The sequence below is a fragment of the Capra hircus genome, chromosome 9 (assembly GCF_001704415.2).
Source record: "Capra hircus breed San Clemente chromosome 9, ASM170441v1, whole genome shotgun sequence".
Classification (NCBI taxonomy): domain Eukaryota; kingdom Metazoa; phylum Chordata; class Mammalia; order Artiodactyla; family Bovidae; genus Capra; species Capra hircus.
In genome coordinates, this window is record NC_030816.1 from 40,407,847 (window position 1) to 40,696,204 (window position 288,358).

General features: G+C 39.2%; 2 protein-coding genes and 2 non-coding genes across 4 annotated transcripts; 1 reads left to right on the forward strand and 3 right to left on the reverse strand.

Annotated features, from left to right (window-relative positions):
* On the reverse strand, positions 11,761 to 70,983 carry FHL5 (four and a half LIM domains 5). Its single transcript, XM_005684663.3, has 6 exons — positions 70,817 to 70,983; positions 27,464 to 27,634; positions 26,497 to 26,671; positions 24,295 to 24,464; positions 19,682 to 19,868; positions 11,761 to 11,989 (listed from the first exon to the last, which is right to left on the reverse strand). The coding sequence occupies exons 2-6, from the start codon at positions 27,620 to 27,622 to the stop codon at positions 11,826 to 11,828; spliced, it is 855 nt and encodes a 284-aa protein (XP_005684720.1). The 5' UTR covers positions 27,623 to 27,634; positions 70,817 to 70,983; the 3' UTR covers positions 11,761 to 11,825.
* Positions 56,488 to 56,559, forward strand: TRNAW-CCA. Its single transcript has one exon. It is a non-coding gene; the product is annotated as a tRNA-Trp (tRNA).
* Positions 78,456 to 146,540, reverse strand: UFL1 (UFM1 specific ligase 1). Its single transcript, XM_005684664.3, has 19 exons — positions 146,423 to 146,540; positions 145,118 to 145,263; positions 143,735 to 143,763; positions 130,273 to 130,370; positions 129,635 to 129,749; positions 127,322 to 127,452; positions 101,840 to 101,898; positions 99,729 to 99,875; positions 97,892 to 98,067; positions 96,389 to 96,568; positions 94,559 to 94,679; positions 92,194 to 92,310; positions 89,068 to 89,185; positions 87,820 to 87,986; positions 87,609 to 87,739; positions 82,255 to 82,335; positions 81,856 to 81,941; positions 81,182 to 81,362; positions 78,456 to 80,562 (listed from the first exon to the last, which is right to left on the reverse strand). Exons 1-19 carry the CDS (start codon positions 146,497 to 146,499, stop codon positions 80,344 to 80,346), a joined length of 2,379 nt encoding a protein of 792 aa, XP_005684721.2. The 5' UTR covers positions 146,500 to 146,540; the 3' UTR covers positions 78,456 to 80,343.
* TRNAH-GUG lies at positions 199,026 to 199,097 on the reverse strand. The gene has a single exon. It is a non-coding gene; the product is annotated as a tRNA-His (tRNA).

A 288,358-nucleotide genomic window follows, 5' to 3' on the forward strand; every position in this document is an offset into this window, starting at 1 on the left:
TTACCATAAACTACAGAGGTGAAAGAGGGTGTTTCCAGCTGGAGAAGTAGACTTATGAGCTGTAGCTTAAATAATGGATAAATTTTAATGGAAACTAAATTGCCTAAGTGGAGATGGTAGAGAGGACTCCATTTTTTAATCTTTAAAAATTTCCTCTAAGTATATTTTCTTTTAATGGAAATGGAAAGCCATTTTATTTTAAATATAGCAGTGTTTATGAATTTGCAGTGTGTATGAACTTATTTACAACACAGATACATATTTTAAGCAAAGGAATCAAGTTGGGAAAAAATATAAGACATTTATTTTGGATTCAACGAGTAATAAGATTCAGTTAAAGCAGAAGATTTCTTCATTCTTTCACCTAATTTGAGCATCTACTCTGTGCCAGGCTCTGTTCTAGGTATATGTATGTTGTGGACAAAGACTCTGTCCTTAAGAAGGCATATTCCATTGCAGAAAGAATCCTGAGAGAGATGTCTGGGAAGAGACGGTGGGGCTAGATTTGGGAGGAGACCTAATGAAGAACCAGCAAAGGCTGCTGAGTAAGATGGAGCAACGATCAGGTGCTACCTGAGAAATAGCTTTCTGGTGTAGGAAGTGTGCATAATAGATGTAGGGAAGAGGCTATGGGGCACAGAAACATATTTCAGTAGGAGGCAATTTAAAAAGTCCAGGCAAGAGGTCATGAAGCCTTGAACTGTGGAAGCAAATAGGAGAAAACAGACTCAGAAGACATCCAACAGGTGGGGCAGGACTTGGACCAGCAGAATGAAAGCATATGAAAAATAATGCAAGATGGCTTGCTGCAGAGAGAGGAGGCAGAATTACATAGTATATTGTCAGCCTCATTGGCAGCATAGACTCTGGAGTCAGACCTACCTGTATCAGAATGCCTCAAGCCAATTATTTTATCTCTTTAAACCTTTGTCTCATCAGCCCAATTGGGATAATTAAAAGTACCACTTTATTAAATTGTTGTAGGAAATAAACACAGGTACTTCACACTGCAGACAGGGTGAGGGCATGGCTCTGGAGGCTGTTCTTGGGGAGTGTTAAGGCTAAGCAGAGTCACCTACGCTTGCCTGTATTTAGCATCAGACGTGCTTGTAGGGGGGCTTCCCAGGTGGCATTAGTGGTAAAGAACTCACCTGGTCTGCAGGAGACATAAGAGATAGTGGGTTTGATCCATGGGTCAGGAAGATCCCCTGGAGGAGGAAATCACAATCCGCTCCAGTATTCTTGCCTGGAGAAATCCGTGGACAGAGGAGCCTAGCAGGCTACAGTCTATAGGGTTGCAAAGAGTCGGGCACAACTTAAGTGACTTAGCCCCACGCATGGACTTGTAGGGGAGGTTGCTCTCACCTTAAAGCTGACAATTGTTCACAAAAAAGGTGACTAGCCAAGAAGTTTTCAACAGTTATTCCATGTTAGAGAATGAACCACAAATGAAAGGGCCTTCTTTTGCTTTGAGGAATCCTAGCAGCTGTGAATTTGGTGATAACTCTCCTCATAAACTGGCATAGGCCTCATTTACAGCAGCTAGAAACATACCTCATTTAAGGAAGAGAAATTTCATGAAAAACCCAAGAATGGGAATTGGACTAAAATTTCAATAGCTAGAGTGTTTTCAGTCTTAGGATCTATCTCTGAACATTTGCCAGCTGAACACTTGTTATTACCCTATCTTTAGAAACTGCATATAAAGCATAATATCAGGCAGCAGAATTGTGGGTGTTTGTTAAGAACCAGACAATATGGATCATGAAGTATGCCTAATCTAGGTTAAAATCATTAACACTAGTAGGAAATTTCAGCAAGTTTCCTGGATCTAAGATAAATATATAAAAATCAATAGCATTTTTAGGTACTAGGAACAATTAGGATTCCCTGGTGGCTCAGTGGTAAAGAATTCACCTGCAATGCAGGAGATCCAGGTTCAGTCCCAGGGTCTGGAAGATCCCCTGGAGAAGGGAATGGGAACTCACTCCAGTATTCTTGCCTGAAGAAACCCATGGACAGAGGAGCCTTGTGGGCTATTAGAGTTCATGGGGTTGCACCGAGTTGGACACGACTGAAGCGACTTAGCACAGCACAGATTTTTTTAAAAAAAGACACCATTTTGACAAAAGTAATAGTTATGTAACCACCACCATCACTCCTCAAATTTTCCTTGTAACCCTCTCAATTCATACCCTCACCCCCAGCCTCTAACACCACTGATTTCTGTCTCTATAGTTTTTACTTCCTCAGAAATTCAACTACATGGGATCATCCAGTTTACAGTCATTGCTATCTGATTTTTTCATTTTTATACATGTTTTTCCATGCATTAGTAGTCTCTTACTTTTTATTCTTGGGTAGTATCTCACTGTATGGATACACCCTGGATTTTTATCCAATTACCCATTGATAAACAGTTAGTTGCACCTGAGTCTCCTGCATTGCAGGTAGGTTCTTTACCACCTGAACTACCAGGGAAGCCTGTTATTATAAAAATAAAGCTGCTGTTAATTAATAAATCTTTCTTAATAAAGACTTGTATACAAAAAAGTGTGCTTAGATGTCTGTTTTCTGGAATTCCTTCCTAAGTAATTAAGTGAATAGTCTGAATCTATGTCCAGAGGGAAGTAATACCTGTCAACAGAAAGAGAATGCTGAAATAGAGAAATGGGGACCTCTGGAGGACCAGGGCAGCCCACACATGCTGTTATGGTATGATAAGAGAATTTAGGATGCTTAGAGCTGTCTGTACTCAGCAACAGGTTAAAGTAAAGTCCTTTGCACTTTTGAGAGACACAGAGAATGCACTCTGGAGTTTAAGAAAGTAAGTACAATTACATTTCTAACTGTAAGTACATGATCCAAAACTTGCTGGCTGGCTTGACTTCATATTTGGCAGACGTATTTGGGACGGTCTGGCTTGACATAAAAGCTACTCTGCATGCAAAATCTATTTTGAGGAACCAAAAGGAAACTTCAAGTAAAGAGTTATTCTCCAGGGCACCTGAAGATTAAGTGTTTGAAGACACCCTCGTGAATTCTGGTTGAAACAAGTGCATCCTACAGATCAGTAGTCTGCGGATAAAGAAAACAGTGATATCAAAATAGAAAATTCAGAGCAGATGCTTGAAGTTACAGGTGCTGATTTGCAGTCTAGCTGCTTCTCACACGGGCAACTTCATTTCACACAATCAAGATGAGAAGCAAAAGGGATTTACATATTTATCATGGTTACTGATAACATAAAATATTATTATAATAACTCTTTCATAACTGAAATTTAATTCAGTGATTATTTATTGCTGTTCTACCAAGTGCCAGACATTTTGTTAAGCTTTGGGTTTATAAACGATGAATAAAAGCATTATCTAGGGGTAGAGCAAGGGTAGAAAGGAAGGTGACAATAACTGACATTTAAGTTTTTAGTAAGTGAAATGTTTTAGGTAGATATGAAGCAGCTTGCATCTATTTCATTTAATATTCAGAGCAGCTTTTTGAAGCTTATATTCAGTTCAGTTGAGTACAGTCGCTCAGTCGTGTCTGACTCTTTGTGAACCCATGAGTCGCGGCACGCCAGGCCTCCCTGTCCATCACCATCTCCCGGAGTTCACTCAGACTCATGTCCATCGAGTCAGTGATGCCATCCAGCCATCTCATCCTCCGTCGTCCCCTTCTCCTCCTGCCCCCAATCCCTCCCAGCATCAGAGTCTTTTCCAATGGGTCAACTCTTCTCATGAGGTGGCCAAAGTACTGGAGTTTCAGCTTTAGCATCATTCCCTCCAAAGAAATCCAGAAGCTTATATTACAGATCCCCAATTCAAGATGGGAAAATCGAGACTCAGAGTTTAGTAGCTACCAAGTGTCATGTACCAAGGAAAGTGGCAAGGCCGAGACCTGTACCTGGTATGCCTGGCTCCAAAGACCATCATCTTTTAGTTAGATTTTCTCCCATTTCTGACTGTAATGTAAATCAAGTTATTTAAACTGCTCACAAAATTGTAAAAGAAATTGAGGAAAATGGTGAATTTTTTTCTAAGGGATATCAGTAAAGATTTGACATAGGTGATAACTTTGGGCTTTGGAGGTTGATTAACATTTTGACAGGCAGGAGACTCCAAGGTGTAGGAAGTGTAAAGGAATGAAGCTTGTGGAGAATGACAAAACTTGCAAGGGAAAAGTTTTAAATTGTGGCTTTTCTTATGGGATTAGGTATAAGGGATTGGGAAGGGGGTGGGATCCGAGGCAGATTAAAAAAAAAAAAGGCTTTATGAGATGTGCTTTAGGTATCAGATAATTCACTGATTTCAAGGATACAATTTAATAATTTTTTAAGTAATTTTACCAAATGGTGGTGCCACTATCATCATAAATCAGTTTTAGAATATTTTCATTCCTTTCAACAAAGATCCCTCATGCCCATTTATAGTATATCCCCATTCCTTCTCCCTGCCTTGGGAAATCATGGCTCTACTTTCTGTCTATAAATTTGCATTTTCTGACATTTTGTATAAATGGAATCATACATATAAATCTTTTTTGTCTGGTTTCTTTCACTCAGAATGACGTTTTCAAAATACATGTTGTGGCATGTGTCAGCACTTTATTTTTTATTTTTGACTAACATTCCCTTGAATGGTTATGCTACGCTCGTTTACCCATTCATCAGTTGAATGCTTGGGTTGTTCCACTTCTTTGGCTATTAGGAAGAATGCTATTATGAACATTTATGTGGATGTATGTTTCCAAAGCTCTGAGTAGATAACTGGAAGTGGAATTGCTGGGCTGTTAGATGGTTTTATATTTGACCCTTTGAGAAACTGACGAGCTATTTTCCAAAGTGGCTGCATCATTTTACATTCCTGCCAGCAGTGTATGAGTGTTCCTATGTCTCTACATCTTAATAGCACTTGTTATTGCCTGACTTAGTCTTTCTAGTCCATGTGAAATGGTACCTTGTGGTTTTAATTTGCATTTTCTTAATGACTAATGGTGTTGAGTATCTTTACATGTGCCCAAGATATAAAATCTAAAGACTCTGTTTAGATGATACATTTAACTAAGATGCAGAACACAATAAGTGGAATTTGTAAGAAGAATAATAAAGTTGTGAGCTGTTCACATGATACTGAGTTGCAGATGTTCAGAAGGCAGAGAAAAACTCAGGTCTGGAACTCGGAAGAGAATTGAAGGCAAGACAAGTATATTTGGGCTCAGTTACATAGAAAAGGCAATTGAAGTCAAGAAACTAGATGAATTCATTGACAGAGAAAATGTAGGAATATCTATTTTAAAGAAATGGATAAAGGGAGGTATGACTTTAGGAGACATAAGAGAGACAAGTGCCATGCGTGCCACTGGAAACAACTTTTAAATTTTGTTAATGTTCATATTTTATTGTACTTCCTTGCAGTGTTTTTCTTCACACATAAACTAGTAAACTTAGTAACATGGACATATTATACATATTTAATAATATTTTATTTCCACTCAACCTTGAGTCATGAACATTTTCATGTCACTAGTCTTATTTTTTAGTGGCTAATTTAAAGTATTTAATTATAAATAGATACCATAATTAATTTATTCTCTTATTTTGCACCCTTATTAAAGAATACTGAAGTAAACCTTTCAGTACAAAATATCTGTGTGGTTCTCCAATGATTTCCCAGTATAAATTCTTAGAAATTGGAATTTCTTGTTAAAAGCATATTAAAAACATTAAGACTCTTTATATACATTGCCAGAGTTCTTTCCAGAAGTACCTTTCTCTCTCCAACAGTGTATGAAAATAATGAGCCAAATGTATCAAACATGAAAAGAGTATCTCATAGATATAAGGAAAATATTTAACATTGTTATTCTTTTAGGAGATCTGTTTCCAAAATTGCCACGAGCCCTCATTGATGACAACTAACTGGAGAATTTCATTTTTAATTTTTAAAATTATTTAAGGTGTACTACATGGTAATTTGATAGATACATATAAAAATCAACATCTCTCTATCAGTACACACACACAGACAAATATATATATAGTGAAAATATTACCATAGTCAGATTTTGAAGGAACAATGGAAGACCAACAATAGCAAATACCTCATGACAGCATTGGAACTGTAAATATTATTGACTTTGGTGACTACGTATCTGTTGGAAGTATTTGAGAGTAATTTTTCCTTGAGAGCGGTTATGCATGCATGCTAAGTCGCTTCAGTTGTGTCCGACTCTTTGTGACTCTATGGACCAGGCTCCTCTGTCCATAAGATTTTTTAGGCAAGAATACTGGAGTGGGTTGCCACGCCCTCCTCCAGGGGATCTTCCCCACCCAGGGATCGAACCCGTGTCTCTTATGTCACCTGCATTGGCAGGTGGGTTCTTTACTACTAGAGCCACCTGGGTGACAGATATCAAATTGTAGTTCTCATGCCAAATTTTATCAAATTTTCTTTTCCTTTGTCCATTTATTTTGCTTTCTTCAAATGCCTTGTGGTTTTGAAAATGTTTTATTATAGTATAGGGAAAAACGTCTTTAAAATCAATTAAATTTTCTGTTTTTCTTCAGGAATGTTAATTTATTATTATCACTCTTTTATTCTTCATTTCTTCTTTATTCATACTCCCTCATTTATTTCCTTGGGTTAAAGTTCTCAGATGAATGGCTTCATAAATGATGCTACAGAGGCAAATTAGGAGTCGATTGTAACTTGTATAAATAAAGAATACGCCTTTGGGATTCCGTGTGTGGACTTCCATAAATGTCAGACCTAATTTTTGTTTTTAGATGTGATGGGAATAGCATTTAATGTCACTGTTTGAGTCATTGAATGGATGTCTGTTGAGCTCATCAATGTTCCTCATTCAGAGAACCCTTTATGGGCATCCACTCCATAAGTTTATTACCATTCGTGGGAAAATGCTTGACCCAAATACTCTTTGCTTCTCTGTGACATGGATCATAATTCTATCACAGTGAGCTGTTTCCTTTCTCAACCACAGAGATATACAATCCAGGCATTCTGAATACACGTAAACTCTGTTATTTCCTGTATAAACTGAAACTTGAGCATGAATCATTTTCATTCCTTTCCCCTCCTTTTTGATTCTCAGTTAGAGAAATATCTCCTCCAACCCCGCATTTAACAGGTGTGTGTGGGTGTGCGCGGTCATATCTGGCTCTCTGTGACCCCATGGACTGTAGCCTGCCAGGCTCCTCTGTCCATGGGATTCTCCAGGCCAGAGTACTGCACTGGGTTGCCATTTCCTTCTCCAGGGATCTTGAACCCACATCCCCTGTACTGGCGTGCGGATTCTTTACTGCTGAGTCACCAGTGAAGCCTGATCGATCTCCTTTACTTCTTCTTAGAAAGAGGACCCCAAAGTTCCCCAAGCATTTCTTTATAGTTATTCCAGCTGACTTTTGGAATGTTTCTGGTAGGACAGTGAAGATCTAAAGATCTGGATAGTTTTGGGGGAAGAGCTTCATGATAAAGATATATCCCTGCAAGTATAATTTCTAGTAATATTCTGACCATTTCACTGAAGAAATACCATTCCAAGATGTAAATATTTATTGAGTACCGATAAGAATTTCATCATATATTTCAAAGCCCTATGACTTAAAATGCACTAGAAATGTTTGGTGAGAGATATTTTTCTGAATGTTTCTTTGTGGAATACATTCTGACATTAAATGAATCATCTAATGTAACTCTAGGGAGAATTTAATTGATGCTTGTAGTATGGATTAGCTGAAGTTACTTGAAGTCTATTACAGAGGCAGATTTTGCTTTAGACAAAATGAAGAAGAGATTAAAAGCAATAGGAGTCTTACCAATTCCCCCAGTATATAAATGAAATTAGCAGAAGACTACCTCAAAATAAGAAATAAGAAAATTCAACTGAAGTGAGATATCTCTGATAGAATATTTTTAGAATCACAGATATAGTAATTAAAATAATTCTTAGTTTAGAATATTTTAAAATGTGATCATTATAAGACAGAACATAGATATGGAGATATTACTGTTTGAGTCAGACAGAATTGAATTATGCTATTCCTGCTTTAATACTCTGAAATGATATTTGAACAGATAGCTAATTTAGGTGTTGTAAAAGTGAAGATAAAATTAATAACTATGTAATAGACGTATAAACTCTATAAAGTTACTCCATATCATCTTGCTTACTGCACAGTTAATGTAAAAAATAAATCTCCAAATACAGTTTGAGAAATATGTACTATGAAAACTTATTTAGCATAAGAAAATTTTGAAAATCAAAATTTATAAAACAAGCAAAAATGATATTATTGTGATAATGAATATTTATGATTGTATTTGAGAATAATTTCTGTGCTCAATGAAATATACCTCAAGCATATTATAACCATCTTTTCCTATTTAAAACATGAATTGCTATCAATATACCAAAAGTAGGTTAAAAAGTAATTTTTTCTTAAAAAATGTTATTATTACTAACAACAGACTTACATTTCTCAGTTAATTTTTCATTTGTAGGACTAAATTTTGCAGTGATATTTAATCAAGGTTTTTTTTGACAGCGTGATTCATTTTCACCATGGTTGAGCAATCTTTCCCTCCAAAGTACAATTTAATGTTTCTTTTTTTTTTAAAGTAAGTTTTCAACCCATGATTGTAGCACCATTACACTTCACTTAACCAGTAGGCCCTAGATTTTTCCAATATGATGTGTTATGGTTTTGTTGAGTGAAAAATGACTTGGGCACCCTTCCTCTTATGATGAAAGCAGAAATTCTTTTCTGCATTTTTCTTTTTCATCTCTAAGTGCAACATGACAGCATAAAATATTTGATTCATTGACTTGTTCACTCATCTATATCATTAAATCTAGCTCTTGGTTTGCATTACCTATTGCTGCCCTTTTCTTCACTTCTGCAGCCACTAATCAAAGGTATTACTGGAGTCAGATATCTTCACCTTCAGAAACTTGCCCTCTTCTGTTGTAGGCTACATGCGATCATTAACACAAGGTTCTTTACACATTGTCATAATGCTTAGCACAATGTTCTTTACATGTTTTTCTCCTCTTTTTAAGAACAGTAACTAACTTTCTCTTTCCTATTCTATTAAGTATAAACTGTTTATTCTAAGAGTTCATACTCTCCCTTCATCTGACCCTTTTCTTAAGCAATCCCATTTCTTCTTCCTCTTTGGCACAGGTACTCTGCTATTTCCAAGCCATTGGGTTGTTCTCAGCACACAGGTTGGTTTCTAACTGCTTCCTTATTTGTGCAGATGTCATGCCCTGAATCTTGGGAGCCCACTGCTTTCTGAGACAGTCCGTTCTATCTTGTGATAAGTCAGTTAGAGGGGTTTTCTTTTTATTGACCTAAACCACCTATCGCATATTATGTATGATTTTTACTCTTATCTCTATGTGTCAGTCTAACTGTGTCTTTTCTCAGGTGTTGTTGCTCTGTGTTATGCCTATAGTGGTGCTTCTTATGAGCTCTCTGCATCTGGCAATCCAGTGCTTCCATACCCTGATCTACCTCCCACCACTCCAGAATCATAGCAGCTTGAGCTCTAACTGTGCATTGGACATCTTTAATATGTGTTTGATGACTAAGCTACCCACTAAATATGGAAGAAATATCTTCTAAAAATAGAGATAATTCCACATTTAGAAGGTAGCTTAGTGATAAGATATACTTAACTGTACTTATCAAAGGATGACAAAATCTCTGTCTTGGAAATGATTCTGTGAATTGAGTAAAATGCCTGATCATGTGCATACTCACATCCCCCCCAGTCTCACACAGCAAAATGCCTAAACGATACCAATTGTTTAAGAAAAACCATTTTGTATGTTTACTTCTAATTGATTAACTGAGACAGTATTACATATTGTATGTCCACACAGATTCAGAATGGCTTGGCTTTCTAAATATATGGTTCACTGTTATTATATTCTAAAGCATTGAACAATTGGCATATTCAGTTCTACGTGTGCAATTTCAAGCAATGCAGGAAGAATATTAATATTTTTGCCTACATTTAAATGTTAACATGAGAAAATATCTTGGCATTGTTAATTCCGAAAAAAGGACAATTATATCTTTCAAATAGCCAATGAAGCCTGACCTTTTATTTGTATCTCTAAATTGCTGACATCTCCCAATGTTCTTGCATTTTAAACTTTTTCAAAAATTGTGTTTCCATAACAATTTTAATTGAATCTTCTGTGATGCTATTTTAATCATTGTAACCAACCACAGCATGTAATTAGACTTCAGTCAGAACCTTTAGTGCACTAATATGAGAGTAGACACTTATAAAAATGTCGTGTCAGTCTGGATTTCTTCTCCTGACCTCTCTCTGCTGCACCCGTGACGCTATAACCAAGGGTCATAATTGAACAAGAGCAGAGGTTGATTTCCATTTATCCTACATAATATGGAAATTTTTGTCCAGGGGCAGCTAGTTAGGGTCATCATTAATAGATGTGTGGTATAAAGATAAACATATAGTGATAGGTTTTCATTAAGGCCGTGACCAATAAACACACTGGTTTATTTGTAGAATGGCTCCTGGAGGTCGACAGTGCCCCTCAGAGTCAATGCAAGAGACTGAAGTTCTAGGCATGGTGACCTAAGTAGCACAGGTGATGTGGGTCGCCCAGGTGCGGAGGAAGCCTCATTTACAGACCTTATTACTCTGTTGTGCTTCTTCACAGGTCCTGAATTATCAGCAGTGAGTTATTCTTTTTAGGTTATTATTATTACTAGATTTCTTCAAAACTCACTTTTATGTCTTCTCATTAATCATCTGTGACATGTTGGAAGGCAAAATGCATGAGGCTCAGAGCTAATTATGCATTCTATTATGCCTTTAGATATTTGGATGAAAGTCGTGTTCCAACTCACAATCCCTTCCCTAAAACTCATTTCCACAAGTGATGATTTAATGATCAGTTTACTTTAAAGGTTTGCCTTTGGGGACAGTGATTATCCTGGTTTGCTCTTTTGAAAGAATAGACTTTTCTTTCAGGGAATATGTAAATATTTAGAAAAAAATTTCATTGTGGACTTTGAAATGCTTTCAACACAAAATGTGGAAACCTATGCTTTGACTATCCCTGGGGGGGGGGGCGGGGGGGAGGGGAAGGACACCTTTGTATCTATGCAGAGAATGAGGGCATGGTGCCCAGAATTCTCAAATTCCTTTGATTAAATATGGTAACCAACTACTTGTGGAAGCAGGGAGGATGAGGGCAAATTGCAGCTTTGTTTTTCAACTCCAAAGTTAGTACTTGTGAACAATAAAAGAATGATAAAATGACAAAAAACCTAAATATGATGATTACTGATGTTTTCCCTGACCATTTTTGCTCTTCTACCATTCACAGCCAAGCATGTTATGTATAACTAGTGAGGAATGCAAACATTAGTCTCATGTATGTCTTTCAATTTGATCTCTTGGTATCCTTCTTACTCTGCAGTTTTGAAAAACATCAGTTTTCAGTAATAAAATCCATGACTTCTAGGTATAGGTTATACATTAGATTACAATAAAGAAATATTTTCCCATATTTTCTAACAGCAGAGTGCAGTATTTTGCAAGGAAAGGTGTCTTTGTGATTTAGAGCGTGTTCATTTCTGTTAGACTGTGCTTTTTCTGAGCCCTTATAGTTCAGTTAGAATGTGTGCAAAAACACTTGTGCTATAAACTCTGCGTGAATTCTTTTCTAAACATTAAGTCAGAAGTGCAGTGTCAGTTGAGTTTTGGATTTAGTGAGAACAAAAGCAAGGTGGATTTCCAGTGGGGAGGGACTGTCTCCTTCTAGATGTCAGTGTCCACCCCAGAGCCACATTTGCGGCAGAAGATTTCCTTGTTGTGAGTCAGGAAGCCTTCCCCCACCAAGGAGATGGAGCACTTCCCACAGTTAAAGCATTCACTGTGCCACTGGCGGTCTTGAAAGCAGATAAACTTGGCACCTCTGAGACCTGTAAAGCAATTGGAGAAAAAGAGTAATTTATTCTTTCAACAAATAGATGGAGCATTCTATCAGGTACACTTCTGGGAGCTGGAGATAAAACAGTGAGTAAGACCGCATCAAGAAAGTAACCAAGGAATGATGCAACCCGCAGTGGCCTGTATCCATTCGGGAATGACACCCACAGGTTCTTCCTTTGAGATCCAGCCAGATACTCAGTCAATTTTGTCCCATAATCTACATAAGTATGTTGAACTTGGGTATGCTGCTGCTGCTAAGTCGCTTCAGTCGTGTCCAACTCTGTGCGACCCCAGAGACGGCAGCCCACCAGGCTCCCCTGTCCCTGGGATTCTCCAGGCAAGAACACTGGAGTGGGTTGCCATTTCCTTCTCCAATGCATGAAAGTGAAAAGTGAAAGTGAAGTTGCTCAGTCGCGTCCAACTCTTAGCAACCCCATGGACTGCAGCCCACCAGGCTCCTGCGTCCATGGGAGTTTCCAAGCAAGAGTAGTGGAGTAGGTTGCCAAGAACTTGAGTATACAAAGCACATATTTTTGGAGACAGCTCCCAATTGCCTAAGACATAAGGCTTCCCTTGTGGCTCAGAATCTGCCTGTAATGCAGGAGGCCTGGGTTCGATCCCTGGGTTGGGAAGATCCCCTGGAGAAGGGAAAGGCTACCCACTCCAGTATTCTGGCCTGGAGAATTCCATGGACTGTATTAGTCCATGGGGTCACAAAGTTGTACACAGCTGAGCGATTTTCACAAGACATAGGAAATTTAGGGTATTGCAATGAGAAGAAGGAATAAGTTTTGAAGTCAGAACTTCAAAGTAAGTTACTTACTTAGTTACTTGCTTATTTAAGTTACTTACTTATCTAAGTAAGAATATTTTTTCCTTCCTCGTGACCCTGTTTACTTTGAAGCAAAGTTAAGGTAAAATAAACGAATACTTCCCAGCCTGGTATCTGATATTTTAATGACTTATAGTTCTCTTCTCTCTTTTCCCATGTTTAATTTTATTCAAGATAAAGTCCCACAGTCATACTGTGGCTTGAGACACAATTTCCAAAAGGCTCCAGTAGAGAATTTCATCCAAACTGTCCTTAGCTAGCCTCATATGATAACCTTGCTACCTTGCCCAGAGTTGACGACAGTGTAGGCTTGCAACAAAGATGTGTGAATCTTATTCCTGTGGCCGCTGAAGCCATGTTACCCAATGAAATCGGCTCCCCCATTTCAACTTGGGCCTTACTTGAGCCATAGGGTTTCTATTAATAAGAAAGGTATGAGAATTTGAGTCTTTGATGAGACTCTGTGTCTATACCCCAAATATGAATCCAGGGTACAGTTTAAGGAACTGATTTTGAGGAGCTGTAAAAACGGAGAAAAGGTCTAAGGTCTGGTAAGGGTTTGGGTTGCCCTAGACTTGAATCTCCATTTGCCAGGTTTTTTCCAAGTGATCTTAGTGCTATGAAATTCTTGTGGTTTGCTTATCACACTGCTTTAGTGAGGCTAAAATAGTTCATGTGCTGATGCACATGTGATTTCCAAATATTCCATTTGGGCTGGTAAAGCAAAAAAGGTGAATAAATATTTTATTTCAGGTAAATTCTCCTTCGATATGATAATGAACTTTTGTTTCCATCCTGGAAATGTTTTTTGATGCCTTCGCATACAATTTACTAGTTCAGGGATACATTTACATCAAATTCTTGTACTTTTCTTGATTAAATTTATAGCTTATTTATGATGCCTTCATTACTTTCTAATGAGAGTAAATCAATAATGTATCAATTAATCCCCTTAATGTTATTCAAGATGTTAATAAGCTGATTGCAAGAATAATGTTCTATATGTACATAAACCACTTCTGTTCATGAATTTAATTATTGCACATCTAGCATTTTGATGCACATGAAATTTTCTTGATTTGTTAGTAAGCTTTGTACAGGTGGCAAATGTAAAAATAATTCTTCTAGAATTTTGCAAAGAAGAATAAAAAGGAAGCATCTGGTAGCAGGGATATAAGAAAGTCTTGACTTAACATGTGAGATGGTTATAAATTGTTTTGATTTTGGATGTGTTTACTCCCTCACAGCATAAGGGTCGTTTTCAATAAGAAAGTCAACCAGGAAACAGGACTCTGACACCTGTTTTATCTGGCTTCATTTATTCCTGAAAATGAAGAGCTGGCCTTTGTTGAGCCCTTAAAGATGAACCAGTCACTATTCCAAGCCCTTTACTTCATATAGCTCTCACCTCACTCCATGGGGTAGTTATTACCATCAACCCGACTTTGCAGATAGTAATTGTCAAACAGAGAGGTTAGCCTCTTGGCCAAATCACCCGGCTGCTAAGTGGCAGGTCTGGGATTCAATCCTAGGCCATCTGTTTCAGAATCTGTGCTTCCAACTTCACCAAATTAAGTCTGAATTTTCTTTCTTAAGGAACATAACCAGAAATATTAGCATCTCTGTCTGAAGAAGCCAACATTTGAAACTCACTTACTGAAAATAAACAGAAATAGAAAACAGCAAATATGTGATCTTATTTAATTCCTCATTTTGCAAGAAGACAAATGAGGACCTTGGAGGTGAATTGCATACCTATAGTCACACAATAATCAGGGCAGAGACAAGGCCATGGTCTTTTACTCCCTAGATCAGTGCTCTTCCCACTAGGTCAAGCTGCTTCATTTATCTCCTTAGAAAGGCAAATCCTATCTTAGAGGAGAAAAAACTTATAGTTACATCTTGAGTTGTTCCTTATAGATCTAGTTAATTTAAAGTGATGTTTTAAAAACAGTTCTAACATAGTTTCTGGGAATGACATATTGTTTGCCTGAATGTACAATTTTCAGAAGATAAATGTATGGTATTAATATATAGTTCCCTGTGGTACATTAGTTCAAATAGCTCAACTTTATTTTTATTTTTTTTTAAATTTTAAAATCTTTAATTCTTACATGTGTTCCCAAACATGAACCCCCCTCCCACCTCGCTCCCCATAACATCTCTGTGGGTCATCCCCATGCACCAGCCCCAAGCATGCTGTATCCTGCATCAGACATAGACTGGCGATTCAATTCTTACATGATAGTATACATGTCAGAATGCCATTCTCCCAAATCATCCCACCCTCTCCCTCTCCCTCTGAGTCCAAATAGCTCAACTTTAAAGAAGCACTACTACAGAGAATATATATATATATATATATCAGTTCACTTCAGTCGCTCAGTCGTGTCCGACTCTTTGCGACTCCATGAATTGCAGCACTCCAGGCCTCCATGTCCATCACCAACTCCCGGAGTTCACTCAGACTCACATCCATCGAGTCAGTGATGCCATCCAGCCATCTCATCCTCGGTCGTCCCCTTCTCCTCCTGCCCCCAATCCCTCCCAGCATCAGAGTCTTTTCCAATGAGTCGACTCTTCGCATGAGGTGGCCAAAGTACTGGAGCTTCAGCTTTAGCATCATTCCTTCCAAAGAAATCCCAGGGCTGATCTCCTTTAGAATGGACTGGTTGGATCTCCTTGCAGTCCAAGGGACTCTCAAGAGTCTTCTCCAACACCACACTTCAAAAGCATAGATTCTTCGGCACTCAGCTTTCTTCACAGTCCAACTCTCACATCCATACATGACCACAGGAAAAACCATAGCCTTGACTAGATTGACCTTAGTCAGCAAAGTAATGTCTCTGCTTTTGAATATGCTACCTAGGTTGGTCATAACTTTTCTTCCAAGGAGTAAGTGTCTTTTAATTTCATGGCTGCAGTCACCATCTGCAGTGATTCTGGAGCCCCCCAAAATAAAGTCTGACACTGTTTCCACTGTTTCCCCATCTATTTCCCATGAAGTGATGGGACCAGATGCCATGATCTTCGTTTTCTTAATGTTGAGCTTTAAGCCAACTTTTTCACTCTCTACTTTCACTTTCATCAAGAGGCTTTTGAGTTCCTCTTCACTTTCTGCCATAAGGGTGGTATCATCTGCATATCTGAGGTTATTGATATTTCTCCCGGCAGTCTTGATTCCAGCTTGTGTTTCTTCCAGCCCAGCGTTTCTCATGATGTACTCTGCATAGAAGTTAAATAAGGGTGACAATATACAGCCTTGACATACTCCTTTTCCTATTTGGAACCAGTCTGTCGTTCCATGTCCAGTTCTAACTGTTGCTTCCTGACCTGCATACAGATTTCTCAAGAGGCAGGTCAGGTGGTCTGGTATTCCCATCTCTTTCAGAATTTCCCACAGTTTCTTGTGATCCACACAGTCAAAGGTTTTGGCATAGTCAATAAAGCAGAAATAGATGTTTTTCTTGAACTCTCTTGCTTTTTCGATGAGCCAGCGGATGTTGGCAATTTGATCTCTGGTTCCTTTACCTTTTCTAAAACCAGCTTGAACATCTGGAAGTTCACGGTTCACTTATTGCTGAAGCCTGGCTTGGAGAATTTTGAACATTACTTTACTAGCGTGTGAGATGAGTGCAATTGTGCAGTAGTTTGAGCATTCTTTGGCATTGTCTTTCTTTGGGATTAGAAAGAAAACTGACCTTTTCCAGTCCTGTGGCCACTGCTGAGTTTTCCAAATTTGCTGGCATATTGAGTGCAGCACTTTCACAGCATCATCTTTCAGGATTTGAATTAGCTCTCTCTCAATATATATACACACACACGTACATACATACATATATATTTAAAAGTGTTAGTCGCTCAGTTTATGTCTGACTCTATGACCCCATGGACTGTAGCCTGCCAGACTCCTCTGTCCTTGGGATTCTCTAGGTGAGAATACTGGAGTGGGTTGCCATGCCCTTCTGCAGGGGATCTTCCTGACCCAGGGCTCGACATTGCAGGCAGGTTGTTTACCGTTTGAGTTACCTGGGAAGCCCATATATATTTAAAAATCAGATCAAAACATACTAAAGTGAGTTGGAAGTTTTTGAAGGCATTTAGTTTCTGGTGTGTCTCAATCACAGAGCCAAAAGAAGATTAAGATAATGATCAACAGACTGATTATTCTAAATATATATCCTGCATTTGATTACTTTGGGGACAAATCTTTGGTTCCTGATCATCCCTATGTTTCATGTGGAAAATATGGTTTTTCTGTCTGATTTTAAAAAGCTGCGTTCAGTAATTGACCTGCAGCAGTCCATCAGAAGAATCACTTAGACACATGCATCTGTGGTGATGGATCAGAATGGAAACTCATCAGGTTCAAAGCTTGTATAGGCTCTTTAAGATCCATACTAGCCATTTGAGTCCCTGGAAATTTTCAAACATTTTTAAGTTGTTGAAATTTTTCATTTCTTCATGGAAATCCACCACCCCACCCCCCGCCAGCGCCCCACCCCCACCCCCTGCCAGCCCTCTCTCCCCGCCTTTTCTGGCCAATTCAAGAAAAGTGTTGTAGAATAAATTGTCTGAGTCCATCAAGCTGTGATTGCATATTCGACTAAGTTTTTGGAGCTCCAGTTACTGTTACATTTTTGGAAGTTTCATTTCTAACTAGAACCAGTAGAGAGGGTGGCTTATTCCCTTGGCTGCAGGAGTTGCCAGATATGCAGAAGCAGGAGAGCAGAGTTATTAACAGCCCAAGCCTTGGAGCCCTATGATCTAAAATTGCCAGTGTATGTCCCTGAAAGGGCTGCAGAGGTGACATAGCCGAATGATTGTGGGAGGAACAAAGGGGGCAAGCCCTGCACAGTGGGCCAGTCACTCAGCTCCCTGTGACAGTGACCTGGCCAGGAGTGTGAGGGCAGTATGCTCACCTCGGGCAGGCTCTTCATTTTCTTTTTGGCTGAAGAGATGGATTTTACATTAGTTGTTTCCAAGCTTATGCAGGCCAAACAAAACATGCTTGCTGGCCAGCTGTAGCCCATGGGCTGGTGTGAGAGTCTAAAAAAATATGGTGCCTTGTATGGAGAAACAAGACCATGCTCTGTTTATCTAGGAAACTTCCTCCCTTGCAAGAAAGTGAAAGCCTATCAAGCTGGGCTTGCAGCAAAACTCTTTACTTGGAGATAAATAAATATTCAATTTTACTTGTGATATATCTGAAGATAGAGGAGGAGAAAAGGGATAGAATAATCTGTAATAGTCCTGTGTTACATGAACTGAGCCAGAAGTGAAATATGATCTAAGAGTCCTAGGAATGGAGAACAGAAATACAGTTCTGCCATGTTATTTGGTGACCATACCTAAAAGAATAGCTGTTGAAATGGAATATTACTCAGCCATAAAAGGGAACTTATTTGAGTTGGTTCTAATGAGGTGGATGAACCTAGAGCTGGTTATACAGAGTGACATAAGTAAGCAAGAAAAAAACAAATATCATATATTAATGCATGTGTATGGAATCTAGAAAGATGGTACTGATGAAATTATTTGCAGGGCAGCAACGAAGGCACAGACACAGAGAACAGACTTATGGATTCAGGAGCTGGGGAAGGAAGGAGAGAAGGGTTGTATGGAGAGAGTGACATGGAAATATACATTACCATATGCAAAATAGATAGCCAGTGGGAATTTGCTGCATGACTCAGGGACCTCAGATCAGGGCTCTATAACAACCTAGAGGGATGGGATGGGGGTGGAGGTGGGAGGGAGCTTCAAGAGGCGGGGGACATAGGTATTCCTATGTCTGATTCATGTTGATGTTTAGCAGAAACCAACACAATACTGTAAAGCAATTATCCTTCAGTTGAAAATAAATTTTTAAAAAGGAGAGAAAAAAAGAAGAGCTATTGGGTTTCTCAGGGATGAGAGTGTCAGTTCTCTTATGACAGGATTAGCATTTTAGAAGTAACTCAGAGGAAAATACAACGTGCTTTTCACCTTGAAAACTCATTTAGTACGGATAGATTTACCATTTATGTTATTTTCAAATCATATCACACATATTTTGTTTAACAGAATGCTATCTCATTTTATCTATTCATAATTTGATAATTCTGTAAGTGAACAGAATGAAAAGAGAATAATACATTTGTTAGAATCATCTTAAATTGAGGTTTAATTAATTCCTCACCTGTGCTATCGTAATTATTTATAACTTCTGATTTTTGCACAGTACTTGCATTTAATTTAAACTTTTTCTACTTTAAGACCCCTTTACACTTGTTTAGAATTGAGCAGCATTTTGATTTATAAGTATCCCTTTCTTCCACTCAGTTTCTTAAAGTTCTACCTCAACTCAGGCTTGGAGAAGGAAATGGCAACCCACTCCAGTGTTCTTGTCTGGAGAATCCCAGGGATGGAGGGGCCTGGTGGGCTACAGTCTATGGGGTCGCAAAGAGTCGGACATGACTAAGCAACTAACACACACAGACACACACACAGACGCAGACACACATACACAGACACAGACACAGACACACAGACACACACACACAGACACACACACCTCCCCCCAACCCCCAAGGCCTCTTACTCTCCTTTCCTGAACTATTACTTTACTTTGAATCAGTACCATGAAGTTTAGCATTAATGACCCTCTACAGAGCCTAGCTGCCTTAATTATACTCTATACTTACCTTGAGGGTTCTGTGTAACATTCATATTTATATATAAGTACTCATGTTTGTTTCAAAAGGAAACATAAGGGAAAGATCATCCTTTTTAAAATGACATTTCCTAAATTAACTGTATAGCATTTTCAGAACCATACTTTTTCATGCTAAGAATATATTAAACTTACCAGTAATAGGCTTGGTGCAGGCGGCACACTTTTTGGCATAAAGATGGTTGTAGCAATCCAGACAGAATGGATAGTCATCTCTGGACATAAACTCTTCCTCACAGAGCTCTTTCCTACAGCCGCTGCACAGAAAACACTCTTTATGCCATGGCTGGTCACGAAACGTTATCCCACCTGAAGTTATCACCTGGCAAATGATCAGAAAAGAGGCAATGACCGTGCACTGTCTTTTGTGATTCTCTTCTTTGCCCACAAGTGGTACTTCGAGCTACCCTGTCACCTTGTGTCAGGATGTCTTTTTCCTGTGATTTCTTTGAACCAAAGTAAAACAAAAGGCTATCTCGATCAAATAGAACTGATGAGAATTGTCCTAATTTTTCTCCTGCAGTGGTATAGGAAAGAAGCAGGGTCATGATGAGCCCAGGAAGATAAAAAAAGATATAGGCCCTTGATTTCTTTGCTCGTCTTTCTCTTTCTTGTTGGTCTTCAAAGATCTGCCATTAGAGTTAAGATACTGTCTATGCTATGCTCTAATGTTCATATATAACTTCTAAGAATCCTTTAAAAAAGCTGTTTTTTACTGAATGCTTTATTCAGCAGTAGCAACCCTGAAAGGATTTGCTCAGCACCATTCCCGGGTGGTGCTAGTGGTAAAGAACCCGTGTGCCAGTGCAAGAGCTCCAAGAGACTCAGGTTCAGTCCCTGGGTTGGGAAGATCCCCTGGAGGAAGAAATGGTAACCCACTCCAGTATTCTTGCCTGGAGAATTCCCATGGACAGAGGAGCCTAGTGGGCTATAGTGCATGGGGTTGAAAGAGCTGGACCTGACTGAAGTAGCTTGGCGTGGCACGCATCATCTGCTAATAATGACCAATATTTCTAAGATGTTTTTTCAGTCTTTAGTCCTGTACTTAACCTGTTCTTAACATTCTCAACATCCTGACACAGTATCTTCCCTCTTTAGAGATGAACCACTCCAGAGTTAGAGCAGTTACATCTCTTGCTAGGGACACACAGAGTGAGAATTCAAACCTGTGGTCTGATTCCACAGTCTGTGTGCCTAACCACGAACATATACTGAGACGAGATTGCTTTGCACTGATAAGCCACTGAGAAATCTTTGTTGAATGAATGAAGAAACACCAAGGGAAAAAATGTTTGAAAAGCAATTCTACCATTGTACCTAGCACAAATGGGATGACTGTGGGCAACTGTGTGAGTTTTCAGTGCTAGGATTCAGTCATCAGCGCTGTACGTTGAACCTTAATGTGTGATATGTTAGGGTTTTGCAGAGATGCTTGTTATTCTGCCGTAAAATATTTTCTAACCCAGTTTAATGCATGGATTCTACCTTTTAAAAGACTGAGATATCTCTATTTAAAAATCAGATGGAAAAACATTAGACAACTTTACTTGTATAGCAATTTTTAAGTCCTAGCATCTTTCAAATCCATGGCTGCTGAGCTCTTGGGGGGTGGTTTGGGAACCTGGCAAGCATTCATAGAAATGTCTTCTAATGACTGAAGCAATGTGATATCTGAGATGGTGCCTGTAGGCTTTGTATGCAAATTAACTAGATATAGAAAAAGTCTATTCTAAGCCGTTCTATTGTGACAAATTAAACAACTGTCTATGCTCCAGGCTTTTGAAAAGATTATCCTAAAGATATTTAAAAATTTTCCAATGACTACCTTAATAATTAAAGATATTTGATAGGAAGTTATTTTTTGTAAATGAGAAAAAAATATATACTATTTTAAATAAGTAAATGGGAAACATAATGGTGTGTCTGAACTAAAGCAATTTAAAATGCCCCCTACTGACTTCAAATGCCTTACAACAGGCACAGCAGAATTCAAGATTCTTTTGATTTGTTTGGTCAAATGATTAGCAGGCAAGGCTTAAAAGATTCAAAACTTGAAAACTGTATTCACAGCAAAATGAAACTTGATGTACACATTAAAGATTGTTTCATTATGGAGATGAAACTCTGGAACATTAAAAATAGCTTGTTTGTGATTATATTCCTTTTGAAGAGGCAGACAGGCTAAGATGAAGTCTAACATCCAAGCCTGGTTTTTGATACTGATTGATCCCGGGATTTAGAACATGTTTCTTCTCTGGCAAAGTGGGGGCAACAATGATTTTGCGCTTAGTGGATGACAGCTGATCAATTTTGGAACATGTGAAACTTGTGGAATTTGAATTCAAAGGACTATTGTTTGAGGTTACTTGCTTTCTGGTAGAAAATACATTTTAGTTTCAGAAAATAAAATCTATGAAAAAATTCTGTGGGCTGGTTGTCAAGTAGTTTTTTGCTTATTTTCTTTTGTTTTATATTTGGTCTTTGGCTTGGGTTGAAACAAATTGTTTTTCTTCAGCTTGGATCATCTTGATTAGAAACATTTATATCCAGTTTTCCTTAAAGGACTTGTGGTTTTAAAAAATTAAATAGAAAATAATCTGGCATGTTGTGATCTTTCTACTACCCAATACAAACATTTCATAAATTTCTGGGGACTTAAAATCATGTCCTAAATATAGGGCAGGCTCCTCTAACCTGGGAAACATCAGGGCTTTGGCCCCAAACAGTGCTCAGCTATGATATACTAGAGAAGATATTTGCATCTCAAATAGCACCGAAGGAAACTTTACATCGTGTGCCCAACAAATGATTTTAAAATGACTCCCACAAGTCTCATTTTAGGGTAAGTCCTTAAGAAATACAGCCTAAAAATGGCCAACTTAGTTGTCCCTCAAAACAATCAGGTCAATGTATCCATTTTATTTCCATCATCTCTTTCTAAATGCATTTCATTGACTGATACTTTTGCAGAGCTTCTTCTTCATCTGTCTCAGGGTCATAGAGTCTAACTGTTTCTTGTAAAGTCATTTTCTAAGTCAGTATTTCTGATAGAGTAATGGAAGTCTGCATCGTTGAGATGGTTTTAGGTAATGTTACTTTCAGTTGTACTTTTCAGCCACCACAATCCTAAAGGAAATCTGTCCTGAGTATTCATTGGAAGGATTGATGTGAAGCTGAAACTCTAGTACTTGGGCCACCTGATATGAGCTGACTCATTGGAAAAGACCCTGAAAGATTGGGGGCAGGAGGAGAAGGGGAAGACAGAGGATGAGATGGTTGGATGGCATCACTGATTCAATGGACATGAGTTTGAGCAAGCTCCAGGAGTTGGTGATGGACAGGGAAGCGGCGTGCTGCAGTCCATGGGGTTGCAAAGGGTCGGACAGCAACTGAACTGAACTATCGTGTAATTTAATAATTGTAACTTAGGACTTTATCGATGCCTCCTCAAATGCAGCATCAGTATTTTAAATTTATGTAGAAACTTACTGTGTGTGTTACTTTGTAGATAGTGGTAATGACATGCTAGCTGTCTGGATGTAAATATGCAAATAGTCTTAAGAGATCTGCTAGAGAGGCCTGTCGGAGAAGGCAATGGCACCCCACTCCAGTACTCTTGCCTGGCAAATCCCATGGGCGGAGGAGCCTGGTGGGCTGCAGTCCATGGGGTCACTAAGAGTCGGACACGACTGAGCGACTTCACTTTCACTTTTCACTTTCATGCACTGGAGAAGGAAATGGCAACCCACTCCAGTGTTCTTGCCTAGAGAATCCCAGGGATGGCGGAGCCTGGTGGGCTGCCGTCTATGAGGTCGCAAGAGTCGGACATGACTGGAGTGACTTAGCAGCAGTAGCAGCCGCAGAGTAGTCTATAGATCAAAAGTGTTTGGAAACCACTGTACTGAATTAGTACATGTTTCCATGATTCAGGCTTTCTGATCACAACTTACACGGGTATTTGAAACTTATGATACCTCACAGGTCAAGGATTCCTTTGAGAACATCAATATATATTAATGGATTACAGACATGTTATCAAGGTGATAGAGATGAGTGACTTCATATAAAAGCTTAGAGGATAAAAAAAGAATTGTACCAAGTTTACTTGAAAAATGTGACTTTTTTTCCTATTGGAAAAGTTTGAATGGGTATCCAAGTTAAAAGGCCCTACATGAAGCTTTGCAACTGGAGGCAAAGGAAACCACTTGCAGTGCTTAGCCTTCTTTCTGTCTAATGAATGAGTTTCCCTAATGATCTTGTCACTCTTGATTGTCATTCTCTTATCTGTCTACTGCTAGAAATATAAAAGCTTCAAGCCAAGAAGACATTTACATTGCTTGGATATAAAGTGAGGAGTGAAATATCCTGTTTAAATTGGTTCCCTTAGTCACTCTGTGAGACAAATCCATCTCCCTCTGAAATTATATGGATCAAAAATTTTCTAAGAAATATTTGTATTCAAAAAGAGATGTGGGTCCTTCACCAGAATACGTGAAATCTTGCATGAACAGCAGTGAATGGAACTGGAATATCAAATCACTTGAGCTTTTGGAACATTAAATTCATGTTCTGGTGGCATTTTATGGTGATAAAAATAGATGGGCTTCCTCCCTGTGACAGGTAGTGCTTTTGAACTTCTTGGAATTCAATACTAACGTGAGTGTGCAAAGATGGCTATAATATGATAGTATCAATTAATTACAATGATTTGGAAGATTTCATAAGCTTCATGCTCTATAGATATTTACCTTCTTACAAAAGCTGCAGTAGTGAGCAAACTCCTTCTCAAAACACGGCACACAGTAATTGCCACTCTCTTTGGAAATCAAAGGTTTAGTTCCTATTGGCTGTCGGCAGTGCTCACATACAAAGCAGGTTTCATGCCAGTAGTTACCCTTAAATTCCATTTTGCGGGAACCTGGACCCGAAAAGTAAGAGTCTATTAGTACAAATCAAGTTTCGTTGTTTTCTTTCAAGCAGTAATACATCAAATCACTTAAACTATATGTTAAGGCAATAAACTAATCAGCCACATAGAAAAAAAAATAGTGTTTGGTTTCCAAAACATTTATCTGAAAAAAAGAGGTCAATAGAATTCAGCCACAATGATGGTGAATCACTCTTTCACTGGAAATTCTTGTGCTGTTTCATAATTTTATGATGTGAAAGGACTATAAAAGTAGACTCTGAAAGACTGCACATGGTTTAGATAAATTGGGCCATAATAAGAATTACAAGGATATTAGGAATGCCCAGGGCACAGACTTCTGAGATTGATGTTGTGCAGTTACAGTCTCCTAGAAAAATCTTTGAATCTATAATGAGAAAATGAGATAGAATTGCTCTTATGCTGTTGTCCATAGGTATTGAGAAGAGGATCAACGAAGAGGATTATTACTTGCCTAAAGGTGTAACAGTTTACATGGATCCTTGCTTTCCCTGAGAGAAAAGAAAGATGACTGACCCTCAGACCAGTGTTTGCTGAGATACAAAATGATGCTTGATTCCATTCTCCTATGATGGGCTGTGCTTTTTGATGCTATTGGTTCTGCCTAGGACAGGGTGTTAAATGCAGTTTTAGCATTATTTATTGGTGTAGATTTTGTTCCCTGGTTCAGTTTCTGGTTCAAAATGTTTCTATGAATTGTGTTTATGACAATATATAAAAGACAGTACACTTTGCCCAATGGAAACAGAAAGTGTAATCTTTTCATTTCTAAAGTACACGTAACAAGATAAAGAGATAGTAAGAAAGATGTCTTTCTGAAAAGCAGGGTTTTGTGTAATAGTCCCCTTTATCTGTGAGGGATACACCCCAAGATCTCCAGTGGATGTGTGACACTGCTGCTGCTGCTAAGTCGCTTCAGTCGTGTCTGACTCTGTGCGACCCCGTAGACGGCTGCCCACCAGGCTTCCCCGTCCCTGGGATTCTCCAGGCAAGAACACTGGAGTGGGCTGCCATTTCCTTCGACACTGTAGGTAACACCAAACCGTGTGTGTGTGTGTGTGTGTGTGTGTGTGTGTGTGTGTGTGTGTGTGTGTGTGTGTGTGTGTGTGTGTGTGTGTGTGTGTGTGTGTGTGTGTGTGTGTGTGTGTGTGTGTGTGTGTGTGTGTGTGTGTGTGTGTGTGTGTACCGTGTTTTTTTCCCTATATATACAGACCTATGTTATAGTTTATAGATTAGGTATTGCAAGAGATTAATAACAATAAAATAGAACAATTATAACAATATACTGTAATAAACATTATGTGAATGTGGTCTCTCTTTCTGAAAATATCTTGCTGTTAGAATTTAATGCCTTTTCCATCTTATCTAAGTACTTATGTGCACTGTGGCTGTAACTTTTGCAGTTTGAGGCATGACAGCAAAACTAGCATAAATTTCTTTTTCCTCCTTCATGATTTCATGCATGGGGAATTTGTTCTTACATTAGATCTTAGTAACCTCAGCATGCAATTTATTTCCTTGTTAAATTAAGAACTGTCTTTTCATTTAAAGCAAACGCTTCATGGCTTTTTTTCAGCATACCTGAATTGCCAGCATCACTACTATTGCACTTTGTGGCCATTATTAACTGAAATAAAGGTTTCTTGAACACAAGCACTGTGATACAGCAACAGTCTGATCTGGTAACTGAGATGGTTATTAAGTGACTACTGGGCAGGATGCTCTGGACAAAGAGATGATTCATGTCATGGAACAGGTGCAGAGAGGTTTCATCACACTGCTCAGAACAGTACACAATGGAAAACTTAAGGAACTTTTATTGCTGGTATTTTCCAGTTAATATTTTCAGACTTCACATTTTTGACCTTGGGTAACTACAACCATGAAAAGTGAAACCATGGAAGGAGAATGGAGGTACTAACGCACTACACTCTTCCTGTGCTTGGGTTTAATTTAAAGCATTGTAGCTTCAGTTATAGACCAAAAGGCCTTGAGATCTTACCAGGCATGATGGTCTTCTTGCAGTGAAAGCACTTGGAAGAGCACTCATTAGAATAGCACTCCGAGCACAGCAGGCGCTCATCCTTGGCAGCAAAAGGCTTTTCCACCAAAGAGTGATTGCATTTGGTGCAATTAAAGCATCCTTCATGCCAGTGCCGGCCTTTGTAACAAAGATCCTTCGAGACAGTGAATAAAAGTTAATTAAGTGTGTTTGTGATCAAATAGGCCATTTTGTAAGACAACGCTAAACACTCTGGGGCTCTGGTGCTAGTAGGTTGTGCTGTTAGCTTGAGGGCATGATGTTATTGATACTACTACCTGGAGAGAGGAGACTCTCTGCGGCAATTAGGAGCTAGAGCCTGCTTCCTTGTTTGGTCACAAAAGACAGAAGAAAAATAAGGGACTCTCCTATTTCTTCCAATTTCCTGAGATGATTTTTATTTTTAGATGATAACATCCTATTACTGTTTAAGATTTAAGTAAACAAAATCTCAACACTACTTACCTAAAGCAAAGATTTAAAAAAGAGAGAAAATATACAACAATATGCGTTCTGGTAGGCATGGGGTATATGTATGAGAGGTGTCAGGGCACAATGTCTTTAATGAATATGAAACTGATTCAAAGTTAGGAAATAAAGGTTTTTGAATCTTTATACTTCCAATTGTTCATACAGTTCATCATTTATACTCTTGTCATTCTAGAAAAAACACTTTAGCTGTGTAACTTTGGTCAAATAACTTCTTTAATCTTTAGCATCCTAGACTGTCCCCTAAGATCACTGTAAGGATTAAAGCATGTGTTATGTTTCACAGTGCTGAGCATAGTGCCTTGAACATCAACTTGATTGATGATAGCTTTGAAAATCCTTATATCTAGTAGCAGAGCATTAGATTATTAAAGAAAAATAGGAATCGTAACACATTTTTCTGCTGATCACATGCAATAATTCTGTGAATTAAACCTACCTTGGAACCTGATTCAATTGGTTCTTTGCACTCCTCACAATAGTTAGAAAAGATACGATCGTAACAAGAAACACAGTATGGATTGTCATCCTTTAGTACATATTTCTTCCCAAGAAGTGATGCCATGCAGTATTGGCAATAAAATTGAGCAGTTGTCATTTTGCCTTAATCCTGTGAATAGAAAAATAATTCATATACGTAAAGGCACATTTTTTGATAAATTATAAAGCCTCAATACAGCATGAGTCAAGCACTTGAATGGATTTATATCTTCTTATATGAACACCCACCAGTTTAGGAAATATGCTGTAGTCATGGTGACACGTGGAGAGATTTAGGAAAGGCTACTCTCCCATCTTGGCAGTTCCTGTGTATTTTGCTAGCAAAACACATCAAGCCAGCAGCCGGAGTGTGGAAAAACATCTTGTATTCATCATTCACGAATGTGGAATTCAATGAGAAAGTGATATTTGTTGAAATAGGATGGTTTCACCTCAAGGATATAAATATGAACTGTTGATAGAGCTTTCACTAACTGTCATCACTTACTAGCTTGTTGTAGAGATCTGGAGGTGGAGTTCCATGGAAATAAGTCTTTTTTTTTTTTTTTCCTAACTGAAATAGAAATTACTAATCAAGTACATTGTCATTTTCTATGCCATCCTTTTATTTCCCAAATCTCTGGGCTTCCCAGGTGGTGCTAGTGGTAAAGAACCTGCCTGCCAATGCAGGAGACTTAAGAGATGCAGGTTTGATTTCTGCACATTAGTTAGTTCTAAGGTCCCTTGAGACATCCTTCTTACCTGTGGCTTCACCCTCCCCAGCTACACTGTTGTACCTGCCATTGAGCAATATGTAGACATGCAGTCAAAACCATCAGTGGTAGAAAAGAGCTATATGCTTCTTAAAGTTTTAGGGCTAAACTAACATGTACACAGAAGGAAAAATAGCAGCATTTTATAAAATGAAAAATACAAAGCCAAGGTTAAGAGAAGAATTATAGTTATTTTGTAAATTTAGGAAAACCATTAAACAAAATACATGGATTTCAAAAGATTTGTGTTCAGTTGTTCAGTCATGTCTGACTTTTTGCAACCCCATGAACTGCAGCATGCCAAACTTCGCTGTCCTTCACCATCTCCCAGAGTTGCTCAAATTCACGTCCATTGAGTCAGTGATGCCATCCAACCGTCTCATCCTCTGTCATCTCCTTCTCCTCCTGCCTTCTATCTTTCTCAGCATCAGGGTCTTTTCCAGTGAGTTAGATCTTCACATCAGGTGGTCAAAGAATTGAAGCTTCAGTTTCAACATCAGTCCTTCTAATGAATATTCAGGGTTGATTTCCTTTAGGATTGATTAGTTTGATCACCTTGCTGTCCAAGGGACTTTCAAGAGTCTTCTCCAGCACCACAGTTCAAAGGCATCAATTCTTCGGCACTTAGCCTTTTTTTAAATTTATTGTCCAACTCTCACATCCATACATGACTACTGGAGAAACTATAGGTTTGACTATACAGACCTTTGTCGGCAAATTATTATGTCTCTGCTTTTTAATACACTGTCTAGGTTTGTCATGCTTTTTTCCAAAGAGCAAGCGTCTTTTGATTTCATGGCTGCAGTCACTGTCCACAGTGATATTGGAGTTCAAGAAAATAAAGTCTGTCATTGTTTCCATTGTTTCCCCATCTATTTGCCATGAAGTGATGGGACTGGATGCCATGATCTTAGTTTTCTGCATGTTGAGTTTTAAGCCAGTTTTTTCACTCTCCTCTTTCACCTTCATCAAGAGGCTCTTTTAATTCTTCTTTGTTTTCTGCCATAAGGTGGTGTCATCTGTGTATCTGAGGTTATTGATATTTCTCCTAGAAATCTTGATTCTAGCTTAGTGATTCATCCAGCTCAGTGTTTCTCATGATGTACTCTGCATATAAGTTAAATAAGCAGGGTGACAATATACAGCCTTGACATGAAAAGTGAAAGTGTTCCACTCTGTTGTTCCATGTCTGGTTCTAACTGTTGCTGCTTGACCTGCATATAGGTTTCTCAGGAGACAGGTAAGGTGCTCTCTTATTCCTATCTCTAAGAATTTTCCGCAGTTTGTTGTGATCCACACAAAGGCTTTAGCATAGTCAATGAAGCAGAAGTAGATGTTTCTCTGGAATTTTCTTGCTTTTTCTATGATCCAACAGATGTTGGCAATTAATTAGGATTAAACACGAGTTTTTTGTTGTCACCAAAAGCAGTACCACTGATTTTCTTGGAAAATAGATATATTATGAACTACAGATTCTTTCTAATTCTCCATCTCAGGAATGTGTTATTTTTTTTTCAATTTTAGCAAAATGAGAAAATCCACTATTGGGATGCTTTTTTACAGAACTTTTAGTGCTAGTTTTTATTTACTCTATTTAAATTGCATTCCCACAAGTTTGCCTTCTTTCATTTTAATGGTAGCATTTTCAGCTGAGTGTCTTGCTAAATGTACTCTGCCATTAAGTTTGTATATAGTAGATCTTCAGTAACAGAGAAAAGACAGGATTTGGAACATGTGTGTCTTTTCCAAGGAAGGACAAAAATTCAGACTAGAAGTTCCCAATGGAACATGCCAAAATTATCTGCGAAGAATACTGAATCCCCTATTTGCTTAATTCGACAGAAATATCCCTTTTAAGCAAATACTACACACACTAAAAGGATTGCTGAAGGCTTGGAAACAGGAGGAAATAAATGTGAGTCCCTTGAAAGATTTTAAAACTCAAATTTTGTTCATGTTTACAGTGATCAAGTGTTTTATCTCTTAATAGTGAAATAAAATATATACTTTTAACTTTCATCACTTCGTATGGAAAATGCCATTTTCATTAGTCATGTATTTCTTTAGTCTTAGATGTGTATAATAGCACCATGAAGCATAGCCTCTCAGAACTTAGAAACTCCCAGGCTACTTCCATTTTGTGAGGCTTTTGCTAAGTCATTTCAGTCGTGTCCGACTCTGTGCGACCCCATAGACGGCAGCCCACCAGGCTCCCCCATCCCTGGGGTTCTCCAGGCAAGAACACTGGAGTGGGTTGACATTTCCTTCTCCAATGCATGAAAGTGAAAAGTGAAAGTGAAGTCACTCAGTCGTGTCCGACTCTTAGTGACCCCATGGACTGCAGCCCACCAGGCTCCTCGGTCCATGGGATTTTCCAGGCAAGAGTACTGTAGTGGGGTGCCATTGCCTTCCCTGTGTGAGGCTTTTAGTATATTATAAAATAAACAACCAAAGGGATCACAAAATTGGCAGATTTTCAAGTTTTTATTTTAAACCACATTTTAAATGCAATAATACCTGTACCTCATTTGGTGATCAGTTGTCTAAATATAAAATCTAAATCTCTAAATATTTTATAAATACCGATATAGAAGTATATCAATGAATATAAGTACTTATCTAAATGTAAGTACAGGAAGATATGGTTCTGCCCCATCTCCATTATAATTACATAATAAGTCTTGCTCCATAAAAATTCTTAACAAAATGGACCATATTTTCCCCAGTTTCTTTTAAAAGAGAAAGTACATCTTTTTTCACCTGTTTTTTAAAAGCAATGTCAGGAAGCTGGGGAGGGTGAAAGAGTCAGTCCATTATCTCAAAACTGTGTAATTTTGCATTTTATAGAATGATACAGTGGGAGTAGGCATTTGGTCCAGGTCAATGTGTATTGAAATATCTACTCAGTAATAGCTGAACTCTCTGCCCTCAAGAAGTCTGGATCCTCTTAGCTCTTACGTTGGTAATCAGTTCAGTTCAGTCAGTCGTGTCCAACTCTTTGCGACCCCATGAATTGCAGCACGCCAGGCCTCCCTGTCCATCACCAACTCCCAGAGTTCACTCAAACTCACATCCATCATAACAGTGAATATAATTTGAGACAGAGCAAACTGAATGTTCACTCTCTTATTCTTGGTTGGGAAAAGTACACTAAGAAATTCAGTCCTCATTTTTATGAAGTCTCATTTAATTATGGGTATAGGAATACATCCATGTAGAGTTTTCTTACACAGGAGTGTTACAACCGTATAGAATATGATACACATTCCACTAGAACCATAGAATTCTTAGTGACTTTAGAAAGGAGTGAGGAGCGACAGCATAGGAAGACCTTTCTAGGAAGATTTTAAAGAAGTTAAACTTTTGCAAATCTGTTAGGAAGGAAGGAAGAGAACAAGGATTTTGATTAACAAAGAAGGAAGGAGAAAAGACAATGAGAGAAGGCATGGGATTACATCCAAAGCTGGGAAATGGTAAGTCTTGCCAACAAATTTTCACCTAGGTATATTCAGGATAAAAGAAGACCTTCCAACTATTTAAAGCTATTTGAGTAACAGAACGGAACATGGAACAACAGACTGGTTTCAAATAGGAAAAGAAGTACATCAAGGCTGTATATTGTCACCCTGCTTATTTAACTTATATGCAGAATACATCATGAGAAACGCTGGGCTGGAGGAAGCACAAGCTGGAATATCAAGATTGCCAGGAGAAATATCAATAAGCTCAGATATGCAGATGATACCACCCTTATGGCAGAAAGTGAGGATGAACTAAAGAGCCTCTTGATGAAAGAGGAGAGTGAAAAAGTTGGCTTAAAGCTCAACATTCAGAAAACTAAGATCATGGCATCCGGTCCCATCACTTCATGGCAGATAGATGGGGAAACAGTGGAAACAGTGGCTAACTTTATTTTTCTGGGCTCCAGAATCACTGCAGATGGTGACTGCAGCCATGAAATTAAAATATGCTTACTCCTTGGAAGAAAAGTTAAAAAGCAGAGACATTACTTTGCCAACAAAAGTCCGTCTAGTCAAGGCTATGATTTTTTCCAGTGGTCATGTATGGATGTGAGAGTTGGACTATAAAGAAAGCTTTTTAATTGATGCTTTTGAACTGTGGTGTTGGAGAAGACTCTTGAGAGTCCCTTGGACTGCAAGGAGATCAACCAGTCCATCCTAAAGGAGATCAGTACTGGGCGTTCATTGGAAGGACTGATTTTGAAGCTGAAACTCCAATACTTTGTCCGCCTTATGCGAAGAGCTGACTCATTGGAAAAGACCCTAATGCTGGGAAAGATTGAGGGCAAGAGAAGGGGATGACAGAGGATGAGATGGTTGGATGGCATCACCAACTCAATGGACATGGGTTTGGGTGGACTCCGGGAGTTGGTGATGGACAGGGAGGCCTGGCGTGCTGCAGTTCATGGGGTCTCAAAGAGTCGGACATGACTGAGCAACTGAACTGAACCTTTAATACAAACGGTTCTAAATGCGGTTGCTGCTGCTACTGCTGCTAAGTTGCTTCGGTCGTGTCCGACTCTGTGCGACCCCATAGACGGCAGCCCACCAGGTTCCCCCATCCCTGGGATTCTCCAGGCAAGAACACTGGAGTGGGTTGCCATTTCCTTCTCCAATGCATGAAAGTGAAAAGTGAAAGTGAAGTCACTCAGTTGTGTCCGACTCTTAGTGACCCCATGGACTGCAGCCCACCAGGCTTCTCGGTCCATGGTATTTTCCAGGCAAGAGTACTGGAGTAGGGTGCCATTGCCTTCTCCAAATGGGGTTGAGGGTAGGCAAAAATTCAAGAGTATGAATTTTTCCAATTGGGTCACATTTTACTGCCTTATTCTCTCCTAAACATAATTCTGTACTTTTTTTTTTTTTTTGCCTGTTTTCCTCCTCTTTATCCCTTTCATTAATATTTCTGAATAATCAGGGAATAATTTGTACCCATAGTTCAGTTCAGTTGCTCAGTTGTGTCCGACTCTTTGTGACCCCATGAACCGCAGCACGCCAGGCCTCCCTGTCCAGCACCAACTCCCAGAGTCCATCCAAACCCAGTGTGCCATGTACACATGCACTATGCATTAGCCAGCCCAGCCCAGTGGCAGAAATACCTGCTCAACCACGAAGACCAGTTTTTCTTTTTTCTGGTGCCAATAATGTAACTCCTTAGAAGACGACATTTCTTTCTCAGTCCCATAGAGGGTCATGCTCACCCTCTTACATGGAAACATCTTTGATGAACTTTACATACAATGCTGATATATCATTTCCCTTAAAGACAACAATTGGTGCAGAACAGACTGGTCAGATGACCTGGGAGATACTAGGGTGCACCGATTGTAAGTTCTTAGTTTAAATACTTACTTATGACCTTATTAATGTTACTATGTTGCATTCTGCCTATCTAACAAGATTGTTTCCTGCATTACCAGATGTGCGACTGAACCTCTGATAAAATTAATAATGATTCAGTTCATTTCAGTCACTCAGTCGTGTCCAACTTTGTGACCCCATGGACTGCAGCACAATAGGCTTCCTTGTCCATCACCAACTCCCAGAGCTTATTAATACTCATGTTCATCGAGTTGGTGATGCCATTAACCATCTCATCCTATGTCATCCCCTTCTCCTCCTGCCTTCAATATTTCCCAGCATCAGGATCGTTTCCAATGACTCAGCTCTTCGCATCAGGTGGATAAAATATTGGAGTTTCAGTTTCAACATCAGTCCTTCCAATGAACACCCAGGACTGACCTCCTTTATGATGGACTGTTTGGATCTCCTTGCAGTCCAAGGGACTCTCAAGAGTCTTCTCCAACACCACAGTTCAAAAGCATCAATTAAAAAGCTTTCTTTATAGTCCAACTCTCACATCCATACATGACCACTGGAGAAACCATAGCCTTGACTAGATGGACCTTTGTTGACAAAGTAATGTCTCTGTTTTTTAATATACTGTCTAGGTTGGTCATAACCCACAAGGACAGACCAAATGGCTTGTTTTCAACCATTTTCCAACAGGTAAAACTACCATGTGATTCTTATCTCAGGAGCCCCCATCTGAGGTTTAATTTGGCAAAGATATTTAAAAATGTTTACTTCTAAATATTTAAAATCCTTGAACAGAGCTGATTTATGAGTCATAGGAAATCTTAATAGTAGATCCCAATTGGATAGCATTTAACTTTTCTAGCATGAACTTAGGAATGTTAGTATCAATATCAGTTATACACTCATGTCAAGCTTTTCAGTGGGATAAGATTATATATATTCTTGTCAAACTTCTTTCAGAGTCATTCTGCAGTTACACAACAGTTTAAGTACCGAATTTTTATCACTGTATACTGAGGTTTTAGAAGATTGATTTAGAGGTACACTGATACATCGAAGAACCTATAAAGATAAGATAAGTAGCTCAGAAGTTCAATGTCATGGATGGACTTGACTTTCTTCTTCCAATTCTCTGCTTTAGATTTTAGATTTTTGCCTAAAAGGATGTAAGTTTACGGTAATAGCTTTCATGGGTGAGAATGCTGTTGGATACATGTTTTTTTAAAACTAGGAATAATTTTGTGTCAAGTAATCTTATATGGTGAATTAATGATTAGAAGGCAAATGCTGTGAGCAGTATACTCACTTATATTTTTATTATGCTGAACAGAATTAATAAATTCACAAGAAGTATATTGCAGAGAACATCAACCAGGAGAGAGGCAGGGACTTGAGGCCATGCAGGTCATCGTTAACATGATTGTGTTTGCAGGCCATCACGCACCATTCACTCATTCATTATATAAACAGGTAAACCTTTTTTATTTGCAAAGTAATCAGCTAGAAGTCCGTGAAGGACGTAAAAATAGACTAGACTCAAATTCTGTCCTCAGAGAGCTTATAATCTAGTAGAAAGAGTAAGGACATTTTATAACTAAACAAAAATTTGGAAGTGATAAGGAGAAATGAAAATTTATAATAATTTAGAGCAATGGTTCTTAAACATGATGCATATTAGAATTTTAAAAATTTCCCCCAAAGTGCACCTGTATCCCAAACCAATGAAATCAGAATTTCTTGGTGGGTAGGGAAGGAGAGCAAATATCTTTAAGCTCCCAGGAAGTTCTAATGTCCAGTGAGAATAAAAAAAGCCCCAGTTAAGAAGAGGAAAGGGATTACTTTGGGCTTGGAAAAATTCAGGAACAACTTAGGGAAAATGGCATTTGAATGGATCGTGTGGTAGGTATTATAGATTTGTTCTCCCAACCTGGTTCTATCCTCCTTCTGGTTGGAGAGGTCAGGCAGCTAGAGATTTCTCCTGGAACCTCTTATACAGCTAATATTCAGGATGCAAATTTAGCTGTTAACTCCAAACAGGTGTGTACATGGGCAGGCGGAATCAAAGTGAAGGACATGTTCTGGCTGCTGTTGCTGCTGGTGGGCTGAGTCATAGAGTGGTGTGTGGTTTCCACCATTCAGAATGCTTGGACTCAGGTTTTCAGGGGCCAGGGACTTGGTTTGGGGCTGTGAGAGACAGGTGTGGCAGTGGAACTGGTAGCAGCAGCAAGTTTCTGACCTCTGGATTACGGGGCAGACTTACACTGTTGGTGGGAATGCAAACTAATACAGCCACTATGGAGAACAGTGGGGAGATTCCTTAAAAAACTGCAACTAGAACTGCCTTATGACCCAGCAATCCCACTGTTGGGCATACACACCGAGGAAACCAGAATTGAAAGAGACACGTGTACCCCAGTGTTTATCGCAGCACTGTTTATAATAGCCAGGACATGGAAGCAATACCTGGATGTCCATCAGCAGACAAATGGATAAGAAAGCTGTGGTACATATACACAATGGAGTATCACTCAGCCATTAAAAAGAATGCATTTGAATCAGTTCTAATGAGGTGGATGAAACTGGAGCCTACTATACAGAGTGAAGTAAGCCTGAAAGAAAAATACCAATACAGTATACTAACACATATATATGGAATTTAGAAAGATGGTAATGATAACCCTGTATGTGAAACAGCAAAAGAGACACAGATGTAAAGAACAGACTTTTGTACTCTGTGGGAGAGGGAGAGGGTGGGATGATTTGGGAGAATGGCATTGAAACATGTATACTATCATGTAAGAAACGCATTGCTAGCCTAGGTTTGATACAGGATACAGGGGGCTGGTGCACTGGGATGACCCAGAGAGATGATATAGGGAGGGTGGTGGGAGGGGGGTTCAGGGTTGGGAACTCATGTACACCTGTGGCAGATTCATGTCAATGTATGGCAAAACCAATACAGTATTGTAAAAAATAAAAATTAAAGTTAATGAAAGACAAGGCCAAAAAAAAAACACCCCAAAATATTACTTTTCAGAGTAAATAAATTAAGAAGTTACCTACTTCTCAACAGAAAAAATGGAAGGTAGATGATGGAAAAAATGGCTGGAAAAAAAATGGGAGCCTACCTAGAAGTCTATACTTTTGATAATAAAGGTGAAAAAAAATTTTTTTCAGACAACCAGAAACTGAATATACCAATAGCACATCCTTATTGAAGTAAATACTTAACAGTATTCTTCATGGAGAAGAATATTGAGCTCAGACTGAAGCTCAGAGATAGATGGGTGAAAAACAACCAAAATTATAAATATGTAGATGAACCTGAATAAATATTAAAATAGAGCAACTTTAAAGAATTTGAAAATTTAGGCAAAATGGGAAACTTCTAAGATAAGTAAAACATTAAAACTGAACAAGAAGAAATATAAAATTTCAACTGATTGGTAACTATTAGAGAAACTGAATTTGAAATTAAAAGTCTACATACAAGGTAAAATACAAATTCACGTGGCTTCTTCAGTGGATTTTACCAAGAAAGAAATAACAATAATATTAGCAAACTATACCAAATAATTAAAAACAAAAAACATCCATTTAATTTTGAACCCATGAAAATTCTGATGGTGTTGTCTTAGTCACTAAGTCATCTGACTCTCTCGTGATCCCATGGACTCTGGCCCACCAGGTTCTTCTGTCCACGGGATTTCCCAGACAAGAATACTAGAATGGGTTGCCATTTCCTTCTCTGGGGGATCTTCCCAACTCAGGGATTGAAACTCCATCTCCTGCATTGACAGGCAGATTTTTTTTTTTTTTTAATCACTGAGCCACCAGGGAAGCCCAGAACTTTGATACCAAAATCTAAAAACATTATGAGAAAAAATGTTTAGGCCAATCATACTCATAATAACAAAATATGCAGTAATTACAAGAAAGCACAGATAGTGACTGAATCCAGTGATATATGAAAAAGTTAATATGATAAGTTGAGTTTATCCCAGGAATGGAGTTTTAGTAGTGTGGAGATTCCTTAAAAAATTGCAAATAGAACTACCTTACGACCCAGCAATCCCACTGCTTGGCATACACACCGAGGAAACCAGAATTGAAAGAGACACATGTGCCCCAATGTTCATCGCAGCACTGTTTATAATAGCCAGGACATGGAAACAACCTAGATGTCCATCAGCAGATGAATGGATAAGAAAGCTGTGGTACATATACACAATGGAGTATTACTCAGCCGTTAAAAAGAATTCATTTGAATCAGTTCTGATGAGATGAATGAAACTGGAGCCAATTATACAGAGTGAAGTAAGCCAGAAAGAAAAACACCAATACAGTATACTAACACATATATATGGAATTTAGGAAGATGGCAATGACGACCCTGTATGCAAGACAGGAAAAAAGACACAGATGTGTATAACGGACTTTTGGGCTCAGAGGGAGAGGGAGAGGGTGGGATGATTTGGGAGAATGGGAATTCTAACATGTATACTGTCATGTAAGAATTGAATCGCCAGTCCATGTCTGATGTAGGGTGCAGCTTGCTTGGGGCTGGTGCATGGGGATGACCCAGAGAGATGTTGTGGGGAGGGAGGTGGGAGGGGGTTCATGTTTGGGAACGCATGTAAGAATTAAAGATTTTAAAATTAAAAAAAAAAAAAAATTAAAAAAAAATTTAAAAGAATCATGTATTTTACCACATTTACCAAATAAAAGAGAAAGCCATATTCTTAGCAAATGCAAAAAGACATTTGATAAAAAAATTTTACTTCAATTCGCAATTAAAAGCTTAGCAAACTAAGAGGAATTTTCTCAATGCAGTAAAAAATACAGCAAATATTATCCTGACTGGCAAATGTTGGTAGTTTTTACTGATATCAGAAAAAGGAAAAGAATGTCCTTGATTATCATTTCTGTTCAGTTTTATACTGAAAGTTATAGTCTATGCACTAAGATGAGAAAAAATATAAGAATTGAAAAGGAGCAAACACAGTCTCATTTACTGGTGACTGATTTTTGTGCAAAAAACATCTAAGTAATTCCATATTATTAGAATTTACAAGTGAGTTATCAGTTGCTGGGTAAAATGTATAAAAATCAATTGTATTCTTATAGCAACACAGAGAAAATGAAAATTTTAAAAATATATAATATAATTAAAAGACCTTCAATTACATTTTGATCTAATAAGAATGTGAAACCTCTACATAAAATACTTTGAAGGAACATAAAGAAAACTCAAAGAAGTATAAAGATATACTATGTTGATGGACTTCAAAATTTACTTTTGTGACGGTGTTATTCGTCTTTTAGCCCTTTCAAAATATATAGGAAAATGTTTTCATTAACTTGTAACAAGGAAAGAGTTCTTAAACAAAGTGGAGAGAGTACTAGCCAAATAGGGGAATTTTAATAAATTAGGCTACATTAAAATTAAGAACCACTGTTTTTCAAAGGGCTTTCTTGCTGGCTCAGTGGTAAAGAATCCACGTGCCAGTACAGGGGATGTGAGTTCAGTCCCTGGCCTGGGAAGATGCTCTGGAGAAGGAAATGGCAACCCACTCCAGAATTCTTGCCAAGAGAACCCCATGGACAAAGGAACCTGGTAAGCTACGGTCCATGGGGTCCCAAAGAGTCAGACATGACTTAGTGGCTGAACAGCAACAAATCTTTCAAAAGACACAGAGAGAGTGAGAATGATAGCCAAAGTGTCAGAGAAGGTATTCAATGCAAGAATCAACTAAAGAATCATATCCAGAACACATAAAAATTCTACAAATCAATAAGAAAAAACCTAGACAATCCAATAAAGGAGAGAAAAGCTCAAATAGATACTATACCAAAGAGGATATTCGAATAACTGATAAACATGAACTTGTGTTCAGTCTCATTAACAGTCACTGAAAGAGAGTTTAGCAAGTTCTTTGATACAAAACCAATATATAATTTCTATACCCCAGAAATACAATGTTAAAAAGGTTTTAAAATAATAAAAATTATACCTGATTAAATGTAGTACAATATATCTAAAAATTTTGATAGTAGGAGGGCTTGTCATGAAAACCAAAACTTAAAGCAGTTAAGGCAAAGTGCTAGAACTGGATAAACTATCTGTGCAATGTAATAGAAAATCAAATCAAACATTTACACACGTACAATAATAGTTCAGTAAAAGAAAAAGTATTCAGTAAATGGTACTGAAGTAATTGGTTATTCACATGTCAAAAAACGAAATTGGGTCCTACCTTATACCATATTGAAAACACTTCTATCATCAACATAAAAGCAAAGCTTAAAATACGGTAGTAAATTTCTATGATCAGGTTAGGGAAAGTTTTTTTAAAAAATGAAAAAACACAAGCTACAAATAAAAAGATAATTTTAAAAATTTCTCATTGAAGGATACTATTAATATTGAAAAGATAAACCACAGAATAACAGATTAATGGATGATATTTGCCACATATATAACTGACAAAGAATTACTATGCAGGATATATAAAACATTCTCATGAATCAATAAGAATTAAAGGTAAACCAATAGAAAAATAGGCAAAAGACATAAGCAAAAATTCTTCTTTCTAAAATATTTTAAAGGAAGCTCAATCTACTCAGTAAAATTTGAACTGACCTGTTCAGCAAACGAGATAATTTATACTCACAAGGTCAGAAAAAGCTATCGAGTCTGAAAATAGGAAATGTTAGTGAGAATAAGGAGCAACGAGAACTCACACTGAAATAAAACTGAAATATGGATGGACAAAACTACTTTGAAAAGCAGTTTTTTTCATTGTATTGTAAAGTTGAACATGTACCTTTCAAATGACTCAGTGATTTCTTGCCTAAGTGTGTGAATCATAAATGTTGCAGGGACCACCTGAGACAGTGCTCATGGCGCCCAGTTTATGGTAGCCCTAACAGCTGCAGACTCTGAAAATCTATCAAAGGAAAAGTGGATAAATAAGTATTAATAGATGCATGGTCATGTAACATACTGCTGTACAGCAATAAAAACATGGATTACAGGTGCCCTCCTTAATACAGATAAGCTTCACAATATTGAGTGAAACAAGTTATAAAATAGTACATACACTAGGATTGCATTTTTATAAAGTTAAAAAGCCGCCCAAGTTGATTATTTGGAATTATGATAAATATGTTATTAAACATAATTAATATTATTAAGGCTCTTAAAGCACAGAGATGATAAACACAAAAATCAGGATTCAGTTTAAGATTAACTTCTGGAGTTAAAATGGAATTGGGAAGTGTCAGAGGGTTTCAAATATATTGAAAATACTTGATTTCTTTAAGCAAAATTAGTTCTTATACTTTGCATATGATAGAAATATTTTTTATATATGTTTTATTTTTAATAGTTAAAAAATGAGTGGGTGGTAAATGTGCAGAAGTATTATAATATATTAAACCATTCTTTTGTTATGTTTGTCAACAGAGAGGTAATCCAGATGCATGTAGCAATACCTTGAGGATATTTTTGCCTGCTTATGGCGGTTATAGAATTTATTGTCCAAACAGGGAAGATATGAGGATAGTTGAGGGCTGATTCAAAGGGCAGTTGCTCAGGATGATCATTTTAATTAATTTATTTTTTCAAGAAGGAAAATGAAATTTAAGCCAACCTGAGAATGATAACCTAGGAGATAAACTGTCAGGAAACTCTGAGAAATGTCCCACTTGTTACAAGTCTAATATGCAGTCATATGCATTTTCAAGACAGAGGATTATAAAAGCTCGCTAGGAATACATAGACCAAATAAGCATGTACAAAGTGGTCATCAAATCACTATGAGCCCCTACTGAGTTGGGAGTGACCATTTAGGTGCAAAAGGGAGGAGACAAAGTTTTCTCTTTCTCAATACTCATTTTCCGTGAATTGTGCAAAGCCAAAATGTGGTTCCAGTGTGCATGAGATTCATCTTATTACTTGGCAATAAGACATGAGCTTTGTCTTATTACTTTCCTGTCAGAGAATACAAGCTTTAAAAGTGAGAGGGCTTTTATTTTTTATGGTGAAGTTGAAATGTGTTAGTTTTAGTCTCTCAATCATGTGTGAAAGTGAAGTGAAAGTGAAGTCGCTCAGTCGTGTCCAACTCTTTGCGACCCCATGGACGGTAACCTACCAGGCTCCGCAGTCCATGGGATTTTCCAGGCAAGAATACTAGAGTGGATTGCCATTTCCTTCTCCAGGGGATCTTCCCAACTCAGGGATCGAACCCGGGTCTCCTGCATTGCAGATAAACGCTTTACCGTCTGAGCCACTAGGGAAGCCCTCAATCATGTGTAATCATGTGTAACTCTTGGTGACCCCATGGACTGTAGCCTGCCAGGCTCCTCTGTCCATGGAATTCTCCAGACAAGAATACTGGAGTGGGTAGCTATTCCCTTCTCCAAATTATATCCCAAATTATATCATAGAAGTTGAAATGTACTAGGGTATAATTTGGGTCTTTTGGTTTCCAACAATGTCTATATGTTGGTGTGGTTTTCAGGAATTTTATTTAGTGAAGGGAGTTGAATTACCATGTATCCTTTATTCTAAATATCAAATGTAAGTTGTTAGATTGATTTGAATACAGCTTTTTAGTTCCACATGGAGGCAAGAAGTACTATATAAATTCATGAAGTTGATTATGTGTCTTGATAAGAGGATATACAGTAAATGATATTTAAGATTACTTCCACCTTTACTACATGATTTGCAAATTTTGCTAAATATATGAAAATAATGCCACAGTCATGGAAGGACTGATGCTGATACTGAAACTCCAGTACTTTGGCCACCTCATGTGAAGACTGACTCATTTGAAAAGACCCTGATGCTGGGAATGATTGAAGGAAGGAGAAGGGGATGACAGCAGATGAGATGATTGGATGGCATCACTGACTCAATGGACATGAGTTTGAGTAAGCTCTGGGAGTTGGTGATGGACAGGGAAGCCTGCCGTACTGCAGTCCATGGGGTTACAAAGAGTCTTGAACCGAACTGAAAAGTATACTATTCTCATTAACTTTTTAATTGGAGTATAATTGCTTTATGAAATTATGTTAGTTCCTGCTGTACGACAATGTGAATCAGCTAGATGTGTACCTGTGTCCCTTCCCTTCCACCCCGGTCATCACCAAGCACTGAGCTGGGCTCTCTGTGCTATACAGCAGCTTTCCACTAGCTAGCTGTTTTACACGTGTGTGTGTGTTAGTTACTCAGTTGTGTCTGACTCTTGCAGTCCGATGGACTGTAGCCCAGCTCCTCTGTCCAGGCGATTCTCCAGGCAATGACACTGGAGAGGGTTGCCATTCCCTTCTCCAGGCGATCTTCCCAACCCAGGGGTCAAACCCTGGTCTCCTGCATTGCAGGCGGATTCTTCACCACTGAGCCACCAAGGGGGCTGGTAGTGTGCGTATAGCAAAGCCACTCTCTCAGGTCATCACTCCCTTTCCTTCCCCACTGTGTCCTCTATGCCTGTGTCTGTTCTCTACCCCTGCCCTGAAAATAGTTCATCAGCACCATTTTTCTCGATTCCATATATATACATTAGTATATGATATTTGTTTTTTCTCTTTCTGACTTACTATAGCCTGTATGACAGATTCTAGGTTCAGCCACAAAGTGCACTGTTCTTTAATTCAAAGTTTGCTGGACTTTCTGGCCTAATCTTCATCTGGTTTTTCATAGGAGCCTTACTCAGCCTGTGCTAATACATCTCTGCTCATCTGGGAGTGCTGCATGATTGCTTCAGTTGCCCATTCTGGTCTTCCACTGATTCTGTAAAGTGGATCTGTTTCTGCTTTTCTTTAGGAAAGAAGTTGAAAGAAGTTAAATCCAAAGGGCATAAGGAATGTTAAAGTGCTCTTGAAAAATGTTAGTTCAAAACATTGAAGTCTTTGAAACATGTGATTGATATATAGAGCTTGCATGAAGACTTAAAGTGGATGGAGAATCTTAATTTGAACTATGCTGAGATGAATTTACCTGGGCTTAATTTCCCCATTTAGTATTTTAATTTGAATTGTTGCTCTGAGGGCAGGTAGTGGGCTGATGGTCAGTACAGAGCATTTTGGAAGCCTCATTGAGCAAAGTATATTTTTCTATGCTCCATAAGGAGTTACAGAAACCATGGTGATACACGTATAACCTTGGCAGCTTGTCTGCCAATGCACTTGTTTCAGTTATTCTCTCCTCCCTCCCTGCCTGTCCCCCCCCCCCCACATATCTTTATTGTGGTGGTGGTGTTTAGTTGCTAAGTCATGTCTGACTCTTTTGTGATCCCAGGGACTGTAGCCTGCCAGGCACCTCTGTCTATAGGATTTTTCCAGGCAACAATACTAGAATGCCATTTCCTTCTTCAAGGGATCTTCGTGACCCATAGATCTAACCTGCCTCTCCTGCGTTGGAAGGCAGATTCTTTACCACTGAGCCACCAGGGAAGCCATACCATGTCTTACTGATTCCACTTCAGAAGCATTCCTTAAGTCATTGTGTAAACACACCCCCCTTATATCTCTGATGGACAATAGTGGCTTACATAGAGTTGAAGATATTATTAAAAATTTCTCAGTCTATTGAGTGGAACCAAGCACATTTCTACTAGGTGATTTTGCTGTCTAAATAAGATCAGTTTCCCTGGAAATTCCAGAACGTCCTTCATAATGCTCAAGAAAATTCTTTCTCAGACTCATGACCATCTCCTTTCCCTGGAGAAAAACATGACAACTCTTCTTTGACTATAAAATGAGCTCCATTACTCAGCATGGAGATCATTCACTACTTTGCCTGCTTTTCTCACTCTCTCTCTATCCCTTCCCTAACCTTGGGCCATGCGGTACAAACATACACACACCGCACATCACACACTACACACACACACACCAACCCTTCACCTATGCTTTAGCCATTTCCAATGACCCAGTGGTAAAGAAGCTGCCTGCCAGTGCGGGAAACATGAGAGCCTTGGGTTCGATCCCTGGGTTGGGAAGATCCCCTGAAGGAGGGCATGGCAACCCACTCTATTCTTCTTGCCTGGAGAATCACTTGGACAGCAGAGCCTGGCAGACTACAGTTCATAGGGTCACAAAATGTTGGACACGACTGAAGCAACTTAGTATGCATGCATGACTCCCTATTGTTCAAATGCACTATGTCTTTTTATACCTTTGAGCCTTCACACATGACTTTTCTTCTATCTTTAATGACCTTCTCCTTCTCATCCCCTACCTTGTCCACCTCCTCATGGCTCAAGGTCCAGCTAAAAATCCTTCTCTGTAGCTTGCTCAGATCTCTGAGGACACAGAAGTGGCTCTCATTAGTTCATACATATGTGGGGTTTCACCACATTTGTATTGTGTGTCTTTCTCACTTCTAAGCTCCTCAAGGGAGGGATGAAGCCCTACTTCTGTGTGTCTCATGTCTGAGCACAGCAGGGCTTCAGCACATGTTTTATGACTGAAGAAATGAATGAATGGAAAACATCCTATTTCCCGTGAGCTCAGAATCCAAGACAAGTCCTAAGGAAAACATAGAGGATTCTATCGACAGCATAAAAGATAAAGGTTCAAGAATAAAAAAGTTAAGGATTTGCATATTTGACTTCAATAGTAAATTAATTCATATCTATTATATCTTTGGCAAATATATCCAAGGACTGAGACAGAGATTAGGGAACAGAAGGTGAAGCTCCAAGGAAGCTTCTTGTCTATGGCAAGGAGGGTCCTTTCACTTTCCCGGAAGAAGTCAGCTAGAATGCCCTTTAAATCCCAGCTGAGGAAGGTATCAAGGAACCAGCAGAAGGTGGCTAATCTATTGATATTATTAAAGGGTTTCTTTCTAAACTGTGGGTACCAGTAAGCTTCCATTAACAGTTTTTGAACTGTTATGATCAGATACTTCAGTTCTCTTTTGGAAGCTTCAACAGCCTGTGAATATGATTTTCAGAGACAAATCATGTCTTTACCAAGATTGCAAGGTCATTGTCTTCTGAAATCTGTGATGTTAGCTGAAGTATTGCTTCACTGAAGTGTTATCTGAGTGACTGAATTTGACAGAACTTGGGCAGAGTCAAGTGAGATATATGAAGAAATACATCCTCCACAGTCTGTGTAAACTAGGGCAGATGAAATAAGTATTAATATATGTTTTACAGTAGAAACTTTATTTTTAGGGGGCTCCAAAATCACTGCAGATGGTGACTGCAGCCATGAAATTAAAAGACTCTTGCTCCTTTGAAGCTTTGTCATAGATAAACCTAGACAGTGTTTTAAAAAGCAGACATTACTTTGCCAACTAAGATCCATCTAGTCAAAGCTATGGTTTTTCCAGTAGTCATGTATAGATTTGAGAGCTGGACTACAGAGAAGGCTGAGGGCCGAAGAATTGATGCTTTTGAACTGTGGTGCTGAAGACTCTCTATAGAGTCCCTTGGATTGCAAGGAGATCCAACCAGTCCATCCTAAAGGAGATCAGTCCTGAATATTCATTGGAAGGATTGATGCTGAAGCTGAAACTCCAATCCTTTGGCCATCTCATGCAAGGAACTGACTCACTGGAAAAGACCCTGATGTTGGGAAAGATTGAAGACAGGAAGAGAAGGGGATGACAGAGGATGAGATGGTTGGATGGCATTGCCGAGTTGATGGACATGAGTTTGAGCAAGTTCCGGGAGTTGGTGATGGACAAGGAAGCCTGGTGTGCTGCAGTCCATGGGGTCACAAAGAGTCAGACACAACTGAGCGACTGAACTGAACAGTAGAAAAATTTAAATTCTCAGATTTGAAAATGCTAAGGAGTTAGAATGACTAGTAAAGTCATACTCTTAGATTTTTCCTTTGTTTCTTTCCCTAGTTCTGACGGTGGAGTTGAGTAGGCCTGTGTGTACTTTATTATCTGGTTTTTGCTTATAACCCAACACATAATATACAGAGAATACTGGGTTGGAATGCAGAGGCTGTAGTTTGTTGCAGTAGTTGCTTTAGCCGTAGCATAGAAATGAGTGCTATGGAAACAATGTAATCTTTCTGGCACTTACTTTCCTTAACTATGAAATGAGAACATCATTAGCAGCGTATGATCCTACTAAAGTATCAAGTGAGATTGGGATGGAAAAGGCATGAGTGAGTTGGCTGTAGGTGTACTTGACTTGATGGAAAATGTGCAATTATAACTGTAGTTCCTATTTTGAAGAAGGAGGCTATTTTCCTAACCCCTCAAACACTACTTTTGAAAACTCAACAAACAATTTTAAAAATAACTAAAGCCATAACTTCAGGCCATTAATCAAAAATAACCTAAAACAAGCATCATAGAATTGTGGTGGAATGTTTGATATTAGTCTCTAGGGATGTATTCACAAGCTCAGTTTGTTGGAAGCTGAATGTTTTGTGTAGAGAGGTCAAATGAGAATTCTCCTGAGAGCTGATGCCACTGCTCTCCCATGAAACAAAACAGCTGACAAGAGCTTTCCATCTGGTTAATTTGTTCTGTGGATACTAACAAAGAAAACAACTGCTTTGTATGATTTTCTTGGAGGGATTACTTTCACAATCATGTAGTTATGGCAGCTATTACTGATACAGAGGTAAAATGTAGTTCATGGTACTATATAAGAATAACCATATTTTATCAAATGTTGTATTCTTTACAAAATAGAAAAAGTAGAGCTCTCAAAAATACATGGTTTTGATACCATCCTTGATTCTTTTCCTCACTGGGATATAAGAAAAGTTTAAAGACATAAAGAATACCACTTTTAAGGTGAAACTGCATTATCTAGGCCTCTGCCTATTGAAATACCAAACTTCCTGCTCTTAAATCCATCATTAGGCTTGTCTTAGTTTTTATCCTGAAGGAACCACTATCCTTTCAATAGGTATAAGCTGTCTTCCCTTCTACTCCTTGTCAACTTGCTATTATTTCTGTAAAAGTTGTTCTGGAAGAGCAAATACTATTCCTAGGTTGCCTGAGGATCTCCTTAAAGTCTTGAGTTCTCATTTAGTGCTGGGGTTTGGTATATACAAGACTAGACTATTTGCTCAGTCGTGTCTGACTCTTTGTGACCCTGTGGACTGTAGCCCACCAGGCTCCTCCGTCCATGGGATTCTCCAGGCAAGAATACTGGAGTGGGTTGCCATTTCCTTCTCCAGGGGAGCTTCCTGACCCAGGGATAGAACCTAGGTCTCCTTCATTGCAGGCAGACACTTTAACCTCTGAGCCACCAGGGAATCCCGTATATATGAGGACTGAACTAAATGTGGTAATTTATGTAAATATGTTTCACATCGAGTCTGCACATAGTAGTGGCAGGGTATTTCCTGCCTGTGAATCCCCCAAATCAACCTCATTTCCTGAAAGTGGATTCTAATCTAAACATAACTGCAGATCTGATGCAAATATTAGAGAATATTTCCTTCACCCATTTCTAAGCTTTTTGAAAAATTCGAGTACTGTATGGAATACTGAAGATAGCAGTTGTGATGGTTTTTTGGTTCTGTTTCGTTTTGCTTTGTTTGGCTGGTCTTCTTTTCTATCTGAGGTCACCTTCTTCATGCTCACCAAATACTCTCAGTATCTGAGCCCTGTGTGCTGTGCTGTGCTAAGTTGCTTCAGTCATGTCTGACTCTTTGAGACCCCATGGACCATCGCTGGTCAGGCTCTTCTGTCCCTGGGATTTTCCAGGCAAAAATACTGAAATGGTTGGCATTTCCTACTCCAGGGGATCTTCCTGACCCAAGGCCTGAAACCACGTCTTTTGTGTCTCCTGCACTGGCAGGGGTGTTCCTTACCACTACCACCACCAGGGAAACCCCATCTGAGCCGGAGTAGTTTTCTCAACACTGGGGAGGGAGCTCACTGATTTGTCTACTTAACGCTGTTTCTACCTGCTTTTTCTTGCATCTGTTGACAGATACAAGTATATTTAGCAAGAAGTGTGACCTGCCACTGTAGAAACTAAGTCTGCTCTAAAAGGACTGAATCTCTAACACATGCTAGTCAGCTGAATTCCTTACAGCGCCGGGTATTTGAGTTCACAAGATCACAGGAGAATTTTGCTATGGCCTAGTGGAATGTGCTTCATCAGACAGGAAATGCAATGTCTTTTGTACCTTTTTTCCTTCAATTTTTGAGTTCAATGTCATGTGTTATAAAGACACTGTGATTTGATCACTATAAAACCAAGACAGCTATTTTGTTTTCTTGGTGTTTTAAAATAAACTCTAATTTCCTTCCATCATTAGTAATGAGAAAACTCTAGCCTTAATTAATTCATCTTAAGAAGATGATAAACATATTCACTTTACACAGTGGCTTGAGAGCAGGTTAGGGTAATAACCACAGATCCAGAAATTTAGGAAAGATGAACTGAGTGCTCTAGTCACAACAGTCTGGTTGATGCTTCTTAACTCCATGTAATCTTGAAAACCTAAAAGTAATGCTACTCAGAATATAGAAGAATCAAGCAAAAAACACTTTCCATGATTTTTCTTCCAATAAATATGTTTTTAAATATGAGAAACCACTTCTATTCTGATGAAAAATAACATTAGAAACTCTCCAGTGTAGTGAAGAGTATGCTTTATTTGGAAGGTGGCCAATATAAAATGATAAATGTATCCTTTGTCTAATAGACCCTATAAAATAGTTTTCTAAGTCGAAAAATGGCTTAAAATGACAACTCCAGTTAAACAAATTGGGAAGAACTTGCAGTCATTTAACTAAGGGGACTAAATAAGAGTTCACAATCAATCACGCAGTTCTTTCCTAAGAATAAGATAAGTCTAATCATATAATATACTGGTTTTTATGTATCCTGGCATTAATGTGTATTATAGATTCTTTTGGTTTATGACCTTCTTCTAATTCATAAAACATAATGATGGAAAAGGACCTCTTTTCTGGGCCTTCTGAAATAGACTCTTTCAACAAGTTCTATTTCAAGTATTAACTTAAAGCTGCAGACATTTTTGCAGTTTAAGATATATGAATTTATAATGTATATATAAAGTACATGAGTTACCTTTATAAGTTGTATTACAGTATGTTCAATGAAGGCCCTTTGTGTTTCTTTTAGATAATGTTTATATTCCAACTTCTGTTATAAGTTATGGAGGAGGAGGAGGTTATTGTACTCCTTATGACCATAACGTAGGCTCACCGAGGGCAACCACTGTATCTTTGTTGTTGTTCAGTCACGAAGTCGTATCTGACTCTGCAACCCCATGGACTGCAGCACGCCAGGTTTCCCTGTCCTTCACTATCTCCCAGAGTTTGCTCAAATTCATGCCCATTGAGTTGGTGATGTTATCTAACCATCTCATCTTCTGTTGCCACTTTCTCCTTTTGCTTTCACTCTTTCCCAGCACTGAGATCTTTTTCAATGGGTCAGCTCTTCACGTCAGGTGGCCAAGGTACTGGAGCTTCAACATCAGTCCTTCCAATGAATATTCAGGGTTGATTTCCTTTAGAATTGACTGGTTTTATCTTCTTGCAGTCCAAGGGACTCTCAAGAGTCTTCTGTAGCATCACAATTTGAAAGCATCAAAGAAGCTCAGCCTTCTTTATGGTCCAACTCTCACATCCGTACATGACTACTGGAAAAACCATAGCTTTGATTAGATGGACCTTTGTTGGCAATGTGATGTCTCTGCTTTTAAATATGCTGTCTAGGTTTGTCATAGCTTTCCTTCCAAGAAGCAAATGTCTTTGAATTTCATGGCTACAGTACTGACCACAATGATTTTGGAGCCAAAGAAAAGAAAATATGTTACTGTTTTCACTTTTTCCCCTTGTATTTGCCATGAGGTGATGGGACCAGATGCCATGATCTTAGTTTTTTTGAATATTGAGTTTTAAACCAACTATTTCACTTTCCTCTTTCACCTTCATCAAGAGGCTCTTTACTTCCTCTTCGCTTTCTGCCACTAGGGTGGCATATCTGTAGTTGTTGATATTTCTCCCGGCAGTCTTGATTCCAGCTTAGTGGTTCATGCAGCCTGGCATTTCACATGATGTACTCTGCATATAAGTTAAATAAGCAGGTGACAATATACACCCTGATGTACTCTTTTTCCAATTTGGAACCAGTCTGTTGTTCCATGGCTGGTTCTGACTGTTGCTTCTCGACTTGCACACAGATTTCTCAGGAGGCAGGTGAGATGGTCTGGCATTCCCATCTTTTTAAGAATTTCCCACAGTTTGTTGTGATTCACACAGTCAAAGGCTTTAGCGTAGTAAATAAAGTAGAATTAGATGTTTCTGTGGAATTCCCTTGCTGTCTCTATAATCCAATGAATGTCAACAATTTGATTTCTGGTTCCTCTGCCTTTTCTAGGCACAGCTTGTACATCTGGAAGTTCTCAGTTCATGTACTGCTGAAGGCTAGCTTGAAGGACTTTGAGCATAACCTTGCTAGCATGTGAAATGAGGCATCGTACAGTAGTTTGAACATTCTTTGGCATTGCCCTTCTTTGGGATTGAAATGAACACTGATCCTTTCCTGTGGCCACTGCTGAGTTTTCCAGATTTGCTGGCATATTGAGTGCAGCAGTTTATCAGCATCATCTTTTACGATTTCAATTAGCTCAGCTGGAATTCCATCACCTTCACTAGTTTTGTTCTTAGTAATGCTTCCAAAGACCCACTTAACTTTGTATCTTACTCATTTCTGTGCTCCACATGGAGCCTGGAAGTGTCCAGCACTTACTGAATGGCCTTTTAAAATGCCTCAGATAAAACTTAGTCATTTTTTACTGAAAGTGATGATGACTCAAGATCAAGAAAATAAGCTGAAGTACCACCTGTCTTGAATATTCTGGTGGAAGGCATCCTTATGAATCTCTAGTGACTAGAAGCATGCCAGGTATAAACTATCTTCCCTTAAATTCTAGGGAGGAGACACCAGATACTCTTTCTTTTTCTCTGAACTGGTAGGCAAATCAGAGGGTAGCCAATGTCTTGTCTTTGCAAGTCTACCAGCAGTTTAATAGATGGATACAGGTTTGGAGTAGGTGTCTCTTTGGACCTTTTTATTCTGTTTTCAACAGTAATAGTCACTGCAGCCTTTATACTCCCGTGAACTTCTAGTAGGGATTCTCCTTGGTCCTTCACAGACCAGGGGAGAGGGTGGCAATCCCAGCAGTCTGCCACTGAGGGCTGACCATAAGGCATAAGTGCTCCTCTTCATAGGAACACAATTTCCACTCATTCTCGAAATTCTTAACTCTCAGTTGATCATTTTCATGACTTTTGCACGGACAAGTCAAAGAACCAGTTTATAAAACTACTCTAATCATTCCATTTTGCATTTTGGAAGCATCTAAATACATATATGGCAGAAAAATATGACATTTGTGTTCTGCCTTATGAGGTAGAATATTGTAAATCACACCCATAGATGGTGCTTTGAAGCTAATTAGATAATATATATCAAAATACCTTAAAACAATTATGAGTTATGGAAAAATAAACCTTGCTGAAATATATAGGAATTAATGGTAGAAAATTTTAAGAATATATATAGTTTGTTATCCTAATAGTGCTATAACATTTGGTACTGATCAAAAAAAGCTTACCTTCTCATTAATCAACACTTAACTTAAAAATACCTGGTGGGGAGGTGGGTGGGGGGTATGGGATTGGGAACACGTGTACACCCGTGGTGGATTCATGTTGATGTGTGGCAAAACCAATACAATATTGTAAAGTAAAAAAAATAATAATAATTTTTTAAAAAGTGAGAGGAAAAAAATAATAAAGAACTAAATCAGCCAAAAAAAAAAAAAATACCTAGTCACTCTTAAAGAAACTCAAAACAGCGATGAAGAGACTGGGAAGGTAGTGAGATTTATTTTCTGCCTGTATATAGTCTTTTGTACCCTTTGAATTTTGTACCAAATGACCTATTTTAAAAACTAAATGAAATCTTAAATCAAAAGACTAAACTTACTTAAGTCACTTGTTCTTGATGATAGAACATAAAGACTAGAAGAGATAGATCAATTTTAACTCCTTATTTTACAGGGATAGAAACTAAACTCCAAAGAGGATGTTTATAGATCTAGTATTTTTTCCAGAAAATGGAATATATCTTCCAAATAAAATTTCGTAAATACTTAGAAGGAAATACCCACATTGCTAATCAAGACGAATTTTAATTAAACTTCTTTTCAGACTAGATTACTAGTTAGTAAAGATTGAACTTTAGGACCAAATTGTTAAATAGAAATGAGATTTTCTTTAAAATCAGCTGAAATTCAATGCCAGTTTAGTGACCCATTTTAAAGAGTCTTGCATGTACCACTGGTTTGGTAATTTCACACAATTAGTTTCTCAACTTTGGTCTGCATGATCTCATTTCTCTAAAGGAAAGAGAAAGAATTGACTTCCACTTCCCAATATATTAGTTGTACAACCAACCAATCTTTACTTCAATAGTTTACTAAAATAATTAAATCTCAGTCATTACAACAAGGATGAGGAAAGATAAAGAAGGAAGGAAGATGTGGAGACGTAGAAGAATTATAGAGAAACTTGGAGAAAGGAATCCCCTATAGATACAATAAGATTTAGAGAGAAAGCGTCTAGTGCTGCAGTCATTTTGATATTTTTCGTTCTCTTTAAAAAATGCTTCTGATTTCAGCCCATTTTCACAGTATCACTAGATCTAGGAGCTGAGAGGGATTTTTGAAATTCTCTAGTTTATTCCTCTCATCTATCATGTGAGAAAAACTGAAGTCCAGGAAGGCAAATTGACCTTTTTTAAGCTTACAGAGTGGTCATTGAAAAAACTTCATCCAGAATTCAGATCTCCAGGTTCCGTATAGAAGCCATGTGCTATCACTGTTTTCATACAAACACAGGCGAAACTTTGTTATGAAATGACAGCTTTGGTTACCGCTGTGATTTTTTTAAAAAGGGAAGAGGTGAAGTTCACTTCCGTTCAGTCGCTCAGTCACGTCCAACTCTTTGCAACCCCATGGACTGCAGCACCCTAGGCTTCCCTGTCCATCACCAACTCTCGGAGCTTGCTCAAACTCATGTCCGTTGAATCGATGATGCCATCCAACCATCTCATCCTCCGTCATCCCTTTCTCCTGCCTTCAATCTTTCCCAGCATCAGGGTCTTTTCCAATGAGTCAGATCTTAGCATCAGGTGGCCAAAGTATTGGAGTGTTAGCATCAGTCCTTCTAATGAATATTCAGGACTGATTTCCTTTAGGATTGACTGGTTTGATCTCCTTGCAGACCAAGGACTCTCAAGAGTCTTCTCCAACACCACAGTTCAAAACATCAATTCTTTGGCACTCAGCTTTCTTTATAGTCCAACTCTCACATCCATATGTGACTACTGGAAAAACTATAGCTTTGAGTAGATGAAACATTTTTGGTAAAGTAATGTCTCTGCTTTTTAATATGCTGTCCAGGTTTGTCATAGCTTTTCTTCTAAGGAGCAAGTGTCTTTTAATTTCATCACTGCAGTCACCATCTACAGTGATTTTAGAGCCCAAGAAAATAAAGTCTGTCACTGTTTCCACTGTTTCCCCATCTATTTGCCATGAAGTGGTGGGACCAGATGCCATGATCTGAGTTTTCTGAATGTTTAGTTTTAAGCCAGCTTTTTCACTCTCCTCTTTCACTTTCATCAAGAGGCTCTTTAGTGCTGGCACTATCTGTATCCAGCACTCTACCTTTTCACTGTGTCCAGGTTACAGCCTCATGTGCATGAAGAGAGGCGATCATTACATGCCTGAAGGCAAGCTGCCACTAGCTGTACAAAACCATGTCATTAGCCTCAAAAGCAAGTACATGTTCCCCCCAACATTCGAGACAATTCAATTTCTATTGGTTTCTGCTATAGTTGTGTGTGTTAGTTGCTCAGCGTGTCTGACTCTTTGCATCCCCATGGACTATAGCCAGTCAGGTTCATCTGTCCATGGGATTTTCCCAGGCAAGAATACTGGAGTGGGTTGCCATGCCTTCCTCCAGGGGCTCTTCGCGACCCAGGGATCAAACCAGATCTCCCACACTGCAGGCAGACTCTTTACCTTCTGAGCTACCAGAGAAGCCCTTTGTTATAGTTATTACTGATTAACTGTGCAGTTGGGAAGAAAAGCTTTATCTTCCACATCCTCACCTAAAAAATTGAGGTAATGATGTGTGTGCATGTGTGGTGTGTGTGTTTGTGTGTATGTCTGTGTGAGTTTATATGCTAGGAAGAGGGAGTTTGGATTTGGGTTGGAGAAGGGGTGGAGATTAAGGCTAACTAGTTTTCCTAGTATTTATGCCTGAAGCAAAATAATCCTCCTACCCAGAATGTGATTTAAAAAAATACAAGGCAGGGTTATATCCTGTATTTTGTTGATAACACTAATCAATAATTACAAGCTACTCTCTTGACAGTTTCAAATTTGTTGGTGATGGAGTGGGTGGCCACTGAAATAGTTACAGGGTAATCTTTAAAATCAGCTCTAATTTTTATCTGTTCTCAGTCTCAGAGATTTAACCAGAGTCAGTTCTTGGTATCTGTCAAAGGAAAATGATTGGACCCAAAGTATTCGTGGCCTTCACTCAGCACTTGTGGGTTACAGCTTTGGCAATACAATGTGTGGATCTCAGGTTGTTTATGCTAATTCTGTGTATAAAGCAAAGGGGACAATCTGTTGCCATTCCTTTGGAAACCAAATGTTCACAGTATTAGTTGACAAGTACTGCTTACGATTTAGTGTTATTTTCATTTTCACCCCAGAGCTCACTCAATGTGCGCATTTTTAAGGCCTGCCAACCTGTCACACTAGCGGTAGCAGAGCCCTCTGCCTTGTTCAGGCCTGTGTCCCTGGCACCTGAAAGAGAGCCTGGCCTAAGTATCTGTTGAATGAATGCAGGAAGAAAGTTGAAGCTTTGGCCATAGGAAAACTATTTAGGGTCAAACTGCCACTCCCCTCCTACTTTAGAAATCGGACTGATCCAGAGTCTTTAAATGACTGTCTTTGAATAACATTGCTTTCTGTGACCTATTCCTGGTCTAAGTTCTCTAGCATAGAGTTTCAGACCTTTCAAAATCTGGCATCTGCGTTGACCTGGTTTCTTCAGTTTTAAACCCAACAACATCAAACGGTTCTCTGAACACGGTGAGCTTTATTTCTGTAGTTTTCACAAAGAGCTCTTGAGTGCCTAACATAGTGCTTGGCAGTGAAGGTAAACCTGGGTCTCTCCTTATGAAAAACTTCTACTCTGGCATGGGAGAGACTTACGCATAAGCACCTTACTCCATCACTCTGCCACCAGACCAGAGTCCTGGCTCTAAAACTCCACAGCTCTCTGTATGTCAGCACACACTGTGCACCATAGCCCTAGTTAATCGTCCTTCCTGCTCAAAAGGGAGCTTCAGGCAGGACAGATGCTATGTTGGCCCCAAACTGGCTCATGTCTAGCATATTATCAACACGTGCTAGTCACTCACTAAATATTGTGGATGAGAGGGAGTGAGAGGAGGAAGGAGAGGGCATCTGGACATAAAAACTTGGATGTAGGCACAGGATGCCCTGGAAATTTTAGGAGATTTCTAGAAAATGTCAGGTAAAGCTTCATCCAGAGCTGTGACTCAGTGGTAAAGAATCCGCCTTCCAATGCAGGAGATGCAGGTTCCATCCCTGGGTAGAGAAAACTCCCTGGAGGAGGAAATGACAACCCATTTCAGTATTCTGGCCTGGAGAATCCAATGGACAGAGGAGCCTGGCAGGCTACAGTCCATGGGGTTGCAAAGAGTCAGACACAATTGGGAACCCATGTGCATGTTTAGATCTGTAGCTTGAAGGTGGAATAAAAGCAAGTCTCTAAGTAAAGGTGGGCTTCCTGGATGGCTCAGAGGTTAAAGCATCTGCCTCCAATGCAGGAGACCCAGGTTTGATCCCTGGGTTGGGAAGATCCCCTGGAGAAGGAAATGGTAACCCACTCCAGTATTCTTGCCTGGAGAATCCCATGGATGGAGAAGCCTGGTAGGCTACAGTCCACGGGGTTGCAAAGAGTTGGACACGACTGAGCGACTTCACTTTCACTTTCACTATCTAAGTAAAGGTGGGGAAAAGCAGCAAGGACTCCACACAGCTGTGTGGGAAGCGGTAGGTGGGGGTGTGGACTAGGCTAGAGATCATTGCTACAGCTGCTAGAGGGACCACACTTGGAGGGTGGTCCATACCTGGATAGGTGAAAGGTCACTTACTGTTACACGTCAGAACTTTCAAAACTCAACTACACGTTGCTATGAATAATTTTAGCCTACTGCTCTCTTCTTGCTTGGCTGAAAACCATTCTGTTAAGCAGGCCTGGGACATATAACATCAACTGAAAGTCTCTCTTATTTGGCATTTCAACAGTTTACATTGATGACTTAAATTTATACTAAACTAAAATTACAGTTGTTACTGTTGTTCAGTCGCCAAGTTGTGTTCGACTCTTTGCAACCCCATGGACTGCAGTAAGCCAGGCCTCCCTGTCCCTCACCGTCTCCCGAAGTTTGCCCAAGTTCATGTTCATTGCATCAGTGATGCCATCCAGTCATCTCAACCTCTAATGCCCTATTCTCCTTCTGCCCTCAGTCTTTCCCAGTATCAGGGACTTTTCCAGTGAGTCAGCTGTTGGCATCAGGTGACCAAAGTACTGGCACTGCAGCTTCAGCATCAGTCCTTCCAGAGAGTATTCAGAGTTGATGTCCCTTAAGACTGATTGGCTCGATCTCCTTGCAGTCCAAGGGACTCTCAGGAGTCTTCTCAATACCACAGTTTGAAGGTATAAATTCTTTGGCTGTCAGCCTTCTTTACAGTCCAGCTCTCACACCAATACATAACCGTTGGGAAGACCACAGCCTTGACTATATGGACCTTTGTCAGCAGAGTAATGTCTCTGCTTTTCACCACACTGTCTGGGTTTGTCATAACTTTCCTGCCAAGAAGCAATCGTCTTCTGATTTCATGGCTGCAGTCACCACCCACAGTGATTTTGGAGCCCAAGAAGAGGATTTCTGTCACTACTTTCACCTTTTCTTCTTCCATTTGCCTTGAAGTAATGGGGCCAGATAACATGATCTTAGTTTTTTAACATTTAGTTTTAAGCCAGCTCTTTCACTCTCCTCCTTCACCCTCATCAAGAGGCTCTTTAGTTCCTCTTCACTTTCTGCCATTAGAGTGGTATCATCCACATATCCGAGGTTGTTGATGTTTCTTGCACCTATCTGCATTCCACTTGTAACTCATCCTGCCTGGCATTTCTCATGATGTGCTTAGCATATAGGTATAAGCAGAATGACAGCAGACAGCCCTGTTATACTCCTTTCTCAATCCTGCACCAATCAGTTTTTCCATACAGCATTCTGACTTGCTTCTTGACCTGCTACAGCTTTCTCAGGAGACAGATAAGATGGTCTAGTATTCCCATCTCTTTAAGAGCTTTCCATGGTTTGTTATGATCCACACAGTCAAAGGCTTTAGTGTAGTAGATGGAACAGAAGTAGATGTTTTTCTAAAATTCCCTTTCTTTCTCTATGATCCAGGGAATGTTGGCAATTTGATTCCTCTTCCTTTTCTAAACCTAACTTGGACATCTAGAAGTTCTTGGTTTGATTAATGCTGAAGCCTAGCATGCAAGATTTTAAGCATGACCTTACTAGCATGGGAGATGAGTACAATTGTCCTATGGTTTGAACGTTCTTTAGTACTATCCTTCTTGGGAATTGGGATGAGGATTGACCTTTTCCAGTCCTGTGGGCACTGCTGGGTCTTCTGGATTTACTGACATATTGAGTGCAACACTTTAATAGCATCATCCTTTACGGTTTTTTGAATAGCTCTATTCCAGCAGAGCTTGCATTTATACAAAGAAGCAGGAATATTTTTTAAATTAAAAATCATATTAAAGAATCTCTCATTTCTCTCAGACTTCTAAACTGGCCATGTAAAGGAATTTGTCTTTGGAAAGTTTTGGAGGTGAAATGTTTGTCCCTTCACTTGCTAATTCTGTTCTACCTGGGAGGTCTCTTAACTGAGAAGCAACTGGGCAAAGGACCCCACTCAAGTGTTTCCCACTTCCCTCCAGTGGGATTTGTCAAGGCATAGGCCTAAACTCTGCTCTCCTGGAGGGAGCCCACTGCAGCCACCTGGCAACAGGAAGGAGCACTGAGTCCGAGTTCTTTGCTGCTGCTAAGTCGCTTCAGTCATGTCCAACCCTGTGCGACCCCATAGACGGCAGCCCACCAGGCTCCCCCATTCCTGGGATTCTCCAGGCAAGAACACTGGAGTGGGTTGCCATTTCCCTCTCCAATGCGTAAAAGTGAAGTCGCTCAGTTGCATCTGACTCCTAGCGACTCTATGAACTGTAGCCCACCAGGCTCCTTGGTCCATGGGATTTTCCAGGCAAGAGTACTGGAGTGGGTTGCCATTGCCTTCTCCATACACAGGCTAGTTTTTATTAATCAGAATGGTAAATTAGGATTCTCTGATTATTTTAACTTTGTAGTTTAAAACTTAACAAAAACAAAGTGAAGGAATGAATAGTGTTATTTCTAAGCTCTTGGCTCAGTCAAAAAACAAACAATAAATAAATATTTTAATTACCTTGATCAGAATAACCATTGATTCTATTTTAAATGTCTTTAGTAATTTAACTTGTAAGCTACTCCCTCTTTAGATTACAGTTCATAAGATTTTTGAATTTTAAGCATCAGTTTTTCAGATAGAATTCTGATAATTACCTACATTTATTTTCATTAATCAATTTTTTTCAGATCACTTGGTATCTGAGTGAAAAGTATCATAAGCAAAGTACTAATGCTATGCTATACTATGCTAAGTCACTTCAGTCGTGTCCGACTCTGTGCAGCCCCATAGATGGCAGCCCACCAGGCTCCCCCGTCCCTGGGATTCTCCAGGCAAGAACACTGGAGTGGGTTGCCATTTCCCTCTCCAATGCATGAAAGTGAAAAGTGAAAGTGAAGTCGCTCAGTCATGTCCAACCCTCAGTGACCCCATGGACTGCAGCCTACCAGGCTCCTCCATCCATGGGATTCTCCAGGCAAGAGTACTGGAGTGGGGTGCCATTGCCTTCTCAAAGTAGTAATAGGTATTTTAATAATGATTTATGGTTTACAAGGGCTTCCCTGGTGGCTCAGACAGTAAAGAATCTGTCCACAATAGGGGAGACCCAGGTTTGATCCCTGGGTTGGGAGGATCTCCTGGAGAAGGGAATAGCAACCCACTCCAGTATTCTTGCCTGGGAAGTCCCACGGACAGAGGAACCTGGCAGGCTACAGTCCACAGGGTCACAAACAGTCGGACATGACTGAGCGACTAACACACACATGTGGTTTACAAAGTGCTTTCGGGTCTATTATCTACAACAGTAATTCTTAAACGGTTTTAGCTTAAGAATATCTTATAAAAGCAAAAATAAACAAATAGGACCTAATTAAAATTAAAAGCTTGTGCACAACAAAGGAAACTATAAGCAAGGTGAAAAGACAGCCTTCAGAATGGGAGAAAATAATAGCAAATGAAGCAACTGACAGAGAATTATTCTCAAAAATATACAAGCAACTCCTGCAGCTCAATCCCAGAAAAATAAACGACCCAATCAAAAAATGGGCCAAAGAACTAAATAGACATTTCTCCAAAGAAGACATACAGATGGCTAAAAACACATGAAAAGATGCTCAGCATCACTCATTATCAGAGAAATGCAAATCAAAACCACAATGAGGTACCATTTCACACTGGTCAGAATGGCTGTGATCCAAAAGTCTACAAGCAATAAATGCTGGAGAGGGTGTGGAGAAAAGGGAACCCTCTTACACTGTTGGTGGGAATGCAAACTAGTACAGCCACTATGGAGAACAGTGTGGAGATTCCTTAAAAAACTGGAAATAGAATGGCCTTGTGACCCAGCAATCCCACTGCTGGGCATACACACTGAGGAAACCAGAATTGAAAGAGACACATGTACCCCAATGTTCATCGCAGCACTGTTTGTAATAGCCAGGATATGGAAGCAACCTGGATGTCCATTGGCAAAAGAATGGATAAGAAAGCTGTCGTACATATACACAATGGAGTATTACTCAGCCATTAAAAAGAATACATTTGAATCAGTTCTAATGAGGTGGATGAAACTGGAGCCTATTATACAGAGTGAAGTAAGCCAGAAAGAAAAACACCAATACAGTATACTAACACATATATATGGAATTTAGAAAGATGGTAATGATAACCCTGTGTGTGAGACAGCAAAAGAGACACAGATGTATAGAACAGACTTTTGGACTCAGAGGGAGAGGGAGAGGGTGGGATGATTTGGGAGAATGGCATTGAAACACGTAAAATATCATATAAGAAATGACTCACCAGTCCAGGTTCCATGCAGGATACAGGATACTTGAGGCTGGTGCACTGGGATGACCCAGAGGGATTGTACGGGGAGGGAGGTGGGAGGGGGGTTCAGGATGGGGAACATGTGTATACCCATGGTGGATTTATGTTGATGTATGGCAAAACCAATACAATATTGTAAAGTAATTAGTCTCCAATTAAAATAAATAAATTTAAATAATAAAAAAGAATTTCTTAGCACCTAATAAAAGTTATTTACCTCTCCTTAAGAATATATTCACATTTCTGTGTTCATCGAACTTTTTCAAACTTGGTGAAGCCAAGGTTCTTGGAACTAGGCTGCTGAGTGGAGGTTGCCAACTACATCTCAAGAACAAAAATCCAGCCACAATCTGTGTTTGCATGGCTTGAGGCCTAAGCATAGCTTTTACATTTTTAAGTGATCAAAGAAAATCAAAACAAGGATACTTTTTTTGCTACGTGAAATTTATGACATTCAATTTTCAGTGTCTATAAAGTTTTATTGAAACACAGTCTTTCATTTACAGTCTATGGCTACTTTTGAACTATCACTGCAGAGTTGAATAGTTTTTGAAATCTAAAATATTTACTGTCTTTTCCATTTACAGAAAATATAAAATACATTTTGTGTTTTTTAGTTATATTTTGTTGACTGTTTATTAAATTATACTTACCTAGGGTTTGAGAAGAACTTCTGCACACTGCTTAAAAAATATAAAATTATTTACTAAATGACTTTTAAAATAACATTAGAAATTATTAATATGGTGTTTGGAAAATTACTTAATGACATGGCAAAATTCTCCTAATACTGCTTTAAGTGAGAAAAATGTAGAAATTAAATAATCAGTGTCATCTTGACCACATAAATATTTTTGAAGAGTAGAAAACAAGTTTAGAAGAAAATATGCTCAAATGTTAAAATTATTTATTAAAGTTATAGATTTTTAGAAAGAGTTTTTACTCTTCATTACTTTAAAAATTGTACAATGTGTAATATATCACTTTGAAAATAAGGAAAAATATTGAACAAAATTAGATTGTAGTAATACAGTTTATAAAAAAACTCTCAGTGATTAGAATCTTCTGTAATGGTATAAGTGTAGAATTGTTCGAGGCATCAAATTGATAGAATGAATTTAATTACAAGGCCAGAAATAATTTTTACACCTTCCTTCATTTAGGTGAGATGATAGCTTGATGTCAGATGCATTTTTTCCTCCCTGCATGCAAATTGTATCTGTGAACTGCTAAAGAAATGTTGAATTTAATGTGAAGAAAAAATTTTTACATAAAGTCAAAGCATTGTTCTATACTGAGAAGCCTTGGTCAAATTTTATCATAGGCATCTCCTTGTTCACCCATGAAATGGTTATTAGCACAGTGGAGAGATTCATGATATAAGAAAAATTGAACACCTTGACCAATATTTTTATAGATATTAATACTATACTGACTTTATCTACTTGAATGAATGAGTGACTCTATGAAGGAATGAACATGACTTTTTGATTCTGTCAGGAAAATGATGAATAGTTTGATACCTTGACCAGGACAGCTATTAACAGACTTTTAGGAAGTATTAGGAATTGCATGATAATGGCATTTTACTTAAATTGTCTTAAGAACAGCAAGAATCATTAAATATAAAAGATCTTTAAAGAGAACAAAATCAAGCTGGAAAGCAAGAATCTCAGAAGCCAATTTCCCCATTATCTTCAGCGCATGTTATCATTGCAATTAAATTGAAAATAAAACCTAAAGTGTATTCTTAAATAATAAGAAGGGAGAATCTGATACATCCAAATGGTCTACTGCAAAATAAAACTCAAGGTCCATTGATAATTCTCTGGCAAAATGAATAAGCAAAGGAAACTCTTAAGGTACAGTAGCAGCAGAATTGTATAAGCAGAATTTGAGAAGATAAAAAAGTAAAAACGACTACTGGTAGCATTATTCTATAACAAAATTCTACAAGGGTGTTTTTATTCCATTTAAGGAAGTGAGGTGAACTAATTTGCTCAAGTTCACAGAGGACTCAACATGGACCAGACTTCAAAGCTTTGACTCTTTCCTCTATATCACACTGTCACTCTTGCACTGACTTTTTAGCCTTGCAAACTTATTTAATGAATTTAAAACTTTTTTCCCCCCTTTCCAGTGGGTTAACAGTGCAACCCAGAGGCAGCATTTGTAGAGAAGCTCATTCTATTACATCAGATCTTAAATCTTTGTTCCCTGTCTCCATGTCTCATTTTATGGTCTTTGGATTGTGTCAATAAAATGCATTCTTTCTTACTGATCATCTGAAACTTGCAACAGTGTGTAAATGCTAGAAAGTCTGCAATAATTGCCATAGTCCCTTGCTCTAATGGAGCATACAGTCTTATAGATGATAAATAAATGAGACTATAATGCGAGCCCAAGAGGGTACATTGGCAGTTTGAGAATATGAAAAAGTGGTACCAAACATAGATTTGGGTAGATGGTGGTCTGTAAGTTCTTTCCAGGGAAAGGAGCACCTGAATACGACTAGGTGAGTTAGGTCTGTGGGCAGAGAGCTCTGTGAAGTGCCCATGGAGGCCTGGCAGAAAAGAGGCATTTGCTCAATTCCTACTTTGCAGAAGGTCATGTGCTGTGACTGAGAAGTAGAGTGTGTTATGTGTGTGTGTGTGTACACATGTGCATGCCTAGGTGTGCCCTTCAGTGCAATAGTAAAGTCTGTTTTGGAGAAGACTATGGAGGCCAAATGATAGGATACTGAAAGAGGAACTCCCCAGGTCAGTAGGTGCCCAACATGGTACTGGAGATCAGTGCAGAAATAACTCCAGAAAGAATGAAGGGATGGGGCCAAAGCAAAAACAATACCCAGTTGTGGATGTGACTGGAGATAGAAGCAAGGTCCGATGCTGTAAAGAGCAATATTGCATAGGAACCTGGAATGTTAGGTCCATGAATCAAGGCAAATTGGAAGTGGTCAAACAGGAGATGGCAAAAGTGAACATTGACATTCTAGGAATCAGTGAACTAAAATGGACTGGAATGGGTGAATTTAACTCAGATGACCATTATATCTACTACTGCAGGCAGGAATCCCTTAGAAGAAACAGAGGAGCCATCATGGTCAACAAAAGAGTCCAAAATGCAGTACTTGGATGCAATCTCAAAAATGACAGAATGATCTCTGTTTCCAAGGCAAACCATTCAATATCACAGTAATCCAAGTTTATGCCCCAACCAGTAATGATGAAGAAGCTGAAGTTGAACGGTTCTATGAAGCCTACAAGACCTTTTAGAACTAACACCCCAAAAAGATGTCCTTTTCATTATAGGGGACTGGAATGCAAAAGTAGGAAGTCAAGAAACACCTGGAGTAACAGGCAAAATTGGCCTTGGAGTATGGAATGAAGCAGGACAAAGGCTAATAGAGTTTTGCCAAGAAAATGCACTGGTCATAGCAAACACCCTTTTTCCAACAGCACAAGAGAAGACTCTACACATGGACATCACTGGATGGTCAACACCGAAATCAGATTGATAATGTTCTTTGCAGCAAAAGATGGAGAATATACAGTCAGCAAAAACAAGACCAGCAACTGACTGTGGCTCAGATCATGAACTCCTTATTGCCAAATTCAGACTGAAATTGAAGAAAGTAGGGAAAACCACTAGACCATTCAGGTATGACCTAAATCAAATCCCTTATGATTATACAGTGGAAATGAGAAATAGATTTAAGGGCCTAGATCTGATAGATAGAGTGCCTGATGAACTATGGACGGAGGTTCGTGACATTGTACAGGAGACAGGGATCAAGATCATCCCCATGGAAAAGAAATGCAAAAAAGCAAAATGGCTGTCTGGGGAGGCCTTACAAATAGCTGTGAAAAGAAGAGACGCGAAAAGGAAAGATATAAGCATCTGAATGCAGAGTTCCAGAGAATAGCAAAGAGAGATGAGAAAGCCTTCCTCAGCGATCAATGCAAAGAAATAGAGGAAAACAACAGAATGGGAAAGACTAGAGATCTCTTCAAGAATATTAGAGATACCAAGGGAACATTTCATGCAAAGATGGGCTTGATAAAGGACAGAAATGGTATGGACCTAACAGAAGCAGAAGATATTAAGAAGAGGTGGCAAAATACACAGAACTGCTGTACAAAAAAGATCTTCATGACCCAGATAATCATGATGGTGTGATCACTCACCTGGAGCCAGACATCCTGGAATGTGAAGTCAAGTGGGCCTTAGAAATCATCACTACGAACAAAGCTAGTGGAGGTGATGGAATTCCAGTTGAGCTGTTTCAAATCCTGAAAGATGATGCTGTGAAAGTGCTGCACTCAATATGCCAGCAAATTAGGAAAACTCAGCAGTGGTGACAGGACTGGAAAAGGTCAGTTTTCATTCCAATCCCAAAGAAAGGCAATGCCAAAGAATGCTCAAACTACCGCACAATTGCACTCATCTCACATGCTAGTAAAGTCATGCTCAAAATTCTCCAAGCCTGGCTTCAGCAATACGTGAACCATAAAGTTCCAGATGTTCAATCTGGTTTTAGAAAATGCAGAGGAACCAGAGATCAAATTGCCGACATCCACTGGATCATAAAAAAAGCAAGAGATATACAGAAAAACATCTATTTCTACTTAATTGACTATGCCAAAACCTTTGACTGTGTGGATCACAAGAAACTGTGGAAAATTCTGAAATAGATGGGAATACCAGACCATCTGACCTGCCTCTTGAGAAACCTATATGCAGGTCAGGAAGCAACAGTTAGAACTGGACATGGAACAACAGATTGGTTCCAAATAGGAAAAGGAGTACGTCAAGGCTGTGTATTGTCACCCTGCTTATTTAACTTATATGCAGAGTACATCATGAGAAATGCTGGGCTGGAGGAAGCACAAGCTGGAATCAAGATTGCCAGGAGAAATACCCATAACCTCAGATATGCAGATGACACCACCCTTATGGCAGAAAGTGAAGAGGAACTCAAAAGCCTCTTGATGAAAGTGAAAGAGGAGAGTGAAACAGTTGGCTTAAAGCTCAATATTCAGAAAATGAAGATCATGGCATCTGGTCCCATCACTTCATGGGAAATAGATGGGGAAACAGTGGAAACAGTGCCAGACTTCATTTTTGTGCACTCCAAAATCCCTGCAGATGGTGATCGCAGCAACGAAATTAAAAGACGCTTACTCCTTGGAAGGAAAGTTATGACCAACCTAGATAGCATATTCAAAAGCAGAGACATTACTTTCCCAAGAAAGGTCTGTCTAGTCAAGGCTATGATTTTTCCAGTAGTCGTGTGAGAGTTGGACTGTGAATAAAGCTGAGCGTTGAAGAATTGATGCTTTTGAACTGTGGTGTTTGAGAAGACTCTTGAGAGTCCCTTGGACTGCAAGGAATTCCTACCAGTCCATTCTGAAGGAGATCAGCCCTGGGTGTTCTTTGGAAAGAATGTGCTAAAGCTGAAACTCCAGTACTTTGGCCACCTCATATGAAGAGCTGACTCATTGGAAAAGACTCTGATGCTGAGAGGGATTGAGGGCAGGAGGAGAAGGGGACGACAGAGGATGAGATGGCTGGATGGTATCACCGACTCAATGGACATGAGTTTGAGTGAACTCTGGGAGTTGGTGATGGACATGGAGGCCTGGTGTGCTGCAGTTCATGGGGTCGCAAAGAGTTGGACATGACTGAGTGACTGAACTGAACTGATAGAGGCTAAATTATTCAAGGTCTTGTGCTCAGGGCTCAGTTGCTCAGTCGTGTCCAATTCTTTGCAACTCCATGAACTGTAGCCCTCCAGATTCTTCTGTCCATGGGATTTTCCAGGCCAGAATACTGTAGTGGGTTGCCATTTCCTTCTCCAATTCAGAGTCTTAACTAGTAAGAAAAATAACTTGTGCTTAATACTTATTCTGTGCCAGACACTGTTGTAATTTTAATATAACACATTTATTCCTCATTTTAAACCTAAGAAAGTGTTACACTGTCATGATCTTCATTTCATATGAAAGGACAATGACACACACATGCACACATGTGTGCGCACTAAGTGACTCTTCTAAGTTATCAGATTTAGTGAGGAATACAACAGAGATTTGAGCTCCAGCCAGTCTAGCATGAAATGTATGGTCCATGAACCAGTATTATCAGCATCACCCGGGAACTTGTTAAAAATGCAACAACTGAGGCACCAACCCAGACCTACAGAATCAGAATATACATTTTAACAAGGTGGTTCCTGAGCACTTTAAAGTTTGGGGACTTCTGCTGTAACCCACTGAACTCTGCGACTTCTCTTTAACTTTGAGAAGGAATCTGGACATTATCCTAAGGCCAGTGGAGAGTCAGGAAAAGGCTTGAAGTAAGAGATAGTCAAAATAAATCTATTTTTAGACCAATAGTTTCACGTCAATGACTCTGGCTTCAGTATGGGGAGTGAAGCCAAAGAAGGCAGTTCTGGAGGCAGGGAGACCCATGAAAGGACTACTGTTCACCAAATAAAGGAGGATGGCAGCCTGAAATAGGGTTATAGCAGTGACAAAGGAGGGAAGCTGGTGAGTGGATGAGGTAGTGTCAACAGAATTTGGAGATTCTTTGGGTATATAAATTGAGGGAGAGGTGGAGTCAGTTCACCTCCAGTTTCTAGCTTGAGCAACTGGTTGTATCATGGTGTTATTTTCTGTACGAGGATACTTAGGGGAAGCAGGGTGGAAAGTATGAGAGGTGGTTGATGAGTTTACTTTTAGATTAAAATGAGACTTGAGAGGACTGTGGGAAAGTCAAGGAGAGCTATTCAGTCAGGTCCGAAGAGTGAGTGCGGGAAACCACACAAATTCCTTGGACATTTTGAAAAGGATCCCAGGGCAAATTATAGGGCAGAATTTCTACCTGGCTTGCCCTTCATGTCCCTCCACTTACTCCATTGTATTCACTAAGGTCTACACCTGCTCTGGGAAGTCCTATATTCAGAAGCAGACAATCAGACATAGAGGTTTGTTGCTCAGGAAAGATATCTTAGCTGGACATAAAGATTTCGGACTCCTTAGAATATAGAATAGACTGTAACTGAAGCTGTGACATTGCTCAGAAAGAGAAAAGGAGTCTAGGATATAGGGAAGAGGAAGAGGAATCTGTGAAACTGACTGAGCATAGTGGTCTTAGAGGTGGGAGAAAAACTAGCAGTTGGACATCATGGAAGCTCTGGGTAAAGAGTGTTTCAAGATGGGACAAGTGGAGACTAGGTAAAATGGTTCTGAAACAGCACAAAGAGAATAAGAAAGAAATTTCTGCTGGATTTAGTGATACACTAGTGATTGATCACCTCAGTGAGAGCTGGGGAAAACTGATGAGGATCAAAGCCAGGCAGCAATAGATTGAGAAGTGAGGGCTAAGAAAGTGGGGATTCTTTACAGTGTAGACAATACTTTCAGAATATTGATCTATAAAGCTTAGGAATGAGGGTAAACTGGAAAAGCTTGGTAATGAAGCAGAAGATTTTCAAGATGGGGGATTTGAATATGCTTAAATGCTGAAGAGAGGAGCCAATGAAGAAGGAGAGATTAAAGTCCGGGATCCCTGAAGTAGAGGATATAATGGGCACTGGTTTAGATCTTGCCTTTTATGCCCCAATCTACCAATAGGTCGGTATGGGGATTTGGGAGAATGGCCAGAGAATAGGGAGGCCCCGCTTCAGTCACCTGTTCCACATTCTGGGGTCTCTAGAGGCTTAGTCCTATCACCTTTCCATTCTAAGCCTTAGTCTCCACAGAAGAAACTTATGATATTTGAATCTTCCACTTTTATATCAATAGACATGCTATCCAGAACAAGTATGACTATGGATTAATTATGTATCTGCTTCAAAAATTAACCCTTAAATGTCATCTTCAGCTAAAATCTTTGCCTTAACCTTACCTGTCCTTGGGTAAATTGAGAGAGACAGACATACTTCCACCTTAATCCGTTTAAAGATTGCATAAACCCACCAACTCCAGGTTTTGTGGAGAATAGTAGTTCCTAATCAGGACACCTCAAGAATACTCAAGAACAGGTTTCAAGAGTATATCAACCCCAGAACTGTTAAGGGAAAAAAATCTATATACAATGTGCTTTTTTCCTTCTGAGACATGTCCATTGATTCTCAGATTGTTAAGAGAATCTGTGATCCCAAGTCTAATGTGGAGATAGTGCTCAAGCTGATAATTTTGGAGGGATTCGAGCTGTTATGGTAGGAGGGAGTCCCGTATCCTCTTTCTCCTTCCCCTCCTATTCACAATTCCTTCCAGGGGGGCAAAAGGTAACCAAGAAAAATGATGACAATCAGAAAGGATAAAGAGAATTACAAGAACATGGAAATGTAAGGTTGTTTAACTGACATCTGATTCAGAACTTTCCATGTGAACCCAAGTATTTGGTTTCCAATTCTAAAGAGGTCATTTCCTAGATTGAAAATGTGAAAAAACAAATCTAAGCTTATGCAGCATGTTCTAGAAAAAAATTTATCTTCAATATTATAGTAGAAAGTTGCTAGCCTCGCTTAAGGAACCCCAATTAATCCAACTTTACTCAGAATGTTGTTGGCAAATATAAAAATAAGAGGTAGATTTGTCAGTGAGGTGATGTTACATTAAAGCACAAATCTGCTGCTCTTGTTTAGGTAGAACAGTCCCAGAATTGGCAACTAATGACAACACATGGGAATAAATAGAACAAGTGTAGAAAACAGATGTCAGAGTTTACCTTTCCCACCAAGCAGTTTGGAGTATGGCTTTAGGCACAGATCATAACAAATATGTTAAGAAATATCCTGTGCGATGTGCATATCTGCAATTGTTTGTGCTAAATTTTAACCCATGTATGTTGCTAATAAAAATCCTAGAACCTATACATGATAATATTGTGAATGTGAAATGACAGCTAAAATGACTTGTTACATTTTATTTATAAGAATTACACATTTTATTAATGATTCCTTTTGGTTCCCACATTTCCAAAACCCAAATTGACAAGTTGAGGTGTTGCATTTGGTTTTCAAATGGATGACAGACACCAAAAAGAATCTGATTAGAGAGGGAAAAAGTATAAACACATATGGGAACCATACTTCTGCTTTCATGATACTATCTCAGTTTCAAGAAGCAATGCTTTAGATTCATTTAGCATATTACACATGGGTCAGACTCACAGACATTTTAATTCAGTCTTAGAAAGCCTAAGATTAGGAATTGTCTTTATGCCTGCTTGTGAAAAATAGGCAGTTTTTTTTTTTTTTTTTTTCAATAGCAGGAATCTCACTAACTCAAAATCTGTAAATGACTTTAAATTGTGCTCTGGATATATAAATCCAGCCATAAAATATCCTTAGTGATAAAGTTAGTCATTCAAATAAATTAAGCCAATTAAAACCCCAGAATCAAGTCATTCCCGTTTTTATGAATACAATGAAGCTGTATCTCCAACTACAGACAATTTTCAGAACTCAGGAGACAACTCAAGAGTTATTTGGCTACTATGTTGCCTTTATACACATGGCATCAAATTGAGAAATCTGAAAAGCTCAGCATATAAAGTTTGATAACTGCTGGCTCAAATGCCTTTTAAAAAGTTTCTAAGAAACTTCAAGATATATACTTGCTTGCCAAGTAAAACCAAGTCACCACAAAGTTTCCTTTAAGTAGCAATGAGAAAGTTTACAAGAATCTTCCGCACTTAAAAAAAAAAAAATTAGAAATGCAAAGACAACATTAAGGAGAAGAAAACAAAACTTACTTTTTCTTAAAGCCTCTTCTTCCAACAGTTTAAACAGGATGAAAGGAGAATATATGATGATTTACACATTCATATGTTACCTCCAAGAGGTACAGAATGGGCCACCAAAACTATCTGAGGGTCCCTCCCAACTGTAGCCTTTTTAACTTTGTGGAAGAAAATAGGAGGGTGTGTGGGTTTCCTCCAAGTCTTGTGACATGTACATAGCTGACTCCTACTGGGCTGAAAAAGCACTCGTCAATTTTTACTTAAAATTATGAGTAGCAAATTCTCTGCAGGACATCCTTAAAGGGAAATCCTGCCAGAATTAGTACATGAAACATCTAGATAATCTCCAGAAAGTTTAAAATATAAAGTGTACATGCAGACATTCACATACACTTAAGAAATTCCCACTGCATAGTCTAAATTGAGGGTATGTTTAAATTAAAAATTTTTTCTGTAAAGGATGATGTATTTCCTGTTTTTTTTTTTTTTGTTGTTGCTGTTATTTCAGTGACAGAATCTTTCTTATGGGTTGCTGTGTGCTGTGCTTAGTTGCTCAGTCATGGCCGACTCTTCGACCCCATGGACTGTAGCCTGCCAGGCTCCTCTGTCCATAGGGATTCTCTCCAGGCAAGAATACTGGAGTGGGTTGCCATGCGCTCCTTCAGAGGATATTCCCAACCCAGGGATCGAACCCAGGTCTCCTGCATTGCAGGCAGATTCTTTACTGTCTGAACCACCAGGGAAGCCCCAAAATACTGGAGTGGATAGCCTATCCATTCTCCAGGAGTTCTTCTCATCTCAGGAATCAAACTGGAGTCTCCTGCATTGCAGGCGGGTATTTTACCAACTGAGCTAAAATCAGATCTTCTTATAGGTTAGAAATGGACAAACTACAGAGATTTTCTGTTGAAATGTCTGGAAAGAGATGAGGCCCGATGTTCTCACCTGTAGCGTTTTTGGTAGCTTGAGAGATGAATCGTGGGGGTGTGGCCTCTATCACTGCCTTCCTGGGAAACTGGTGAACTTTGAACCTTAGACTTGACTCGGATAACTCAAAGTAGTTACCTGCTTCTTGCACCTGTACTGTGGACCTGGCGTTCCCTGCTGCTGCCTCTTTCCCTCTGAGCTGGCAACAATTGTTACGTCACGCCCATGGCTGTATGACTTCACTTAAGCACAGATTCAGCCTTTTGAAATCTGAAGTCAAAACTTAAAAAGTGGCCAGATGTTTCAGGAGATGGATCTAAAGACATGTTTGAATACTGAACTAATCTACAACAGGAATTCTCAGTGGGTCATATTTATCTATAAAGCAGGTGACATTTACTTTTAATCTCTCTGTTTAAGGCCATTTCTTCAGTTCGTAAAGGTGGGTGAGGAAGGAAATGCTCTGCTTTAACTCCATCCATTCCCAGACCAAACTTGACCTGTCCTTGTTCCAGGTGCCAAAGAAATATGTTAGTGTTTTCTGAGGTCAAACTCAGTTACATACAATCAAAAAACCTGAGCTAGGGAAATACATAAAAGCAATCAACTCAGTGCCTTGTTATTCACCTGACTTTGATGATAAGGTTATTATAAAAATGAAAACATTGTGATGAGCAGCAACAAATTGATTCAGTGAAAGGACAAAAGAACATTCAAACTATTATAAAAATTCAATCTAACATAAAATCTATTATTAGTAATGGCTTCTAATTCTCATGATGCCACGGATAGACTGGCATTAATTTTCTCCTTTTAAAGGTAAGGAAGTAGAGTCCAGGAGTTATAAAGTCACCTATGTCCCCATGTAGTTATGGAACCCTCTTTATTGCCCCCGTGTTTTCCTGGGAGGGTAATCTTCATTCACGCATCCAACCTAAGATCCTCCTGCTCCATTCTCAAATTACTCCACATAGCTCCATTAAGCTTTTAAAATATCTTAGTTAACACTCTTAAGAGTAACTCTCTTTAATCTTACCTGAAATTTCTCATCTCTGCCATGTCCATTCTTTTTGAAACCCTCTTTCCTTGGTTTCACTAAGTCATTCTCTACTAATTTTCTCCTTGGGCTTAGCATCTTCAACCTCCTTTCCCTTTATTCACCTCACTCTTCCCCAGAATTTCATTCTCAGTTCAGAATGCTTCTATACACTTTCCATGGATTTTTCTCATGAAAACAATTAGCGATATATTATGACTGCTAAACCTGTATTCTCAGCTGGTATTGCTCTCTAAGGTTCTAGGCCTGTATCCTGTGGTCTCTTCGCTATATTTGCACAGAGGTCCATAGGCATCCCAAACAAACACCTTTATCTGTTCCCCACCTCCCACTGTACAGATGAGGTCTGCCGCATTTCCTGTCTCAGGACATGGCACCGTCACCTAACCCATCGTACCTTGGACTTCTCACTTTCCTCAGTTAGTCTCCACCATCCCCATCCTCAACTTCTGGTGGTTCTACTTTGTTAAATATTTCCTAGATTTGTCATTATCCCTGCATTCTGGCCCTCGCATTTCTCACTTGGATTGTTGTTATCAGTCATAAAACATTTGGCATCTGCCTCAGTCTAGTCCCCTTCTATAATTTCTTTGTATCACTATAAACAATATTTAAAGATATGTTTATTGAATTATAAAATACACACTTCTTGCAGAAAGTCTGAAATAATGAAAAACATTGTTTAAAATGACTTGCAATCCAAGAGACAGTCACAATTCATCACTCAAATATCTCTGAAATATTCTGTATGCATACATGTAGCTATACAAGGAAATGTTTATGAATTTTCATGCAAATACTTACACAGCTATAGTTAAATATGTTTAATAAGAAAATCAAAACCACACTGCATATATCTTTTTTACTTAATATACTGTGATTTTCCAAATCAAATATTTTTGAAGTGGCTGCAAATAATGGCTGCAACATAATGAAGTATGTGATGGAATAACGCTTCCTCTTTTTTTCTCTATGATCTGTTTTCTTCAACATCAAAACTTAGCCTCAGCATTTATAATTTATGACTCAAAGACTTAGATTCTGGTGGGAAAGAGAGAAGAAAAAAAATAGAACACTCTAAGTTCATTAATTTAAACTTAAACATTTAATTTAAGGCTGCACTTTACTAGTAAGACAGTTTAGTAGGAAAACAATTTGCTAAAATGATTTTTTCTTCTTTATAATGAATAATAGACAACGGAGAAAACCTGTGGGGATTTTGTCTTAGCTTGACTAGTCAGAGAAAGGACTTTCCTTTGGTGGAAGGCTGCCTCCTCTCCTTGAGAGATGTATCATCCACATTTCTCTTCTATCAGAGGCTGGGGGGAAAAGATTTGTACACGTTTTTAAGTTCACATTTTACTTCTCAGGAGACATTGACCTCACTAATAATACATACATTTTAAAGGATTTTGGCAGACTGTCAAATTGCCTTTCAGAATGGATGATCCTTTTAAAAGACAATCACCTAGCTTCCCTGGTTCATCTTTAAAGGCAACCTCTTGCTTTTAGGAGAATGGCTAACTTCTCAGCTTAGCATGTAAGCCATTTTGTGATTCCTCCTCCTCTAGTTTCTCCAGCTTCATCTTACACTACTTCCCAAATCATTTTTCATATTTCTCATACTTTAGGAATTCCAAAATTTCTCGCTTCATATTATCTTAGTAGTCTGGAATCTCCTTTTCTCTGCCCAGAAATGCCCTTACCAGGCTAGTCCTACTTTTCTCAAGAGTCACCTCCAGCTGGTTCAGTTCCCCTCCCTGCAGTGCAATACAGTTTGACTTTCTTCTCCCATTACATCCTCTGCTTGCTGCTCTCCAAACACTGTACTGAACTGTAACTGTTGATTCTTGCCATCACCTTGAAAGCAAGACACATTTTTAAGATTTGTATTATTATTCTTTGTACTCAGTTGTCTTACAGGATCCAGGATATTATTGAGCCAAGGATTGAAACTCACCATGTCCTCCCTTTCCTCCATCACACCCCAGTATAATCCCTTCCTTCCTGCTCTTCAAACATACATCCAGGTTAAGTCTTACTACTAATCGTTGAAGAGGAACAGAGGTGCAAATAGAGACAAGCCTGGTAACACAGATAAAACACAACATTGGGAACTTTAAAAAATTTAATACCTGTTTAATGTAGTAGTTCCTTCTTTTTGTGTGTGATGTAAATGGAATAAACAGTTTTTGAAGATCCAAAAGTCAGGCTTTCTTTCTTAACGATTTGGAAAAAGTCTGACCTGGGTTGGATTTAAAAAAAAAAATTTATTTATAGTTGACTTACCATGTTTCAGATATATAGCAAAGTGACTTTTTAATGCTATATATATGTATATATATACACACATACATATTATGTGTGTACACACACACACACAGATATTTCCCTGGTGGCTCAGATGGTACAGAATCTGCCTACAATGCAAGAAACCCGGGTTCGATCCCTGGGTCAGGAAGATCCCCTGGAGAAGGAAATGGCAACCCACTCCAGTATCCTTGCCTGGAAAATCTCATGGGCAGAGAAGCCTGGCAGGCTACACAGTCCATGGGGTCACAAATAGTTGGACACAACTGAGCGACTAACACTAAAACACACACACACACAAATATATACATATGTATTTTTCAGATTTCCCCCCATTGTTGGTTATTATCAGATATTGAATAGTTTCCTGTGCTATACAGTAGGTCCTTATTTCTATTTTATCTGAAATTCCTAACTTATCTCCCCTCTACCCACTGCTATCCCCTCTGGTAACCATGAGTTTGTTTTCTATGTCTGTGAGTCTATTTCAGTTTTGTAAATAAGTTCACTTATATGGGCTTCCTGGGTGGTGCTAGTGGTAAAGAACCCAACTGCCAATTCAGGAGACATGAGACTCGGGTTTGATCCCTAGGTTGGGAAGATCCCCTGGAGGAGGAAATGGCAACACACTTCAGTATTCCTGCCTAGAGAATCCCATGGACAGAGGAGCCTAGAGGGCTACAGTCCATAGGTTCACGAAGAGTCAAGACACGACTGACGTGACATAGTACACATGCATTTTCTAGATTCTATGTGATACCGTGTCTCTCTGACTTGATTCAATTAGTATGAAACTCTAGGTCCATCCGTGTTGTTGCAAATGGCATTATTTCATTCTTTTTTAATGGCTGAGTAATATACTATAGGAAAAGTGAAAGTTGCTCAGTCATGTCTGACTCTTTGCAACCCCATGGACTACACAGGCCATGGAATTCTCCAGGCCAGAATATTGGAGTGGGTAGCCTTTCCTTTCTCCAGGGGATCTTCCCGACCCAGGGATCGAACCCAGGTTTCCTGCATTGCAGGTGGATTCTTTACCAGCTGAGCCACAAGGGGAGCCCAATATACTATCTCTCTATGTATAATATATATGCCCCATCTTCTTTCTGTGTATCTTTTGATGGACATTTATAGGCTTCTTTTATGTCCTGGCTACTGTTAAGTAGTGCTGTTGTGAACACTGGGGTGCATGTATCCTTTCAAATTAGTTTTTGTCTTTTTAGGGTATGTGCCCAGGAGTGGATTGCTAGATCATATGGCAACTCCATCTTTAGTATTTAAGAAGCCTCCATACTGTGCTCAATAGTGGCTGCACCAATTTATATCCCCACAAACAGTGTAGGAGGTTTTCTTTTTCTCCATACTCTCTTGAGCATTGTTTATAAACTTTTTGTTGGCCATTCTGACCAGTGTATGGTGATACACCTCATTGTAGTTTTGATTTGCATTTTTCTAATAATTATGATATTGAGCATCTTTTCAAATACCCATTGACTATCTGTATGTTTTCTTTGGAGAAATGTCTATTTAGATGTATTGCCCATTTTTTTTATTGCTTTTTTGTTATTGAGTTGTATGAGCTGTTTGTATATTTTGGAAATGAATCCCTTATCAGTCACATCATTTGTAAATACATTCTACCTTTTGAGGGTTGTCTTTCCATTTTCTTTGTGGTTTCTCTCGCTGTGCAATGCTCTTAAGTTTAACTAGGTCCCATTTAAAAACTTCTGTTTTTCTTTACATTACTCTAGGAGATCAAAAAAGTTACCATTTATGTAAAGGAGTTTTCTGTATGTTTTCCTCTCTTAGTTTTATAGTATCCCGTCTTACATTTAGGTCTTTAACTCTATTGAGTCTATTTTTTTTAATATGGTGTAATTTCATTGTAATTTCATTCTTTTACATGCAGCTGTCCACTTATGGAAGAGACTGTCTTTTTTCCACTGTATATTTTTTCCTTCTTTTCTGTAGATAATTGACCTTAAACACATGGGCTTATTTCTAGACTCGATTCTGTTTCACTGATCTGTGTGTCTGTTTTTGTGTCAGTTCATACTTATTTGATTACTGTAGCTTTATATTCTTAAGTCAGGGAGCAGGATTCTTCCAGCTCTTTCTTGAAACTGTTTTGGCTATTTGAGGTCTTTTGTGTTGACATACAATTAACAATTTTTTTGTTCCAGTTCTGTGAAAAATACTGTTGGTAATTTGATAGGGATTACACTGAATCTGTAAAATGCCTTGAGTAGTATGGTTATTTTAACAATGCTGATTCTTTTAATCCAAGCACACGGTAATCTCTTTCCATCTGTTTGTGTGGGCTTCAGTTTTTTTTTATCAGCATCTGAGTTTTCTGAGTACAGGTGTTTTGCAGTTAAGTTTATTTCTAGGTATCCTATTCTTCTTTATATGGGTTTCCTTATTTCTAAACTTTCACTGTTAGTGTATAGAAATGTAATGGATTTCTGTATATTTATTTTGTATCCTACAACTTGACTAAATTCATTGGTGAGCCCTAGTAGTTTTCTGGTAGTATCCTCAGGATTTTCTATGTGTAGTATCATGTCATCTGCAAATAGGCACAGTTTTACTTCTTTTCCAATTTGAACTCCTTTTATTTCTTTTTCTTCCAATGCTGTGGAGTCCTGGGTTCTATTTATTCTCCTGTTTGTGTAGTGTGGCCTTCAGAGGGGAACAACTTGAGTGAATCTGTAGGCTGTTTTAATAGCCATAACTTTAATAGTGCTCTCAGATTTTGTGGAAAATCTACATGCCAGAATTTATAGATCTGTTTCTTTCATTTTCCTTATATACTGTGTACACTGGGGTCAAAGCTTCATTGGTATTAGTCAAAGACAGTGAAACTTCCATTGTCCCCACCCCTACTTAACTCACAGAAGTCAGTTCTTGATAGAAAAAAAAATCGCATTTGGCTGTGGGTCAAGCGGCATTTCTGAGGAAGGAATGAACTGTTTCTTTTCACTCTACAGACACACTACTTCAAATTACGGCTGCAAATTTGACTTCACCCTTGGTGCTTCAAGGTCTGACTAAAGTACATTCTCCAAAAAGTTCAAGATGGGTCTACATTCAGGCTAAGCCACTTCTACATTTATTTTTCTAATTTTGTGTTAAGGTCTTTTTGGGAAATACACTGATTTTTGGTTAAGATATGCCACTGGTCACTGACTCTTTCTGATGGTCAGAAATGAGTTTCCTTTGACTATTCAAAAACAAATGGTCTGGAGATAGAACATATATAAATACCTGAGCATATTATTCAAATATCCCTGCCATTATGTGCAACAGTAAGAAGTACTAACAGCAGATAAAAGTTTAGCTATACATTTGCTGAAGTCCAGGTAACTGAAAATGATTTATTAAGGTGAAATGGTTCATGAATGGCAAACTTGCAAGGAATGAAAGACACAGAGGACTATGGAACTATTTTTGTGTACAAACATAATAAAATCCTCTAAAAATATTCAGAATAATAATTTTAAAATGTAAATACACATATACATCAATCCTAGTAATTAAGATAATAGATTCAAAGTACATAAAATTTAATAGAGAACTTTATTCTAAATAACATTCTTAAATCTGCCCATTAAGAGCACAGTAAACATTTTTTATTAATGAAATTAATTTTTACATATAAAATCAGCTAAGTAATTTTATTTACAAAAATAATGAAAACTGCTTATTTACTGTGGAAAAATAACCATTTTGATAAAAGAAAATAATTTAATGAACGTGTAATGCAACAAAGTAAGAATGGCTTTTTGTTTCATTGTCTGATACTCTGACTTAAATGTGGATTACTTTGGTATCTCCTGAAACCTAAGTAAGAAGATCCTTAAACAAGCACTGAATAAAAAATTAGGTTGGGTGTATTCTGGAAGCTGAATCAACATGACTAAGTGGAGTTTGTGGTCACAGACAATTTGTCATTTTCTTCCTCTGCCCTTATGAAAATACATTAATAGAAAATTACCAATGGAAAATACTTTAAAATTTGTAATATTCCTATCAACTTTGACATTGCTTAGCAAATTATATTAACTTCTTTCAATCACTGTTAATACTTTGTCTAGATTTAGGGTAGAGGTAGACTAATCTTTGTATTCAAACATTTCAAAACATCGTTTTAAATGCCATATAAGGAATAATACAAAATAGTATTTTTAAAAATATTTGAGATTTAATTTACTATTATATTTTAAATAATTAAATTCCTTTTTTATATACAGTAAGTTGTTGCTTAAAACTCATTTGATTAAAATTATTACTCCAAGGAATTATTTGTCTTTTAATTGCTAATCTTTTCAAATTAAGAATACCTATTTCTTAATAAGTTTCTATTTTTGAAAAAAAGTTCCAATGATTTAAATGCATTATAGATCCCCTACAACAAAGTATTAGGTGACAGTGTCTACTGATATGAAAAATGAAATTCAGAAATGCAAACTGGGTTACAGAAAACTATTTGTACTACATTTTTAGTAAATGTGATTTAACACCTGTAAGTAGTAAATTATACTTTTCCTCTCACTCTTGTTAGCATCTTATTTTAGAATACAGCACAGAAATGCATGGGGCTCTCAGGTATTCTTCTATATCTGTAAACACATCCCTTAAGCCCCCAGACACAGAGAAGTTCACTCTTGTGGGGGAAATGAGAGGCCCTCTATCTGCCAGGAATAAGAGCAAGGACTTAGTAATAAAACAAAAACAATAGCTGGCAAACTTCTGTATTTTAGGTTTGAAGCATTCTCTATTAATTTTAAAGAAAAATACACTGTTTTCATTTTGATACCAAAGGTTTTTCCTTTCTTTAAAAAACATTGACCACATTTTGAGTTTCTATGTAAATTATATTTACACATGTCATCTGAAATCTAGTAACACAACAAATGAGTCCTTTCCTAGAGATAATTCCTAGAGATAAAAGATATCAGAAAATTTATTTTTCATTCAGCTTATATGAAGAAAATAAACTTGAAATGTATAATTTTTAGAATAATGTGAAAAACCTTCCATGGAGAGCCCAATTTACAAAAACTTACATTTTTTTAAAACTTAAAATGAATACAATGCTACTGTTTTAACAGAACTGTGGGTGTGGGAGGTGCTATTGAGGGGATTCTGGACTGTGAAATGAGGTTTTTTTTTGGTAACCATTCACCTTTAACTTTGGGGGAAAAATATTTACTGTATGACAACATTAAGTAAATTAAAATCATCACTCTTCTGTCACTGATGACTTCCTTGATTTGAGAACAAGGTCTTTAATGGACGAGGAAAGCTCCTGAAGTTCTTTACGAGTTGTATTGATGATATCCTCTTGTTCTTTGTCTAATTCATCACTCAAGGGATCTTCTCCCTGCCCAGTCTTCTTATTTTGACTGACTAAATGCTTTACAACCAAACCTTGATACTTTACTAAAAGAGTATGTTGATCCTATGAAAAGAGAAAGGAGAGGAAAGTTAACGAACATGATTTAATTTTCTGTGGGACAAAGTAAGATTTATTCAACCATTATACACTGCAGGTCTTCATCTTTACAAATTACTGGTCACAGAAGTAGAAGGCTGAATCTAGCAAGGTCCTTGCTCTCAAGGAGGTTCCTTGCTCTCAAGGAGGTTAGTTTGGGGGAGATAAAACATGAATACAGATAATTTTAATGTAAGTTGACCGAGCTGGGTTCTATCACCAAAAATAAAGTGACATGAAAATTCAAATAAGCCAGTTTACTTCTAGCTGAGAAGTCCCTCAGAAGAATTTGTGTTGGGTGGGACTTTTCGAGCTGATCCTTGAAGGACAGGTTAAACCTGCATAAACTGAAATGGAAGACTGAGCATTATTGTATCACTTCCAAAAGCTTAATTTCTAAATTCAGAATATTCTTTACTGTAGATCTTAAAGGATCCTGAAACATTCCTGAACTAGACTGAGTTTTAAAAATCAATCTCCTCCTTCACTGTTCCCACTCTAGGAAGCAGAAACATGATGTTAATACACTCAAAATATTCAGAATCTAAAAGTTTTAAAAGTTTCAAGTACACTGAAAATATAATACCTCTGGAATTTTACTATTCAGAAAAGCAATGATCTGGGGGACACATCTTCCAGGTGCATGGAGCATGCTATGGGTTGAGAACTGAAACAATAGAACCGACGTGAGATGCAGGATAAGAGCAGGGTCTTCTGTGACTTTTAGCTGTTCAACCAGTGCTTGTCGATGCTGAAACAGTACCTGCCTAAACAAAAGAAAGTAACACAAGCATGTTATCATATTCTAACAAGTTCTCACCAATTTCAGTTCTTGCCTTCTGTATTCATTTTTAGGTTTCAAACAATTTAAGGGACCGTTTATGCAACAGACACAGTTCTGAACAGCACTGATAAATTAATATGCTAAAAAATGATAGAAAAACTATATAGATAGAAAAACTATACATCAGAGATTCTCAAAGTGTGCTTTTTATTTTGAATTGTTGGGTATCAAACAGAAGTGCACTGGTTTAAATAAGGCTTCCTATAAAGAAGGTCTTAAGGCTAATAAGAATTATTAATTCCTAGGCTTGATCAGCTATGGGATTAAGAACTCTGATACCTTATTCCATTGGGTCAGAGAGGGACACTTAAGGATATGAAGACTGACTATGTTTGAAGGTCTACAGCCATTTAGATAGAACAGTTCTCTTTGCAGGATTCAGACAGACTCCATTTCAGACATTAATTCAGTGTTACCTTTCTCTTTTTTTGTCTCCCTTCTTCAACATAATATCACAAGCTTCTGCTGCAGAATCCAGACAAGCAAGAAAGTCTTCTATGCTCTGGAAAGGTGTTTAAACCATTATTTACTTTTATAAACAGTCGCCTAAAGAAAAGCAGTCATTTAATACTGTTTTATAATTTTATACCCCAAATACAATTTTTAAAAAGGTCATTCTGTCATTAGGTTTGAAACTGTGATTTAGGACTAGAGAGTAAAGTGTCCCCAGCTTCGTTTCTCTCTTCACCCTCAAAAGGGATGTCCTGAGTGTAAATTAATAGTTTTAAATTTAGTTTTCAGTTATTTTGATAAAAATCTATTCAAAGATCACAAATTCTAGCTCAAATATGTAAATACAGTAAAGCTTTATTTACCTTTTCATTCAGAGAGTTGTGGAGTTTTGTGAGAGGCACTTTTGTTTCTTCTGATAATTTACTTAGAATTTTTTTTCTTACCTATAGGGAAAAAAAAAATCCTTTGAGCTTGTATATGCACTACATGTCAAAGCTACAGAGTACATCATGAGAAACGCTGGGCTGGATGAAGCACAAGCTGGAATCAAGATTGCCGGGAGAATTATCAATAACCAAAGATATGCAGATGACACCACCCTTATGGCAGAAAGCAAAGAAGAACTAAAAAGGCTCTTGATGAAAGTGAAAGAAGAGAGTGAAAAAGTTGGCTTAAGGCTCAACATTCAGAAAACTAAGATTATGGCATTTGGTCCCATCACTTCATGGGAAATAGATGGGGAAACAGTGGAAACAGTGTCAGACTTTATTTTGTGGGGCTCCAAAGTCACTGCAGATGGTGACTACAGCCATGAAATAAAAAGATGCTTACTCCTTGGAAGAAAAGTTATGACCAACCTAGGTAGCATATTCAAAAGCAGAGACGTTACTTTGCCAACAAAGGTCCGTCTAGTCAAGGCTATGGTTTTTCCACTGGTCATGTATGGATGTGAGAGTTGGACTGTGAAGAAAGCTGAGCTCTGAAGAATTGATGCTTTTGAATTGTGGTGTTGGAGAAGACTCTTGAGAGTCCCTTGGACTGCAAGGAGATCCAACCAGTCCATCCTAAAGGAAATCAGTCCTGAAAGTTCATTGGAAGGACTGATGTTGAAGATGAAACTCCAATATTTTGGCCACCTGATGCGAAGAGTTGACTCATTTGAAAAGACCCTGATGCTGGGAAAGACTGAAGGCAGGAGGAGAAGTGGATGACAAAGGATGAGATGGTTGCATGGCATCACTGACTTGATGGACATGAGTTTGAGCAAACTCCGGGAGTTGGTGATGGACAGGGAGGCCTGGTGTGCTGCAGTCCATGGGGTCACAAAGTCAGACACGACTGAGTGACTGAACTGAACTGAATATATGTTCAGTTAATATATGTGTATTATTCTTGTTCTTAAATTTCAGACTGCAAACTCGGGATAAAACACACTAAAATACTTTAACATCAGAACGCTAGTCAACAGCCAGCCAAAGAGGCTAGATGCAGCCCGCATTCATCCCATTTGCTCCTGCAGTAAAAGAGGAGGATCAGAGAGCTTGTGAGTGAATGAGCACATACCCACTGTTCATCTTGCAAGAAAAAGAGAATTTGGGGTAAGAGGCTGCTCCTTATCTTTTCCATTGTGGTGGGAAGAGTATTCTTCCCTAAGGCCAGATGAGGGAGCCCCACTCATAAAGATCAAGCGTATCTATAAGTGAGGGGACTTGAGCCATGGATAGATGGATGCTATACTGTCTGGTGTGTGGAACTTTACTGCACTCTGCCTCAGATGTGCTTTGTAAAGTTTGGTGGCATTTGTGGACAGTCTTATGGCTCCTCCTAGTGCAAAAGTTCTAGAGGAGGTCTTACTGGAATGGTGTGGGCAGCAGGCTCTAGAATTACAGTGTCCTGGAAGACTGGACAACCTACTGACTCCTGCCCTCCATGTTATACCAATCTTCCTGTGGCCCTTGAAAGGCATGGGACAGAACCCATGTGTTTCCCACAGTGGAGGTTGGCATGCAGGCAGGTACACGAAACAGTCCACATAGCTGGCACTCACTATTCGAGCTGAAGAATGGAAGGGACACAGTACCTTTCTAGGGTAGGAGGAAGAGATAAATGGAGCTCTGTTTGGAGGTTTAGGGAGAGTCCTTGATATGAGGAGGAGTTGCATGATAATAACATTTCCTCCAAACTGCCTATCTCACTTACGTGACAAATGTCACATCAGGAGAGGCCACAGGCATGAGGCTGATTTAGTTTGAACTGGATCAATGCCAGTGATATGCAGTCAGTCTCATAAAGGCACTTTTCTCTCTTTCATTCTTTCTAATCTCCAACTTTAAGTGGATCTAGGGTGGCTCAGAGGTTAAAGCGTCTGCTTGGAATGCAGGAGACCTGGGTTCGATCTCTGGGTGGGGAAGATCCCCTGGAGAAGGAAATGGCAACCCACTCCAGTACTCTCACATGGAGAATCCCATGGAGGGAGGGGCCTGGTAGGCTACAGTCCATAGGGTCACAAAGAGTCGGACATGACTGAGCGACTTCACTTCACTTCAGAGTGTGGAAGGAGAGGAGGATGGGGCAGACCATACTTTTCTTCCTCTAGGCAAATGGGAGCCATAGCTCCACCTTACACTGCAAAAAGGGAAGAGAGGAGCTTTGAATTTGAGATTAGAACTTAAGAAAATGAACTGGAGTCAGTCTAAATAAATGATACAGTGTCATGAAATGAAAATAACTGCAAAGTTATAGAATCTGGTCGGAACTCTGATAAGGGATGTGCAACTCAACAGGAAAGAGGGGTCTGACACAGCAACAATTAGGAGGAAATAAAACCTGATTTCAAAATAACTAAACACCGTCACTCTTCACCCTCTCCCCACCTTGTTCTGGCTGTCTCATGGGATTCTAAACTGTTGTGCTAGCCTAGACTTCTAAGGACTTGTTAAAACTTCAGCTGCTTTACTTCTAGTCTCTGTGATAGACACCTCTTCTCCCTATCTATCCTACCTCTTTGGATAGTCACCTTCATTCTCTGAAAGGTTATCTGGTGAAATTAAATCCAATCTGGGTCATCTGATGAGCTTAAAAGATTTTGTATACTACAGAGCTTATTTGTGTGTGCATGCATAGTCAAGTCCAACTCTTTGTGGCCCCCTGGACCACGTGGGCCAAATTCAGACTTAAACTGAAGAAAGTAGAAAAAACCACTAGACCATTCAGGTATGACCTAAATCAAATCACTTATGATTATACAGTAGAAGTGAGAAATAGATTTAAGGGACTAGATCTGATAGACAGAGTGCCTGAGGAACTATGGACGGAGGTTTGTGACACTGAACAGGAGACAAGGATCAAGACCATCCCCAAGAAAAAGAAATGCAAAAAAGCAAAATGGCTGTCTGAGGAGGCCTTACAAATACCTGTGAAAAGAAGAGAAGCGAAAAGCAAAGGAGAAAAGGAAAGATATAAACATCTAATGCAGAGTTCCAAAGGATTATAAGGAGAGAGAAGAAAGCCTTCCTCAGCAATCAATGCAAAGAAATAGAGGAAAACAACAGAATGGGAAAGACTAGAGATCTCTTCAAGAATATTAGAGATACCAAGGGAACATTTCATGCAAAGATGGGCTCGATAAAGGACAGAAATGGTATGGACCTAACAGAAGCAGAAGATATTAAGAAGAGGTGGCAAGAATACACAGAAGAACTGTACAAAAAAGATCTTCACAACTCAGATAATCACGATGGTGTGATCACTCACCTAGAGCCAGACATCCTGGAATGTGAAGTCAAGTGTGTCTTAGAAAGCATCACTATGAACATAGCTAGTGGAGGTGATGGAATTCCAGTTGAGCTATTTCAAATCCTGAAAGATGATGCTGTGAAAGTGCTGCATTCAACATGCCAGCAAATTAGGAAAACTCAGCAGTGGCCACAGGACTGGAAAAGGTCAGTTTTCATCCCAATCCCAAAGAAAGGCAATGCCAAAGAATGCTCAAACTGCCACACAGTTGCACTCATCTCACATGCTAGCAAAGTAATGCTCAAAATTCTCCAAGCCAGGCTTTAGCAATACGTGAACTGTGAACTTCCAGACGTTCAAGCTGGTTTTAGAAAATGCAGAGGGACCAGAGATCAAATTGCCGACATCCACTGGGTCATCGAAAAAGCAAGAGAAAAACATCTATTTCTGCTTTATTGAATATGCCAAAGCCTTGACTCTGTGGGTCAGAAGAAACTGTGGAAAATTCTGAAAGAGATGTGAATACCAGACCACCTGACCGGCCTCTTGAGAAACCTATATGCAGGTCCGGAAGCAACAGTTAGAACTGGACATGGAACAACAGACTGGTTCCAAATAGGAAAAGGAGTACGTCAAGGCTGTATATTGTCACCCTGCTTATTTAACTTATATGCAGAGTACATCATGAGAAATGCTGGGCTGGATGAAGCGCAAGCTGGAATCAAGATTGCCAGGAGAATTATCAATAACCAAAGATATGCAGATGACACCACCCTTATGGCAGAAAGTAAAGAGGAACTAAAAAGCCTCTTGATGAAAGTGAAAGAGGAGAGTGAAACAGTTGGCTTAAAGCTCAACATTCAGAAAACGAAGATCATGGCATCTGGTCCATCACTTCATGGGAAATAGATGGGGGAAACAGTGGAAACAGTGTCAGACTTTATTTTTTTGGGTTCCAAAATCACTGCAGATGGTGATTGCAGCCATAAAATTAAAAGATGCTTACTCCTTGGAAGGAAAGTTAAGACCAACCTAGACAGCATATTGAAAAGCAGAGACATTACTTTGCCAACAAAGGTCCATCAAGTCAAGGGTATGGTTTTTCCAGTAGTCCTGTATGGATGTGAGAGTTGGACTGTGAAGAAAGCTGAGCTCCAAAGAATTGATGCTTTTGAACTGTGGTGCTGTAGAAGACTCTTGAGTCCCTTGGACTGCAAGGAGATCCAACCAGTCCATTCTAAAGGAGATCAGTCCTGGGTGTTCATTGGAAGGACTGATGCTAAAGCTGAAACTCCAATATTTTGGCCACCTCATGCAAAGAGTTGACTCACTGGAAAAGACCCTGATGCTGGGAGGGACTGGGGGCAGGAGGAGAAGGGGACGACAGAGGATAAGATGGTTGGATGGCATCACTGACTTGATGGACATGAGTTTGAGTCAACTCTGGGAGTTGGTGATGGACAGGGAGGCCTGGTGTGCTGTGATTCATAGGTTCACAAAGAGTTGGACGCGACTGAAATGAATTGAACTGGACTACATGTAGACCACCGTGCTTCTCTGTCCATGGGATTGAACCTGTGTATCCTGGATGGATTCTTTGCCACTGTGCCACCTGGGAAGCCCAATAGCGTATTTATCTTTTTTAAAAGAGGTGATGTTCTCCTGTTACTTTCTATACGCTAACAGGAAGTAGACGGCCAAGCATGCATGTTATCATATTTATTACAGGCATTTTCAGATACAATGACTAGTATTTACTTTACAATGGCTAGTATTTCCTTTTATTATTACAGTTAATAGACTGGTCATATTACCAGTCCTGGTAGCAACTGTATATACAGTGTACTAAACCTGAACTAAAAATCTGACAGATTTCTAAAACTTCCTGAATTTGATTTTCCTTTTAGGATGTGAGAAAATAAAATGTGCCTGGACTTCAAAGCAAAACACATCAAGAGTGGCAAGAGAAACATTAACTTACTTCACTGGTAATGGTTGCAGGATCATCTACTGCCATCATTAAGTCCGAAGCTAAGAAGTTGAAAATGAGATTAGTGATATCAGTACACACTGTTTTCAGCAAGTGTTTGGTAAGAGCAGCCTGGGTATCATCTGGAAAATAAAGATGCTTTATTAAAACGAATGTCCGAGAAAACTGAGAGTCAATGAAAACACACTATTAAGTACAATACCTGTAAAGAACTTCATCCCTTTTTCAAATAATCGAATATTATTGTAAAGGTTTGAAACCTCTTCTTGCAAGTCCTTGATCGTGCGCTTTCTACCAGTTCCAGAGGCCGAAGAAGTTGAAGACATGTAAACTGAATGTACCACCTCGAGGTAAGTTTTATTTAAAGGTCTATGAATAAGATAAATATGTTTAGTTCATTAAAATGCACTGGGTTTATGTAGATAGGAAATTTTCCTTCTATGGAAATAAGGCTTTAAAAAGATCTCTATTTTTAAAAAAATAAGATTTGGAGAATGGTTCACAAGAATTTTTCCTCTAATTCCAGAAATTAAAACTGAGTATAATTAATTTGAAGTTATAATCAAATTTATTGCACTAAAGACAACAAGAAAAACGGTTTTAACAAAAGCTTCAGTTCAAATTCAGTTCAGAGCAGATTATAAATATAGCAGATTATAAATGTTTCCCATCCTCAGGAATAATAAGTTATAACTTAAACTCTCAATTTCTAAAGTACTATAAAAAGATCCATATTTTAAAAAATCCTTATGCTAAACACAGAATAGAATTTTAAAATGTGGTGGCAAATAGTTAATAGTAACTATTTCGACTTTTCATATATGAAAAATATAACAATGTAACGTATTTATGCACAAGAGCATTCATTTAAAATTTTTAAAATTTGACTACAAAAGCTCTATTTCTAAATTCAAAAAGTTAGATACACTGGGCTCCTGGATTGCATTTAGAGAAGCTTATACACACAGACTAACTTGTGGGAAAATTTCATGGTAGTTAGGGATAGTCGTTATATACAATTTATTTCTGTATAAAAATAAATTTAGCCTGGCTCATTTACAAGGTAGTGCTGTCTAAATTTATTCTCTCTGAGGGCAGTTTGTTACTTTATTTTCTCTCTAAAAGTGCACCGTTTATCTTCTGTTTGACAGAGAATAATCTTTTCATTGTAGATGTTACTTTTCATGCAATGTTGTTTTTCTTCCAACTAGGACTGGAAGAGAGAAGGAGAAGAGACTGCCTGCACATTCCTGCCCTGTATTTTTGGCACTGCCTTGCCCAGCACACTTAAATATTTGTTGAACTACTTCTATAAGCAAACAAAATCTGGAATTCAGTGACTGTTAAATTTGAAGTTTTGAAAACACCAATATTATATGTTTTCAATGAGGTTGTGAAAATTTTAATAACTCACTAAATTTCTACCATAAAACAAAAAACATATACTTGCTTTATTAAATACTCTGCAAGCTCAGAAATAAACTCCTCAGGGGCATCTTGTAAGTGTTTTCTTAAAAAATCCTCAATCTCATCCTGGAACATAAAAGTAATCTCTGGTTTCTTCTTTCCTGTAATAAAAATGAGCCACAGGAAAAAACAACAAAAATAAGCAACCTACAAGCAAATAATGTATTTAATAAGATAGTAATTTATTCATTGCTGATCATAAAGTCTCTAATGTTAACTTTTGTCACCAAAATTGCCCATGTCAAATAGAAATAAGCAATGAAAACACTGTTAAAATAGAAAATATAGTGGCATTTCAAGTAATAACATTTTGATTTGTTTTCTACATGTCAATCAAAAATAGTAACAATGATTCTTCCCCTAATCTAATTTGGATGATGCAAATATCTGGAAATCAAAACAATCAAGTGGATTGTTAAAGTCTTAGGATAATTTTTTTGTTGAACAATGGATATGGAGCAGACTGTCCTACTTTATAAATATTTACTAAAAATCAAATCATCCTTATAATCAAGTGAACCACAATTCTAGTAGAATGAAGCTAAAAACTCTTTTTGAACAGGCATGGATGAAAAAACCTACAATTTTACAGCCATAATTATTTTTGCTCTCACAAAAATAATTCTATGCCAAGGAAAATTTGTATGTAATGGAAATAATTGTTAACAGAGGAAATGTCATGCCTACTCACTTACTTGGAAAAGTATGTGTTGCAAAGAAAGCTAACAATATTTCCATAATTAATTGTTAAAGTATAAAAAAGTTATTATTGCCAGCTAAATTAGGTTACTGCCTCTAAAATAAAACCTTAGAGATAACAGAATAGCTCAAAAATCAATTTTCAGTATGCATCAAGATCTAAGTACAGCTACTGCTTGTAGCTTTAGGATAGATAGGAAAGTACTATCCTTTTTCCCCTGAGTTCTGCTATTCATTCCTGCTCTCTGACGTCAAATAGTATATGACTTCTGTCTGCTTCCTGTAGGTATCTGACTAGTTATTAAACTGTATTGTTTCCTTCCAGTAATCTTTTACACAGAGTTGAGCATGTATTTTAGCTGAGAATCAAACTGCATCCCCCATTTCTGAGATTACAACAAAACAATTTTTCAAAAGCACTGAAACTGCCTTTTTTTAAAAATTCTTTTATAGCTCCTCTCCTACTAAACTATACACAAAAGGAGTATCACAATGCCTCAATTACTTAAGACTATAGATTTTAGAGAAGTATTTTCTTAAATGCCCCTTCACTAACTCCTTGTTTAACCTCTGAGGAACTCACAAAGAATAGTTTTAATGCTAATGAAAAATAAGGGTTGAGTTCACAGCTTCTAAGATAATTTTCTGTTAATTAATATTGCTTTACATATGTTGAGAACAGTACCTATTTTGACTTATTTTAGAATACTTTAGATGGATCTTAAGCAATTGTTCTATTAAAAGTAGTGGTGTATTAACATCTGAAGCCTTGTCACTTGACATTTATATTTCCCAAGCCAATAAATAATAAATTCTGTGGAAGAGGTACAAAAAAAAATCTCAAATCATCATTTCAAGTTTCTCTTTGTGCTGGGGAAAAGGAGAAGGGGAGGTATCATAGTTTCATTAATTTTTACAACAAACATAAAAAAATCATACATTTAGAAAAGCAAAGTAAGGTGTGTCTTGCTAACTTAACCATACCAAATACTAACTAAAGTCTAGATAAAGAAAGATGCATATATCTAGTCCCCCTGCTTAGATAGAAGCAACCAACCAATTAGGTATTACCATAAAAATTAAACATGGATAAAATTATTTTTAACTTAAATTTGCAGAGAGTCACTTTTCATAAAATGTTCTAATTTGCTTTGCATGGAAGCTGGGAGACCATAAAAATCTGTGCAAGCTGTAACTGCAAAATGTTTCTAATAAACAATGGGAAAATTTATGATTGTTCTGTAACCTTTTAAAAATGTTTGGGAAAACAATCAAAGTTTTTATTGCTGGTTATGAATGTATATGGAAATGGAAAATAAGACTAATAATTCTAATTTAGTACACTGTAATTTAGTGCATCAGAAACACTGAGAATGAAAATGTTTTCTTTGTAAAAAGCTAATCAATAATAATTTGAACACTGCTTACGTTCTTCTCATCCTGTAACTTAAATTACAGAGCAAGCATCTTTTCTAGGCCTGAGCAAGCTGTCATATTCCCTTTATAACTCTCAATCAGCTTCCAACATTTTATTCTTTGCCCTCTCAACACTGTGAAACACTTATGAGAATTCCTTTAAGGTGAAGCTTTTCTGTCAATTTCACGCCCTGCTGCTGCTGCTGCTGCTAAGTCGCTTCAGTCGTGTCCAACTCTGTGCGACCCCAGAGACGGCAGCCCACCAGGCTCCCCCATCCCTGGGATTCTCCAGGCAAGAACACCGGAGTGGGTTGCCATTTCCTTCACGCCTTGAAGACATCTTTATCCTTTTTGTCATAATCATTTCGCTTATTTACGTCAAGTGTGCTTTTACCAAGCTCCTCTGCACAGCTAAAGTTTCTTGAACAGAGGCAACTTCAACATTCCCACAGTCAGGTATTTCTTCTACAACCCCACTTATTCTTGATTCATATTTCCAGTGTTATCACTTTCCTTTGCCACACATTCATCTTTGTTGGCCAATTTCCTCTTTTGATTATCCATTTTTGTAAACTGTCACATGGATTCATCGCTGGGGGACAAGGAGGTAACACAACTACATGCTTTGTTTTCAGTGCATAAAGCAAGGTAAGAGACGCACAGTGACCAGTCTCTGACAAATCTGGAAATAAGCGATGTGACTGTCACGGATCACAATGCACATCTGTTATTTATGTGGTCTGTGGACTAAGGAGCCAGCAGCAGAGTCTGTACCTTATGCAATTACTCAGTCAGTACACTACCCTGGTAACTGAAATATGAGCTGCATTGCTGGGGTACTGGTGTTATTTAATTGTGAAATTGTGCCCACTGAAACTCTGCAAAGCAAGGACTTCCTGCATAATCACAGACACCTCACTGTATGCATCTTAAGAAAGTAAGTTAAAAAAAAAAATCACACACATACAAAGGAGAAGCGAAATGAGCTACACACCTGTGTGAGATGACTCATCGTCACTGTCATCATCTTTTCTTCCTTTCTTCTTGGTTTTTTTAATTTTGTACTCTCTGGCATTGCCGCCACCTCCTCCTCTCACACTTCCACTGCCCTCTGGTGGGAAAATGACGTTAGTTAGTATTACCTAATACTGTTTTTAGAAATGATGACACTATATTGCCAAAGAAACAACTTTTAGCCACTTTTTAATGTTGTGGTTTATTAAAATATTTCTAAAATTCAAACAATAAAAATTAATAAGGAAATATTTGAATTAAAGCAACTCACTTAGATAGCCTATCTACTCTAAATGCAGTCTCTCTCTAATAACATCTATTTTCTGAAGCTTTGACTTTTTCCTGGCCAAACCTATCCCTTTACCTTCCTTCTATCTTCCTCAAAAGTACCCTAAGTTGCTTATCTCTGTGACCACAGCCTCACTAACAGCCCCTATTCCAGTACCTCACAAATTTGGTTTTGTCTTCTTGATTGAAAGATTATTCTCCAGGTTTGCAGGAGACATGCTGACTCTCCCACCATCCTAAAAAAGAATGAACTTCTTGACAGTAGGGAGCCTCTCTCACTAATGTTCTCATCCTTGGGGTTAAGGCAATGCTGGACAGATAACAGGTGCTCAATAAATACTGACCATAAATTGGTTAAGTGGAAAAATATCAATCACCTACTGGCTAAATAAAGACTAAAAAAATACAAACCAAGAAACAGACTAAGACACTATCAATAAATCAGAGGTATTTCTCTATTATATATCTACATTTAAAATATCTATTCAACAAAATAAAATAATGGGATTATAACATTGAAAAATATTGAAAACATATTTCTTCATAAAAGATTCATTTTTAAAATATAATGATATATATATATAAACAAAGATTTTTTTTCTAAACTCTAAGTAGAATTCCCTTAAAGTCAAAGTGAACTGAAAGTCACACAGTCGTGTCCGATTCTTTGCAGCCCCATGGACTATACAGTCCATGGAATTCTCCAGGCCAGAATACTGGAGTGGGTAGCCGTTTCCTTCTCCAGGGGATCTTCCCAACCCAGGGATCGAACCCATGCCTCCCACATTGCAAGAAGATTCTTTATCAGCTGAGCCACCTAGATTTCATCATATTCTATAAGTTCTATTGCTTTTATGATAGAAAAACACAACTTTCAAAATAAAAGTTTAAAGTGAATGTGTTTTTTACATTTGGTAATAAGTTTCTTATGGTAAATATGTTTGACATTATTCCATGAACTGTAATTAAACTATTATAACATCAGTATCAGAACAAAACACCAGATGACCCTGAATTTTTAAGGATATAAAACAGACTAGTTATACTGATATAAGTACAACCAACTGATTAAGTGGATTTAAATCTTCAATTAACAAAATATGCATTGCTATGAAAATTGTGATTATAGTAATTTACCATATAGTTTCCCCAGAATAGAGAAATTTCAAAATACCATTATTGATTCTGTATAAAAAGATTTTGAAGAGAAAAATAATCTTGAAGTAGTGAACTTCCAGAGCAAATAAAGTTTTTATAATGCATGTTCAGTATAGCTGTATTTACTGATTAAATACATTGAATATCTAATTTCTTTAACCTTGATATAGCACTAATAAAATTTTTCATACTATAAAAAGTATGGAAAATACATGTTAATTTCCCAATGCAAGTTACTAGTATACCAGTGATACCTAGGATAATTTCCAGTGATTCTAAATTAAAAGAATACATAAAAACAGGCCCTCAGGAAATTCATTCACTCAATAAATACTTATGGAGCACTTAAAATATGCCAAGGAGTGCTCTAAGTATTAGGGAAACAACAATAAATGAGATGGAGAAGATTCCAAAATGATAAAAGACATCACAGTGATAAAAGTGATGTAAAAAACTAGGAGAATAATATATGGAGACTGACAGTGTTGTCTACTATTCTCGGTAGTGGTTGGGGAGGCCTCTGTAAGGAACTGACATTTCAAGGGGAGCTCTTGATGATAAGAAGGAAACAGTTACTTGAATTCATGAGACCATTCCAGGTAGAAGTGAACATAAACTTGCAAAGTCTGAGAATCAAGACAGGAAAAAAAAAGCTACTAGGGCTGGAACATGGAGCAATGGGAACAGGAGGTCATGAAATTAGCTTAATTCTCACAAAATGAAAGAGTAACCATCAAAGTTTTCATTTTTATTATCAATTCATTAGCAAAAGATGTGGTTAATATCAGCAAGTGAATTAAACAAATAAAAGGCCTTCCTAAAGGTCTGATCAATACAAAGTTCACTGCAATGAATAAAAAACTCATCTTGAATCTTCCATGTTATTAATAATTTGTTACCTGTTGCTTTCCTCCTTCGTTCATCTTTTTTATCCTTTTTACTTGTATTAATGCTTTCTAAAATGGAGATTTGTTTCAGATCTTCTTCAGTGATTAAATGAACAGGATTGTTTTTCATTTCCTGAAATAAAACATACTTATTTTTTGTAGGCAAAAATACAACATATTACAAAATGCATAAAATAAAACTTGTTTATATACTCATATTCTAATTGTTTTTTGTTTGGTTTCACTGCTAAGAATTATAGAGCTTTGTCTCAGCCGCCACTCAGATTGTTAGTCCTTGCCCCAAATCAATCTCCTTCCTTGTTGTCCTTGACTTTTTGTATTTATCACCAGGTAATGAGAAATCCTATGCCTGATCACATAACAACTAACTGGCCACACACTACTGGATGTAATCCTCTTTAAATGTTATTGGCTAATTTTGCCACTGCCTAACAGGTGACCCTTTCTCCCTCTCTTTTCAAGATTCCCATGGTCCAGTACCACTTGGATATCTGAGATGACTAGAAAGATAATGGAATCTCCATTCCCACAATAATGATCACATATGAGTTGCATACTTAGTCATGTAAACTTTTCCCCACTCTGGACTCATTCTTGATCTCTGCTTTTTTATAAATTTATGTTAGAAACAATGAACTATTTCAAAGTTCAGAAAATGGTTCTAAATGTGTAGTGAAAAACATTTTCTTGTTGAAAATATTTCCTTTTCAGTTTTTCAATGAAATGTTATATCATTTTGTTTGAGTGTCATTTTATTTGAAATGACAGTTGAAACAAAGGAATTTTTTTTCCCCTAAATTTATTTTTGTGGTTGGAGGGAGGAAAACAAGGAAAAAGATAGTGTTAAACTGCAGTTTAGTAAAAGGTCACAATGAAAATAATAATGTAGTCATTTACTAACTGGTAGCTAACATGTATCAGACATTTTATTTACATCATTCCTTAATTCACATTTATCCTTGTAAGAATAGGCATCATCCTTTTCTTTGAAGATGGGGGAACTAGAGGTCTATTAGTCAAACACCTACAGGGTAAACAAGCTGAAATTAGAACTCAGGTTTACAGATATCAGTCCAGTGTACTTTATACTCCTCTCTGCTGGTTTGCAGGCCAAAAAGAGAAAAGTTATGTCATTTTTAAGACTATTAAGGAGCTTAAAAGGAATACAGATAAACACAAATTATATACTTAATAGGCCCTCATGAATTAACAGTCTGAGATAATAAATGGGCTTTTTCTACCTATTTGTGAGCAGGCTTTATTATGGGGGTGCTGTTAACCAGAAACATGAATTCAACAGTCATTAAAGCAGACATGGTATGACCTCTGCTTCTAAACACTTCCACAGTAGTTGCTCTGAGGAACTAATTAATTTGGATAGTAACAATTTCTTTCCTCAGTAAGTTATCTGGCTGGTAACTACTAAATAGGTAAAATTATGAGGCTCTGCTAGACACAGTAAATATAATGTGTATTGATAAATAGATATACTCTATATTATGCATATAATCCACCGGTATCATTGTTACAGATTTTAATGTTGGACAAATGCTCTCAGGTGATAAGTGTATAATTTCATTGATAAGATTTTGATTTATAAAATCAGCTTCCTATGTTCTAACTTCTACATTCTGATGGGAATGAAGGAGGAGAAAAACAAATCCAGGAGAGGAAATAAAAAAGAATGATGCACTGAAGGAAAATAATGTATGAAACAGTGTTCAGTTTGGGGTATACTGCTTACCTTATTTTCAAACGTCATCAGATGACTATAATGTGAAAATACTGTTAAATCAGTAGGTGAAAGGAAATCTGGCATACCTTTTCAGCTTTCTGGTGCATCAGTTCACTGAACAGATCTGTACAGTCATTTATAAATTTTTCACTGACTACAATAGTATCGCTAAAGACTACAGCTGAAGCCTGTTTGCTGAGTGCTCTCATTACATGTTGAAGCAATATTGCAGCGTCTTCAACTGATAAGGAACTGGGTAGCAGAGGCTAGAATTACAAACAAAATGAAAACAAAGTATAAATGCAATATAATACAGATCAACCATTTGTTATATATGTGCCCTCCCTAAGTGATCTCATTAAGTTCAGTGGTTTTGGAACCATCTATAGAGGAGAGTGAAAAAGTTGGCTTAAAGCTCAACATTCAGAAAACGAAGATCATGGCATCTGGTCCCATCACTTCATGGGAAATAGATGTGGAAACAGTGTCAGACTTCAATTTGGGGGCTCCAAAATCACTGCAGATGGTGACTGCAGCCATGAAATTAAGACGCATACTCCTTGGAAGGAAAGTTCTGACCAACCTAGATAGCATATTAAAAACAGAGACATTACTTTGCCAACAAAGGTCCATCTAGTCAAGGCTATGGTTTTTCCTATGGTCATATATGGATGTGAGAGTTGGACTGTGAAGAACGCTGAGTGCCGAAGAATTGATGCTTTTGAACTCTGGTGTTGGAGAAGACTATTCAGAGTCCCTTGAACTGCAAGGAGATCCAACCAGCCCATTCTGAAGGAGATCAGCCCTGGGATTTCTTTGGAAGGAACGATGCCAAAGCTGAAACTCCAGTACTTTGGCCACCTCATGTGAAGAGTTGACTCACTGGAAAAGACTCTGATGCTGGGAGGGATTGGGGGCAGGAGGAGAAGGGGACGACAGAGGATGAGATGGCTGGATGGCATCCATCACGGAGTCAATGGACGTGAGTCTGAGTGAACTCCGGGAGTTGGTGATGGACAGGGAGGCCTGGCGTGCTGCAATTCATGGGGTTGCAAAGAGTCAGACATGACTGAGCGACTGAACTGAACTGATATGCTGAACAACCTCCCAAATTATATTTCTAATTTTATTACCACTCTGAACTCTTAAATCACATATCCTACTGCTTCCCTAACCTACCTCAACTCATACCTAAAAACATGTCCTGTTCAAAACAACTTGGTTTGTGCCTCCAGGTGTGTCCAGAACCCAGCTCCCATCTTCTCTTCCCCACTGTTCCCCCATCTTAACCATGGACCCACTTTCCATTTCGTTGATCAGGCCCTAAATCTACAAGTCACGCCTCGTTCCTCTCATAAACTCACAATGTAACTTCAATTCTTGATATCCTTGCCTCCAAAATACATTTCTTCTTAGCTCCTTCTACTACCTGAAATTATCATTTTCATTAATATCCCTCTCCCTCCCTCAACCATGAAAGTATTCCTCTTTTGAGAGCTGTATCCTAATTCTTAAAATGGTCATATACTAGTGAAATACCAGCTGTTCTGGGCTTAAAGGAAAATTAAGAAGAAAAAGATAAAACATACTGCAATATCAACCCATGTTCCAGAGCTGATGGCTTCCTCTACTGATGCTTCCACCTGATCCACAAGTCCTTGGCCAACACAAGCTGCTTTCAAAAACAAGAGTTGTGTAGTCTTATATCTTTTCTTTATGTAGCTCATAGCATCTGGGATTCCAAGTCTGGACAAAGCATCAAATTCTAGAAATGCATTACAAGATTGGAATAGAATTGTTAATCACTCTTAGAATTCTTAGAAAATGTTAAGTTCTATCAAAATCTATTCTTTGGGAATGCATTGTATTTTCATAGAATTTTTCAAGAATAAAACATATCACAGCCTCCCTCCTGGTTATGTTACCTTGTGCCGTGTCTGCATGCGTGCTCAGTTGCGTCCGACTCTTTGAGACCCCATGGACTGTAGTGTGCCCATCAGGCTTCTCTGTCCATGGAATTTTTCAAGCAAGAATACTGGAGAGGGTTGCCGTTTCCTTCTCCAGGGCATCTTCCCAACCCAGGGATCAAACCCTTGGCCCCTGCTGCATCTCCTGCACTGCAGGCAGATTCTTTACTGCTGAGCCACTGGGGCCCTATGTTACACTCCCAAATTTTTATTACTGAACATATTTGTAGATAAATTGGTTCAAGTACTTCATTAATCCTGCTTTGTCTTTTACTCTCCAACTGAGGAGTCGAAGGGAAGCATGAGGACAAAAGAAAAAAGGGCAATAAAATTAGAACTGAGGATAAAGGAATGTAATGATTAGAGAAACAAAAATTGAAATTTTGCTTATCACAGTTAGCTAAAGGAATGGAATTTATTTTTCAAATGTTTTATCAGACAACTGATGATAGCAAGTCTTTAGTGTAATTTATACTAGTAAAAGAACTAGTATATAAAAAGTAAAATATTTAAAACTTAAATTTGCAGCCATTAACATTACTGGAGATAGCTACCAACCTCTCTTTGTCCTCAAATAATAATATTTAAGAAAATTAATTAAAACAAAATTTTAATTCAAGTTCTTGGCTGCAAAGGCACATTATAGAAAGTCAAGAAAATGTAAGTCAAACCAGTACTCATTCTAGCACACATTTAAACTGAACGCTAATGACTTATAGGTTTACTTTTATTTTTTATCTCTTGGGTTTCTCTAGTGGCTCAGGTAGTTAAGAATCTGCCTGCAATGCAGGAGACCTGGATTTGATCTCTGGGCTGGGAAGATTCCCCTGGAGAAGGGAATGGCAACCCACTCCAGTATTCTTGCCTGGAGAGTTCCATGGACCAGGAGAAGCCTGGTCGTCTACAGTGCATGGGGTAGCAAAGAGTCAGACATGACTGAGTGTCTAATTCACACACACAGCACTACTTGTTTTAATGATTAAATTCAATCAATGTATTTCATCCAAATGATGGAACCTCAGAAACAGAATTGAGTATAACTTCAATGTTTCTGAAATACTGGGTAACTAATAAAAATGATGAAACTGACAACCAATAAACTATTTCTAAGATTATGTAAGCCAGGCAACTTCATTAAGTTATAAAAACAATTACTTTCTATGAATTAAAAAGAACTGGAAGTATTTGATATATAGTATCATATTGCTGGAAGGCTGGTAACAATCAATACCAGCTTTGGCCTTTCTACATTACAACTGTTCAGTGACTATGGAATTAAACTCAGTTGCATGACACAAAAACCTTCAATGTGACTACTTTCACATTCAAAGAGAACCACTCTGGTCTGCTGGCCAACAGTAAAGTACATGTGTACTCACTACCAGGATTAATGCAGTCTTTCTAAGAATGTGTTTAACATTAGAAATGATTTTTCGTTTAAAGAAAAAAAAAAAATTACCCAGATAGCCATTCTGCCTGAGAAAAGAATCCACCCAAGTACTCTGTGTTCTGGAGTAAATGTCAGGGATAAACACTGCCTTATCCTGTCTCCCACCAACCACAGTGCCTCGTAAGCGTCCATTATTAACAAGTTCTTCAAGAACAGCTTAAAAGAAAAACAAACAAGTAGAAACAGAGCAGATAAAAATCTCAAAAACACTTTACAATTTCACTATTTATTTATTATCCTTAAAAGAATCAATTTAAAATTCAAGTTGCATACTAAATAAAGACATTATATTTTAGACAAAACTTTCCTGCCATTTATGAGAATACTCATGTCATAAATTCAGGAAAATGTGCCAACTAGATAAAGATGCTAAACTGTAATTCAAACTAATTAATATTAATGTTGAACTGTTTAGTCTGAGTTATTTTGGAAAAACATTCCATTATCTATCTCATGATTAAAAGTAGACGACTATACATTTTCAGAATAGATAATACACAATCACTGGTATAACCAAGTTCAATATTCTCATATTTAGAAAATCAAGACACCTGGATCTTATTAGAATCAACAGTGCAAAATGAAGCCATGAAAATCTTTATAAATTATTATACTTCCACTGTTTAAACTGAAGCAACAACCCTACCTATAACAGAAGTATAATGCATGGTTAAGAGGATGGGTATGGACCCAGAGAGCGTAAACTTCAACTCTGCCACCTTCTGGTGCTGCCACTGACACCAAATTTATGCTTTTTATTTAAACTGTAACATTTAACTACATACTTTAAATATCAATCCCCTAAAAAAAAGATAAAGCAGATAGGAAGGAGTTATTTCTAAGTGTACCAACAAGAGCATTCAAAAGATGTCTGGGACAAAATGATTCAGGAATTTAGCCTATAACAGAAATAAAAATTAGTTTAAAAATGAACTTCAGAATTCCATTGCTGAGTAAATCAGAATACATCAGAAAGGTCTAGATTTCAAACATATAATTTAAAATTTTGTGTGACTGTACAACACAAATCCAAGCTAAATTCAGACCAAAATTATCACGTTATCAGTTATTACTTAAAGAAGTTTACATTATAATGAAATTCCACCAAACCCAATTAAGCAGATTCCAAAATACATCATATTTTTAATTTTAAATTTGTCTTAAAAAATTTATCTCCACATTCTGAAAAACATAGTGAATAAAAATTAAACTTTTGGTTCTGAATTTGAATTTCTTTTCTATTATTTATTTTAATTCTTATATTTGCAAAGATACCTGAGTTGAAAAATTAGGACACTGCTTTAAAAAATTATTCCAGCCAAGCTTAGGAAAAAAAAAAAAAAACCCTTCAAAACCTCTTAAGAGTTTCACAAATGAATAGCGAAAGAACTCAGCCATATATATACACATATAAACTACCACATTGTTAATCAGCTATACACCAATACAAAATAAAAAGTTTAAAGTTTGGAAAATAAAAGTTTCACACACAAAATAGGCAATGGACCAATATTATTTTAGAGAATCACTGTATTTTTTAAATGCTAAGAGTATACTTTTAATGCTATAAGCATTTTGTATAATTCTTTTAGCCAAACACCCCATGGATGATAGCCCACCAGCTCCTCTGTCCATGGCATTTTCCAGGCAAGAATACTAGAGTGGGTTGCTATTTCCTACTCCAGAGGATCTTCCTGATCCAAGGATCAAACCCAGGTCTCCTGTATTGCAGGCAGATTCTTTACCATCTGAGGCACCAAGGAAGCCCCCACACACTTATTTTCATAAAAATATTTAGTAAAAATTGATAAGAGACAAAGTGAAAATTATTCTTAATCTTAAAATTTTAAATCTCTCTATATATGTATACACACAACAGAGTATTTTATACACATACACAATTTCTTTAAAAATTCCATTCCTCTTGAGGTACCTAATACTAAATGGTGGATATAACAGATAAGACACATACATGAAAAATAGTATAGAGAAACTTAGCAACTAGAAATATTTTAATAAGTTTTATGATTAAAAGAGGTAAAAATATTATAATTAGTTAAGTTTTATATTTAGTCTATTCAAAAGCTAATTAAGTGAAATGCAATTTAAATCAAACTCACAGTAAAGAAGCTGCTCCTGAAATCCGTATCTTGAAATCAAAGAATTCACTGCTGTAGGCCTTTATGTAGAGGAAACAAAACAAAAACCTTTTTATTGATTATAGAGTTGCACATAGTTAGGAATTAAATAAACTAGGATGATTAGCTTATGAAAAACATAAATTAATTTAGAAGAAAAAAAATGAAGGCAAAAATTGTATCAGAGATCAAGATGGTGGAAAAGAAAGATGTGGAGTTCATCTCCTCCCATAAATACATCAAAAATGCATGTACATGTGGAGTAATTCTCACAGAATATCTTTTGAAAGCTGACAGACCTCATTCAACGGAAGTTGCAAGAAAGATCACCAAGAAACTGGGCAGGAAGAGAAAAAGGAGTTGGGACAGGATCTATGTCCTCAGAAAGGACCTGTGAAAGAGCAAAGGTTCCTTCACCCTGGGAACCCCTTTCATTGGCTGAAATGTCAACCAGGACGGAAAGAGAGCTTCAGAGACTCAGAGGAGTGTGCAATAACTGGTCTGCCACAGGCAGAACAGAGAGAGATTGGCACTAATGGTCCTGTCCACCTCGCTGCAATCCCCAGCCAAGGACACACGTCTGCTAGTGGACATCGTGGGCTGGGTGCTGAAACTTGGGGTCCAGGGGACAGACCTTGGGAGAGGAAAGGGGTTGGGTGTGCAGAAACAGCCTAAAGGAGGTGGAGTGTGCTTTGGAGGTGTACACAGGATTGACCCTGAATCTGCTGTAGAAGCCCCACTGTTAATACAGTAACCCTTGAGAGAAGGGAAGGGAAGGGCCCCACCAGAGCATCTTTAATCTGTGTGCTCACAGTAGTGTGGCTCTTCCTTTATGAACTCTGGGAGGATGCAGAGCTGGAGTGATGCCCACATTTGGAGGTGGGGCTGAAATCTGAGCTGTCTCAGCAGCTGATCAATCTACAGATTTACGCCATGCTAGTGGTTTTGCAAGCTCAGTACCTGTTGGACATACAAGCAGATTACTGGCGCTCCTGTGGCTGGGGCAGGTCTGGCATGAACAGTTGCAAGCTTTGGGGGCATGCATATATATAGGTGGGACTGGGGTCTATAGCTCTCCTGGCAGGGCCAGGTGTGTGACCATGACAGCTTAGGTGCCTAACTGCAGGGGACCTGAGCCTGTAGATCTGTGCTAGTGGTTTTGTGAGCACAGTGCTTGAGGGTAACCCAGGCCAATGTCCTGCATTCTCATGGTTGAGAAGGGGTTAAAGGCACTTTATGAGCCCACATGATGATGGAGAGGCAACACCACAGAGTGCACTCCCAGTGGACAGCTTCTGTGGAGGAATTACTCAGTGCTTTCTCCCGCAGTGGGAACACTCCAGTCCTGCCCTTCTCATACTACAGCTTTGGAATGGATTTGGGGACTTCTACTCCAACAACTGGGGAGCAGCTCTGTTCCCAACAGGGCTGTGAGAACCACAGGGCAAAGAAGAGGCCCTGCTCAATATCCACTGAAAGCTCTGGTCACAATACCAGTCACACCCCCATCAAGGGGATAATGGCCAGCACATACTGAGAAAAGACTTGACAAGCACCGGTACTAAGAAGAGCCCTCGCATCAAATATTAGATTCATGCAGGGTACCCAGGGATGCTCCTACATAAAATCAGTTCTCTAAGACAACAGTAGATAGCTATTTCTCCTAAATTAACAGAGTCAGAAAAACGTAAGTAAAATGAAGAGGGACCATACCCATTTAAAAGATCAGGACAATTCCCCTGTAAGAAAAAAAAAAAGAAACAAACTTCTCCAGTCTACTAGACCCTGAGTTCAAAAAGGAGGTAATAAAACTACTGAAGAATTAAGAAAGGTTATCAACAGAAATGCAGATCTCTGTAACAAGTAACTATAAAAAGAAATCAAGAAAAACTAGAAAACTCATTTGCTGAGATTAAAGCCAAGTTAAAAGGCAATAAATAGCAAACTGAATGATACAGAAAATGAATAAATGATCTGGAAGGTAGAATAATGAAAATTACCCAATAAGAGCAGCAGACAAAAAGACAAATGAAAAAATGAAAGCAATATATGAGACCTATGGGATAATATAAAGTGTGCCAATCTGTGCATAACAGGATCTCAGGAGAAGAGAAAAGGGGATTGAAAACACTGGAAGAAATTATGGCTGAAAATCTCCCAAATCTAAGGAAACAGATATCCAGGTAAAGGAAGCACAGAAGCTCCCTCCCAAAAAAGATGAACCTAAACAAACCCACAATAAGGCATATTATAATTAAAATAGCAAAGTTAGAGAAAGGTTTCTAGACAGCAAAAGTAAAAACAGAGTTACAAAGGGAACCCACTTAAGCCTATCAACTGATTTCTCTACAAAAAGGTTTCATGCCAGAAGAAAGTGACATTTGATGTCATGAAAGGGAAACCTACAACTTAGCAAACTCTACCAGCAATATTGTCATTTAAAACAGGAGAGATAAAGAATTTCTCAGACAAGCAAAAACTTAAAAAAAACACAGCAATACTAAACCTATCCTAACAGAAATATTGAAAGGTCTTCTCTAAATAGAAAAGAAGGAAGAATCTGTAGCGGGAAAAAAAATCACAGCTGGAAAGTAAATCACTTAAATAGGCCACTACACAGATTAAAAAAATACTGTGAAAGAAAGTGACAATAACTACAATGACCAGCAACAGGATAAACATGTGTGAAAGAGGACATCAAAATCATAAAATATGGGGGAAAAGAGTAGTAAAATATAGATTTTTTAAGAATATGTTTGAGCCTATATGATTACCAGTTTGAAGCAAGGGTTTGGAATGTGTTAAAACATCTGAAAAATAGGGTAATCATAAATCAAAAACACACGATAGATTCACAAAACCCAAAAGAGAACAAAAGCATAATATAAAAGAAAACCATCAAACCACAAAAGGAAAGACAAAAAGAAAAAGGAACCATTAAGAAATACAAAACAACTGGAAAACAAGGTTTAAAATGGAAACATATACCAATAATTACCTTAAAGGTCAATAGACTAAATGCTTCAATCCAGAGTCAAAGAGTGGCAGATTGGATGGAAAAAAAAAAAAGGGCCTACAATATGCTGCCTACAAAAGATCCATTTTAGGGGGCAAATGACACATAGGGATTAAAGTGAGTGGATGGATAAAAGTATATCATGCAAATAGCAGTGGCAAGAAAGAGAGGCTAGCAATACTCATTTGAGGAAAAATAAACTTTGAAATAGAGACCATAAAAAAAGATAAACTAGGACACTATATAATGATGAAAGGATCAGTACAAGAGGATATTACACTTGTTAACATATACACCCAACATAGGAGCATCTGAATACATAAAACAAATACTAACAGACATAAAGGGAGAAATTGATGGGAATACAATAATAGTAGGAAACTTTAGCACCATATTCACATCAATGGAGAGATCTTCCAGACAGAAAATCAATGACACACTACAACAGATTTAATTGATATTTTCAGGACACTACATTAAAAAGATCCAAGAATACACGTAGCTTCCGAGTGCACATGGAACATTCTCAAGGAGTGAACACAGATGAGGCTATAAAACAAACCTCAACAAATTGAAGAGGGCAGAAATTATTTCAAGTATCTTTTTTGACCACAACAGTATGAAACTAGAAATTGACCACAGAAACAGAAACAAGAGAAAAAAACTATTAGTGGAGACTATACAACAGGCTACTAAAAAAATAATGGGTCATGATAAAATCAAAGAGGAATGCTGAAAATACCTCGGGATAACTAACAATGAAAGCACAACCATACACAATCTCTGGGATGCAGCAAAAGCAATAATAATACAGGCTGTCCTCCAAAAACAAGAAAAATCTGAATTAAACAACCTAACACCTAAAAAAAACTAGAAAAAGAAGGAAAAATAAAACCTACAACGAACAGAAGGAAGGAAATAATGAAGCTCAGAGAAAGATAAATAAAATAGAGCTAAAAAACCCAGAAATAATCCAATGAAAAAATGGGTGGAATACTTAAGACATACATTCCATAAAAGACATACAGATGGCCAATAGGCACATGAAATAATGTTCAACATTGTTAATTATTACAGAACTGCAAATCAAAATTACAATGAGGTATCACCTAATACCAGTCAGAATGACCATCATCAAAGTCTACAAATAAATGCTGGAGAAGGTGTAGAGAAAAAGGACCCCTCCTACACTGTTGTTAAGAATGCGAATCTGTACAGGGACTATGGAGAACAATATGGAGGTTCCTTAAAAAACTAAAAGCAGAGCTACCATGTGATCCTGTAATTGCACTCCTGAGCATACAGATAGACAAAACTATAATTTGAAAAAAATATGCATCCCATTATTCATTGCAGCACAGCAACCTAATGTCCATTTAGCAACCTAAATGTTTCGTGACAGATGACTGGATAAAAAAGATGTGATACACCTCCCCCCACACACAGCGGAGTATTACTCAGCCATAAGAAAAATGCTGTTTTCTGCAGAAACATGAATGGAGGTAGAGACTATCATACTAACAGAAGTAAGCCAAATAGCATATGATATTGCTTATATGTGAAATTTTAGAAAATGATATGAATAAACTTATCTACAAAACAGAAACAGACCCACAGGTATAGAAAACAAATTTAGTTACCCAAAGGGAAAAATGGGGAGAAACAGGGGAGGGATAAATGGAAATCTTGGGATTAATACATATATACTACTATATATAGGGCTTACCTGGTAGTTCAGATGGTAAAAAATCTGCCTGCAATCTGGGAGACCTTGGTTCAATTCCTGGGTGGGGAAGATCCCCTGGAGATGGAAATGGCAACCCACTCTAGAGGAAAATCCCATGGACAGAGGAGCCTGGCGGCCTACAGTCCATGGGGTCACAAGAGTTGGATACGACTCAGTGATTAAACCGCCACCCAAGCCGGGCTTGTGAACCATAAACTTCCAGATGTTTAAGCTGGTTTTAGAAAACGCAGAGGAACCAGAGATCAAATTGCCAACATGCTCTGGATCACTGAAAAAGCATGAAAGTTTCAGAAAAACATCTATTTCTGCTTTATTGACTATGCCAAAGCCTTTGACTCTGTGGATCACAATAAACTGTGGAAAATTTTGAAAGAGATGGGAATACTTCTGGGTGAACCAGAACTTCCAGAGTTCCAGAAGAAACCTGTATCCAGGTCAGTAAGCAACAGTTAGAACCGAACATGGAACAACAGACTGGTTCCAAATAGGAAAAAGACTACATCAAGGCTGTATACTGTCACCCTGCTTATTTAACTTATATGAAGAGTACATCAAGAGAAACGCTGGACTGCGGGAAGTACAAGCTGGAATCAAATGTCAATGTATGGCAAAACCAAAACAGTATTGTAAAGTAAAATAAAGTAAAAAAAAAAAAAAGACTGGCAGGAGAAATATCAATAACCTCAGATAGGCAGATGACACCACCCTTATAGCAGAAAGTGAAGAAAAACTAAGGAGCCTCTAGATGACAGTGAAAGTCAAAGTGGAGAGTGAAAAAACTGGCTTAAAGCTCAACATTCAGAAAACGAAGATCATGGCATCTGGTCCCATTACTTCATGGCAAACAGATAGGGAAACAGTAGAAATAGTGTCAGACTTTATTTTTGGGGCTCCAAAATCACTGCAGATGGTGACTGGCAGCCATGAAAAGATGCTTACTCCTTGGAAGGAAAAAGATGTCTAACCTAGACAGCATATTATAAAGCAGAGATATTACTTTACCAACAAAGGTCCGTCTAGTAAAGGTTATGGTTTTTCTAGTAGTCATATATGGATGTGAGAGCTGGACTATAAAGAAAGCTGAGCACTGAAGAATTGATGCTTTTGAACTGTGGTGTTGGAGAAGACTCTTGAGAGTCCCTTAGACTGCAAGGAGATCCAACCAGTCCATCCTAAAGATCAGTCCCGGGTGTTCACTGGAAGGACTGATGTTGAAGCTGAAACTCCAATATTTTGGCCACCTGATGTGAAGAACTGACTCATTTGAAAAGACCCCGATGCTGGGAAAGATTGAGTGTGGGAGGAGAAGGGGACAACAGAGGATGAGATGTTTGGATGGCATCATCAATTCAATGGAGATGAGTTTGGGTAACCTCCAGGAGTTGGTGATGGACATGGAGGCCTGGCATGCTGCGGTTCATGGGTTTGCAAAAAGTCAGACACGCCTGAGTGATTGTACTGAACTGAACCACTGTATAGCATAGGGAGTTGTACTCAATATTTTGTAATAATCTATAAGGGAAAAGAATCTGAAAAGGAATATATACACACACATATACATATATAACTGAATCACTTTGTTGTACACCTGAAACACAACACTGTAAAATTAACTATACTGCAATTTTTAAAAAATAGAAAAAGAAAATCAATAAAACCAAGAGTTGGTTCTTTGAAAGGGTAAACAAAATTAGCAGACCTCTAGCCAGGCTCACCAAGAAGAAAAAGAGAGAACCAAATAAAACAAGAAATGAAAGAGATGAAATAACAACCAATATCATAGAAATATACAATATCTGTTATAAGAGAATACTATGAGCAATTACATGCCATCAAATTAGACAATCCAGAAGAAATGGACAATTTTCTAGAAATATACAGCCCACCAAAACTGAATCAAGAAGAACTACATAATTTGACCAGACCTATCCCTAGAAGTAAAATAGAATCTTTAATTTAAAAGCTTTCTACAACAAAAGTCTAGGACTTGATGGCTTCACAGGCAAATTCTACCAACCATACAAAGAATTATACCGATCCTCCTCAAAATCTTCCAAAAGACTGAAGGGGAGGAAACATTCCCAAAAACATTCTATAAAGCCACAATCATCCTGATACTAAAACTAAACACACCATCAAAAAAAGGAAAAGAAAATTACAGGTCAGTATGTTTGATGAATATAGATGGAAAAAATATCAACAAAATATTAGCAAACTGCATCAAACAACACATAAAAAAGACCATTCACCATGACCAAGTGGAATCTATCCCAAGTTCACAAGAATGGTTCAACATATGCAAATGAATGTGATAACCCATATAAAGAAAAGAAGAGACAAAACCACATGATCTCAACAGACGCAGAAAAGCATCTGACAAACTTTCATTAGAAGCAGACGACCTGATACCATATATCAACAACCATTCATGAAAAAAATTCTTACAAAGTGGGTAAGAAGAACATATCTCCAAATAATAAAAGCTATGTATGAGAAATCCACAGGTAAGTTAATACTCAATGGTGAAAGCTGAAAACCTTCCTAATAAAATTTTGGAACAAGACAAGCGTGCCCACTCTCACCACTTCCATTCAACAGAGTATCAGAAGTCCTAGCTGCAGGAATCAGACAAGAAAAAGCAATAAAGGGTATCCAAAATAGAAGGGAAGAGGTAAAATTTTCATTATAAGCAGACGACATGATACCATATATAAAAAACTCAAAAGATTCCAAGAGATCATTCTATGCATGGACATCACCAGATGGTCAATATTCTTTGCAGCCAAAGATGGGAGAAACTCCATACAGACAGTAAAAACAAGACTGGGAGCTGACTGTAGCTCAGATCATGAGCTCCTTATTGCAAAATTCAGGCTTACACTGAAGAAAGTAGGGAAAACCACTACGCCAGGTACGACCTAAATCATATACCTTATGATTATATATGGAGGTGAATAGTTTCAAGGGATTACATCTGATAGACAGTGCCAAAAGAACTACAGATGGAGGCTCATAACATTTTACAGGAAGGGGTGACCAAAACCATCCCAAAGAAAAAGAAATGCAAGAAGGCAAAATGGTTTTGAGTAGGCTTTACAAATATCTGAGGAAAGAAGCTAAAGGCAAGGGAGAAAGGGAAAGATATACCCAACTGAATGTGGAGTTTCAGAGAAGAGCACAGAGAGACAAGACGGCCTTAAGTGAATAATGAAAAGAAACAGGAAAACAACAGAATGGGAAAGACTAGAGATCTCTTCAAGAAAACTGGACATATTAAGGGAACATTTCATGCAAAGATGGGCATGATAAAGGACAGAAATGATAAGGACCTAAGAGAAGCAGAAAAGATTAAGAAAAGATAGCAAGAATACACAGAAGAATTATACAGAAAAGTCTCAATGACCTGGATAACCACAATGGTGTGGTCACTCACTTAGAGCAAGACATCCTGGAGTGTGAAGTCAAGTGGGCCTTAGGAAGCATTACTATGAACAAAGCTAGTGGAGGTGATGGAATTCCAGCTGAGCTATTTAAAAATCCTAAAAGATGATGTTGTTAAATACTGCACTCTGTATGTCAGCAAAACTGGAAAACTCAGCAGTGGTCACAGGACTGGAAAAGGTCAGTTTTCATTCCAATTCCAAAGAGGGGCAATGACAGAGACTGTTCAAAGTACTGTACAATTGTGCAAGCTTATGCTGCATGCTAGGCTTTAGCAGTTACGTAAACCAAGAATTTCCACATGTACAAGCTGGTTTCAGAAAAGGTAAAGGAACCAGAGATCTCTCGCCAACATTCGTTGGATTATAGAAAAAGCAAGAGAATTCCACAAAGACATATACTTCTGCTTCACTGACTACACTAAAGACTTTGACTGTGTGGATCCAACAAACTGTGGAAAACTCTTAAAAAGATGGAAACACCAGACCACTTTCCTTGTCTCCTGAGAAACCTGTATGCAGGTCAAGAAGCAATAGTTAGAACTGGACATGGAATAATGGACTGGTTCCAAATTGGGAAAGGAGTATGACAAGACTGTATATTGTCACCCTGCTTATTTACCATCTATGCTGAGTATATCATGTGAAATGGTGGACTGAATGAATTACAAGCTGGAATCCAGACTGCTGGGAGAAATATCAACAACCTCAGATATGTAGATGATACCACTTTAATGGCAGAAAGTGAAGAGGAACTAAAGACCTTCTTGCTGAGGGTGAAAGAAGAGAGTGAAAAAGCTGGCTTTAACACTCAACATTCAGAAACTAAGATCATGGCATCTGGCCCCATCATTTCATGGCAAATAGAAGCAAGAAGAGTCGAAATGGTGACAGATTTTCTTTTCTTGGGCTCCAAAATCACTGCAGACAAGCACTGCAGCCATCAAATTCAAAGATGCTTGCTTCTTGGAAGGAAAGTTATGACAAACCTAGAAAACATATTAAAAAGCAGAGACATCTCTTTGCCGACAAAGGTCTGTATAGTCAAAGCTATTATTTCCAGTAATCATACGTGGATTTGAGAGTTGGATCATAAAGAAGGCTGAGCACTGAAGAACTGATGCTTATTAATTATGGTGCTGGATAGTCAGTTCAGTTCAGTAGCTCAGTCGTGTTCGATTCTTTGCGACCCCATGAATCGCAGCACGCCAGGCCTCCCTGTCCATCACCATCTCCCGGAGTTCACTCAGACTCACGTCCATTGAGTCAGTCATGCCATCCAGCTCTCATCCGCTGTCGTCCCCTTCTCCTCCTGCCCCCAATCCCTCCCAGCATCAGAGTCTTTTCCAATAAGTCAACTCTTCGCATGAGGTGGCCAAAGTACTGGAGCTTCAGCTTCAGCATCATTCCCTCCAAAGAAATCCCAGGGCTGATCTCCTTCAGAATGGACTGGTTGGATCTCCTTGCACTCCAAGGGATGCTCAAGAGTCTTCTCCAACACCACAGTTCAAAAGCATCAATTCTTTGGTGCGCAGCTTTCTTCACAGTCCAACTCTCACATCCATACATGATCACAGTAAAAACCATAGCCTTGACTAGATGGACCTTTGTTGGCAAAGTGATATCTCTGCTTTTCAATATGCTACCTAGGTTGGTCATAACTTTTCTTCCAAGGAGTAACCGTCTTTTAATTTCATGGCTGCAGTCACCATCTGCAGTGATTTTGGAGCCCAAAAAAATAAAGTCTGACACCGTTTCCACTGTTTCCCCATCTATTTGCCATGAAGTGATGGGACCAGATGCCATGATCTTCGTTTTCTGAATGTTGAGCTTTAAGCCAACTTTTTCGCTCTCCTCTTTCACTTTCATCAAGGGGCTTTTTAGTTCCTCTTCACTGTCTACCATAAGGGTGGTGTCATCTGCATATCTGAGGTTATTGATATTTCTCCCGGCAACCTTGATTCCAGCTTGTGCTTCTTCCAGCCCAGTGTTTCTCATGATGTACTCTGCATATAAGTTAAATTAGCAGTGTGACAATATACAGCCTTGACATACTCCTTTTCCTATTTGGAACCAGTCTGTTGTTCCATGTCCAATTCTAACTATTGCTTCCTGACCTGCATATAGGATTCTCAAGAGGCCGGTCAGGTGGTCTGGTATTCCCATCTCTTTCAGAATTTTCCACAGTTTATTGTGATCCACACAATCAAAGCCTTTGGCATAGTCAATAAAGCAGAAATAGCTGTTTTTCTGGAACTCTCTTGCTTTTTCAATGAATCAGCAGATGTTGGCAATTTGGTCTCTGGTTCCTTTGCCTTTTCTAAAACCAGCTTGAACATCTGGAAGTTCACAGTTCACATACTGCTGAAGCCTGGCTTGGAGAATTTTGAGCATTACTTTACTAGCGTGTGAGATGAGTGCAACTGTGCAGTAGTTTGAGCATTCTTTGGCATTGCCTTTCTTTGGAATTGGAATGAAAAGTGACCTTTTCCAATCTTGTGGCCACTGCTGAGTTTTCCAAATTTGCTGGCATATTGAATGCAGCAGACTCTTGCAAATCCCTTGGACATCAAGGAGATCAAACCAATCAATCCTAAGGGTAAGAAACTCTGAATATTAATTGGAAGGACTGTTGCTCTAATACTTTGGCCTCCTGATGCAAAGAGGCCACTCATGGAAAAGATCTTGATGCTGGCAAAGAATGATGGCAAAAGGAGGTAGGGGCGGCAGAGGATGAGATGATTGGATAGCATCACCAACTCAATGGACATGAATTTGGGCAAATTCCAGGAGATACTGAAGGACAGGGGAACCTGGCATGCAGCACTCCATGTCTGGCTGCAAACAGTCAGACATGACTTAGTGACTGAACAACAACAAAAGACGCTACACAAAAACTACTAAAACTGATACACGAATTAAGCAAGGTAGCATGATAAAAGATTAACATATAGAAATCTGTTGCATTTCTTTATACTAATAATAAAAGGTGTCAGAAACAAAGTAAAAAAGCAATCCTTTTTAAAATTGCATCAAAAAATACTCAGGAATAAACCTCATCAAAGAGGTGAAAGACTTACATGCTCAGAAGTACAAAACATTAACAAAGGAAACTGAAGATGATGCAAACAAATAGAAAGATATCTCATGCTTTTGGACTGGAAGAATTAATATTGCTAAAATGTCCACAGTACCCAAAGCAATCTACAGATTTAATGTGATCTGTTTCAAATTACTCATGACATTTTTCACAGGACCAGAAAAATCCTAAAATGTATATGAAACCATAAAGACCCAGAATTGCCAAAGCAATCCTTAGGAAAGAGAACAAAAGCAGGAAGCTCAACCCTCCCAGACTTCAGATAATATTTTAAAGCTATAGTAATCAAAACAGTATGGTATTGGTACAAAAACAGACATCTAGAACAACGGAACAGAAAAGAGAGCCCAAGGAATTCCCTGGTAGTCCATTGGTTAAGACTCTCGATTTCCACTGCTGATGGCACAGGTTCAATCCGATTGGGGAATTGATATCCTGCAAGCCATATGGCAAAAAACGCCCCCCAAAACAAAATACAGAGAGAGCTTAGAATAAACCCACCACCCATGGTCAATTTATCTTTGACAAATGAGACAAGAATATACACAGAGAAGAGTCTCTTCAGGAAGTGGTATTCGGAAAGCTGGAGAGCCATATATAAATCAACGAAATCAGAACAGTCCCTCACACCGTACACACACAAAAAAACTCAAAATGGCTTAAAGACTTAAATGTAGGACATGACACCATAAAATGCCTAGAATAGAAGCCAGGCAAAATATTATCTGACATAAACTGTAGCAATGTTTTCTTAGGTCAGCCTCCTAAGGCAACAGAAATAAAAGCAAAAATAAAGAAATGGGACCTATTCAAACTTTTTTTTTACACAGCAAAGAAAACCATAAACAAAATGAAAGGACAGCCTACATATTGGGAGAAAATATCTGCAAATGACGTGACCAACAAGGGATTAATTTCCAAAATATACAAACAGCTTACACATCTCAATTAAAAAAACCAAAAACCCAATCAAAAAATGTGCAGAAGACCCAAAGAGACACTTCTCCAAAAAAGACATACAGACGGCCAACATGCACATGAAAAGATACTCAATGTAACTAGAGAAACGCAAATTAAAACTTCAATAAGGTATCACCCTCATATGGGTCAGAATAGCCATCATCAAATAATAAATACTGGAGAGGATATGGAGAAAAGGGAACCCTTCTGCACTGTTGATGGAATGTAAATTGCTAAAGCCACTATGGAAAAAAGTATGCAGGCTCCTTAAGAAACTAAAAATAAAGTTGCCATATGATCCAGCAATCCTGCTTCTGGGTATATAAACCGGTCAAAACTATGATTCAAAAAGATGTATGCACCCAATGATCAAAGCAGCACTATTTACAACAGGTAAGACATGAAGCAACCTAAGCGTCCATAAACAGAGGAATGGATAAAGATGTGGTACATATCAGTTCAGTTCAGTTCAGTCACTCAGTTGTGTCCGACTCTTTGCAACCCCATGAATCGCAGCACGCCAAGCCTCCCTGTCCATCACCAACTCCCGGAGTTCACTCACATTCATGTCCATCAAGTCAGTGATGCCATCCAGCCATCTCATCCTCGGTCGTCCCCTTCTCCTCCTGCCCCCAATCCCTCCCAGCATCAGGGTCTTTTCAAATGAGTCAGCTCTTCGCATCAGGTGGCCAAAGTACTGGAGTTTCAGCTTTAGCATCATTCCTTCCAAAGAAATCCCAGGGCTGATCTCCTTCAGAATGGACTAGTTGGATCTCCTTGCAGTCCAAGGGACTCTCAAGAGTCTTCTCCAACACCACACTTCAAAAGCATCAATTCTTCGGTGCTCAGCCTTCTTCACAGTCCAGCTCTCACATCCATACATGACCACAGGAAAAACCATAGCCTTGACTAGACGGACCTTAGTCAGGAAAGTAATGTCTCTGCTTTTACATATATACAATGGATTACAACCCAGCCATAAAAAAAGGATAAAATAATGCCATTTGCAGCAATATGGATAGACCTAGAGGTTATCATACTAAGTGAAGTTAAGTCAAACACAGAAAGACAGGTATCATATAGTATCATTTGGATGTGAAATCTAAAATATGATACAAATGCTCTTATTTACAAAACAGAAACAGACTCAGACACAGAAAACAAACTGATGGTTACAAAGGAAGAAACGGGTAGGAGAGGGATAAATTAGAAGTTCTTGATTAGGAGACACTAATTACAATAGATAAATAAGGTTCTACTGTATAGCATAGGGAACTATATTCAATACCCTGTAGTAAACTATAATGGAAAAGAACATGAAAATATTTATACATATATATGTACACCTGAATTACTTGCTTTACACGAGAAATGAACACAATACTGTAAATTAACTTAAAAAGAGAAACTGCACCAAACTTTATATCCTTAAGCAGAATTATGCTACTGAAATACCAGGTAATTGATCTGTCTTCCTATTCCAGGATCAGTTTCCTTTCCAACCAAAATTTAACTTCAGATTTAGTGATTTTGATCCTGGGTGTTCATTAGAAGGACTGATGATGAAGCTGAAATTCCCATACTTTGGCCACCTGATGTGAAGAGCTGACTCATTTGAAAAGACCCTGATGCTGGGAAAGATTGAGGGCAGGAGGAGAAGGGGACAACAGAAGATGAGCTGGTTGGATGGCATCACTGACTCAATGGACATGGGTTTAGGTAGACTCTGGCAGTTGGTGATGGAGAGAGAGGCCTGGTGTGCTGTGGTTCATGGGGTCACAAAGAGTTGGACATGACTGAGCTACTGAACTAAGTGATCTTGACTATCTGCCTTGCTCCTTATTATATACTAATATATTTTTATTTATTCTATTCCCTCTTTCTGAGAGACTGTCCTCACCTGGGAAGTCACTGAATCTTATATGATTATATTTTTGAAGAAAAATGAGATCAAACACAAACTGAAAGGAAACCGGAATGCTGTATTCCAGTTAAGGAATTTGACTGGGAGAGATCCACTTTAATAAATCTCTTTTGTTTATCAATATTTTCTGTAAATATGTGCATGAGTGCACATATTTTTAAAAGCAGCTTGAATGAGATATATAAAACTTAAATATAAATCTAACCAATTCTAAATATAGAATTCAATGACCTCAATAAAGTAATAGAGCTGAGCAACCAACACCGTAATTCAGTTTTAGAAGGTTTCCCTCACCCAAAAAGTTTCTTCCTAGATGTCTGCAGTTAATTCCTGTTACCACTTGTAACCCAGAGAACCACTGATTGGATTTCTGCCTCTACAAATGTGCCTTTTTAGAGAGTTCTCATAAATGGAGTCAATATGTGTCTCGTGCATCTGGCTTCCTTTGAATGAGTGAGTGAATGAAGTCGCTCAGTCGTGTCCGACTCTTTGCGACCCCATGGACTGTAGCCTACCAGGCTTCTCCGTCCATGGGATTCTCCAGGCAAGAATACTGGAGTGGGTTACCATTTCCTTCTCCAGGGGATCCTCCCGACCCAGGGATCGAACCTGGGTCTCCTGCACTGGGGGCAGATGCTTTAACCTCTGAGCCACCTGGCTTCCTTACTTAGCATGTTGTTGAGGTTCATGAATAATAAAGCAGAGATCAGCATTCATTTCTTTTTATTGCTAAAGAGTATTTTGGTATATGGATATACCACATTTTGTTGTTTGTATCCATTATCAGTTGATGGACACTTGGATTATTTCCAGTTTGGGGCTATTATGACTAATGCTGCTATGAAGATTTGCTTTCATGTCTTTGCGTAGAGATATGCTTTAATTTCTTTTGGATAGATTCTTGTGAATGCTTTTCTTTTACAATAATTATAATTTAAGTAAATCATTAAAAAATAAATCCAGATTTTTTTCTGACTCCAATTCTTTTCTTCCCTATTTATTTTAAGCCAATCATACCAGTTCTCTGGTTTAGGTTTAGTCTGTATTTTTGTTCGTATGCACTAGCTAGAGACTCTTGCAGGGCACAAACAAAACCCTGTGCTCACCAGGATCCAGGGAAAGAAAGGAGCAGTAACCACCACATGAGACTGAGCCAGACCTGCCTCAGTGTTTGAGGATTTACTGGAGAGGCATGGGTCAGCAGTGACCTGCCACGGGGACAGGGACACTGTTGCCAGCAGTCCTAGGAGGTACAGCTTGTTGGCATAAATCCTCTTGGAGGAGGTTGTCATTAGGCCTAACAGAGACTATACCCCTTCCACAGAGACCACAAGACTCCAGGACTGGGCCACCTCAGGCCAAACTACAGGGAGGGAACACAGTCTCACCCATTAGCAGATAATTGGATTAAACATTTACTGAGCATGGCCCTGCCCACCAAAGTGAAACGGAGTTTTCCCCACAGCCAGTCTCTCCCAACAGGAAGCTTGCACTAGCCTCTTATTCTCACCCATGAGTGGGCAGAGAGAATGAAAACCACAATTACAGAAAGCTAACCATATGATCACATAGATCACAGGCCTGTGTAACTCAATAAAACTGTGAGTCATGCCATGTAGGGCCACCCAAAATGGACGGGTCATGGTGGAGAGTCCTCACAAAACACAGTCCACTAGAGGAGGGAATGGCAAACTACTTCAGCATTTTTGCCTTGAGAACCCCATGAACAGCATTAAAAGGCAAACCGATATGACACTGAAAGATGAACTACCCAGCTCAATATGCTACTGGAGAAGAGAGGGGAAATGCTCCAGAAAGAAAGAAGAAGCTGAGTTAATGTGGAAATGATGCCCAGTTGTGGTTGTATCTGGTGGTGAAATAAAGTCCAAAGCTGTAAGGAACAGTACTTATTGTGTAGGAACCTAGAATGTTAGGTCCATGAATCAGGGTAAATTGGAAGTGGTCAAACAGCAGACGGCAAGAGTGAACATCAACATTTTAGGAATCAGTGAACTAAAATGGACGGAAATGGGAGAATTTAATTCAGATTACCATTATATCTATTACTGTGGGCAAGAATCCTTGGAAGAAATAGAGTAGGCCTCATAGTCAACAAAAGTCTGAAATACAGTACAAGAGTGCAATCACAAATACAACAGCATGATCTCCATTTGTTTCCAAGGCAAACCACTCAACATCATAGTAATTCAAGTCTATGCCCCAACCACTAATGCTGAAGAAGATGAAGAATGGTTCTGTGAAGACCTACAAGACATTCTAGAACTAACATCAAAAATAGATGTCCTTTTCATAACGGGGTATTAGAATGCAAAAGTAGGAAGTCAAGGGATAACCTGGAGTAACAGGCAAGTTTGGCCTTGGGAGTACAAAATGAAGCATGGCAAATGCTAACAGTTTTGCCAAAAGAATGCACTGGTCATAGAAAACACCCTCTTCCAACAACACAAGAGATGACTCTACACATGGATCATCAGATGTTACATACTGAAATCAGGTTAATAATATTCTTTGCAGCTGAAGATGGAGAAGCTGTATACTCTCAACAAAAGCAAGACCAGGAGCTGACTGTGACTCAGATCCTCAACTCCTTATTGCAAAATTCAGACTTAAATAGAAAAAAGTAGGGAAAACCATTAGGCCCTCAGGTATGACTTAAACCAAACTCCCTAGGATTGTACAGTAGAGATAACAGATTCAAGGGATTAGATCTGATAGAGTGCCTGAAACACTGTAGACAGAGGTTCATAACACTGTACAAGAGATGGTGACAAAACCATCCCCAAGAAGAAGAAATGCAAAAGGCAAAATGGTTGTTTGAGCAGGCCTTACAAATAGCTAAGAAAAGAAGAGAAGCGAAAGACAAAGGAGAAATGAAAGATATATCCATTTGAATGCAGAGTTCCAAAGAATAGCACGGAGAGATAAGAAAGCCTTCCTCAGTGATCAGTGCAAAGAAATAGAGGAAAATAATTGAATGGGAAAGACTAGAGATCTCTTCAAGAAAATCAGAGATACCAAGGGAACATTTCATGCAAAGATGGGCTCAATAAAGGACAGAAATGATACGGACCTAACAGAAGCAGAAGATATTAAGAAGAGGTGGCAAGAATACACAGAAGATAGAAAAAGATCTTCATGACCCAGATAACTATGATGGTGTGATCACTCACCTAGAGCCAGACAACCTGGATTGTGAAGTCAAGTTGTCCTTACGAAGCATCCCTATGAGCAAAGCTAGTGGAGGTGATGGAATTCCAGTTGAGCTATTTCAAATCCTAAAAGATGATGCTGTGAAAGTGCTGCACTCAATATGGCAGCAAATTTGGAAAACTCAGCAGTGGCCACAGGACTGGAAAAGGTCAGTTTTCATCCCAATCCCAAAGAAAGGCAATGCCAAAGAATGTTCAAACTACCACACAGTTGCACTTTCACATGCTAGCAAGGTAATGCTCAAAATCCTTCAAGTGAGGCTTCAACAGTATGTGAACCAAGAACTTCCAGATGTTCAAGCTGGATTTAGAAAAGGCAGAGGAACCAGAGGTCAAATTGCAAACCACCACTGGACTATAGAAAAGTGAAGGGAATCCAGAAAAACATCAACACCTGCTTCACTGACAACGCTAAAATCTTGACTATGTAGATCGCAACAAAATGGAAAATTTTTAAAGAGATGGGAATATCAGACCATCTTACCTGCCTCCTGAGAAACCTGTATGCAGGTCAAGAAGTAACAGAACTGAACATGGAAAAATGGACTGGTTCAAAATTGGGAAAGGAGCACATCAAGGCTGTAAACTGTCCCCTGCTTATTTAAATTATATGCGGAGTACATCATGCAAAATGCTGGGCTAAATGAAGCACAAGCTGGAATCAACATTGCTGGGAGAAATATTAATAACTTCAGATATGCAGATGACACTACTCTAAAGGCAGACAACAAAGAGGAACTAAAAAGTTTCTTGATGAGGGTGAAAGAGGAGAGTGAGGAAGCTGGCTTAAAACTCAACATTCAAAATACTAAGATCATGGTGTCTGGTCCCATCACATCATGGGGAAAAAATGGAAACAATGGCAGATGTTGTATTTCTGGGTTCCAAAATCACTGTGGACAGTGACTGCAGCCATGAAATTAAAAGATGCTTGCTTCTTGGAAGAAAAGCTATGAGAAATCTAAACAGTATATTATAAAGCAGAGATATCACTTTCCCAAAAAAGGTCCATCTAGTCAAATCTATGGTTTTTCTAGAAGTCATGTATGGATATGGAAGTCTGACCATCAAGAAGACTGAGTGCAGAAGAACTGATGCTTTCGAACTGTGCTAAAGAAGACTCTTCAGAGTCCCTTGGACAGCAAGGAGATCAAACCAGTCAAGCCTGAAAGAATTCTACCCTAAATATTCACTGGAAGGACTGATGCTGAAGCTCCAACACTTTGCAAACAGCTGACTCATTGGAAAAGACCCTGACGGTGGGAAAGATTGAGGACAGGAGAAGGATGAGATGGTTGGGTGGCATCACCAATTAAATGGACATGGGTTTGAGCAAACTCTGGGAAATATGAAGGACAGGGAAGCCTAGCATGCTGCAGACCATGGGGTCACAAAGAGTGGGACATGACTGAGCAACTGAACAACAAAAATATGACTAACAGACTTTTAAGTTATTCAAACTACTTGACCTTCTTTTGTTGACTATTTAAGACATTATAATTTTTCCATATAACAGACCTAGGAAAGCAGAAAATATTAAATCAAAATATGACTTAATATTTAAAACCTCTGTATGGGGATTTTTGATTAAATTATTATTTTTACCAAATTTCTATATAGGCCAATTTGGTTGTATTATTTTACCTAAAATATTCAGCTAAATTATCTACAGTTCCTGAAACCAATTAGCCCCTTCATGGATCACTTGTGGTGGTGAAGGGACATGTCAGACTCAGTGAAGCTATGAGCCATGCCATGTAGGGCCACAAACACAGATGGGTAAAGTGGAGAGTTCTAACAAAACATGGTCCACTGGAGGAAGGAATGGCAAGCTACTCCAGGATTCTTGCCATGAGAACCCAATGAACTGTATAAAAAGGCAAAAAGATATGACAGCGAAAGACGAGGCCCACAGGTTGGATGGTGTTCAAAAAGCTACCAGAGAAGAGCAGAGGACAACTACTAATAATAGCTCCAGAAACAATGATGTGGCTGGTCCAAAGCGGCAGTGACGCTTGGTTGCGCATGTATCTGGTGATGAAAGTAAAATCTAATACTATTAAGAAAAGAATTACATAGGGACCTGGAATGTTAGGTCCACAAATCAAGGTATATTGGATGTGGTCAAGCAGGAGATGGCAAGAGAAAACACTGACATCTTAGGAATCAGTGAACTAAAATGGACGGGAATGCGTGAATTAAGATGACCATATATCTACTACTGTGGGCAAGAATCCCACAGAAGAAATGAAGCAGTCCTCAAAATCAACAGAAGAGTCTAAAATGCAATACACTTGGGTGCAATCTCAAAAATGACAGAATGATCTTGGTTCATTTCCAAGACAAGCCATTCAACATCAGAGTAATCCAAGTCTATGCCCCAACGGATGTGGAAGAAGCTCAAGTCAATCAGTTATACGAAGACCTACAAGACCTCCTAGAATTAACACCAAAAGAATATGTTCTATTTAACAGAGGGGACTGGAATGCAAAAGTAGGAAGTCAAGATACCTGGAGTAACAGGCAAGTTTGGCCTTGGTGTACAAAACGAAGCAGGGCAAAGGCTAACAGAATTCTGCCAAGAGAAGACACTGGTCAAAGCAAACACCCTTTTTCAACAAAGCAAGAGACGACTTTACACATGGACATCACTAGATGGTCAGTATCAAAATCAGACTGATTACATTCTTTGTAGCCGAAGATGGACAAACTATGTACAGTCAGCAAAAACAAAACCTGGAGTTGACTGTGCCTCAGGTCATCAGCTCCTTATAGCAAAATCCACGCTTAAACTCAAGAAAGTGGGGAAAACCACGAGGCCAATCAGGTACGACCTAAATCAAATCCCTTATGATTAGACAGTGGAGGTGACGAATAGATTCAAGGGATTAGATCTAGTAAATAAAGTGCCTGAAGAACTATGGACAGAGGTTCATAATATTGTACAGCAGGCAGTGAGCAAAACCATCCCAAAGAAAAAGAAATGCAAGAAGGCAAAGTGTCTGAGCAGGCTTTACACAGTGGCTGTCTGAGGAAAGAAGAGAATTGAAAGCAAGGGAGAAAGAGAAAGGTATACTCAACTGAATGCAGAGTTTGAGAGAAATGCAAGGTCAGAGGAGAAGGCCTTCTTCAATGAACACTGCAAAGAAACAGAGGATAACAACAGAATAGAAAGGCTAGAGAGCTCTTCTAGAAAACTGGATATATCAAAGGAACATTTCATCCAAAGAGGAGCACAATAAGGGACACAAACTGTATGGACCTAACAGAAGCAGAAGTGATATAGAAGAGATGGCAAGAATACACAGAAGAACTGTACAAAGAAGATCTTAATGACCCAGATAACCACGTTGGTGTCATCACTCATCCAGAGCCAGACATTCTGGAAGTGTGCAGTCAACCAGGCCTTAGGAAGCACTGCTGTCAGTAAAGCCAGTGGAAATGACGGAATCCCAGCAGAGCTATTTAAAATCCTAAATGATGATGCTATTAAAGTGCTGCACTCAGTATGTCAGCAAATTTGGAATATCCAGCAGTGGCCTCAGGGCTAGAAAACTTCAATCTTCATCCCAGATCCCAAGGGTAATACTACAAGATGTCCAAACTACTGGACAATTATATTCATCTCCCATGTTAGTAAGGTTATACTCAAAATCCTTCAAGCTAGCCTTCAGTGGTATGTGAACTGAGAACTTATAGATGTTCAAACTGGGTTTAGAAAAGGCAGAAGAACCAGAGATCAAACTGCCAACATTTGCTGGATCACAGAGAAAGCAAGGGACTTCCAGAAAAATATCTACCTCTGTTTGATTGACTACGTTAAAGACTTTGACTGGTGGATCATAACAAACTGGAAAACGCTTAAAGAGATGGGAATACCAGACCGTATCATCTATTTCCTGAGAAACCTGTAGGCGGGTCAAGAAGCAATAGTTAGAACTGACCTAGTTCAAAATTGAGAAAGGCATACGACAAGGCTGTTTATTATCACCCTGTTTCTTTAACTTTTATGCAGAGCACATCATGCGAAATGTTGGGCTGGATGAGTTACAAGCTGGAATCAAGATTGCTGGGAGAAATATCAACAACCTCAGATATGCAGATGATACCACTTTAATTGCAGAAAGCAAAGAGGAAGCAAAAAGCCACTTGATGAGGATTAAAGAAGACAGCAAAAAAGCCAGCTTAAAATTCAATATTAAAAAAAACTAAGATCATGGCATCTGGCTCCATCCCTTCATAGCAAACAGAAAGGGAAAAGGTGGAAGTAGTTACAGATTTCCTCTTCTTCGGCTCTAAAATCACTGCGGATGTTGACTGCAGCCATGCAATTAAGAAAAGAATGCTTCTTGGCAGGAAAGTTATGAAAAACCTAGACAGTGTATTAAAAAGCAAAGACACCCCTTTGCTGACAAAGGTCTGTATAGTTAAGGCTATTGTCTTTCCAGTAGTCATGTATAGATGTGAGAGCTGGACCATAAAGAAAGCTGAGCACCAAATAATTGATGCTTTTGAACTGTGGTGCTGGAGAAGACTCTTCAGAGTCCCTTGGACAGCAAGGAGATCAAACTAGCCAACCCTAAAAGAAATCAACCCTGAATACTCATTGGAAGGACTGATGTGGAAGCTGAAGCTCCAATACTCTGGCTAACCTGATGTGAACTGCTGACTCACTGGAAAAGACCCTGATGCTAGGAAAGATTGAAGGCAGAAGAAGAGGGTGACAGAAGATGAGATAATTGGATGGCATCACCAATTCGATGGACATGAACCTGGGCAAACTCCAAGAAATGGTGAAGGGCAGGGAAGCCTGGTGTGCTTCAGTCCATGGGTTGCAGAGTTGGACACGACCTGGCAACTGTACAACAACAACAACAAACCAATTAGGTCCAATTACATGCTCTGTGAATTTTGCTCTCCTCTGTTTATCTTATTACAAGCTTCTCATGTTTTTTATTTTCTGTTCCTTTCTACCTGAATGTATTCCTGCAAACGTGCAAAGGGCTCCTTGAAGAACTTTATCTTAAAACTACTGGGTACATAAATTATTGTGGATGTTCAATAAAGGTTTAATTGGACTGCACAAAATTTCTAGCTTTTTCAGTACAAATGAAACTTAGCTGCTGGATTTTTATTTCAACTTGGAATTGCAATGTAGTTTACCTACATATCTCATTCTTCTAACTAATTACTTCAGTGTGAACTCATGGTTTTGATATACAAAAATAAAAATGCAAAAAAGAAAATATATATATATAGGGGTATACATGTATGTTGTCATTGTGCGACTCAGTTGTGTCCAACTCTTTGTGATCCCATGGACGCCAGGCCTCCCTGTCTTCCCATGTGTATCATTTAGCTTGTCTGCTGAGGGCTTGGGAGCAGGAACAACCCAAACAGCAATAAACAATCTAGTGTCCAGATCTTGGTTTCTAAATACTCTACTAAAATGGCTGATTCTAAGGTCAAACAGGCAAAGGATAACCTGAGCCTGGAACTTCCTTGCATATCAGAAAGAAAAGAAGTGTTGGAAAGATTGAGAAATGTCAAAAGAACAAAGAAGCCAGGCTGAAGGGCATTCCACTAACCTAAATCAGAGCCAACTTGAAAATCTAAATAATGATAACAATGGATTTGCCAAAGAATAATATAGAAAGCCTTAAGTCTGTAGTGATTTAATAAATGAATAAATTGAAAATTTGATGAAATACAGGGTAACTCACAAGATCTCAAATTGCCCTCCCCACAAATAATTGTAAAGGGAAACAAAAAACCTTAATGAGAAATCTATATACATTCTTATTAAGAAGTTACAATGCACCTCATCAGTAATTCCTGGAGAAGGAAATGGCAACCCACTCCAGTATTCTTCCTGGAGAATCCAATGAACAGAGAAGCCTGGCAGGCTACAGACCATGGGGTTGCAAAGAGTTGGACACGACTGAGCACAACACAGCAGCATCAATAGTTGGAAAAATCTAAATTGCATGCCACCTGATAGGGTTCAATGACAAAGACATATAATCACTTCTGTGATATTCCTGCCAATGATGAATAACCTGAATTATCAGTAGAAAAATGTAGCAGAAAGGAAAGAATGAATATTCTCATGAAAGTAAGGTAGGTATTCGAGATTGAAAGTGACCAAGGAGACTTGAAAAGTACATGCAATATGTGATTCTGAACTGCAATATGTGATTCTTTTTCTATACACAATACTATCAGGATTCAACTGGTAAATCACAAATGGGGTCCAAAGATTGGATGGTAGTAATGGATCAAGGTCAATTTTCTGATTTTGATGTTTGTATTGTAGTTTTATAGGACACTGCCCTTGTTTGTAGGAAACAGACTAAAGTATTTTTGGTTATGGGACATAATGTTAGCTACTTTCTTTCAAATGGGACACAATTTGAAAAAAAGGTTCTCTCTCAACTTTTCTATTAATATAAGTGTAAGGTTAAAAAAAGAGAGAGAGAAAGAATACTATTGCATTAGATTGCGAGCTCTCTCTTCTAACCTAGTGTTTTGTTCTACTAGGGCCCTGCATGTATCAGGTATTCAATCAGCGTGTCTGATTTACTGAATGACAAAAGGAAATCACTGTGGCTTTCATGCAAAAGAGCATCCTAAAACATAGTAAGAATAGAAGAGGAGGGACTTGTTAGAAAGCTACTAAAACAGTCCAGTAAAAAATGGCCTGAATTGGTGAGAACAGTGATGTCAGAGAAGTAAAGATTACATAAATATTTAGACTATGACTTCAAAAGATGTGTTACGGAAACGGAGGTGAGAGAAAGGTGGCATAAAGGATGACTCCCAGGTTTCTGGCAAAACCAACCTGATGATGGCGTTTACTGATAATGGAAACACAAGTGGAAGAATTCAGAAGACATGAGGAGTGGGACAGCTCAAGACAGCGAGTTAGTTTAAATATGTTGAATTTGAGGCACTTGTAGAACACTTTAATGGAGATACTGTACAAGTTGTACGTGTCTGGAACTTAAAAGTAAAAGCACCTATGCAGGTAGTGCAGGACTGAGAAGAGAAGATGGCCTGAAAGAAAACTTTCAAGACTAGTGAATGGAGGAAGAGCCGGAAAAGCTGACTTATAAGGCACAGCCAAAAGAGGTTAAGAAGAAAGCAGGAAAGTGTGGTGTTAAAAAAAAAAAGAGAGAGGAGAACATTTCAAGAAGATATAATTGGAGTTAAATGGTGCTACAAAGTCAAGTAAAACAAGGACAGGAAATACCCATTAGATTTAACGAGACTGACATCATTGCTGTGTAAGTGGAAGAAGCCAGATGGGTAAGCTGAGAAGTGACAGAAGGTAAGAAAACTGAGACAATAACTGTAGACATCAATTTGAGATGGTTCGCTTTAAGGAAAGGAATAAACAAGATGGTAGATGGAATGGAATCCAGGGTTAAGAGAGGTTTGATTTTTTAAAATGGAGAAATCTGGACATTTATATGCTGGGGGACCAAAAAAACCACTGAGATAAATTTAATGACACATGAGAAAAGAGGAAACTGAGAATGCAGGTTTTCTTAATTCCATGCTGGAGTTTGTCACAGAGGCCCCAAACATTCAGTTAAAGTGATTTTGAAAGTACAATGGTTATTCATTAGACTACTAGAATTTTATTTAATAGAGAGTTCTAAAGTCATCCAGCACCATCTGAGGCTCAAAGAAGTTAGGTAACTAACTTACCTCTTCAGGGTCACATGGTTACTATATGATAGAGCTATGACCCAGGGGTTTCTGGCTGCAAGCTCTTTCCACGATCCCAGAGTGACTATATACGATCTGAGTATTCTGCAGAAGTGTACTTGGGATCTTAAGGGTGGTGAAGGTAGAAGAAAGAGATGTGGGTTGGAGAGAATGTGGACACATTCTAGAGTCTGGAATCCCCATTCCTATTTCATGGAAGTTCCCCTTCTGTTTAATAAACTAGGGTCCTGAATAAGATTTAAGGGGGAAAAAAAAAAAAGGCAAACAATGATCAAAGAAATGTAAAAACACACATACTTTAAAACTTACTTACCGGGTAATAGCACTGAACAGTCCACGGATGCGTGCTTTATGTCTAGATACAAAAGCTTCAGTAAATATTACTCCTCTGTTATCAAGATCAATGTGCCCATTAATAATTCTACCTAGGCGCTGAGTTAGTGCCTGAGGGTAAAGATGGATGAAAATTCTTATTAAAATGATATAACAAAATTACAGATTTACATTTGTACAAGTTTACTAAAGTCATGCTGCATGCTGATGTTGTATTAATCATATGATTGAATAATTTCAGCAAGCATGAATTAACAAGATATACAAAGTAAAATGAAGATTTAGGATCTAGGAAACTTCATAATCTTATGGTGAAAACAAGAATTGAATGAGTCTAATAACTGATATGTTAAAAAACTCAGCTACCTGCTAATAAGGCCTATTTATAGGGTAAAATAAAAGAGATTAACCGGTTTTCCAGATAAAGGCAGCCTGAAACACAGACAACCAACAAGGATCCTGGAGAGGATCCTACATGGAACTGTTAATACTAACAGAGAAATAAATATTATCCCAAGATTCTGCAACCTAGGGATACATAAGACCTGAAAAGTTATACTCTGTGATGCAAATATTAACAAACTGTGTCCATAAATCTGTACTGACAGACAACCTGATTTCTTGGTAACCTGAGGAGGGCATTTCTCCACAGCTACACTATGACTGGGATCAGGTTTATGAAATAAGCTTGGACGTATTTCCCTTTCCAGGACAAGTTAAATCTACTCGAGTCAGCCTGGCTGATACTTCTATGGTACAGAAAAATGCTTTTCAAACAACTTTTTTAAGGATCTATTTTTTTGCTGCCCCATGAGGCATGCAGGATCTTAGTTCCGTGAGCCAGGATTAAACCTGCGCCCATAGCACTGGAAGCTCAGAGTCTTATCCACTGGACTGTCAGGGAAGTCCCCCAAACAACTTCTTAGTGAGCTTTTACAATACTGCCTATGATACTGAGAAAAATTAAAACTGAAAAAAGAAACCATATATATTTCTAAAATGTATCAGCAGCACAATAAGAAACCACTCGATCTGTTCTGATATTTTAATGTAAAACTGACTAAAAATATCTTTTTTTTGCCTTCTGTGATTTACATGTATTTGCTCATTTTATCTTCTGTAATTTACATATACTTGCTCAGGAGCTTAGTCTCCTGAAATGCTTTGTAAAACAGATCTATATGCTCAATGGTATTTTAGATGTAATGAGGAGAAATCACCCACTTAAAATGAGTGAGTAAATCTGTTTCATCATAAATTAATCTCATGCAATTATGGTTTGGTAATTTCTGTAAGATGGATTTTCTTAAAGTATACCTAAAATGATTTGGCTTTTCCTTTATTTGTTCCAGTAAATATATAAACAAAACCATCATTTATTGAGTACTTCCTCTAGGCCAGCCATTTCACCAGATATACCATGTATATGACACCTCATTGACATCTATGAGAGACAATTATTCCCATTTTCAGACATGTAACTTGAAGCACAAACAGGCATAAAAATAATTTTTCTGACCCTAAGTAACTAAGCAGTGTCATAGACAGAATTCAAATCATGGTCTGTTTAACTTCCACTGTTCCAAACAGACTTCTAAAACGTTAAACAACTTTAAGGAAACTGAAATAACAAACAAGGAAATAGCCTCTATTTTCAGGCACCATTGTAATTTAACTTATGAAGATAATTTGATTTGAGTATTGACGCAAGTGCCAAAAATTAAGAGACTATAAGCCATTCTTCAATTCCTCTCCCTATCATGCTCTCAGTTTAGACGAAAAAAAGTGACATCAAAAGAAGTTGGTACTATTGACATTTGGGGAAGAAAATTTTCTATTTGGAAGGGATGCTCTGTGCACTGCAGGATGTTCAGCAGCATCTGTGACCTTTACCACACAAGATGCCAGTAGCACCTCTTATAAATTATAATCTTCATCAGCTGTTTCTTAAATTATAACTAGTAATCAGAACTAAAGATATCCTTGCTAAAGAAGCATTCAATAAAGATATACACTTCTGGTATACTTCCTACTGCATCCAAGCAGGCCAAGACCTTAAGTCTACTAAGTTTAGGGTATCTCTGGGTTCAGGAAGATTAAAATCACTTCTAAACAATCTTATCAGAGCCATCAATGTTTAAGTATCCCCCAAATATATTGCTAGAACATAGTCAAAACTAGAAAATAGTCAAAACGCTTGCAAAAAAACAAATAATAGTATAGTTTTTTCCCACCCTTTCAAACTTGGCATTTATTTGAAAAGACAAATTATACCAATAAGGAAAAAAAATACCTGTGTCAGAAAGTTTCCAGGAAGATCATAGGTTTTACACAGTTCTGCTATGGTTACTTGACCACTTTCCTGTAATTTATCATTTACTTCTTCTGCTAAACGATCCAAATAGTTCCTTAGTTTAAATTAGAAAAAAAAAAAAAGGAAAAACTCAATTAGGAATAATAATTTTCCTCTATCTTTTTATGTTTAATTTCTGCTGCAATAAGGCATTCCCCAAAAGTAATTAATATGGTATATTTAGGTAAACACCATTCATTAATCATATTTTGAAATTTTTCTTATCAATGTAACTAAATGGAAGGTTAATCAAATAAATACTGAAATTGTTTTCAACAATTAAAATTTTACAGTCATTTTCATTAGGACTTTTTAACAATTCTGCTTTCAGAGTTAAGCTCACATAAAAAAGATCATAAAAATTATGTTTTGTGTTACTTTAAAACAACAGAAAAAATTAAAAGTTCATATTATTTCCAAGTATTCCATACAAGTAAGCATTTACTTTTTAAGTACAATAATGAAAATCAGTACTAGAAGAGTACTAAAAAATGCCGTAGTGCCACAGTTATTCTAAACTTAAGTATAAACTTACAAAAAAAGAAACACAAAAAAGTATTCTCAATTATTGTACTTACTCATCTATCAGTTGTCCCAATACTAGTTGAACATGTTTTTCTGATTTAATAATGTCACCAATTCTATTTTCAATATGAGTCAGATCCACATTAATTACCTGGAAAACAAGTACACATTCTATTAGTGGTAAGTTCATGTTTTTAAATTTGAAATTATATATTTTAGAACTTTGAAAAAAATGAAAATTTTCTTCCCCTTAGATGAATTTCAAATTGATTTGAAATATTATAAAAAATCTCAAACAATTAGGGGCTTACTGCTTATTCACTTTCAATTCTGAACCTGTACACTTTCACTCACTTAGAAAACTTGCACTACAAAAATCACACAACTTCGAAGGTCTTTTCACCTCCAGAGTCCTACCTAGTCCCCAGGAAGGCAGACAGGAGTGAGAGGGAGCGCCTGAAGCAGTGCAACAAGCAGGTCCTGACCTGCTGACATCATGCAGTGAGTCTGTGAGTCTATGACCCAAACTGCCCACTGCCTCTGAGCAATCGCTGGACTGCTGCCCCATAGGGAGCCTCCTGGCCCAGGACCATCCCAGCCCTGATTCTCTCACTCAAGATAGGCCCTGCAGGCCAGCACTCAGGGGGTCAAGACTGCTGATACATCTCAGCCCATGGTGTGATCCATGGACTTGCAAAGAAGTCAGCCAAACCCACTGTCAGCGTCGTGAATGAGGTTTCTCAGCAGATCCTGGCTCACGGTTCTGAGGTAGGAGGTAGATGGGTCCCTGAGCTGAACAGCTGGAGATTGTCAAGTGGAGTAAACTGGACCTTTGCTTCCCCTAGACATTTCAAGGATAAAGTTAATAGCAGAAGCTGAGCTCTGCTGGAGTCAAGAAATAAGATGACTGCATCTATCACTCCTGAGGTCAGGATCTCCAGGACTGCACATGTGCAGAAAGACTTGGGGGTCAAAAAGGGAGGGGCACTATCCCATAATAGGTGCTGTCAATCTCCTATAGGCTTCCATGCTAGAATCCATCTTGGCAAAAAGATGCATAAGTATATCAGGAAGAACCTTGGGTCAAGTCTGAGGTGGGAAATGAAGAAAGATGACTGGCCAGAGGAAATAAAAAACCCAGGAAAAACTGCTTCCATATAAGTGATTTAAATCACCTCTCTGGGATGCTCCTCATTAGGGTGGACACCCACACTCTTTCCTGTGTATTTTTGCTTTGTTTTAAATAGACTGCTTCTTTGTTCTCTTTGCATGTACTGTGCTTCCAATAAATTCTGTGTCTGCTTTAAAATGTCTCTTTGTAGAATTCTTTCTCTGAAGAAGAAAAGAACCAAGGTCCTCTCACTTGGCAACATCATCTGGTGCCATGATTCGGATTGCTGCCAAGGTAATTTGCAGGTCTCGCTCAACTATGGCAAGAGATCTCTGCGTGCACTATCTTCCTTGCTTCTCCTTTGGATTGTGCCTTTCTTTCCTACTTATCTTGCACAGAAGGGCCTGTTTTTCACTACATATGTTCAACATCCTCCTGGGAAAAGATCTTTTGCTTTTTATTTCTAAACTGCCAGTGCTGTCTTCATCAGGCTGAATGCACAGGTTCCCTGAGGTCTTATCTTTGTTACACACATCTGAAATAATTATGCTTCTCAACTCCAATTCCTCCAAGAGTTTTTCCTTTTACTTCTCAGCTGCCCCCCTCACCCTGACCCCAGGCTTTGGCAACCCATACACTGCTATGGACAGCCTAGTGAGTCTGGCCAATTCTCAGTAGATCACAACATAAATTTTATAAATACTCAATCCTGAGGAGTATACCCCAGTGTAAGAAATCTTGTTATAGGACACAGGGGAGATCTGTTGTCTATAAAGGCTTAAGGGAAAACTTGGCAACTGCTTTGCACTGGTTCAAATGTCCACCATAGGCAGGGAGGGAGAGCACCTTGAAAGGAACCAAAGCTGACCAGAGATGTCTGGTTAGAAACCAGTGAGGGAGTAGAGGATGCTCCAAAGCCCATCAGCATAAAGATCAAAGGTAATTCAGAGGATGTTATGAATCCCCTACAGGTGCCTCCTAGTAATGTTTCCAGGATGCTGGACTTCATTTCTAGGAGTGCTGTTCTCGGTTGCAGGTTATTCAACATGGGAGGATCTCCTTCTAAACCCAAAGAAACACCCCTTGAAAACGCTCCTAGGACACTAAGTTTTTTTGTTCTTTCTGTCCACTTTCAGTTATAAACACCACTGATGGTACCCCTGGGACAACATTTCATCAGCCAGTCTGCCCCTCTTATTAGTGTCAGTTTAAGCACTATTTGGTCTAAATTTTAGCTATATAACTATGAATACAAACAAAAGATAATTTTTGACACTGTGAAACCACAATATTCTTTAGATTCCAGAGAAAACTGGTTAAAACTCTTTTGAAATTGCAAAATTGGTTCTTTCTTAAATTTGTTTTTAATTGGAGAATAATTGCTTTACAATATTGTGTTGGCTTCTGCCATACAACAATATGAATCAGTCATAAGCATACATATGTTCCCCTCCCTCTTGAACCTCCTCCAACTCCATCCCATCCCTCTAGGTTGTCACAGAGTACCACTTTGGGTTCCCTGTGTTACACAGCAACTTCCTATTAGCTATCTATTTTACACATGGTAATGCTTAAAAATGTTTCATGCTTCTCTCAGTCTGTCCCACCTCTCCTTCCCCAACTCTGTCCACAAGTATTTTCTCTATGTCTGCATCTCTATTCCTGCCCTGCAAATAGGTTCATCAGTACCACTTTTCTAGATTCCACATATATGCATTAATAATGTACTTCACTCTGTATAACAGGCTACAGGTATATCTACCTCACTATAACTGACTCAAAGGCATTCCTTTTCATGGCTGAGTAACATTCCATTGTTAATATGTACCAAAACTTCTTAATCCATTCATCTGTCGATGGACATCTAGGTTGCTTCCATGTCCTAGCTACTGTAAATAGTGCTGTAATAAACACTGGGGTACATGTATCTTTTTGAATTATGGTTTTCCTAGGGTTAAAGTTCCAAAATATAAAAGCAACTCATGCAGCTCACTTAAGAAAAATAAACAAGCCAATCAAAAAGTAGGTGGAAGACTTAAAACAGACACTTTTCGACAAAACTGGTTCTTTCGTATAGGCAATTAGAGAAAGTAAGCTTGTTAAAATATTTTTTTTCCTTTGGAATTCTGACTTTGAGAGAAAACACACCTAGAAGAAAGCTTGAAGTTAACTCTTACTATGTCCTTGAGATACAAACACAGCCCACTTTTCCTGGGACTTTGCCCTTGGATTAATTAGTAGAACTTCAAGCCAAGGTTAAAAAAAAAAAAAATGCAAAGAGGCATTTTAAACCTTGAGCAGCAACTGTGAGATCTCTGTTAGTCTGGATTTATGTATGTCTCCAGTACATGTCTTTGTCTTTGGATAATATTGCTGAAGTTAATCTGTGTGGATCACAACAAATTGTGGAGAATTCTTGAAAGAGATGTGAATACCAGACCACCTTACCTGCCTCCTGAGAAACCTGCGTGCAGGTCAAGAAGCAACAGTTAGAACCTTACATGGAGAAAGTGACTGGTTCAAAACTGGGAAAGGAGTACATCAAGGTTGTATATAGTGATCCTGCTTATTTAACTTATATGCAGAGCACACCATGTGAAATGCCAAGCTAGATGAATCACAAGTAGGAATCAATGTTTCTGCGGGAAACATCAACACCCACAGATATGCAGATGATACCACCCTAGTGGCAGAAAGTGAAGAGGTACTAAAGAGCCTCTTGATGAAGGTGAAAGAGGAGAGTGAAAAACTTGGCTTAAAACTCAACATTCAAAAAACTAAGATCAGTGCTGTTCAGTTCAAGATGGCGGAGTAGCAGGATGTGTACTCATCTCCTCCTGCAACACCACAAGAACTGCAACTAGCTGTTGATCAACCATTGAAAGGAGAATGCTAGAACCCACCAAATAAGATACCCCATGTCCAAAGACAAAGAAGAAGCCACAGCAAGATGGTAGGAGGGGGCACAATCACTGTAAAATAAAATTCCATTCCTGCAGGGTGGGTGACCCACAAACTGGAGAACAATAATATCAAAGAAGTAGTCTCATTGTTGTGAAGCTTCTGAACCCCACATCAGGCTTCCCAGACTGGGGATCTGACAAAAGGAACGGGAACCCCCAGGGAATCTGGCCTTGAAGGCCAGTGGAATTTGTTTGCACGACTTCCACAGGACTGAGGGAAACAGAGACTCTAATCTTGAAGGGCACAAACAAAATCTTGCAGGCACCAATACCCAGAGGAAAGCAGCAGTGACCCAGCAGGTGACTGAACCAAAATTACCTACTAGGGTTGGATGGTCTCCTGTGGAGGGAGGCATGGGTTGGCAGGGGCTCACCACAGGGACCAGGGCCCTGGCAGCGCATCAGGTTGGGAAGGTCTCCCTTGTAATTTACCATTAATGTTACCATAGACCCCATAGGAAACAGGTCAAATTGCCACATCCGTTGGGTCATCAAAAAAACAAGAGAGTTCCAGAAAAACATCTATTTCTGCTTTATTGTCTATTTCAAAGCCTTTGACTGTGTGGATCACAACAAACTGTGGAAAATTCTTAACAGATGGGAATACCAGTCCACCTGACCTGCCTCTTGAGAAATCTGCATGCACGTCACAAAGCAACAGTTAGCCTTGACTAGATGGACCTTTGTTGGCAAAGTAATGTCTCTACTTTTTAATATGTCTAGGTTGCTCACACCTTTTCTTCCAAGGAGCAAGGGTCTTTTAATTTCATGGCTTAGTCACAATCTGCAGTGATTTTGGAGCCCCCCAAAATAAAATCAGCCACTGTTTCCCCATCTATTTGCCATGAAGTGTTGGGACTGCATGCCATGATTTTAGTTTTCTGAATGTTCAGCTTTAAGCTGATTTTTTCCCTCTCCTTTTTCACTTTCATCAAGCAGTTCTTTAGTTCTTCACTTTCTGCCATAAGGGTGGTGTCATTTGCTTATCTGAGGTTATTGATATTTCTCCCGGCAAGCTTGATTCCAGCTTGTGCTTCATCCAGCCCAGCATTTCGTATGATGTTCCCCGCATACAAGTTAAATAAGCAGGGTGACAATATAAAGCCGTGACATACTCCTTTCCTGATCTGGAACCATGTCTAGTTCTAAATGTTGCTTCTTGACCTGCATACAGATTTCTCAGGAGGCAGGTCAGGTGGTCTGGTATTCCCATCTTTCAGAATATTCCACAGTTTGTTGTGATCCACAGAGTCAAAAGCTTTGGCATAGTCAATAAAGCAGAAGTAGATGTTTTTCAAGAACTCTCTTGCTTTTCTGATGATCCAGTGGATGTTGGCAATTTGATTTCTGGTTCCTCTGCATTTTCTAAATCCAGCTTGAACATCTGGAAGTTCACAGTTCACATACTGTTGAAGCCTAGCTTTGAGGATTTTGAGCATTAACTTCCTAGAGTGTGAGATGAGTGCAACTGTGTGGTATATTGAATTCTTTAGCATAGGCTTTTTTGGGACTGGGATGAAAACTGACCTTTTCCAGTCCTGTGGCCACTGCTGAGTTTTCCAAAATTACTGACACACTGAGTGCAGGACTTTCACAGCATCACTGTTTAGGATTTGAAATAGTTCAACTGAAATTCCATCACCTCCACTGGCTTTGTTTGCAGTTATGCTTTCTAAGGCCCACTTGACTTCACATTCCAGGATGTCTGGCTCTAGGTGAGTGATCACACCATCGTGATTATCTGAGTTGTGAAGATCTTTTTTTGTACAGTTCTTCTGTGCATTCTTGCCACCTCTTCTTACTATCTTCTGCTTCTATTAGGTCCACACCATTTCTGTCCTTTATTGAGCACATCTTTGCATGAAATGTTTCCCTGGTATTTCTAATTTTCTTGAAGAGCTCTATAGTCTTTCCCATTCTGTTGTTTTCCTCTATTTCTTTGCACTGATCACTGAGGAAGGCTTTCTTATCACTGCTTGCTATTCTTTGGAACTCTGAATTCAAATGGGTATATCATTTTTTTTCTCCTTTGCCTGTAGCTTCTCAATTATTTGAAAGGCCTCCTCAGACAGCCATTTTGCCTTTTTGCATTTCTTTTTTGGAGATGGTCTTGCTCCCTGTCTCCTGTACCATGTCACGAATCTCTGTCCATAGTTCTTCAGGCACTCTATCAGATCTAATCCCTGGAATCTACTTGTCACTTCCACTGTATAATCATTAAGCAATTTGATTTATGTCATACCTGAGTGATCTATTGGTTTTCCCTACTTTCCTCCATTTCAGTCTGAATTTGGCAATAAGGAATTAATGATCTGTGCCACAGTCAGCTCCCAGTCTTGTTCTTGCTGACTGTATAGTGCTTCTCCACCTTTGGCTGCAAAGAATATAATCAATCTAAGTTTGGTACTGACCATCTGGTAATGTCCAGGCTTCTTCTGTGTCGCTGGAAGAGGATGTTTGCTATGACCAGTGTGTTCTCTTGGCAAAACTCTGTTAGCCTCTGCCCTGCTTCATTTGGTATTACAAGGCCAAATTTGCCTGTTACTCCAGGTATCTCTTGACTTCCTATTCTTGCATTCCAGTCCCCTATAATGAAAAGGACATCTTTTTTGGTGTCAGTTCTAGAAGGTCATGTAGGTCTTCACAGAACCATTCCACTTCAGCTTATTTAGCATTTCTAGTTGGGGCATAGACTTGGATTACTATGATATTGAATGGTTTGCCTTGGAAACTAACAGAGATCATTCTGATTCCTAAGATGTCGATGTTCACCCTTGCCATCTCCTGTTTGACCACTTTCAATTTACCTTGATTCATGGACCTAACATTCCAGGTTCCTATGCAATATTGTTCTTTATAGCATCGGTCTTTACTTCCAGCACCAGTCACATCCACAAACTGGGTGCTATTTTAGCTTTGGCTCCATCTCTTCATTCTTTCTGCAGTTATTTCTCCATTGTTCTCCAGTAATATATTGGGCACCTACCAACCTGAGGAGTTCATCTTTCAGTGTCCTATCTTTTTACCTTTTCATACCGTTCATGGGGTTCTCAAGGCAAAGATACTGAAGTGGTTTGCCATTCCCTCTCCAGTGGACCACGTTTTGTCAGAACTCTCCACCACGACCCATCCATCCTGGGTGGCCCTACATGGCATGGTTCATGGTTTCATTAAATTAGACAATGCAGATGGTCAAAAAACATGAAAATATGTTCAACGTCACTAATTATTAGAGAAATGCAAATCAAAACTACAATCAGTTATAACCTCACACCAATCAGAACAGCCATCATCTGAAAGTCTCTAAACAAGTGTTTGAAGACTTTTTTCTATCCATCTTTTCCTCTTTATCACTATTGACATTTTCATATATTTTGTCTTCTATTCTCTCTGGATTCTGCTTAGAGACATGAGCTGAACCACTGTTTGAGGTTTACTTTATCAATTAAACTGTACCTTGCCTAATCAGTCTGGGTCACCAGAAAAAAATTAGTACATATAAAAAAAAAAAAAAAAAAGAAAGTCTCTAAACAATACATACTAGACAGCGTGTGGAGAAAAGGGAACCCTCTTAACACTGTTGGTGGGAATGTAAAACTGGTATAACCATTACAGCAAACAGTATGAAGTTTCTTAAAAAACTAAAACTATAATTACCACATGGTCCAGTAATCTCACTCCCAGGCATACATCTGGAGCAAAGCATATCTTGAAAAGATACATTCACCCCAATGTTCACTGCGGCACTATTTACAACAAGTAAGACATGGAAATAACCTAAATATCCACTGACAGAGGAATAAATATAGAAGATGTGGTACATATATACAGTTGAATATTACTCAGCCATTAAAAAAGAGTGAAATAGAAGAGAAGCGAAAAGCAAAGGAGAAAAGGAAAGATATACCCATTTGAATGCAGAGTTCCAAAGAATAGCAAAGAGAGATAAGAAAGCTTTCCACAGTGCTCAGTGCAAAGAAGGAGAGGAAAACAATACAACCGAAAAGACTAGATATATCTTCAAGAAAATGATGGGCTCAATAAAGGACAGCAATGGATGAACCTAACAGAAGTATAAGATAAGAAGAAGAGGTGGCAAGAATACACAGAAGAACTATACAAACACGATCTTCATGACCCAGGTAATCACGATGGTGTGATCACCAACCTAGAGCCAGACATCCTGGAATGTGAAGTCAAGTGGGCCTTAGAAAGCATCACTATGAACAAAGCTAGTGGAGGTGATAGAATTCTAGTTGAGCTATTTCAAATCCAAAAAGATGATGTTGTGAAAGTGCTGCACTCATATGCCAGCAAATTTGGAAAACTCAGCAGTGGCCACAGGACTGGAAAAGGTCAGTTTTCATCCCAATCCCAAAGAAAGGCAATGCCAAAGAATGCTCAAACTACAGCACAATTGCACTCATCTCACACGCTAGTAAAATAATGCTCAAAATTCTCCAAGCCAGGCTTCAACAGTATGTGAACTGTGAACTTCCAGACGTTCAAGCTGGTTTTAGAAAATGCAGAGGAACCAGAAATCAAATTGCCAACATCCGCTGGATCATCAAAAAAGCAAGAAAATTCTAGAAAAACATCTATTTCTGCTTTACTGATTATGCCAAACCCTTTGACTGTGTGGATCACAATAAACTGGAAAATTCTGAAAGAGATGGGAATACCTGAACACCTGCCCTGCCTCTTGAGAAATCTGTATGCAGGTCAGGAAGCAACACTTAGAACTGGACATGGTAGAACAGACTGGTTCCAAATAGGAAAAGGACTATACATTGTCACCCTGCTTATTTAACTTATATGCAGAGTACATCATGAGAAACGCTGGGCTGGATGAAGTACAAGCTGGAATCAAACTGCCAGGAGAAATATCAACAACCTCAGACATACAGATGACACCACCCTTATGGCAGAAAGTGAAGAGGAGCTAAAAAGCCTCTTGATGAAAGTGAAAGAGGAGAGTGAGAAAGTTGGCTTAAAGCTGAACATTAAGAAAATGAAGATCATGGCATCCGGTCCCATCACTTCATGGCAAATAAATGGGGAAACAGTGGAAACAGTAGCAGACTTTATATTTGGGGGGCTCCAAAATCACTGCAGATGGTAATTGCAGCCATGAAATTAAAAGACGCTTGCTCCTTGGAACAAAAGCTATGACCAACCTAGACAGCATATTAAAATGCAGAGACATTACTTTGCCAACAAAGGTCTGTCTAGTCAAGGCTACGCTTTTTCCAGTAGTCATGTATGGATGTGAGAGCTGGAGTATAAAGAAGGATGAGTGCTGAAGAACTGATGCTGTTGAACTGTGGTGTTGGAGAAGACTCTTGAGAGGCCCTTGGACTGCAAGGAGATCCAACCAGTCCATCCTAAAGGAAATTAGTCCTGAATATTCACTGGAGGGACTGATGTTGAAGCTGAAACTCCAATAGTTTGGCCCCCTGATAGAAGAGCTGACTCATTTGAAAAGACCCTGATGCTGGAAAAGATTGAAGGCAGGAAGAGAAGGGGATGACAGAGGATGAGATAGTTTAGTTGGTTGGCATCACCGACTCAATGGACATGAATTTTAGTAAACTCCAGGAGTTGGTGATGGATAGGGAGGCCTGGTGTGCTGGAGTCCACAGGGTCACAAAGAGTTGGACATGACTGAGCGAGTGAACTGAACTGATACACACTACTATGTATAAAATAATTAACAAGGACCTACCATATAGCACAGGGAATAGTATCCAATGTTCTGTAATAATAACCCATGTGGCAAAGGATTCTAAAAAAGAACTATAAATCAACTATACCCTGAAAAAAAATAAAAATTTTTGAAAAAATAAGAAATTAAACCTATTCACACAAAAATGGCCAGTTTCCTACATATAGTGTAGTGTACCTTACTGATGCACCCTAATGGATCACAGCTTTGTCAAAATGAAGGGGCTTGTTAAACTCAATCAACCTATGAGCTATGCCCTGCAGGGCCACCCAAGACAGATTGGTTATGTTGGAGAGTTCTGACAAAACGTGGCCCACTGGAGGAGGAAGTGGCAAACCACTCCAGTATTCTTGCCGTGAGAACCCCATGAACAACAGAAAAAGGCAAAAAGATACAATATCAGAAGATGAGTCCCCCCAGGTTGGAAGGTGTCCAATATGTTACTGGGGTAGAGCAGAGGGCAATTACCCCAGATTGATAGCTCCAGAATGAATGAAGCAGCTGGGCCAAAGCAGAAACAATGCTCAGTTGTGGATGTGTCTGGTGGTGAAAGTAAAGTCCAGTGCTGTAAAGAATGATATTGCATAGGAACCTGGCAAGTAGGTCCATGAATGAAGGTAAATTATATGTGGTCAACCAAGAAATGGCAAGAGTAAACATCAACATCTTTGTAATTAGTGAACTAACATGGATGGGAACGGGCAAATTTAATTCAGATGACCATTATATCCACCACTGTGGGCAAGAATTCTAAAGAAGAAACGGAGAAGCCCTCATAATCAACAAGAGTCTACAATGCAGCACTTGTGTGCAATCTCCAAAACAACAGAATGATCTCAGTTTGTTTCCAAGGCAAACCATTCAATATCACAGTAATCAAAGTCTATGCCCCAACGAGTAATGCCAAAGAAGCTGAAGTGGAATCGTTCTATGAAGACCTACAAGACCTTCTAGAACTAACACCAAAAAAAGATGTACTTTTCATTATAGGGGACTGTAATGCAAAAGTAGGAAGTCAAGAAATACGTGGAATAACAAGAAAATTTGGCCTTGGAATACAAAATGAAGCAGGGCAAACACTAGCAGAGCTTTGCTAAGAGAATTCACTGGTCATAGCAAACACCCACTTTCACCAACACAAGAGACAACTCTACACATGGACATTACTATATGATCAATACCAAAATCAGACTGATTACATTCTTTGTAGCCAAAGATGGAGAAGCTCTATATAGTCTGCAAAAACAAGACCTGAAGCTGACTGAGGCTCAGATCATCAGCTTCTTACAGCAAAATTCAGGTTTGAACTAAAAGAAAGTAGGGGAAAGCACTAAGCCATTCAGGTATGACCTAAATCAAATCTCTTATGATTATTCAGTAAAGGTGATGAATAAATTATAGGGCTTATATTTGGTAGACAGAATGCCTGAAGAACTATGGACAGAGCTTTGTAACACTGTACAGGAGGTAATGACCAAAACTATCTGAAAGAAAAAGAAACGCAAGAAGGCAAAGTGGTTGTCTGAGGAAACTTTACAAATAACTGAGGAAAGAGATGTGAAAAGCAGTGGAGAAAGGGAAAGATATATCCAACTGAATGCAGAGTTCCAGAGAAGAGCAAAGAGAGATAAGAAGGCCTTCAATGAACAATGCAAAGAAACAGAAGAAAACAACAGAATAGGAAGGATTAGATATCTCCAAGATACTTGCAGACATCAAAGGAGTATTTCATGCAAGGATGGGCATGATAAAGGGCAGAAACGATAAAGAATTAATAGAAGCATAAGAGATTAGTGGCAAGCATACACAGAAGAACTGTACAAAAAAGGTCTTGATGACACAGATAATCACTATGGTGTGGTCACTCACCTAGAGTCAGACGTCCTAGAGTGTGAAGTCAAGTAGGCCTTAGCAAACATTACTACCAAAAAAAATAGTGGAAGTGACAGAATTCCAGATAAGCTATTTAAAATACTAAAAGATGATGGTGTTAAAGTGCTGCACTCAATATGTCAGCAATTTGGAAAACCCAGCAGTGGCCATAAGACTGGAAAAGGTCAGTTTTCATCTGAATTCCAAAGAAAGGCAGTGCTAAAGAATGTTCAAACTATCAGACAATTGTGCTCACTTCCTTGAGCTAGTAAGGTTACGCTCAAAATCCTTCAAGGTACGCTTCAGCCGTATTTGAATCAAGAACTTCCAGATGTACAAGATGAGTTTAGAAAAGGCAGAGGAACCAGAGATCAAATTGCCAACATTCACTGAATCATAGAGAAAGCAAGGGAATTCCAGAAAAACATCTACCTGTTTCATTGACTACACAGAAGCCTTTGACTGTGTGGATCACAACAAACTGTGGAAAATTCTTAAAGAGATAGGACTACTAGACCATCTTATCTGTCTCCTGAGAAACCTGTATGTGGCCAAAAGTCAACAGTTAGAATCTTGTATGGAACAACTGACTGGTTCAAAACTGGGAAAGGAGTGTAACAAGGCTGTATATGTCAGCCTGTTTATTTAACTGTACGCAGAGTACATCAGCGAAATGCTGAGCAGGATGAGTTACAAAATGGAATCAAGACTCCCAGGAGAAATTATCAACAACCTCAGATATGCAGATAATATTACTCTAATGGCAGAAAGTAAAGAGGAACTAAAGAGCCTCTTGATGAGGGTGAAGGAGGAGAGTGAAAAAGCTGACTTAAAACTCAACATTAAAGAAAACTAAGGTCATAACATCCGGTCCCATTCCTTCCTGGCAAATAGAAGGGGAAAAAGTAGAAGCAGTGACTGATTTTTTTCTTCCTGGGCTCCAAAATCACTGCAGATGGTGACTGCAGCCATGAAATTAGAAGATGTTTGCTTCCTGGAAGGAAGGCTATGACAAACCTATACAGTGACAAAGGTCTGTATACTCAAAGCTATGGTCTTTTCAGTAGTCATGTACAGATGTTAGAGTTGGAAAAGAAGGCTGAATGCCACAGCACTGATGCTTTTGAATTGTGGTGTTGGAGAAGACTCTTGAGAGTCCCTTGGACAGCAAGGAGATCCAACCAGTCAAGCCTAAGGGAAATCAACCCTGAAAATTCTTTGGAAGGACTGATGCTGAAGCTAAACCTCCAATACTTTGGCCACGTGATGCGAAGAGCTGACTCATTAGAAAAGACCCTGATGATGAGAGAGATTGAGGCAAAAGGAGAAAGGGCAGAAGAGTATGAGACAGTTGGATGGCATCATTGATTCAAAGGACATGAACTTGGGTGAACGTCAGGAGATGGTAAGGGACAGGGAGGCCTGTCATGCTGCAGTCCATAAGGTCGCAAAGAGTTGGACACGACTTAGCCACTGAATAACAACAAAACCCTTACTGATGACATGTACACTTGTATTTACTAAAAATATCTTCTAGGTTTAACTTCCACATACTAAAAACAAGTCACCATGAAACTAGTGATTTTTCTCTCAAAATTACATAAACTCTATAATTACATAAAATGGTGACTATGAGTTTATTTTGTAAAGAATAAAGTTAAGCAAGTCAACTGAGAAAGAAAAACTTGTTAAACTAATTAAATGTATCAGTGATGGTCATATAATTATTTCTTCACAAACACAATATGATACCAATATCAAGTGGCTACTTAAGGCATTGAAAAAATTAGTAACATAAAAAGTTGAGAAATCAAAGTAAAAACTGTTATAAAGCTGAAATTTACCTGTTGCAGATCAACGATGTTTACTCGACCTTTAAAGAAAAGACATTCATTTAAGTTATCAGTAAGTACATACCAGCCCCAAACTGCAAATTCCAACAGATTCATGTTTTGGACATTTCAAGATCCAAAGCATAAATCTTTCTGCAATGCACACAATGCAAGTGAAAAGTGAGAGTCGCTCAGTTGTGACCGACTCTTTGTGACCCGCCAGACTGTAGCCTACCAGACTTCTCTGTCCATGGAACTCTCCAGGCCAGAATACTGGAGTGGGTAGCTGTTTCTCCCAAGGGAGGGCTCGAACCCAGGTCTTCTGCATTGCAGGCGGATTCTTTACCATCTGAGCTACCAGGGAAGCCCAAGAATACTGGAGTGGGAAACTGTTCCCTTCTCCAGCGGATCTTCCTGACCCAGGGATCAAACCAGGGTGTCCTGCATTGCAGGTGGATTCTTTACCAACAGGGCCACAGTAATTAATATCTTCAAAGATAAGTTATTAGCATAATAAGTATCCATGGCTAAAATACAGAGGATAGCTTATTTTCAAAGTTCCATTTGTCATATCAAACCAATAACCAGCATCAGCTGATACTGAGTTGGGCAGACCAATGAGGGTTATTTTCATCCCTTCACAATTTATCTACTGTGACCAAAGACATTATTAACAACAAAATTCAGATAAATTATTTTCAATTATTTGAAACTGGTAGATTATCATTTATTAGCTAAAGAATATCTGTTAAGCATTTCAAATTATAGCTAGTATTTTATTAGGACTATGCACTAAGATAAAAACCAAACACCTAGGGTATATCTAATAACATCTAACAAGTTGTTTTCACAGATGCATCTATTTTAATCAAACAGTATTTAAATTTGCTCAGTAATTTCTTCATATTTCAAAAAGGCAATGGAAACAAAAACTTTGTGTTTGTAGTAGCTTTTCCTACAATCTGATATAACACCATACTAAATTATTTTGTAATTTGCAAACAAAATTTAAAAGACATGGTATTGCAGTCTTGCTTTTCAATGATCTGTAATTTAAAAGCTCTGTTCCCTTTTCATAATCATCACCTGATAACAGACAGCTAAGTCCACCTGAGTCACCCAATAAATTCAAGAACTGTGAAAAGAAACAGCTAATTCACAACAGAACACATAACTCAAAATAAAAAATGCGATTTTGTAAAGTGACAATATTTGACTTCATTTAAATTATATAATGTTCACCAAAATCTGTTTAAAAGTATTAAGGCTGATTATCATATTAACAATTGAGAAGGGTATCCTATAACCTCCAAATCATTTATGATTTATCATTTGAAAGGTGATGCCCAGGCCCCTTTCCGAAGAACCAGAAGAAAAAACTAAGGAATTACTTACCACCTCGAACATGTAGCTCATCTCTCATTTCTTTACTAATTTGGGCTGGAGTAATATATTCTTTTCCATCAAGTGTGTGAACTACTTCTAGCTGTTTCTGAGCAATCAATTTATTCACAATCTCAATGCAGTTTCGCTCTGACAATCTGAGGGAAACAAAAGTTTTAAAAATGAATGTTACATCCAGTGCTCAATATGTTTACGGAGATGTATGACAATGGGATTTTAAAAGGTTTGGACAGTCATTAGGTTCTATATTACAGCATCTGTATCTTTTTTCGTGTAATACTAATTCAATACATTTTTTAAAATTCTAGGGCATAAATAGGTTTACATTGAATTATGTAGTTCATTGTTACAAATCTACTGTAGATTTCGAGTTTGCTCTTTCACTCATGCTTCTAATCTTCAAATCTGAATAGAAAAGTAAGGACATGTAATTTAAGGAGAAGAAAAAACACGTCCTACTTTTGGTTCAATTTTCACTTTCGCTTCAGTTAAAAAAAAAATTTCTTTTATTAAATGCACAGTTGCCTTACTCCTATCTATAAGCTTTGTAAGCAGGACACCTGGCTAGGCCATGGCAACCATAATTTGCAACTGATAGTTACACAAACACTTAAGTGTCCTCGTTTGCTAGCAGTGATACAAAACACAGCATCAGAGGATTAAAGTCTTTAGCTCCAGAAGGAACAAGGCAAGAAGTAGCCAACAGATAAAAAAAGGGTTCTATTAGCATTATATGTGTTCCATAAAGGTGAAAAGCCAATTTAGGGGGCTTTTTCAGGACACACCCCCAAAACGTCAAGTGTCTGGAGTCCCTAAAAATGACAGATGGGAGTAAGGCTCTGGCCTAGCACACCTACACTGGTGAACAAGAAGGCAAAATATTTATGGAGTCAACACAGTATTTGCAAAATACTGTACCTTGGGGTTAGCCTCTCCTTTCAAGCTCTAAGTCAGGAAGTGTATAATAGGCAATGATGCTTCAAGGACTTGCTAACAGTTAAGCAAGGATCAGAGGGGTAGTCTTAGGAGTGTCACCCGCCCCAGTCGTCGAGGTGGGGTGGCCTCGCCTGCACCTGGCTGGGGCTTGGAGGGAGTGGGAAGGAATGTTCTAGGTCTTCCCCATCGAGAACTATTTCGGAAACCGCACTCCAGCCTCTGGGAGGAAGGGAGGGGGCGGGAACGCTGATAGGGGATGGGAAGGTCCGGGGTTCAGGGCCTGGGGTTTGCAGCCTCTGATCCCGGAGTGGCTACCGAGGCTATTTAGGACTCCACAAACGGAGAGGGAGGGTCAGGCACCTTTGCGTGGCCTCTGCGAACTGCGCCCGCTGAAAGTCTGCCGCCAAACGCCTAATCTCTTCCCAGGCGTCCGCCATCTCGGCCCTATTCGCCCAGCCGCCGACGAACCACAGACACGTCAGCCCAAAGGCCGCGGGAGCCGAGGCGGAACGGGCCGCGCGGAGGGACAAGAGACTCTCCGCGACGCAGCTACGGGCCGTGCGCGACTTGCGCCGGAGGGGGCGGGGCCAGAAAAGCCGCAGCCCCGCCCTCCCCGCGTCGGAGGTTTGTCCTGGTCTGTGAGATCCTTGCGCGGCTGCGGAGAGCCAGGCCTAGTCTCTGTACTCGTCTGCCAGAAAGCCAAGTTGATAAAGTGTTACTTCAAGTCTTTGTTTGCATTATTCGTAATATTTTGGCACGGTGATAATCAAGTTAACCACTCTTGTTTTTTTTTCCTTCCCTGCCCTCTATTTGATTTATTTGGGGGTTGTGCCCCAACCTGCAGTTATCATTACCTCTTCTCTGTTAACGTAAGGCAGTTCGATTTGCGTACGGAATCATGCTATGGGTCACAGAGTTCCTTTGGATTTTCCCTTAACATCTTATGGGAAAACCTGAAAGAAGGTTTTGACTAACCCAATAATATTTTTAGGTCAGTAGCTCAGCCGTGTCTGACTCTTCATGATTCCACGGACTGCAGAATGCCAGACTTCCCTATCCTTCCCCAGCTCCCAGAGCTTACTCAAACTCATGTCCATCCAGTCGGTGATGCCATCCAACCATCTCATCCTCTGCTGTCCCATTCTCCTCCTGCCTTCAATCTTTCCCAGCATCAGGGTCTTTTCCAATGAGTCATTTCTTTACATAAGTTGGCCAAAGTATTGGAGCTTCAACTTCAGCATCAGTCATTCGGATGAATATTCAGGACAGATTTCCTTTAGAATTGACTGATTTGATCTCCTTGCAATCCCCTCAAGGGGACTCTCAAAAACTCTCAAGAGTCTTCTTCAACACCACAGTTCAAACAATCAATTATTCGGTGCTCAATTCAAGATTGTAATTTGTAGGGACAGCTTGTGCTGCCTAAAAGGATAGTCACTAGATAGATGAAGCTATTTAATTAAAATTGGGCTGGAAGAAGCACAAGCTGGAATCAAGATTGCCAGGAGAAACATCAATAACCTCAGATATGCAGATGACACCACCCTTATGGTAGAAAGTGAAGAGGAACTAAAAAGCCTCTTGATGAAAGTGAAAGTGGAGGGTGAAAAAGTTGGCTTAAAGCTCAACATTCAGAAAACTAAGATCATGGCATCTGGTCCCATCACTTCATGGGAAATAGATGGGGAAACAGTGGAAACAGTGTCAGACTTTATTTGGGGGGGCTCCAAAATCACTGCAGATGGTGATTGCAGCCATGAAATTAAAAGATGCTTACTCCTTGGAAGAAAAGTTGTGACCAACCTAGGTAGCATATTGAAAAGCAGAGACATTACTTTGCCGACAAAAGTCCGTCTAGTCAAGGCTATGGTTTTTCCAGTAGTCATGTATGGATGTGAGAGTTGGACTGTGAAGAAAGCAGAGCACCGAAGAATTGATGCTTTTGAGCTGTGGTGTTGGAGAAGACTCTTGAGAGTCCCTTGTACTGCAAGGAGATCTAACCAGTCCATTCTGAAGGAGATCAGCCCTGGGATTTCTTTGGAAGGAATGATGCTAAAGCTGAAGCTCCAGTACTTTGGCTACCTCATGCGAAGAGTTGACTCATTGGAAAAGACTCTGATGCTGGGATGGATTGGGGGCAGGAGGAGAACGGGAGGACAGAGGATGAGATGGCTGGATAGCATCACTGACTCGATGGACGTGAGTCTGAGTGAACTCCGGGAGTTGGTGATGACAGGGAGGCCTGGTGTGCTGCGACTCATGAGGTCACAAAGAGTCGGACACGACTGAGCGACTGAACTGAACTGAACTGAAGATTATATCAGAAACAAACGAGTTGAGATTGAAAACATAGTGTTTTCAGTAACAACCCCCCAAATGAAATACTTAGGTATAAATCTAACAAAATATGTATAAGATCTACATGAGTAAAACTATAAAATCTAATGAATGAAATCAGATAAAAACTAAGTAAAGGGAGAGAGAGTCAATATTCATGGGTAGGAACAGTCAATATTATCCAGATGCAAATTCTTCCAGACTTGATCTGTAGATTGAGTACAATCCCAATCAAAATCTGGGTAATTTATTTTGTGGATATCAACAAGCTCTTTCTAAAGTTTATACGGAGAATCAAAAGACCCAGAATTGCCAACATGGTGTTGAAGAAGAACAAAGTTGAAGGACAGACACTGCCTGAATTTAAGACTAATTATAATGCTACAGTAATCAAGACAGTGTGGTATTGGTGAAAGAATAGACAAATATATCAGTGAAACAGAATAGAGTCCAAAAATAAACCCACATAAATATAGTCAAATAATCTTTGACAAAGGAACAAAATCAACACAATGGAGCAAAGATAGTGTTTTAAATAAATGGTACAGAAACAACTAGACTTTCACATGCAAGAAAGAAAAGAATAATCTAGACATAGACCTTACACTCATCATATAAGTTAACTGAAAATAGATCACAGACCTAAATGAAGAATGCAACTATAGAACACCTAGGAAATAATGGGAGGAAATTTAGATGACTTCTAGAATGTCAGTAACTTTTAGATACAACAACAAAGGCACAACAGATAAAATAAATCATTGATAAGCTGGACTTCATTAAAATTAAAAATTGGTCTGCAAAAGTCCATGTCAAGAAAACAGAAGACAAGCCACAGCATGGGAGTAGATATTTGCAAAAGACGCATCTGATAAAGAACTGTTTTTCAAAAGATATAAAAAAGTCGTGACATTCAACAATAAAAAAAAAAGAAAAATGGACCAAAAACATTAACAGATAACTCACCAAAGTAGATAAACAGATGACAAAGCAGCATATGAAAAGATGCTCTGTATCATATGTCATCAAAGAAATACAAATTTAACCAATGAGATGCCGCTGTACACGTATCAGAATGGTTAAAATCTGGAATGCTGACAGCACCATATGCTGGCTAGGATGTGCAGAAACAGAATCCTCATTCATGGATGATAATGCAAAATAGTGCGGCTGTCTTGGAGACAGTTTGGCACTTTCTTACAAAGCTAAACATGCTCTTAACATATGATTTAGCAATCACACTCCTTGGATTTCACTCAAAGGAACTGAAAAATTATGTCTACATAAAACCTGCACACAGATGTTTATAGCATCTTTGTTTATAATTGCCCAAACTTGGAAACAACTAATATTTCTTTCAAAGAGTGAATGGATAAATGAACTGTGGTACATACAGACAATGGAATATTATTCAATGCTAAAATGAAATGAGCTATGAAGTCATGAAAAGACATGCTGAAAACTTATATGCATATTACTAAGTGAAGGAAGCCAATCTGAAAAGCCTACATACTGTATAATTCCAACTTCATGACATTACGGAAAAAGCAAAACTATGGAGATTGTAAAAAATCAATGGTTGGCAGCATTTGGAAAGGGGAGAGGGATGAACAGGTGGAACAGAGAGGCTTTTTTAAGACAATGAAAGTACTCTATATGATGCTATAATGAGAGACACTTGTCATTACACATTTGTTCACATAAATTGAATGTGCAACATCAAGAATGAGCCATTATGTAACTATGGGCTTTTGGGTAGTTTTGATGTGTAAATAAATGTAAGGATATCGATTGTATTAATAGCAAATGTACCACACTGGTGGGGGATATTGATAATGGAGAGGTTATGTGTGTGTGGGGAATGGGGTATATGGGAAGTCTCTGCATCTTCCTCACAGTTTTGCTGTGAAGTTAAAACTGCTCTAAAAGTAGTCTTTAAAAATACATGTATGGTTTAATATTAGCTGTTTAGTCACAATAGATACCTTTCAACTGCTCAATAGCCACATGTGGCTCATGGGTATCTTATGGGACAGTACAGAAAACCAATTTTACCCTCACCAAAAGTTCTATTGGATGGCTCTGGTTTAGACCGTTGATAAGGGCACACATTTGTTCAGACTTCGAGATCATGAGATTCAAAGCAACCACCTCCAGTTAGCAGTCACATATCATAACTATAATTTCAGTCATTTTGAATGAAGCATAAAAATTTGAATGGTAAATAGTTTAGTGTTGGCCAACATCTGATAGATTACCTGATAGGATAATGGCAAATAGCACAAGTCGGCTACTGAATAAGAGATGAGAGATTCCTTTTAAGAATAAGCTTGTGTAGATTTGAAAAACATCATTTCAATTCTCTAGAATATTTTCTAACAGTTTGTGTCTACAAACCTAAGTCAGATTATGACATGTTCATTATGTGTAAAGGACTCAAAGTCTTTTCAACTATACTAGTATGTGGTTGTGGCACCATCCTTAGATTCATCTAAGGCTAAGTAGATATTCTAACATTTGTAATGTTGGTTGTTGGCTTCACTGAGATGGCAGGGGATGTGATCCTGTAAAGTTCCTCCAAGATAAACTTTCTCCAACTCAACTAGGAAAATGAAACAAAACAATGGCAAAATGGGTATTTTCAGGCAAGTCAGTATTTACAATTTGTTACTGTACAGTCCCCCTTTTCATTATAGGGGACTGGAATGCAAAAGTAGGAGGTCAAGAAACACCTGGAGTAACAGGCATATTTGGCCTTGGAATGCGGAATGAAATAGGGCAAAGACTAATGGAGTTTTGCCAAGAAAATGCACTGGCCATAGTAAACACACTCTTCCTACAACACAAGAGAAGACTCTACACATGGACATCACCAGATGGTCAACACTGAAATCAGATTGATAATATTCTTTGCAGCCAAAGATGGAGAAGCTCTATACAGTCAGCAAAAACAAGACCAGGAGCTGACTGTGGCTCAGATCATGAACTCCTTATTGCCAAATTCAGACTGAAATTGAAGAAAGTAGGGAAAACCACTAGACCATTCAGGTATGACCTAAATCAAATCTCTTATGATTATACAGTGGAAGTGAGAAATAGATTTAAGGGTCTAGATCTGGTAGATAGAGTGCCTGATGAACTATGGAATGAGGTTCGTGACATTGTACAGGAGACAGGGATCAAGACCATCCCCAGGAAAAAGAAATGCAAAAAAGCAAAATGGCTGTCTGGGGAGGCCTTACAAATAACTGTGAAAAGAAGAGAGGTGAAGAGCAAAGGAGAAAAGGAAAGATATAAGCATCTGAATGCAGAGTTCCAAAGAATAGCAAGAAGAGATAAGAAAGCCTTTCTCAGCGATCAATGCAAAGAAATAGAGGAAAAGAACAGAATGGGAAAGACTAGAGATCTCTTCAAGAAAATTCGACATACCAAGGGAACATTTCATGCAAAGATGGGCTCAATAAAGGACAGAAATGGTCTGGACCTAACATAAGCAGAAGATATTAAGAAGAGGTGGCAAGAATACATGGAAGACCTGTATAAAAAAGATCTTCACGACCCAGATAATCATGATGATTTGATCACTAATCTAGAGCCAGACATCTTGGAATGTGAAGTCATGTGGGCCTTAGAAAGCATCACTACGAACAAAGCTAGTGGAGGTGATGGAATTCCAGTTGAGCTGTTTCAAATCCTGAAAGATGATGCTGTGAAAGTGCTGCACTCAATATGCCAGCACATTTGGAAAACTCAGCAGTAGCCACAGGACTGGAAAAGGTCAGTTTTCATTCCAATCCCAAAGAAAGGCAATGCCAAAGAATGCTCAAACTACCACATAATTGCACTCATCTCACATGCTAGTAAAGTAATGCTCAAAATTCTCCAAGCCAGGCTTCTGCAATACGTGAGCCGTGAACTCCCTGATGTTCAAGCAGGTTTTAGAAAAGGCAAAGGAACCAGATATCAAATTGCCAACATCCGCTGGATCATCGAAAAAGCAAGAGAGTTCCAGAAAAACATCTATTTCTGCTTTATTGACTATGCCAAAGCCTTTGCCTGTGTGAATCACAATAAACTGTGGGAAATTCTGAAAGAGATGGGAATACCAGACCACCTGACCTGCCTCTTGAGAAATCTGTATGCAGGTTAGGAAGCAACAGTTAGAACTGGACATGGAACAACAGACTGGTTCCAAATAGGAAAAGGAGTATGTCAAGACTATATTTTTTCACCCTGCTTATTTAACTTATATGTAGAGTACATCATGAGAAACGCTGGACTGGAAGAAACACAAGCTGGAATCAAGATTGTCTGGATAAATATCAATAACCTCAGACATGCAGATGACACCACCCTTATGGTAGAAAGTGAAGAGGAACTAAAACACCTCTTGATGAAATTGAAAGGGGAGAGTGAAAAAGTTGGCTTAAAGCTCAACATTCAGAAAACGAAGATCATGGCATCTGGTCCCATCACTTCATGGGCAATAGATGGGGAAACAGTGTCAGACTTTATTTTTTGGGGCTCCAAAATCACTGCAGATGGTGTCTGCAGCCATGAAATTAAAAGACGCTTACTCCTTGGAAGAAAAGTTATAACCAATCTAGACAGTATATTCAAAAGCAGAGACATTACTTTGCTGACTAAGATCCATCTGGTCAAGGCTATGGTTTTTCCTGTGGTCATGTATGGATGTGAGAGTTGGACTGTGAAGAAGGCTGAGCACCAAAGAATTGATGCTTTTGAACTGTGGTGTTGGAGAAGACTCTTGAGAGTCCCTTGGAGTGCAAGGAGATCCAACCAGTCCATTCTGAAGGAGATCAACCCTGGAATTTCTTTGGAAGGAATGATGCTAAGGCTGAAACTCCAGTACTTTGGCCACTTCATGCGAAGAGTTGACTCATTGGAAAAGACTCTGATGCTGGGAGGGGTTGGGGGCAGGAGGAGAAGGGAACGACAGGTGATGAGATGGCTGGATGGCATCACGGACTCAATGGACGTGAGTCTGAGTGAACTCCATGAGATGGTAACGGACAGGAAGGCCTGGCGTGTTGCAATTCATGGGGTCGCAAAGAGTCGGACACGACTGAGCAACTGAACTGAACTGAACTGTACAGAAATTACAAAGATATTGTTAATTACATAGCTAACATTATGTTATTGCCCTTTGGGATTTATGAGTTACCTTAATCCCACCATCAAAAATGGCACTTTAATCCTATACATAGAAAGCATCAATGTCTCAGGAAACTAGTATGAGTCACGAGTGGAAGAAGTCCATTTGCTTTTAGGGCAAAGAGGTTGAGTTTTTTTTTTTTCTTTTGGTTGCTGTGTGCCATGTGGGATCTTAGCTCCCCAACCAGGTATAGAACTCATGGTCCTTGCATTGGAAGAGTGGAGTCTTAAACACAGGACTGCCGGGGAAATTCCTGGTTGTGACTATTAAGAGGCAATTTATTTTTTCCTTCTGAGGTTTCAATGAATGTTTGATTGTAGGACTATCTCACGAGCAAATGAGAGTAATGGGAAAAAGAACAAAGAGAACTAATCGGTTATTAAAGAAAAAGAAAAGACAATGAAAATAGAGATTATTATGATGTTGAAGAGATAGGCAGTGAATCACTCAGGGCTTATAGAATCAGAGTATCAGGGCAGGAAAGGCTCTTCAGATCATCCATGCTAATACCCATCCACAGCAATAATTTCTTTATAAGCTCATGGCAGATTATGTACTTTTTGCTTGAACACTTAAAATGATGAAGTGTTCCTTTCTTTGCAGGGCAGATTAATCCTGTTTGGGACAAATCTAAGTGTTAGAAATTCCTTCTTTATACTAAAGCAAGATCTGTTTCCCTGTCACTTCAATATTCTTTCCTTGGGTGGCTCAGAGGATGACTCTAATATATCTTTCCCATGACAACTCTTTAGATATTCAAAGCATGTCCTTCTTGCTTTCTTTTTCCAAGTTAAACATCTCAGATACTTGAATTATATCTCCTGACAAGATCTCCAGATTTCTAAATATCTTGACTACCCTCTCTTGTTAAACTCTAGCTTGGCAATGTCAGCTTTAGAAAGTGATGCCCAGAAGGAATTTAGTATTTTACACATAGTCTGACTAGAGCAGTGACAGTGAGATTAATTTCCCTAGATATTATACTTCTGTTAATTGGACTCTTGGCTTAAATTGAGCTGGTAATGAACTGTATCTGACTGGTATTTATCTAAATTGCTATCAAACCAAGTTCAGTCTATTCTGTACCTGAACAAATTAATTTTATTTTATAACTTTCACCTTGTTATTTTTGACCCATTCATTCATTTATTCTTTCAACAAATAGTGTTTGAGGTCTACTATATGCCAGACTTTATGGTATACCCTGGGGATACCAAGAAGAACAAACTATTATTAAGCTCAACTAATTAGCTGAGATTAGTTCAAAAATGAACTGCGTCATTCAACATTGTTATTTCTGCCATCACCTGCCTTCTATAGTGATTAAGTATTCAACTTAACAACAAAATTGATTAAGAGTGAATCAAGGATATATACCTGTGATGACTGGTGACACTCATACAACAGGATCTTAGATTTAAAAAATTTTAGAGCCAGAAGAAATTTAGGAAAATCTAACAGTGTGATTCATATATTTTTTAAAAAGAGAGTTAGCATAACTATAACATGGCAATAGTTGTCTTAAACACCACGCATGTGTCTGTTCTAAGTTACTTTAGTCATGTCTGACTCTTTTTGACCCCATGCACTGTAGCTTGCCAGGCTCCTCTGTCCTGAGATTCTCCAGGCAAGCATACTGGAGTGGGTTGCCATGCTCTCCTCCAGGGAAAGTTCCTGACCCAGGAATTGAACTCACATCTTTTAAATCTGCATTGGCAGGTAGATTCTTTACCACTAGCACCACATCATGCTAGTCCTTTTGTTTAATGGGAAGATCATGGAATATCACCTGGTTTATAGAATTTCATAATTCAAATTTATTAATCTGAGGAGGAGCAAACTTTTTAAGATTTGCTCTTGAGAAATTCACACTATTTTCTACTAACCACCATTTTAAAGATATAAACCTTATGAAGTCATTTACTTAATGATTTCTCTTAGAATATGTCCTATTTTGCATACTGTTCTTTTTCTTCTTACTCCAAAATAAGGCTTAAAATTCACTTTTGATATCTGTCAGTTTTGTTGGGAGGTAAGGGAGCAAATTTCTGCTCATTGTGACCTTTCATCCTCATCAGTTCAGTTCAGTTTAGTTCAGTTGCTCAGTCGTGTCCGACTCTTTGCAACCCCATGAATCGCAGCACACCAGGCCTCCCTGTCATCACCAACTCCCGGAGTTCACTCAGACTCACATCCATCAAGTCTGTGATGCCATCCAGCCATCTCATCCTCTGTCGTCCCCTTCTCCTCCTGCCCCCAATCCCTCCCAGCATCAGAGTCTTTTCCAATGAATCAACTCTTCGCACGAGGTGGCCAAAGTACTGGAGTTTCAGGTTTACCATCATTCCTTCCAAAGAAATCCAGGGCTGATCTCCTTCAGAATGGACTGGTTGGATCTCCTTGCAGTGCAAGGGACTCTCAAGAGTCTTCTCCAACACCACAGTTCAAAAGCATCAATTCTTCGGTGCTCAGCCTTCTTCACAGTCCAACTCTCAACTCACATCCATACATGACCACAGGAAAAACCATAGCCTTGACTAGACGGACCTTAGTCGGCCAAGTAATGTCTTCTTCCTCATCAGTAAAGCAATAACCAGCATCGCTTCTGGTTCCCGTCAATTTATCTTTGGTATATAATTGTTGTAGTCTTGACCTATGGAGTCAAATGCATGTAAATACCTTGTTAACTATACAATTTTATGTTTATCCTCCCTATTTATATCTCACTAAGGCAATGGCAACCCACTCCAGTACTCTTGCCTGGAAAATCCCATGGGCGGAGGAGCCTGGTAGGCTACAGTCCACGGGGTCGTGAAGAGTCCGGCACGACTGAGCGACTTCACTTTCACTTTTCACTTTCCTGCATTGGAGAAGGAAATGGCAACCCACTCCAGTGTTCTTGCCTGGAGAATCCCAGGGACGGGGGAGCCTGGTGGGCTGCCGTCTATGGGGTCGCACAGAGTCGGCCATGACTGAAGCGACTTAGCAGCGGCAGCAGTGTTATTTGTGATTATATTGTCAGAATTTCATTTTACAGCCACACCTTTTCTGCTACTATTTATTCCAAAAGCACTAAGCATTCTTTTGTTTCCAAGGGAACAAATTCTATATTAGTCTTTTCTGGTTTCACTTTCCTCCCAATTCCTTCACAATACTGTATTTAGAGCCAGACTTCTTAGCTCCAGGCAACACTTGCTTTCCTGTATACGCTTCTCCCAGCGTAACTCCCAGGCAAAATGACAATAAGGCAAATTCGTAAAGGAACAAGTTAGTGCTCTTGTCAGTGCTTGAGCTTTGCTCTCCAAGGAGCTGAAAATTCTTCTATTTCACCAACAAAATATGATGTAAAAGAATATATCACCAGCTTGTATCAGTGCTAAGGCAGTCGTGTGTAGAGTTAATAGACACAGGAGCACATTCTAAAGAAAAACTTAATATCTGTGTTTCCTGCCAAGCAAGGGAAAAGTTAGGCTGGCCCGGATCTCCAGGAGCAACTTGTGTCTTTCTTTTTCTTTTCCTCCCCCCATTTTTCTCCTTGTCATCACCATCATCATTATCATCTTTCTTCTCCTTTCACTTCTTTTTTTGTATCTTGGAACAACATTCACCTTTTTCATCCACTCCTAATCCTTTACCTTCTGGCAACTACTAGTCTGGTATTTGTATCTACGAGTTAAAAAAACATTTTTTTTAAGATTCAACATGTAAGTGATATCATTCAGTATTTTTCATTGCTTGATTTCTTTCTTCTTTCTCTCTTGTTCTTCTTCCTCTTTCAGTTTCCTCCTTCTTCCTCTATGTATTATTTATTAATTACCCCAACAAGATGACATGTTGTAAAGGAATAGGACTTGCAGCAGATGCCAATCTATAGCAGCAGCAGTGACAACATCTGGGAATTGTCAAGAGCCACACCTGGCATCTTTAAAATTCACCTTACTAAATTTCATTCTGAGGAGATAGCTTCCAAAAGTAAGTTTGGCCAAGTTCCTAAAATGCCATAATCAAGAGTGGTTGGCATCTATCCTAGTTCGTGTGAAAGGTAAAAATGTCTTCAGATATATAGATATACAGGCTATGCAATTACACCCTTTAAGGCAAATATTATGCTTTTTAAAATGAATTTGTTATTCTGAATCTTAAAAAATATGCTTATATTTTAAATGAATTGAGTGTGCTTATGAGGGAGATATTGTCACTGATATCTGTTATTATCCAACATAGTATCTATATTTTTGGGTAATTTTTTCATGTACTAAACATTTATTGTCTTGCTCTGTAGCTGTTTGACCACTGCTGCTGCTGCTGCTAAGTCGCTTCAGTCATGTCCAACTCTGTGTGACCCCATAGATGGTAGCCACCACGCTCCCCCGTCCCTGGGATTCTCCAGGCAAAAACACTGGAATGGGTTGCCATTTTCTTCTCAATGCATGAAAATGAAAAGTGAAAGTGAAGTTACTCAGTCATGTCCACAGCAATTCTAATAGATTTTATAGGGTCAGCAAACACACATATACAAGCTAACACATCTAGGACTCAGGGCAGACCACTAATCAATGATGGCATTTGTCTTGCTAAGCCTGGAAATACCTCAGATTTCTTTGCAGTGTTCCAGCCAACCACTAACAATATATCAGAGTTGGCACTTGCTATGAAATATATTTGCCATTCCAGAGCAAGGCCATATCTCTGAGAAATAACCTCATGTAAAATGATCTGTGGGCAGTGGTATCAGAAACGTAACAGTCACTGATCAAGGATGTCAGAAATCTCTCTGATTTGGGAATTTTGCCAGGAAAATCAGATAGAAATCCTAATTTCTCAGGAGCCAGGAATTGATGAAAGGTACACTTTTCACTTTCATGCATTGGAGAAGGAAATGGCAACCCACTCCAGTGTTCTTGCCTGGAGAATCCCAGGGACGGGGGAGCCTGGTGGGCTGCCGTCTATGGGGTCACACAGAGTGGGACACGACTGAAGTGACTTAGCAGTAGCAGCAGTTCTGATCTGGAGTAAACGTCAGATGGAAGTGAAAAGAGAAAACGAACTTTGGGGATGTACCTCTAGATCTGTATATTGTCTATCCGTATAGCCATCACTCATATTCCTCTCACTCTATTGAGCATTCTTTGTGTGTGTGTGTTCCAAGATGTTGCCCAATCATGACATCATAGGTGTTCCCTGGGACTAGCAGTCCAAAGGAGGAAAGAAAAAACATTTATTTTTGTTTTTGTGTTCCTACTACATAGAGGAAGGAGCTCCTTTTTTTTTTTAACCTTTGCTGTTGTTCAGTTGTCAAGTCATGTCCGACTCTGCAACCCCATGGGCTGCAGCACACCAGCTTCTCTGTGCCTCATCATCCCCCAGAGTTTGCCCAAGTTCATGTCCAGTGAATTGGTGATGCCGTTCCAAACATCTCATTCTCTGTTTCCCTCTTCTCCTCCTGCCCTCAGTCTTTCCCAGCGTCAGGGTCTTTTCCAGTGAGTCAGCTCTTTGTATCAGGTGGCCAAAGTATCAGAGCTTCAGTTTCAGCATCAGCCCTTCTAAAGAATTGTTGTTGTTGAGTCGCTAAGTATATCCCACTCTTTGCTACCCTATGGACTGTATACAGCCCACCAGACTCCTCTGTCCATAGCATTTTCTCAGGAAGAATACTGGAGTGGGTTGCCATTTCCTTCTTCAGGGGATCTTCCTGACCAAGGGACCGAACCCGACTCTCCTGCTTTGCAGGCAAATGCTTTACCACTGAGCCACCTGAGAAGCCCCTTCCAAAGAGTATTCAGGGTTGATTTACTCTAAGATTTGCTGGTTTGATCTCCTTGATGTTTAAGGGACTCTCAAGAGTCTTCTCCAGCACCACAGTTTGAAAGCATCCATTCTTTGGTGCTCTGCCTTCTTTATCACAACAAACTGTGGAAAATTCTTAAAGAGAGGAGAATACTAGACCGCCTGACCTGAAATTCCTGAGAAACCTGTATGCAGGTCAGGAAGCAACAGTTAGAACTTGACATGGAACAACAGACTGGTTCCAAATTGGGAAAGGAGCACATCAAGGCTGTATATTGCCACCCTGCTTATTTAACTTCTATGCAGAGTACATCATGAGAAACACTGGACTGGATGAAGCACAAGCTGGAATCAAGATTGCTGGGAGAAACAACCTCAGATATGCAGATAATTCCACCCTTATGGCAGAAAGCTAAGAACTAAAGAGCCTCTTGAAAGTGAAAGAGGAGAGTCAAAAAGTTGGTTTAAAACTCAACATTCAGAAAACTAAGATCATAGCATCTGGTCCCATTGCTTCATGGCGAACAGATGGGGAAACAATGGAAACAGTGAGAGACTTTCTTTTTGGGGGCTCCAAAATCACTGTGGATGGTGACTGTAGCCATGAAATTAAAAGATGCTTGCTCCTTGGAAGAAAAGTTATGACCAACCTAGATGTGTGTTAAAAAGCAGAGACAACAAAGATCCATCTAGTCAAACTTTGGTTTTTCTAGTAGTCTTGTTTGGATATGAGAGTTGGACTATGAAGAAAGCTGAGCACCGAAGAATTGATGCTTTTGAACTGTGGTGTTGGAGAAGACTCTTGAGAGTTCCTTGGACTAAAGGGGATCCAACCAGTCCATCCTAAAGGAAATTAGTCCTGAATATTCATTGGAAGGACTGATATTGAAGCTGAAACTCCAATACTTTGGCCACCTGATGCGAAGAACTGATTCATTTGAAAAGACCCTGATGCTGGGAAAGATTGAAGGTGGGAGGAGAAGGAGACAACAGAGGATAAGATGGCTGGATGGCATCATCAACTCAATGGACCTGAGTTTGAGTAAGCTCCAGGAGTTGGTGATGGGCAGGAAAACCCGGCGTGCTACAGTCCATAGGGTCACAGACAGTCAGACATGACTGAGTGACTGAACTGAACTGCATTTTTTATTGTCCTTTTTAGCTTAGTGATTCTCATTTTTTACTCTCAGGAATATTTCATGGTCTTAATAATTTTGAGTATCTCCTAAGGAGCTTTTGTATGGGTTATATCTAACAACATTTATCATGTTAAAAATTAAAACAGAAATAAAATAATCATTGAAAATGTCTTCAGTAAATGCCTGTTAACATATATATTTGTGGTAAAATTATCAGTCTTCTAGAACAAAAAGAAATACTGAGAAGAATGTGTTATTTCACATTTTTGTAAATTGTTATAACATTTGGGTTTGCCAAAAGAAAATTCAGAGAACTTTACTTGATACAAATATTTTATTGATTAAGAAACAAATAACTTAAGAACAAGGAGACTTCAAAACTAAGAGTGGTAAAAGATTGACTTTCAAAATTATAGCTCAGGTTTACAAAGCATGAATGAGGAAGTACAGTGATTCTTATTGTGATTGGTAACTAGAACTTTACAATTTTTTAGGGTAATAGTAATTTATTATTTGAATTGTTTGCATATATGTTCACTTGATTGGCTAGGCAGCTGTAAGTTGATGCTGATAAGAGGAAAGCTAAAGTTTCCTTTAAGGTTAGAGTCAGCATTATAGGGAAATTGAGGCAGGTTTAAATTTTGGTTACAAGACTATAAACATTTAGCCTAGAGGTATATTCAAACTGTGCCCTCCCTTTTAGTGTCTTTTTAAAAGGTTAATAGAAAGTAGCTAGTTTCTTAATTCAATTTGTTAAGCTATTCACACATCACGCAGTCTCTGGAAAACCTCACTATATACTCTTGATAAAATAAATGTGAAAAAAACAAATAATGTCTTAGTACTATTTTGAAAATAGTTTTGATCTTGCAGAGCCCCCCTTGAAAGATTCTGGGGACAGCAGAGGTTCGTGACTGATGTTCTCAGACCTGACTCCTTAACCCATTCTGGGAAGACTTCTGACTTGATGTAAAATGAATGCTGAAAGTCTCTTGGTAGGACTGTCTCTGTCATTTTTTACCATGCAAAAAGTATCAAGCCTATGGAAACAATATATGTTGATTGAGTAAATTTATTCAATTAAATGTTTATTGAAGATATTTTCAAAATTATTGATTCAGAAATAAACATTGCTTAGCCGACAAAGTTCTGTATAGTCAAAGCTATGGTTTTTCTGGTAGTCATGTATGGATGTGAGAGTTGGACTATAAAGAAAGCTGAGTGCCAAAGAGTTGATGCTTCTGAACTGTGGTGTTGGAGATGACTCTTGAGAGTCCCTTGGACTGAAAGGTGATCCAACCAGTCCATCCTAAAGGAAATCAGTCCTGAATGTTCATTGGAAGGACTGACGCTGAAGCTGAAACTCCAATACTTTGGCCACCTGATGTGAAGAACTGACTCACTGTATAAGACGCCAATGCTGAGAAAGACTGAAGACAGGAGGAGATGGGGACGACAGAGGATGAGATGGTTGAATGACATCACCAACTGAATGGATATGAGTTTGAGCAAGCTCTGGGAGTTGATGATGAACAGGGAAGCCTGGAGTGCTTCCACAGGGTCCATAGGGTCTCAAAGAGTCGGAAATGACTTGAACGACTGAACTGAAATGATAAATAAAAAAAGGGGTTTCCAGGTGGCTCAGTGGTAAAGAATCCTCCTGCCAAAGCAGGAGATGCAAGAGACACAGGTATGATACCTGGGTTAGGAAGATCCCTTGGAGTAGGAAATGGCCAGCCACTTTAGCATTCTTGCCTGGAAAATTCCATGGACTTAGGAGCCTCATGGGCTCCTAGGGTTGCAAAGAGTCAGACACGATTAGCAGTCACTCAAATAAAAAACAGTGTGGTATAGAGAAATACCAGAAAAACTGGAAAGTTGAGATCTGGAGAGACAATGATAGTGTAGGGTTTCCCTGGTGGCTCAGTGGTGAAGAATCTGCCTGCCCATGCAGGAGACACAGGTTCAATTCCTGGTCTGGGAAGATCCCATGTGTGGTGGAGCTACTAAGCCTGTGCACTACGACTATTGATCCTGTGCTCTAGAGTCTGGGAGCTGCAGCTACTGAACCTATGAGCCACGACTAATGAAGCCTGTGCACCCTAGAGCCCACGCTCTTCAAAAAGAAAAGGCACAGCAAAGAGAAGCCTGAGTATGGCAACAGGAGAACAGCCTCTGCTCACTGCAACTAGAGAAAGCCCATGCAGCTATGAAGATCCAGCACAGCCAATAGGTAAATCAATCAATCAATCAAAATTTAAAACGACAATGTAGATATTCAGGCCATGTAACCTTGTAAAGTTGCTCATTCATTTATTTAATAAATGTTTATTGAGCACCCTGCTGAGTAATTGATGCTTTTGAACTGTGGTTCAAGTGGAGAAGACTTTTGAGAGTTCCTTGCACTGCAAGGAGATCCAACCAGTCCATCCTAAAGGAGATCAGTCTTGAGTGTTCATTGGAAGGACTGATGTTGAAGCTGAAACTCCAATACTTTGGCCACCTGATGCAAAGAGCTGACTCATTTGAAGACCCTGATGATGGGAAAGATCGAAGGTGGGAGGAGAAGGGGACAAGAGAGGATGAGATGGTTGGATGGCATCACTGACTCAATGGACATGAGTTTGGGTAAACTCCAGGAGTTGGTGATGGACAGGGAGGCCTGGTGTGCTGCAGTCCATGGGATTGGAAAGAGTCAGACACAACTGAGCGACTGAACTGAACTGAACTGATCAGGCATAAGGGATACATGAATGTGACTAAGACAGTCCCAATTGTTACCTTTATTGAGCTTATCTTCTAGTTGTATCACTTGAATCCTAAATATGACTTCAAGCAATATAAGAATGAAACAAAAACCAAAACCCAAATCAAACAAACAAATATGTCAAACACAAGATAATCATTGACAAAAGTAAAAAGGACCTCTCTGGGGAAGCAGAGATTTTTGGAGATGTTTTAGAGATGATTTTTGGGCATTTCCTACAGAAATGTCAGAATGGATTTCATAAAGCTATTTCTTAAAGCCTGCATTGGTGAAAGCTGATGGCATGAGAACACAACGCAGCTGAGACTATCACAGAAACCACTTTTTATGAAACGAACATTATAATCCATTTGTTGCCAGTCTTATGAGACCATGACTCTAAAATGAAATTGCTTTTCTTTTTTATATTCACATTTTCATAGTACAAGCCCCTACTGGTCCATTAGAACTGCATACTGCCTATTGAAAATTAGTCCCAAGGCTCTAGCTTATAGCAAGAGGGCCAGGAAATGTAGAGGAGCACAGGATATTTGATGGGAAGTAAATGTCTTCTTATACAGAAGGAACTTTGAGGGAATAGTTCTTTTGAAGGGAAGTTTTTGTTGCTACTGTTGTTTTCAGAGTGGGAAAGAATGGTTTGTGTTATGCCCTGAGTTGTGCTTGCCCCAGATTTACAGGTGGAAGTCCTAATCCTCCTTCCCCTCCACACCAGAACCTGACTGTATTTGGAGATAGGGTCTTTAAAGAGGTTATCACGCTAAAATGAAGTCATTAGAGTGGTCCTTAATCCAATATGATTGACATCCTTCTAAGGAGATGAAATTAGGAGACAAATTTACAGAGTGAAGACCATATGAGGAGAGAGAGAAGAGGCTGCCTTTAAGCCAACGAGACAGGGTCTCAAAGGAAATCAATCCTAACAACTCCTTGATCTCAGACTTTTAGCTGCCAGAATTGTGAGAAAACAAATTTCTGTTGTTTAAACTACCCTAACTGTGATTCTTCATTATGGTAGCCCTAACAGACTGTGAATATATGATGAGGGAAGGAAATCATTGACAAGGAGGAGTCAAAGGTATGAGGGGAAGGGAGGAAGAGGCAAGAGGCAGGGTGGGAATCAGAGGGAGAAAATCTCAGCACAGGTAGGAAAGTGTGGGATGAAAACACAGATAGATGGTATAGTAGGTTGAAAAAGATATTCCTGTTAATTCCCTAAAATCTGTTAATAATATATGATAAAAGAAATGGTAAAGTTAAGGCTCTTGACAGTTTTATTTTGGATTATCTGTTGTTGTTTAGTTGCTAAGTCATGTCCAACTCTTTTAAGACCTCATGGACTATAGTCCACCTGGCTCCTCTGTCCATGGGATTTCCCAGGCAAGAATACAGAAGTGGGTTGCCATTTCCTTCTCCAGGGGAATCTTCCTGACCCAGGGATCAAACCTGTCTCCTGCAATGCAGGTGAATTATGTACCACTGAGTCACCAGGGAAACCCACTTGGATTATCTGAATGGGCCCTAAATGCAATCACATATATCCTTGTAAGAAATAGGTAGCAAGAATTTCAAGACAGACACCAGAAGAGCAGAAGATAAAGTGCAACCTCCAGTCAAAGAACATCTGGAGCTGCCCAAAGCTGGAAGAGGCTAGGAAACTTCTGTTATTTAAGTTTGCAGTAATTTGTTACAGTAACCACAGAAAACCAAAGAGAACTAAGCTTGGATATCAGAGGCAACAATTTTTCCTTCTAGACCTGATATACAAAAGTAAGTATGGTTATACAATGATTATCTTGGAGGTGGTGGTGATACAGTAAAGTAATTGGAGACTCTCCATTTTGTAAATAATGAACCTCAAGAACTTTTCTGATTTTTTAATTAGGTAGAAAACCCAGAGTTTAGACTGCACCCCAAATATAATAGAAAACATTGAGTTTCCTTTAAATTAAAAAAAAAACTTTTAATACCAACAGTAAAGCTTCTTAATTTGCTTCTTTAAGTCTTTAGTTATAAATAAAACATTAGAGGGTAAACAATGGGTCAGTAAGAAAATATTCAACTCCTCAAGGTGTGTATTTTTCATAAGTTGTTAGAAATTTTCCACTGCTTTCCCTGAGGTTGGAGCAAATTTTGTTAACAAGATTGCTTCTTTGAAATACTGTTAACATTACAATGTTCTAGATTATGATATACTGCAATATGTTAAAATCTAGTGATTTTTCTTCATAAAAATCCATAATATTACTATGATTGAACTCTGCTTCAGAATTTGGTAAATACAAGGTTTTTCTAAAATCTTCTATTTGTTATCACACTTATTGTGGCAGGTGGGGGAACATTTGGGTGAATGCTTGTTGTTAACAGAAGGATGAATTAGTTCTGCAGCATGAGTTGGCATTCTGTAAAATCCATTCACAAAATAATTGCTTACTGGAGTTTTTCATCATTATAGCTGAGAAAAAGACACATCTGTGCTCCTTGCAATATGAGACATTCATCTATCAAGCAAACGACACATGCTAGAATAGATTAGGATACAGACGGAAAAATATTCAGTAGTTCTACTTGAAACTGATTCTAACACTAGCAGCAGAATTGAGATTCAACTCTACAGCTATACCATGAAAAGCCACAATAACCATATGGAGGTTTCACACATTTCAATTCTGTTTATGATAGCTTTCTTTTGGGTAATTTGGTAGAGAAAAACAATATGAAAAAGAAACATGTTTAGAAGTCCACAAAGTATTACTAATTATTTATGGGCTTTCAGAAATTTGATATATTGCCATCTTAAGTGAAGAAGACATGCTCTAATTTTAATATACAGTATGAAATAATATTCTAAATTCAAAAATGTTTTCTTTTCCTAATAATATTTGTTCAACAACATACAAGCCAAAAAATGGAAAAGGACACTGTATGTGCCTGGGTGTTAGTGAGGGGAATAGGAGGTACAGGAAAAGCAACCACAGGGAACATCCTTTGGTACTTCTCGAACCCCAAAGACTCGTTGTCTCTTATTTCTGACATCCTTCACTTCTTTCCAATTCTAACAACCACCAGCAACCTATCTCATAAATTACCTAAGTCTAGGAACAAAGTCATTCATTTTTGTACTCAACAAGTGTAGACAGCACAGTGCCCTGTTATTGTTCAGTTGCTCAGTCATGTCCGACTCTTTGTGACCCCATGAATTGCAGCACGTCAGGTTTCCCTGTCCTTTGCTGTCTCCCAAGGGTTGCTCAAATTCATGTCCATTGAGTTGGTGATGTCATCCAACCATCTTATCCTTTGTCATCCCCTTCTTCTCCTGTGCTCAGTCTTTCCCAGCATTAGGGTCTTTTCCAATAAGTTGGCTCTTCACAGCAGATGACCCAAATATTGGAGCTTCAGCAGTAGTCCTTCCAATGAATATTCAGGAATTTCCTTTAGGATTGACTTATTTGATCCCCTTGCTGTCCGAGGGACTCTCAACAGTCTTCTCCAAGACCATAGTTCAAAACCATCAATTTTCGGCACTCAGCCTTCATGTTCATGTTCCAATTTTCACATCCGTATGTGACTATTGGGAAAACCATACCTTTGACTAGATGGACTTTTGTGAGCAAAGTGATATTTCTGCTTTTTACTGTACTGTCTAGGTTGGTCATAGCTTTCCTTCCAAGGAGCAAGTGTCTGAATTTCATGGCTGCAGTCACTGTCTGAAGTGATTCTGGAGCCCAAGAAAATAAGTCTGTCACTGTTTCCATTTTCTCCCCCATCTATTTTTTAAGAAGTGATGGAACCAGAATCCATGATCTTAGTTTTTTGAGTATAGAGTTTCAAGCTAGCTTTTTCACTCTCCTCTTTTATCCTCATCAACAGGCTCTTTAGTTCCTCTTCATTTAGAGTGGTATCATTTGCAAATCAGAGGTTGTTGATATTTCTCCCAGCAATCCACCTTATTTGATTTTTAGCAGCTGAACAACAACTTGATTTATATATATATATATTTTATTTATAGTTTAAATATATAATTATTTTATAATTACAGGTATTTTTATATATTTATAAAAAGAGTTATGAACTGTTTTGTTGATTCCATTTTTTGTACAATGAGGGATATATGTATTCATGTTTTTGTTTGTTTTTGTATGTTTTATTGTTGTTGTTTAGTTGCTGAGTTGTGTGCTAAGTCGTGTTTGACTCTTTGCAACCCTTGGACTGTAGCCCACCAGGTTCCTCTGTCCACGAGATTTCTCAGGCAAGAATGCTAGAGTGGGTTGCCCTTTTCTTCTACAGAGTGTTTTATTGATTTCAGTTTACATCTCTATAACATATCTGTATTTAAAACATAATTGTATTAAAATATAGCTTAAGTCATACCACTTGTGCTTTTAAAAACATTAGACGGTTCTTCATTGTCAAAGAAATAGATTCTTAAAAGTCTCCTGAAATAAACCTACACAACCGATTCCCAAATAATAGCCCCAGCTGCAGCGGAAGGCAGGCTGGGATCCAGGCTTGTGCCACATTGTCACTCTCTTAGTACCTGCAGGATTCCTGGAAGACTCTACAGATTTACACAAAACAGTTTATCATTCTGAAATAGCCTTCCCACTCTTGTTCATCCCTGGCAAAGTAGGTTTCTCTCTCATTTTTGCTCTAACAATCTTTATCTGCTCTACTCTTAAATATTACAAAGACCCGTGAAATGGAGTATTTCCTGCCATATCAATAAACAAGGATGCCATCAGTCAGTTCCGTCAACAGTCAGTTCCGTCAACAGTCAGTTCAGTCATCAGTCAGTTCAGTCGCTCAGTTGTGTCCGACCTTTTGTGACCATGAACTGCAGCACGCCAGGCCTCCCAGTCTGTCACCAGCTCCCAGAACTTATTCAAACCCATGTCCATCGAGTCGGTGATGCCATCCAGCCATCTCATCCTCTGTCCTCCCCTTCTCCTCCTGCCCCCAATCCCTCCCAGCATCAGAGTCTTTTCCAATGAGTCAACTCTTCACATGAGGTGGCCAAAGTACTGGAGTTTCAGCTTCAGCATCAGTACTTTAGCATCTCCTTTAGGATGGACTGGTTGGATCTCCTTGCAGTCCAAGGGACTCTCAAGAGTCTTCTCCAACACCACAGTTCAAAAGCATCAATTCTTCGGAGCTCAGCTTTCTTCACAGTCCAACTCTCACATCCATACATAACCACTGGAAAAACAATAGCCTTTACTCGACGGACTTTCTTGGCAAAGTAATGTCTCTGCTTTTCAATATGCTGTCTAGGTTGGTCATAACTTTCCTTCCAAGGAGTAAGCATCTTTTAATTTCATGGATGCAATTACCATCTGCAGTGATTTTGGAGCCCACAAAAATTAAGTCTAACACTGTTTCCACTGTTTCCTCATCTATTTGCCATGAAGTGATGGGACCAGATGCCATGTCTTCGTTTTCTGAATGTTGAGCTTTAAGCCAACTTTTTCACTCTCCTCTTTCACTTTCATCAAGAGGCTTTTTAGTTCCTCTTCACTTTCTGCCATAAGGGTGGTGTCATCTGCATATCTGAGGTTATTGATATTTCTCCCGGCAACCTTGATTCCAGCTTGCGCTTCTTCCAGCCCAGCATTTCTCATGATGTACTCTACATATAAGTTAAATAAGCAGGGTGACAATATACAGCCTTGATGTACTCCTTTTCCTATTTGGAACCAGTCTGTCGTTCCATGCCCAGTTCTAACTGTTGCTTCCTGACCTGCATACAGATTTCTCAAGAGGCAGGTCAGGTGGTCTGGTATTCCCATCTCTTTCAGAATTTCCCACAGTTTATTCTGATCCACACAGGCAAAGGCTTTGGCATAGTCAACAAAGCAGAAATAGATGTTTTTCTGGAACTCTCTTGCTTTTTCCATGATCCAATGCATGTTGGCAATTTGATCTCTGGTTCCTCTGCCTTTTCTACAACCAGCTTGAACATCTGGAAGTTCATGGTTCACGTATTGCTGAAGCCTGGCTTGGAGAATTTGGAGCATTACTTTACTAGTATGTGAGATGAATGCAATTGAGCGGTAGTTTGAGCATTCTTTGGCATTGCCTTTCTTTGCGATTGGAATGAAAACTGACCTTTTCCAGTCCTGCGGCCACTGTTGAGTTTTCCAAATTTGCTGGCATATTGAGTGCAGCACTTTCACAACATCATCTTCCAGGATTTGAAATAGCTCCACTGGAATTCCATCACCTCCACTAGCTTTGTTTGTAGTGATGCTTTCTAAGACCCACTTGACTTCACATTCCAGGATTTTTGTACAGTTCTTTGTATTTGTGCCACCTCTTCTTACTATCTTCTGCTTCTGTTAGGTCCAGACCACTTCTGTCCTTTATCGAGCCTATCTTTGCATGAAATGTTCCCTTGGTGTCTCTAATTTTCTTGAAGAGCTCTCTAGTCTTTCCCATTCTGTTGTTTTCCTCTATTTCTTTGCACTGATCACTGAGGAAGGCTCTTATCTCTCCTTGCTATTCTTTGGAACTCTGCATTCAGATGCTTATATCTTTCCTTTTCTCCTTTGCTTTTCACTTCTCTTCTTTTCACAGCTATTTGTAATGCCTCCCCAGACAGTCATTTGCTTTTTACATTTCTTTTCCATGGCCATGGTCTTGATCCCTGTCTCCTATACAATGTCACGAACCTCCATCCATAGTTCATCAGGCACTCTATCTATCAGATCTAGTCCTTTAAATCTTTTTCTCACTCCCACTGTATAATCATAAGGGATTTGATTTAGGTCATACCTGAATGGTCTAGTAGTTTTCCCTACTTTCTTCAATTTAAGTCTGAATTTGGCAATAAGGAGTTCATGATCTGAGCCACAGTCAGCTCCTGGTCTTGTTTTTGCTGACTGTATAGAGCTTCTCCAACTTTGCCTGCAAAGAATATAATCAATCTGATTTCGGTGTTGACCATCTGGTGTTGTCCATGTGTAGCGTCCTCTCTTGTGTTATCAGAAGTGGGTGTTTACTGTGACCAGTGCGTTCTCTTGGCAAAACTCTATTAGCAATTGCCCTGCTTCATTCCATACTCCAAGGCCAAATTTACCTGTTACCCCAGGTGTTTCTTGACTTCCTACTTTTGCATTCCCGTCCCCTATAATGAAAAGGACATCTTTTTTGGGTATTAGTTCTAAAAGGTCTTGTAGGTCTTCATAGAACTGTTCAACTTCAGCTTCTTCAGCATTACTGGTTGGGGCATAGACTTGGATAACTGTGATATTGAATCGTTTGCCTTGGAAACAAACAGAGATCATTCTGTCGTTTTGGGGATTGCATCCAAGTACTGCATTTCGGACTCTTTTGTTGATCATGATGGCTACTCCATTTCTTCTGAGGGATTCCTGCCCACAGTAGTAGATATAATGGTCATCTGAGTTAAATTCACCCGTTCCAGTCCATTTTAGTTTGCTGATTCCTAGAATGTCGATGTTCACTCTTGCCATCTCTTGTTTGACCACTTCCAATTTGCCTTGATTCATGGACCTAACATTCCAGGTTCCTATGCAATATTGCTCTTTACAGCACCAGACCTTGCTTCTATCACCAGACACATCCACAGCTGGGTATTGTTTCTGCTTTGGCCCCATCCCTTCATTCTTTCTGAAGTTATTTCTCCACTGATCTCCAGTAGCATATTGGGTACCTACCGATCTGGGGAGTTCCCCTTTCAGTATCCTATCATTTTGCCTTTTCATACTGTTCATAGGGTTCTCAAGGCAAGAATACTGAAGTGGTTTGCCATTGCCTTCTCCAGTGGACCACATTCTGTCAGACCTCTCCACCATGACCCGCCCATCTTGAGTGGCCCCACACAGCATAGCTTAGTTTCATTGAGTTAGACAAGGCTGTGGTCCATGTGATCAAATTGACTAGTTTACCATCATTATGGTTTCAGTGTGTCTGCTGAAGGATGTCATGCTGCTGCTAAGTCACTTCATTTGTGTCTGACTCTGTGCGACCCCAGAGATGGCAGCGCACCAGGCTCCTCCATCCCTGGGATTCTCCAGGCAAGAACACTGGAGTGGGTTGCCATTTCCTCCTCCAATGCATAAAAGTGAAAAGTGAAAGTGAAGTCGCTCAGTTATGTCCAACTCTTAGCGACCCCATGGACTGCAGCCTACCAGGCTCCCCCATCCATGGGATTTTCCAGGCAAGAGTACTGGAGTGGGGTGCCATTGCCTTCTCCGCAAGGATATCATAGGCATCAGCAATTCCAGTCCTCCAGAGCAACTAGGAAGGAGAATGATAACCTGTGATCTGGCAGTGCCAAGAATCAGTGCCACTCCCTGTGATGAGAGAGGAACTAAGGATGTGAAAAATCAAATCTCAGAATGTTGGCCCCAGACAGCTGAGATGCATGTGAAAGGAATGATTTCAGTATCTTCCCATACATAGAAAAGTGTTAAATCCCTTAACTTGAGATATCTGGTTTTCCTTAAATAGGAATAATCTTTTTATATTCAGACTACTTTGTCGAAAACTTTTGACTTCTCCCCACCCCCCAGTTCTTGCCTCCTTGGAACAGTTCCCCCAGGGTCACTTGAGATGCTATCTCCTGGGCTTGAAGTTCTAAAAATTCCCACCAAGTAAAATATAACTCTCAACTTCTAGGTTGTGATTATTTTTTTAAGTCAACAGACCTTAGAAAACTTTAATTTTTCCCTTATGTGATTTTTAAACTCTATTCTACTGTTTTCATTCTTTAAATTAGTCAGGGGTTTAACATTTTCCTTCCTCTGAGTTTCACCTTTCATCTGTTCCTTTCTTGGTTCAAATTACTTCATTATGAAGTAGATCCATTAGTAATGCTCTCTTCAAAGACCTATTAGTAGTAAAACTATTACAGCCTTTAACTATTCATTAGTAAATCCCATCAGATCCTCAAAATATCTGCAGAAATCCAACCACTTTTCACAACCACCACCACCATCACCCTGGTCCTCTCCAAATGGGTGATGGAAAGAGTTCACCAATGGACTGTCCTGCTTCTATATTTAAATATTGCTAATTATTTCCCAAAGATCCATTCTCTCCTCTTTTGTTAAAAGTTATATCTTAACTACAGTAGAGTAACAAAGTAACTAGATGAAAAAATTTCAGTTCCTCACATTTATTGCAAATGAAGGGGTCAAGGAGATGTCATAGTTGCCTTTGGGGGAAAGCTCTTTGAAGTTGATAAATCTGCGAAGAAGAGGTTTCTCTTGCCTCTTCCTACATTTTAATACCTATAACATGAATATGATAGCAAGAATTTTAGGAGCCACTGAGTCCACAAAGTAAATCCGGGAGAGTTACTGAAACTTTGGTACTGAATCTTTGACTAGAGTTTATGCTAGTAATTTTCTAATAGCTCCTCAATAGCTTTCTTGATATGTATCTCTTCTAGGTTTCCTAATGCTACCTGAATCTGTGGCTTGATCTCTTTTGCCAGCTTTGAAAATTTCATAGTCATAATCTTTTCGATGATTTTTCAGCCTCATTTTTCTCTCCGCTTCTTCTGAACTGCCAATTGCACATCTTTTCAAATTTTTCATGGTATTCATTATCAATCTCCTATGTAATTTTCTCTTTTTTCCCTTCCTTTTGTTTCTATGTAATTTATTCTGTACATTATTTTCTGACCTATTTCCCAGGTGACTTATTCTTTTACATCTGTAACTAATTTACTATGACCCTATATATTGATTTCTTAGTATTCGGTCATAATTTTTTTCAGCTCTAGAATTTTTATTTGATTCTTTTTTATCAAACTTTTAGTTATCTGCCATGTTTTAAATCTTATCTTTTATTGCCTTGAAAATATTCAAATCTCTTTCTAAAAATATATTATTTGAATTTTTTGTTTGTTTCTATTGTCCGTTTTTCTCTTAGTTGTGATCAAGCTACCTTGTCTCCCTGTATCTTGTTTATTTTTTAATGTAAGCATCATATTTAATGCAAAGTAATAGAAATAACTTCAGTCTGTTCAGTCGCTCAGTCGTGTCCGACTCTTTGCAACCCCATGAATCGCAGCACACCAGGCCTGTGTGTCCATCACCATCTCCCGGAGTTCACCCAGACTCACGTCCATCAAGTCCATGATGCCATGCTGCCATCCCATCCTGGGTCATCCCCTTCTCCCCCTGCCCCCAATCCCTCCCAGCATCAGAGTCTTTTCCAATGAGTCAACTCTTCGCATGAGGTGTCCAAAGTACTGGAGCTTCAGCTCTAGCATCATTCCTTCCAAAGAAATCCCAGGGCTGATCTCCTTCAGAATGGACTGGTTGGATCTCCTTGCAGTCCAAGGGACCCTCAAGAGTCTTCTCCAACACCACAGTTCAAACGCATCAGTTCTTCGGCGCTCAGCTTTCTGCAAAGTCCAACTCTCACATCCATACATGACCACAGGAAAACCCATAGCCTTGACTAGATGGACCTTAGTTGGCAAAGTAATGTCTCTGCTTTTGAATACGCTATCTAGGTTGGTCATAACTTTTCTTCCAAGGAGTAAACGTCTTTTAATTTCATGGCTGCAGACACCATCTGCAGTGATTTTGGAGCCCCCCCAAATAAAGTCTGACACTGTTTTTACTGTTTCCCCATCTATTTCCCATGAAGTGATGGGACTAGAAATAATTTAGGGGTATATTAATGTCATCTTCCACCAGAGGGGACTTATATTTTTTCTGGTAGTTAGCTAGAAATTTCAGATCATCTTAATTTAATGAAAGTTTGAGATGATTCTTATCTGGGCTTCAGTTCTCATAAGAGCCTGTCTTTTAATGACAGAACCATATTTGTAGGCTATATTTCTTTGTGGTTCCAAACCAGTGTTCAAGGTATTTATCATTACCCCTGTCTTATGCAGGCAGTGAACTCCAATATTTGTTCCCTTGGCACAATGATCTGTTCAAAATCCTGCTGAGTTCCTGATTCTCTCAGATGGTCTTTATGATATAAATATGTACATTAAAGTGGCCTCAAATTCATAACTCTTCTTTTTTATTTCATCCCCTAGAGCTTGCTCTTTTAATTAATCCCTGCCTCTTTTATCCTCAAATGGAATCCAGCAGATTTAATAAAATTTTTTTTTTGCCAGTTTAATAGTTCTTAGCTTGAAGGCGGATCTGATTTACTTTGCTAAGAATTACTGAAAATGAATTCTTATAAGTTCCGTTTACTTTTAAAACATTTTTGTACAGAGTCTCCTTCTTCTGGTATGTTTTAGATTCCTTTTATACATCTTCTATTTTTATTCTAAAGATAGTTATTTTGTAGTCCCTACTCAATAATTACATTATTAGATGTCCTTGGAAGGTATAAAGGGTTTTCCTGGTGGCTCAAACAGTAAGGAATCTGCCTACACTGCAGGAGACCCAGGTTTGATCTTGTGTGGGAAAGATCCTCTGAAGAAGGTAATAGCAACCCACTCCAGTATTCTTGCCTTGGAGAATTCCATGGACAGAGGAGCCTGGTCACAAAGAGTCAGACATGACTAGAGGATATAATCCTGTTGTTTATTGTTTGGTGTGTGTGTGTGTGTATGTGTGTGTGTGTGTGTGTGTGTGTGTGTGTGTGTGTGTGTTTAAGGGAGCTCTAGATTTACATGGGCTTCCCTAATAGCTCAGTTAGTAAAGAATCCACCTGCAATGCAGGAGACCCTGGTTTGACTCCTGGGTTGGGAGGATCTGCTGGAGAAGCGATAGGCTACCCACTCTAGTATTCTTGAGCTTCTCTTGTGGCTCAGCTGGTAAAGAATCTGCCTCCAATGCTGGAGACTTCGGTTCTATCCCTTGGTGGGGAATGTCCCCAGGAAAAGGGAAAGACTACCCACTCCAGTATTCTGGCCTGGAGAATTCCATGGACTATACAGTCCATGCGATCACAAAGAGTCAGACACGACTAAGTGACTTTCACTTTTCTAGATTTACATACTAGACTGATCCCTTAATTGTTAGACTTCAGTCTGCTTAAATTTTTAAGGCTTGATTTTCTCCACCTTTTGAAATGGAAACAATGTTGAACATAATTTACACAGTTAGCTGTTGCAATGTAGATTTTTATATTTACCTATTAATATAACAGTGAGGAATCATGGATGATTGTTTTGCTTTTTACCAGAAAATAAGTTTTAATACAAATATTTCATTTTGTAGATAAATAAAACTTGGTATTTTGGAGCTCCTCATAATTGCAGTGATTCAGTTTGACATTACCTTGACAGACAGAACTCACATTTTTACTGCTAGAGAAACTTTGGGATTTTTGCTTCCAGCAATATCGAGGGCTAGATCACCTACTACAAATGCACTGGATATAACGCAACAACATTTTAAAGTTCACAAGGACACTCTTCATTGTTCACAAAAAAGAAAAAGCAGCAATCTGGCACGGTAAGTCTATGTTAGATTTGTGAGTGCAAGCAGGTATTTTCTGATTCAAGGAGACTTGTGTTTTTATGATTCAATACTTTTCACGTATGCAAAGTGATCCCTACAGTCAATTCCTTCAAAGGGATATGTGCTCAGTGAAAAGACAGGCTAGGAAAATAACATCTTCTTACCAGCAAAGATATGTGACAAGGTCAATTGTTTGTCCTTGGCTCTTATTCTAGGTAAGGCAAAAAGAATGTGCTTCTTAACAATTTCTAAATATAACCACAACTTCATGTGGAATCTGTAGTTGGATTTATATAATCTAAATCCTGGAAACTAAAATAATGTGGCCTTGGGTATCTGGCAGAAACAAAGTTATTCTCTAGAAAGATCCACACCTAACTCAGATCCCCACATTATAGGTTTAAATTAACTGAGCTTAAAATTCAAAATCATAAAACACTCAAGAAGTAAATCATCACAAGTGGGAATCAATATGAACAACAATGGAGTTTGAAATGCGGTACAGCATCAATGGGAATTTTTGTTTTGCCTTTTTTTTTTTTAAGGTGGAATAGACTTAAGTCTATTTCTAGGTCAGGAGGAGAAACAGATTTTAGATGGGAGAGTCAGGGGAAATAATTGATAGAAATTCTGCCAGTACACTGGAAGAGAGATGGAGAGCAGAGGTTGAAGGGAGAGGGCCCATTCATCCCCTGAGGAAGGGAAGCTGATGCTGACATGTTGAGTTAGAAATGGACAAGTGCTTGACAGATTCATGGTTCAATTTTCTCAAGTAATAGGAAGACAAAGAAGGTGAGAGTGAGTAGTGGAACTGGAAGCCTGTGGAACTAGGTAAAAGTTCAGATTATGCATGAAAAAGAGAGAGATGAACAAGGAAAAGAGAAGGGCTGCTGATCAGTGTGTGCAACCTGAGTATGGACATGGAAATTTGAAATATACTCATTTCGTGATGTTGTGACATATCAATCATGGAAATGTGGAGAAGCTGTAAACTACAATTATAATTAAAGGCACATTTAGAGCAAAGTCAAATGAGTAACTAGAATTCTTGTATCAAGAAAAAGATGAAGTTCTATTTAGTGTTTAGATTTTAAGAAAGAAAGAAATTATTATAGGAATTTTGAAGTCTTTGGTTGAAGATTATTATATTATAAATATAATTATATATATTATATTATAAATATAATATTATAAATTATTATAAATTAAAAGTTTTATGCTAGAAAAAGTAAACTATCATGAAAATTTCCTTACATCTACAAATACTGGACAAATTAACTCTTACTGAATTTCTTTACTTTTTGCCTGATTAAATTGATTGCCAAAATCAATTTTTAAAATTGTTTTTTCCTCTTTCTCGATATGTATTTAGCACAACATAAAGAAAAAAATCAATCTTAAATCTCTTTCAAACAATATATTCAGAAAGTGGCTAGGTACTATGCATGTTAAGTTTGAAATCTTGATAGCCATAGAATGTGTGTATGAATTTTAAGTGGTTTCCAATATCTTCATTTCAACTCCACTGGAATCATTCACTGTGTTAGGTGTTCTAATCATTTATTGATCTTCTGGCAACTAGCATGGCAGCTTTAACAAAAGCCCTACTGTATTTCTGTCCAGAATCCCTGCTGCACTACAGCACCTGCTGTGAAGAAAATTAAGTATGGATGAGAGATCCTTGCTGATTTCATTCCCAGCAGGCCATATGAGAGAAACACACACACACACACACACACACACACACACACACACACACACACATACACACAAAACTTTGGTTCAGGAGATCCTAAAGCAAAAGAGAAAATAAGGAGAAATTAGAAGGATGTTAAACGATAAGAGAAAAAATAAGCTGAAAAAGTAAACAAGGTCTGACGGTATTAAACAATTGTGAAATCCAGAGATTATAAGAAGAAAGAGTATCTCCAATAATGGTTTGGAGAGAGAGTTCAATTTGGGAAGTGCCCAGAGTCTAAGAAAGCAGCGATTTGATCTGATTCCAGTGTTCTTGGCATCTCACACAGCTCTTTGGCAAGCGTGCCTCCTCTGGAGGCTGCTAACTGCTTAGGGCCATTCAGGGGGAGTTTATGCAGAACATCAAGTAATCTAGAGCCTTGTTTAACTTAGTTGCTACGTCCAGTTGGTTGCCAACATTTTCTTTTTGTTATTTGATACCATTGTGATGTTAATTTTGAAGGACAGTGAGAATTAATTAAAATGAGGTATATTTTAAGTCTGACTAAAATATTGTCAGGGCCAAGAAACTTTTTACCCCAAATCTCTTGGACTCATTATTTTGACTCAAGGAAGCTACTATTTCCAAATCACTCAGTTGTTTAATCCCTGGACAGCATGCTGCTTCGGTTCCTCTGCACTCTGCTTCAGCTTCTGCCTTAGGAGAAGGAAGCACCTAGTGGGGGGTAACTGAAAATCAAACAGAAGCATACTCATTGAAAACATGCTTAAAGGAAGTAAAGTTTTTGTTCATGAATGTGACAAACTGCTTCTTACAAAATGGTGGTGATGTACCATAAAAACAGAGCATCTGAAGTGAGAGAAAAATAAGAATCAGGGTGTTTAAACATCACATCATAAAGCCCATAGGGTTTATTTTACAGGAAATCCCCTCGGGTCCTCATCCAGAGCTATTTTGTGCATTTTGTGTAACACTCCTATGTGCCTGATTATCTACTTTTTCAACTTACAAATGGTATATAGAATATGTAAATCTAGATAACTGTGAGAAATCTGCTATCAAGCTCCATGAGGATAGAGGCTGTATTGATCTCATTCAGTTTTTGGATTTCCAATGCCTAATATATGCCTACCATACAGCAGCAACATGAAAAATATTTGTTGAATGTATAAATGAATGGAAATTAATTAGAGTTATCAGGAAATCTAGATTTTTTTCATTGAACCAGATGAGTGATGTATCCTGAGAGACTTGAAAAAAGTCTCAGCTGTGATGCTAACTGTGTTACTTTTTAGAGGTAATTGGAATGGAAAATATTTCACCATTTTTTCCCTGAAGTCTGTCAGCTCTGTCTTGAATGACTTAAACTGTGAAATCTATAACAGAATATTCACAACTACGTAGATTGAAAACAACTCAACCATAATCAAAATAGTGACCTCCAATAAAAAACCAATATCCTTTTATTAGCTTCTTAAGCCAGACTTTGGGCTTCCCTCATGGCTCAGATGATCAAGAATCTGTGTGCATTGCAAGAGACCCGGGTTTCATCCCTGAGTCAGGAAGATCCCGTGGAGAAGGGAATGGCTATCCACTCCAGTATTCTTGCTGGAGAATCCCATGAACAGAGGAGCCTGGTCAGCTATGGTCTATGGGGTCGGAAAGGGTTGGACAGGTTTGAGACTAACATTTTCACTTTTCTTTTCAAGCCAAAATTTAATGTGTTTTAAATATTTGAAACACAGCCCTTACCAAACTTAACTCTAAAGTACAATGCATATGACCTAAATCTTATCTCTACCAAGAATCTTTTAATGAAACTAATAATCTACTTATTGATTTAATTCAACACAGAGGAGCTGGTTTTATTTTACAGTGGAATACAATATCTGAAATAAAACAGCAGGTAAGGTGGAGTGGAAGAAATAGACAGGGGCAGATTATGTAGGATATTGAAGGCCATATCTAGAATTCTGGTTACAATTCTAGGTGTAATGAGAGCCATACAAGGGTGTTAGAAGAGTAATCTCAGTTGTTGCAGACAATTGGACTGACCTTTTCATAGTAACAACTGGAACACATATATGTGTGTATGTTTGTGTGTATATAATTTGAAGGCATTGAATAGTAACTAGAAGCAAAGAGACTTAGGATTTAACCCTTAAAAGAAGACACTCATATGCGCAGGAGATATTCACATTTATATGACCCCTCCCTTTTTTTTTACACAAGTCTCTCTGCTGTCTGCGCAATATAGAACATCTAGACTTCAGCAGAAAGTCAGAATACTACTGGCTTGAGAAATTAAAAGTTGGTGTTCAAGGATCCCAGAGTGGCTGAAAATTTGGGAGGACACACTATAAGAGGAATTCCTAGACAAGGAGACACAATAATATGAAGATGAACTCTATTCAAATACTTGGCTGACTTCTGGACTATGTAAGTATGAGGGAGACTCCAAGAAACCCACTTAGAAAGTAGTAGCTGAAAGGATGAAAAAGTGAGTAGAGATATTAGATGCTTCTCAAAGCAGAAAAGAGTTTCGAGTCTGAGTTCTTTCAAACTAAGATTTTGATAAACTCCCAGGGTTTTTCAACTACCTACCCTAGAAAATCATTACAATAAGCATCCACAAGTTCTAGGTGATCATCCAATAATTTAACTCACTTCTAGAACAAAAATCAACAATCTTCCAGTGATGAAGATAGATTACAGTATTTTACAATGGAACATAATACCTGATGTGAGATAAAAGCTATAAATATGCAAAGCAGAAGAATGTGACTTTTAATCAAGGGGGAAAACCCCCAACATGAATCAGGTGTACAAATTAGCATATGATGACTTTAAACTTGATTTTACAAACATGTTTAATGACCCAAAGGAAACAATGGTTATAAAGAGTGAACATGAGAAATCTCAGTAAAGAAAGAAAATCTATTCAAAAAAGAAATTTTAGATTTGAAAAGTACAGTTTCTGAAATGAAAGAAAAAATCACCAAATTGGCTTAACAACATATTGGATGATACAGAATAAAGTCAGTAATGAGATGACAAGTCAATAAAAATGATCCAATCTGAAGGAAAGCAAAGATTGGGAAAAATATCATATCTTCAGTGGCCTCTGGGATAATATTGAGTGATCCAATATATGTCTAGTATGAATTCCAAAAAAAGACATAGAAGGGGAAGAAATGTTTGAAAAACTAATGACCCAAATTGAGTGAAAAATATAAATTTACAGGTAGGAAGCTCAGAACACTCTACACAGGATAAATCAAAGAGAACTAAACATTAGGTACATCATAGTCAAAGTTTTGGAAAAGCCAACATAAGTTTAAATTTTGGAAGTGGTCAGAAAAACAAGACACATTACATACACAGGAATAATGATGTGAATGGTGGCTGTTTCCTCACCGGAAACATTGGAGGACTGAGGACAGTAGAATGCCATTTTTAAAGTAGTGAAATAGTATATGTATACCTCTACCATCTATGGTTCTATATCCAGTGAAAATATTCTTCTAAAATAAAAGCAAAATATAGATGTTTTCAGATAAATGAAAGCTGACAGAATTAGTTATCATCAGGTCTGTTCTTTCAAGAAACACTGAAGAACGTCCTTCAGGCCAGAGGGAAATAACATCTGATGAAAATTGAACCTACTGCAGGGGAGAAGAGAACAAGAAATGGGAAATATATATATAAATATAAAAGACAATTTCTTTCTTCTTTCATTTCCTTTATAATACAACTAAGGTTTGTGAAACATTTATAATACAAGCAAAAAATGATAAAAATAGTACAAAAGAGGAGATAGTTAAATGGAATTTTACACTTATAAGATTCCTAATTTTATATTAATTAATACACTATTAAGTATAAGTATAGTGTGGTAATTAATCCCTAGGATAACCACAACCAAATAATACAAATGGTAGTTGTAACTAAGAAGTCAATACATAAGTTAAAATAAAATGATAAAAATTATTTGATTAACCCCTCTTTCCTCCCAAGAAAGGCAAGAAAGAAGGAGCAGAGAATCAAAAAACAATGCAAAGAAACAAACCAGAGCAAATAGAAACCAAGTAGTAAAGCGGTATAATTACAATCAACCATATCAATAATTGAATTAATCTTTTTTCATTAAAAAATTATCTTTATTTAGGTTTCTGATTCAGCACATGTCTCAAAGGCTAATCAACATAAAGAAGTAAATAAGACATGAATTGAAAGTCTTACATCTCCCTAAATTCTGACCAAGCAATGTCAAGATTGCCACTATCAGCAGAACTCCAACTGAGTCAAGTTGTAGATAAGCTATCATGAATGACGTGCAGTGTGCACAGACTCACAGAGGCCAAAGACATGCTAGCACTTGGCTCCCTCCTCTTCCTTGTTGATGTCTTTCCTTGGGACAGTCTACTTTTGCTTTCCAGGCCTAGTTCAAATAAAGTCCAAAGAAGGCTCAGGGTCACCCCGGTTCCTCTGCTGGAGGAATGCATTCTCAAACTGTTGTTCTGGCAACTTTGTTTTTGCCAGGATGAAGCTCAGACTGAGATGTGCAATACAATCTAGATGGCAGTGCAGACTAGGTCAAGAACTGAAGTTGAGCAGTAATCCAAGCTAAGGCATGAATGCACACACACATGCTCGCACACACACATGCTCGCACACACACATGCTCGCACACACACATGCACACTCACAGCACCACACTATCATGAATAAATGATGAATCAATAAATAATGAATCTTCTAATTTAATTGCATTAAATTGAAATGGTCTACTGGGCCAATCAAAAGGCAAAGTTGATGACAGTAAAGATGGAATTAAAAGGATGAAACGGAGAAAGGCACTGGTAGTAGGTGCTTGCTATTGTTGTTCAGGAGAAGTTGTATAGCATGAAGATTATCTGATGTAATGTGATATTGCTGCATTGTATATGTTAGAGCTTTGACTGATTTGTCAGACTTAACTTTACAAGTAGAACTCCCTATTGTTGCTGGTTTACTTCATTCTGTGCACACTGGAAATGAAAGCATACATCCAGGTACTAAATTATCTTTCTTTGGGATGTTTACAGCCTGGAAAGCATTGAAATAGCTAAAGAATAATGAAACAGGAGAACTGGGGCCAATGCACCCCTGGTTATTTCTTTGAGTTATTACTTTCCTTTATATCATCCAGCACAAAATAGCATGTATCTATTTTTAATAACACCCAGGGGATAATATTCCTCTTGGAAACTTAGAGCAATGTTTAGCAGGTGTCTCTGCAAAGGGATGCTTTATATGTAGCATGAATCCTTCGTGCTGCTCTTTGAGTTTATTTTTAATGAATTAAGAATTTGTTGAACACCTGCTATGCACTATACACTGGGGAAGGACAATTAAAGTCAAAAGCAATGTTAAAAGAGTGTCTCTATCCTTATTAAGATCAAATTTATGTGAAGAAAGGTATATAAATATTCAAGTAGTTAATTAAAAATACAAGGAATAGGATAGATACTAATTGGCTAGCAAAGATAATAAACACAGTACAAATCACTAATAAGTATAGGGACTGTGAAATGGGCTAATAAGGAAGAACTTCAGAGAGAACATGTGACTTTCTCTGAACCCAGAATCATGGGTAAGGTTCAGATGGTAGGGAAAAGGATGAGAACTCATTCCAAGGGAAGAAAATTGGGGAACAATACTGTGCACAGTGACTCACATGTTGTGCTTGAAAGGCCAGACAAGCCCAGCTAGAAGAGAGACTTTGAATGGCCATGCACCAGGCTCTAAGGCAGGAAATGCAGGCTGGATGAAACCTATCAGAGGCACAGAAGGTGGGATAGGTTGCTTCAGCTTCCACCAGGAAGCCACTGGTTGTGTTTGAGGGGAAAAGACACATGGCAGGCATAATTCATGAAAACAGATTAATCTGAGTGTGAAGAGTTGCAAGGACAGGAGGGGAGAAGATTCCTTTTATTTAGCCCTTAGTATACTCAGAGGAGGAGATGAATAAAGCAAAGTTGTCTGTGGAAAAGAGTAAATACATTTACGATATATTACTGGAATATATTGAAGTCACTCAGTCATGTCCGACTCTCTGTGACCCCATGGACTATATATATAGCCCACCAGGCTCCTCCGTCCATGGGATTCTCCAGGCAGGAATACTGGAGTGGGGTTGCCATGTCCTTCTCCAGGGGACCTTCCTGACCGATACTCTACCTTTAATAAGCCAATAAGGGAATGCTAATATTAATTGTGAAACTGTTTCAATGAGAATATTACACATTGTTGAGTATCTGTTAATTTTTGCTTGAGAAAATGTATGTGACCTCAGTTATGATCTACTAGTAATCATATAGTTGTATCCTCTAACAGCCGAGAACTCCTTTAGGATGAACTGCACTGGGTCCCTAGGAGAAAGGGCTTGGAATTTTATAGTCTTCATTGGTGCATCTTCATTAACTCTCCTTCGTTCATGGAAGATAGAAGCTATCCATAAAAACTTAATCTTTTTTAAAAAATAAAAATAAATTATTAATGCCTCCATAGAGACTTTCATTCTGTATTTCATTTTGACCTCAGGCTTATTTCAATCACCTTTGTGATGAAGTGGGAACACATTTTTATGATATTTGCTGTGAAAGATGTATGTAATTCAGGTACCAAAATATCTAGAACACCTGCATAAACCTGGAAACTTGATAGTGTTAATTGGCAATATGGTACCCTGCCAGATAAGCACATCAGATGGAACTCTTAAAAAAGAAGTATCAAAAACTCTTTTATGATAGTGGTTAAATTTGTTTACTATGAAATATTGGAAGCGGAGTTAGAGGCCAGACTGGAAGAGAATTTAAGAAGATATTTTAATGTAAAAAAAATTTTAGAGGAAAGTTTATTCTTTTCAGCTTTCCTTGTGATATTGTATCACCTGCTTCCATAATGCTAATGGGCATCTTAGTCAATGAAATTTTCTATGAATTCTACTCTATCTTGTATATATCATCCTGGTATATCAAGGAAGCTCTATCTATCAAAGGAAGTCCTGGGAGCAGTACAGATAGGACTTTGCAGTGCGACGATAGGATCACACTACATGTTAGAGCATTTCATGCAAAAATTTGGTAATCAGTAGACTAGATATGATTTATCATACAGTTATGAATGAAAACTCTAGGAACTCATTCAAATCTGATTTCTTTTAATTTTTAGCATTTACATATTGTTTTGAATCACATGAGGTTACTAGAATTTGGTGAATGAAGAGATCATTTACTATTATCCAGAATTCTACAAACCTAATATTATTTGGAAACACTGTAGATGGTTAGAATTACTGACCTTCAATGAATGAATGGTATGCATCAAGATAATTTTATATGCAAAGTTTAGTCATTTCTAAGACATGATTTTTGAATTACTTTCTGCTCTTACATTGCTTTAGAAAAAACATTAAAAGAAATCAGGGAAAATTCTCTTGCAAAAAGTATCCAGCATGTTAGAATCTAGACATGTTCTTGGCCAGGCCATTACCACCATAGATAAATCTAAGATAAATATTCTTAACTATTTAATAGCCATTCAGAGTATGAGAGTAAGAGAGTAGCCATTCAGAGATAAAATGGCTTATTCTGTCATCCATCCTCTTCTTGTTCTGAGATTTCACATGAATAAAATTTTAATTTCCATGAAATGAAGCTTCCCACCTATAAATGTGAAAGATGAATATGCAAATATTCACATGTTGACTTTCATCTGCACCTCTCAATGCTTTAGAGATGTCCTACTGAAATGTTGTTGCTGAGCCATGAAATACACCAGGATTCTTGGCTGCCGGAGGAGAAGAATTCAATCTGAGGCCAGTGATGAGGCTTGATTGCTCAGAACTTTTGTGCAATTAAGTTTTATTAAAGAATAAAAGAGATAGAGAAAAATTATGACATAGACATCAGAACGGGGCAGAAAGAGTGCCCCCCTGCTAACCTTTAGCCATGTTATATACCTATCAGCAAGCTATTAATTAGAAAAAGGAGATGTCCCAAAACTCAGTGGCACCAGGCCCCTCACCCATAACATGCATTTTCAGATAATATTGGCAACAGGTGAGTCACACCAGGCCATAAAACCATTGACACGAATCTTCAAGAAAGGCAGGTTTCCATGTAAGTGTATAGATTCATTAACATAGATTAGGAGAACAATGTGTAAGTAAAACATACAGGTTTGTCAAGCCCTTATCAATTCTGAGTCTTAAGCAGAACCTATTTGAAGAAAGACAGAGTCTACCGTAAATACATATTCCAATTAACATAGCTGAAGGAAAACATTTCCATAAGAAAAAGGCATTGTTTAGATCAACCTTTGAGAACAGTTAAGTTCAGGTGGAAATAGGTGTCATCACAGCAACACAGAATTTTAAGAGAAACATCTTTTTAAATTTGTATCAGTCAGTCAGTCAGTTCAGTCGATCAGTTGTGTCTGACTCTTTGTAACCCAATGGACTGCAGCACACCAGGCTTTCTTGTCCATCATCAACTCCTGGAGTCCATTCAAACTCATCTCCATTGAGTCGGTGATGCCATTCAACCATCTCATCCTCTGTTGTCCCTCTCCTCCCACCTTCAATCTTTCCCAGCATCAGTGTCTTTTCAAATGAGTGAGTTCTTTCCATCAGGTGGCAAAAGTATTGGAGTTTCAGTTTCAGCATCAGTAGTTCTAATGAATATTCAGGATTGATTTCCTGTAGGATGGACTGGTTGGATCTCCTTGCAGTCCAAGGGACTCTCAAGAGTCTTCTCCAAAACCACAGTTCAAAAGCATCAATTCTTTGGCGCTCAGCTTTCTTCAGAGTCCAACTTTCACATCCATACCTGACTACTGGAAAAATCATAGCTTTGCCTAGACAGACCTTTGTGGGCAAAGTAATGTCTCTGCTTTTTAATATGCTGTCTAGGTTGGTCATAACTTTTCTTCCAAGGAGCAAGTGTCTTTTAATATCATGGCTTCAGTCACCATCTTCAGTGATTTTGGAGTCTCCTCCCCCCATAAAGTCTGTCACTGTTTGACTGTTCCCCAAAACTCAGCAGTGGCCAAGGACTGGAAAAGGTCAGTTTTCATTTCAATCCCAAAGAAAGGCAATGCCAAAGAATGCTCAAACTACAGCACAATTGCACTCATCTCATGTGCTAGTAAAGTAATGCTCAAAATTCTCCAAGCCAGGCTTCAGCAATATGTGAACCATGAACTTCCTGATGTTCAAGCTGGTTTTAGAAAAGGCAGAGGGACCGGAGATCAAATTGCCAACATGCGCTGGATCATGGAAAAAAGCAGGAGAGTTCCAGAAAAACATCTATTTCTGCTTTATTGACTATGCCAAAGCCTTTGACTGTGTAGAACACAATAAACTGTTGAAAATTCTGAGAGAGATGGGAATACCAGACCACCTGACCTGCCTCTTGAGAAATCTGTATGCAGGTCAGGAAGCAACAGTTAGAACTGGACATGGAACAATAGACTGGTTCCAAATAGGAAAAGGAGTACGTCAAGGCTGTATATTGTCACCCTGCTTATTTAACTTATATGTAGAGTACATCATGAGAAACGCTGGACTGGAAGAAACACAAGCTGGAATCAAGATTGCCAGAAGAAATATCAATCACCTCAGATATGCAGATGACACTACCCTTATGGCAGAAAGTGAAGAGGAACTCAAAAGCCTCTTGATGAAAGTGAATGAGGAGAGTGAAACAGTTGGCTTAAAGCTCAACGTTAGGAAAACGAAGATCATGGTATCCGGTCCCATCACTTCATGGGAAATAGATGGGGAAACAGTGGAAACAGTGTCAGACTTTATTTTTGGGGGCTTCAAAATCACTGCAGATGGTGACTGCAGCCATGAAATTAAAAGACGCTTACTCCTTGGAAGAAAAGTTATGACCAACCTAGATAGCGTATTCAAAAGCAGAGACATTACTTTGCCGACTAAGGTCCATCTAGTCAAGGCTATGGTTTTTCCAGTAGTCATGTATGGATGTGAGAGTTGGACTGTGAAGAAGGCTGAGTGCCAAAGAATTGATGCGTTTGACCTGTGGTGTTGGAGAAGACTCTTGAGAGTCCCTTGGACTGCAAGGAGATCCAACCAGTCCATTCTGAAGGAGATCAACCCTGAGATTTTTTTTGGAAGGAATAATGCTAAAGCTGAAACTCCAGTACTTTGGCCACCTCATGCGAAGAGTTGACTCATTGGAAAAGACTCTGATGCTGGGAGGGATTGGGGGCAGGAGGAGAAGGGGACGACAGAGGATGAGATGGCTGGATGGCATCACTGACTCGATGGACATGAATCTGAGTGAACTCCGGGAGTTGGTGATGGACAGGGAGGCCTGGCGTGCTGTGATTCATGAGGTCGCAGAGTCGGACACAACTGATCGACTGAACTGAACTGAACTGATGGGACCAGATGCCATGATCTTAGTTTTCTGAATGTTGAGCATTAAGCCAAATTTTTCACTCTTCTATTTCACTTTCATCAAGAGGCTCTTTAATTCTTCACTTTCTGTCATAAGGGTAGTGGCATTTGCACCGCTAAGGCTATTGATATTTCTCCTGGCAACCTTGATTCCAGCTGTGCTTCATCCAGTTCAGTGTTTCTCATGATTTACTCTGCATAGAAGTTTAATTAGCAGGGAGACAGTATACAGTCTTGACATACTCCCTTCTTGGGTTGGAACCAATCTGTTCCATGACCAGTTCTAACTGTTGCTTCCTCCCTGCATACAGATTTCTCAAGAGGCAGGTTAGGTGGTCTGCTATTCCAATCTCTTTGAGAATTTTCCACAATTTGTTGTGATCCACAAAGTCAAAGGCTCTGGCATAGTCAATAAAGCAGAAGTAGATGTTGTTTTGGAGCTCTCTTGCTTTTTCAACGATCCAATGGATGTTGGCAATTTGATCTCTCGTTCCTCTGCCTTTTCTAAAACCATCTTGAACATCTGAAAGTTCATGATTCATGTACTGTTGAAGTCTAGCTTGGAGAATTTTTAGCATTACTTAACTGGCCTGTGAGATGAGTACAATTGTGAGCGAGTTTGAGCATTTTTGGCATTACCTTTCTTTGGGACTGGAATAAAAACTGACCTTTTCCAGTTGTTGGGGGAGTGTGTAATATCCTCGGTTCTGTCTCATCACAACAAAATTTGAAGTGACAGATGGACCAGTGTTGGACGGGCCAGTGTTACAGCTCAGTTTTATATAGAAAGTAAAGGAAAATCCAGCCTCGAGGGATGAGGGTGAGCAGACACAAAAAAATGTGAAGAGAAGAGAAGCCCCTGGCTCAGTTTTGGCTCCTCTTTTTATGTTTTTTCTCCTCCCACTGAACCTATCTATGGAAATTGGGCTAACCAGGAGGGCTGTCTGTTTTTTCTGCGGTCCTCACTCAGGTCCTCGGACCTTCCTTTGTTCTATTTTTGTGGGCTTTTCCCTTTGTCTTTTAGCTGCTGCCATTTTGGACTCCTTTTTCCTATTCTAACTACCTAACATTCCCCCCTCAAGAGATAGGAGGCCCAGTTCTTTGGGAATAGGGGCATGGAGGTCTCTCTGGTTACTGCCTGCTGAACTGGGATGGCGAGGGGCATTGTGCCTTCCTCTCTTGCTAGTCTCAAGCCTCAGAGTCCTTATAACTGTGTCTATCTAAGGGCGAGTGATATTTTCTGTGGTCAGCTGTAGTTTTATATATCCTTGTTTAACTGGCACTGCATGTTGTAGCTTGTTGACCTGGGCAGAGACAAAATGTGTTAGACAATTGATAATACATGGAGCAAACACAAGCAGCATCAATATGGTGATAGCAAGGACTAGTAGGGGCATTAACCAACTCCTAATTCCCATCTCCAGAAAGATCCCCCAAAGAGAGATTGTAGCCACCCCAAGAACTCTCCATCTTGTTCTTTGAGATCCTGTAGGGTCTGAATGTTTTTCTTGAGGACTATGAGACTTGTTTTAATTTCAGTTCAGTTCAGTTCAGTTGCTCAGTCGTGTCCGACTCTTTGCGATCCCATGAATCGCAGCACGCCAGGCCTCCCTGTCCATCACCAACTCCCGGAGTTCACTCAGACTCACGTCCATCGAGTCTGTGATGCCATCCAGCTCTCATCCTCTGTCATACCCTTCTCCTCCTGCCCCCAATCCCTCCCAGCATCAGACTCTTTTCCAATGAGTCAACTCTTCGCATGAGGTGGCCAAAGTACTGGAGTTTCAGCTTTAGCATCATTCCTTCCAAAGAAATCCCAGGGCTGATCTCCTTCAGAATGGACTGGTTGGATCTTCTTGCAGTCCAAGGGACTCTCAAGAGTCTTCTCCAACACCACAGGTCAAACGCATCAATTCTTCGGAACTCAGCCTTCTTCACAGTCCAACTCTCACATCCATACATGACCACAGGAAAAACCATAGCCTTGACTAGATGGACCTTAGTCGGCAAAGTAATGTCTCTGCTTTTGAATGTACTATCTAGGTTGATCATAACTTTTCTTCCAAGGAGTAAGCGTCTTTTAATTTCATGGCTGCAGTCACCATCTGCAGTGATTTTGAAGCCCTCAAAAATAAAGTCTGACACTGTTTCCACTGTTTCCCCATCTATTTCCCATGAAGTGATGGGACCGGATACCATGATCTTCGTTTTCTGAACGTTGAGCTTTAAGCCAACTGTTTCACGCTCCTCTTTCACTTTCATCAAGAGGCTTTTGAGTTCCTCTTCACTTTCTGCCAAAAGGGTGGTGTCATCTGCATATCTGAGGTTGTTGATATTTCTTCTGGCAATCTTGATTCCAGCTTGTGTTTCTTCCAGCCCAGCGTTTCTCATGATGTACTCTGCATAGAAGTTAAATAAGCAGGATGACAATATACAGCCTTGACGTACTCCTTTTCCTATTTGGAACCAGTCTGTTGTTCCATGTCCAGTTCTAACTGTTGCTTCCTGACCTGCATACAGATTTCTCAAGAGGCAGGTCAGGTGGTCTGGTATTCCCATCTCTTTCAGAATTTTCCACAGTTTATTGTGATCCACACAGACAAAGGCTTTGGCATAGTCAATAAAGCAGAAATAGATGTTTTTCTAGAACTCTCCTGCTTTTTCCATGATCCAGCACATGTTGGCAATTTGATCTCCGGTCCCTCTGCCTTTTCTAAAACCAGCTTGAACATCAGGAAGTTCATGGTTCACATATTGCTGAAGCCTGGCTTGGAGAATTTTGAGCATGACTTTACTAGCATGTGAGATGAGTGCAATTGTGCTGTAGTTTGAGCATTCTTTGGCATTGCCTTTCTTTGGGATTGAAATGAAAACTGACATTTTCCAGTCCTGTGGCCACTGCTGAGTTTTCCAAATTTGCTAGCATATTGAGGGCAGCACTTTCACAGCATCATCTTTCAGGATTTGAAACAGCTCCACTGGAATTCCATCACCTCCACTCGCTTTGTTCGTAGTGATGCTTTCTAAGGCCCAGTTGACTTCACATTCCAAGATGTCTGGCTCTAGATGAGTGATCACATCATCATGATTATCTGGGTCATGAGGTATTTACTCAGAAAAACATGTCTCATTCAAGATGGCTCAAGTCCTTCCTTGCTCAGGGATCAGGAGATCTATCTCCTGTCTGTTTTGGAGTACAACCCCAGCCAAGCTGTGTTGGCTCTTTAGAGATATCCTGAGAAATCTTATCTCCAGAAACTTAATTTTGGGGGTGTTCATAAGAATGGCACTCATTGGTAGTTCTGAATAGGTATCTGAGATCTCCCAGGGGCTCACAGGTGTATTGAGTGTTCTCTTCTGTTTTCTTCCATGACTTGCCTCGTGAGTAGTGAATGTGGGAGTTGTGTCCTGGTACCTTGACTGCTATGGAGGTGGAAAGTATTACAGGGTAGGGGCCCTACAATGTCGGCTGGAGTTGAGCCTTGGAGACCCATGTTTCCAGACTTTAACTAGGACTTAAATCCCTGGAGCATATAGTGGTTACCCTTTAGAATCTTTTGGGTCCTGGTTGACACCCCACAAGTGTATATCCTGTTGGAATTATCCAGTGGCCATGGTATAAGACCAGAGGGTCTGAGCCTCTGGATCTAGGAAGAGGTCATTGACATAAACAAAAGATCTCCCATATAACATCTCATAAGGACTAAGACCAATCTGTTGCTTAGGGGCAATATGGGTGCGGAGGAGAGCTATTGGCAAAGCCACCTTTCATTCCAGGGAGGTCTCCTGGATAATCTTTTTTATCGCTGATTTTAAGAATTGGTTGGCTCTTTCTACTTTTCCTGAAGATTGAGGCCTCCAGGCACAATGGAGATAATAAGTAATGTGCAATGCTTTAGAGACCCCTTTTGGGTGACCTTAGAAACAAATGATGTCCCATTGTCATTTTGTAAAACCCAGGCAGACCAAATCTAGGAATGATTTCATGGAGCAGTTTTTTTTACCACCTCCTCAGCCTTCTCAATCCATGTGGGAAAGCCTTCAATCCATCCTGTGAATGTATCTATCATGACTAATAGGTATTTATGCCCTTGAGAAACTGGCATCTGTGTGAAGTCCATCTGCCAGTCCTCTCCATGTCATTGGACAGGCTGGGCCAGCTGGGGTCTTCTAGCTCCTTGGGGGCTGTTTAATTGGCAAGTGGGACAAGAGGAGAACAGTTGCCTGATAGTCGTTTGGATGCCTGTTCCTCTGAAAGACCTTTCTAGCATCTTTGGAGGGTCTTCTCCCCTAAATGAGTGGTGGCATGTAAGGAGTTAACCAATATCCATTGGAAGTTCCCAGGCATAAAAAGGAGTCCCTCCTTTTGGAACCACTCCATATGATCGTCTTGAAAGCCCTCACTCTTAGCTTTAAGAGTCTCACCTTCGGCATATAAAGGAGTTTCTAGCAAGTCTGTGGAACTAAAGTGGCAACCCCTATTAGGTCATTGTTCTGTAATGCTGCTCTCTTAGCTGCCTAATCATCTGCTTGGTTCCCTCGTGCCACTTCTGTGCTCCCTTTTTGGTGTCCTTTACAGTGGGAGATTGAAACCTCAGCAGGCAGATGGACTGCCTCCAAGAGCCTAAGGATTTGATCACCTTATTTGACTGCGGACCCTCGGGTGTTCAAGTGGCCTCTTTCTTTCTAAATAGTAGCATGTGCATGTAGCACCAGAAAGGCATACTTGGAGTCAGTATAAATGGCTACTCTTTCTCCTTTTCCCAGCTCTAAAGCTTGAGTCAGGGCTATGAGCTCAGCTAACTGAGCTGAAGTACCTGGTGGCAAAGGTTTAGCCTCTATGGTCTCAAAATTAGACTACTGCACATCCGGCTCTTCTTTTTCCATCCAAGACAAAGCTGCTTCCATCAGTGTACCAGATTTCCTGAGGATTGGTCAGAGGATCTTCTGACAATCCCTCTCAGGGTTTTGTCCAGAAAAGGGAGAGGGCCCTCGGGGGTAGGCGGGAGGGTGGCAGAGTTAAGAACCTCACAAGGGGATATAGTGAGGCCTGGATTTTCCATCAGCACTACTTGGTATCTTAGGATTCTTTGATCAGACATCCATAAATGGCCTCTCCCATTTCAGGAGTTGTTTCACTTGGTGGCTGATAAAAATAGTTTGCCCCTAAGAGAGAGTTTTAAGGCATCTTTTATCAGGATTGCAATAACTGTAAGATTTCAAAGGCGGGTAAGCTATCTTCCCAATAAGGGAGTTGGATACTCAGGGACCACCAGAAACTTGTGGGAAAATGTTTGTTCATCCCAGCAATGAAGTAGTGCTTGGGCGAATCATTTGTAATTGTTGTTCCTGTAGCAGCCAAAATGGTTCAAGTTTGGGAGGAAAGGCTGTGGAGTAGGAAGTCAGGAAGAGTAAGTAGCCCCCGTGTCAACCAAGAAATTCTCGGACCTACCTGCCACATCCATTTGCACTTTTGGCTCCAGCCCTGTGATGGTTATCTGTGACATGTGGGCTGGCTGGAGTGGGCCGCTTCAGTCCTGTTGAACCATCATGAGGGAGGGCTTTGCACTTGACCTTGAGGCTCTTGGGTTGCAAGGGCAGAGTGTCGCCCAGTGTCCCAATTGATGACATTTGTAGCAAGCCATTTTAGGAGACATGTCATGATTTGGACACTCTTTGGCCCAATGCCCCAACTATCTATAGATTAGGCACTTGCCTGGTGCCTTGTCCTTCAAGGACTCGGAGTTTGCTATGGGCTTCCCTGGAGGGTGGCCAGCATCTGAGCATGCCTTACCTCTTTCCTTTTTCCCTTTTCCTGGGCCTTGGCCTCCCTCTCCTGTTCTCTGTTATAAAAGGTGTTGGTGGCTGTCTGGACCATCTCATCTAAAGAGGCAGCAGAGTCCTGCTACTGTAGCTGTTGTAACTTTATCCTGATGTCTGATACATATTGGGACAGGAATTTGTCCTTTAAAATCACCTGTCCCTCATAAGAGTCTAAGTCCAGATTGTAAACTTTTAGAGGTCCTCTTTTAGCTTTTCCAGAAAGGCAATGGGGTTCTCATTGGTCTCCTGAGTTATTGCTGAGACTAGGCACAGTCCCAGAAGTAATAGGCTTCCTTCTATTTCCATGGGTGGACTTCCTTAGGGGTGAGTTTTTTTGAAACTTATCCTACCTAATCCTGCAGCAACCTGAGAGCCAGGCATCCCTGGGTCAGGGTGCAGATCCCCAGGCAAGCTGAGGCATGACAGCCTCCTGGAGATTGAATCCCCAAGCAGGTCGAAGCAGGTCGACCTCCTAAGAATTGGGTCCCTGGGCAGGTCGAGAAGTGTCGACATCCTGGGACCCTGGAGTGGTGGATCCCCGATAAGGTTGAGGCATGACAACCTTTTGAGGACCAGATCTCTAGGCAGGACAAGGCAGGTTGACCTCCTGGGACCCCCTGGACTGGCAGATCCCTGAGCATGTTGAGGCATGACAACCTCCCAGGGACCAGATCCCTAGGCAGGGCAAGGCAGGTTGACTTCCTGGGATCCTGTTCTGATGGATCCCTGAGCAGGCTGAGGCATGACAACCTCCTGTGGCCTAGATCCCTAGGCAGGTCGAGGCAGGTCAACCTCCTGGTACCCCCAGGCTGGAGTTGGTTGTCCCCAAGGTCTCCAGTGTGACCAGAGCTCGGTAGGATTAAGGGGTTGTAATTTTAATTTATTGCCAGTTTGTTCACCACAGATAGGAATAGATATCATGATGTAAAGCAACCCAAGCCTGTGCCCTGAGACTGGAAACCTGGTGAAGCAGCCTTAAGCCTTATCCTGTAACTGCTCGAAGGAATGTAAGTCATTGATTTCCTCCCCTAGTCCTCCATAAGAGCAGTTTAGGGTGGTTTCAATGGTAAACATTTCATTGTCTTAGACTCACTTTAGGTTATAACAGAAGTAATGACAAAGGACTGGATTATCTGGTCCTGTAGTGGCCTTAAGAGTATTTTAATAATAGGCTGGGTGGAGTGATGTTTTCCTTCAAGGGGGCAGGGTCCTGTTTGTAGGAGTTAGTAAGTGACTTAAGAACAAATTGATAAGAGGCAACAGACCAGATGTTCCATAAAAGTAGAGTGGAGATTTGATCTGGGGGTATGTTTGTAACTTTTGGAGAAGGGTAGTAAGGGTTTAGGCCCAAACGGCCTGCAGGGCTAATTCCCAAAGTGGTAAACATTATCCCTGGAAGCCCAGTTGCCTCTGAAGGGATGCTAACACATGGACTTCTAGCAGGCATTTGGTGCCTGTCTCCTGCCCTAGTGGGTTCACTGACAGATGCTGATGTTGCACAGGTTGTAGGAAACATGGAAGATGAAGGCCTGAACATTTAGAGGGATTCGATATTATACAGCATTTCCCTCCCAAGGGCCAGCTATTTCCTGGTTGTCCGTCCAGAAGATTGTAGAGGCAACATTGTGGGTCTGGATGGGGCTCAGGAAAAGAGCATGAAACAGGAAGGAAGAGGGCAGGGCACAGCTTCTGACAGAATGACCAAGTGCAAAGGCATAACATAAACCAAATAAAAGCAAATATGTCCAAGATGACAAGGCAAATTCAACTAAACCTTGATCCCCAATCTTCAAGCTAAATGACACATCCACTGGTGGCAGGACACTTCCAAGGCACTCTCAAAAGACAGAGGAGTGGGTGGTTCCCCAATGATTGGGAAGATCCTCTCACTCATTAGCATATGAATTCACCCAGCTGTGATTGCCCATACCCTGTGGAGTGTGCTTCTCTCTGAATCAAAACAAATCCACCTCTTACCTATCACTGCGTCTCTAACTGAATTTTTGCTCTGATAAGACATCAGAGCCTGAGCTTCATTAGATCCTAAAGCCAGGCACCAAGGATTTTGGCCAGGCTCAAGTCCTGGGAGAGAGGAGCTGAAGGATGGGAGGAAAAAAGCCATGGAAAAAATGTGCTGAGGAATCCCCTTCATAACCTGCTGGAAAATCTGCTAAATACCTGACCTGTGCTCACAGTTCTCATTGACCTGATCCTTGGCACAAAGAAAATTAGACAGAAGAACCCCCACTGGATTGGGTAACAGTTACTGGGTCAGCAGATAGTGGAGGCTTTGGGACACACTGAGAAGTAGCCCCTGCAATCCCTCAATTGCACCTACTGCCACTCACCTCTTCATGGGGGGGTCGGTTGAGAAAACAAGAAACAAGATTGTAAAGGAATTAAGATTTTGTTAAACATATGTCCTTCCAGCCATAGGAGTGAGGACCTTCTATCTTAACTGGAGGTCTTCTGGAATCTGAGACTGAGCCATGTGAGATTTCTGCTGAGTTGGTTTTTCACTGTTGCAGGTTCCAGCACACTGGGCTTCTTGTCACTTCCCCTGTGGTGGGTTTTCTTCACGTTCAGCTTTCACCATGGGAGCTTTCACTGAGTTGGGCTCCTGCTGTGTTTTGCCTGCTCCTTGTGGGGGCCATGCGGAGGTTGTTTCAGCAAGGGTAAATCCAAGAAACGGCACCATAGATGTTGGGGGAGTGTGTAATTTCCTCGGTTCTGTCTCATTGCAACAAAAATTTGAAGTGATGGGCTGACCAGTGTTACAACCCTTGGATGGACCAGTGTTACCGCTCCGTGTTACAGCTCAGTTTTATTTATAAAGTAAAGGAAAATTCATCCTCGAGGCATGTGGGAATGCCATCCCAAAAGATGCAAAGAGAAGAGAGGCCCAGCCCAATTTTGGCCCCTCTTTTCCTATGTTTTTTTCCTCCTCTCCGTGGGCCTGCCCTATGTAAACTGCGCTAGCCAGGAGTGCTGTTTGTTTCAGCTGAGGTCCTCACTCGGGTCCTCGGACCTTTCTTTGTTCTATTTTCACAGGCTTTTCCCTTTTTTGTCTTTTAGCCACCGCCATTTTGGACTCCTTTTTCCTACTCTAACTACCTAATGGTCTTGTGACCCCTGCTGAGTTTTCCAAATTTCCTGGCATATTGGGTGCAGTGCTTTCATAGAATCATCTTTTAGGATTTAAAATAGCTCAACTGGAATTTCATCACCTCCACTAGCTTTGTTTGTAGTGATGCTTCATAAGGCCCACTTGACTTCTGTCCTTTATTGTGCCCATCTTCTCATGAAATGTCCCTTTGGTATCTCTAATTTTCTAGAAGAAATCTCTAGTCTTTCCCATTCTATTGTTTTCCTCTATTTCTTTGCACTGATCACTGAGGAAGGCTTTCTTATCTCTCCTTGCTATTCTTTGGAACTCTGCATTCAAATGGATATATCTTTCCTTTTCTCCTTTGCCTTTCACCTCTCTTTTTTTTCTCAGCTATTCGTAAGGCCTTCTCAGACAGCCATTTTGCCTTTTTGCACTTCTTTTCTTGGGGATGGTCTTGATCCCTGCCTCCCATACAATGTCATGAACCTCTATCCATAGGTTTTCAGGCACTAAAATCTTGAATTTATTTCTTACTTCCACTGTATAATCATAAGGGTTTTGATTTAGGTCATACCCAAAAGGTTTAGTGGTTTCACATACTTTCTTCAATTTAAGTCTGAATTTGGCAATAGGGAGTTCATAATCTGATCCACAGTCAGCTTACGGTCTTGTTTTTGCTGACTCTATAGAACTTCTTCATCTTTGACTGCAGAGAATATAATCAATCTGATTTCAGTATTGAGCATCTGGTGATGTCCATGTGTAGTCTTCTCTTGTGTTGCTGGGAGAGGATGTTTGCTATGACCAATGCAGTTTCTTGGCAAAACTCTATTATCCTTTGCCCTGCTTCATTCTGTACTCCGAGGCCAAATTTGCCTGTTACTCCATGTTGACTTCCTACTTTTGCATTCCAGTCCCCTATAATGAAAAGTACATTTTTTTTTTTTTTTTGGTGTTAGTTCTAGAATGTCTTGCAGGTCTCCATAGAACCATTCAACTTCAGCTTATTTGGCATTACTGGCTGGGGCATAGACTTGGATTACTGTGATACTGAATGGTTTGCCTTGGAAACAAACCAAGATCATTCCTTTGTTTTTGAGATTGCACCCAAGTACTGAATTTTGGACTCTTTTGTTGATCATGATGGCTACTCCATTTCTTCTAAAGGATTTTTACCCACAGTAGTAGATGTAATGGTCATCTGAATTAAATTAACCCATTCCAGTCCATTTTAGTTCGCTGATTCCTAAAATGTCAATGTTTACTCTTGCCATCTCCTGTTTGACCACTTCCAATTTACCTTGATTCATGGACCTAACATTCCAGGTTCCTATGCAATATTGTTCTTTACAGCGTCGGACTTTACCTCCATCACCAGTTACATCCCAACTGGATGTTGTTTTTGCTTTGGCTCCATCTCTTCATTCTTTCTGGAATGTTTTCTCCACTGAGAGCACTATGCTACTGCTAATCCAATAGCATATTGGGCACCTACAGACCTGGGGAGTTCCTCTTTCAGTATCTTATCATTTTGCCTTTTCATACTGTTCATGGGGTTTTCAAGGCAAGAATACTGAAGTGGTTTGCCATTCCCTTCTCCAATGGACCACGTTTTGCCAGAACTCTCCACTCTTCCATCTTGGGTGGCTATACACAGCATGGCTCATAGTTTCATTGAGGTAGATAAGGCTGTGGTCCATGCGATTAGATTGGTTAGTTTTCTGTGATTGTCATTTTCAGTCTGTCTGCCCTCTGATGGAGAAGGATAAGAGGCTTATGGAAGCTTCCTGATGGGAGAGACTGACTGAGGGGAAACTGGGTCTTATTCTGATGGGCGGAGCCATGCTCAGTAAATCTTAAATTTGTATAGAGAAGGGGAAAAAAAATCTAATGCTTGTTTGTTTCCTCCTGCTTCTTAAGAGAGAGAAAAACTGTCTGACATTTGCAGCCTATTTCCTCTGTTTGGAGACCCCTGGCCTTCCTGCCTGTTATCCTCTTACTACTTTGGTGATAAGGTGAAGTTGCTCAGTCGTATCCGACTCTTTGCGACCCCGTGGACTGTAACCTAGTAGGCTTCTCCATCCATGAGATTCTCCAGGCAAGAATACTGGAGTGGATTGCCATTTCCTTCTCCAGAGGATCTTCCCGACCCAGGGATCGAACCCAGGTCTCCTGCATTGGAGGCAGATGCTTTAACCTCTGAGCCACCAGGGAAGCCAAACAAAGGTTGCTGACATGAATTACAGTCATGTGCTGTGACTCGGATTCGAACCGAGGTTGCTGCGGCCACAACGCAGAGTACTAACCACTATACGATCACGGCATGCTCTCTTCGCCATGACTTACTACTTTGCCATGACTCTATTTCTGATTATTTTCACTTGCTTTTGTGTGTGTGGATTTTTGATCTCAGGAATGTATTACTATGCTTCCTTATATTTTCCCCTTTTTTTTCAGCTTCACATAGCTTATGAATCCTTTCCTCATAAATTTGTCTACCTATTTGAAGTAGAATATTAACAAAAGACATTCAAAAGCACTACATAAAATATATCATAAAATTGCTTCAAATACTCAATTCAGTATAGAGTTTGCAGAACTAAAACTTGGTTTGCCTTTTCTTCCAAAGAGTGGAATAGTTCTGAGTTTGTAGCAGAACAAAACCATGATAACATAGGGAGGAAAAAACTAGGAAAACTTTCATCACTTACATGTTTCTTGTCCTTGATCCAGCCGTCTAGAACAAATGGGATACAGTATTACCTAATTGTGATGCCTGTTCCTAATTGAAATCTATATTTTTTTGTGGTTGAATTTAGATACATATAATCAAATCCTATTGTTTGGGAACAGAGATATCCAAGTTTTTATCTCAGCTCTGTTTGCATTATGTACTATATGAGAGTTCAGCCACTAAATCAGGGGAGTTGTAGTGATCATACCACTTCTCCAGGATAATTGGGAACTTGGGTTGCCAGAGTCTAATGATGGGCATGCCAACTTTCATCCCTTTCAGATTTCCAACTACCTGTTGGACAGTAGCTAAAACACTGGGAGTTAAATCTTATGAATACATAGTATTTTTTCTTTTTGCATTCTTTAAAAAATTTTTATTTTGTTGGAGTAGAGAACTTTACAATATTGTGTTAATTTCTGCTGTACAGTAAAGTGAGTCAGCTATGTATATACATATATCCATTTTTAAAAAATTTCCTGTTTATTTAAGTCACCACAGACCACTGAATAGAGCTCCCTGTGCTATATAGGCGGGTCTTATTAGTTGTCTATTTTATACATAGTAGTGTATATATGCCAATCCCAACCTCCCACTCCATTTATACATTTTTAAATGTAAGGCTTTCTAACAAATGACCTGAAATATCTCCAATAATTCCATGACTATTTTATACTATTCATATTGTAGGTGGGACAATTGGACATATGGAATGATTCTACTCCTGGGGTTTGTAGATGCATATACTAAGTGGACCAGAATATAGGGAAGACTGAATGGTGAAAACAATGACAACATAAAGCTTGCTTCAGTTCAGCTCAGCTCCGTTGCTCTGTCATGTCTGACTGGGACCACATGGAGTGCAGCACGCCAGGCCTCCCTGTCCATCACCAACTCCCGGAGTCCACTCAAACTCATATTCATTGAGTCGGTGATGCCATCCAACCATCTCATCCTCTGTCATCCACTTCTCCTCCCACCTTCAATTTTTTCCAGCATCAGGGTCTTTTCAAATGAGTCAGTTGTTTGCATCAGGTGGCTAAAGTATTGGAATTTCAGCTTCAGCATCAGTCCTTCCAGTAAATATTCAGGGCTGATTTCATTTAGGATGGACTGATTGGATCTCCTTGTAGTCCAAGGGACTCTCAAGAGTCTTTTCCAACACCACAGTTCAAAAGCATCAATTCTTTGGTGCTCAGCTTTCTTTATGCTCCAACTCTCACATCCATACATGACTACTGGATAAACCATAGCTTTGACTAGACAGACTTTTGTTGCAAAGTAATGTCTCTGTTTTTTAACATGCATCTAGGTTGGTCATAACTTTTCTTCCAAGGAGTAAGAATCTTTTAATTTCATGGCTTCAGTCACCATCTTCAGTGATTTTGGAGCCCAAGAAAATAAAGTCTCTCACTGTTTCCCCTGTTTCCCCGTTTATTCGCCATGAAGTGATGGGACCAGATGCCATGATCTTAGTTTTCTGAATGTAGAGTTTTAAGCCAACTGTTTCACTCTCTTCTTTCACTTTCATCAAGAGGCTCTTTTGTTCTTCTTTGCTTTCTGCCTTAAGGGCAGTGTTATCTGCATATCTGAGGCTATTGATATTTCTCCCAGCAATCTTGATTCTAGCTTGTGCTTCATCCAGTCCAACATTTCTCATGATGTACTCTGCATATAAGTTCAATTAGCAGGGTGACGGTATACAGCCTTGATGTACTCCTTTCCCATTTTGGAACCAGTGTGTTTTCCATGTCCATTTCTAACTGTTGCTTCTGACTTGCATACAGATTTCTCATTAGGCAGGTCAGATGGTCTGGTATTCTCTTCTCTTTAAGAATTTTCCATGGTTTGTTGTGATCCACACAATCAAAGGCTTTGACATATTCAGTAAAGCAGAAGTAGATGTTTTTCTGGAACTCTCTTGCTTTTTCCATGATCCAATGGAAGTTGGCAATTTGATCTCTGGTTCCTCTGCCTTTTCTAAAACCAACTTGAACATCTGGAAGTTCATGGTACACATATTGTTGAAGTCTGGCTTAGGGGATTTTGAGCATTACTTTGCTAGCATGTGAGATGAGTGTAATTGTGCGGTAGTATGAGCATTCTTTGGCATTGCCTTTCTTTGGGATTGGAATGAAAACTGACCTTTTCCAGTCCTGTGGCCACTGTTGAGTTTTCCAAGTTTGCTGGCATTTTGGGTGCAACACTTTCACGGCATGATTTTTTAGGATTTGAAATAGCTCAACTGGAACTCCATCACCTCCACTAGCTTTGTTCATAGTGACGTTTCCTAAGTCCCACTTGACTTTGCTTTTCAGGATGTTTGGTTCTAGACGAGTGATCACACCATCATGATGATCTAGGTCACGAAGACTTTTTTTGTATAGTTCTTCTGTGTATTCTTGCCACCTCTTCTTAATGTATTCTGCTTTTGTTAGGTCCATACCATTAACAAGAAATAAAAACAGTAACAGTTGCCAAAAGCAAAATGTCAGCAAGAGAGATTTGAAGGTTGGAAAGGAAACACTGGTCACAAAACAATGGAAAATTTAGAAAACTTTGATATATTTATGGGTGGAATTTTTCTCTTTACCTAAGGGATAGTATTAGGAAACATTCTTTCCTGTGGGGTGAAAATAACAAAAAACTTTTTCTTCTGTTCCTCATGAAATTTCTAATTATAACCAACGAATGTAACTAGTTGCTTATGTCCTATCCTCCACTGTATAACGTCAATCCTTGAATGCTAACAATAGTTTACCCAAAGGTATGTGCACAGAGAGGGACAGAGAGAGGTGCTGAGGCTCTTGGAATTACCTCATGCATACACCATCTGGTCTCTCTTCTCCTGAAGAAGTACATGGTTTATCTGGGCACAGCAGGTGGGACTCTAAACCCCAGGCATGGGCGATAGGCTGAAAGGCAAGATGTTCTGACTCCTGTTCATTCCCATTGTGTTCTGAGTGAAGGATTTATTCTAGTGAATTGCTCATGATAGACAACTGCTTTAAAAATATTAATTATGAAGGATGCTATTTATTTCTGCTTTGAATTACTTTCACCTTTTTTGCTTGACCCTATTTATTTTATATAAAATAGATAAATAACCAATTTACTTTATAGAATTTTAAAATGATATTTGGAATGCATGTCCAAGTTCTATTTTTGCAGTCTTTCACTATCACTGCCTTCGTAAAGTTTACTAAATATTTGTCTCTAGGTGGCAGCATTTGAAGCATTTCTAATACATTATATAAAAACATATAAAAGGAGGTGTTCCTGAGTGTGGCTAGTGTTGATTTTGGGGAAGCCTGGTAAGACAACCTAATTTGCTGACAAAAATCAAGGACTTGTTGAATTTTCAGGGCATGTTTGGCATTAATTAAATTCAAAGTGGCAGGAAAATAACTGCCCACGAAATAGAACAAGACTGTGTTTTTGTTCACAGCTGGGCCTTCCAAGGACCATCAATGTGATTCTCCATCCACCATGCTGGTTAGAGTTCTGGTGGAAAGAAGATCCTCTCCAGTCATCCTTCGCAGATGGTGTGAGTACAAAGAGCATTCTCTGCTGTAACATCTATGTGGCTCCTTAACCAGGGTGGCAAGGGAGAGGGGAACTAGGCTTGCCTGGGCTGCATGCCTCGAACAACAACAGATCAGATGCCTATCATTACAATCGTCATTTATTGGCTGCTTATCCTTTGCTTACTTCAATCTGTTTACTTGGCAAATCCTTATGGATTTATTCCTTACAATAACCCCAACATGTAGGCATTGCTATTCTCCATTTGCAAATGATGTACTAAGGTGCTGAGAAGTTAAGTAACCCTGTGCAAGATAACACATCTAGAAAAGTGGCAGAGCTGGGATTTGAACTTGACCATCATGCTGCGGAGATTTTCCACTCATCTACCATGCTATGGGCTTTCCTGGTGGCTCAACAGTAAAGAATCCACTTGCAATACAGGAAATATGGGTTCAGTCCCTGGATTAGGAAAATCCCTTGGAGGAGGAAATGGCAGCCTGCTCCAGTATTCTTGCCTGGGAAATTCTGTGGACAGAGGAGCCTGGTGAACTACAGTCCACAGGATTGTAAAGAGTCGGACAAAACTGAGCAACTGAACATGCACACACCAAGCTACACTGTGCCATCTTAGCTGGCAAAGGCCTGGAAGGAGTGAGAAAAGTACAACAGAAGGTATAGTGAAGCTTTATTGGGCTTAGGGGAGAAACATCACTTCTTTATGCTCAATGGCCTGTAGAGTATTCTTTTGAAGGTTTTGAGACTACTTTCTGACCTGGTACTTAAATTCAGTTCAGCATACCTTTATTGAGTGCCTCTTGTGATCTAGGAATCATGTAATACACTAGGAACAGCAGGACAGGTAAGACACAGAAAAGAATCTGCATTAAATCTTGGAAAGATGTTCTTTATTTTATAAATGTCCTCAGATGGCATTCTTTGCTGATGTCCTTAAAGTAGCAGAATGATATAGTGAAAATGCACATTTCCAAATGTGTGCCTGTTTCTTACTAGAAGTCAACCTCCCTTTTTGTTCACATCTCAAATCATTCAGGGAAGTGCAACTGAAGATGTCTGTATCAGATGAATTGAATTCCTAGGATCCTCTCTGGCCATCAGCAGCAGGCCATGGCTGCTTAAAGCTGTTTATTAACCCGCTGGCTTACTGAGCTTAGACCGCAGATATGCAATAACTGAAACAGAAGAATAAGAGCCAAATTTCTTCTTCCATCCCTGTATTTTAGATTTTTTTTTGACTCATGACTTCACTTGTTCTCTAAAATAGCAAATGGCATGTAGAAAAAGCCATCATCTGATAGTCATGCAAAAATAGAAAGGTGATACTGCCTCTCTAGCAAGGAAGGCATCATCTGAAATAATACTTACTACCATCAAATTTCATAAATACCATAAAATAATAAATAAGTGGAAATATCATTCTTCATCTGTTTAGCAGCAACTGCACTTCTTGATTCTACAATTATTTTCAACAAGTGATTTTGAGCAATTAATTAGGAATTAGAAAATGTGAAAGAAGATGCTTTAACTTCACAGATAGCTTGTTCACAGAAAGGACTTACTATTTCTATGTCTCTCAAATCTATGGGTTAAGCAGCAGCTTTATAGATAGAGATAATTTAGAGCCATGCTGTTGGCTCCCTAAGTGTTTCATGGTAGCTACAGCACTAAGAGAAACCCAAATAAGATGGTAGTTATCACAAGAGGGCATCAGGGGGCAGACACACTGAAACCATGCTCACAGAAAACTAGTCAATCTGATCACACTAGGACCACAGCCTTGTCTAACTCAATGAAACCAAGCAGTACCCGCGGGGCAACCCAAGACAGGTGGATCATGGTGGAGAGGTCTGACAGAATGTGGTCACTGGAGAAGGGAATGGCAAACCACTTCAGTATTCTTGCCTTGAGAACCCCATGAACAGTATGGAAAGCAAAATGATAGGATACTGAAAGAGGAACTCCACAGGTCAGTAGGTGACCAATATGCTACTGGAGATCAGTGGAGAAATAACTCCAGAAAGAATGAAGGGACGAGCCAAAGCAAAAACAATACCTAGTTGTGGATGTGACTGGTGATAGAAGCAAGGTCTGATGCTGTAAAGAGCAATATTGCATAGGAACCTAGAATGTCAGGTCCATGAATCAAGGCAAATTGGAAGTGGTCAAACAAGAGATGGCAAGAGTGAATGTCGACATTCTAGGAATCTGCGAACTAAAATGGACTGGAATGGGTGAATTTAATTCAGATGACCATTATATCTACTGCTGCAGGCAGCAATCCCTCAGAAGAAATGGAGTAGCCATCATGATCAACAAAAGAGTCCGAAATGCAGTACTTGATGCAATCTCAAAAACGGCAGAATGATCTCTGTTTGCTTCCAAGGCAAACCATTCAATATCACAGTTATCCAAGCCTATGCCCCAACCAGTAATGCTGAAGAAACAGAAACTGAATGTTTTATGAAGACCTACAAGACCTTTTAGAACTAACACCCAAAAAAGATGTCCTTTTCATTATAGGTGACTGGAATGCAAAAGTAGGAAGTCAAGAAACACCTGGAGTAACAGGCAAATTTGGCCTTGGAATGCAGAATGAAGCAGGGAAAAGACTAATAGAGTTTTGCCAAGAAAATGCACTGGTCATAGCAAACACCCTCTTCCAACAACACAAGAGAAGACTCTGCACATGGACATCACCACATGGTCAACACCGAAATCACACTGATTATATTCTTTGCAGCCAAAGATGGAGAAGCTCTATACAGTCAACAAAAACAAGACCAGGAGCTGTCTGTGGCTCAGATCATGAACTCCTTATCACCAAATTCAGACTCAAATTGAAGAAAGTAGGGAAAACCGCTAGGCCACTCAGGTATGACCTAAATCAAAACCCTTACGATTATACAGTGGAAGTGAGAAATAGATTAAAGGGCCTAGATCTGATAGATAGAGTGCCTGATGAACTATGGATGGAGGTTCGTGACATTGTACAGGAGACAGGGATCAAGTCCATCCATATGGAAAAGAAATGCAAAAAAGGAAAATGGCTGTCTGGGAAGGTCTTACAAATAGCTGTGAAAAGAAGAGAGGCAAAAAACAAAGGAGAAAAGGAAAGATATAAGCATCTGAATGCAGAGTTCCAAAAAAGAAGAGATAAAGCCTTCTTCAGTGATCAATGCAAAGAAATAGAGGAAAAGAAGAGAATGGGAAAGACTAGAGATCTCTTCAAGAAAATTAGAGACACCAAGGGAACATTTCATGCAAAGATGGGCTCGATAAAGGACAGAAATGGTCTGGACCTAACAGAAGCAGAAGATATCAAGAAGAGGTGGCAAGAATACACAGAAGAACTATACAAAAAAGATCTTTATGACCCAGACAATCACGATGGTGTGATCACTCACCTAGAGCCAGACATCCTGGAATCTGAAGTTAAGTGGGCCTTAGAAAGCATCACTATGAACAAAGCTAGTGGAGGTGAAGGAATTCCAGTGGAGCTATTTCAAATGTTGAAAGATGATGCTGTGAAAGTGTTGCACTCAATATGCCAGCAAATTTGGAAAACTCAGCAGTGGCCACAGGACTGGAAAAGTCAGTTTTCATTCCAATCCCAAAGAAAGGCAATGCCAAAGAATGCTCAAACTACCGCACAATTGCACTCATCTCACACGCTAGTAAGTTCAGTTCAGTACAGTCACTCAGGCGTGTCCGACTCTTTGCGACCCCATGAATTGCAGCATGCCAGGCTTCCCTGTCCATCACCAACTCCCGGACTTCACTCAAACTCATGTTCATCTAGTCCATGATGCCATCCAGCCATCTCATCCTCTGTCGTCCCCTTCTCCTCCTGCCCCTAATCCCTCCCAGCATCAGAGTCTTTTCCAATGAGTCAACTCTTCTCATGAGGTGGCCAAAGTACTGGAGCTTCAGTTTTAGCATCATTCCTTCCAAAGAAATCCCAGGGTTGATCTCCTTCAGAATGGACTGGTTGGATCTCCTTGCAGTCCAAGGGACTCTTAGGAGTCTTCTCCAACACCACAGGTCAAAAGCATCAATTCTTAGGCACTCAGCTTTCTTCACAGTCCAACTCTCACATCCATACATGACCACAGGAAAACCATAGCCTTGACTAGACGGACCTTAGTTGGCAAAGTAACATCTCTGCTTTTGAATATACTATCTAGGTTGTTCATAACTTTTTTTCCAAGGAATAAGTGTCTTTTAATTTCATGGCTGCAATCACCATCTGCAGTGATTTTGAAGCCCCCAAAAATAAAGTCTGACACTTTTTCCACTGTTTCCCCATCTATTTCCCATGAAGTGATGGGACCGGATGCCATGATCTTTGTTTTCTGAATGTTAAGCTTTAAGCCAGCTTTAAGCCAACACGCTAGTAGAGTAATGCTCAAAATCTCCAAGCCAGGCTTCAGCAATACATGATTCGTAAACTCCCAGATGTTCAAGCTAGTTTTAGAAAAGGCAGAGGAACCAGAGATCAAATTGCCAACATCCACTGGATCATCGAAAAAGCAAGAGAGTTCCAGGAAAACATCTATTTCTGCTTTATTGACTTTGCCAAAGCCTTTGCCTGTGTGGATCACAATAAACTGGAGAATTTTGAAAGAGATGGGAATACCAGGCCCCCTGACCTGCCTCTTGAGAAATCTGTATGCAGGTCAGGAAGCAGCAGTTAGAACTGGACATGGAACAACAGACTGGTTCCAAATAGGAAAAGGAGTACGTCAAGGCTGTATATTGTCACCCTGCTTATTTAAATTATATGCAAAGTACATCATGAGAAATACTGCACTGGAAGAGACACAAGCTGGAATCAAGATTGCTGGGAGAAAGAGGAATAACCTCAGATATGCAGGTGACACCATCCTTATGGCAGAAAGTGAAGAGGAACTAAAAAGCCTCCTGATGAAAGTGAAAGAGGAGAGTGAAACAGTTGGCTTAAAACTCAATACTCAGAAAACGAAGACATGGCATCTGGTCCCATCACTTCATGGCAAATAGATAGGGAAACAGTGGAAACAGCGTCAGACGTTATTTGGGGTAGGTCTCCAAAATCACTGCAGATGGTGATTGCAGCCATGAAATTAAAAGACTCTTACTCCTTGGGAGAAAATTTATGACCAACTTAGATAGTATATTCAAAAAAAGAGACGTTACTTTGCCGACTAAGGTCCATCTAGTCAAGGCTATGGTTTTTCCTGTGGTCATGTATGGATGTGAGAGTTGGACTGTAAAGAAGGCTGAGCACCAAAGAACTGATGCTTTTGAACTGTGGTGTTGGAGAAGACTCTTGAGAGTCCCTTGGACTGCAAGGAGATCCAACCAGTCCATTCTGAAGGAGGTCAGCCCTGGGATTTCTTGGAAGGAATGATGGTAAACCTGAAACTCCAGTATTTTGGCCACCTCATGCGAAGAGTTGACTCATTGGAAAAGACTCTGATGCTGGGAGGGATTGGAGGCAGGAGGAGAAGGGGATGACAGAGGATGAGATGGCTGGATGGCATACTGACTCGATGGATGCGAGTCTGAGTGAACTCCGGGAGTTGGTGATGGACAGGGAGGCCTGGCGTGCTGCGATTCATGGGGTCGCAAAGAGTCGGACATGACTGAGCGACTGAACTGAACAGCACTAATCAGATTAGGCCTTAGGCTAAGTATTTAACATGAATCATCATATTTAATTCTCCTAAATACATCTTTTTCATTTAAGAACACAGACTCATAGAGGTTATTTGTTCAAGGTTGCGTGTGTGTTTTGTGTGTATGTGTATGTGAAACTGCTTCAGTTGTGTCCGACTCTTTGCAATCCGATGGACTCTTCTGTCTCTGCCAGGCTCTTCTGTCCATGGGATTCTCTAAGCAAGAATAGTGGAGTGGGCTGCCATGCCCTCCTCCAGGAGATCTTCCAGTAATAAATCCCTTGTCTCTTATGTCTCCTGATTTAGCAGTTGGATTCTTCACTTCTAGTGCCACATGGGTGTTCAAGGTTTCATAGATAACTGCGGCAGAGGTGGCCTCCCAAACTGGGAGATTTATCTCACCAGTCTATGCCCATGGCTACTCTCCCATTCTCTCTAACAAAGTCACGTTATTTATTATTATTAAGGTGATTTTAAATTAATTAATTAATTACTTTTCTAGCTGTGTCTTGAAACATGCTGATCTTATTTCCCCGACCAAGGATGGAACCTGAGCACCCTGCATTGGAAGTGAGGAGTCTTAACCACTGGACTACCGGGGAAGTCCTCAGTTTATTTAGTGTTTGTAGTTCAGTTCAGTCACTCAGTAGTGTCCAACAGTTTGCGAGCCCATGAATCACAAAACGCCAGGCCTCCCTGTCCATCACCAACTCCCGGACTTCACTCAAACTCATGTTCATCTAGTCGGTGATGCCATCCAGCCATCTCATCCTCTGTCATTCCCTTCTCCTGCCCCCAATCCCTCCCAGCATCAGAGTCTTTTCCAATGAGTCAACTCTTCGCATGAGGTGGCCAAAGTACTGGAGTTTCAGCTTTAGCATCACTCCTTTCAATGAACACCCGGGACTGACCTCCTTCAGAATGAACTGGTTGGATCTCCTTGCAGTCCAAGGGACTCTCAAGAATCTTCTCCAGCACTACAGTTCAAAAGCATCAATTCTTCAGTGCTCAGCCTTCTTCACAGCCCAACTTTCACATCCACTGGAAAAACCATAGCCTTGACTAGATGGACCTTTGTTTGCAAAGTAATGTCTCTGCTTTTGAATATACTATCTAGGTTGGTCATAACTTTCCTTCCAAGGGGTAGGCCTCTTTTAATTTCATGGCTGCAATCACCATCTGCAGTGATTTTGGAGACCTACCCCAAATAAAGTCTGACACTGTTTCCACTGTTTCCCTATCTATTTGCCATGAAGTGATGGGACCAGATGCCATGTCTTCGCTTTCTGAATGTTGAGCTTTAAGCCAACTGTTTCACTCTCCTCTTTCACTTTCATCAAGAGGCTTTTTAGTTTCTCTTCGCTTTCTACCATAAGGGTGGTGTCATCTGCATATCTGATGTTACTGATATTTCTCCTGGCAATCTTGATTCCAGCTTGTGCTTCTTCCAGCCCAGCGTTTCTCATGCTGTACTCTGCATATAAGTTAAATAAGCAGGGAGACAGTATACAGCCTTGACGTACTCCTTTTCCTATTTGGAACCAGTCTGTTGTTCCATGTCCAGTTCTAACTGTTGCTTCCTGACCTGCATACAGATTTCTCAAGAGGCAGGTCAGGGGGCCTGGTATACCCACCTCTTTCAGAATTTCCCACAGTTCTATTATGATCCACACAGTCAAAGGCTTTGGCATAGTCAATAAAGCAGAAATAGATGTTTTTCTGGAACTCTCTTGCTTTTTCGATGATCCAGTGGATGTTGGCAATTTGATTTCTGGTTCCTCTGCCTTTTCTAAAACTAACTTGAACGTCTGGGAGTTTATGGTTCACGTATTGCTGAAGCCTGGCTTGGAGAATTTTGAGCATATGCTTTACTAGCGTGTGAGATGAGTGCAATTGTGCGGTAGTTTGAGCACTCTTTGGCCTTGCCTTCCTTTGGGATTGGAATGAAAACTGACCTTTTCCAGTCCTGCGGCCACTGCTGAGTTTTCTAAATTTGCTGGCATATTGAATGCAGCACTTTCACAGCATCGTCTTTCAGGATTTGAAATACCTCAACTGGAATTCCATCAACTCCACTAGCTTTGTTCATAGTGATGCTTTCTAAGGCCCACTTGACTTCACATTCCAGGATGTCTGGCTCTAGGTGAGTGATCACACCATCATAATTATCTGGGTCATGAAGATCTTTTTTGTATAGCTTTTCTGTGTATTCTTGCCACCTCTTCTTAATATCTTCTGCTTCAGTTAGGTCCATACCATTTCTGTCCTTTATGGCACCCATCTTTGAATGAAATGTTCCCTTGTTATCTCTAATTTTGTTGAAGAGATCTCTAGTCTTTTCCATTCTGTTGTTTGCCTCTATTTCTTTGCGCTGATCGCCGAGGAAGGCTTTCTTATCTCTCCTTGTTGTTCTTTGGAACTCTGCATTCAGATGCTTCTATCTTTCCTTTTCTCCTTTGCTTTTCACTTCTCTTCTTTTCACAGCTCTTTGTAAGGCCTCCCCAGATAGCCATTTTGCTTTCTTGCATTTCTTTTCCATGGCAATGGTCTTGATCCCTCTCCTGTACAATGTCACAAACCTCTGTCCTTAGTTCATTAGGCACTCCATCAGATCTAGTCCCTTAAATCTATTTCTCACTTCCACTGTATAATCGTAAGGGATTTGATTTAAGTCATATCTGAATGGTCTAGTGGTTTTCCCTACTTTCTTCAGTTTAAGTCTGAAGTTGGCAATAAGGAGTTCATGATCTGAGCCACAGTCAGCTCCAGGTCTTGTTCTTGCTGTCTGTATAGAGCTTCTCCATGTTTGGCTGCAAAGAATATAATCAATCTGATTTTGGTGTTGACCATCTGGTGATGTCCACGTTTAGAGTCTCCTCTTGTGTTATTGGCAGAGGGTGTTTGCTATGACCAGTGCGTTTTCTTGGAAAACCTCTATTAGCCTTTGCCCTGCTTCATTCCATATTCCAAGGCCAAATTTGCCTGTTACTCCAGGTGTTTCTTGAATTCCTACTTTTGCATTCCAGACCCCTATAATGAAAAGGACATCTTTTTTGGGTGTTAGCTCTAAAAGGTTAGCTCAGAAAGGAGTGGTGTCTACATGGCCGTAGGAGGGTCATGAGGAGCTATTCCACATTCAAGATCAGGATGGGTGGCTTTGAGGAGATACCCCTCATCCAAGGTAAGGAGCAGTGGCTGCACTTTGCTGGAGCAGCCGTGAAGAGATACCCTATGCCCAAGGTAAGAGAAACCCAAGTAAGATGGTCGGTGTTGTGAGAGGCATCAGAGTGCAGACACACAAACCACAATCACAGAAAACTAGTCAATCTAATCACATGGACCACAGCCTTGTCTAACTCAATGAAACCAAGCCATGCCATGTGGGGCCACCAAGATGGGCGGGTCATGGTGGAGAGGTCTGACAGAATGTGGTCCACTAGAGAAGGGAATGGCAAGCCAGTTCAGTATTCTTGCCTTGAGAACCCAATGAGCAGTAAGAAAAGGCAAAATGGTAAGATAATAAAAGAGGAACTCCCCAGGGCGGTAGGTGCCCAATATGCTGCTGGAGAAGAGTGGAGAAATAACTCCAGAAAGGGTGAAGGGATGGAGCCAAAGCAAAAACAATACCTAGTTGTGGATGTGACTGGTGGTAGAAGCAAGATCCAATGCTATAAAGAACAATATTGCATAGGAACCTGGAATGTTAGGTCCATGAATCAAGGCAAATTGGAAGTGGTCAAACAGGAGATGGCAAGAGTGAACGTCGACATTCTAGGAATCAGTGAACTAAAATGGACTGGAATGGGTGAATTTAACTCAGATGACCATAATGTCTACTGCTGTAGGCAGCAACCTCCTAGAAGAAATGGAGTAGCCATCATGGTCAGGAAAAGAGTCCGAAGTGCAGTACTTGGATGCAGTCTCAAAACCGACAAAATGATCTCCGTTTGTTTCCAAGGCAAGCCATTCAATATCACAGTAATCCAAGTCTAGCCCAAACAGTAACGCTGAAGAAGCTGAAGTTGAACAGTTCTATGAAGACCTCCAAGACCTTTTAGAGCTAACATGTACTGTAAGCAAATTGAATATTAAAGTCTATACCATGGCATTCTAGTGAGTCAGTGTATAGTTAAATAACATATATAGTGATAGTAGGGTCAATGATAAAGTTAAAGTGTAGGTCGCTCAGTTGTGTCTGACTTTTGCAATCCCATGGATGTATAGTCCATGGAATTGTCCAGGTCAGTATACTGGAGTGAGTAGCCTTTCCCCTCAGGGGGTCTTCCCAAGCCAGGGATCAAACCCACATTTCCTGCATTGCAGGTGGATTCTTTGCCAGGCGAGCCATAAGGGAAGCCAGAGAATACTGGAGTGGGTAGCGTATCCCTTCTCCAGAGGATCTTCTTGACCCAGAAATTGAATGGAGGTCTCCTGCATTGCAAGCAGATTCTTTACCAACTAAGCTAGGGTTAATGATAAAGTGAAAATAATCAATATGTCAGCAAATTTGGAAAACTCAGCAGTGGCCACAGGACAGGAAAAGGTCAGTTTTCATTCTAATCCCAAAGAAAGGCAATGCCAGAGTGTTCAAACTACCACACAATTGCACTCATCTCACATGCTAGTAATGTAATGCTCAAAATTCTCCAAGCCAGGCTTCAGCAATACATGAACTCTGAACTTCCTGATGCTCCAACTGGTTTTAGAAAAGGCAGAGGAACCAGAGATCAAATTGCCAACGTGTGCTGGATCATGGAAAAAGCAAGAGAGTTCTAGAAAAACATCTATTTCTGCTTTGTTGACTATGCCAAAGCCTTTGCCTGTGTGGATGACAATAAACCGGAAAATTCTGAAAGAGATGGGAATACCAGACCACCTGACTTGCCTCTTGAGAAACCTATATACAGGTCAAGAAGCAATAGTTAGAACTAGACATGGAAAAACAGACTGGTTCCAAATAGGAAAAGGAGTATGTCAAGGCTGTATACTGTCACCTTGATTATTTAAATTCTATGCAGAGTACATCATGAGAAATGCTGGGCTGGAAGAAGCACAAGCTGGAATCAAGATCGCCAGGAGAAATGTCAGTAACCTCAGATATGTAGATGACACCACACTTATGGCAGAAAGTGAAGAGGAGCTAAAAACTCTCTTGATGATAGTGAAAGAGGAGAGCAAAAAAGTTGGCTTAAAGCTTAACATTCAGAAAACTAAGATCATGGCATCTGGTCCCATCACTTCATGGCAAAGAGATGGGGAAACAGTGGAAACAGTGTCAGACTTTATTTTTTTGGCCTCCAAAAATCACTGCAGTTGGTGATTGCAGCCATGAAATTAAAAGACGCTTACTCCTTGGAAGGAAAGTTATGACCAACCTAGAAGCATATTGAAAAGCAGAGACATTACTTTACCAACAAAGGTCCATCTAGTCAAGGCTATGGTTTTTCCAGTAGTCATGTATGGATGTGAGAGTTGGACTGTGAAGAAGGCTGAGCACCGAAGAATTGATGCTTTTGAACTGTGGTGTTGGAGAAGACTCTTGAGAGTCCCTTGGACTGCAAGGAGATCCAACCAATCCATTCTGAAGGAGATCAATCCTGGGATTTCTTTGGAAGGAATAATGCTAAAGCTGAAACTCCAGTACTTTGGCCACCTCATGCGAAGAGTTGACTCATTGGAAAAGACTCTGATTCTGGGAGGGATTGGGGGCAGGAGGAGAAGGGGAACCACAGAGGATGAGATGGCTGGTTGGCATCACCAACTCGATGGTAATGAGTTTAAGTGAACTCTGGGAGTTGGTGATGGACAGGGAGGCCTGGTGTGCTGCAATTCATGGGGTCGCAAAGAGTCGGACACGACTGAGCGACTGAACTGAATTGAACTGAAGATAATCAGATGCTTTTGTGGTATTCCCTAAGTCATCTTAACATCTCTGACAATGGTGCTTTATTTAAAAATGGAATTATTTTGGAGAAAAACATGTTGAGTGCCAGGGCCCTACCCTCCTCATACCTACTGTGGATATTTGTTAGGAAGTTTCTGTACATATGTAGCTACCCCAAAAGTGGTCACACAAAATATCCAATAAATGTGGCTTCTGCTGTGGTCGAGCAAGGAGTTCCAGATGTAGACACTACCAACTCCACTTCATTGCGAACAAAACCTTGATTTTCTTCAGCTATATGACTGAAATGGGAGCAGATAAGGTGGAGTTCCACTAATGTCTCCTCCCTCCAAGGAATAAACTGTAAACTGAAGGCCACATTCCTCTTTCATGCCCTAGGAGATATAGTTCGAGAGTAAGAGGCTTGGAGGTGTTATAGTCATTTTGTGACCGTAAGTGTAGAGCCAGGAAGGTAGCGGGGAAATCCACCCAGTGTCCTGATATTTCTGAGCAGCTAAAGCAACCAGTTCTAAAACTGCTACTTCAAAACGTCTGGATAAGTGAGTTACTAAAATATCTTTAATGTTAAATCCCCTTTCAGTCACATATTTTGTTACTTGAAGTAGCATTCCTCCTAAATGAAAAATTCTTGTGGAAAGAGCAAATTATGTTTATTCCTGTCAGCCACAGAATAAAAGTATACAACTACTTGCTCTTATTAACACTTGCTATAAATTGTATTAATCTTGAGACTATTATAATTTATAATTTTTCTGTTAGAAATTCAGTGCCAGTAACACTGTTTAGAACTTTTAGGCACCTGAGGCCATAATGACTGTGTGCTAAAGATATTAAGTCAATATTAAACGAAAAATGATTTTCCCAAATTTTAAACTCTGTGCTTTAAAATATTAGAGAATATAGGGAGAAATCTCCAAAGAGCTGAGCAACTGATTTAGAAAATAAAAAGTTGGGAATTGGAAATTATAAAATATGTAACAGCGGCATAGTCTGCTAGTGAGTGGTCATTTTGTACTGCTGAATTGCGTGCAGGATTCCCGCTGGACTCAATCAGTCATGTGCAAAAATCGATGTCAGGATCTTTCCCTGAAACTGTAGATGAGGAAAGCTGAGAAATCAGAACTATTTCTTGATAAATGTTTGGGAATGTACAAGTTTTCAGGGAGACCAGGTGTTTGGTGGAAATCAATGTTCTTGAGACCCTAATATTGCTGGATATATTAACAAGAGAGAATCCCATTCATTTTTTTTTTAAACTTAAAATGATTTGTTTTTTTTTTTTTAAGACCCTTAGAATTTCTTCAGCTTTTTTTTTTTCAGAAAATTCATTAAGTATTTTAATGAATAATACTCACTCTTTGAATAAATGGTATAAGGTTAGGTGTTTTTCTTTCCAATATTCTTAGAAAAAAATTCCTTTCCTTTTAGACCTAAACTTAACCTGTGGGTGGATCAGAGGTTAACATTTGTATGCTCTTTTTTTCTGAAGTAGGAAGTTAATATTCACCAACCATTTTACTTTGAGTCTCCCTGATTGTAGAAAGGGGGTGAGGAAGGAACATTGGAACGTTTGGCAGGTCAGGTCTCTGAAAACCATTTTTAAAGAATTTTGTCATGAAGGCTCAAGAGAAGAATTAAACATCATCTTTTAAGTCCTGATATGGTTATGAAGTGGGAGTAGGAAATGGCAACCCACTCCAGTATTCTTGCCTGGAAATTACATAGACAGAGGAGCCTGGCGGGCTACAGCCCATGGAGTCACAAAGAGTCAGATACAAATGAGCACACTACTATGGTTATAAAATATAAGTAGAAGTTATGATTTATTAAAATAATATTTTAACTGAGTAGGTATTGAACGAGCCAGCACACAGAATCTTGCTTGCAGTTGATCAGTGTTGATTAGAAGCCTTTTGAATTGGTTATAATTATGGAGGGAATTTTTTTTTAATTTTGTTTTTTAATCTTTAGTTTTAAAAATTTTCATAGGCATTGCAAGAACAGGTCTGTAATTTATAAACTCATCATTCATAGGGATAAATGGTTATTGTATTTTTGCTGCTGCCTCTTGTGGGACACATTTCATCATTTTTATTAGATTTTTATCACTCTACAGTGTTTAAGTTGGCAGCAGATATTTACAGTATGCCACATTTTAGGGTCTGCCATATGAGATCTAAGGCAATTATGACAAAAGCAATAGTATTGATTCATTGACTGAATGATCTATGTTTTGTTGTTTTTGCAAGAATCATAGAGGATCTCAGTGGATAAGATCAAAGGGGTAGACAATCAAGTATTTGTGGACAAAGAGCTCAAGAAATTTGCAGAAAGTATGATTTTTATAGAATTTTGTGGAATTTGATCATTGAAGATCAATCCCTCTATCTTATACTCAAGGTACTAGAGGAGTTCCTAAAAGGTCCATTATTTTGTCAAGGACTATAGAGTGGGTCCTTTTAACTCTTGTCCAGACTATCTCATAATCTCAGTCTGCATAGGACCAAATTTCCCGGATAATCTAGTGTGGTCTACCATGTTACAGTTATCTAAACCCTTGTTTTTCAATGACATTTGCAAGGTTAAAGATTTAATTAAGCTAACATATAAGTACAGAAAATTTGCATTTATTTTTGTCCTAAAAAAAGTCTCTAAAATTTTAAGCTCACTTCTCATTCTAGTGTTTTGGGATTTAGAAAATTATCACACAATCTACTTATGCTCTTTATAATATAGCTTTCTGGGTTTCAGTGGGCTCATCATAAAATGAGAATGTTGCTATAATTGATCTCTCAGGTCCAGCCCTAGAATTTTCTTAATCTGTATACAATTAAAATTTCCACTTACTCTTCAGATGAACTCTTCCTGGTATTAGTATTTTATTGTGTTTCTCTCTTTGGGGAATAAAGACTTTCTTTGTGTCTGTAAAATAATTTTAGGCATGAATGGTTAGAATTTTTTTTTTTTTTTGGCAAGTGTCCTCTTTATCTCTGAATTAAACTGGCCTGATGAATAACCCCAGAGGTAAAACCATTGTAGTGTTTTAGAATGCCTATGAGCTTCCCTGGTGGCTCAGACGGTAAAGAATCCATCTGCAATGCAGGAGATCTGGGTTGGGAAGATCCCCTGGAGAAGGCAATGGCAACCCACTGCAGTATTCTTGTCTGGAGAATCCCATGGACAGAGGAGACTGGTGGGCTGTGGTCCATGAGGTTTTAAAGAGTTGCGCATAACTCACAAACTCAGAGTCTGGATTAGAAGCGAGGTCCCTGGGCTCCTTCCCTGTTCTTTACTGCATGTCTTTCTTTTCTGAGGTCTCAGTTCTTAAATTCTCAAGTACCAGAGATGTAGAACCGTTACTCTTTCTACCATCTCCTACCGCTCATACCTGCCTGTACTTGTCAAACCTAACACTGGATAAACCATGGCCTCATTTTCCAAAGTTCTGAGGGCCTTAAGTCCTCTGTTACCCAGAGATCCTTGATATGTCGGGTGGTCCAGTTATTAGGTGCACAAAGACTTCTGATTGTGGTAAAGTGTCAAGGAGAGCACTGATGGATCTGAGCATATATAATATCAGTGTTGGGGAAGAGGTGGAGTCAGTGGTGCTGGTTTTTCTAATGTGTCAGCACAGTAAAATTGCAGTGGGTGATGATGATGTTTACTGATGATGGTGGTAAAGAGAATTAAACAGTAAATGCCACTGGGGAAAACTGGAAATCTGTGCTCATAATAGATACAATGTAAGGAGGAAAATTTAAAGTTTATACTTATTATAGTACTAATTATAAAAACTATAGTACTTCTGTGATCTAATTTTAGCTTAGGTTTATTTATTGAGAACTAAAATAACAATTAGATATAAAGCTAAAAATTCCATATGAATTATATTTTACTGATACCAATATTCATATTGACTCACATACTTATCAGTATTCATATAATTTAGTCCCATACTCAAGCAATGGGATTATTGTTTCAGATCTTAAAAATAAAATTAGATAGCTTCCTAACTAAGGTAATTTTGAGCTTAAAGGATTTATGTGAATGCTAATGAATGCCACCTGAGAATTGTTAGGTATGTACAGGCAAATCTTGAGATGTTGGAACAGAGGGCTTTTAATTGCATGCTAATTTATTGAACAAATTAAACAAATAACATTTCTTGGTTTTTCATACATGTTCATTGCAAAAGTAATGGAAATAGAGAAAACTTAATACATTAAATAATTATTTGCACTACAGGTAGACAGGCACCCGTGACACTGTGACATGAACTCTTATAATTCTTTCATATACACGTATACACACAAACACACATGCACATTTTTGCATACAAAATTGCTCTCAGTCTATTTGTTTTGTTTATACTTTTAAATATTAACTTCTATGTGTTTTGGTAGATTCATCAGAAAATAAGACTGTTGCTATAATTGATCTCTGAGGTCTATCTCCTCATTATATGAACATTAAATTTTCACTTAATCTTTGGATAAGAACTCTTGCACAGTAATATAAAAATTCTTTTTAATTCACCATTTTCACAGCTAAAAATGCTTTGTGGACATTTCTATGGCATTGAATATTATCTAATATTATGACTTTTAATGGTTTATAGTATTAGATGATTATATAATGTTCCTATCAATCTTTTTTTAAGACATTAGGGTATTTTTAAAATAATTTTTCCTGTTATATTTTATGCTAATCATTGCCTTTGTAAATGAACTCTTATGCAAATGTTTAATGATTTGTATATAATAAATTCCTAAGTGTACCACTTATGGGTCAAAAAATTCCTCAAATTTAGGTGTTTTAGTGAAAATCACTTCCAGAAATAATGTGCCAGTTTATATATTCCTGAATTTTAGCTCAGCATATTATTTAAAATCCTTATTAATCAAGTTTAATATGATAGTACATTGTTTTATTTTCTTTGTTTACTAAAATTTTGCCATGTTTATCACTTGTATTCCTTTTCACATTTTTGTGAGTATTCATCTACTTTATTGATATCTTCACATATTAACATTTAGTCCTGAGTTTGCAGTTATATCTTCCTGAGCTTATTCCTTGACACACTAGCTGTGTGATCTTGGCCAGCTGTTTACCTTGCCAGTACCTCAGTTTCTTTGAATGGAAGTGAGATAGATATAGCCTAACTCTTCAATTAATGTTTTCTGGATCTGAGAACTTGCTAAGATTTAGGGATTAAGATTGTGACTTGTTATTGTTGAGACCATCCTGCTCTTCCTGCTCTTGCCTTTTTAGAGACTGAAACTCACATTAAAGAAAACTAAGATCATGGCAGCTGGTCCCATCACTTCATGGCAAATAGAAGGAGAAAAGTGGAAGCAGTGACAGATTTTATTTTCTTGGGCTCTAAAATCACTGTGGATGGTGACTGCAGCCATGAAATTAAAAGGCTCTTGCTCCTTGGAAGGAAAGCTATGACTGACTGTCTGTATTAAAAAGCAGAGATATCACTTTGCCAACAAAGTTCTGTATGTCAAAGCTATGGTTTTTCCAGTAGCCATGTAGGTACATGAGAGTTGGACCATAAAGAAGGCTGAACACCAAAGAACGGATACTGATCGTGCTGGAGAAGAGTCCCTGGGACAGCAAGGAGATCAAATCAGTCAATCTGAAAGGGAATCAGTGCTACTGAGTATTCACTGGAAGACTGAGGCTGAGGCTGAAACTCTATTACTTTGGCCGCCTAATGTGAAGAACTGACTCACTGGAAAAGACCCTGATCCTGGGAAAGATTGAAGGCAAAAGGAGAAGGAAGTGACAGAGGATGAGACGATTAGGTAGCATCATTGACTCAATGGACACAAATTTGAGCAAACTCCAGGAGATAGTGAAGGACAGAGGAGGCGGGCATGCTACAGTCCATGCGGTAGCAAAGAGTAGGACATGACTTAGTGACTGAACAGCAATAATAACAGGCATTGGGTAACACCACCATTGACTGCACGTCTACATTATCTCTAGAATAGGGGCCTAACCTCTGGGATCTAATGCCTGATGATCTGAGGTGGAACTGATATAATAATAATAGAAATGAAGTACACAATAAATATAATGCTCTGAATCATCCCCAAACCATCCCCCCTACCCCTGGTCTATGGAAAAATTGTTTTCCATGAAGCCAGTCGCTGGTGCTGAAAAGGTTGGGGACCATTGCTCTAGACAGATGAAACTCTACTAACAATTCCTGGCTGGTCAAAGCCCCTGGGCTGCCTCTCTGGCCTTGCCAATTGTCCAGATAATTGTGGCCTCCTGGCATCTGCTGCTGAACCCCACATCCCAGACTCATCTCTATGGATAGAAACAAACCCAACTCCTTGGCCTCCTCTGCCACACTCAGGCCTGCACCGCAGAGAAGGCCACCACCAAACTACTTAGTGATGCTGGCACCCAGACCAGTACATGCCTCGTGGCCTTGCTGAATAGTTCTTTACTTGGTGTCCCATTCTTCCACTGGAATATTAATCCTTACATTTATTCCAGCATTACATTCCAGCCTTACATTTATTCCAGCATATCACTTCCCTGTACTTTTTACCATCTGTTAGCGTGGGACATCAATTTCTCTGACTTCCAGGAGCCATTCTGGTAACAAATGCACCCACTCCCTGAGGTTCCTGCCAGGTTGTTGGATCTTATGCCCTGTGAAAGTGTTCCAAATCAATAAATCCCTAGTTTATCTGGTGTCATATTCCAACACTTTGGTTAGGCACCCTCTAAGTCCAATGCCAGATGCATTCTCCCGGCTCCCACTGGTGTTGCTGCTCCTGGAGGGAGTGGGGGGCGGGGGGGGTTCAGTTTCCTTCCTCCCTTGCTGTACCCGGGTGCCTTGTGCAGGTTATGTTGGGATTTAACCCTGATCATCAGACTGGTAACCAGGAGAGGAAGCGCAAGCAACTTCCAAATGGGGCACCCATTACTTTAGATATGTTACACCTTCTAGCACAGAGACCTTTGTGTCAGACTACCTTGGTTTTCCACAATAGACCTTCCTCAACTATTTAATTATCTATGGAGCCCTGCATCTTTAATGTTCAGAGCTTCAATTCGCTGCTCAGCTGTGTTTTCTTTTCTACTTTGTAAGTGATTAAACGGGTCAATGGCTCTCTCACTTAGCCCTTAACTGCCTTTTAGCAATGCTCAGGTTCTTATTATTCCTTTGCAGTTAGCAATACAATTTATCAGTAACCAACCACCTCTGCTGCTTTGTAGGTATTGTTTCTCTTGATATTCCAAATGCCTTCCATGTCATCTGCTGTAGCCATTAGCCTTGGGCTGCCTTGGGCCAAGGAGTGTCCAGGCCCCACATGCGACTCAGTAGGATAGTGTCTTAGGCTACTGGGCACTGAATGAACCTGCTCCTAAAGTTCGTTGCCTCTTTTCTTGAACTACGAGTGGTATCATTTGTATTTGTTCAGATCCTCAAGAAGTGGGGCACTGAGACAGAATTAGGCATGTGTATTAATTTCCTGTGGCTGCTTTAACAAATTACCTATTCAATTGAATAGTTTCAAACAGCACACATCACACATTTATTTTTCCACAGTTCTGGCTGCTGGAACTTACTTCGAAAATCAGTTCCCTGGGTTGAAACCAAGCTGTGGGCAGAAGCACACTTCCTCTGGAGGCTCTAGGGGAGCATCTGCTCCCAGCTTCTTCCAGCTTTTTGTGGCTGCCTTCCATTACCAGTATCTTCAGATCTCTCTCTCACTGTTGCCTTTCCCTCCACTTGTGTTTATGTCAACTCTCACTTTAAGGGCATTTGTGATGGTGTTTCAGGCCCATCTGGGTAATCTAGGACACTCTTCTTGGATCAAAAATCCTTAACTAACCACAGTTGCAAAGAAACCTTTTCCAAATTAGGTACATTCAAAGATTTCAGGATTTTGACCTGTTATCTTTGGATATTAAAATATTAAAATACAGTCCCCCCGCAACATGCAATAGATTATTGGGGAAATACCTGTAAAGGCAAAAAGGAAGGAAAATGTAGAGGCAGTGGGAAAATGCAGTTCTGACATCTCTGAAAAGGAGTGAAAAGGAAGGGGCAAGGTGTACAGAGTGTATCAGGCCTCAGCACAGTTCTAGAAAAGTTTGCCTAGCTGACAGGGAGTCCCTGAACCAAAGTACTTCGTTTAAAAATTCCTGTGCCTGCAGGAATGGGTCTGCCTCTGTAAGCCTTTGCGCAAAGTCACTGGCTCAGTACAACACATGGGAAGTGTGGCCTGGATGGGTGGATTCAGGCCTGGTGGATTCAGGAGAGCAATAGCTCAGTCCATCAGTTACGCTCCATGGAGCTGGGGAGCTGAGCAAGGTGTTTTCATGGTCAGTACGTCCATCCATGTTACCTTTCCTCCGTTTGTGCTGTCATCAATCTTCACATTTCTAAGGTCCCTGACTAGCTAGATAACTCATTAGCATTAACCAATGATTAGTTTAGATTTGTACCCATCTTCCTCTCCTTCTACAAAAAGTGGAACACAAATTATTGCCTGAAGTTCTGCTCAGCAGGGGAAGTTCCCTCTCCTACTGTCATTTATGGACATCTAGAAGTGGGACTGTAATAAAGCAGTGATTATTCTTGGCTGGAGACATAATACCTTGTAGACTTAACTCTAAAAAAGGCCTGTGCTTTTTCCTCCTCTCTGAGCTAGTCATTAGCCTCTGCATATGAGTTCATAGAAGTTGGTGAGGGGGAGGCATAAAGGCAATAGTGGCAACTGCCCTGGGGTCTGATTCACCAAGTCTCGTGATTCAGTTGTGCTGTCTGGACCACCTTGAACCTGGTCTTGAGTGTACCACTTCAATTTAAGAGTGAAATGCTGCTGCACATGTTCAACTTCATAATTTGGCACATCAAATAAGTCTCATTTCACAAAGGAGAGTCCTAGACACAGTCACATAGAGTCTCATGTCTTTGGTGGACCCAGGTCAAGGCCACTTTTCAAATGAAGGATAGTTGTTGGAAGTATATAGCATGCCCTTATTCCCAGAGTCTAAGATCTGTGTTGTGGTGCTTCTGTTGAGCCTCTGTTGGCCAGAGGCACTTCAGTATCATTGAATCTGCTTGGTCATAAAGCCTTAATTGTAGCACCATTTGCACCACAGCTCATACACAACACTGAGGCTTCTCTTACTCTGAAGCCAGCTTAAAAGGGGCAGCTTTATATATTACCTTGTAATTGGATTGGGACAGCACTTCCAAATAAGGTAAACATTCTTTCTAAAGTCTAAAAAGTTCAATCAAGTGCTGTGCCTCTCTCTTCCCAGGGCAGTGCCAAGTGCAGCCAACTTTTCTCATGCCCTTCGTGACCGAGGAGCTGTTCCAGCGGCTGCCCCGGGGGACACCACAAGCTCCCCCTAGCCTATGCGTCACCGCCTGCCCAGAGCCCTCGGAGTGCTCCTGGAAGGACCCTGAGGCAGAAGCTGCCTTCGAGCTGGCCCTGAGCATCACTCGAGCCGTGCACTCCCTGCGTGCCGACTACAACCTCACCCGGATCAGGCCCGACTGTTTCCTGGAAGTGGCTGACGAGGCCACAGGTGCCCTGGCATCGGCGGTGTCGGGCTACGTGCAGACGCTGGCCAGCGCGGGGATCGTGGCCGTCCTGGCGCTGGGGGCTTCTGCACCCCAGGGCTGCGCTGTGGCCCTGGCTTCTGACCGCTGCTCCGTCCACCTGCAGCTGCAGGGGCTAGTAGACCCAGCCCGGGAGCTGGGCAAACTGCAGGCCAAGCTTGATGAGGCGCAGTAGCAGGCCCAGCGTCTGCAGGAGCGCCGCGTTGCCTCAGGCTACACTGTCAAGGTGCCCCTGAAAGTTCAGGAGGCAGATGAAGCCAAGCTCCAGCAGACAGAAGCAGAGCTCAGGAAGGTTGTGGGGATGGCAGCAATAAAATATTTTGCCACAAAAAAAAAAAAAAAAAAAAGAGAGAGAAGTTATCCTCACCTGCTACAGCCCACTGTTCCTTTAGAAACATATCTATGTGGCTGGTCTCTGAACTCTCATGAGTTTTATGTCTCCTCTGCCTGGCATGCATGGGCCTTTCAAAAGCATCTACTTCTCCTACTTTCTGATCACCAGGTCTACTTAGCATGCTGTCATCAATATAATGAACCAGTGTGATACTCTGTGGAATATCAAGGCAATCAAGGTCCCCCTAGGATATTATGGGACCAAGAGCCAAGAGCTGACATAGCCCTGAGGTATAAGAGCAAGGGTGAATCGCTTCTAATTTTCTCTGTTACCTAGTATAGAAAATAAATGTTTGCTGAACCAGTGGCTGCCTGAAAGGTGCCAAGGGCTGTGATGGTGTGCTCCAGTGATGATACCACATTGGGAATAACAACTGCAATTGGTGTCATAACCTGATTATCTTTATCATCATACAGAGGTATCCCTGAGCATATATCTGGAATTTATACTAACTAAATAGGGGCGTAAAAAGGGATTATAGGAATTGTTACCACTGCATCTTTCATGTCCTTGATAGCAGCACTAATTTCCCCTGAGAACCTGTATGCAGGTCAAGGAGCAACAGTTAGAACCAGACATGGAACAACAGACTGGTTCAAATCGGGAAAGGAGTATGTCAAAGCTGCATATTGTCACCCTGCTTATTTAACTTCTATGCAGAGTACATCATGAGAAATACCAGGCTAGATGAAGTTCAAGCTGAAATCAAGATTGCCAGGAGAAATATTAATAACCTCAGATATGCAAATGACATCACCCTTACACAGAAAGTGAAGAGGAACTAAAGAACCTCTTGATGAAGGTGAAAGAGGAGAGTGAAAAATCTGGCTTAAAACTCAACATTTAGAAAATGAAGATCATGGCATCTGGTCCCATCACTTCATGGCAAATAGGTGGAGAAACTGGAAACAGTGAGAGCCTTTATTTTCTTGGGTTCTAAAATCATTGTGGATGATGACTGAAACCATGAAATTAAAAGATGGTTGCTCCTTGGAAGGAAAACCATGACCAACCTAGGCAGTGTATTAAATAGCAGAGACATTACTTTGCTGACAAAGGCTTTTATAGTCAAAGCTATGGTTTTTCCAGTAGTCATGTACGAATGTGAGAGTTGGATCTTAAAGAAGGCTGGGTGCTGAAGAATTGATACCTTTGAACTGTCATGCTGGAGAATACTCTTGAGAGTCCCTTGGACTGCAAGGAGATCAAACCAGTCAATCCTAAAAGGAATCAGTCCTGAATATTCATTGGAAGAGCTGATGCTGAAGCTGAAGCTCCAATCCTCTGGCCACCTGATGCGAGGAACTGACTCATTAGAAAATACTCTGATTCTGGGAAAGATTGAGGGCAGGAGGAGAAGGGAGTAACAGAGGATGAGATGGATGCATATATAGCATCATTGACTCAATGGACATGAATTTGAGCAAATTCCAGGAGATAGTGAAGGACAGGGAAGCCTGGTGTGCTGCAGTGCATGGGGTTGCAGAGAGTTGGACTAGATGTGACTGAGTGACTAACCAAAAATTTCTGTGATACCAGTGATATAGTGTCATATCTTTTTGACTTTTCATACTGTTCATGGGGTTTTCAAGGCAAGAATACTGAAGTGAATTGCCATTCCCTTCTCCAGTGGACCGTGTTTTGTCAGAACTCTCCATCATGACCTGTCCATCTTGGGTGGCCCTACATGACATGGCCCATAGTTTCATTCAGTTAGACAAGGCTGTGGTCCATGTGATCAGATTGGTTAGTTTTCTGTGATTGTGGTTCTCATTCTGTCACCCTCTGATGGATAAGGGTAAGAAGCTTATGGAAACTACCACTCCAGTATTCTTGGGACTTCCCTGGTAGCTCACATAGTAAAGAATCTGCCTGCAATGTGGGAGACTCAGGTTTTATCACTGGGTCAGGAAGATCCCCTGGAGAAGGGAATGTCTAACCCCTTCCAGTATTCTTGCCTGGAGAAGTCCATGGACAGGTGCCTGGCGGGCTACAGTCCATGGGGTCCCAAAGAGTTGGGACTAACACTTTGAGTGACTAACACTTTCACTTTTCAAGTGGTTTTTAATCCCCTAATGTCAAGTTTCCATCACTAGACCTAAGATTTTTTTCCTTTGTACAGATCAAGCAGTATTTTAATGGCTGCCTATCTATTTTGTTCCTAGGGATTTTCATACTCAATTAACTACCACCAGAGATCATTTTAGGATAAAAGACTTTGATTACTGCCCCACCTCATTGGCTTATTACGGTAATTGCACACAGCGAGCCTCTAATGATTCAACAGTGCCACCTGGTTTCTATCCATCTGGAAATGAAACCAGGGAGCCTGATTTTATGATGGCGTCTGCCACCATCATCTCTAGTCTACAAACAGCCACCACAAAGCTTTTAGAGAATGTTGGTCTTCCCCACACCAATGTATTTCTTAATACCTTGGTAGAAGAGATGTCCTTCAGGTTTTAATCCAATATTATCTCCCTAAGTCTTTGTACTTCTTCCTCTATTCTAAGCCAGAGTCTTAGTATCTTGGTATCTTTATTATCTGGAGGCCACTAATAAGCTCATACTTTAAATTTTATTCATCATATCTAGGTGTTTTGTATTTGGAATTTTTTTCTGGTTATATAGTTTGCTGGATTGCAAGAAATGTTTTATTCTTATGGTTTAAGATTTATGTTTTATTAGCTAGAATCCCATCTGTTTATTAGTTCATACTTGACTACAAGGACCTCATTCTGCTTTAATTATGTGTTAAATATTCCTTACCATACATTAATGTTAAGTTTTTGAGTATAACCTTCTATTATAAACTCACAAATAATTTAAAATTTTTGTTTCATGTTTTTATAAATTTCTTTGAGTCTACTCTGCACTTTGGTGAGTTTCTTAATGCTGTCTTCCTACCTATTATTTCTCAATTTGACTGTCTGCACTATACAGTTTATCCTCTCGATTGCATTTTCCATTCTTTTTCCTATATTTACATCTCTAACATCTTAACTTTAAAATTTACATATCTTTATTTCTGTTTACTTCTCATTCTTTTTATTTTCTGCTTAAAACAAGGAAATGGTAACCCACTCCAGTACTCTTGCCTGGAAAATCCCATGGAAGAAGGAGCCTGGTAGGCTACAGTCCATGGGGTCGCAAAGAGTCAGACATGACTGAGCGACTTCACTTCATCTCATTGGATATTTGCAATATATTTAAAGTTTTTGTTATATTTTAAAAAATGAGATGGAATTCATCTGGAGTGGGTTCCATACCAATTGTTGATTTTGTCAGTTGTCTTTCCTAGCACTGGTTTCCTATTAGTATTTTATGGCTGCGCAACAACTAGGGCTGTCAGTCATTCATTTACCCCCTATGCCTAATACAGGTGCTCAATAAACATTTACTAAATAAGTGAATAACCAACTTTACAGGTTTATATTGTCTGAACATCTGCACTGCCATTAAAAAAATATTTATTAATTTTTTTGGCTGTACTGATTCTTCATTGCTGTGTGGGCTTTTCTCTGGTTGCAGTGAGTGAACTGCTCTCCAGTGGCAGAGTAGCAGAAGCTTGGGCTTCTCATTGCGGTAGCTTCTCCTATTGTGGAACACAGGCTCGAGCCTCATGGGTTCAGTAGTTGTGGTGCAGGGCTTAGTTGCTCCATAGCATGTGGAATCTTCCTGGACCAGGGATCAAAACCACGTGTCCTGCATTGGCAGAGTAATTCCCATCTACTGTGCCACCAGGGAAGTCAGATTTTTTAAAAGAAATTTTTAATTGGGAATAATTTTAGATTTACCAAATAATGAAATACAAAGATAATGCAGAGAGTTCCTATATACCATAAACTCAGTCTCCCCTAAATCTTAAACCTGTTTTCATCATGGTTCATTTGTCAAAACACTGGTACTTCACTTTAACCGAATTCTAGACTTCAAACACTAAGATATCAAGGTATTGTTGTCATGTTAGTTGTGCCTTCTGATTTGTTGCTAACACAGAGAAGAAGTATCAGGAATTTAGCACAGGTCAAGCTGATCCAAAGGAGAGTCACAAGATGGATAGCAGACCATTTAACACTCAGAAAGCTGGACTCTCTGAGCTGGTTTCCCTAGTCACTCAGTGAATCAATGACTACTACTACTCAGTGTAGTTGATTAATAAATTGTTGAACATGTGAATAAGGAGACGAAGAATGTACTGTGTGTTAATATTGGGGCACATGGTTACCAGAAAGGCAAAAGGCCTACAGGTAAATAAAAAAGGATACTCTTTTTTCCCCTTACAAATAGTCAAGAGGGGTAGAACTTAAATGTCCTTACTCTTAGCTCTCTTAGATGACCAAATGCTCACAGGATTCAGAGAAACATAAAGAATAGCACTTTGGTCTCCAGGCAGACGCCCCAACCCACACAGAGCCCAGTAGAATTTAGGGGTGGCTTCTCTGTCCTACTTCTTGTATGTCCAACTTTTCAAGTTCAAGCCTTGTGCTGCTTTATGAAGCTTCCCCTCTCACAGTTACTAGAAAATTCATAACCTGTTTTTTTCTGATCTCTGCTTTCTCTTCACACCTCCCAGATACCACTGGCCTGTTTTCTCCTCAGCCTCAAGGGAATTATTCTTTAGTCCCATCTGTTTCTACTTTAGATAGAGTTGGGATTGTGTGGGGGTGGTTGTATTTTGGATTCTGTAGGAAGGGAAGCTGAAAAGCAATAAGACTTATTACTCAGACATATTCCAATGCATATGTCCTGCGCACTATTGTGCTAAGAGCACCATGGTTTCTATCTCTAGTTTAGATGCAATACCAAATGTCGACTTTTCTTCTTGCTGAGATATGTGATAAGAAGCAGGAAGGGAACCGGCATTTTCTAGGAATCAGGAATGGAAAGCGGGGGGAGTGGGAGGAGAATGAGGGAAAGACTTCTTCGTGCTTTACTTGCGACATGTTTTTGTGTTCCCCAGACTTGTCAGTTTCTCTTTTTTTCTCTCCTGAATTCCTATTTGGACTTAGTGTGTTGGCTTGTTTTCACCTCTGGTGAATTGGAAAGTCTACATTCTATTTTTATTGTACTAATGGTTATTTTTGATGTTTTATATCATATTGGAAGGTCTTTCACTCTGTTGATCAAGGTCAAAAATGAGAAAACGTTCATTGCACAGCTGAAATGCAAACCTAAGCAGTTTCATTCCAGCACTGTTGTGCTTGACTATTATACTGGAGTGGGTTGCCATTTCCTTCTCCAGGAGATCTTCCCCACCGAGGGATCGAACCCCAGTGTCCCGCACTGGAGGCAGACGCTTTACCGTCTGAGCCACCAGGGAAGTACGTTAAGCTCTTACACCTACACAATGATGTTTCAATCCTCTTCTCCTTTAGCCTTTATTTTTAGCATTATTTCCTAGCCTTTTAAACAAAAATTATTTGGTTTCCCTTGTTACTCAGCTGATAAAGAATCTGCCTGCAACGCGGAGACTTGGGTTCGATCCCTGGGTTGGGAAGATCCCCTGGAGAAGGGAAAGACTACCCACTCCAGTATTCCGGCCTGGAGAATTCCACGGACTGTATAGTCCATGGGGTTGCAAAGAGTCAGACACGACTGAGCGACTTTCACTTTGTTCATTGAGAGCAAGAGTTCTTACAGTTGGATTATACACTCCTGGTGTATTCCTTGCTACATTTTTCTTAGCCAGTAAAGGCTGGTTTGTTTTACTGGAATGCTGATTATCTGAAGACGTGGGGAAGTATTGTTGAAAATTTGGTGTCACATATATTTGCAAGGGAATCAGAAGAATTCCAGTTCTTTGTGTATCTTCTGTGTACAGTGTATGTGTGAGAAAGATTACCTAGAAAAGAAAATATGCAGTGTAACCAGAAAATTTTGTATTTTTTGTACTCCAAGACACAAGTGGTATTAGGTTGCGATGTGGATGAATCAAAGTGGGGTCTGCCATGGTGCTGAAAATGTATGCTTGTGTCATTCACTCCCACGGCTTTTGCAAATCTGTCAGACAGAGGAGCAGGGATGTGTGATAGTTTACTCAGCCAGTAGACTCAGTCAGTAGAGGTCCGTACAGCTGTTTTATAAAAAAATAAAACTCACCACTTTATAGAACATTGCTTCATTTCCAAATTTAATTATCAGTCAAGTAAAACTCAGCTCCATCAGTCAAATTAATTCAAATATGTGCTGAAATTGTGCTTTATTCAGTTTTCATTTAAAAATATATAAATTTGCTTCCTTCCATTTCCAACCAAAGTGAAGTCCCTTTTCACAAATAGCCTCAGTTATTACCTTTTATTATTTTGCTTGTCCTTCTATATCTTATTCAAATGTACTCACTTATCTTAGGTATATATCTTTGTTTGGAGCCTGGATCTGTGATGCCTGGCCGTGAACAGAAAGTACAAAGCGTGGTAAGGAAATTGAGAACAATACGAAATCATCATAAATTATGGTAATAAAGGCATTATTTCTAAACTTCCCACAATGAACTTGACAACAAAGAAGTTGAAAGCTCTCCCAACTACAGCCACTAAATTGACACCAAATAGAGTTATCAATTGGAAGAAACTTTCAATGTACTTTGAAGCCAATTTAAAAGTATAAGCTTTTACTATTGCAGAAATGCAAATGAACTTAGATTTTGGAGCCTTTTATGTACGAAAACAATGAGTAACAACTTCACGAAATAACGATTCTTTCCATGCGAGTCAGAAAAACTGCATTTTTTATTTTCATGCATGTAAGGTTTCTGTTTTCCACAAACTTCAAGTTCAGAATTTCATCAGAATACATTTAAATATACATTTTCTCATTAATTATTCCCAGAGCTTTGAACTTTTAAATTTTTATTTGCAGACTCCATTTTTGTTGTTGTTGTTGGTTTGTTTGTTTGTGAATAAGAGTGAATAAGAGTTTTCTTTTTTTTTTGGAATAGAGAAGAATTTATTTCAAAAATTATTAACAAAGAGACTAAAACAAAATACAGCTACTATAAGACTCTCATGTGATAGGCAGTGAAGTAAATAATACACTATTTTAGAAGATTTCATTATCTATACATGTAATATAGACTTTTTAAAAATTAAAAAAAAATTATTTTTACTTTATTTTGCTTTACAATACTGTATTGGTTTTGCCATACATTGACATGAATCCACCATGGGTGTACATGAATTCCCAATCCTGAACCCCCCTCCCATCTCCTACCCCATATCATCTCTCTGGATCATCCCCATGCACCAGCCCCAAGCATCCTATATCCTGTATCGAACATAGACTGGCGATTCGTTTTTACATGATAGTATACATGTTTCAATGCCATTCTCCCAAATCATCCCACCCTCTCCCTCTCCCTCAGAGTCGAAAAGTCTGCTCTACACATCTGTGTCTCTTTTGCTGTCTTGCATACAGGGTTATCATTACCATCTTTCTAAATTCCATACATATGTGTTAGTATACTGTATTGGTGTTTTTCTTTCTGGCTTACTTCACTCTGTATAATAGGTTCCAGTTTCATCCACCTCATTAGAATTGATTCAAATGCATTCTTTTTAACGGCTGAATAATACTCCATTGTGTATATGTACCACAGCTTTCTTATCCATTCATCTGCTGATGGACATCTAGGTTGTTTCCATGTCCTGGCTATTATAAACAGTGCTGCGATGAACATTGGGGTACACGTGTCAAGAGTTTTCTTGATTAGCTTTTAACTTTTTAACTGTTTCTTTTCTTCTGTTCATCTTATCTTAGAGTACCTATCATATATAGGTTGAATATTTATATTTGTCTTTTCAGTTCAGTTTAGTCCCTCAGTCATGTCTGATTCATTGCGACCCCATGGACTACAGCACACCAGGCTTCCCTGTCCATGACCAACTCCTGGAGCTTACTCAAACTCATGTCCATTGAGTCGGTGATGTCATCCAACCATCTCATCCTCTGTCGTCCCCCTTTCCTCCCAATTTCAATCTTTCCCAGCATCAGTGTCTTTTCTAATAAGTCAGTTCTTTGCATCAGGTGGGCAGAGGATTGGAGCTTCAGCTTCAGCATCAGTTCTTCCAGTGAATATTCAGGACTGATTTCCTTTAGGATGGACTGGTTGGATCTCCTTGCAGTCCAAGGGACTCTGAAGAATCTTCTCCAACACCACAGTTCAAAAGCATCAATCCTTCAGTGCTCAGCTTTCTTTATAGTCCAGCTTTCACATCCATACAAGACAACTGAAAAAAGCATAACTTTGATAGATGGACCTTTGTTGACAAAGTAATGTCTCTGCTTTCTAATATGCTGTCTAGGTTGGTCATAGCTTTTCTTCCAAGGAGCAAGCATCTTTTAATTTTATGACTGCAGTCACCATCTGCAGTGATTTTGGAGCCCAAGAAAAGAAAGTCTGTCAGTGTTTCCATTGTTTCCCCATCTATTTGCCATGAAGTGATGGGACCAGATGCCATGATCTTCGTTTTCTGAATGTTGAGCTTTAAGCCAACTGTTTCACTCTCCTCTTTCACTTTCATCAAGAGGCTCTTTAGTTCTTCTTCACTTTCTGCATAAGGGTGGTGTCATCTGCATATCTGAGGTTATTGATATTTCTCCCAGCAATCTTGATTCCAGCTTGTGCTTCATCCAACCTGGCATTTCACATGATGTACTCTGCATATTTGTCTTTTAGGAACTGTTTTTTGCATCTCTTAAACTTTTCTTCTTCTTTAGGTGATTTTCCTAACTTTGTCTTTTACTTAAGATATTCAGGTCTCATTAGATAACACTTTCCGCTATATGGGGGCTCTAAAACAAATTTTTTTATGTTTTAGCAATATGCTATTTGATGTGTTCTGCTTCCAGAAATGGTGGGTATAGCTTCTTTGAACAATTGAAAAACTACTAAACCATTGTAAAACAAACTCAAGAGCTGGAAAACTATGACCAAAAAAGACTCGTTGAGGGCACTGCAGGATTCCCTGGTAAATAACACTTGTAAGACTGAGACATGAAGAGAAGGGAAGACCAGTGAGGTGATGTGTCAGACATTTGTTCCTGTCTTTCCTCCTCAATGCATTCACTGATTTGAAAGCAGTGACTGAGGCTGGGAGGCTATGCAGGGTTTCTAGCAGCCTCATGGCAGTGGCAGGACCAACACTGGAACTGGGGCAACAGGAAGTACTAGGAAATCAGTAAACTAGGATTTCAGTTGGAAGTTAACCCTTAGGAGCAAGAGTAAAAGGAACATAAACTAACTCTTGCAAGGCCTGCCCTTAGCTTAGTCGGGGAGTTTGTAATTTCCTCAGTTCTGTCTCATCACAACAAAAATTTGAAGCAATGGGTGGGCCAGTGTTACAGCCCTGTGTAATTTCCTTGGACACCAGTGTTACAGCTCCATGTTACAGCTCAGTTTTATTTAGAAAGTAAAGGAAAATCCAGCCTCGAGGGATGAGGGTGAACTGACCCAAAAGACGTGAAGAGAAGAGAAGCCCTTGGCTCAATTTTGGCTCCTCTTTTTATATGTTTTTTCTCCTCCCTCTGAGCCTACCCTATGGGAATTGGGCTAGCCAGGAGAACTGTTTGTTTCACCTGAGGTTCTCACTCCAGTCCTCACACCTTCCTTCCTTCTATTTTTGAAGGCTTTTCCCTTCTTTATCTTTTAGCCACCATCATTTTGGACTCCTTTTTCTTATTCTAACTACCTAGCTTCAAATTCATTATTCACTTATTCATTGTTGGATTAAGAAAATAGATTTTAGACTTATTTTTGGCAGAAGCAGAGCAAATATATTTGGATGATGAAATAAATTATATCTTCAAATGATCCCTAGATATTTCTGCATGTGATATTCAAGACTTAGTGAAAAATAGCAAAACAAAAAGTTACACTAATTGATTAAAAAACATGAAAAACTTAACATATTTAAAAGAGATATAGGTATTAAAGATAGCAGATACAGTCTTTAAAATTACTGTGATAATATATGTAAGACATTCAATTGCAAGTTGACATTTTTAACTAAAGAAGTAGAGATTATAAGAATAATTTAAATTTCCATTTAAATTAAAACTAAAAGCTAAAATATTTTTAAAATAATAAACAAAATTAATAAAATTAAATATTTAATATCTGACTTTAACAAGAGATTGGATGAAGTTGTGAAAAAAATAGTGAACTGGAAGATAGGTCTGAAAAAATATCCAGACTGAAGTAACAGACAAAAGGATGGAAAAGAACATATGATGAACATGATTTGCAGTTAAAAATGTCTGCATCTGGAATCCTTGAAGGAGAGAACAGTGATTGGTACAGAACAAATCTTGGAAGAGGTATGGCTGAAATCTTTCTGAAATTAATAGATGATATTAAACCACAATGTAAATGTGTATAACCACCCAACAGGATAAGTACAAAGATAATTCCACACAATAAAACACTTGAAAACAAGACAAAGATAAAATCTTAGGAGAAACCAGAAAAAAAGTTGTATCACTTCAAAGAACAACAATGAAACGACAGCTGACTTTGCAGAATACAAGGGAATAATATCTTCAAAGTGCTGCCAAAAAATAATTACCAACATAGAATACTATAGTCAATGGAAATATTCTTCAGAAGGGAAGATAAAGGCATTTTAATAGAAACTAAAACTGAAAATTAATCAGCAATAAACCTACAGTACAGGAAATTCCAAAGGGAGATTATCAGGCTAAAGGAAAATGATGATGGACAGAATGGAAGTACAGAGGGATGAAGTAATCAGAAAGGATAAACATCAGAAAGGGCCCAACTCTTCTCCATGACAACGCCTGTTACCTAGTGTGTGTGGGGTCTGGCTGCTCTCTGCTCGAAAGCCAATAAACAGGCAAGGTTGGTGGAAAGGAGACTTTGCTTTATTTCAGATGCTGGCAACCGGGGGTGGGGGAGGGTAGCGAACACTTGTCCAAAAGCTGACTCTCGCCCCCTCGCAAGCAAGGGGTGAGAACTCATAGACAGAGTGTGGGGAGACGGGCCGCATGCAGGACGAGCGCAGTCATCTCTCTGAGTTGTCTTCAGATTGGTCGTTGCTCTTCTGACCAGCATCATCTTGGTTGTTTTAGGTACACTTAAGCTTTACTTCCAGCGTCCATTCATTCCCATTGCAGCCAATTCTCAGAATTGTGACAGCTCATGTCCTGGGGAGAGTGTGGTCATCATGTAGTTAACTTCTCCACCTAGTGTTTTAGTGTCTATAAGACAGCTCACAGGATATGGCTCAGAATATTATCTATAGCCCTTGAAAAAAGAACTAAAGGTCCTTGACTATGCTTAATGACTACATTTGTATCATTATTTGGTCTTCTTTGAATGTTTTTGTTTGTTTCCCCATTTCTCACTTCTCTGATTAAACTTATTCTTTGACTAAAGTTTCCACAGACAAAACGTAGGCAGAGGACATGGTGGGGGGCAAGGGCATAGGGTCCTAGTCCATTTCAATCCCTGGTTTTCTTTGATACTCCTCAGCCTTGAGGAGGGACAGGTACAGAACAAGAAAAGCAATAAACTTTCATCGTACCTGGACAGCATTTGAAATTTACTAGATACATTATAATGAGGATAAGAATAAAAATGCATTTTGTATTATTCTCTGTTTTAATGATTAAAGCAAAGTGCAATGTATGTGTTAAGCCACAAACAGGCTGTTCTGGTTAGCCTGAAGTTCAAATTAAATCATGTATAGGCAAGAATGACTTTCTGATACCTCAATATGTGAAAATTTCTTCCATCATTTTCCTCTTTTAATTGTAATTCCTTTCGCAGAAAGCGTTGATAAACAATATATTTTTCCAATGTCACCAGAGTGGTTCACTTGCCTGCTCTGGGTTCATCCATGTCTCTCAGTGCTAGGCTTCTTTGTTTATATATGTGCCTAGTTGTCCACGTTGGGGGAAAACTAATCAGGTATCATGAACAGGCTCTGAGGATAACAGAGCTCCCTATGTTAATAGGGAAATGCTTTATGGGCCATACATTTTATCATTTATACCTAATTGTCAAATTAGAGATACCAAGGGAACATTTCATGCAAAGATGGGCACAATAAAGGACAGAAATGGTACAGACCTAACAGAAGCAGAAGAGATTAAGAAGAGGTGGCAAGAATACACAGAACTGTATTAAAAAGGTTGTCATGACCTGGATAACCACGATGGTTTGATCACTCACCTAGAGCCAGACATCCTGGACTGTGACGTCAAGTGGGACTTAGGAAGCATCACTATGAACAAAGCTAGTGGAGGTAATGGAATTCCAGCTGAGCTATTTCAAATCTTAAAAGATGATGCTGTTAAAGTGTCGCAGTCAGTATGCCAGCAAATTGGGAAAACTCAGCAGTAGCCACAGGACCGGAAAAGGTAGTTCTCATTCCAATCCCAAAGAAAGGCAATGCCAAGGAATGTTCAAATTACCACACAATTGCACTTTTTCACATGCTAGCAAGGTAATGCTCAAAATCCTTCAAGTGAGGCTTCAACAGTATGTGAACCAAGAACTTCCAGATGTTCAAGCTGGATTTAGAAAAGGCAGAGGAACCAGAGATCAAATTGCCAACATCTGTTGGATCATAGAAAAAGCAAGAGAATTCCAGAAAAACATCTACTTCTGCTTCATTGATTAAGCTAAAGCCTTTGACTGTGTAGATCACAGCAAACTGTGGAAAATTCTTCAAGAAATGGAAATACCAGACCACTTTACCTCTCTCCTGAGAAACCAATATGCAGGCCAGGAAGCAACAGTTAGAACTGGACATGGAACAACAGACTGGTTCCAAATCAGGAAAGGAGTATATCAAGGCTGTATATTATCACCCTGCTTATTTAGCTTCTGTACGGGGTACATCATGTGAAATGCCAGGCTGGATGAAGTTCAAACTGGAATCAAGATTTCTGGGAGAAATATCAATAACCTCAGATATGCAGATGATACCACCCTTATGGCAGAAAGTGAAGAGGAACTAAAGAGCCTCATGATGAAGGTGAAAGAGGAGTGAAAAATCTAGCTTAAACTCAACATTCAGAAAACTAAGATCATGGCATCCAGTTTCAAAACTTTATGGCAAATAGATGGGAAAAAATAGAAACAGTGATAGAGTATTATCTTGGGCTTCAAAATAACTGTGAACAGTGACTACAGCCATGAAATTAAAAGACGCTTGCTCCTTGCAAGAAGAGTTATGTCAAACCTAGACAGAGTGTTGAAAAACAGAGACATCACTTTGCCAACAAAGTCCATTTCGTCAAAGCTATGGTTTTCCAGTGGTTATGTATGGATGTGAGGGTTGGACCATAAAGAAGACTGAGTGCTGAAGAATTGATGCTTTTGAACTGTGGTGCTGGAAAAGACTCTTGAAGTCCCTTGGACTGCAAGGAGATCCAACCAGTCAATCCTAAAGGAAATCAACCCTGAATATTTATTGGAAGGACTGATGCTGAAGCTGAAGCTCCAATCCTTTGGCTGCCTAATGTGAAGAGCCCACTCATTTAGGGCAGGTGGAGAAGGGTGTGATGGAGGATGAGATGGTTAGATGGTATCATTGACTCAATGGACATGAATTTGAGCAAACTCCAGGAGACAGTGGAGAACAGGAAACCCTGATGTGATGTAGCCCATAATATCAAAGAGCCAGCAAATAGTCCAGCAAAGAGCTGGGCACAACTGTGTGACTAAACAACAACCTAATTGCCATACAGCCATTGTACGCATGCTTTAAGCGGTTAACTTGAAGCCAGCAGTGCTACACAGCATGAGTAGTTATACTCTGTGACAACTTTACTGGACAATTTTTCTGTCATGTTAGAGTTGAAAATATGATTAGAAACAAAACAATTACTTTCCATTAGAAGTCTCCATTACTAAAATCAGGTCAATATTCCAGAAGAACTTTGCTTTCTTAACAGAGGAAAAAAAATTCAATCTAAGAATCAGTTTGCTGTTAATAAAAGCATTCATATACCTAAATTAATTTAGTTTAATCTTAATTCTGACAATATACAAAATTCTTTTTTCAAAGTTCCTTTTTCATAAACCTTTTTATCATTTTATGGATCCAAACAAATTTTCCAAAATTTCCTGTATTATGTATCCAGAAACATATAACTGTAGGACAAAGTTATCATCATTTTTCTTGAACCAAAATATCTCTGTTTTTATTCTTTTTCTTTACCAACAGCACACATCCTTCTTATTTTATACATGGAAATGTTTCTGTTATCATTTTTACATATCACAATTTTTAGCCCTTAAAACCTTATCAAAACTAAGTGAAATGTTACACCAGTAGTTTCTGATTGGTAAACTTAAGGACATATTTCATAGCCTCTAAAAATATACATTTTTTTCATAGTATAATTTTTCTTCAATGGTACAACATGCATGTTTAATAAACCAAAACATCTTTAGTTTCCCTCTTGGTCTCACAAGAAGAAAAAAGTAGGTGAATTTACATTTGTGTGATTTGTAAGTGCTGTATTTTTTTAAGATCAATTAAATAGGGCTTCTTTACATATTAACCTCAGCAATATTATCCAAAGACAAAAACACATATTGAGACATATAAACATCCAGACAAACAGAGATCTCATTGTTTCATCTTTTTACATTTCATGAATTAGGTATTGCAACTAAACTTATCAGTTTATGAATAACAGTCAGAATAGCCAAAATTACATACTCAATCTTAAAAGGCTTCCCTCTTTTTTTTTTCCTTTGACTTGAACTTTTACTAATTAACCAAAGGGTGATGGCCCAGACAAAATGGGCTGTATTTGTATTTCAAGGACCTGATAAGAGTTAACGTCAAGTTTTCTCCTGGGCATATTTTTATTTCCTTAGGATCTGAAGAAAGTGTTTTTATCAAGCTAGCTTTCCCTAACTGCATATGCAAAAATAACTTTTTTAAAAAATTTCAAGTTTCATCTTAACTAATTTTCCTCGAGTCTAAACAATACTGTTGCTGTAAACTGTCTGAAAAAAAAATCATCTTTCTTTTTCTTAGTCATAGTTTCACAGCTAAAGTTTTTCTTAAAGAATGGAACCTGAATTTCCCATTTTACATAAGGCAACAAGAGTACCAATCATACAAATGGAATACATGCTCACACATCAAATGATAAATCTGTCATAAACCCTCTCTGAGGGTGATTGGTATGAAGTCCCACACAAACACTTTCCCCAAACAAATGAACTTCAATGGTAGTCAGACATCAGAACCAGTTGGCAAAATGCCCAAATGACATTCAGTGCTCACAAATGGTCCTCAACAGTAGACAGATATTAGAACCAGTTGTCAAGAAATCCCAAATAGCATTTCATGCTCACAAACAGTCCTCAGTGGCAGACAGACCTCAGAACCAATTGGCAAAATGCTCAAAGAGCACTTCATGTCCCCCCAAATTCTCAACATCAGACACACATTGGAACCACTGCCAAGAATGCCCCAATAGCACTAGTGCTCAGAAACAGTTCTCAACCACACAGACATCAGGACCAACTGGCAAGAAGGCCCAAATAGCCCTAGCACTTATGAACGGTGAAGTGTGCACGCCGGTGGACTTACCTGGTCTTGAAGCTTGTTGTGCTAAGTTGCTTCAGTCATGTCCGACTCTTTGCTACCCCATGTGTTTTAGCCCAGCAGGCTCCTCGGTCCATGGGATTCTCCAGGCAAGAATACTGGAGCTTGTCAGCTTGTTCCAAAAGCAAGATTCCATTCCACCAAAGAAAAGCGTAAGTTGGCAGCCAGTGCTGAGCAGGGGAGAAACAGGGAGGATCCTCAAAACAAATGGTTTTGGCAGCTGCTAGGAACGTCCCCCAGACCCCCTGCTCGGGGCTAGCAGCAGGCTCATACACTGTCATGGCCATAGTTCTCCCCTGGAAAGCCCAGGAGAGCCAGGTGCCATGAAAGCACAGGAGCCAGTGGAAGCCTACCCCACATTGGGTGCCAAAAATCTGCCTGAAAGAACGTGTGTGGTGGAGTTCCGGCTGCTTGCTGCTCAAAGCCAGTACACAGGCGGGTTGGTGGAGAGGAAAGTTTGCTTTATTTCAGATGCTGGCATCTGGGGTGGAGAGTTGGGGGAAGGGTGGCAGACTCTGAGAAGGTAGTGTAATATTGGGCTACACAGCTCTCTTCATTGGAGGAGAATGTTGCAGGCAGGACTCAGCTGTTAGTTATCAGCAGGCAACATTCCCAGCAGCTGGGGGAAGGGGTGCCTGCATCTTGTAGGGGAATATGGGCATCCCACAACTGAGGAGGCTACTGCTCCTATTCATTCAGCCAGCCTCCTATGAGTAGCATAACAAGGGGCTTCAGAGAATAAGCTTTAGAAACTCCTGTGACTAGAAGTTGGGCCCACCACTTACTATTTGAGTGGCCCAAGGCCAAGTGGGTTTCTTGGTTGAAGTACCTGAATTCCTCATCTCTGTGTAACTATAATAATGTTTCTCTCGTAGGGGAGATACAAGGAATATATGAGATAGTAAAATTAATGCCAGACAAATGAAAAGAAGCCATGCAGCATGTAGTATTCACAGGTCAGGTGGCTTCGGCTTTGTCAAACTGGAAGGAAAATCCAGACATGCCTAGTCTCTGTTTATTTTGGCTACAGGTTCTGGGAGGAATTCCTGCTGTTTTGATTTAGGTTATTTCAGATTCCTAGTGAGTGCAACACCAGCAGAATCCTTATCACATCAGCTCCCTGTCAGCTGGGTCTGTCTGCTCCAATGCATGTTCTCAGTCCTATAAGTCAGGGGTTGTTACTGGTGGTTTCTAGGGTCTATTTCATTTAATTCCTATGTACACTCACCTTTCTAAGTCATTCTTTTCTCCATCAGAAATTCCAATAAATATTGATAAATGGAGAGCATCCCATGGGATTTCTCCCAACTTTATACACTCTGGCTTATTCCATGGAAATCTGGGAAAGGGGATTTAATTTCTGTGATGGCACTAACAATTTGCCTCTGGGTATCTTGGATGATGACTATGGAACACACAGGCTCTAGAGACTATGAAGAAGACATGGCTACCTTGGACCCCCAGGAGCTTACAATAGCTGCTTCTTGAAACAATCCTTTACACAATTCTGCCTGTAGAAAGTAGATTAGTATTTGACAAACATTAATTGATTAGTATTTATATGTTGGGAACTGGGCTAGGAGATATATTTAACAACACATATTCTACATTCAATACCCTTCATCATTTAGATCCACTCTTGCTCCTATTAAGTTTTGCTTTGTCTTGACAGAGCTTCTTCAGAATGGCATTGGCACTCAAAATTTCTATTAGAAATGATTTACAGTGGAAAGGTTTGTAGGACAAGCTATACTCTCTGATGCTGCTGATGCTGAGATCACAACTGATACATTCATCATCCATTTCTACATACTCCTCACTCTGAGCCAACATTTCTGTTGATCTGCTTTACTTTTTCCAGAGCTTTACCCCTGAGGGATGAGACCCTGGTTTCTGTACCCTTGTTAGGCAACGGTTGCTACAATTGCCCCTTAAGAGTAGTCACAAATGTGGAAATACTCAGAGATAAGTCAATGAATTTGTTGAGTCCCAGACATTTCTGCCCATTATATAGTAGCAGCTGTATCTCCTTAAGGTAATCAAACTCAATCACTCCTGGTATAGTATATACATGCAGCAATTTTTTCTTTTGGCTTTTATTCTTCTGATATGAAGAACTTAAAAACTGCCAGATGTAAAACATAAATTTAGATTTAATGGAACTTCCACTGTGTTCCAATGGCAGCATCTCCTCCTCCACTCCCAGGAACCAGAAACTATAGACCAGCAAAGCCAAAAGTCATGGGAAGAGGAAGCATAAGTTTTCCAAGTGGGTTATTAAGAGCGGCATTTAGATAAACCACTCCTGTTTCTATCCTTTGGTTCCCAGCCCCTGCTATCAGAGATATAACACTATAAAATAGCCATGGGTTTAATGTATATACTGTACTTTGAAGGACAGCACTGCACATGTAAGCTAGGGTCTCAGTTGTACTATTAAGGGGCCATTACAACATGAAACAGAGAAGGCGAACTTCTCTGTTCAGAACTCTGTTCAGTTCTCTGAAACAGAACTCCAGTACTCTTGCCTTGAGAATCCCAGGGATGGAGGAGCCTGGTGGGCTGCCGTCTATGGGGTCGCAAAGAGTTGGACATGACTGAAGCAACTTGGCAGCAGCAGCAGCAGGAGCACAACATGAAATCAGGAGGGCAACTGTTGAGTGATGAGGCTTTGGTAGGACCAGGGGCGTTTCTGTGTGTGCTCTTATTGCACCGCTCTTCCTGTGGGCCCCTTAGCCTGTGGTGATGTTATGATGGATCCCGTGATAACAAATCAGACACTCTGTAAGTTCTTCCAGAGTGGTGCTAGTCAAGGACCTGCACACAAGGACAAATCTATACCCAGAATAGGTACCAATTCTATTAAAGAATGAATTGCTGCCCTTCTGGAGTTGAAAAGATCTGAAATAACCAATTTTCTATCAAAGTGGCTGGTTTCGTCTCCTAGAGGGGTGCTATCACTTTGAGGACTTAGTCTCCATGGTGGACCAGACAGACTTTCAGCTCTGGCAGTAGCTAAATCAGCAAGGCGAGAGGGAGCCTGCACTTTGAGACCCACATGCAGGCTCTGGTACAAATTGGACTATGGTCTGATTGGCCTTTCCAGGCTGATTAGTGCAACAGGAACTTTCTTTTCACAGCAGAGTGAAAAGCTCAGAGTGAATTCTTTTGGCTATTCTCTCGTAATTGAATATTAATCCTAGCACTCCACTCAAATTCATACCCCTAGCATTTATTTGAAATGGATACATTTCAACTTTGGATATATTGCTTGCTTTGCTTTGCATTTTTAGGTGCCCTGTTTTCAGTCTGTGCTGTCTCATGCATTGTTCACTGTAAAATCTGAGAGAGCAAATTTTTTTTTTCTTGGTAATTCTCTTTGAATTATATTTATTAAATATAACAGTGAAGGCAATAGCTATTATTAGTGAACAGTGGCAGGCAATATTCTTGAAATATGTTTCACAAAATCAGGGATTATTTGCTGTTTCTATATGCTTGTGCTCAGTCTGACTCTTTGCCACCCCAGGGACTATAGCTTGCCAGGCTTCTCTGTCCACAGGATTATCCTGGCAAGAATACTGGAGGGGGATGCCATTTCCTCTTCCAAGGGGCTCTTCCCCACCCAGTGATCAAACCCATGTTTCCTGCATCTCCTGCATTGGCAGCAAATTCTTTACCACTGAGCCACCTGGGAAGTCCCTGCTGTGTTTATAACATAGTCCAAGAACCTAGAAAAGTGCCTAGCATGTAGTCATGTCAAGAAACATTTATTGACTAAGTAGACTCTTAAAGGATTTATTATACCTATTTTACTGTTGTTAAAAGGTAAAGCTCAAAATGGCTATGTGACTTTCTGAAAGTAACATAGTGAGTGGCAGAGGAAATTTGAACCTAATTCCATCTGACTTCAGAAATGTCATCTTTCCCACCACTCAATAGGGATAACAGGGTGACCTTGATGGTCAGAAAAGTCATTTGTGTCTCCCAATATATGGAAAATTCAATGGTGGCAAGAAACTTATCAGATTTTGTAGCCCCGGGAGTTAGCAAATAGCTTGACATGAAATAGGGCTTTTACAAACATTTGTTAAATAAATGACTCTGACTTAGTCAAACAAATAACTAAGGTGAATTTGCTGCCATGGTAAGTGTGACTGATTAATTTTGCTATGTCTGTTTATTGATCATGACACTGCTCTTTGAGTGTAATTATTTTGCACAAGTTTTCTGAGTCTGTCATACAGGACTCAAAGATGTAACCTCAGCCACAAAGGATGAGAACTAATTTACCAACTGATCTTGGAAATGAGAAGATATGAGGTGGAAGGAAAAGATAGGTTCACAATCTTATCCCAATATTATAAGACAGCGAAGAGATTTCCTAAGAGCTTTAACATAAATATAACCTGTCATCCTTGGTTAGAAAATTGTCACTGATCAATTATTCTGGATTGATTTTTCTTTCTATGCTAGTCAAATGATCCCTGATGACTGTGGAGTTTTGTGCTGTGCTTAGTTGCTCAGTTGTGTCTGACTCTTTGAGACCCCATGGACTGTAGCCCACCAGACTCCTCTGTTCATGGGGATTCTCCAGCCAAGAATACTGGAGTGGCTTGCCATGCCCTCCTCAAGGGGATCTTCCCACATTGCAGGCAGATTCTTTAACATCTGAGCCACCAGGGAAGCCCAAGAATACTGGAGTGCATAGCTTATCCCTTCTTCAGGGCAACTTCCTGACCCAGAAAAAGAACCAGGGTCTCCTGCATTGCAGGCGAATTCTTTAACAGCCCAAATCAATTAACTCACACAAACTTGGATTCACTATAAGACTTAAAAATGAGAACAGAAAATTTCTCCTTGGACTTGGATTAAGTGACTTGACATTTTTAAACTAGCATATTCAGAGCAGAGGCATTATTGAAAACTTTTTTTCATTTTCACAGAATTTATAGGCATATATTTGTTTTGAAATTTGAAAGTAACTTGTTCATATCTAACAAAAATGCAGAAAAAAGAAATATTAACAAAACAAGAGTATTTGTGGGATTGAGAAACATAAGGGATAGTAGTTCTAATCACAAAGGTGAAGAGAAATTAAGCAAAATAATCATTTAATTTCATATTTTGATTCAATAATTCAATATAAGCTTATGTTTTTCCTAGTGAAAATATAGCCAAAAATATTTGCTTTATCAATCGACAAGACTCTCCATATAATTCCAAACACAAGAAGGACTGAAAAAAAAAGAGGAATAGTTTTTACTAGTAACAGTCAAACTGGTCTGACAGACAGACAGCCTTGGAGCACTGCACTGCTGGATGACAACTGGCATTTAAAAACTGCTTCCTCAAATATCAGAAAGGACCCATTAGGATTTTTGCCTTATTTCTTTTACCTTGGAATTCTGAGTGTCAAAAATGAAATGAAAAGGGGAAAATACCATCAGGAAACTTAGACTGTTTTAGCAAGTTAAATTTTCTAAGTTTAAAATTTTTAGTTTCTAAGAAGAAAGTGGAGTTTCCTTGATATTTGATTCTGGAGCTTCCCAAGTGGCCCAGTGGTAAAGAATCCAAATACCAACGCAGGAGAAACAAGAGGCATGGGTTCGATCCTTGGGTTGGGAGGATCCCCTGAAAGAGGGCATGGCAACCCCCTCCAGTATTCTTGCCTAGAGAATTCCATGGACAGAGGAGCCTGGCAGGCTGCAGTCCATGGGGTCACAGTGAGTCGGACATGACTGAAGCAACTTAGCATGCAAATACACATAGTCATCTAAATGTCTATTTTAATATCATTTAATATTCTTTTGGATCTTGATAGTTACTTTGTGTGTGTATATGTGTATGTTTGTGTCTGTGAGAGAGAGAAGAGATGGGTGGAGGTAAGTTGGAGGGTGGGAAGAAACAGAGAGAGATGGAAGGAAAGGTGGGTGTATTGCTAGTTAAATCTATCACAAGTCAAGTCTGCTAGTGTAAACTTTTGATAGATTTAGCCTGAGGAATATCACTGGCTATTACCATCTTCTTTTCAACAGTGGGGCCAAAATATGAATGCATAACATTAGACTGTATCCCAGTGGAAAAGAACTGAGAGATATTTCTGAAATAGAGTAGGGAGGTTTGCACCATTCTATTATAATTAATGCTTTTCCTGGTCTTTGGATAAAGAAGCATTTATTGCCCTTTGCTCTAAGCTGGCATCCTGTATGATGAATTTACTTTGAACTGTAAAACAAAGAGATTTTTCAAAGTATAGACTATAAAGAGATGAAAGTTTCTAAGAGGGTGACCAGTATGCTGAGAGAAATATTTCCAATCATTATGTAGGTTTATATTTTACCTAGTGGGATTAGGAAAGAGAAAAGCACTCTTTCTGCACAAGGATAAATGAAATAAATCTCAGTAATAAATGCAAAGCTGAATTTTATAATTCCAAATTAATGAATACAGACAATAATAAAAAGCAACCAAAAATCAAATTGATCAAATGCTTAACCATAAGTAATATCCATATCATCATATGAATATTGCCAGAACAATATAAGAGGCCCTAGTGGGGCAGATAACAGGAGGACCAAGAAATTCATGAGGTATTTATGAGATAATATCCCAAGAAGAACCTTACCCATGTCCCCACATTATGGGGTTCCTCCATCTGATGGTTTCATCTGGTCAGTTCTGGTATTGCTACTCCTCAGCACCTGAAGTTATTTTTTCAACATTTAGAGAGGCACAGAGTCCACAAAATGGCATGAAATGTATAGAGGTGACCCAAAACAAAAATATGGCATGGTTGTAGAAAAAAACACCCTTCTACTGAGAAGGGTCGTAGAAGAAAAGAACCCTTCTACTGGGGTACCCTCATCATGGCATGACAGGAGACATAAAAGTTCTGAAGTCATGGAAGCCAGGTAGCAAATTTGAGACCTAGGGTATTTATGCACAGAAAGAAGCCAAGACTGAATACCAGGATTGAATATTTAATGGAGAGCTGAGCCAGAGCAGCATCTTTGTCAAAACAGAACCCTGGAAAGCAGGTGAGCTAGAGGAGGTAGAGGGGCTAGGTCATCTAAGTTAATTAGGTAAAGTGCATCTGGCCTAAGGCTGTTTATAATAGGCTGCCTGGATGCCTGGCACAGTAAGGTGCCGACTAGCCCTTGAACACAAGAATACTGCTGAGACCATAAATAGAGCTGGGTCCAGTAACATCTCTGGGACAGCTCTTTCTGCCTGAATCCTCTGGTTTAAGTTGTTCTCTGCTGGTGCCTCTGCTTCTGAGGTCCATATGCCATGTTCATCTGGCTGCTTCCTGATATCTGCATGAATTATCTTTTTCAGTAGGGAATTTGAGATTGGCTTTAGAATAGGCAAGCTTTGAAGGGAGTTGAAATTAAGTAGAGCTCAAGAGGAAACACCTAGAATATGAAGTCCTGTTAGTGTCTTGTGGCAATAACAGCATTCTGGTTGAGTAAAGCCTTTTTTTTTTTTTTTTCCTCCCACTTTTTGAGGCTCCAGGCAGCAAAGACCTTCTCAATCCTTACCAACTTGGTTATACATTCTGGCCCACTACCCACAAAAAGTCCCTAAGCCAGGTTCTTCTGGACCCTTCAGTTCAGTTCAGTTGCTCAGTCATGTCCAACTCTTTGAGACCCCATGAATTGCAGCAGGCCAGGCCTCCTTGTCCATCACCCACTCCCGGAGTTCACTCAAGGACCCTTAGTAGAGCCATAAAAATATTGATAGGGTGGATCCAAAATGTCTGTGACAAAGTCTCCAAGAATGACTTTCTCCCACTCCTGAAAGCTGGATGGAGTGAGCAGCAATGAAAAGTCCTTGTTCCTTAAAGTTTTCCTCAGGATATCACTCACTGTTTAATACTCCTTGCTATCACACGATAGGGTGGAAAAGTATATCAAGGATGAATTATTGTTCAGAAATGTTTCTCATTGCTAGGAGTTACAGTTTATAATTTTGAGCTAGGAAATAGTAGTTTTACTCATTAATAAAGAGAAAAACAAATATCCTATATTTATGTATGTAGAATCTAGAAAAATGGGTATAAATGAACCTAGTTCCAGGGCAGGAATAGAGACGCAGACATAGAGAATGGATGTGTAGACACAGGGGAGGAAGGGGAGGGGGGATGAACTGGGAGATTAGGTTTGGTATAAATACACTACCATGTGTGAAATAGATATCGAGCAGGAAGCTGCTGTATAGTACAGGGAGCTCAGCTCAGTGCTCTGTGGTGACATAGCGGGGTGGGATGGGGTTGGCGGCAGTGGAGGTTAAGAGAGAGGGATACATGGTGCACATAGCTGATTCATTTTGCTGCACAGCAAAAACTAACACAATATTTTAACCATACTACAATTAAAAAAAAAAGAATGAGAGGAGGAGGGTGGAGGTTCTAGATGAGATTTTCACGAAACAGTGTACTGACAGGAGTCCTGACAGCTGAGCGGGTCATTCAGGGACAAAAGCTGTGGGCGGGGAGAGGTTTGCAGAGAGGACTTCCCAAGCAGAGGAGAGAGCCTGGAGATGAGAGAATGGGGCACTTTGGGGGAAACTGCAAGTAGTTTGACACGGTGCTAGTGAGAGAAGGAGGACAGTTAGAGATGAAGTTGGAAGCATGATAAAGGGAAGGGTCTTGAAGAGTCCTTTCTGGCTCTACCAGGGAACTTGAACTTTCCCCTCATGAGCATGGGGAACCCAAAAAGATTTTAAGTGGTGGAAATCATGATCAGATTCCTGTTAGCCATTTATACGTCTTGTTTCTTATCTATTTAGGTCTCTGCACCTGAATATTCATTGGAAGGACTGATGCTGAAACTCCAATACTTTGGCCACCTCATGTGAAGAACTGAGACATTGGAAAAGACCCTGATGCTGGGAAAGATTGAAGGCGGGAGGAGAAGGGGATAACAGAGGATGAGATGGTTGGATGGGAGTTGGTGTTGGCAGGGAAGTCTGGCGTGCTGCAGTCCGTGAGGTCGCAAAGAGTTGGACACGACTGAGCAACTGAACTGAACTGAATGTTGAAAAAATGGGAATGAGAGCTTCTCTGCTTTCTTCTCAATATGAACATGTCTTCTAGTGGCTTCTGCAAAAGTTCTATAGAAGAATACCTTTTGTGACAAGATGGGTGGATTTCATATTATTTGTATAAATTTGAGTAGGAAGAATATTTTTCAAACAAGCATTCAATAGAAGGATTCCATTATTTTGACGATTTTCTTTTGGTGATTGCTTGCAATCTGATGCCAACTACCCTCTGGTTACAAGTGGGTTTTGAGCTTTTTGCCTGCAGCATTATGGAGGTCATTCTGGCTGTGGTTTCATGCTTAGTCAGGCTAAAAAATTTCCTCCAAGAGTCTGAGTTAGTGTCTCTGGCAACCTTTCAACAAGGTCAACAATTGGAAAGCATTTGGGTTCATAAGAATCCCCTGGGGAGCTTGTTAAATAAAAGATTCCTCCCTCCTACCATCAGGTACTATGTCTCAGTGGTTACAAGATGGGACCCAGAACCTCCATTGTTAATAAATTCTCTAGGTGATTCAGAAACAAATGGTCTGGTAATTTATACTACCCCCCTCCAACCCCTCTCCCCTTTCTATAATTTGTTTATATTTTACCTGATTTCTGAAGTGGAACTTAAATCTGTTAAAGTAAATGAGGAATAAAGACATGATTTTACATTATATTCATTTCACTATTTTTATAAGCTGTATCAATTTAAAATAATGAAGACATGGAGCTTGTTAGGTGAATGGTAAGGTATTCCAGTAGGTTGGAAGTGGCCTTGCATGACATTTAGAAATTAGAATAGACTGATAGGGTAAGGCACAGTTGTCTCTTGCATATATTAGAAGTGGAGGTGTATTCTGGGGCAATGAGACCCAGGATGTGTCCTTTAGATTGGCAGCATCAGTATCGCTTGGGACATGGTTAGGAATGTAAATTCTTAGCCCCACCCTGACCTACTGAATCAGAACTTTAGGGGTGGGGGTCCAGAACTCTGTACTTTAACAAGCCCTCCAGGAGATTCTGATGTACATGAAAAGTGAGAATAATTGGTTTAGTGCATTTCTGTCTCTCCATGGAGACTATATGTTTGTTTGTTTGTTTTTTAAGTTTGATAGTATATCTTATACTGTGGAAATGTTGCTGGACTTGTCTCTCTAGAATAAATTCACATCTTAGAATGATTTAATTAGGATTTGGTTCACCCTAAAGAGACAACAACAAAAAAACAGTGAATTTAAAAGGGAGAAACTGCTTTCTCTCTTAAAGTACAAGTTAGAACAATTTAGGCCTAAATTGACCTTCCATGATGTTAGAGCCCAGGGCTCCTTTTATTTTATTGCTCAGTCTTGTAAGCATGCATCCCTAGATTCACTCATTACCTCTGAGGTTTGCTGCAGCCAGAACACATGCCTCTGCATGCCAGTCAGCAGAAAGGAGAGAATGGGCTGGGCACGGGAGACACAGACACTGTGGCCGCTTGCTCGCCATTGGCCAGGACCAAGCTATTGGTGGTTGTTAGCTCCCTAGAAGGTGGCAATATGTGGTTTTAATTGAAAAAGGCAATATACCTGACTGAAATTCAAGGGTTTTATCATTGAGGGAGAAGAGGAAAAGAGAAATTGGGTGAGGAGTTGGGGACGGATTTGTTTCTTCTGCCACAATGGGAGTAGACACTTATCGGGGAAACTTATCTCTGATATGTTCTTTTTCTTTCTTTTCAAACCTTTACTTCCCTTGCATATAGTTTTAAAAGATGTTTTTCATTTTTCCACTTCATATTTTTATCTAGTTCTTGAATCATACTCAGTGGTTTGAGGAAAATATTGCTTAATCCTATAGAAGTTATAATGATGAAATGATTCTTGTTGTTTATCTACTTATCTCTATATCTATCTGAATGCGTTCATAATGTTTCCATGACAAACTGTTGCTGCTTTCCTGGCATATGTTTATGTATGTGAATATATAAAGAAATTCTCATTAAAAAGTAATGCTTCTAATGTCCCACTTTCTCAGAGTTTATGAGTTCTGTCATGTCAGAGAATGATTCCAAAACCTTTAGGGAAATACCAAATTTACATGGTAATATCAATGACTTATTTTAGACCAGCTTTAAATAATTTGCTTCTCATTTTTTCCAACTTAATATTTCCTGACATTTGAACCAGACAATGGCTGAATACAAATGTTTTATGTGCTCTTTAGTGGAGACACCTACTGTAAAATGGTTATTGAAAAGCCTATTAATCATCCCTTTCTCTAAAATATTCAGTTCTTTAAAGCTGATTGCTATTAGCTGTTCATATTATTTTAATTAGAAGAAAACATGGCTGCTGAAAATTAGCTGAAGGTTCTATAAATAAAAGTATCCATCCTGCAGAGTCAAATTTTAATTAACCTTTTAGCATGCTAACCTTTCCACTGGATTTTTTCAGGGGATGCAGCCATTCATTTTGTTCAAAAGCCATATGGGCTATTTTTCATCTGCATGTAATCCAAATCTGTGAGAGACTGGCTCATGGAATACAAACACTGTTCATCCGCTGTCACTTAAATACCTTTATTGAAATGAAAAGACATCCAGATCAATACAGTATGGTATGGTGAAGGAGGAAATACACAAAACGGAATTAAATAACTCTCTCTTCTTTTTTCCTATTTATCTTGTCATGTGAGCCACAACTGGTGTCCTGACTTGCTTTGCACTTATTAGTTTCTTAAAGATAGACTATTCATGCTTAAAGCAACATCAGGCTGTAATTCCTGGGAATCAGACAGTCCACTTTTATTCTTAGTTATTATCTACACGAAGGTGTTTTCATAAGCTATTTGTTAGAAAATCCATATGCGACATAAATAAGCATTTTCTGCTGACTGATTTTATGTGTTGCTCTGACTATGACTGTGAAAGACGTGATGAATCAAAGCACAAACTGTGGCTGGACCCTGAGTTCACTTCAGTTCCCTGTTACTAGAAAAATCAGTTTTGAGAAAACAGTGTTTCTAATTGTTATGCAGTCAATGAAAACCATCAAACACAACCATAGCAACCACTGTTACAACCTGACCTTAATAAGCAAAGAAGCCTGATATTAATTCAGTTTCTATGGTTATATTAAAAGCAAATGCGGTATTTTCCTATTTAAAATTTACAACTCTCACAACTCTCTGTTTATTATAGTAATCAATTATATTAAATTTATTGCACTTAGTAAAAGAACCAAATGATAAAACTTTACAAATAACAGCCTGGATCTTCAGTGGTGATTTGGTGACTCTAATTTTAAGAGGGAAACACAAGGCTGACCATTGAATGCTTGAAACTATTCATTGCTATTATCATACACTACCTAGAAGTTCCTACTTCTCCGACCACCACTTTTATGCATTTTGGTTATGTTTCTTCCTGAAACCCAGTTCCTTACAGGGAAATGCTTTGTAATCTGTACACATACAAGATATAAATGTTAGTTTCTGCTATTTGTCTGGACAGAAAATTAGACAGTCAGGCCAGTGGTTAAAGCCCAAGAGTTCAATGAGTATAGAACCTATACTTTGTCCTTCTCAGGACAAAGTGAGAATCTAGAAAACTGGATAAAAAAAAGAGACAGAAAAGAACAGATATGGATCTATAGTGGGTGAGCCACAGAGTCAGGCAGCTCTGACATGTATTCCAGTCTTTGGTTCTCTCCTCCAACCTCTGAAAACACTTCCCGTCCTCTTACCACAAGCATGAGTGATAGGCAGTCTCTGTAATGACCCCCAGTGATGATGATTCCCACCTCTTGGTTCACTTCCTTCTCCTCTAATGGATTTAGTGACTTGAAACTGATGAATACAGCAAAATTAATTGTTTATGACTTCTGTGATTTGATTCCAAAAGACAGTGACATCCATCTTGCCAGCACTCTCTCACTTCTTAGCTTGCTCACTGTTATGAAAATTCTAGGACCTATAACAGATTTCCCAACCTGGGGATCTGGCAAAGGGACTAAAACCCTCAGGGAATTTGATTTGGAGGCCAGTGGGATTTGACTACAGAACTGACGCAGGAATGGGGAAACAGACTCTAGGAGGGCGCAAAAAAATCTTGTGTGCACCAGGATCCAGGAGAAAGGAGCAGTGACCCCAGAAGAGATGACCCAGACTTGCCTGTGAGTTTACAGAAGTCTCCAGTGGTGGCTTGGGTCGACAGTGGCCTGCTGCAGGTTTAGGGGACTGAACACTTCAAGTCCTTTTGAAGGAGGTGGGCATTATCTTAATTACTTCTAGCATAGTTTGGTCTCAGGTCAAACAACAGTGAAGAAACACAGCCCCACCCATCAACAGAAATTGGATTATAGATTTACTGAGCATGGCCCTGCCCATCAGAACAAGATCCAATTTCCCTCACAGTCAGTCTCTCCCATCAGGAAGCTTCCGTAGGTCTCTTACCCTTATCCATCACTTAGGCAGAATGAGAACCAACCACAATCACAGAAAACTAACCAAGCTGATTACATGGACCACAGCCCTGTCTTACTCAATTAAACTATGAGCCATGCCATGTAGGGCCACCCAAGATGGATGGGTCATGGTGGAGAGTTCTGATAAAACATGGTCCACTGGAGGAGGAAATGGCAAACCACTTCAGTATTCTTGCCTTGAGAACCCCATGAACAGAATGAAAAGGAAAAAAGGTATGGCACTGAAAGAAAAACTCCCTAGGTCCGTAGGTGCCCAATATGCTATTGGAGAAGAGTGGAGAAATAACTCCAGAAAGAATGAAGAGATGGAGCCAAAGCAAAAACAACACCCAGTTGTGGATGTGACTGGTGATGGAAGTAAAGTCTGATGCTATAAAGAACAACATTGCATAGGAACCTGGAATGTTAGATCCATGAATCAAGGCAAATTGGAAGTGGTCAAACAGGAGGTGGCAAAAGTGAACACTGAAATTTTAGGAACCAGTGAACTAAAATGGACTGGAATGAGTGAATTTAATTCAGATGACCATTACATCTACTACTATAGGCAAGAATCCCTTAGAAGAAATGGAGTAGACCTCATAGTCAACAAAAGAGTCCAAAATGCAGTACTTGGGTGCAATCTCAAAAACAAAGGAATGATCTTGGTTTGTTTCCAAGGCAAACCACTCAATATCACAGTAATCCAAGTCTACGCCCCAACCAGTAATGCCGAAGAGACTGAAGTGGAATGGTTCTGTGAAGACCTAGAAGACCTTCTAGAACGAACACCAAAAAAGATGTCCTTTTCAGCATAGGAACTGGAATGCATAACTAGGAAGTCAAGAGACATTTTGAGCAATGGGCAAGTCTGGCCTTGGAGTACAAAATGAAGCAGGGCAGAGGCTAAACGAGTTTTGCCAAGAGAACACACTGGTCATAGAAAACACCCACTTCCAGCAACAGTTGTCCAAGAGACAACTTTACACATGGACATGACCAGATGGTCAATACTGAAATCAGATTGATTATATTCTCTGCAGCCAAAGATGGAGAAGCTCTACACAGTCAGCAAAAACAATATGGGGAGCTGACTCTGGCTCAGATCATGAACTCCTTATTGCAACATTCAGACTTGAAGTACAGAAAACTACTAGACCATTCAGGTATGACCTAAATCAAATCCCTTATGATTATACAGTGAACTGACAAATAGATCCAAGGGATTAGATCTGATAGACAGAGTGCCTGACAAACTAGGAAGGAGGTTCGTGACATTGTATAGGAGGCAGTGATCAAGACTATCCCCAAGAAAAAGAAATTCAAAAAAGTAAAATGGTTATCTGAGAAGGCCTTACAAATAGCTGAGAAAAGAAGAGAAGCTAAAGACAAAGAAGAAGAGGAGAGATATGCCCACCTGAATGCAGAGTTCCAAAGAATAGCAAGGAGAGATAAGAAGCCTTCCTCAGTGCTCAGTGCAAAATAATAGAGGAAAACAATAAAATGGGAAAGACTAGAGATCTCTTCAAGAAAACTAGAGATACCAAGGGAATATTTCATGCAAAGATGGGCTCAATAAAGGACATAAGTGGTATGGACCTAACAGAAGCACAAGATATTAAGAAGAGGTGGCAAGAATACACAGAAGAACTATACAAAAAAGATCTTCATGACCCAGATAGTCACGATGGTGTGATCACTCACCTAGAGCCAGACATCCTGGAATGCCAAGTCAAGTGGGCCTTAGGAAGCATCACTATGAACAAAGCTAGTGGAGGTGATGGAATTCCAGTGGAGCTATTTCAAATCCTGAAAGATGATGCTGTGAAAGTGCTGCATTCAATATGCCAGCAAATTTGGAAAACTCAGCAGTGGAGACAGGACTGGAAAAGGTCAGTTTTCATTCCAATCCCAAAGAAGGGCAATGCCAAAGAAGTTCAAACTACTGCACAATTGCACTCATCTCACACACTAGCAAAATAGTCCTCAAAATTTTCCAATAAGGCTTGGACAATTGGTGAACTGAAAACTTCCAGATGTTCAAGCTCGTTTTAGAAAAGACAGAGGAACCAGAGATGAAATTGCCAACATCCATTGGATCATAGAAAAACAATAGAGTTCCAGAAAAATATCTGCTTTTTTGACTATACCAAAGACTTTGACTGTGTGGATCACAACAAACTGTGGAAAATTCTTAAAGAGATGGGAATACCAGACCACCTTACTGCCTCCTGAGAAATCTGTTTACATGTAAAGAAGCTACAGTTAAAACTGGATGTGGAACAACAGACTTGTTCCAAATTGAGAAAGGAGTATGTTGAGGCTATATATTGTCACCCAGCTTATTTAACCTATATGCATAGTACATCATGTGAAATGCTGGGCTGGATGAACACAAGCTGAAATCAAGATTGCCGGGACAAATATCAATAACCTTACATATTCAGATGACACCATCCCTATGGCAGAAAGTGAAGCGGAACTAAAATGCCTCTTGATGAAAGTGAAAGAGAAGAGTGAAAAAACTGACTTAAAACTCAACATTCAAAAAATGAAGATCATGGCATCTAGTCCTACCACTTCATGGCAAATAGATGGGGAAACAATGGAAACACTGACAGACTTTCTTTTCTTGGGCTCCAGAATCACTGCAGATGGTGACTGCAGCCACAAAATTAAAAGATGCTTGCTCTTTGGAAGAAAAGGTATGACCAACCTAGACAGCATATTTAAAGCAGAGACATTATCTTGCTGACAAAGGTCCAACTCATCAAAGCTATGGTTTTTCCAGTAGTCTATGTATGAATGTGAGAGTTGGTCTATAAAGAAAGCTGAACACTGAAGAATTGATGCTATTGAACTGACTTGCTGGAGAAGACTCTTGAAAGTCCCTTGGACTGCAAGGAGATCCAACTAGTCAATCCTAAAGGAAATAATTCATTGGAGGACTGATGCTGAAAGTGAAGCTCCAACACTTTGACCACCTGATGTGAAGGGCTGACTCATTTGAAAAGATCCTGGTGCTGGGAAAGACTGAAGGCAGGAGGAGAATGGGACAACAGAGGATGAGATGGGTGGATGGTATCACCGACTTAACGGACTTGAGTTTGAGCAAGCTCTGGGAGTTGGTGATGGTCAGGGAAGCCTGGTGTTCTGCAGTCCATGATGTTCCACAGAGTTGGACATGACTGAGTGACTGGGCTGAACTGAATTGTTATGATGAGCTGCAGTGTTGTGCTGTGAGATGATCTATGGAGAGGTCCACATAGTGAGAATCAGGGGAGGCCTTTCGGCCAACAGCTCAGTAGGAAGAAAGACCTCAGTCCAGTCTCTAAAAAGATCTGAATCATTTCAACAATACCAGGAGTGAGCTTAAAAAATAATCCTTCCAGCTGAGCCCGAAAGTAAGCCATACCTGCACTCCATAGAAATTGTGAGTTAATTGCTATTGTCATTTTAAGCCACCAAATTATAGATTATCTGTTACATAGCAAAAGATTAATAATACAGCCAGACTCTGAAACAGCTATACAATCCAGCCATGTGGAGGGCAAGCTGGAAAGGATTGGAATATGGAGGGGAAGGATCCCCTTGCTATTCAGGCAGGTCAACCTCTGGGGACAAGATCAGGAAGAGACAAAGGGAAAGAGAGTGAGATAAATAAAGAGAGAAATATCAAGCATAATCTCACTCAGGGGTCAGTGTTTAAACTGGAAACAAGGACCACACGAATACCATCTGAAACCAGAAAAAACCTCGTCACTCGGAGTGGAGCCTGTAACAGGATCTCCTCTTCCTCTCAGGTTACCACATATTTGAGGAATCACAATTAGGGAAGTAAAATTCACTATGTTCATGATAGATCTTGCCACAATATCCTCTATTTAAAAATTTTTTACTGTTGCAGGACAAATAGAACTCAGATTTATGAATCATAAATTATATACCTCATATTTCATATTTGATTATAGCATTTTCTTCTTTCTCTGATTCATATAGATGTTATGGGACAGTGTGGGTGGGATGTGTGTGTAATGTCATCCGAGGAAAGTGCACTCTCATGTGCTATCTGAAACCACTGACTGCAGCCGTCCCCACTGAGATGCTTCTCACTCACAAAGCTTGGAGTTTGCAGAGTATGTCACTTACAAAAAAGGCATGCTTCGACAGTTATCTGTGGCTTGGCTGATAACAGCAAAGAGCTTTCTGCAATTGTCATTCAACGTGGGATCCAGAGAATTCTCACAGTTCCATTAGGGACCGTTGAGAGAACTGTTTCAGGAATATGGTATGTGATAATCTTAGATAGAAAAAATATTCCCTTAGGTCTTTTTTTTTTTTTTTTAAACTGGGAAGACATTTGCATTTATTTTTACTTTCCCACATCACCAATCAGGGATATGAGTGGCTTGTATCTCCATCTTTTTGCCTCTTCATACTGTAAATCTCCATCAGGAATACATAGCACTATCAAGTGACTATTACATCCAATGGTGAACTCATTCTTTGGTCATAGCCTTAAGAGGAAATGGATTCGGGCCCATCAGCCCTCTTTGAAGTTACCTAGCATTCTGTCTTTATTTAAAAAATATAAATTTATATATTTTAATTGGAGGCTAATTACTTTACAATATTGTATTGTTTTTACCATGCATCAACATGAATCCGCCATGGGTGTACACATGTTTCCCATCCTGAACCCCCTCCCAGCTCCCTCCCCATACCATCCCTGTTTATCAGAAAGACTTGCTTTAACAGCTTGTGCCTAGGCCTACAGAGCAAATACCTTCATCTAACTGACTGGCAAGCTCTCAGCACACCCTACTTCCTATATATCTCAGATTTTCCAAAAGAGATTTTACTGTGAAATGCTGGACATGACACCTATAATCACAATCAGCTCTCCTTTGACCCAGGCAGTGATTCTTGCCTCTGGAAAAGAAAGACATGGCTGCTCTATCCCTGTGGATGCTCCACTGGGCTACCCATGGGGTGGAGCTGAATCCTGCTTAGTATCATATGCTCTAAGTGTTAGCATTTTCTTGATATTTACTCTAGTTCTGCTTTGCTCACAATACTCTAGAGTCAATGGGTGTACTGTATTCTCTTCCATATCCTGCCCAAGATGCTACCAGTGCTGGCAGCCAGAGATTAAGAGTGGTCTATATCAAGTGCAGGCTTCCATTGCCCCTGGAGCCTTGCCCCTAATATTTAAGATGTGATGCTTAATGGACACCCTCTGACAAGTCAGTGTAACTTGAAACATCTCTCTTAATCTACTCATTTATTAGAACTTTGCTTTCATGAGAAAATGATAAATGAGCAGTTTCTTTGAGTACATCATTATAGATCCAAATTTCAGTTGTAAGCATAAGGAGATACGTTTATAAAACTGTTTTTGAGTATTGATTTCAAATATGATCTATGACCTTTCTCAGTGATAAAATTTCATTTCACTTATACCAACCTCCTTCTCTTTTCCTGCTTTCAATATAATTTTATCCATTTTTATTTTACTTATTGACAAATTTTAAGTATTATTATTTAAAAATATGTCATTATAATTTTAAATAATAATACTTAAAATTTGTTGATTTATCATTTATAGACTGCCTCCCTTTCCCCTTTCTATACAGATGATCTATTACTTAAATTACAAGGAAACGGTTTATTTGTCAAAATCTGGCATGAATACTTGTATATAATTTTCTTTTTCATTGTATACTCCTTTCCAACAGCTGCCTAAGAAATGAAGGGAAATCTTGTAAATCTTTGCATGACTGCAAATATCTTTATTTCACTTTTATACTTAAGTAAAAAAAATCTAGGTTGAAAATCATTTCCTCTCTGAATCATCAGGTGTTGGTTTTGAATTTCTTGAAGTATTTCTGATTCTCCGTCTTTGGATGTGATGTCTATTATTAATTGTTTAAGATCACCTCTTTAACATAGTATTCTAAATGTCATGACAAAGTATATTTCGTTTTGGATGTTTAAAGAAATTAAGTGTATTGGTAATTTTTTCAATTTGGAAAAGTACAATCTTCAGTTTTGAAAAACTTTCTTGGTAAAAAAAATATTTTTATGTTCATGACCTCCCTCCTATTCTCTTATGAAACTTATATTAATTGGTTATTTGAGATCTTGGTTTGATGCTGTTAGTTCTAAGCTTTTCTCTCACATTTTCCATCTCCTTGACATTTTTTTTTTACTTCTAAGTTTCTGTAGAAATTTTGTTTAACAATCTTATCTTAACTAAAAGTTCTTCCTTCTAAATATCACCCTTTTTTATTGATGCAAAACCTTCTGTCTACCTGATGTATTAATATGCATTTTTGTTTAATTTTGAGAAATTCTTGCATTTCCTGCATTATCTTCCCTCTGAATTTCTTTTCTGGGTTTGCTTACTTGGCCTCCCTCTTGAGGCTTTCTGCATATTTTCATGATTCTTGGTGACCATTCTCTTTTTTAATTGGAGGCTAACTACCTTACAATATTGTGGTGGTTTTGCCATACATTCACATGAATCAGCCATGGGTGTACATGTGTTCCCCACCCTGACCCTCCTTCCTGCCTCCCTCCCCATCCCATCCCTCAGGGTCATCCCAGTGCACCAGTCCCGAGCACCCTGTCTTATGCATCGAACCTGGACTGGAGATCTATTTCACATATGATAATATACATGTTTCAGTGCTATTCTCTCAAATCATCCCACCCTCGCCTTCTCCCACAGAGTCCAAAAGTCTGTTCTTTACATCTGTGTCTCTTTTGCTGTCTCGTATACAGGGTTATCATTACCATCTTTCTAAATTCCATATATATGCGTTACTATACTGTATTGGTGTTTTTCTTTCTGACTTACTTCACTCTGTATAATAGGATCCAGTTTCATCCACCTCATTAGAACTGATTCAAATGCATTCTTTTTAATAGCTGAGTATTAAAAGAATGTTCAAGGTCGGGAGGGGCAGCTGTGAGGAGATACCCGTCCAAAGTAAGGAGCAGTGGCTGCGCTTTGCTGGAGCAGCTGTGAAGAGATACCCCACGCCCAAGGTAAGTGAAACCCAAGTAAGATGGTAGGTGTTACAAGAGGGGAGACACACTGAAACCATAATCAAAAAAAAAATTAGTCAATCTTATCACACTAGGACCACAGCCTTGTCTAACTCAATGAAACTAAGCCATGCCTTGTGGGGCCACCCAAGATGGGTGGGCATAGTGGAGAGGTCTGACACAATGTGGTCCACTGGAGAAGGGAATAGCAAACTACTTCAGTATTATTGACTTGAGAACCCCATGAACAGTATGAAAAGGCACAATGATAGGATACTGAAAGAGGAACACCCCAGGTCAGTAGGTGCCAAATATGCTACTGGAGATCAGTGGAGAAATAACTCCAGAAAGAATGAAGGGATAGAGCCAAAGCAAAAACAATACCCAGCTGTGGATGTGACTGGTGATAGAAGCAAGATCCGATGCTGTAAAGAGCAATATTGCATAGGAACCTGGAATGTCAGGTCCATGAATCAAGAATCAGTGGACTAAAATGGACAGGAATGGGTGAATTTAACTCAGATGACCATTATATCTACTACTGTGGGCAGGAATCCCTTAGAAGAAATGGAGTAGCCATCATGGTAAACAAAAGAGTCTGAAATGCAGTACTTGGATGCAATCTCAAAAATGACAGAATGATCTTTGTTCATTTCCAAGGCAAACCATTCAATACCACAGTAATCCAAGTCTATGCCCCAACCAGTAATGCTGAAAAAGCTGAAGTTGAATGGTTCTATGAAGACCTACAAGACCTTTTAGACTAACACCCAAAAAAGATGTCCTTTTCATTATAGGGAACTGGAATGCAAAAGTAGAAAGTCAAGAAACACCTGGAGTAACAGGCAAATTTGGCCTTGGAATATGGAATGAAGAAGGGCAAAGACTAACAGACTTTTGCCAAGAAAATGCACTGGTCATAGCACACACCCTCTTCCAACAACACAAGAGAAGACTCTACACATGGGCATCACCAGATAGTCAACACCAAAATCACATTGATTATATTCTTTGCAGCCAAAGATGGAGAAGCTCTATACAGTCAATAAAAACAAGACCAGGAGCTGACTGTGGCTCAGATCATGAACTCCTTATTGCCAAATTCAGACTTAAATTTAAGAAAGTAGGGAAAACCACTAGACCATTCAGGTATGACCTAAATCAAAACCCTTATGATTATACAGTGGAAGTGAGAAATAGATTTAAGGGACTAGATCTGATAGATGGAGTGTCTGATGAACTATGGACGGAAGTTTGTGACATGGTACAGGAGACAGGGCTCAAGAGCATCCCCATGGAAAAGAAATGCAAAAAAGCAAAATGGCTGTCTGAGGAGGCCTTACAAATAGCTGTGAAAAGAAGAGAGGTGAAAAACAAAGGAGAAAAGGAAAGATATAAGCATCTGAATGCAGAGTCCCAAAGAATAGCAAGAAGAGATAAGAAAGCCTTCCTCAGTGATCAGTGCAAAGAAATAGAGGAAAACAACAGAATGGGAAAGACTAGAGATCTCTTCAAGAAAATTAGAGACACCAAGGGAACATTTCATGCAAAGATGGGCTCAATAAAGGACATAAGTGGTATGGACCTAACAGAAGCAGAAGATATTAAAAAGAGATGGCAAGAATATACAGAAGTATACAAAAAAGATCTTTACGACCAAGATAATCAATATGGTGTGATCACTCACCTAGAGCCAGACATCCTAGAATGTGAAGTCAAGTGGGCCTTAGGAAGCATCACTATGAACAAAGCTAGTGGAGGTGATGGAATTCCAGTTGAGGTATTTCAAATCCTGAAAGATGATGCTGTGAAAATGTTGCACTCAATATGCCAGCAAATTTGGAAAACTCAGCAGTGGCCACAGGACTGGAAAAGGTCAGTTTTCATTCCAATTCCAAAGAAAGGCAATGCCAAAGAATGCTCAAACTACTGCACAATTGCACTCATCTCACACGCTAGTAAAGTAATGCTCAAAATTCTCCAAGCCAGGCTTCAGCAATACGTGAACCGTGAACTTCCAGATGTTCAAGATGGTTTTAGAAAAGGCAGAGGCACCAAAGATCAAATTGCCAACATGCGCTGGATCATGGAAAAAGCAAGAGAGTTCCAGAAAAAAAATCTATTTCTGCTTTGTTGACTATGCCAAAGCCTTTGACTGTGTGGATCAAAATAAACTGTGTGGATCACAACAAACTGTGGAAAATTCTGAAAGAGATGGGTATACCAGACCACCTGACCTGCCTCTTAAGAAACCTAAATGCAGGTCAGGAAGCAACCTGGACATGGAAGAACAGGCTGGTTCCAAATAGGAAAAGGAGTACGTCAAGGCTGTGTATTGTCACCCTGCTTATTTAACTTATATGCAGAATACAGCATGAGAAATGCTGGGCTGGAAGAAGCACAAGCTGGAATCAAGATTGCTGGGAGAAATATCAATAACCTCAGATATGCAGCTGACACCATCCTTATGGCAGAAAGTGAAGATGAACTAAAAAGCCTCTTGATGAAAGTGAAAGTGGAGGGTGAAAAAGTTGGCTTAAAGTTCAACATTCAGCAAACGAAGATCATGGCATCCAGTGCCATCACTTCATGGGAAATAGATGGGGAAACAGTGGAAACAGTGTCAGATTTTATTTTTGGGGGGCTCCAAAATCACTGCAGATGGTGACTGCAGCTATGAAATTAAAAGACTGTTACTCCTTGGAAGAGAAGTTATGACCAACCTACACAGCATATTCAAAAGCAGAGACATTACTTTGCCGACTAAGGTCTGTCTAGTCAAGGCTATGGTTTTTCCAGTAGTCATGTATGAATGTGAGAGTTGGACTGTGGAGAAGGCTGAGCACCGATGAATGATGCTTTTGAACTGTGGTGTTGGAGAAGACTCTTGTGAGTCCCTTGGACTGCAAGGAGATCCAACCAGTCTATTCTGAAGGAGATCAGCCCTGGAATTTCTTTGGAAGGAATGATGCTAAAGCTGAAGCTCCAGTACTTTGTCCACCTCATGCGAAGAGTTGACTCATTGGAAAAGACTCTGATGCTGGGAGGGATTGGGGGCAGGAGGAGAAGGGGACGACAGAGGATGAGATGGCTGGATGGCATCACGGACTCGATGGACGTGAGTCTGAGTGAACTCCGGGAGTTGGTGATGGACAGGGAGGCCTGGCGTGCTGCGATTCATGGGGTCGCAAAGAGTCAGACACGACTGAAATGAGCTGAACTGAACTGAACTGAAGTGATGGCAGTTCCACTTCCAGTTTTTTAAGGAATCTCCACTCTGTTCTCCATAGTGGCTATACTAGTTTGTATTCCTACCGGCAGTGTAAGAGGCTTCCTTTTTCTCCGCACCCTCTCCAGCATTTATTGTTTGTAGACTTTTTGATAGCAGCCATTCTGACCGGCATGAGATGGTATCTGTTTGAGGTTTTGATTTGCATTTCTCTGATAATGAGTGGCATTGAGCATCTTTTCATTTTGTTAGCCATCTGCATGTCTTCTTTGGATAAATATCTGTTTAGTTCTTTGGGCCATTTTTTGATTGGACGGTGACCATTCTTAATTAGCAACAAGGCTTTCAAATTTGAATGAAAGCTCTATAATATCTGTGCTTGTAAAGCACTCCTCACTCTTGCAGAATGGGCCTGAATGATAGCCAGTCAGCCCCCAAATTTCAATGCAGGAGAGTCTATCTTGGGAATCTTTTTCTACAGAAATAATTCTCTGCTTTTCTACCTGTAGCCTGACCATTGAGTTCTAGTAATCTGTGTAGGGTGGGGAAGAGGTCTTAGAGTCACACTGTCATGTGTACTGTGGGTCAACAATTACTCTTACTTTCAAGTATGTGCCTCTTTCTTGCTCTACTATGTGCCTTTTGTCCCAGTGATTTTATCTTCACCTGTTATCAGTGATTCAATCTTCAGTTTCTGGCCTCAGAGATTACTTGTATTCAGTGTGTGGGAGTTTGAGGAGGAGAAGTGAAGGTGCTGAACATAGACTTTCAAACTACCTTCCATCTCCCTTCTCCACCCACTCCCTCCACACACTTTATTTTTTTCCTCCATAATTTTCCATCGTCCTCTATCAAATCCTTCCAAATTTTGTGCTCTGCTGCGATACTGAAATGACTGGTGGTGGAGACCAGCTCGCTTTTTATTAACATCTCCCTCTGCATGGCAGGAGCCTGTGATTCTAACTACCAATGTCATTTTGCTGCTGTATCTGCTAAATTTTTCTGAGATCTCTTGTTTTTTTTTATCCTGGAGCTGATAAACATGTGTTCAATATGGTATTCTCAACTTGAAGCTGTCTTATGTAAGATAAACTGTATATATATGGACATCATTTATTGAGTACTTAGGTAGCAGACATTGTACTAAGCACTTTATTTCATGTAGCATTCATAATTTCCACTTTACACATGAGGACTCTGACCATCAAGGAGATAATAAAGGATGGTATAATAATAAGATGTCCAGTAAAAATTTTGATTCCAGTGAATATTGTATTTAACTTCAAAGAAGTTTAATTAACTATAAGAAAATAGACTCATATGAGTGAGGGTGTGTTTCATTCCATTAGACAAGCCTGAGCTAATGTCAAGAGCATGTGAATGTTTTCTTATGATAAGTTTATATCTCAGGCAATTTATATCTAATGAATGACAGAAAATGTCATTTCTAATAAACATTGAAAAGTTTGAAAAGAGTGGATAATTTATTATTTTGGATTTTTTTCTAAGACTTACTGAGAGCTTATCTGAAATATATATCCTTCAGTGTGGCTGTCATAAATATTACCTTCAAGGATTGAATTCTAATCAGTTAATCAGTGAGTGAAAAATTTGCTATAATTTAACAGATAAAGGCTGTAGACCACAAGATATAAATAAATAGAAGAAACTTTCTAGCAAGGAAAATGATGCAAATGTCCTGGGATTGCACTCCTAGCAAACTCAGTCTATTTTCTTCTCAAGCAAAAAGAATCTTGATCTCATTAAACAGAATGTTTAAACCTGACACAGATAGTGATAGAAAGTACTCAAACTGCTATGTGTGTTTCGAGTCTTCAGTATAGCTTGTAGGCTTACAAACATCCAGCTACTTTAGAAAAAGTTTTCTTTATCATTTATAAAAAATGCATCAAAAAATTTTCACCAACAATAAAAGATTTTTTTCCCTAAGGTAAAAGAATAATCAGCGTGATTCTTGCTTCTTTACTACTATTCTTACAATCAAACAAGAGAACCAAACTTGAGATGAAGTAGTGTATTACCTTTGAGAACTTTTCCTAGTAGAGTGAAATTGGAGCTCTTCTCCAACCTGTGTTTTGGAGCTATACTTCAAAGATCCTGGAGCTAGAAACACTGGAATTTTGCAGTATCTTTTTTTTTTTGACTCAATATTCTCCAGGGGAAAACTCTTTTGGAGAGTGAGTGGGAAGAGGGCCTGAAATATATTTATAAATTTGTTTGTAATTTTTTATTTCGTTATGCTTTTAAACTCACAGAAAGTTTTCAGGAATAGTACAAGGAACTAGGAATACCTACATAACCTATATTATACCCAGATTGAATTCTTTACTTTGGTCCCATTGGTTTCTCTATATATACTTGCATATTATTATTACTTTTGTGAATCATTTGAAGGTAAACCAGAGAGATGAATTTTAACTCCTAAATAATGCACTGTTTGTTTCCTAAGAACATGTTTATTCTCTTACCTATGGTTAACATAGTAATCAAAATAAAGATACTTTCTTATATTTTCTCTCTTCAAGATCCAAACCAGGAACATCAATTCAGTTCAGTCCCTCTGTCATGTCTGACTCTTTGTGACCCCATGGACTGCAGCATGCCAGGCTTTCCTGTCCATCACCAACTCCTGGAGCTTACTCAAACTCATGTCCATCCAGTCGGTGATGCCATCCAACCATCTCATTCTCTGTTGTTCCCTTCTCCTCCTGCCTTCAATCTTTCCCAGCATCAGGGTCTTTTCAAATGAGTCAGTTCTTCACATGAAGTGGCCAAAGTATTGAAGTTTCAACTTCAGCTTCAGTCCTTCCAATGAATATTTAGGAATGATTTCCTTTACGATGGACTGGCTGGATCTCCTTGCAGTCCAAGGGACTCTCAAGAGTCTTCTCCAACACCACAGTTCCAAAGCATCAGTTCTTCAGCGTTCAGCTTTCTCTATAGTCCAGCTGTCACATCCATACATGACTACTGGAAAAACCATAGCTTTGACTAGATGGACATTTTTTGGCAAAGTAATGTCTCTGCTTTCTAATATACTGTCTAGGTTGGTAATAGCTTTTCTTCCAAGGAGCAAGTGTCTTTTAATTTCATGGCTACAGTCCATCTGCAGTGATTTTGGAGCCCAAGAAAATAAAGTCTCTCACTGTTTGATGTTCACCAGGAACATGGATCATATTTATATTTTTATGTCTCTTTGAAAGTGAAAGTGTTATTTGCTCAGTTGTGTCTGACTCTTTGTGACCCCATGGACTGTAGCCTGCCAGGCTCCTCTGTCCATGGAATTCTCCAAACAAGAATACTGGAGTGGGTAGCCATTCCTTTCTCCAGGGGATCTTCCTGACCCAGCGATCGAACCCAGGTCTCCTGCATTGCAGGCAGATTGTTTATCATATGAGCCACCATTTGGGACAGATCCTCAGCCATACATAATGGTTTTAGCCTTAAATTTTTTAATGATATAGATTTTTTTTTTTTTTTGCAGAATACCCCTCAATTTGAATTTATCTGATGATTCATTGTTGTTAGTTTCAGGTTATACATTCTTGTCTGGAAATCCACTGAAATGATATTTTACCCTTCTTAGTGAATTGTATTGGTGCACATGATTCGGACTGCACTAATATTAGTGATATTAGTTTTGATTACTTGGCTAAAGTGGTGTCAACCAGGTTTCTCCCTGATAAAGTCAATTATTTTCCCTTCCCAACCAATGCTGTTTCTACTGCTACGTCACTTCAGTCGTGTCCGACTCTGTGTGACACCAGAGACAGCACCCTCAGCTCCCCCGTCCCTGGATTCTCAGCAGACACTGAGTGGGTTGCCATTTCTTCTCCAATGCATGAAAGTGAAAGTGAAAGTGAAGTCGCTCATCATGTCTGACTCTTGCGATGGACTGCCTACCAGCTCCTCCATCCATGGGATTTTCCAGGCAAGAGTACTGGAGTGGGGTGCCATTGCCTTCTCTGTCCCAATCAATAGGTAATTGCAAAGAGCTACTTTAGGATTAATATCCTGTTAATCAAACTTTTATCCACTAGATTTGCTGTCTGCTCATGTTTTTCTAACTCCATCATTTTTTCTTCATGTATTGATCTCCATTCTACCATAAAAAGCTCATTTCCTTTCCCCTTCATTTATTTTATTTTTAATTTATTCATTTATTTATGTCAGTGTGTAGTTATAGATGTTTATTTCAACTACCACAGAATTCTCAAGAATACTGAAGTGGTTTGCCATTCCCTTCTCCAGTGGACCACATTTTGTCAGAAATCTCCATCATGACCCGTCTGTCTTGGGTGGCCCTACATGGCATGGCTCATAGTTTCACTCAGTTAGACAAGGCTGTGGTCCATCTGATCAGAATGGTTAGTTTCCTGTGATTGTGCTTTTCAGACTATCTGCCCTCTGATGGAGAAGGATAAGAGGTTTATGAAAGCTTCCTGATGGGAGAGATAGACTGAGGGGAAAATCGGGTCTTGTTCTGATGGGAGCGGCCATGTTCAGTAAATCTTTAATCAAATTTTCTGTTGATGGGTGGGGCTGTGTTCCCTCCTTGTTATTTAGCTGGGCCAAACTATGGTGGAGGTAATGAAGATAATGGTGACCTCCTTCAAACGGTCCCACGCATGCACCGCTACACTCAGTGCCCCTAGCCCTGCAGCAGGCCACCAGTGACCAATGCCTCTGCCAGAGACTCCTGGACACTTATGGGCAAGTCTGCGTCAGTCTCTTGTGGAGGCACTGCTCCTTTCTCCTGGGTCCTGGTGCACACAAGTTTGTGCCTGCCAAGAGTCTGTTTCCCAGTCCTGTGTAAGTTCTGGTGGCTCTATGTTGGGGTTAATGGAAACCTCCTCCAAGAGGGCTTATACCATACCTAAGTCTGCTGCACTCTCTGGCAGGTGGCCCTGTCCCTGCAGCAGTCCACTGCTGACCTGTACCTCCACAGGAGACACTAAAAGGCTTCAACAGTATGTGAACTGTGAACTTCCAGATGTCCAAGCTGGTTTTAGAAAAGACAGAGGAAACAGAGATCAAATTACCAACATCCACTGGATCATCAGAAAAGCAAGAGAGTTCCAGAAAAACATCTACTTCTGCTTTATTGACTATGTCAAAGCCTTTGACTGTGTGGACCACAACAAACTGGAAAATTCTAAAAGAGATGGGAATACCAGACCACCTGACCTGCCTCCTGAGAAATATGTATGCAGGTCAAGAAGCAACAGTTAGAACTGGACATGGAACAACAGACTGGTTCCAAATAGGGAAAGGAGTACGTCAAGGCTGTATATTGTCACCCTGTTTATTTAACTTATATGCAGAGTATATCATGAGAAACACTGGGCTGGATGAAGCATAAGCTGGAATCAAGATTGCCAGGAGAAATATCAATAACCTCAGATATGCTGATGATACCACTGTTATGGCAGAAAGCAAAGAACTAAAAAGCCTCTTGATGAAAGTGAAAGAGGGGAGTGAAAAGTTGGCTTAAAACTCAGCATTAAGAAAACCAAGATCATGGCATCTGGTTCCATCACTTCATGGCAAATAGATGAAGAAACAGTGGAAACAGTGAGAGACTATTTTCTTGGGCTCCAAAATCACTGCAGATGGTGACCTCAACCACGAAATTAAAAGACGCTTGCTCCTTGGAAGAAAAGTTATGACCAACCTAGATAGCATATTAAAAAGCAGAGGCATAATTTCCCAACAAAAGTCTGTCTAGTCAAAGCTATGGTTTTTCCAGTGATCATGTGTGGATGTGACAGCTGGACTATAAAGAAAGCTGAGTGTCAAAGAATTGATACTTTTGAACTGTGGTGTTGGAGAAGACTCTTGCTAGTCCCTTGGCCTGCAAGGAGATTCAACCAGTCCATCCCAAAGGAAATCATTCCTGAATATTCATTGGAAGGACTGATGCTGAAGCTGAAACTCCAATACTTTAGCAACTTGATGCAAAGAACTAACTCATTTGAAAAGATCCTGATGCTGGGAAAGATTGAAGGCAGGAGGAGAAGGGGATGACAGAGGATGGGATGGTTGGATGGCATCACTGACTCAATGGTCATGAGTTTGAGTAAACTCTGGGAGTTGGCGATGGACAGGGAGGCCTAGAGTGCTCCAGTCCATGGGGTTGCAAAGAATCAGACACAACTGAATGACTGACTGAACTGAACTGAACTGAATTAACTGATTTCACTCACGAGCTTATATATAATCCATTACTTCCAATATTTATTTTGTTGGTCAAATTGTCCCAGATTTAGCCAGGTGGAGTCTTTTTGAGCTGAATTGTGTACTTGTTTGACATGTCCCTTTTTTCTTTACTCCTTACTTTTCATCACAACAGGCTCATCTTGTACTTTCCATGCCTTAGCACTGGTATTGTCTGTTTCTCCTAGAATTCCTGGTTCTCTTTAGTGGAGAACAGAATTTATAAACAAGACCCGAAAATGACAAGAGATGGATCCTAATTCTTACCTACAGATCACTGTTTTCATCATTAATATTAGAAGTAGAGAATTATTAACAACATGGATCTTTCTATTTCTTTCATAGGACGGTATAATATTACAAACACTCTAATAATTCTATCAGAAAATAATGCTACATGTTAAGAAAATATATATTGGTCTTCTGGAAAAAATAGCTTAGCCTAAGAGTGACTGGTAGCTCAGATGGTAAAGAATCTGCCTTCAATACTGGAGACCCAAGATTGATCCCTGGGTTGGGAAGATCCTCTGGAGAAGGGAATGGCAAACCATTCTAGTATTCTTGCCATGAGATTTCCATGGACAGAGGAGCCTGGTGAGCTAGAGTCCATGGGGTCATGAAGAGTGGGACACGACTGAGCAGAAAACACACACACACGTGTATATAACAATTCCTCTCTCTCTCTCTCTACACACACACACACACACACACACACACACACACACACACACAACTTGGAGTTATACAGTGTCAGTCTAGCGGTTATGGCCCTCTGTGAACAAAGCAAACTGCTGCTGCTGCTAAGTCACTTCAGTCGTGTCCGACTTTGTGTGACCCCATAGACAGCAGCCCACCAGGCTCCCCTGTCCCTGGGATTCTCCAGGCAAGAACACTGGAGTGGGTTGCCATTTCCTTCTCCAATGCATGAGGGTGAAAAGTGAAAGTGAAGTTGCTTAGTCGTGTCCGACCCTCAGAGACCCCATGGACTGCAGCCATCCAGGCTCCTCCATCCATGGGATTTTCCAGGCAGGAGTACTGGAGTCGGGTGCCATTGCCTTCTCTGACAGCAAACTGGCTGGATGCTAATAGTAAGAGCTACCATTTGCTTTACTACATCAGTTCAGTTCAGTTCAGTTGTCACTCCATCGTGTCCCACTCTTTGCGACCCCATGAATCACAGGCCTCCCTGTCCATCACCAACTCCTGGAGTTCACTCAAACTCATGTCCATTGAGTCGGTGATGCCATCCAGCCATCTCATCCTCTGTCATCCCCTTTTCCTCCTGCTCCCAATCCCTCCCAGCATCAGAGTCTTTTCCAATGAGTCAACTCTTCGCATCAGGTGGCCAAAGTACTGGAGTTTCAGGTTTACCATCATTCCTTCCAAAGAAATCCCAGGGCTGATCTCCTTCAGAATGGACTGGCTGGATCTCCTTGCAGTCCAAGGGGCTCTCAAGAGTCTTCTCCAACACCACAGTTCAAAAGCATCAATTCTTCAGTGCTCAGCTTTCTTCACAGTCCAACTCCCACATCCATACATGACCACAGGAAAAACCATAGCCTTGACTAGATGGGCATTTGTTGGCAAAGTAATGTCTCTGCTTTTCAATATGCTATCTAGGTTGGTCAAAATTTTCCTTCCAAGGAGTAAGCGTCTTTTAATTTCATGGCTGCAGTCACCATCTGCAGTGACTTATACTTCCACAAAATGTAGAATATTTTTATGAACATTAATTGCCCCTTCAGCTTTTTTAGTACATTATTAAGGTACAGCATAGAATGGAAGGGTACAGTAACATGTAACTAGAGAGGCACAGGTATTGGGAAAAGCAATTAGGTGTAAATAACATTAAATCCTGTGCTTGGACTTCCCTAGTGGTGCAGTGGATAAGAATCAGCCTGCTAGTGCAGGGGACATTTGTTTGATCCCTGGTCCAGGAAGATTCCACTTGCTGTGGAGCAGCTAAGCCAGTGTGCCACAACTACTGAGCCAGCGCTCTCGAGCCCAGGAGCTACAACTACTGAGTCTATATGCTGCAAATACTGAAGCCCACACACCTAGAGCCTGTGCTCTGCAACAAGAGAAGCCACAGCAATGAGAAGCCTGAGCACCACAGCAAAGAGTAGCCCCTGCTCATTGCAACTAGAGAAAACCCATACACAGCAATGAAGATCCAAGCCCAGCCAAAACAAAACAAAACAAAACAAAACAAAAACAAAGCACTCCTTATTTTTTCTACAGTATTTTAACTAGTCTTTTAAAGTCAGTCTCCCAGAAAATAAGACAGTAAGACAGTTCTAAAACTTTTAGAAATCTAAGTTAACTTAATTCATGGGCACATACTGATGCTGTTTCAAACATAATTGACATAGATGTGAAATCAAGATTACAGCCATGATGGAGAAGGGAGGTTCAAGCAGTAAATCAGTGATTTTAAAAAGTTCCCCAGGTACTTTGAATGTACAGCCAAGGTTAAAGACTTGTGTGCTAACCTATGGCCTCAAGGTCTCACTTTCAACCCTAAATTGCTTTTCACCAAAAGAATTATATTGCCGGCTTTTTAAGAAAAAAAAAGCCATCTTCCATTTTTAACTTTGTAAATGAAGACTATTTTAAAAAAGCTATTTAATAATATATAATTACAGAAACACTCAACTGTCCTTGAAGAGCAAAGAATCTGCTTAAACATTTAATTACTTAAGAACAGTTGGTTGACCAAATACATCACATTTTGACACATAATACATTTTCTGGGAAGTTTTACTTCTAAGATAAGGTTAGATGAATAATGTCAGTGAAAATCCTCATAACCATTCCTGAGAAGGTGAAAGCCATAAACTTGGGGTCAGATATATTTTCAACTTAAAGCAAAATTACATTCCTTCTATCTTCTTTGACCCAAGTCTTTAGTAATTGATTTGACCTCTGGGAGAAGTATTAGGAATGCTTATAAGCTGTTCTCTGTTTCTTTTTAGCTATTTGACACCTCTTCACCTTCATTGACCAAAGTCTTCTGGATGATGCTATAGCTACTGACAATCACAAAAGACTGCCTTGGGGAAGTCAAGTTGAGAATAAAAATGTATTTCCTCTTTAATTCTGGAGGTGGAATGGGGGAGGTGTGTACACACACACACACACATACATCTTCCCCGGCTTAGCGGTAGAAAATCACACACCCACGCACACCCACACACCCCTTCCTCGGCTTAGCGGTAGAAAATCTGCATGCAGTGCAGGACTTGAGTTCAATCCCTGTGTCAGGAAGATCCTCTGGAAGAGGAAATGGTAACCCACTCCAGTATTCTTGCCTGGAGAATCCTAAGGACAGAGGAGCCTGGCAGGTTATAGTCCATAGGGTTGCTAAGAGTTGGAAAGGATTGAGAACACACACTGTACTGTATTTCATGAACATCTCATTTTTTTTCATTTAGATTTGCTTTCTGATAAAACTAAGACATAAATTTATAAACAATTTAGGAATAAATATAAAAATATTCTGTTTTTACATCGAAGCGGGGGTGGGATAAAAAAAAAGTGATTTCCTTTCCCTTGCATACAGAGTCTGAACACCAAGCTTGCAGCCTGCTCTATCCGGAATGGCATCCAGAGGAGGGGGAAGGAGAGAAAAAAGCACCCCTGATTACTTAGGCATTAGAAACTCCACTTCAAGTGATTTGGCAAAGAAAGTGAAGCTACAGAAAGGTTTCTCAAGCCCCTGTTTCTCAAGGGGGACTTTGGGCCTTTCGAGGTAACTCTTTCACAGATTTCTTTAACGAAGCAGGTGAAAGGCCGTTTGGCACCAGCCGGTTCCTTTTACCCCAGCTGCCTGTGATGAGCGCGGTTGCCAGGCAACGAAGTCTCAGGCTCTCTTTGTGCCTACATCAGGCTAGGAAATTTGGAGGTTTTCAAAGCTGTTGTCTGCTGCAACCAAGTTACACTGAAACGCCTTTAGGTTTTTAGGACTATTTTTTAAATTCCTTACAGTAAAACTACATTATCTTTTCTAATTTTCTCTCCTTTGTAGAAGAGATTATTTAAAGTGTATATGGCTATATTTCCACAGGAAAATAGCTAGATCTTGACTTCAAAATCAGAAGTAATTTACATTTTAAAAGAAGAGCAAACGAGCATCGCAGCTGCATCTCATATGTTCCTTCCTGTCAGCTTAATTTCTTTCATTTTCTTTCTGCTCCTCTTCTTTTGCTTTAAATATTTTTATTGGCTTTCCTCTCTTTTTTTCTTCACTCACCCCACTTCAACATGTTTCTTTTATCTCTCTCTTATGCTCTCCAGTGACATGAACTCTGTGTTATTAATGCATTCATCTTTAATCAATTGCTAATCCCCTGAGTTTGAAGCGAATCAAACTTTTCTTTACAAACTTACTGCTTTATATTTTCTTCTTACTTCTGAACTCCTTTTATTATTATTATTACTATTAATGTTATAGCTGTAGCTGGGAGACTTAAGGGGAAAGAGCTGATAAAGTATTCCCAGTTGTTATTTGGACTTGTCTTGTTCTTGACAGAGAAACCTGCACCATTGCTCTTTGAGCCTCGCAGTGTGGCCTCTCTGTTTGTATGGTGGCCTTCTTGGCACCTTCCAGTAGCCTTGAACCCACGGAGTTGTCCAAGTATTTTGGTCCTACATTAATGTGAAACATTCTCTTATGTACTTAATATTATACATATATTTCATTGAGTGCCATTCAATTGAAAATGATGTGCTTCTTTTTGTTCTTTGAGTTTGGCAATGATTCATGGAATAAATGAGAGTGAATTGATCTGGATATGCTTTAACTATCAGTGATAACTCTACTGTTGCAAGGGGAGAAAAACCTGGTAATATGACCAGAAAAAGGCCAAAGTACTCCTAGGAAGATGTACACTCAAGACAGTGATGCATTTCAAACTTGGGCACATTTTGGTGACCCCTACCCCCATAAAAAATATCCTGTTACTTATTTATCATCATGAGGTAACAAGTAGTACAAGGAGTTTGATATACTTGTTCACTAAGAATTTGATATAATATGGAAGTCGACCTGCTGAACATCTTTGCCTGAAAATCCACTGTTGCCGATAAACTCATCTGTTAAAACTACTAAAATGATAAATGGGCTAAGTAGTTAATATTCTTATGGTTTTGATTTTGAGTTAGTAGGTATGCAACCAATCACATATATTTCTGGAACTTATAAGTAAAAACTGTTCTCCCTCTATGACTCAATATTATGATCTCTTATGTTTGCTATGAAAAACCTAATAAAGAGTTATGTCCCTTTTTATATAATAAAATCAAACTACTATATTACAGTAGGCCAGAAAACAGGAAGTGTGGATTTTAATCTGAGTCCAATCCCTAGCTAGCTTTTTTGACTTTGGGCAGTTCTCTTAATCTTGGTCTCAGCTCCCTCTTGCATAAAGTTGTAAGGTGGGAGTAAGTATTCTCTGAGATATATTCTGCTATTAAAATTCTATTATTGAATTTGAAAACCACTAACCTTTTCAGTGAGTCTGATTTAGGAAAGGGATGGTATAACTTTTTTTTAAGCTGGTAAAGTTAAGTGAAAAAAGTATTTAAACCTCCTTGTATTTGTTAATTGAGCTATTTTTCAAATCAGACATGCAGCTTCAAAATTTATATCTCTTTTCAACTCTGTAGCCAGCGGTTAAAAAGTACAGTTTCTAGAGATGGCCTGTGCTTCGATTTGCCTCATCATTTGCTAGTTGTGGGTCATGGGCATGCTCCTTAACATCTTTGTGCTCAGTTTACTCATCTGTCACTTGGGAATAATAACAGTACCCATCACATAGGGATATTGTGAAGATTAAATGCTGTAACTCACTTAAGCCCTGAACAAATGACTAGAGCATTAACATATTCTTGATATGTGTCAGCTTTTACTGTCACCAGCTATCCGAATCTATTGTCACTCTATTCTTTATTAGTGTAACAATAACCTCCTAGTTTTCAAGTCTCTTTCTTAAAGTCCATTCTATACATTTCTTCCAGTTTAAACTGCCTAAAACACAGTTGTCATAATTTCACTCCCCTGCTAAGAACTATGACAACAGATTTCAATGAACCTATACCCAGGAGAATTGAATATAAATTAGCCTGACATTTAAAGCTCTCGTTAATATATTGGTTCAATTTATCTTCCCAGCTTCATTCTATTTCTTTTTCATATGGAAATGCTCTGCCTGAATGCAACTCTGAAAATGTCCCTGAGAACAAGTGCTCTGCTCACCCGTGTTAAGCAATTAAGGGCAGGGGCTGTGATGAGTGTTTATACCCCATCAATCCAGGACCTGGCACACAGTGGGCATGCAACTGTTGTTGAAATAAACTGCTTCTAGTCATACTGCTTTCTCCCAAAGGTAATCCTTATCTTTACTTATATCTCTTATCCTTTCTTATCTTTACCTATATCTACCCTCTGAGGTCCTATCCAAATATCATGTTACCACAATTCATAAGCTACCTACATCTTCTCACAGTACTGTCATGTATCTATCTGGTAGAACTTATATTCTGCTGTGATTCTATTGATTTTTGTCATGATTTTATGTCCTAATTTTTACGTAGATTTCAGAGCAGTGTACTATATCTTACTCAATTTTATTTCCTTCAGTGCCTAGCATTTGCTGTGTTAGCTGCCTGTAGCTAGTTGTTGAATACATGAATATGACTAACAAACTAATATTATCCATTGTTTTGTTATGATTCTTTTTAAGAAAAGAACTATCCTATTTCCATAGAAGCAAATTTGCATTGCTTATGAAGCTTCTCAGTCTGAGCAATGACAATCACATCCTCTCTGTCTTACGTAACCTTAGGTAGCTGCTGAAGCCATATAGGCCTTCTCATTATTCCATGGACAAGCCATGTGCAATCTTACCCCATCCTTCCATTGATGTTTTCTCTGCCTGAGTGCAGTCTTGTCTTCTTTGTGACTCAAACCTTATTTAAAATTCCATCTCAGTTCCTAAACTACAGATTCACTATAGAAATTCTGACATGGAAACTTTAGAATGACTATTTCCATATTAATTAACCCTTTGAAATTTCATTTTTCTCCTTCCAGGGTTACCCCTATATTATTTATGCAAATATCATTCTTGACTACTTGTTTGCAGGATATTTAAGTGACTGTCTAAATAGTATGACTTTTCACTTGGTAAGTGCTGATGAAATTAAGACTGAAATTGAAGAAAGTGGAGAAAACCACTAGACTATTCAGGTATGACCTAAATCAAATCCCTTATGACTATACAGTGTAAGTGAGAAATAGATTTAAGGGACTAGATCTGATAGGGTGCCTGATGAACTACGGACAGAGGTTCATGACATTGTACAGGAGACAGGAATCAAGACCATCCCCATGGAAAAGAAATGCAAAAGACAAAATGGCTATCTGAGGAGGCCTTACAAATAGCTGTGAAAAGAAGAGAGGCAAAAAGCAAAGGAGAAAGGGAAAGATATACCCATTTGAATGCAGAGTTCCAAAGAATAGCAAGGAAAGATAAGAAAGCCTTCCTTAGCAATCAATGCAAAGAAATAGAGGAAAAGAACAGAATGGGAAAGACTAGAGATCTCTTCAAGAAAATTAGAGATACCAAGGGAACATTTCATGCAAAGATGGGCTTGATAAAGGACAGAAATGGTCTGGACCTAACAGAAGCAGAAGATATTAAGAAGAGGTGACAAGAATACACAGAACTGTACAAAAAAGATCTTCATGACCCAGATAATCATGATGGTGTGATCACTCACCTAGAGCCAGACATCCTGGAATGTGAAGTCAAGCGGGCCTTAGGAAGCATCACTATGAACAAAGCTAGTGAAGGTGATGGAACTCCAGTTGAGCTATTTCAAATCCTGAAAGATGATGCTATGAAAGTGCTGCACTCAATATGCCAGCAAATTTGGAAAACTCAGCAGTGGCCACAGGACTGGAAAAGGTCAGTTTTCATTCCAATCCCAAAGAAAGGCAATGTCAAAGAATGCTCAAACTACCGCACAGTTGCACTCATCTCACACGCTAAAAAAGTAATGCTTAAAATTCTCCAGGCCAGGCTTCCACAATACGTGAACTGTGAGCTTCCAGATGCTCAAGCTGGTTTTAGAAAAGAAGGAATCAGAGATCAAATTGCCAACATCTGCTGGATCATGAAAAAAGCAAGAGAATTCCAGAAAAACATCTATTTCTGTTTTATTGACTATGCCAAAGCCTTTGACTGTGTGGCACAATAAACTGTGGAAAATTCTGAAAGAGATGGGAATACCAGACCACCTGACCTGCTTCTTGAGAAACCTATATGCAGGTCAGAAAGCAACAGTTAGAACTGGACACGGAACAACAGACTGGTTCCAAATAGGAAAAGGAGTACGTCAAGGCTGTATATTGTCACCCTGCTTATCTAACTTCTATGCAGAGTACATCATGAGAAACGCTGGGCTGGAAGAAGCACAAGCTGGAATCAAGATTGCCAGGAGAAATATCAATAACCTTAGATACGCAGAGGACACCACCCTTATGGCAGAAAGCAATGAAGAACTAAAGGGCCTCTTGATAAAAGTGAAAGGGGAGAGTGAAAAAGTTGGCTTAAAGCTCAACATTCAGAAAACTAAGATCATAGCATATTGTTCCATCACTTCATGGAAAATAGATGGGGAAACAGTGGCTGACTTTATTTTTCTGGCTCCAAAATCACTGCAGATGGTGATTGCAGCCATGAAATTAAAAGAAGCTTACTCCTTGGAAGAAAGGTATGACCAACCTAGACAGTATATTAAAAAGCAGATACGTTACTTTGCTAAAAAAAGGTCCATCTAGTCAAGGCTATGGTTTTTCCAGTGATCATGTATGGATGTGAGAGTTGGACTATAAAGAAAGCTGAGTGCCGAAGAATTGATGCTTTTGAACTGTGGTGTTTCAGAAGACTCTTGAGAGTCCCTTGGACTGTAAGGAGATTTAACCAGTCCATCCTAAAGGAGATCAGTCCTGGGTGTTCATTGGCAGGACTGATGTTGAAGCTGAAACTCCAATACTTTTGCCACCTCATGTGAAAAGCTGACTCATTTGAAAAGACTCTGATGCTGGGAGGGATTGGGGGCAAGAGGAGAAGTGGACGACAGAGGATGAGATGGTTGGATGGCATCACTGACTCAATGGACATGAGTTTGGGTGGACTCTGGGAGTTGGTGATGGACAGGGAGGTCTGGCGTGCTGTGGTTCATGGGGTCACAAAGAGTTGGACACGACTGCGTCACTGATCTGAACTGAACTGGTGATGTTTTAATTCAATAGAAAAATACAATTTAAATGTGTATCTTAATTTTTCATGTGTGTTAGTCTTTCGACTCATTAGATACTAAACATTTCAGAGCAGAGGTCAAATCTGGAACTTCCTTTGAATTTCTCACATTAGCAAGCATAGTGCTAATCACATTGGACATTTTTATCATATGAACAGTATTCATTGTTAAATGAGACCTACCTGACAAAATGGTCTAGTTCACTTTATATTTATTTCACAATATATGACACTCTATAACTTCATTCTATTTTTTCCTGGATTATTGGTTCTAAGTTACTGCATACTTAAAAGTTTTTTTCCTGGTATCTTGCTTTACAATTTACTGTGACACTTACTGGACTTCTCACCAAGTAAGGCAACTAATGCTGTATCTTTGTAGATTTAGATATATCTTGGAGGGAAAGTACACATGTTGGGATAAAACTTGCTCTCTCTACTGCATTTATATTATTTTTCATCTTTTGACTGAGAATGTAAATGAAACGTATAATAAATATTTGTTGAGTGGCCTATATGAAGAACTTTATATTAGACCCTTTCTGTATACCACCTAATTTTATCTTCTGAACAAGCCCATGTAGTCAGTGCTGCTAAGCTATATTTATAGTTATGAAAGCTAAAGCTAAGAAAGCTGAAACTAAGCTGTCTTTATCCTTCAACTTGACCTGAAGCCTTTCTGGTTCCAAGGTCCAACAGAAGAGGATGAGATAGTGGATCTCCAACTTTAATTAGCAGAAAAGTTACCCAAGGGACTCTTTAAAATACATATTACTGAGATAAACTCCAAAGGGTCCACTTTGTTAGGTTTGGGGTAAGACCCAGGAATATATATTTTAAAAAACACACAAAAAAGCATTCATTTGGAAACATTTTGAGATAAGGAATAGTTAAGATAATAATAGTAACAGTGATGATAATAATAATACAACAACTATACAACATATGGATCAATATCACACTGTCTCCCAGTTACTGCACCTCCTTACTATTTGTCAGGAATTGTGTGTTAAGCACTTATGACATATTTTGTCACTTGAGTCTCATAGCCACCTAATGAAATATATATAATTATCATCTCCCTTTTATGTGAGGAGGGAACTAGAATCAGAGAGGTTGCATAGTTGGTAAGTGCTGGAAACAGCATACGTCCACAATGCATGAAAGAGGCAGACAAATAAAAGGAAAGCCAGGGAGACTGCTTTCATAGAGCCTACAGGAAGAGAGCACATCAAGAGCAGATGATGTCAATTCCTCAAAATTAAGTGAGCTAGATTGTGAGCAGTGTTCCCTGATTTGTAAATGAGGAGGTCATTGTTGACCTTAGCAAGATCAACTTGAGTGAGCAGATGGGAGTAGTAAGGATATTGGGAGTTAAAGAGTGGAGATGTAAAAAAATAGAGAGTTAAATCCCCGTTTGTTGAATTTCCAACAAAAAACAAGCAAATAAAGAAGATTGTTTTAGGGGCTGATGCAAATTTAGTGAACATTTGAAAAACTATATGACAGTCATGAAAATATTCAGGGGAATGTACAATGAAGAAAGAGGTAGATATAAATGAAAATAAATAAGAGTAATGAGACAGGCTTCGAGAAGATGGGATGGATCTGTTAGCTTTGTACAGAAGCATTTATTTTTCTGGGAAAGGTGAAGGCAGCTGTGGATGTAGATCTAGGTATTTGACTAGTGGTACAGTCATAGGCATTTATGGGCAGGAAGATGGGAAGTTAAAGTAGTTCCTATGTGATGGATTTTATTTTTTGTGTTGAGAAAATTAATAGGGTCTTCATATGAACTAATAAAGATTTAGGATAGCTACTGTGAGGAAATAGAGGCAGAATTCTAGAAATACATATAAAGGATTGCTGTGGGGTCAAACATCCAGCTGAGAGAAAAGATCATATATTGTAATAGTATCATTGTATGGCTTTTATTCAGTGGTGTTCAGTGATAGAAGCAGAAGTAGGATTGGGGTCAGTTTAGCTTAGGGATTTAGTGAAACAAGTGGTATGAGCAACAGAGAAACATGCTTAAAAGCGTTGACAGTAGGCTTTGTGAAATGAAGGTCTCCAGAACTGGAAGTTTAGGGAAAACAATAAGGCCAGTAGAGGCCTACAGACGTGGAGAAAAGGGCTAAAAATTGAGTTTTAAAGAGATGGTAAATAAATCACAGCAGGATCCTCTATGATCCACCTCCCAGAATACTGGAAATAAAAGCAAAAATAAACAAATGGGACCTAATTAAAATTAAAAGCTTCTGTACAACAAAGGAAACTATAAGCAAGGTGAAAAGACAACCTTCAGAATGGGAGAAAATAATAGCAAATGGAGCAACTGACAAAGAATTAATCTCAAAAATATACAAGCAACCCCTGAAGCTCAATTCCAGAAAAATAAACGACCCAATCAAAGAATCGGCCAAAGACCTAAACAGACATTTATCCAAAGAAGACATACAGATGGCTAACAAATACACGAAAAGATGCTTGATGTCACTCATTATCAGAGAAATGCAAATCAAAACCACAATGAGGTACCATTTCACGCCAGTCAGAATAGCTGTGATCCAAAAGTCTACAAGCAATAAATTCTGGAGAGGGTGTGGAGAAAAGGGAACCCTCCTACACTGTTGGTAGGAATGCATACTAGTACAGCCACTATGGAGAACAGTGTGGAGATTCCTTAAAAAACTGAAAATAGAACTGCCAGCAGTCCCACTGCTGGGCATACACACTGAGGAAACCAGAATTGAGAGAGACACGTGTACCCCAATGTTCATTGCAGCACTGTTTATAATAGCCAGGACATGGAAGCAACCTAGATGTCCATCAGCAGAGACGAATGGATAAGAAAGCTGTGGTACATATATATACACAATGGAGTATTATTCAGCCATTAAAAAGAATACATTTGAATCAGTTCTAATGAGGTGGATGAAACTGGAGCCTATTATACAGAGTGAAGTAAGCCAGAAAGAAAAACACCAATACAGTATACTAATGCATATATATGGAATTTAGAAAGATGGTAATGATAACCCTGTATGCTGCTGCTAAGTTGCTTCAGTTGTGTCCAACTCTGTGTGACCCCATAGATGGCAGCCCACCAGGCTCCACTGTCCCTGGGATTCTCCAAGCAAGAACACTGGAGTGGATTGCCATTTCCTTCTCCAATGCATGAAAGTGAAAAGTGAAAGTGAAGTCACTGAGTCGCATCCAACTCTCAGGGACCCCATGAACTGCAGCCTACCAGTCTTCTCTGTCCATGAGATTTTCCAGGCAAGAGTACTGGAGTGGGGTGCCATTGCCTTCTCTGATATGAGACAGCAAAAGAGACACAGATGTATAGCACAGAATTTTGGACTCTGTAGGAGAGGGAGAGGGTGGGATGATTTGGAAGAATGGCACTGAAACATGTATAATATCATATATGAAACGAATCGCCTGTCCAGGTTCGATGCATGATACAGTATGCTTGGGGCTAGTGCACTGGGATGATCCAGAGAGATGGTACGGGGAGGGAGATGGGAGGGGCTCAGGATGGGGAACACGTGTATACCCGTGGTGGATTCATGTTGATGTATGGCAAAACCAATACAATATTGTAAAGTAATTAGCTTCCAATTAAAATAAATAAATTTATATTAAAAAATAAAGAGATGGTAAAGTAGTAAATGGCAAAAGAGATGGAAGAACTGGAAAAGTAGGCAGTTGTGGGATGAAAATGGGAATGAGTGGGGTCTAGTATGTTTTAGTTACACAGCAGCAACCTAAAAGGAATGTGAAATGTTTTAGGTCACATGATTTAATCTATTTTCTTCTCTTATTTTTTAGGAAATCTGAGATCCTAATGTCTTAAGGAAGAGACGGTCTTCTCAAAGACTGTCTCATTACTTTTATTTATTTTTTTCTTATCTACTTCTTTCTTCATTGTACATTCCCCTGAATATTTTCATGACTATCATATTTTTTCAAATGTTCCCTAAATTTGCATCAACCCCATCAATCTTAACTGTAAGATTGGCCGTGTGTTTCCTCTCAGGTCCTATGAACTTTCTGATTACTTCGACTTTCTTTCCTTGTGTCTCCATCACCATCAATTCTTCTATCACTTACTCTTAGTCAGATTAGAACAGAGAAGTATTTATTTCTTTAATTTCTAGAATAATGAGTGCAGGGCCAGGCATCAGAATCACCTGGAGAACATGTTGAAAATTTTTATTTCTGGCCTTTACACCAGACTCATTTAATCAAGATCTCTGTGGGAGTGGATTCTGAGGAATCTGAAGTTTTAAGAAACTCTACAGGAGATTCTGACTTGTGTGACTATTTTAGGAAATGACAGTTTCAACAAGACAGATTCTTTTCCTTTACTTTATCAATTCATACTCAGTATGTTTTTGCTGTTAACTCCTTTTTACTGGACAATAATGCTGAAGCTTGTGGGTTTTGACATTGGGATGGAGAGGCAAAAAAGCAGCAATTTAATCTTGAAATTAGTACCTTTTCTAAATTTCATCCTTACATACAACCTGGCCCTCTCAACACATGCATCATATCGCCAACCACTGTTGACACCAACACCTAACATGTTTGGAAAAGCAAAGCCAAAGTACCGGTGAAAGTGGAAAAGATTTATAAAATTAAGAAGCCTGACAAAAATACTCCAAACAATAGAGATGATTCCAAGTAAAAGGTGAATAGCAATTGGGTAGGTGTAAAGAATAGACAGGCAAGTAAGAATTTCAGTTCAGAAAGAGATAGAGATGTGCTGATGATGACTAGAAAGGTAGTGTACTGCCTGTGATCGAATGAGACATATGATTGATGCCCACATGTTTGAAACCTACTGACTGAGCGACTTCATTTTCACTTTTCACTTTCATGCATTGGAGAAGGAAATGGCAATCCACTCCAGTATTCTTGGCTGGAGAATCTCAGGGATGGGGGAGCCTGGTGGGCTGCTGTCTGTGGGGTCACACAGAGTCAGACACGACAGAAGCGACTTAGCAGCAGCAGCAGCCATAGTTAACGTGTGTGTGTGTGTGTGTGTGTGTGTGTTTTGGTCGTTCTGTGATCCATTAGTAATCAATGAATTCTCCTGGCACTGAACTCTTGTGCTGTTACATTTCCCACATTGAAATTTCAGTTCACAAAGAAAAAGAAATCTTGTTTTTGGTATCTTGGTACCTGGAGGTAAGTAGAGAATATATTATTTTCTTCAGTATCTGCTGACAGTTTTCAAGGAACAAAGGCACAGTGTTGCATCTAAAATCTCCCCTTAGTGACATAGAAGTCAGGCTTCTCTATATTGGAGTTATGAATCATACAACAAATGAACACACTCATGGATGAAAAAAATCATCACTTGATAATATTTTACATGGTGATATACTAATCCATAAACAATGAAAATATTTTTAAAGTTTCCTTTTGAGAAGAAACTATATCTTAGATATATTTTTATATTCACAAAGTGTGCTTCTATTATATCATTATTAATGATTTCTGTTTAACCTAACACAAAGGCTCTCTCTCCCTCTCCTTCTTCTCCTCTCTCTCTTTCTCCTGTACCACCTTAGCACTCTTTTTTGTTTCTCTGTGTGTATAGGCTCTTTAGCATCCTTAATCCTTTATGTTAAAGATCTTACTACAGAAAAAAAACCAGAAGGAACAAACTCAGAACTGCATAACCCAAATAAAATTTAGAATATGGAACATGCCTTTGTTTGATGAAGAATAAATAACTGGATGTAAAAATCATGCAAGTTATTCTTTACCTGATTAAAATACATGAATTAAGTTTCAATATGGGCCATGCACGTTTCACCTCCCTGAAGGGAATCACCATCACCTCATCCCTTCTGCTTCTAGTCCTTGTGTCCAGGTACATGAACTGCTCTTGCTCAGGCTGGACTGAGTGACAACGACAAACATGACCATTCAGTTACGCTGACAAGTATTATTTTGAATTGTTCTCAGCGACAGAAATTTCTCTTAGGTTTGAGTCAGAATACTCAACATTAGTTCAATTGATTCACTTAATAAATTCTGTCCAAAATTAGTTTTAAATGAATGTATGGCCTCTCTCTTATAAAATCCAAAATCTAGATGCCCTGCTCAGTTTGAACTCTGGCTAACGATGCTAGTACCCTGCCCCTGGGCTATGTCTCTTGCGTACACTGCTACTTTAGGAATCATGCCCATCTCTGGAGTAACCAACCCTTGCCCTTGTTTCTATTTTCTGGTTCTGAGCCTTAGCACAACTTGTTGTGCTTTCAGTACTCTGACCCCAGCAGTCTCTGATCTGAATTCTGGGACCATGAAGGAAACCATGGCCAAGTTACTTCTCTTTGTTTTAGTCCCAGGGCCATCTGACTTTATACTCACTATGTAATCCTTTCTCACACTGTAGCTATCTACCTTCATTTAGATGTAATTACCTCATATTTTGATAATGGAAACATTCTTCTAAATTGCCTCTATGGTACTCCTCCTCAAATTGGTTGTTTATAATATACCAAATTAATAATCCTAAATATATATTTCTCTGTGGTACATTTCCTACTGAAAAACTTCAGTGACTCTACAATACTTACAAAATCAAATTGACATTCCTTAGTTCATCATTTTATGCCTTCATCCACAATCTATTCTGTATTTTCCCAGCCTTGTCTCTAGTTATTTTCCTATGTATAGTTTTTAGTGCCACTTTCTTGAAATTGGATGAAAAAGTTGGACGAGACTTTTTACTTTCTAATTTATTGGATTTTTTCTCCCAGGTGGCACAGTGGTAAAGAATCCGACTGCCAATGCAGGAGATGCAAGAGATGTGGGTTTGAACCCTGGGTAAGGAAGATCCCCTGGAGAAGGAAATGGTAACCTGCTCCAGTATTCCTGCCTGGAAAATTCCATGGACAGAGGAACCTGGCAGGCTACAGTCCATGGAGTAGCTGAGTCAGACATAACTGAGTGTATACACACACACATTCTCCCTGAAATACTCTCCCTCTCTAATTCAGTTATGAAAATCCTACTCATTTTTTAAGTTTCCATTAAATTCTTTCTCTTCTGTGAGATTTTCTATCATTTTTGCATGAAGTTATCTCCTTTATCTGAATTTCTATAGGTTTATGTTTTATTCATTTGATGCTCACAGATATTACTGGAGCTATTTTGGAACATAGCATATCTACTCAACCAGAAAGCAAGTCCTGAACAAAGGAAACTCTTTCTTATGTATCTTTGTATTTCAAACAGAGGCTTGGGTCTAATAGTACACGGGAAATATTTTTAATGTAAAATAATACATTGAAATAAGATACTATCTTGGTGATAGTAAATATTAATTTTTAAGACAATGATGATCACCCTTAAAGCATGAGGGTTGAAATTTACTGGTCTATTAGAACATTTCCACAGTGCCCATATAATTTCAATAGTGTATATTTGTCTTTCAAAACTATTTCCAACCAGCATACCATACATTTAATTGCATTTACAAAAGAGAGTAATTAGTTTCTTAATTTGTATAAAAAGAGATATTAGAGCACCGTAGGATTTACCAGTTACTAGATATCAATCTTAGCTTTATTGTATGTAAAAAACAATAAAAAGCACTTCACAAACAAGCAAAGAAAAGAACAAACTATATAATATTTGTCTTATGGATTCATTAATTTATTTTTTCATTTATCTAAAAATGGTTATTGAGAATTGACTATGTAAAAGTCACTGAACTCAGAACTAGGGCTAGGATGGTAAACCATTCCTGGCCCATGAATTGGTGAAAATTAAAGTATTAAGGTAGTATTATCCTACAGAGGGAAAAGAACATTTGTATTGCAAAGATAAACAAGAGAACATGGACTATTTGGGGAAGATGAATGACATGTTATCAAATTTTATGAATTCCTCAAAAAAACAAAACCCACACCTAAGCATCTACTATATGCCATTGACTGTGTTATGCAGTGAATGTAGGGCAGGTGTTGTAGCATTTATTACTGTTTGGTAATTCATTGTCCCCTCCCCCAACACATCGGCAGCCTATACCTCCCCCTTCCCTTGATTTTGATCCTGTCCATGTCATTACTTTGACCAGTGCAATATGAGGCCTAAAGATCATAGTTTCTGTTTCCTGTTGCACTATTGACATTTGACATACATGACCCATGTAGTCACTGTTTCTTGGTTCTGGTTTTGGTTCCAGAATAAGAAACAGAGCAGATACAACCCAGACAGCAGCCTAGAGTTATGTGTAGGCAAGCTCAGAAGAGTCTAGGTGGGCCAAGCTGCCATCACAAAATCATAAAGAAGAAATAGATTTGTTGTTTTAATACTCTAAATTTGATTGTTAATGCAGCAAAAATTAAACGATGCAGGTATTATGTCTAGTGAGAAAGAAAGATATTGCCAAACAGATAGTTATCAATGTTTTTGTGTTTTGGGAAACTGAAGTGTTCCTATATATGTGTATAGCAAGTGGACTTACATTATTCTGGGGGAAAAGGAATATCTTCTGGGTTGGCTACTACTTATATATAATTTAATTTAATTTAGCCTCTAGTCATTACTTAGTATATCCCAACTGCTGCTGGCAAACAGATGCATCTTTGGGAAACAATTTTCCAGAAAAATCAGATGCAATATCCACAACAGAAAGTTATTGTCCCTTTTACCTCATATAGTAGTTCTGCATAGTTAAAAATCATTTTAATGAAGGACTAAAAGGATCCAGTTCTGTATTTTCACTTAAGACCAATATTCTTGTGGCTTCTAGATGAAAAGTAACCTCTATAGGGACAAGCTTATTCTAGTAATGG

Coding starts and splice junctions, on each gene's coding strand:
- UFL1 (XM_005684664.3), bottom strand. CDS start 146,499: ATGGCGGACGCCTGGGAAGAGATTAGGCGTTTGGCGGCAGACTTTCAG. Junction 89,186..92,193: donor CGATGAGTCATCTCACACAG/GTGTGTAGCTCA, acceptor TTTTTATTACAG/GAAAGAAGAAACCAGAGATT. Junction 81,942..82,254: donor ACAACTCTCTGAATGAAAAG/GTAAATAAAGCT, acceptor ACACCTTTCCAG/AGCATAGAAGACTTTCTTGC.
- FHL5 (XM_005684663.3), bottom strand. CDS start 27,622: ATGACAACTGCTCAATTTTATTGCCAATACTGCATGGCATCACTTCTT. Junction 24,465..26,496: donor CAAGAAGACCATCATGCCTG/GTAAGATCTCAA, acceptor TTTCGGGTCCAG/GTTCCCGCAAAATGGAATTT. Junction 11,990..19,681: donor CTGCACCAAGCCTATTACTG/GTAAGTTTAATA, acceptor ATTGCTTTACAG/GTCTCAGAGGTGCCAAGTTT.